Raw genomic sequence first — 253,966 nt, 5'->3', positions numbered from 1 at the left:
GGGGCCAGTTCACTGTCCCTCAGACCGTTGGAGGGCCGGACTATAAAAAAAACTATGAACAAATCCCTATGCACACTGCACATATCTTATTTTAAAGTAAAAAAACAAAACAGGAAGAAATACAATATTTAAAATAACAAACAAGTAAATTTAAATCAACAAACTGACCAGTATTTCAGTGGGAACTATGCTCCTCCACTGACCACCTATGAAAGAGGTGCCCCTTCCGGAAGTGCGGCGGGGGCCAGATAAATGGCCTCAGGGGGCCGCATGTGGCCCGCGGGCCGTAGTTTGGGGACCCCTGGCCTAAGACCAAGTCTTTGGAGCGGGCAGTTGAGGGGGGGTAGCCTTCGGGGACAGGAGTAGGGACCTGGGGAGAATGAAACAGTCCCAGAGCTGGCCAGCCCTCCTGTGGAACTGGTGCTCCACCTGTGGGGTCCCAGGAGCCCTGTGGTCTGAGCCTTAGGCTCGGGCACTCCAGTTTCATCCTTAGCACCTCCTCCTCCACCAGCTTTCCGGATGTGAACTCCACTGCAGTTCTGGGTTTTCTGTTTGCAAAGGTCTGGCCTTATATCTCGTAGATGTCACTCACCTGGGGTCAGGGAAGCCTGGAGCAGAAGGACAGCTGAGCTTCCACTGGTAGGTTAGACCTGCAGGCAGCAGGTGACTCAGCGGCAGGAGTCAAAGGTAGGTGGTGAGGCTGTGAAGAGACGTGAGAAGTGACAGATGCAGACTGGGTAGGAGGTGTATGAGGCCTTGTCTCTTTTCATTCTTGTGTCCCTGTGGCCAATACAGAGCCTGGTAAAGTGTAGGTATTCACCAGATACCTGTCGAAGGAGGGAATGAACAAATGAATGAAAATGCAAGCACAGGGAAATTGGTAGAACAGTTTTGGGACTAAGTTGAGTTTAAATGGGGGGTTGTCTATAGAAACACTGACAGGGATATCATTAGGGCATGGTGGGGTCTGGGGCAAACCAGAGAGCACCTGCTTGTCAAAAGGTGACAAGGTCCCTGAGCCCCACACACAATCAGAGACACTTGTTGTCAGATTGTTGGAGTTGTGTGTGTGTGTGTGTGTGTATGAGAGAGAGAGAGAGAGAGAGAAATCTTGTGATTTTAAAATATTGGCCACTCGTTGCAATCTAAAATATAAACCACTTGGCAGGACGACAAAGCTCGGATGTAGGCCAGAGTTGGCCAGATACCAGCCCATTCATTCGTGATGTGTGGCTTCAAACCACAGGAGTAAAGCTAGATAAAAGGTTATTCTTCAAAGACAGAGATTGATGAACACATAGCAGCTAAGGGGATTTTGAGATGCCTCAAACAGCACAGACACAAGATCACAAGGGGAGGTTTCTAAAACTGCAAGGAGAACCTAATGGACATGAACGAATTTCATGCAGGTGGATTCAGCTGGGACAGGAGCCAGAAACAGAGCGTAAGTGGCAGCCCAGAAGCCCGGGTTCAAAGTCCAGGGGACTGAGCTCACTGGGTAAGAGGAGTAGGCAGTCACTACGTGGGGTGTGGGTTGAGAGAGAGTCTGAGTCGAGCCAAATAACAGGGTAACCGGGGCCCAGAAAAAGTCACTGGCCAGTAGTGGCTGGGCCAGGCCATGTGTTGCAGCCTAGCTTTGCTTTTTCATGATAGCTTTGTTGAATGAGATACAATTTATATACCATACAATTCACTCATTTTAAGTATATAGTTCATTGGTTAGTAGTATATTTACCATAATCAATTTTAGAACATTTTCTTCTTTTTTTTTAAATGTTAAGTGAGAGGAGGGGAGATAGACTGACTCCTGCATGAGCCCTAAATTGGGATCCACCCAGTGACCCCCATCTGGGCTGATGCTTTGCCCACCTGGGGCCAATGCTTGCAACCTAGCTATTTTTAGCACCTGAGGCAGAGGCTCCATGGAGCCATCCTCAGCACCCGGGGCCAATGTTATCAAATCAATCAAGCCATGGTTGCAGGAGAAGAAAAGAGAGAGAGAAGGCAAAGAAGGGGGGGAAGAAACAGATGGTCACATCTCCTATGTGCCCTGATCAGGAATTGAACCTGAGACATACACATGCCAGGTTGATGCTCTACCACTGAGCCAATTGACCAGGGCCAGAAAATTTTATCATTGTAAAGAAACCTCATAGCCCTTAGAAGTCACTTCCTCTCCACCTACCCTCAGCCCTAGGCAACTACTAACCTACTTTCTGTCTATGAATTTGCTTGTTCTGGACATTTCGTATAAATGGAATCATATAATATGTGGCTTTTTGTGACTGGTTTCTTTGATTGAGCATAATATTTCCAAGATTCACCTGTTATTATAGCATAAATTAACACTTCATACTTTTTTATGGCCAAATAATATTCCACTGCATAAATGGGCTACATTTGTGTTTATCAGGTGATAGACATTTGAGTGTTTTTCACTCTTTAGCTGTTGTGAGTAATGCTGCCAATGATTATCCATGGGCAAGTTTCTGTGTGATCATGTTGTCAGTCCGCTTGGGTGTAGTTGCGGAACTGCTAGGCCATTGGGTAACTTTAGGCTTAATTATTTGAGGAGCCACCGGATAATTTTTGCCAGCTGCTGCAACGTTTTACATCCTCAGTAGCAGGGCTCAAAGATTCCAATAACTGCCCATTCTGGTCAACACTTGTTATCACCTGCCTTTCTGATTATAGCCATCGGGTTGTATGAGGGCTTATCTCATAGTGGGTCACCCTAGTTCTATCAGCAATAAAACTGACAATTTGATCTGTATTTGACTTCTTTTCCTTGTCTTTCACTTGGTCCTGAATATGGAAGGGGTGTTATTTCCTAGTCCCCACATCCCAATCACTGCCTCTGTGTCCCCCTTGGATACAATTAACCCCACCCTCTTTGGGGCCACTGTCCCCAGTGTAGACTTTGCCCTCAGCTCCTGGAAACCCAGGAGCAGTCATTTGTTTTCCTTCTTCTCATGAATGAACTCCTGCAAGACAGAGACCCCATCCAACCGCCCATCCAGGGGAGGGCCCGTGGATATAATCTCTAGGTTTTCGAGCTCCACAATTGATTGGTGATGTCTGCCATTGTTGGGGGGGGGGGGCAAATGTGCACAGGTGGACCCAGCTCTAGAATCTGAAATTGGACTCCTTAGAAAGGCTTCCACAAGATTACAATAATCACAGCAGGAATGAGACCTGAAACAGCCATCAGATAAAGAATCAAGGGTAAGATGACTATCAAATCAGTGTGACATTTTTTTTTTTCTGAAGATTTACAAGCACGTGAAAAAAATGCTCAATATTGTTAGTCCTTAGGGAAATGCAAATCAAAACCACAGTGAAGTACCACTTCACACACACTCAGATGCTACAATAAAAAACTGAAAACAAGTGCTGGTGTGGACGTGGGGAGATTGGGACCTCCGTGCACTGCTGCTGGGAATGTGGAATGGTGTAGCCACTGTGGACAGCAGGCTGGCATTTTCTCCAAAAGCTAGGCAGAGAGTTTCCATAGGATCTGGCAATTATAAGCATGGACTCAAATGGATATTTGTCCTAATGTTCATAGCAGCACTATCCACTAAGCCAAAATTGGCGGGGGGTGGGGAACAACCCACAGGTCCACAAGTCAGTGAATGTGCCATATACATACCATGGAATATTACACAGCCATGAAAAGGAATGAAGAGCTGACACTATGTGGATGGACTTGGAAAACATTACCCTCAGTGAAAGACACACATTGTGGGGCTCATTGATTTGAAATGTCTGGAACAAGCACATCCACAGAGATAGGAGGCAGATCAGTGGTTGCCAGGGACTGGGGAGGGGCGGCTGGGGAGGGACTCCCGGTGCAAACAGGACTTGGGGTGATGAGAATGTCTGAAACTAAACAGAGCTGGTGGTGGCACAACATTGTGAATGTCCTAGAGGTCACGGGCTAAAATGGTAGATTTTATGTTATGTGAATAAGATCACAATTAATACTGAATCCTGCTGTGGGTAGGTGTCTCAGAGTGACTGTGGCACCAGTAACAGAGACAGATGGCTTTGGGTCAGAGGGTCGAGAGGCAGAAATGATGGGCATAGTGATTGACAGGATGTGGGGGCAATGGAGACATTATTGCTATATATGTTGACCTATGCATATGTCATCATTATATAGGTTGACCCCCCCATCTGGGTGGATGAGCGCCTGTCACATGGATAGGAGCACATGGGAGGGGCAGATGGACAGGCTGACTCTTAGGTGCCCGTGGGGTATCTGCAGGAAGTTGTGTGTGTGTGTGGGGGGGTGTCTGAGCTGGAGGTCATGTGAACAGATGGAAGTGGGTCCACTCAGAGAAGGGGACCAGGACCAAGTAGCCCATGGGGACAGTCCTAGGGACAGTCCTAGACTATCCCTACAGTGCCTGCCTCATCACAGCAGGTGCCATTTCACTGCCAGCAGGATCCCTGCTGGGTGAATAATTAGGTGGTCACCCACCACCATTTAAGGGCAGGGCAGTGGGAAGAAAACAGGGGTAAAGGGCCAAGAGAGAGTGGGAGAGGGGTGTCCCCATGCTCCCCAGCGCCACCTGGGCTAGCTCTGAGACCTTCCCTTGCCCGTGGGAGCCACAGACCTGTCTGGTTTATGTGCATGAAAACCAAAGTGCTGATGAGAGAGCAGAGCGGCCAGAGCTCCGGGTTCCAACCGCACTCTGCCTGGAGGAGCTGAGAACCTGCCACCAGGGCTCCTGCACCTGGGCACCAAGGGCACCTGGGGCCCGATCATTCTTCACAATGGGGGCTGTCCTGAACACTGTAGGGTGTTCAACAGTGTCTCTGGCTTCTTCTCTTCTCCAGGGGCCAGCAGCAGCCCTTGATACAATGAAAAATGTCTTCAGACATTGCCAAATGTCCTTGAGGGGGGGGGAAATCGCCCCCATTCAGAACCACAGCCTTAGAAAAAGCACATGATTTCTCAGTGTTTGGCTTAGTCCTCTGTACTAGCAGATGCTAAAGCCACCTCCAGGGATGCTATGGCGGTTAGACAGCATCACAGACGCAGAGCACTGGGCGTGTCATGAAGACTCACTGAGTGTCAGTTCATAAAATAAGAGCAAGTACCAAGCCCAGTGCGGGGACACGGTAGGTGCTCACTCAGGGGTGTCACTTCTGGATTTGCGATGGATGGCCTGTGTCCCAGGAAGCAGCCACACACACTCGAGGTCCCAGCCTGGTGCTCAGGCAGCGTGCTTTGAGGCCCCGAGGAACAGCTCCCGTGACCGTCAGGAGTACTCCATTCTCTCTCCCTGTCAGCTTGGCCACCAACTCAGCCAGGCCCTGGCCCCATGGAGCAGGTACACCAGGGTTGTCTCGTCTGTCCTTGGTGACCAGCTCCTCCTGGCCTGCTTGAGACTTCTCAGTTTTGGCACTGGAAGCCCCACACCCTGGCAAATCTTTCCATTCTGATCTGGGTTCCACAGCCTTCCCCAAGCACGGAGCTGGGCAACAGAGCTTCTGGCTGCCAAGCTCTCCACTGGGCTCACCTCAGGTGACACCAGGTGGGTGACCTCATTTAGGCCTGGAGCAGAAATAGAATAGGCAGCGCCAATTAGTAGCTGCTGTGAGCTGAGGGCCAGCAAATCTGCCAGCTTCCCTGCGGGCAGACTTAGAGGGCCATGGAAAATTCCACAGCAGTGTTCCTCCACTGGTGGAGGTGGTGGGTGTGGTGTTGTGAGGGTACCCCTGAACGGCTTTTTTTTTTTTTTTTTAAGCAAGTGGGAGAGGGGGGTGGAAAGAAGAGAGACGAGAAACATCAACGCATAGTTGCGTCACTTTAGTTGTTCACTGATTGCTTCTCCTATGTGCCTTGACGAGGGAGGATGGAGGGGCATGCTCGGGCTGAGCAAGTGACCCCTTGCTTAAACCAGTTCCCTTGGGCTTAAACCAGTGACCTTGACATGGTCCCACAGTAAAGCTAGTGACTCTGCACTCAAGCTGGTGTGCCTGTGCCCAAGCTGGCAACCTCAGGCTTTTGAACCTGGAACCTCAGCATCCCAGGTTGACGGTCTGTCCACTGCACCACTACCAGTCAGACAACTCCCAGCTTTCTTCTTGCTTGTGCATAGGCCAAGGGCAAGAGCAGTTAAGGCTGGGGACGGACACAGACCCCAGAAATCCTGAATCAGTGGGCTGGGAGCAGGGTGGGGATGAGAATCTGCAGCTTCCACATACGCCGCTGGTTCGATGTGCTTTGCACTGTCCCGCCTAGAGTCTGGGGTCCAGACCCTGAACCTGCTCTGTACCTGGGCCTTGGACCATCTGCTCACTGCCCCTCCCTAGAGGTGGATGCCTGGGTATAGACCAGGCATAGAACCTGGCATTATGCCACTGCTACGAGCCAGTCTCTTCCTTTCTGTCCACTTGGAACCCTGGCCTCTGGGGACACATGGACATCTGGAGTGGAAAGATAGCCTTGGCTGGGTGCTGAGGGACCCCCTTCTGGTCCTGGCTGCTCTGTTGGCCATCCAGGTGACCTTTGGGCTCTCCCATCCCCTTGCTGGGCCCTTGATAGTAAGGTTGGGGGTGCAGGGGGCCAGCGGTCTATCAAATCCCAGCAGGCACCAGGGCCTTATATGTGCTCTTTGGCTCTAAGGACCCCACCTTCAAAGGAAGCTGGGGTCTCAGTGGTCAGGGCTGGGCTTCTGCATGGATAGCTGCTTGAGGACTCTGGAAAAGGAGTGGTCTTTCTTGGGACTGCCCCTCTGACCTCAGCCCCTGTGGCCCCTGCAATACCTAAGAACCAGGGTAAGAGAAAAACCTGAGAGAGGCTGCCCTTCATGGATACTTTTTCCTCCCTCGAGCAGCTGCCCTCTCAAGCTGTGCCTATCCTTCTGTCCTCTGTCCTTTGTCCCTTTGGGGGGCTGCTTCCTGTCAGAGAGGAGGGCCAGCAGACTGCACTAGCCAGGGCACCAGAAGAGCTGGGTCTGAGTGCTGGCTTTCAGTATCTCTGGTTTCTGGGCCTTGGCTTGCCCACCCACAGAATAGGGCTCCAAGGTGCCCACTGGCCCTGGCACTCTAAGGCTCTTGGGCATCTTCCTGGCCCAGGCACTCGCCTGCTTTCTCTGTACCCTTGGTGGCTTCCTTGGGAGCAGCAGATAGGAGGGGACAAGTGTCCAGTGCACAAAGCTTGCTTTGTGTCCTGCTTTGACTCTGCAGACCAAATATCCTCCTTTCGTGACTCTTCCTATTCTAATAAGGAATAGGCCTGAAGCCAGCAGGACCACGAGTCACAGCGTGAATACAGACACATAGGAGGACACCTGTGGATGCTCCTTTGCCAGGACATCCCCCCACCCCCAGGGGCAAACAGCCTCAGAGTCAGGTTTGCTGGTCCTGCAGACAGCCTGGACCGGAAGTCCCAGTGAACAGCAGGCTGGTTGTAGGTTGTAGCAGGCCTAGCTGGGCTGGAGAGGAAAGTCGGGCTGTGTGTGTGGTGGTTGAGAGTGGGAAGGGCTTCAGCATTGTGCAAGCTGATTCCCAGGCACTCAGGAGGCCCTACTGCGTGCTGTGGCCCCATCCAGGCAGGCTCAGGCTGGTCGTGGGGGGAGGAGGAGAAGTTAGCAGACTTGAGTGTAGAGTCACCCAGGCCCCCAGACTAACTGAAATAACAGTCCCTGACATTGCTGCCACACTAGTGTCTCTACAAGGCAATTTCCCATGTGTTGCCTCATTTGAATCTTAGAAGAGCCTATGGGCTCCCAGGATGGGGAAGGGGAGACCTGGGAAGGGGCTGGGCAGAGCCCAGTCACACTCACAGCGCTGGGGCCACCTGACCCAAGCCAATTATCTGGCTGAACCTGGCATCGTCCCCATGCTTACAGTGGGGGATGTGGATCCCGTGACTTGGGGGGGCAGGAGTGGAGGGGTGAGGAGCACCTGGCACAGGCTGTGGGTCCTGGGCACCTGGCACAGTGGGTGCTAGACTGTGGACACCAGGCTTCAGAGACTCAGCCGTCCTGGGGAAACAGTGCCCAGTTCCTTTCCCTGATTTCTCTGAACCCTCAGTCCCTGACCCTCCCTGAGCCCCAGACTCGTGCCTCCAGGCTGGCCTGTGGGTGTGAGGACTCAGGGTCTCTCGGCTCATGAAGCAAGCTGTGCCACGAGCAAGCTGGCCGGCTGGTTGGACGCCAGGTGTGGCTGAGGCGGGCAGCCGTGAGGAGCGTCTGGGGTCAGCTGCTGACAGGAGTGACCGAGGAAAGGAGGAAACGGGCCGGGCAGGCAGGGCGGGGCAGCAGGTGCTGGGTGCTTGGGCCTTGGCAGGAGCCCAAGAGCCTCCAGTGACAGCTCCAGGAATGAGCCCGGGCGGAGGGCCCTCTGTCAGCCGCTCCTCTGAGGCTTGAAATGAGAGAAGTCTCCCGCCTTCTTCCTCCTCCTTCCCCTCTGCCCTGCTCCCCCTCGCTCCCCCTCCTCTTCCTCCTTTCCCTTTCTCCCCTCCTGCTTCCTCCCTTCACCCTTGATCTTCAGATCCACATGAGACACACAGGATGGGGTTACAGCCTGCTTTACAGGTGGGGAAGGTGAGGCCCGGAGAGGGAAGGGATGAGACTTGCTCAGGCTGCTGCCCCCATCCCGTCCGCATCCTCCCGAGCCACAGCCTGTGCCAGGCCTTCCCAAGTGCGGACATTCCTAGCCTGGACACTGGGGTTGATGAACCGAGTGGCCCAGCTGGGGAGCGAGAGCTTTCCCTCTGACGGTAAAGCCTGCCACGGCCAGTCATTCTCTGGGCGGCAGAGCTGGGCAAAGGTCCAGAGGGGTGGAAGGGTTCCAGGCCACTGGGGGCCAGGAGAGGGTGGCCCTAGCTCTCCGCATCTCCTTTTCCTCCAGTCCTTCTATCCAGCCCACTTAACGAGTGTGCCCAGCCTGCCACTACTGACCAAGAACCACAGAGACGGCCGGGTGAGGTGGTAGAAGGTTGTCACCTACTGGAACCCCCCAAGCCAGAGTGGTGGGAACAAGTGGTGCACACACAGCCTGCTGCAGGGACTTGCAAATTCCAGCCCAGAGCGAAGCAGGAGAGGCAATGCAGGCAACGCCCGAGCCCAGCGGGTGCTGCTAGCCCTATTGGTCGGGAAGGTTGCCTGGCATTGGCACCATGGGCCCTTGCGAGGAACCCCCTCTCTGCCTGCCTTGTCGGGCCTGGGTTTCTACCCCTGCTGGCTGTAAATCGCTTCACACTGTTTGACATTCAGGCTGGGACTGTCCAGGCAAGCAGAGAGGCTGCGGGACCTGATAGACCTGGATCATTTGGGTGCCGAGTTGAGGCCTGGCTCCCACAGTCTCCTGGACCTCACTTCAAACACAGATGCATCCCTATTGACCATACACCGCCCTAGGAAGCCTTATGGGTTCCTTACTCCTGGCCATGGCTGATCCCTGGCCTTCCTGGCCCAAATCTTCGCTTCACTGAACGCCATCTAGAGGTGGCTAGTAAGGGCTGCAGGGAGGGAATTCGCCTGTGAACAGAGCGCCTCCTCTATCTCAGTGTCTGGGAAGGATCTGGCATCATGAAGGTGGATGTGGACGAGGGACAGGAGATGTGGGGCCCATGCATGAGGGGAGAGGGGTGTGGGGAGCAAGCACAGAACTGGGAAAGACTGCGCTTACTAGGAGGCTGACAGGAGCATTCCCAACAGCGGCCCCCAGAGTGGCTTCTCCAGGGCTGTCTGTGAGGCTCCTGTCCACCTCGGGCCCAGCCTGCCCCTGCCCACCCCTGCTTTGAGGCACACATTGATGGAGGGGCTAAGGCATGGCAGATGTCCCTTGGATGGTGCCCTAGGGTCATGTCACAACAGCTGCACCCTGGGTTTGGTCCCTTGGTCAGATCTGTTACTGGGGAGGCTGACTCCCCCCCGAAAGGGACTTGTCCCCTGTGCCCCTGCAATGTCCCAGGGAGATGTGGTTGGGCAGCCACAGTCCTCCTTTGGAAGAACCAGTCACATCTGCTGGTCACTCAGGAAGTGGGAGGAGGAAGGCACTGACCGCAAGGTATGTCCATGTGCCTTGGGGCTTGTTGCAGTGGTCGCAGGGCTGGGCGGATCCAGGTCGATTCCGGAATTTTACTTTTGTTCTGTTCACGGAGCGCTGGACAGTAAAGGTCAGTGCAGACACTGGCTGGAGTCTATCAGACGCCGAGCTCTAGTGGACTCGTTCTGGCCATCACAGTCCCTCTCCTGCCTACTGCCTTTGCTTCCCATGTACCTGCTTCCACAGAAGGTTCTGGAAGGTAATGTCTGCCCAACCTTGGGACCAGGAGGCAGCCCTTCTCAGCCTGGCTGTCTCTCCCAGCCCCTGCCTCGCTCTCAGTGGAGATGGAGGAGTCTAGTGAGGGACGTTGGACATGGCAAATAGCACTTTAGGCACTGAGGAAAACTTCCTGATCTTAAATCAATCAAGCAGGCATGTTCTGAGCTACACGTGCCCACTGGGCGGGGCACAGACGGCATTTGGGGTGGGGCCTGCTGGATGTTGCCTTTTCTGGAGGAAGACCGAACAGCTCCGTGTCTCACAGGGAGGGGTCCCACTTGCTGGGACACAGGGCATGAAGGGGCACAGTAGGACCACAGGGTGGAGGGCGGGGGATGCATTGTGCAGGTGAGCAGGAAAACAGGTGACAGTTACTTATTATTGCAATAAGACACTGAGCAGAAATAAAGAGCAGTTTTATCAGGCTCTTCTGACTTTATTGTGCATGTCTTTCAATAAAAAATAAATTTGACACACACACAAATTCCTGTATTGCACGTATTCGTTTATAAATCATAAGCATGTGCCTCTATCAGTTCACATATATCCGCAAAATTGAGTTTCTTGTCCTATTTAGCTAAGAGAAAAATATAAAAGGAAGCTTGACTCTCTTTTGCCCCCCACACCCAACGACTCATCTGTACCCTCTGTTGCACAGAGTCAGACCGATGTGTCCCAGTCTCAAAGCTGGTCCCCTCTGAGGATGTCCAGTCCGACCTCATGTGTCCCTGCCGCCAGGCTGTTACTGTTCCCGAGATCGCAGGAGTGGACTTCCGTGCAGTCTAGGGGAGAGTTGGGCTGAGCAACTGGTGTTAGGGTCTTGACAGCCATCCTCCATCCTCACTGCTTTTCTGTCTTTTCTCCTGCTGCTTGACCCCCCATATACACACAGCGGGGGAATGTGGCCCCTAACCTTCCCAAGTTTGTATCTTGCAGCTTCTACAGAGTGCAACCTTGGGAAGCAAAACTCTCACTCCCCTGGCTATGAGCAAGGAAGCCAGCAGCGCCGGCGGCAGCTGGCAGTCATGTTGTGACTATGAGGAAAGTCATTCTGAAGACTAAGCCCCCACACAAAGGGAGACGGGATCTGGAGCCTGGATCAAACTGTGTCAGAGCCTTTCTCATACTTGACTTTTCAGTCATTGAGCCAATAAACCCTTTTCATTGTTTACGTCAGTTGAATGATGTCTTCATTTGGGAGAATCCCAACTGAGGCAATGGTCTTCTCTAGTTTTTCCGTATGTAAAACTTTCCCCCCCAACAAATGTTGTAACCTGCCTTTTTCATTTAACAATATACTGTTAACAGCTTTCTTTGTTGGGAAAAAAAAGTTAATATCGTTGTCATCATTTTTTTTTTCAACAGAGACAGAGAGAGACAGATAAGGACAGACAGACAGGAAGGGAGAGAGATGAGAGGCATCAAGTCTTTGTTGCAGCACCGTAGTTGTTCATTGACTGCTTTCTCATATGAGCCTTGACTGGGAGGAGGGGGGACTCCAGCAGAACGAGTGACCCCATGCTCAAGCCGGCGACCTTGGACTTCAAGCCAGCAACCATGGGATCATGTCTATGATCCCACACTCAAGCCAACAACCTCATGCTCAAGCTGGTGAGCCCACACTCAAGCTGGATGAGCCTATGCTCAAGCCAGCAACTTTGGGATTTTGAACCTGGGTCCTCTGCTTCACAGTCCAACACTAGATCCACTGCACCAGCGCCTGGTCAGCATTGCATTACATTGGCTTGTCTTAACCTGTTTCCTTTCCTGTTGGACAGTTACATTGTTTCCAACGTTTTACTGTTTTCAGTAATGTTAGAGAAAGCTCCTGTGGGTGTGTGTCTTTATTCACTCCTGTGACTGTTTTCTTGAGCATGACTCCTGGCCAAGAAACTGGAGGGTAAAAGTTTGTGTGTTTGTAGGCTTTTATCCATCTGGTCAAACTGCACTTTGCAAATATGAGCCAGCTCGTGCTCCCAGCTGAGGGTGTCCACATGCTGGCACGGCCGCCACCCTAGTCCTTTGCCATTTTTGCCCATTTATTGGTAAAAAGTGGCATATCATTTATTTTTGTTATTTTAAAAATCACTAACAAGTCCCATTTTATTTGTCCACTTGTATCTCTTTGAATGTTTTCTGATCTGTTTACTCAAATATTTAAAAAATAAACTTAACAAATCAGACTGTTTCCTATTGGGGCCTTTTACTTCCTCGTTTGTAAGATTTCTGTATATTAACCCTGTGTCAGACATGGTGCCTGTACGTTGTTCAATTGAAAAAGACTGACAAGCAAGTGAACATTTCAGGTGGGCAACTCTGTTAGTTTTTCTCTACATGGCTCCTCCCCGGGTGATGTGGTTGACATCGGGGTTCCTCTGCCATGTCCCTGTCACCCCTTCCTGTTGATATCCTGCGACCTAAAGGTGTCGTCATTCAACAGTTGTATCAGCCCTTCTCCAAACTCAAAGTCACCTCTGGGCTTGTTCACCTAAGGCAAGCGACTCCCTTACAGTGTGACAAGAAGAAAATCCTGAGATGTCCTGGAATGATTACAGCTGGCGGACAGGGGAAGGAAGGGATAAGTTAACTGTGGGTCAAACCAACACAAGATGGCTCGCCCTCCCCCTGTGTGCGCATTGACACTGTGAATTAACTTCCAGGTTAATTCCAGGTGGCTGTCTCTTCCATTATTGACCTCCGGGGCCACCACATCCTGCTTACACATGAACGTGTCAGACTGCTGCCCACTAGCAATCCACAGAGCAAACAGCTCTTCCTCAGCACCTTGCCCTGCCCCACAGCTAGCTCACCTCACCTCCTCCCACCCCCTTTGTCTGTAGCCAATGTCAGTTCTTTCAAAACAACTTACTTCTTTCTTCCCAAACTCATTGTAGAAAACAGCCTGTCTAGCCCTCCTGCTGGTGGTTTAGACTGCATGCCTCAGGACTTATCCTTATTCTGGCCAGCAGGTAGCTCAATAAACCCTTTACTTCAGTAGGGCTTTCCAACCTTGAAGGCCTCTGCTTAACAAGCATAAGCTGATTGGAGCTGTACCACCAACACCGTAACTCGTGGAGAATGTAGTGCTAGAGAGTGGGTGTTGAATTGAGTTGGGAAGGGGACATGGAGGGGGGGCCCCTGTCTCTCATGGGGGGAAATTGGGAACCTTGCCTCTGTGCCACGAATCACTGCGGTCTGCAGAATCATGGCCCCCAAGGTCTCCATGCCCTCCCTGCTGGAACCTGTGAATGCACCTTGTATGGCAAAAGAAAGCTTTCAGGTGTGGCTAAGACCTCCTGGGCAGGCCCTCCTTGGAGTGTCTGGGAGGAAGCAGAGTGAGGAAGAGGATGGAGGGTCAGCTCTCAAGACGGAGGAAAGGGCTGCGGGCTGAGGAGTGCGGGCGGCTGCTGGAGGCTGGAAAGCCATGGGAGCAGTTCTCCCTGGAGCTGTTAGAAGGAACGCAGCCTGCCCTCACCTGGACTGTAGCCTGGGGAAGCTGACTGTGGACTTGTAACCCCCAGAGCAGTGAGAAAATGATTTGTGTTGTTGTTTTCAGCCATTCAGTTTGGGGTGACGAGCTACAGCAACATTCGGAGACTACAGCAAACACAACATCACTTCTTTACCAGGGCACAGGCTGCGTGCCTGCAGGACTAGGAGGGGTGGCAGGGGGCTTCGCTATGCGGAGACGTGGTGCCTTCCTCACCGAGGTCCTGCTACAGACAACCGAGATGCCATAAGCCTGAAATGGGCCCATCTAAACGCGGAGAAGCCAGAAGATAACGCTTTACTAAGACCGGAATAACCTGCTGCTTCACAGAGGTGAGGAAAACAAGCCTCGGTTCTGAGCAATGAGCCCAGACCTGAGAGCGCCGCAGCAGGCCCAGCGGGGTGCGGCCTGCATCGTGAGCAGGAAATTGGCCTGTCTCCTCCTGACTCCGTTTCCCATGTCCTCACAGCGGAAAATAGCAAACTGAGGGTGGATGGGGATGTTCAGGCAGAATGGCATGCCTATTGCTAGGAGACAGAAATTTCTAGTTTGAATTCTACCCACTGGGTAAGGATTTGGGCTGTGGCTCCCTCAGCCCTCGGAATTGACCAGAAACTAATGGACTGAAGCTTGCTAAGATTTTAGGGTAGTTGTATTGCTAAAGAAATCCTGAGCTTGGGTGACCATAGCTTGGCTCCCCAGGGTAACCTCCAGAACCCCAGGCTTGGCCATTTGAAACTGAGCTTTAAAGTCCTTCAGCTCCCAGAGAGGATGTCCTCCCCAGTCTTTTTTTTTTTTTTTTTTTTTGTATTTTTCTGAAGCTGGAAACCTCGGCACGCCCACAAGAGGTGATGCTCTGCCCACCAGGGGGCGATGCTCTGCCCCTCCGGGGCGTCGCTCTGCCGTGACCAGAGCCACTCTAGCGCCTGGGGCAGAGGCCAAGGAGCCATCCCCAGCTCCCGGGCCATCTTTGCTCCAATGGAGCCTTGGCTGCGGGAGGGGAAGACAGAGACAGAGAGGAAGGAGGGGGAGGTGGAGAAGCAAATGGGCGCCTCTCCTATGTGCCCTGGCTGGGAATCGAACCCGGGTCCCCCACATGCCAGGCTGATGCTCCACCGCTGAGCCAACCGGCCAGGGCTAGTCCTCCCCAGTCTTATCTCAAAAGTGGCAGTGGAGGACAGGGACACAGGAGCCTTGGGGGCTGACCAGGGAGCCAGGAGGGCACCTTCTCTCTCCTCTGGTCGAGCAGAATATGACGTGTGCTCTGGGTCATTCTGCATTGGGATTTGTTTCTCGTTCCCCTCTCGCAAGCAGGAGTTTTTCTTGCTAAATGGGTGAGTCAGTTTGAGGTCATCAGACCATCTGAGAGGCTACATCTGACTTCAGCGGAGAGAGCACCACACCACCACAGCTGTGGGGGTGGGGCATTATTACATGGCCAGCTGCGAAGGTGAAGACAGAGGGGAAGGAAGGGGTGGTGGGGGAGGGTGCATAGGGCTGGGTAACTGAGGGGTGGCAGTGCATGGGGGCTGGGCTCCTGCTCAGCGCTCCTGTCCCTCTTTGTCTGTCAGCCTGCTCATTTGCAGCTGGTGGCCTTTCCCACCCTTATGTTTGGTTTGGCCAGATAGCGCGATGAGAGAGCCAGTGGAGAGAGATGGAAGAGGAGGCAGACAGGGCCTGGGCAATGGGGAATCCTGACTAGTGTTTCTGTGACTTTGCCCTGGCCTGTCCTCCCCTGTCTGACCCTGTTTCTCATCAGGAGACTAATTAAGGACTCGCATCTGTGACCTTGAACCCACTGTGCCTGAAACCAATCATAAACTGAGGCTGCACACAGGCTCATGCCTTACTTTTGTGTCTCTGCTGGTGGTGTTAGTAGTCCTTTGCTCATTCTCGAAGGCTTCAAATCAGCATTAGTCTAGGTCTCACTCCTGCCCCTAGGAGACAGCAGATTAGGAAAATTACAGGGAGCAACCCAGCTCTAGGATGTTTCAATGACATCCAACCAGTCATGACTACTGTCAAAATTTTTCTTTGTAAACACTACTTACCTGCTTCGCTTCCACCATCCTAGTCCTGCTGTGACCTCACTGATTCTTATAAGAAGCTGAACTGAACTAGAAGGACCCCCGAAGTCCCCATTGTTGTCTGTAGGGGATGCTGAGACTATTAGAAGCAGCTCTCTGGGAGGGTCTCAGGGCTGTAATCAGATTCCTGGGGTCTCCTGAGCTCCCACGAGAGGATCCCAGGAGACTCCCTGAGGCTCTGTCAGGAAGGGGTCCCTAAGGATCCACCGAGGCTTGATCGGGAGGCCTTTGGAGAGTCCCTTAGGTCATGTGAAGACAGGAACCCAGCAGTGTCCATAAGGCTAAGCAGCAAAGGAGGATCTATTTAGATGTCAGCAGGGGTCACAAAGGATCTACTAAATGCAAACCACATTTGTAAGTTAACATTGTTTTCGTGGCCACGTTTAAAAAAATGAGTAAAAAAAATAAGTGAAAATAATTTTGGCAATACAATTTATTGAACCCCAATATACCAGCCATGTAACTTCATCATGTAATCAATACAAAAATTAATACTTTCCTTCTTTGGACATCCTGCGTCCACAGCACAAGCCGTGATACGTGGGGATCCTTCATGCCTCCAGGTACAACTGGTGTTCAGCTGAAGCCTGGCCTGACCTCCCCCTCTTCCTTCCCTCAAACAGGCTGGCGACATAGCCTCAACAGCCTCCCGCAGTGGGGTGCTTTCCGTTTTCCCTCTGTCCCAAGGGGATGCTGAGCGCAACAGCGCCGGCTGGCGGACCCAGGGCTGGCCCTCACCGCTGCAGTTCCACCGCCGCGCCGCCGGCCGTCGCTTTTTCAAATCGTCGTGCGACCGCTCCGGCGTCACGCACGCTCCTGGGGGAGGCGGGACTTCCGGGTGCGCGGAGGCACAAACTTCCGTAGGGAGGCGGAAGAGTCTCTCGGCTCTGCGCTCGGGAGTCCCGGGACGGCCGAGGGGCCACGCAGGGTACAGGGTAGAGTCACTGGGACGGCCCGGCAGCACTCGGGGTGTCGGGGCCGCAGGCCTGAGGGATGAGGAGGGGGCCATGGCCAGCGACGGCGCCAGGAAGCAGTTCTGGAAGCGCAGCAATAGCAAGGTCCCGGGCAGGTGGGTGTGACGGGGCGCGCCGGGTCGGGGTCAGGGGTCAGAGGTCAGGTGGGCGCGTCGGGCTGCTGGGCTGTGGGTCGAGTAGGGGGTCTGGGGCGGGGTGGCCTGGGGCGAGGAGATGGCTCGGGGTGTTGGCCCTGGTTTTGGACCGTGGGGTCGAGGGCTGACAGTTTCGCCCATCGGGGGGAGGTTGGGAGGTCAGCGGCTGGGCCGGCGGGCTTGTCCCGGACCTGGCGGGGAGATACTGGACGGGACCGACTGGGACGAGCGGCGGAGCCAGGCGGCGACCGGACACTGGCCGGGCTCGGGGCGTGGCGGTTCGGACCCACGGGACAAGCCAGTCCGTCCGGTGGCTGCCGCTGCTGCAGATGGTTTGAGACGCCTCGTGAATGACCGTGTCCCCCGGTGTGGCCTCGAGACCAGCTGCTATCTTGGCTCCGCAGCAAGAAGAAGATAAAAAATAAGAAAAATTAGGTGCCCGCAGTGAGCTGGTTGCACCCTGGATACTGTACAAAGTCTTCTTCTGATCGGGTGTCACTGAGCCGGCTGTCCCGGGACATGGTGGTGGGCTTGGGGCACACCCGCCACTGGCGGGAAACAGTGGCTGTGGACGGACGCCGTGGTTCTGAACACGGCGTGTTCTGCTTAGAAGCCCAAGTCCGAGATTCTGAAAGCTGGGAATCGTGGTATCCGTGTAATTCCCGGCCCAGCCCAACTCACGCGTGTTACATAAGGAACACCACCGTCTTGAGTGGCGGAATTGCACACTTTGGACTTCCCTGTGTCCAATGAGAGCACATGGGACGAGCAGGACTGAGCAACTGACAGCTCAGCCACAGTGACTGTGGGGGGTGGTCCCCAGAGGTCGCCAGAGACCCCCTTACTCTGTCGGATTGCGCTTGACTGAAGAGCAATGAGCTGTCATTCAAACCAACGTCAGGGTGCAGGAGGACAGTGAACATTCTGGAATGGCTGTGGACAGGAGGTCCTCCTGGTAACAGGGACAAACATCCCCAGGGCATGGACTCCTGAGCCACGCGGCATTGAAACTTGTATATTGGTTTTAGGTCTTGAGGTTTTTGGTTCCTTGTCCAAACACACCATGTTTTCACAACTGGCTGAGACACGAGAATAACCAAGCTCCTGCGTGTGTGTGGCTGTTGTGCTGAATAAAGCTTTGGACTGATGGCTGTGTCTCTGGGTAATTTATCCATGGGTCAAGTTCTGTTGTGTCCATGCCAGAATTCATGGACCTGGGAATGTGATCTTATTTGGAAATGGGGTCTTTGCAGATGCAATCAAGTTATGATGAGGTCACGTTGGATGAGGGTGAGCCCTAGTCCAGTGACCGGTGTCCTGGTAAGAATGGAAATTGGGCACGGAGGCACAGACCTTGTGAAGATGGCGTTTGTTATGACCACCACGGGAGCCCACATCTTTCTTTGAGGTCCTGTGTTGCCAAAGGCAGATTTTCTTTCTCCTTTGATTTTGATGCCATGCTGTGTCCCAGGCATTTCTGAGAGCAGTTCCTGTTACAGTTCAGAGTTGGAGCGGAGCCTCGGAGAACTGTGAGGGGAAATCCCTGCAGAGAGAAGGGGTTGGGTCCACCAGTGAGGCCTGCACAGCATTGGGGGTGGGACGCTTGCCTCCAGTGGTCTTGCCTTTTGCCGTGCTGCTGTTTCAAGGGACAGGAATTGCAAAGGTTTGTCCTTTTCCAACCAGCAGATCAGTGGCAATCATTAGTCCCAGGTGCAGTCTCTCCTGCGGGAACCACGGTACTGTCAGAGGTCCTTGCCAGTCCTGGGGCTTTGCCAGCCCTCTCAGGTGTTTCCCCGATGCTTTAACTCTTAGAGTGAGGACCTCAACCCAGAGAAACCCAGAGGAGGAAGAATACACTCACCGTGAAGTACAGAGCTGAACTGTCAAGGTTGTGTTTTATATGGCACAACCCTTAATAATACTGTAATTCCCTCACTGTCCTTCCTGGGACACTAATGGCTTGGTCACTGAGCACTTGCAGTGTGCTGGCGGCCATTCTTGATGTTCTACAAGTGTCAGGGCCCCTCATGTTTTAGAGCAGGCGTCCCCAAACTACGGCCTGCTGAGGCCATTTATCCGGCCCCCGCAGCACTTCCGGAAGGGGCACCTATTTCATTGGTGGTCAGTGAGAGGACACTGTATGTGGCGGCCCTCCAACAGTCTGAGGGACAGTGTAAAAAGTTTGGAGACCCCTGTTTTAGAGTTTACAGAACACATGCTCTGGTCTCCACACGATGTTCACTGAGGTCTGCTGGGTTTAGGGCCTCTGAAATGCCGTGTTGAAAAGCAGAAGTGTTTTTGCATGATTCCAAGTGTTGTATTCCGCCATGTCTCCCAGCCTCCTTGCTGGCACTGTGCTGAGCGGTGCTGAGGGACAGTGCTGTTTGCCCTGTGTGTTGTTTCCCTTCAATTTCATGCTCATTGCAGACAAGAATGGCCTTTTTCTCCCTTTTCTCCCTCTGCCTGGTTTATTTTATTTTTTCCTTTGGCAGACAGAGAGAGGGTCTGAGAGAGGGACAGATAGGGACAGACAGGAAGGCATAGAGTTGAGAGGCATCAATTCTTCGTTGTGGCACCTTAGTTGTTCATTGATTGCTTTCTTGTATGTGCCTTGACTGGGGGGCTACAGCAGAGCGAATGATCCCTTGCTCAAGCCAGAGACCTTGGGCTTCAAGCCAGCCACCATTGGGCTCAAGCCAGTCACCATTGGGCTCAAGCCAGTGACTATGGGGTCATATCTATGATCCCATGTTCAAGCCAGCGACCTCAGAGTTTTGAACCTGGGTTTTCCCTGTCCCAGTCTAATGCTCTATCCACTGCACCTCTGCCTGGTTAGGCTGCCTGGGTTATTTTTTTATGAAAATTCTGCAGCATACTTCCTTGTAAAGCTTTGCCTCTTTTTATACATCTGGATTAACCTGCCCATTTGCAGACTCAGTATGTTGCTTTCTGCCCATTTTTCTCATTAGACAATGCACTCTGCAGGGTTAGGGCATGTGCCATCATCATCTTTGTGTTGTTAGGCGGTAAGTGGTAGGTGATCCTAACTGTCTTCCCAGTTAACCTAGAGTGAGTGAATGGTTTGGCTAAGGCCTCACACTGCATGAAAGTTGGTCTTGCTAGTAGACCCTGCATCTTGTTTGCATATTTGGCTGATACGTTCTTAGGAATTTCCTTTCTGGACAAGGTGGGGATATGTGGACAGTGGAAAGGCCTCTGACTAGGAGTCCATGGTCCAGGTCTTAGCCTTCTTTTTATTGTCTCTGTAACCTTTGGTCATGTTGCTCCTGGCACCATCAACTTCTGCATGTGTTACTGGGGTGAGGGAGTTTCATTAGACCAGAGTGGTATGACCTGAGGCATTGGACCAGAGTGGTGTGGCCTGAGAGAGGGTGTTTGTTTGGCCCCTTTGATGAGAATGTGAGGAGTTCTGGAGATTTGAGAGCTTGATTATTTATTCATTCATTAAATACTCTGTGCCAGTGACAGTTTCTGGAGCTGGAAATGACCAGTGAATGAAACAGATAAAAGTTTGTGCTCCCCCAGAGTATGCAGTGGGAGAGGCAGAGAGCAACTGATTAAAGCAGGGAGTTAAGTGTCAGAAGGTGGTAACTGTTGTCAAAACGTAAAGCAGGGGGTGGGATAGATAGTTCAGAGGTAGGTGTAGTGGGGAAGGTTTCATGGTGATAAGTTGGCCAGAGAACTCCTCACCGGGGAGGTGACATTTGAGCAATATTTGAAGGAGAGGAACAGGGCCTGGGGGGTGGGGTGGCTGGAGAAGAGGGCTCCTGGCAGAGGCCAGCAAGTGCAAAGCTCTGGTTCAGGGTCCGTGCTGGTATCTTTTTCAAGAAGAGCAAAGGAGCCATGAAGGTAGCCCAGGGCCGGAGTGAGGGGGTGGGTCGTGGAACTCGGGATTTGCCTCGCGGTCATAGTAAAGACATAGATTTCAGGCTTTTATTCTGAGTGAAGGGGGCACCTTTGGAGGATGCCTGGTGGAAGAGTGGCATGATCGCCATGGGTGTGGCGGCATTCCTTCACTGCTGTGTTGAGGCAGATTGGGGGTTAAGAGGGCAGGAGGACCAGTTGGAGGTTGCTGCAAACATACAGGTGACAGATGATGTGAAGGTGTCCCGACACATATCCACAAGTAGAGACTATGGCGTGGAAAGGGTCTGTCTCTGGCTTCCTGGGGCCTGTTCTTTCTTGGGCCATTGACTTGCTTGGCTCCCGAGGCCTTGGCTTTGTGCCGCTGCAGTTGGCATTCTCGCCATGCTTAACTTTAGATACAAAAACAAAACCCTGGCACCCGGGTTAGAGTCAGGAAGCCTTTCAGCACACAGCGCCCCTCCACTTGCTGTCTTCATGCGGCTCTGCCTGGCTGCGTGTTCACTGACAGAGGCTATGCAGGCAGCTGGGGCATGTGCGGGATGACACCTCTAAGTGGGATGGCAGCAGGAAAGGCCCAAATTGAGTATGGCAAGGCTGTGAGTGCTTGGGGTAGAGCTGAAGCAGAAAATGGCTCACGGTGTCATGGTTCTGACAGCTTTCAGCTTACAGCTGTCAGAGCTGCAAGAAGTCTCTGAGCAGATGAGACAGTCAGCTCAACAGTCACCTCAGCAGACCCCCATCCCTCGTCAGTGGAAGGGAGGAATCATTGTGTGGGGGGGTAACGCACTAATTCAGAAACTACTTAGGAGCACCTTCCATGTGCCAGGGACCACGCTGAGTGCTGGCAAAGAGATGTGGCCTTCAGAGGCCACAGGGGTAAAGGAGGCAATAAATACATGGGTATGTAAATAGTCTGAAGTGCTCTGAAGCTTGTAATCTGGGAATGTTGGCAGAATAACTGGGCACTTGTTGAGAGAAGCTCGTGTCCTCCTAGAGGAGGGCACACCTAAGCTGAGACATGGAGTTGGAGAAGGAGCCCACCTGCCCCAGAGCTGTGGGGTGGGGTGTCAGAGCCCTCCTGGCAGGGGAGGCGCCTGCAAGGAGACCAGTGGCCGGGGGAGAGGTCGGCTGGTGAGCAGAGAGGGCATGCAGCTTTGAAGCCATGGAGAGGATTTGGGTCTTGGGCCTCAGAGCCATGAGACAGGACCAACAGATGGTACTACTATCCTATTCCTCCTCCTCGGAAAGCGTGAGAGAGCAAGTGGCCAGTGGGAGGTGAAGAGGAGAGCAGTGGCTGTGGGATGGGAGAGGAGTGGACAGACAGGTTCAGGGCTCACACTGCAGTCAGGACTCATAGGATTCTCTGATGGGCTGGTGTTGGGGGGGTGAGATGACTACCAGGGTTTTGGCCTGAGAGATGGGTTGTGGTAGGTAGAATAATGGCCCCCAGAGATGTCTATGTCCTCATCCCTCGAACCTGTGAATTGTCATGTTATATGGTAAAGGGGAATTAATCTGTTGACCGTGAGATGGGAGATTGTTCTGGATTATCTGGTGGACCCAGTGGAATCACATGAACTTTTAAAGGTGGTCAGAGATATTGACGTGGCATGGATTCCATCTGATCTGTGGTTGCTGGTTCTGAGATGGAAAAGGTCCATGAGTCAGGGAATGCTGGAGGCCTCTGGAAGTTGGGAACAGCTTTCTGCTTACAGCCAGCAGGGACCTCGTTCCAACTACCAAGAGAGGGAATCCTGCCAGCAGCCTGAGTGAGCAGGAATGGATGCTCCCAGAACGGCCTCCAGAGATGAGGGCAGCTGGCTGGCACCTCGACTTCAGCTGGGTAGGAGCCAGCTTGGATTCTGATCTCTGCAACGTTAATAAATGTGCCGCCAAGCTTGTGGTAATTGGTCACAGCAGCCACAGAAAGCCCACGTGGAGAGGGAAGAGGGTCAGGGAAGAAATGTGCCGGGGGATGTCAGCTCTGCCCCTGCAGAGTTCTGCTCTTGACTGTAAACCTGGTGGTGCTTAGTTCATCCTTCACAGTGCTGGTCCCTCCCTGGTGACCTGCATTTAGTCCTGAGGGGCTGAAATTCAGCTCGGAGGGTTTTTCCTTATCCCCTGCCTGCTAGGGTCCAGGAACCAAGTGGAGACCCTGCCTCACTCTTAGAAGTTTGAGCTATTGCCCTCATCAGCTCTCTTGCTTGTGCTTTTATAAACCTTTTATTTCATTTCTTTTTCTTTCTTTTTTTTTTTTAACTGAGAGGAGGGGAGATAGATTCCTGAATGTACCCCAACCAGGATCCACCCAGCAACCTTCGTCTGGGGCCAATGCTCAAATCAACCAAGTTGTTTTTAGCACCTGAAGATGATGCTCAGACCAACAAGCTATCCTCAGTGCCCAGGCTGATGCTCAAACCAGTCGAGCCACTGGCTGCGGGAGGTGAAGAGGGAGGGGGAGGGGGTGGAGAAGCAGATGGTCACTTCTCCTGTGTATCCTGACTAGGAATCAGACCTGGGACATCCATATGCCAAGCTGATGCTCTATTCACTGAGCCAACCGGCCAGGGCCACCTTTCTTGTTTTCTGAGATGGCTGTTTGCTCTTACTTTTCTGTGTGGCAGGGAAGCAGGCACCTGTGATCTGGCAGTGGTGTGTGTTTTGTGGAGATGGGCTTCTCTGGTCGCCATCTCTCCGTGGAGGTGGACTTGCTGTGCCCACTACCTCAGAAGCACCAGTGGGTGGGTTTTTGCTGTATTCATAGTTCTTTTTACTTGTTTGTTTTTCAGTGGTCATATATCATGTTATTAAATACCTTTTATTTTGTCTGGAAACATTTTGAAAAATAAAGTTAACATGAATTGTACTTTTTTCCTCTTACATATTTATCTAACATAGCGCTTTTGAGTGAATTTTAAGTGGGGACAAACATGAATTTTAGAAAATAAATTCACATTGATTTTAGATTTTTAAAAATTAAATATGCTTTTTAGTTTTTATATTGACTTGGAAGAGAGAGAGGGAGGGAGGGAGGGAGGGAGGGGAGGGTAAGGTGGGAGAATGGGAGAGAAAGAAGAAAAGCATCAACTCATTGCTCCACTTAGTTCCGTAGAGTTGTGTACTCTATTAGTTGCTTCTTGTTTGTGCCTACTGGGAATTTAAACCATGACCTCGGTGCACTGGGACAGCACTTTATCCACTGAGCCAGCTGGCTAGGGCCCTTAAATATTTTTAAAATGAGAGTAGGAAGAAGCACTTCACCCCCAAGTGTTGTGAGTTCAGGAGGGGTCACAGTGGCAGTGAGTGGACCGTGCCCTGAGAGCCCGCGTCTCTGCCTTCCTGTTCCCCAGGCGGTCCTGCTCTTGCCTAGCCCTTTCACAGCCAGGACGGGGACGGTGAGCGGCCTCGCTGCCCTCCTTGCCTCTGCTGCAGGCTCTGACCTCTGTAAGCCACTCCTCGGTTCATTCACTCCTCAGTCCAACATGAGTGGTATGAAGACAGGCCCCTGCAGGTCCTTCGGGTGTAGCTGGGGGTCTAGAAAGTGGGTGCTTGCCTGGAGGGGCTGGGCGGCACCCAGGATCCTACAGACGGCGGCGTGGGGAGTCCACTGTGCCGGCCCTGGGAATGCAGACACCACCGACCGCCTGGTTCTGTCTGTGGAGCCTGGGGAGAGTGGCCGGGAAGGACCGTCCAGGGCAGGTGTTCATGCTGTGTTCAGATGTGGATGTGAAGCCCAGGTGGAGGTGGTGTGGGCCATGTAGTGATCCTCACACTAACGATGCTTACTGAGTGCTTTTCCTGTGCCCAGCTCTTCACCCCAGCCGCCCAGTGATCCTCAGCCCTGGTGCTGCACAGTCCTCATTGTACAGACCGGGGACTCAGGCCCGCCTGAGGATTTGACTGCAGCCCTCCCAGCCTACCAGCTCCTGACCTGGCCCCCTGGCTCCTCACGCTGGGAGTGCTTCCTGTGCACCCTGAGTTCCGCAACTCTGGGGCTCTTCAGGGGCAGGATGGACAGCTTCTTCACAGTTCTCCCTGATGTTCTCTTGGCAGACTAGAGGCAGGGCATCAAGAGGCCCAGAGGGAGTGGGTCAGCCTGGGCCCTTCCTGTTTATGGGGCCTCGTGCCACAGGAACTCTCGTTTTGAGTGTCCCCAGTCTCTTTGTTCCCCCATTCTGATGCTGCTTCCTCCTTTCTGGGGATTTATGTGGAATGCCAGCCTGAGTCCCAGGGTGGAGAGGCGCCTGGATCTGTCCGTGAGCTCAGTTGGTCAGCAGTCATGGCTCCTGTGCACTTGTGGGAACGAGGGCTGAAAACACTGTCAAGTGACCAATCTGGCCACGCGCGGACTACGCACAACGTGCCGGGCACTGTGGCCCACCGCACGTGTGTGCTTCTCTCTGTATGGACAGCATTTGGGAGCTTGTTTGGCTCAAGGCCCATGGCTCCTCAGAGTGAGCTGGCTGTGAGCTTGGGCTGCACTGCCCCATGCAGTTCTGGGGCCCAGCTGCCTAGGGTCTGCCAGCGGAGCAGTCCTGGCCCTGTGTATGCACTGCCCAGGCTAGTGTGGCCACTGTCTTCCACCTTGCTTCTCACACAGGTTGTGCGCTGAGCTTGGCCCTGCTGCTGGTGGCTAGCGCTCCTTGATACAGTTCTTTTTATTTTTTTTTATTTTTATAGAGACAGAGTCAGAGAGAGGGATAGACAGACACGAATGGAGAGAGATGAGAAGCATCAATCACTAGCTTTTCATTGCGACACCTTAGTTGTTCATTGATTGCTTTCTCATATGTGCCTTTACCGCAGGCCTTCAGCAGACCAAGTAACCCCTTGTTTGAGCCAGCGACCTTGGGTCCAAGCTGGTGAGCTTTTTTTTTGCTCAAGCCAGATGAGCCTGCACTCAAGCTGGCGACCTCGGGGTCTCGAACCTGGGCCCTCCGCATCCCAGTCCAACACTCCATCCACTGCACCACCGCCTGGTCAGGCTCCTTGATACAGTTCTTAAATGTGCCATGTGGCTGCTTCCCACTTGTTCTCTCAGATGCCTTGCTGCGTGTTTTGCTGAGCTTTCTTTCTGTAAACATCTCTATTAAACTCACAGAATAACTTGCTGGCTCTGAGGCTCACACCCAAATGAGACGGATGGTGTTGGGGTCCTGCCCTCTGGGTGAGCTCCTGATCCTCAGCCAAGAGCCCTCAGCAGAGTGACCAGGATTGTCAGAGGGTGTGGGCATGGCACATGTGGAGCAGGCAGGCGGTGGCCCCTTTGAGGGAGCTCAGTGCACTTGTTCTCATTTCCCTGTGATTGTGTATGCAGGTGGGACTCTTGAGTTTTGCTGTTGGGGTGGGAAATAAATGGGGGTGGGTGGGAGGCTGGCCGTGATTCTCTGTGAATTCAGGTGGGGTCTGGGAGGAAGAAAGGTGGGAGATATTAGTTATTGCTTTGCAGTGTTTACAGTACAGTGATGCTATTTCCCTCCCTCAGCCAAGGTGTTGGGACTTGCTCCATTGTGGGGCGTGGGGAAGCACATGGTGCCACCTCTTCTGTTTTGAGAGAAGCCCGCATCTGCCATGACAGCTCCAGTTTGGTGGGGAGTGCTGCATGCTATTCTTAGGCACTGACTGACGTTTCATGGAACAGCTTATAAAACATGTCCCCTGGGGACCCATTTTGTGTCCTCTTTAGAATTAGTGTCCATCTCAGGTTAATTTTCTGTTCCAAAACCAGTCACTAGGGCCATTATAGCATTGAATGTCTCAGCCAAATGTGACTTCATAAACCATCGTGACTTTAAGTAGCTCTGACAGGATAGGTCAAGCAAGGGAAATAGGAGCCCTCCCTCCTGAGGACGCCTCTGGTTATGTCCAGTTGTGAGAGAACTGCTTCGTGCTTTGGCACTCCTTGCTTTAAATTTAAAATGCTCAATCATTCAAATATTTGCATAGTAAGGAAGGGAGCATTAAAGGTAGCAGGCATTGTTGGGTGCCTGGGTGTGCACAGGGCACTGATCTGACTCCTGCAGCAGAGAGGCTTTCCTGTCCTCAGGGGAGACACACAGCGTCCAGGGACTCCGCAGTGAGCTGTGCCGTGCTCTGCAGGGGCGGGATGAGGAGGGCCCTGCGGTAGCATGGGTGGAGGGGACGGAATGCTGCTGCAGGTGGGAAGACTGACATCAGACTGGGCTCTGAGGGACCGTCCAGCCCTTTAGGTCAGCGGTTCTCAACCTGTGGGTCACGATGCACAGGTTGAGAACTGCGGCTTTAGGTACTTACACTTACAGTGTAAGTGTAAGTGGCTGTGGTGGTGTTTTGTAGTCAGGGACTAGGGATGGGCCTTCTTGGCAGTGAGAATAGCCTGAACCAGGGCCGGATGAGAAGATGGACAAGAGAGAGAAGAGCCCTGCCACAGGGACCTGACCAAAAGGAGAGGATGGCCAGATGGAGTGGGCTGTAGGCCAGTGGTTAGCCACCCTCATGTTGTATGAAGGTTATGGAGTCCTTAATCATTGGGTCTGTAATCTTCATACAACATCAGGGTGGTTAACTCTCCTGTGGACCAGCATGAAATTTCTGGTGGGCCCACTCTGGTCTGCGGACTAGCAATTCAAAACTACTGTAGGTGACATTGTGATAGGGAGCTGGGGCGCCCATGGGCCCTGCTGTGACAGGGAGTGGGGGACGTGGGCCACACTGTACAGTCCTGTGCCACATAATGACATTTCGCTCAACAAGCACATAAGATGGTGGGCCCATAGATTATAATAGAGCTGAGAAATCCCCAGCGCCTGGTGAGGCCATAATATTGTAACATCGCAGCACGGTGCTGTCTGCACGTGACTGTGGTGATGCTGGTGCAGACAGATGTATGGAGCAGACAGGCGTGCGGCCGCCCAGCACGTGCAGGTGCTTACGGTATGTAATAGTAGGTGATGGTAGCGAACGACTGTGACTGGTTTATGGGCTTACTATGTGCTTACTATACTGTACTTTTTATCGTCATTTTACTCACTAAAAAGAAAGTTTGCGGTGACCCAGAGGCTGCATTACGTCAGCAGCAGCCTCACACATCCCATGGTTGTGTGTCTCCTGCTGGTTGTGGTGTGTGCAGTAACCTACCTGCCGTGCAGCCTGGCCGCCCAGCAGCCCAGCAGCCCAGTGCAGCACACAGCTGAGGGGACAGCAGAACAGGCTGCTCTGGCTCTGAGGTGAGGCGTTCATGAAGCTGACGCAGACACAGCTCCTAGAGCCCCATCTCCCTCAGCCGAGACGGTCAGAAAGTGGATGGCTGAAAACTCTGAGCCTCCCCATTCACATTTGCAGTTGGCCACATGTCTCCTCCATCCAGCATAACACATAATAAACTGTTACACATACACAGTTGAACTACTGTGTTCTTTCCTGGACCCAGCTCCTTCCCAGCCCCCTTCCCCAGATCGTTACTATTCTGAGCTTGTGGTTTTATTGCCATGCATGCAGTAGGATTTTTGACTGCTCATGTATATCCAAAAATGACATATAGTATTATTTTCCATTTTAAAGCTTTATATATTGATAAATGTCCGACTCTGCATATTGAGGTTACTTTCCAATGTCATGTTATAAAACTTACCAACATTCTTGTAGCTGTGGTCCTTCATGTCTTTTGTGGTTCCTATTTTATTATATGTATATATTCCTGTCTATTCATTATTCATTTCGTAAAGGACGTCTAGATATTTTTTTCTTTTTTTTTTTTAATTCAGTTAGAGTAGGGGAGGCAGAAAGACAGACTCCTGCATGCGGCCTGCCCGGGATCCACCTGGCAAGCCCACTAGGGGGTGATGCTCTGCCCATCTGGGGCATTGCTCAACAACTTGGCTCCTATAGCAGCTGAGGCAGAGGCCATGGAGCCATCTTCAGCACCCGGGGCTAACTCACTGCAATCTAGCCATGGCTGCAGGAGGAGAAGGCGGGGGGGAAGAGAGCAGCAAAGGGGGCAGGGTGGAGAAGCAGGTGGGTGCTTTTCCTGTATGCCCTGGCTGGGAATCATACCTGGGACATCCACACGCTGGGCCAATGCTCTATCACTGAGCCAACTGGCCAGGGCCAGATATTTCTTAAATTAAGAAAAAAAGATTACAAACTTGCCTGGTGGCACAATGGATAGAGCATTGACCTGGAATGCTGAGATCACTGGTTACAATCCCTGGGCTTGCCTAGTCAAGGCACATATAAGAAGCAAGCAGTGGACAACTAAAGTGAAGCAACTATGAGTTGATACTTCTTGCCCCCCATTGTAAAATCAATAAAATCTTTAAAAAAATTTACAAATCTCGCTGAACCTGCCTCCTTGTGTACTTGTATGAGGGTATCTACTTAGAAGTGGAATTCTGTCATGTGTGGCTTCCTGTTGTAAGGAATGACTAGGTTTCTCTTTAAACTTGAATCACTGTCGTGCTTTAAAGCAGTATAATTTGTTAAAAAGTTTATTGGATAATATGTTTTCAAAAGAAAGATTTCATGATCTGAAATGAGGTATTTGCCATTTATTTTTCTAAAATGGCTTCAGTGGAAACCTGTTTTTCTTTTTAGCGATGCAAACCCAAATAAAAATGAAATTTTAATAAGATAAAATGAGGTTCCTTTTAGTCTGAGGCTGAACTTTGTTGGAATTTTTTCTGCTCAATAAACACATGTGATGTGTCCATGAAGAATTAATGAGTTTGCTGCTGTTCTGGGAGGGAAGGGCCGCAGTCTGTGATAAAACCGCAGCACCCGAGTGAAAACAGTGTGCAGATCGAGTCGGTACTAGACCAGACTGCCTCCCAGCTCTGAACCATGTGAGTATCGTGAGAGGTGCTGGAAGCATGCACATGTCCCCGTGGAGATGGGCAGATAATGCCGGTCAGTGTTGTTTGTAGCTGACTTTGTAATACTCAGACTGCGTTCACGTGCGGTCCTCTCATTTCTTACACATTCTCATTTCCATTTCTGGGATGCGGAAGCTGAAGCTCAGAGGAATTGCTTGGTTAACACTGTACCAGCCAGAACTTGAACCCAGGCTTTTGGATTCTTAAAATTGGGAACTGCCTGCCTTGGTCAGAGAGACCTCCCTGAAATGTCAGGTGAAGGGACCATAACAGATGAGTTGTGCTTGATCTAGGCAGGCTGACACTTTTTTTTTCTTTCCCTCAAAAAAAAAAAAAAAATGCTCATGGATTCTATGGGTCAGGAATTCAGACCTGACACAGTGGCAGTGGCTTGTCTGCTCCTTCATGTCTGGGATGTTACTAGGATGTCCAGAAGGCAGAGACCGCAGGGGGAAAGAAGGCTGGTTCGCTCAGGTGTTTTGGTGTGGTGTGGGCTGTCAGCCAGGAGTGCAGCCCACTCTGTGAGTTGTGAGGTGTGCACGCAGGCTCTCCAGTGTGGCTAGTTTGGACTTCCACAAAGCATGGTAGCTGGGTTCGGAGAGAGGACCCAAGAGAACCAGGTGAAAGTTTTTTTTTTAAATTTATTTTTATTTATTTATTTATTCATTTTAGAGAAGAGAAACAGAGAGAGAGAGAGAGAGAGAGAGAGAGAGAGAGAGAGAGAGAGAGAAGGGGGGAGGAGCAGGAAGCATCAACTCCCATATGTGCCTTGACCAGGTAAGCCCAGGGTTTTTGAACCGGCAACCTCAGCATTCCAGGTCAACACTTGATCCACTGTGCCACCACCGGTCAGGCTGAAAGTTTGTTTTTTAAAAAAAATTTTATTTTTATTTTTACAGAGACAGAGAGTCAGAGAGAGGGATAGACAGGGACAGACAGGAACAGAGAGATGAGGAGCATCAATCAGTTTTTCATTGTGCATTGAGACACCTTAGTTGTTCATTGATTGCTTTCTCATATGTGCCTTGACCACGGGCCTTCAGCAGACTGAGTAACCCCTTGCTCGAGCCAGCAATCTTGGGTCCAAGCTGGTGAGCTTTTGCTCAAACCAGATGAGCCTGTGCTCAAGCTGGCGACCTCGGGGTCTTGAACCTGGGTCCTCAGGATCCCAGTTCAATGCTCTAACCACTGAGCAACCACATGGTCAGGGCCAGGTGGAAGTTTTATTGCTTTAAAAAAAAATTACATCTGCCTGACGTGTAGTGGCACAGTGGATAAAGTGTTGACTTAGAATGCTGAGGTCGCCAGTTTGAAATGTTGGGCTTGCCTGGTCAAGGCACATATGGGAGTTGATACTTCCTGCTCCTCCCCCTTCTCTCTCTTTCCCCTCTAAAATAAAATCTTAAAAAAAATTGCATCTTGGCCTGACTTGTGGTGGTGCAGTGGATAAAGCATCGACCTGGAAATGCTGAGGTCGCTGGTTCTAAACCCTGGGCTTGCCTGTTCAAGGCACATATGGGAGTTGATGCTTCCTGCTCCTACCCCCTTCTCTCTCTCTCTCTCCTTTCTAAAAAAATGTATAAAAAAAATTAAAAAAAAATTGCATCTTTATTGAATAATTCACCCTTTTAAATTCACATACAACACCATTTAGTCATTTAAAGTGTAATATTCAGTGGTGTATTACTACCATTTGAGCCATGGCTATGGGAGGGGAGGGTTAGGGAGGGCTGAGGGAGAGGGAGAGGGAGAGAGAGAGAGAGAGAGAGAAAGGGGGAGGGGTGGAGAAGCAGATGGTTACTTCTGTGTTCCCTGACTGGGAATTGAACCAGAGACATCCACACTCTGGACTGATGTTCTGCTGAGCCAACCGGCCAGGCCAGTTTTCATTTTCTTAATGAATAAATGTTGAACATCTTTTGTATTTCTTGGCTATTTGCATATCTTCTTTGGAGAAATGTCTGTTCAAGTCCATTTTCCATTTTAAAATTAATTAATTTATCTCTTTATTGTTGAGCTTTAAGAGTTTTTTGTATATTTCAGTTGCAGTCTCTTGTCAGAGATGTGATTTGCAAAAAATTCCTCCTATTCTTGATGGTGTCTTTTGAAGCACAAAGGTTTTAATTTTGACAGTGTCCAATGTATCTCTTTGTTGTACAGTAAGTGTTGCTTTTGGTGTCATTCGAAGAAGCCATTACCTAATCTAAATTCTTAAAGATATACTCTTGTGTTTTCTGCTAAGAGTTTTGTAGTTTTAGCTCTTACATTTAAGTCTTTGATTTTGAGTTAACTTTTGTATATGTTGAGAGGCTAGTGTGCAACTTTATTTTTTTGCTTCATTGTCCCTGCATGTTTGTTGAAAGACAATTCTTTCCCTACTGAAGGGTCTCGGCATCCTTGCAAAAAATCAGTTGACTGTAAATGTAAGAGTTTATCTCTGGACTTTCAATTCTGTTACCCTAAATGTCTGTGTTTACCATTGTGCCAGTACCTCCTGACTTGGTTTCTGAGTCTTTTAGTAAGTTTTGAAATCTGGAAATGTGAATTCTCTAACTTTGTTCTTTTTCAAGACTGTTTTGGCTATTCTAGATCCCTTGAATTTCCATATGAATTTCAGCATAAGCTTGTCAGTTTCTTCAGAAAAGCAAGCTAGGATGTTGATAGGGATTGCGTTGAATCTGGATTGAATTTGGGGAGTGCTGCACCATTAAGTTCTGATATATTTTTTAGTGATTTCTTAAGATTTTCTGTGTCATGTCATCTTGGTCAACAGTGTTACCAATCTGGATTCTTTGTATTCTTGTTGCCTGACTTCTGTGGATGGAAGAGCCTCTGGTACAGTGTTGAACAGAGGTGGTGGGAGCCCCTCGACAGCAAGTAGACCTGAGCTGTGGGTTTTGTAGATGGGCTTGATTAGGATGAGGACAGTTCCTTCTGTCTCTGCTTTGTTGAGCCTTTTATTCATGAAAGGGGTGTTGAATTTAACACCCCTTTTCTGTGACTACTTAGACTATAATGTGGTTTTTGTCCTTTTTTTTCGCTACTACTATGATGTGTTGTTGTAATTGATTTTTGGTTGGTAAATTAGCCTTGCGTTCCTTGAATAAGTCCCACTTTGTCATGAAGTATAATTAAAAAAAAAATGATGTTGTATTTAGTTTGCTAGTATTCTGTTGAGGATTTTTGCATGTTTATATAAGACATGTTGATCTGTTGTTTTCTTCTCTTGTGATAATGTCTTTGGTTTTGGTATCATGGTAAGGCTGGTGTCAGAGAATGTGTTGGGAAGTGTTTCCTCTGCTTTTAGATTTTAGAAGAATTTCTGAAGAATGGTATTAATTCTTCCTTAGGTATTTGTTAGAATTTACCAGTGAAACAAACACTCTGGTCCTGGGCTTTCTGTGGGTAGTGTTTCGATGACTAATTCAGTCTCTGTACATGTTATGTGTCTATTCAGATTTTCCTTTTCTCTTTCTGGGAACTTGTCCATTCATCTCAGTTATCTAATTTGTTGCCGTACAGTTGTTCATAGTATTCTCTCATAATAATCCTTTTTGTTTTTGAAAGGTCAGCAGTAATGTCCTCTCCTTTATTTCTGATATTAGTGATTTCAGTCCTTTCTCTTTTTCTCTTAGTCTAGCGAAAGATTTGTCAACTTTGTTCATTTTTTCAAAGGACCACCTTTTTTATTTATTTTTATTTATTTGTACTGTTTTTCTAAAGCTATATATTTTAAAGAACTAACTAGACCAGTGGCTTTTCAGTGATTCTCCTGAACTCCTGCTGTGGTTCCTTGGAATTTCATCTTGTTCCCCTCTGAGTGGCCGGGGGCAAGCGAGTGGGTGGGCCCTGCTGCTCCTGGGCTTCCCCAGAACAGCTCTGCCTCTGTCGGAGCTGCGTTTCCATGTAAAAATTATTTTTGAAATGTTGGTTTACTCCTGAAACATCCCTCTTCACACACATTAACTGAAACCCCACAGGAAACAAAACTGGGCTGCGTGTATTCACACTGGCACGTAAAACAAACTCGTCAGGAAGCATAGTCACCAAAAGACATGTTACTCTATACGTCGCACACGCACAGAATAATGAGATGTGTTGCTGAGAGACCCCGAGTCTTCAGTAAAGATATACACATTTGCAGGGACTATAAATGCTAAATTCAGCGTGTTGGGACGTAGACAGAGAGGACTGGGACGAGGTGGAGTGTCGGGTTTGATGACAGGAGCTCACAGCGAGGTGTGTAGGGGTTCCGTATGTGTTAAGCTGCCTTGTAACCTCCCAGCTGGGCCAGATCTGGGGCGGCTCTCCCTACTTTCTGTCCCACAGTCTCCTTCCCTGAGCACCGCTCCCTCTGACCACAGCAGGAATGTTTCCCACTTCTCAGGACAATCCAGGGTGATCCCCCAAGGTTTGTGTCCTTAAGCACATCCACAAAGTCTCTTTGCTGTGTGAGGTGGCATGACACCAGGTCTGGGATTAGGATGTGATGTCCTCAAGGGACCATTATTCTGCTGACCTCACTACCTGAATGACAGAGCTGGACTCCTCTCTTTTTAAGAAGGATCCTATAGATCAGTAAGAAAAGGGTCAACAGCCCCTTAGGAAAACGGACAACAGGTCTGAACAGGGAGTTTACGAGAGAGGTTGTACGAATGAGCAGAAGTGTTTAAAAATTGTTCCCCTTCTCTGATCCTTGAGGACATGCACAACTGGGATTAAGACCACTTTCCTCCCATCACATTTAGCAACGATTCGGCGCCTGTGGCGTGGCTGCAGACGGGGTGCCTGCTGTTGCCCGTGTGTGCCAGCAGCTCTTACAGATGTGTTCTTTATGTCCCAGCAGGGACGTAGTCTTAGGAAGCTCATAGTTGTGGATGTGTTTGTCCCCAGAAATGTTTATTGCTGTTTTTACAGACACTAACAGTTTCAGCAAGTCAACATTGGTTATATGAGTCATGGTGCATCCATGTGGTAGGACAGTGTGAAGTGAGAGGTGACACTGTCTAGGGACATGGCCCAGGCAATGATGAGTCAGCTAGCTCATTCTGTTCTTACAATTTCTAAAAAGTTAAAGAATTGAGAGGTAGTGATAGGTTTACAAGGAATTGCAGAGACATGTGTGGGAAAATCCTGTGTGCCCTTCTCATTATTATGTGTTTAAATTTGTGTGGGCTGCTCATGTTTTCTTGTAGCTATCAAATGATACACGCAAGGTAAATGTGTTTAAGTACACAGTAATGATACGGGGCAATAGATGAGACATATTGCTAAGTAAGAAGGCAGGATTTCATTCTATTCTAACAGATGAAAAATTCATCTATATAGCAAATAGTCTGTGTCTGTCTTTATCTGTACAGCCTACCCCCAGCTTCTGCATCAGAATGTTCCTGTGGGTCCTTCCATGGGGACCACATCTGCAGCTGCTCTGACTGCCAGTGCCTTAGACAGGCTTGTCTGTGCCCTGTGGTGGCATCTGAAGGGGTGTGCCCTGCTAGCTGGCAGTGGTGCAGTGCCCTCAGAGACCGCATTGTTTTCCTCTTCCTACCCGCCCTCCGTTGTGGGGCTTTATTCCTCCCGCCTGTTTATCACGGTGGCACTGTGGATGAGGAGCCCCAGGCCTCACGTCTGGGTGCTAGGCAGAAGAGGGGAAAGCCAAGGGCCAGTGGGTGTGAGCTACACGGTCTCTCTCTGGGAGGCAGGAAGGACTGGCATGCATTGCTGACTGGCCTGCACTGTCACGTGCTTCCCGTCTGGCCATCCCCAGAGGGAAGGGGTGGCTGCCACATGGGTTATATTGTTTCCATCTGTGTTCCAAATTTACTCCGATGAATGTAAGACTTTTATAATAAAACCACTGAGTGTTTAAAAAAATAGAATTTATTATTTTTTTTGTACTTTTGCATTCGTCTTTAGACAGAATGGCATCTGCTAGGAGTTTCCCAGTGGGCATTTCATGGTCATTGTTTATTCCTCCCTGTGACATGCAGTCCAAGTGTAGAGGCTGCTGGGAGCTTCCCTGATGCCAGGTGGTTGTGTGCTCCCAGCAGCCCTGTCCTTGTGGCCGGTGCCTGAGGCCTTGGGCTGACGCAGCTGGGGCTGCAGCCCTGGTGCTGAGGCCCGTTTGCAGGAGGGTTTAGTGCCCCCTGGTCTGTGGGTGTGGGCTTATATGGTGCCTTCCAACCTCCCAGTCGGGCTGGAGGGCGACCGTGGCAGCTGAGGGAAAGTTCCTTCCCTCAAGCATGTGGGTTTCTGGGATCTAGTATGCTCCTGAGTCTGTGGCGGGCTGGGGATGCTGCAGAGAAGCTAATGTGCTCTCCCTCTCTTTTAAAACAGCATCCAGCACGTGTATGGTGCCCAGCACCCCCCTTTTGACCCTCTGCTACATGGCGCGTAAGTGCAGCGTTCACTTCCCTTTTGGGTTGGTTCTGGCGGGCTGTGGAGACCCTCCAGCTCCCGGGAATTCTTGGGGGTTGGAATGGTCTTTCATGCAGCAAATGTGTCAAGCAGTGGCTGGTGTGAGGCACTGCTGGCTTTGTCAGGCTCCTCTTCCGGCTGGGGGCAGATGTGGAGGCCACAGCCGGCTGCCTGTGCCAGGGATGTGGAGCCAGCATGCCCAGCTGTGGGCCTGGCCAGGCTCAGCCATGAAGGGTGGTTTATCTCCCTGGACCACGACCGCCCCCTGACCAGCTGCCCCAGGCTTGATCTGCCCTGTGTCTGGCTTGCTCTGCCCCTCTCACCTTCCCTGTCAGAAGTGGCCCTGTTGGACTGCCTCATTCCAGAAGTTACTGGACACACGGATAGGCTGATATTGTCTGTGGTTGTACTGGGGGGTCTCCTATTCCCATCCATACTCCAAAGGGCTGTGCTCTGCGAGCGGTTCCTCCCTCCTCACCTCCAGCACACCTCAGCAGGTTGGCAGGGATGCTGGGATGAGAGAGCATGCAGGCAAGGTGTGGGGTGGGCCTACCTACCCCAAATGCCGCACTTGCTCCCGCACGGACCGCTCTGTTGGGGCAGAGATGCTGGGCGGCTCTCCCTCCCCTTGTGCTGAGACAGCACAGCTCTGCCCAGTCTTTCCAGCTGCCTCTGAGCTGTGTGCACTTCCTTCCCTCCACCCCACTCCACTGAGGCTGACAGCTGTTCCTTTTCACCCTGGGGTTCCCTTCTGACAGCTGTGGGGAGAGGCTCAGGCTCCGAGGGTCAACTAAAGACTACCTTTGCTTTGCAGCTTGCTCAAGGCCATGCCCAAGGTACCCACCACGCCTGTGAAGGCAAAGAGAGTCAGCACTTTCCAGGAGTTTGAGAGCAACACCAGTGATGCCTGGGATGCCGGCGAGGATGACGACGAGCTCCTGGCCATGGCAGCCGAGAGCCTAAACACCGAGGTGGTCATGGAGACGGCCCACCGCGTCCTGCGCGACCACAGCCAGCGGCAGGAGCAGCACAAACAGCAGGAGCCTCCAGGGCTTGGGCAGAAGCCAAAGCCTGTGGCAGAGCCCCCTCCGGTGCCCAGTGGTGACCTCCGGCTGGTCAAGTCTGTCAGCGAGAGCCACACGACCTGCCCTGCAGGTGGGATGGGGACTTGAGAGCCGATGTGCATCCCTGCTGAAGGAGAGGCCCTCCTCTGTGGACGATGACGAGAGTCTCCTTCTGCTCAGTGGATCTCTGCCCCCAGAGGCCCTTCAGTGGCTGTCCAGGTGGTCGCAGGTCTTTCTGGGCAGGAGGAAGAGCCACACTTACCTCTGTCTCCTGACCGAGTGCCTGTCTCCTCCAAGTGCAGTGGCAGGGCATGTGGCTTTCACGGGCCTGTTGTCAGCGGCCACAGTGAGCACAAGGGCTCGGGCCTCCTCCTCCCAAGTACACGCTGGTTGCTCTAGGGTGGCGTTTCCAGTGGGGCCCAGGCCAGCTGTGCTTTCAGGGGACCTGCCTCTGTCAGCTTCTGGGGATGCCACCTGGGACACTTCCACATGGGCTCTGGGTCTGTGTGGGTGGGTGTCCAACTTTGGAATTGCTGCATTCAGTTTATAAAGCCCCCAAGGGCAGAGCCTGTCTGCGTTTCACACCCTGGTGCCGGACACTCGGCACTGTCCTCGAGGCTGAGCTCACCGCTCTGCCTTTTGTGCGTTGGTGTCCAGGTGGGGGCCGCCGTTCCTTCAGGAGCATCGATGAGGGTCAGTGCTGTGCTCAGGGCTGGGCACCCAGTGGACAAGCTGAGTGGAAGGCCATGCCTTGTGGGTTGTCCTGTCTGGCAAGGGGCCTGTCACAGAGTCAGCGGGGGCTGCTGGAGCGGCCGTTGCGGGTTAGGTCTCATGGTCGCGGCTGGGCGTCTGAGGTTGGTGTCAGCACGGTTGGACTCTGCGAAGGCCTCTTGGGCTGCAGGTGGCCGTCTCCTCATCAAGTCCTCGCATGGTAGAGAGCGGAGCAGAGAGGGCCACAGGCCGTCTCGTGGCTCTTCCGAGGGCACTAATCCCCCTGGTGCCCCTCATGACCTCATTCAATCCTAATCACTTCCCTCAGTCCCCTCTTCCTAACATCATCACACGAGAGGGTAGGACTTCACCGTGGGAGGTTTGGGGGGACACAGCATTCAGGCCATGGCACGTGCTGTGTGGTTGGAGGATCCTGACCAGAGGAGGCTTGGGCTGCATCCAGCTAGGGCCACGGCCTTGGGGTGGCCTCCTCCCAGAAGAGCCCTGTGGGGGCACTCCAAGCAGCTTGTACTGGGAGAAGGGCAGTGAGTTTGCCTTTCACCCCCACTAGCCTTGGCAGTGTCGGGCATCTCCCCTTCCTTTCCAGGCACTTGCATTAATAACAGTGACAGCTGGCACTTCTTTTTTTTTTTCTGAAGCTGGAAATGGGGAGGCAGTCAGACAGATTCCCGCATGCGCCCGACCGGGATCCACCCGGCATGCCCACCAGGGGCCGATGCTCTGCCCATTTGGGGCGTTGCTTTGTTGCAACCAGAGCCATTCTAGCGCCTGAGGCAGAGGCCATAGAGCCATCCTCAGCACCTGGGCCAACTTTGCTCCAGTGAAGCCTTGGCTGTGGGAGGGGAAGAGAGAGACAGAGAGGAAAGAGAAGGAGAGGGGGTGGAGAAGCAAATGGGTGCTTCTCCTGTGTGCCCTGGCCGGGAATCGAACCCGGAACTCCTGCATGCCAGGCTGACGCTCTACCACTGAGCCAACCAGCCAGGGCCCAGCTGGCACTTCTTGATGCTTCTCTGTGTGGCAGGTACCCGAGCAGCCCTTGTAATTCATATGCTCATTAAACTTCGCAGCAGCCCTGGGCGACGGTTTGTAGGAGAGGTGCAGAGAGGTCACGTGGCTGCCCAGGCCACACGAGCTGTGAATGGGGTCCTGTGTGGGTGCCAACTGGTGGCAGTTAGACCCCCTGTCAGGGATCCTGGAGGTGGGACGTTGCTGTGTCTTCCATTCTTGGTAACAGGGTAACCTGGTTGCCCATCTTCCTGTTTCCTAGGAGATGTTGCTCTCGCTTTGCCTCCCAGATTCCACCTGCTCCATCTTAGGTGGGGCCAGAGTGTGCCCTGCTCAGGAGCGACTGGGTCCTTGTGTACCTTAGCAGGATTACCTGGGTAGTCTCTGTGATCGCAAATCAGTGAAACCCAACACACTCGGTCCTGCCACACAGTGTGGCCTGTGCTTCCTGCTGGACACCTGCCGTGGAACCTGACCTGTGGTTGAATAGTGGACTCTAAGGAGGGACAAGAGCCCTGAGGACCACAGCTGGGCTTGCCCTCTCCCCTTGGTGGGGGAGCCAGGGCGAATGGGAAGGGAGCCCGAGGTGCTTTCTCCTGTATGCAGGTTTTTCTGGAAGCATATCTGGGCCAGACTCTGCCCAGAGGCGTGGATGCCCGCTCCTGGTGCCAGAGGGTTCCTGTGTTCTGGTGTAATTAGCTCGCTCTGGGACGCAGGAGCTGGTAGGAGTGGTCTCCTTCCTGGCCTGGCAGCAGCTCCCCCTTTCCAACGGCGGCACGTTTTCTCTGTGGGGTTTGTTCCTCATCCTGTTTCTAGAAGTTTCTTTTCATTCCCCTTTAAACCTCAAGTTGATGAGATAACTCAGTGGGGGTCAGCCCTGGGGGTTTAGAGCCTCAGTGTCTTGTGCTGTGGGTCCCTGTTGGTCCTGCTGGCTCTTTGCTGAGTGACCAGTGGGTCTTTGGCTCTTCCCTTTGGCTGTCCATGGTCCTGGGCTACTGATGTAACACGCTGCCTTATGTCACCCCTCTGAGTCCTTGTGAACCCTCATGGGCACAGCCCTTCGACCTGTCTTGGGGAGCTCTAGATGAGGGCTGGGCTAGCTTGCACTTGGCGTCTCCCTCTTCACCTATAGTGCCTTTGGCTCTTCTTGTTTCCTAATGGGGCTCAGGATAGTCTGGGAGGTTCAGTCAGATGGTGGGGTCCTATGCGCTCACAGCATCTTGGTTACTGGTGCACCCTAGCCTTTGCCTGCTGTCCTCTGTGCCTTCGTATGCCCTATCCTGATCTCTGGTGACTGGGGGCTTTCCTCCATGCTCAGGCTGGGCCGCTCCTGCAGGCACCCTTTTTCCAGCCCTACACTACCAGATCCTCAGGTCGTGTCACCTGGGTAGGCCTGATGGGGAGCAAACTGGGTGCTGTTGAGCCTTCGGGTGGATGGGAGTTTTCTGGTTGTCACTGTCTGTCTTTTACATGAGTACATCTATTTTACTGATGAACTCTACACCAGGGGACTGAAGGGGTGGACTCCATAGGCGTTAGCGCTCTAGCAACCAGGGCCCCACTGTCCAGGGCTGGGGGGAGGGGCGTGGCCTTCTTAGTGCAGGGCATGGCTGTCGGCAAGGAGGCCGCCCTCACCTCTGTTCTCTCTCCCTCCACAGAAAGTGCCGACAGCGCTGTCCCTCTGCAGAGGTCCCAGTCCCTTCCACACTCGGCAACCATCGTGCTGGGTGGGACGTCTGACCCCAGTACCCTCAGCAGCTCAGCGTTAAGTGAAAGAGAGGCCTCCCGGCTTGACAAGTTCAAGCAGCTCCTTGCTGGCCCCAACACAGACCTGGGTAAGTGCACGGAGTGGAGGGCTGAGCTGTTGTATTTTTTCCAAAGGAGGTCCAGCTCTCGGAGGACCTGGTTTGTTGCCATGTGATATACTTTCTCCTCTGTGTAGTTTACCCGTTAAGACGCACTTTGTTAATCTGCTTCCAGTGCAGTTTGGTTGGGTACTTCACTCCCGCATGCACCTCGACCAGGGTCTTCCCGGCAACCCCCATCTGGGGCTGATGCTCCAACGTGCCGAGCTATCCTCAGTGCTGGGGCCAACGCTAGAACCAATCAAGCCACTGGCTGTGGGCAGAGAAGAAGGAGAGAAGGGGAAGAGGGAAGAAGAGAGAAGCATATGGTCACTTCTTGTGTGTGCCCTGACCAGGGATTGAATCCAGGACGTCTGCACATTGGGCCGATGCTCTGTCCACTGAGCCACTGGCTAGGGCTTTCTTTCCTTTTTTTTTTCCTGTAGTGAGAAGAGGGGAGGCAGTCAGACAGACTCCTGCATGCGCCTGACCGGAATCCACCCAGCATGCCCATTAGGGGGCAATGCTCTGCCCATCTGGGATGATGCTCTGTTGCTCTGCTGTAACCAGAGCCATTTTAGCACCTGAGGTAGAGGCTATGGAGCCATCCTCAGCGTCCGGGCCAACTTTGCTCCAATGGAGCCTTGGCTGTGGGAGGGGAAGAGAGAGATAGAAAGGAGATAAGGAAGGGTGGAGAAGCAGATGGGCGCTTCTCCTGTGTGCCCTGGCTGGGAATTGAACCCGGGACTTCTACATGCAGAGCTCATGCTCTACCACTGAGCTAACCGGCCAGGGCCTCCTTTTTTTTTTTTTTTTTTAAAGCCCCAGTTGCCCTCTTGGTGTTTTGGAGCTGCCCCTGGTTAACTCTGCGAGGCTGGGCACATGGACGTCTTGCTGTTCATAGTGTTCTGGAGTACAGCACTAGTGACTGATGTCACCTTGCTGCTGGGTCTGCCAGTCAGGGTAGAGCGTGACAGGCTGTGTGCACTGCAGGGAGCCAGGGCCGGCAGGGGCAGCATGGTCACGGGGTGATTCTTGTGGATCATGCTACCCAGTGGATGCTCTGAGGTGCACACTCGCTGTCCTCTGCTGGAATGCCCCTTGAATGTTCATTCTTACACTGTGCATCTCCCCTTTGCAGAGTGCCTCTCTGTGTCGGGCACTTTGCTGATGCTGGAGCTCTCAGGATGGTCACCAGATCCCACCTTGTTGGGGGGGCAGGTGCCAGAGTAGAGCTCTGAGGGCTGGTTGCCCTGAGGCTGACAGTGCCCTGCTCAGCCAGCAGGTGGCGTGGGAGGCCCGTGGACAGGGCACAGAGCTGCTCCCAGTGGCTCAGCTCCAGGGCTGAGGTGGAGGCCAACGCAGCACCTGGGCCCATGAGGTCTCATGGCTTGTGAGATCCCTCTACCCTTCTCATGTGGGCTTCCCTTTTAGTCTTACTTGTTTTTGCATATGTGCATGTTGACAATTACTTTCCACTGAGGGGTATGGTGAGACCAGTCCCTCGTCCTTCTCCACCCCCCCACCCCAAGCTCAGTCCCAGGCGTCATTGTCCGAAGGTGGCCACACATGTGCTGCAGTCAACTTGAATGTTGACGTAATTTCACACTTAAGAAAATTGCACGGGTAGTGCTCTTTACCCAACATCACATGCTTGCTCCTTGTGCTGTGTGTGCATGTGTCCCCTGAACGATTGGAGTCAGAGCTTGCCCCTCACTCCTGAGAGCCTCACCGTGTTTCCTCAGAACAAGGACGTTCCCTCAGAATAGTCCCAGTGATGTCAGAGCCAGGACGCGCAGCGCTGATGCGGCTGTTCTCTGACCCTCCAGTCTATCTTCCCCATCGTGACTTTGACTTCCTTTTCCTAGTCCAGAATCCTGGTGGTCACGTGACGTGTCGGCAGGTCTCTCTGTGAACCTGGAATGGTGCCTCAGCCTGTGTTGTGTTCTTCCTCTGACACTTTGAAGTGCACAGTGCCTCAGGGTGGTCTGTCTTGTGTTTCTCGTGGGACGGTGTGGTGGTCACTTGTGTTCCGGGTCTTCGTAGCAGGAGGCGCTGGTGCTGGTCTGCCCACTCCGATCACTTGGTTGAGGTGCTGTCTGCCCGTTCTTCCAGGGACAGGCTCCTCTTTCTCCTTTGTGACTCAGAAGTAATTGTAGAGACACTTTGGGGTCGGCGCCTTTCCACAATACTTTTTCTTTTTTGCACAGGAATGGTAGCGCTGTTTCACGCCTCACGTTTTATAGTGTGTTTCCCGCAATGTCCTGGAGGTTGTGGCGGCCTGCCGTGCTCTGCGCGGGCCAGTTCGCGGCCCCGTCCTTACCGCTCCTCCGGCTGCGCAAGCGGGGTGCTCGGACTACCTCTTGTTACAGACGACTGGTAACTGTTCTTCACATGTGTGGTCATCACCCTGTGCTGGCGACGTCCTCAGCATCCCTAGTGTGGTAGAGGAGAGGGACAGCACGGGGAACTGGGTGGACATGTCACCACAGCTAGGAAGGAAGGGTGGCCCTTGCGCTAGAGACGCAGTGCTGTGGTTTGAGCTGTGTGGCAGCCCCTCGCTTTCCCAGCCCGCTGGCACACCTCTGCCTTGGGGGTGGGGAGGTGGGGTGGGTGGAGGGTGGCGGCGAGTTGCAGGTGGCAGCGGGAGAGGAAGTTCTGGGGACGGGCTGCTTGCTCACCATGACCTTGACCTTGAGCTGGTCTGGTGACATCCAGGCCCAGTTCCCTTGTTTATCTGTAGGCATAACAGGCAAAATGATAAAAAGTACCAGGTGCACAGGTAACACACACTGGGTGCTCAGAGGGCGCCCAACTCACAGGAAACGCTCTGGAAAGTGACTCATTGTTTTATGTCATTTCAATTGGCCTTTTTATCCCCAACTTGATTTCAGAATGTGGATGTACACAGTGGTGGGATTCAGCTGGTTCATACCAGTTCAGTAGAACCAATACCTAATTTTTGTTGAGTTTGGTGAACCGGTTGTTAAAATGGCACTTGTAATCAGTGTTCTCTCTAAGGTGGGTGCCTGGGCAGCCACCCAATGTGGAAATCACAAATTTACATTCTTTACTCTTTTTTAATCTTCATTTGTTCAACAGCGTATTCTAAGCTCCCATAGTAATGTTCACTCTGCCCATAGGTAAAAAAAACTGCAAGTGAGGACTCCAATCAAGAAGTGGTACAGTGTCCCCTTATCTGTGGTGTCACTTCCCATGGTTTGAGTCACCTGCAGTCAGTTGTAGTTCAAAAATATGTGGAAAATGCCAGAAATAATTCGTAAGTTTTAAATTGCATGCTGCTCTGAGTAGTGTGAGGAAGTCTGTCCCTGTCCTGCTCTGTCCCTGGGCAGATGTGAGCCGCCCCTTCATGTTGGCCCTGCCCTGGTGACTCAGTGCTGTCTCGGTCATTGGGTCAGCTGTCCTGGGATCGCAGGGTTTGTGTTCAGGACACCCGATTTTACTAAACAGTGGCCCCACAGTGCAAGAGCAGTGACATTGGCGTTCAGATGTGTACAAAACAGTGTACACGGGGGTCGGTACTACCTGTGGTTTCAGACATGCACTGGGGTCTTGGAACATGTGGGCCTTGTGGATAAAGGGGAGTTACTGTATGTCACAATTATTGCACAGCTGCTACTATTTTGGGTTCTTACTCTGTGCTGGGTAGTGCCATGTACACATATATTTGTATATATATACACGCACACTCTCACACAGCCCCCAAATCCAGCCTGCCAGCTGCTTGCTCCAGGCAGCAGCCTGAGCCTGTGGACCGCGGAGGGGATGAGCCTCAGTCCAGTGGTGGTGCGCCCTCCAGCCTTGCAGTGAGGGCGGAGCGGGTTGTGAGCTGGTCACTCGCCCTTGGGCTTTGCTCACAGGCCCCCCACCCCCCCACCCCATCACACTCATTCCTGGATAGATAGCAGGCATTCTCCGCATTCTTCAGAGGACTTGACGAAACAGGGACGTTTTCTCCCCTTGGGGCGTTGTGGGAAAACCTGGAGGAGAGGGCTTGCCTGGGGCCCTTTGCTCTCACATATCCAGGGCCCTGGCCAGCAGCGCCCAGCGTTACCCTCTGGTGGCCAGGAACCAGCCTACAGCCATAGTTGCAGTGTAGCAGGACTAAGGGGGTCTCAGGAGGGAGTAACACTTGAGGGGCCAGACAACTCGGTCTTTCCCTCGATTCTCATTGGGGAAGGATTTCAGAGGACAGTACACCCCGAGTGCAGAGACCCCAGGGAGAGGAAACACAAGGTCACTTAGTCTCAGTGGCTTACACAGTTCCTCGTCCAACCCTCTGTGTCAGTGCCCCACCGTGCTGAGGGAGTGGTGCTGGCCCTGGGGAGGCAGTGCTTTTTCCCAGCCCCCCACCTTGCCGCTCTGCACGCCTCTTCCCTCTCCTGCCCCTCCTGCGCCTCCCCTTTCCTCCTTCCCTCCTTTTCTCTCCCCGCTCTGCTCTTCCTTCCCCTGCTCCCCCCTTTTCTCCACCCACCTCCTCCTCTTGGGTCAGTACTTCCCGCCTCCCCAGTTGCTGTGTTTTGACCCACTGGCTTAGTTGGCTGTTTGTATCCAGTTTCTAATCAGAGGTGTGGACAGTTTTGGTTCTTTAGTCACTGGTGCCAGTTCAGCTGCAGATGAGCTTCCTTAGATTATTGGCTCTGAGGACTGTGCTAATGCCAGCCGCGCCTCTGGAAAGCTGTCAGAGTGGAGGAGAAGGGCAGGAGTGGAGGCCCACTGGGTCTGTCGGGAGGCTGGGCAGGGCGCCTCTGGGCCTGCTTTTTATTTATTTATTTATTTATAAATTTTTAAAATTCATTTTAGAGAGGAGAGAGAATGAGAGAGAGAGAAAGAGTGAAGGGGGGAGGAACAGGAAGCATCAACTCCCATATGTGCCTTGACCAGTCAAGTGCAGGGTTTCAAACTGGCGACCTCAGCGTTCGAGGTTGACGCTTTATCCACTGCACCACCACAGGTCAGGCCGGGGCCTGCTTTTATCTCAGCTCTGTGGTGTGAGGAAAAGTCCTTTTAGTGAAGCAAAGAGGGCTAACGAATGTGTGAGACAGCCTGAGTTCTGTGGTCCTGCCAGCAGCTCAGCCAGAGCCAGCGCCGTGCGCGTGGCCGGGTGGCTGCTGCCCTCCGGTGCTGAGCGGGGCTCGGCACGTCGAGTGGGGCATGCTCTGTGGAGTGGGCCAGTACGTACATCCCGTGTGGAGGTGCTGGGGCAGGCAGTGCTTGGATGGCACCTTATTCATGGCCTCTGCCTCTCATTTTCCTGGTGTGAATTGGCGCAGAGCTGGCAGTGGCTCCTGCTGTGCTCATGGCGCCGTCATAGACCTGCTGGCGGTGGCCTGCCAGGCTGGCAGGCTCAGCCCTGGTTCCTCTTGCGTCCCATCTCCTCCCTCCTCCCTCCTCCCTCGCTGTATGCTGTAGTTTCTAGAACACAGCGGCCTGCCTGTGCCTGGGGCCTCTGCCCTGCTGTCCCTCTGCCCTGGATTTCTGTATGACTCACTCCCCACAGCTCCCTGCTCTAATGTCACCTCGTTGTCAGGGTCTCCTGCCCGCCCTTCCTCCATCCTTACTCCCTGCGCAGCCTGCTTCACCGTACTTCCACCTGAGCATCTGCTCCGCCTGCCTGCTTGTGCAGGGAAAGGTTCGCTCTGCCCCGTTCTGCGGGCGGCAGGGCCTCTTCCTCCGGCACTGCTGAGTCCTCAGTGCCTGTGCAGTGAGCGGAAACTCTTCAGGTGTTTCTCCCCTTCCTTGAGGGTACACATATCCCTCCTCTTGGTTTTATTTTGTTTCCTTGAAGACCATTATTCGGTGTAAATAGTAACGGCTGACACCCAGACGGCAGCCCCGCTGCAGTGACACCCCTGTTAGCAGGATAGCGTTTCACACTGTGGCTCCGAGTTTGCACTGTCCACTGTGTGTGGCCCCAGTGTCACTGCCACTCTGCCCTCCCCCAGGGCCATGGCTCCGCGCGTCCTCCCACTGAGGAGGGCGCTCTGTCGTTTCTTCTTTCTGCTTTCTTTTCTCACGGTGGTTTCAGTGACGTGGATGTTGGAGTGTCATTGGGATTTAGAGGATGGAAAAGGCAGTAAGAAAGCACACGTGGCAGCTGCACTGTGTCCCCATGCTGCGCTGACCACAGTCGGTTTCCTCGCCCCCTCCCCGCCATTCCCTTGCAGCACCGTCTGTGGGGCTGTGGACACGTCCACTCCTCCACTCCCGCCAGCACTGCCTTGCCGCCGCCAGCATCCTTTCGTTGGGTGACACTTTCACTACTAGGTATGTGAGCTACATGTAGTGTCATGCAGCTTAAGAAAAAAACCCCGTATGATTTGGTAGGAGTTAAGTACCGTGTGTCTGTAAAGTCATGGTGCACTTTTGACCGGTCACAGGAAAGCAACAAAAGACGATAGAAATGTGAAATCTGCACCAAATAAAAGGAAAAGTGTCCCAGTTTCATACCTATTCAGTGCAGTTCGATGTGGGCTCCATTTGTTGCCCTACACACATCCAAACGATAGTGAGGTTCTTGCCACACACGGGTAAGGACGTCTGGTGTAACAGAGTGAATAATGTCTGTGATTCTCTGTTTTAAGTGATTAATATCGCTGATATGTTCAATGTACACATGTTGCTTCACATACCCCAAAAGTAAAAGTCTAAGGGCGTCAGATCCGGGGATCGTGGTGGCCATGGCTTGACAGAACCCCCGCCTATCCACCGCCGGGGGAATGTTCTATCCAGAAACTCACAAACAATGGTGGCGTAGTGTGGAGGAGCGCCGTCCTGTTGAAAGTTGACACCTTCTGAGAATTGTGGCACTGCATACAGTTCCAACATGTCAAGATAGGACTTGCTGTCACAGACTGCGCCGCGAAAAAAAACGGGCCTATCGCCTTGTCATGCATCAGGCCACACCGCACGTTCACTCTAGGGGTGTTACGTTCGTACTCAGCATAGGCATGAGGATGTTCAGCAGCCCATATTCGGACATTATGGTGATGAACATGTCCACAGATATGGAAGGTCGCCTCATGGCTAAACACAATCTTCTGCAAAAATCTTGCATCATTGTCAATCTCATGAAGCATATCTGTAGCAAACGCGCACCATGTGGGTCTGTCCGCCGGTTTAATAGTGTGCAACAGCCGCAATTTGTACCCCGTAAAACAGAGACGTTTCTTTAACACCTTATGAACTGTAGTCTTGCTTAGGTGTAATTTTCGAGCACATGCACGCACAATTTTTAGGGCTCCTTAGGTAGCTTTCCTGTATAGCCTCTACAGCTCGTCACTGACTGATGGCCTACCAGAACGGGGTTTCTCCACCAAACTGCTGGTTCCCTTCAACTGCTTATCCCACCGAGTAATGTTATTCCTATGTGGTGGTGCTTCGTTATATTTTTATTTATTTATTTATTTTTAAATTTTTTTAAAGACTTTATTCATTTTAGAGAGGAGAGAAGGAAGAGAGAGAGAGAGAGAGAGAGAGAGAGGAGGGGAAGAGCAGGAAGCATCAACTCCCATATGTGCCTTGACCAGGTAATCCCAGGGTTTTGAACCGGTGACCTCAGCATTCCAGGTCGACGCTTTATTCACTGCGCCACCACAGGTCAGGCGGCGCTTTGTTTTAAACATGCCGATATTCACGTTGCACTTTGGTCACAGATTCAAATTTAGCGAGCCACAGAACACACTGAACTTTCCTCTGTACTGTCCACATCTCGACTGGCATGGCCGTGGGCAGTTCCGCTGTATACACGGTGTTACGTCATCATCTGCGCATGTGCACATGCTGCCACATCAACCTACAGAAACTGGGAGGGTTTTTCTTTTATTTGGTGCAGATTTCACATTTCTATCGTCTTTTGTTGCTTTCCTGTGACCGGTCAAAAGTGCACCATGACTTTATGGACATACTGTATTTCACTTAATATCTGTGGTCGAGTTGGTGGCGGTGGTGACAGCCATGGTGGTGTACATATAATTCAGTGTTGCTCTGTGTCAGGTACTTGAGAAGGAGCTCAGAGAGGGTGCGAGCATGGGCTGTCTGTATCACGGTCACCCCCTCATGGCGTCCTGTGCTCTCCAGGGCACAGGCTCCACTCTCAGTGCCACTTGTCCCTGCTGTCTCTGTTTGGTTGTTCACCTGTCCTAGAAATATGCACAGAAGCCAGAGCCGGCCAGGCCCCCTTGCTGCAGGGACCTTCTGTTGTCGTCCGTGGTCTGCTCAGCCCAGGGGGCCCAGAGCACTTGTGAGTAGAAGGGGAAGTTGAGTATGTTAAAGATGAGAGCAAGAAAGTGGAGATGAAAAGGGGTCAGGGTGCCACGTGGGCTTTGTCACTCTCAGGCCCTGTGTGATCAGAAGGGCCAAGTTGTCCTCCTTTCCTGGAGGTCATGTGTACAGCCCCCTGGGGACTGGGGGGCAGGAGGGCCCGGTGTGGTGGGTTGCCCTCTTGAACTGCCCAGATGATGGGGGGCATGGCGGAAAAGCAGATGAAGGCTGGCGAGCCCCGGGGGCTCTGGTGATGGAGGGGTTGTGCACTGCAGCCTGATGTAGGCGGCAGTGCTGGACGTCTGAGTGGCACTCTTTACGGGTGGAAAGAGAACTGCTAGGGACAGTGCATGTGTCGCCATCTGTGCTGTGCCCGGAAATGAGTTGTTGGTTTGCTTTGTCACTTAACGGGGTCCAGTGGGCTGTGATCACTTGAACATTGCATTCTGTTGAAAATTCACTGTCTAGGTCCATGCCATGGGTGCAGGGTTGGTGCGGCCCTCGCTGCCACACAGGGCTGGTTGTGACTGTGGTCCCTGAGCTCTTGCTGAAGGCCTGTGTGCACGCAGCTGGGAGGCTCAGTGCTGCTTTACTCAGCTCTTCCCGTGCCAGGTCTCTACATTCTGGTTTGCTGTGGGGAGAGAGCACAGCTTGTCCCTTGGTGTGATGACTGTTTCTTTGTCACTTCTGGTTGCCAGAACAGAATACCCAGACAGGGTGGCTTATGAGCACAGACGTGTTCTCACAGTCCTGGGAGCTGGGAGTCTAAGACCATGCTCTGCAGGATTGGCATTTGGGGAGGGCGCATGGCCTGGTTCACAAGTGGTGCTTCTGTGTCCACACATGCAGGAGGGGTGAGGGAGCTCCCTGGGCCTCTTATACAAGGGACCAGACCCCAGAGGGGGCCCTGCCCGGGTGGGAGGCAGTGCGTCACAGCTGTCCCCATGTGGCTCCGGCACAAGTTCTGCTCACTTCATGGACACAGAACTGTCACGGTAGCAGGTTGGTACAGGGCTGAGTCATACTTAGAGTGAGGGAGCAGGAAGACGTTCCTCAGGAGTGGAAACGCCAAGCCTGGGAGGTGACCAGGAACTCTTCCTGGCGTCACAGCTGCTTGTAATGTGGGCATGGAGAGCTTTGGGGAGGGCTCAGAGTCACTGCTGGAAGCAGCGCTGGGCTTCGTCAGGAGGGACGAGGAGCTCCTCTATCCTGAGTTTACTGGAGGGAGTGAAATTTGCCAGGTTAGGCTTTGGCTTTGTTTTTGATCCAGCTCCTGAGATATTAATATCAAGTGAAAGTTTTATAGAGAAATATTAGACTGTTTAAATTGTTCCTAAAGGGAAAAAATTCAAGTTTGTTTCAAATGCTTAAAAAAATGAATGTGATTTTTTTTTTTTTTTTTGTATTTTTCTGAAGCTGGAAATGGGGAGAGACAGTCAGACAGACTCCCGCATGCGCCCTACCGGGATCCACCCGTCACGCCCACCAGGGGCGACGCTCTGCCCACCCGGGGGCGATGCTCTGCCCCTCCGGGGCGTCACTATGCTGTGACCAGAGCCACTCTAGCGCCTGGGGCAGAGGCCAAGGAGCCATCCCCAGCGCCCGGGCCATCTTTGCTCCAATGGAGCCTTGGCTGCGGGAGGGGAAGAGAGAGACAGAGAGGAAGGAGGGGTGGGGGGTGGAGAAGCAAATGGGCGCTTCTCCTGTGTGCCCTGGCTGGGAATCGAACCCGGGTCCCCCGCACGCCAGGCCGACGCTCTACCGCTGAGCCAACCGGCCAGGGCAGATTTTTTTTTTTTGCATTTTTCTGAAGTGAGAAGTGGGGAGGCAGAGACAAGACTCCCACATGTGCCTGACTGGGATCCACCTGGCATGCCCACCAGGGGGCGATGCTCTGCCCATCTGGGCCGTTGCTCTGCTATAACCGTAGCCACTCTAACACCTGAGGCGGAGGCCATGGAGCCATCCTCAGCACCCAGGCCAACTTGCTCCATTGGAGCCTTGGCTGCAGGAGAGGAAGAGACAGAGAGAGAGAGAGAGAGAGAGAGAGAGAGAGAGGTGAGGGGAGAGGGGTGGAGAAGCAGATGGGCACTTTTTCTGTGTGTCCTGACTGGGAATCAAACCCAGAACATCCACATGCTGGGCTGACGCTCTACCACTGAGCCAACTGGCCAAGGCTGCCACCGTACGTCTTAAAACCTTGGGGGACTGGCCTGACCTGTGGTGGCACAGTGGATAAAGCGTTGACCAGGAATGCTGAGGTCACCGGTTCAAAACCCTGGGCTTGCCTGGTTAAGGCACATATGGGAGTTGATGCTTCCTGCTCCTTCCCCCTTTCTCTCTCTTTCACTCTCACTCTCTTTCCTCTCTAAAATGAATTAATAAAAATTAAAAAAAACAACGACCTTTAAGCCAATATACAAATAAGGAAGTCTCCGATACAAAGTCACTTATTGAGGCATAAATGGGATTTAAAAAAAAAAGAAAAAACCTTGGGGGACTGCGTGGGGAACAAGAGTGTGGGCTTTGGATCACACCAGGTCACAGCCACTCTTTACTGTTTCCTAACAGAGTGACTGAGTTTTTAAAACTTTTTTTAGCTTCTGTTTTTTCATGTGTGAAATGGGCGTAGGAAGCTTGCCTGCGTCCTGTGTTGGAGACATGATGAGGCGGCCTTGCAGTGTGCTCAGCACACGGGGGCTGCACCCAGCACAATGGGGGCATCGCAGTCAGTCCACAGGGGCAGGCCTGTGCGGGTGCTGCAGGTTGTCACCATCTTCCCCTGTAGCCCTCCCCTACCCACACACACATTATTCTCACTGAGGCAGGGAGACTGTAGATGTGATTTGTTATGTGTTTTTTTTTCTAGTTAATATTATGTCGTAAGCCTTTCCCAGGCTGCTAGTCTTCATAACCATCACTTTTAATGGCTATATAATGTTTTCAAAATGATCTTTACTTAAAATCCTTATTAAAATTGTATATCTGTCTAAATCAACATTTAATTCATCCACTTAATCAAAATACAGACATATTTAATAGTATTCAAAAAATCTAATATAATCTACACCAAGAGAAATGTTCCTTTTTGTTCTGGGGGCTGGGGGGTGGAGTACACAGGTCTCGCCACTGAGAGATTGGGAACTGGCCATAGTCGTGCTGACTCTTTAATTGAAAAAGCTACATTACTCAGTGTTGAAAAATTCAAGTGGCCCCCGAGGGCTTACATAGTGACACAGCCCTCCGGCCCCCGCTACTTCGTCCCCTTTCAGAGTGTCTGTGTGTATCTAGGTGGCTCTAGGTGTGTGTATTCTCCCTTGTGACAGTGTCAGTGGAGGCCTGTGAGTCGTATGTGCCCTTTTTTCTCACTTTGCAGTGTACCTATAGAAAAATGGGGACATGCAGTAGTACATTTGCACAAGCATTTTATTCACAAGTGTCTAAACAGCATCACAATTACTAAATTTTCAAGTAAAATATGTGTTTTAAGTTGAGGTAAAATTCACATAACATAAAATTAAGCATTTTTTTTTCTTCTGAAGCTGGAAACGGGGAGGCAGTCAGATAGACTCCCACATGCACCCGACCGGGATCCACCCGGCACACCCACCAGGGAGCGATGCTCTGCCCATCTGGGGCGTCACTCTGTCGCGACCAGAGCCACTCTAGCACCTGGGGCAGAGGCCAAGGAGCCATCCCTAGCGCCTGGGCCATCTTTTTGCTCCAATGGAGCCTCGGCTGCGGGAGGAGAAGAGAGAGACAGAGAGAAGGGGAGGGGGTGGAGAAGCAGATGGGCACCTCTCCTGTGTGCCCCGGCCGGGAATCGAACCCGGGACTCCTGCACGCCAGGCCGACGCTCCACCACTGAGCCAACTGGCCAGGGCCAATAAAATTAAGCATTTTAAAGTGTATAATCCAGCAGGGTCTGTGCAGCTGCCTAAACCAATTCTCTGTGCAAGTAGGACTGAGGTGCAATCCAGCAGGTCCACCTCTGCGTGTTTACACAAAGAAAGCAAAAACACTAACTTGAAAAGGTAGTGTGCATCGGGGTGAATGGAGAAAGGAAATGTACCCATGAGCACACGCAACACACACACACACACACACACACACGCACGAACATTACTCAGCCATAAAGAATAAGGAAATCTCGCCATTTGGGACAACATGGATGGAGTTTGAGGGCATTGTGCTAAGTGAAATAAGTCAGGCAGAGAAAGACACGCCATAGGACCTTGTGTGTGAAATCTAGAACAAAACCAAAGAAAAACAACCTATCTCATAGACACAGTGGAGGGAGTGGTGGTTGCCGGAAGTGGGGTCTGAGGGGAAAGAGAAGTGGGTGCAGGGGGTCAAAAGGTACAAACTTCTAGTTGTAAAATAAATTAGTCCTGGGGGTATGATGTACAGCATGGTGGCCATAGTTAATAACACTGTTGCATATTTGAAAGTTGCTGAAAGAGAAGTGTTAAAAGCCCTCATCAGAAGGAAAAGAAATTTGTAATTAGATGTGGTGATGGATGTTCACCAGGGTTATTGTGAAGGTCATTTCACAACACATAGACATACTGAATCATGATGTTGTACACTCGAAACATATAATGGTATGTACTACATAGTTATACCTCAATGAGAATGTTCTTAATGCAAATGAGTTGTCAGAAAGTAAGTCACTAGGAGCAGTTACTTTCTGTATAACAGCAGTTACGTAATTGAAGACTCTCTATTCCTGTAATTAGTGAAGAGGTAGGTAGGTCTTCCCATGACCCCTTGGGTTGCCTGTCTTCAGGCATGCCCTGTGATTAGACATTCTTCAGTTAAGGATTAAATTACCTCCTGGACAGTATGATGCATCAGACCTGACTTTTTGTCCATGTGTGAGTACTGTGGGACAGTTAAGGCACTCAGACTCTGTACTGCTGGTGTCAGGATCATAATGGAGGCTCGGACTCATGTGCTGCAGTGTGGTGTTATGCCCTAAGGAAGTGGCATGGTCTGGCTGGTGGGGCTGTTCCCTTCCTGGTTAGCAGGTGACTAGGGTGTATGCTCCCGGAACCAGACCTAGTACGCTGAACCCTTTGAAGTGGCTCAGGTCGGGTGGTCTTCCCATCTGACTGACGATTCCCAGGTAGGAATGGCTAGCTGGAATTGACCCTGTCTCGACTCCAATGTCTGTGCACCCACAGCCCCATCAAGCTGCCTCGGGGGCTCGGGACTTGCGTGGTAGAGCTGGGGTTCTACGCGAGTTCCCAAAACAGTGCATTCATTTGTTTCTGCATGATCCAGGGTCATTCTCAGGGATGTGAGACACCACCAAGTAACTCACTCTCTTCAGGGATTTAACAAGCAGTGAGAGCAGCCTTGAACCAGTCTTCAGACAATGTCTGAGGGGTGCACCTGCCACCCACTCACTCCTCCTGACACTGTGACTCCAAGCGTTAGCCCGTTTGTCATTTCTCTGAGTTTTACACCTTTTGACCTTGTATTTGGCCAGGTTGGTGGCATTTGTATAAGACCTGCTTGTTAAGTGTGCTCAGTGTTTGCTGGACGAAGGTCACTGTGCCAGCAAGCGTGTTGCTCTGTGGTGTGCCTTGAATGACAGGGCACACCTGATCACTCAAGTCATTCCTGCTCACAGCCCTGTGTGTCCACTGCTGTAGCTGACCCCCCTTGGGCTCCTTGGTTGTCCTGTTGGGGGGAGGGTTCTTAAGGAGGGGAGGCTTTATCCCCAATCTGTTGCCAAGGGTTTGGGGCTGGGCTGCTGGGATCCCCAGGTGGTGGTGCCACCTAAAACCAGCCTGGGTGACTCAGCCTTGGGGGAGTATGGCCATGCTAAACTGTATGTCAGGGTTTGGTCTCTTGGCTGTGATCCAAGACACGACTTATTGCCAAGGTGGCCTCACGTTCCTGTGGGTGGTGTACAGTGGCATCCTGATATTCGACAAGCTTGTTTTGGCCAAATGCAGACGTGAGGCCACCGTGGAAAGGCCTCGTGCCTGGCGCTGGGTTGGCCAGGAAGGTCTGCTGGGTGGAGTGGTGAGGCGATGTGGGGCACAGACTTACTGGTCGGGCAGCAGGGGGACTGCCGGAGAGAGCAGGGTCCATCGATCCGTCCACTCCTCCATCAGAGGTGCTTGCTGAGGACCTGGCTCCATGCTGGCTGGTGACGTGCACTTGACATATGCTATGTATGGCTGGCGTTTGGGGTGGGGATCTTGTCCATGGGTGTGATTTTTATAGCTGGTGATGGGTCCAGCTGTGCCCTGGAGGGCTGGCGCAGGAAGGAGGCCTGAGGAGTGGGACCAGGCAGTGAGCAGCAGCGGCACACAGCGACCCTGCAGCTGTTCTGAGAGCCCTGTGCAGGTGACTGCACCCTCTCAGGGCCACCCGACCACAGAACCTGCACTTGAAGCCAGGTGTGTCCGAGGCTTCGCGGCTTCCTTCTGCCCTCTGCAGGAGTGTAGTTCTTTGAAGAGGGCGTTGTCAGAGAAGCCTGAAGGGCAAGGGGCAGATTGGGAAGGCCTGCGTGCCAGCCTGAGGCCTTTGGTTTTGAGGTAGCCATGGTGTCGGGAAAAAACACTCGTGATGGAGATGAATCTGTTCTCGGTCCTGGTCTCCCCATCGGTACAGTCAAGGGGTAGGTGCAGACGCAGCAGAGGTCTGGACATCTTTGACGCCCCATCTTTGTCCTGCGTGTAGCCGGCAGCGGGAAAGATCAGAACTGCGCCCTGGGGAGGCCGGTCTGGCTTCTGCCCTCTATGATGATCCTGCCGCAGGGCTGCAGGCGACAGAGTGAGGGCAGCGCTGAAGTTCAGCAGCAGCTGAGTTGTCTGGAGCTCCCTGTGCCCGTCTGTGGGGTGGATGGCAGCTCTGGCCCCCTGCCTGTGCTCCTCCTCCTGCCTTCTCTCTGCCGCACCAGGCCTTTCTTCTCTGTACACGCTGCGCTCACAGCGGGCTCAGGTCTAATGAGGCCATCGGAGCCGCTGGTGATGCGAATAGACATAGGAGTGTTTGTGTGCTGTGAGGATCACAGGTAGCTCCCTGTGTGGCTGGCCGTGGCGCCTGCCGGCACTACGCTCACGTGGTCTTTGCTGGGTGCCTGGCCGTGCCTTCTCCTCCGCCACGCTGCTGGGGGCCATGCTTCTGCCTGGCCTCTTACTGCTCCTGCAGCCATTCTGAAATGGGCTTTCAGGGGCTATGGATGAGGCAGACGGCTCACTGGGTTTTAGTTCTAAAGACACACAGCCAGGTAGCTTGGGACTTTGAAATGAGTCTCTGATGTCCTTTTTATTATTGTACTGTTATCAAATTTAAGAACTAAATTTACATGAGAATCTCTCCTCATCCCTAGGAACTTGAATTTGCTTGTATCCACATACTCTTGATTAGCATTGATGTTTTTGCTGTTCTTGGCTCTCAGCAGTTTGCATTTATTAATGTTAAAGTATTAATATTATTAAATGTTAAAGTATATGATCTTATTTTGCAAAGTCACTTTCTGGTCTTTAGTACTCAGCACTTAATTCATAGTTATTTTCAGTGAGACTTCAAATTTGCTTTGGCCACTGTGGCTGCTTGTTCTTAAGGGAAAGAGAAATCTTATTTTCATTTTAACGTTTTATTTTCCCTTCTGTTTTCCTTTTATTTCTGGTGATTTCATTCAGTTGCCATCCGTCAGGAACCCTAGTGGTACAGAGGCTCTGCCTCAGCAGGGGGACAGTCCAGGTGAAGACACTCATAGTTGAGCAGGGGAAGGATTAGGGCTCCCACATAAACTGGTGACATTCATGTGAAGGTAGAGGAACAAGCAGTGAGTCCCGCCCGGGGGTGGGAGCAGCGGACCCTTATGGCAGAGACACTGCGGAGATGTTTTCTCTGGGCTACCATCTCGGCCCCAGGACGGGCGGGGTGCCCCAGGGAGGAGGGGTGCCTTCTGGGAAAGGACTGAGATCTGATGACTCAAGGAGCATTGGGGACAGTGGCCTGGGTGGACTTCTGAGTTTCAGTGTGGGCAGGTGGTAGTCTGGAGGTGGACCAGGGCCTCTGGGGAGCCAGGGGGGGAGTCCGGAGCGAGCCTGTACTCTCTGGGGCACCTGCATATTCAACACTGCACAGTCGTGTGGAACGTTAGGTTTGTTCATCTATGATAGTTTTAGGTATAATTAAAACTGACAATTGTGTAGTGTATACAGTTTAGCACGTACTGCAAATTATGAGAAAAATAACAGCACCACATACCTTTCGGTGCTCACCATGTGCCAGGTGTGCTGCCGAGTGATTTCTGTGCATTTTCTGGACTCTTCTCACGATGCCCCTGGCTCTGTGGATGAGGAAAATGAGTCTTGGAGGGGTGGACAAACATGTCCAGGGTGTTACAAGGAGGAGTCGCAAGGCCAGGGCTCAGGTGAAGGTGTGTCAGAGGCCTCCAGGTTTAGCCTTACCTGCTGGGCTGTCCAGCGTCCCAAACCCGGGTCAGGAAGGAAGAAGAAACCCCGCCTGCCGTTCTGGTTGCTGCAGGGTGTAGAAAGAGCTTATCTTTGTGTCTCTTGGGGGCCTTTAGTGCGTGTGTCTTTTTCTTCTGTATAGACTGGGAGCAAGTGTTTCCCTACCTGCGCATCCCTGCGTCGTTGCTCTTTGACCCCGTTGGTTGCGCAAAGCCCGCTGCCTGGACTTGATGTTAATGGAGCAATGTGGTTGGTCACTCGTGGTCTGTGTCTTGTGTGGTCCTCGGTCCCTGATGGTCCTGTGAGTGTGAGCGCAGCAGTTGACCTGACCACCCTTTGCCCTTCGGTCTCACCCATGTGCGTGTTTGGATGGGAGGCCCAGGCCCAGCTCTGAGTGGATCCTCCTGGCGCAGCCCTACTTTTCTCTTGTTTGCTCTGCCCAGGTTCCTGCTCCAGCCTGTCTAGATCCGTCCAGGTCAGCGGGCCCTTCTCATAAGGTCGCAGCCGTTTGTTACTCTCACGATCTGTTTCCCTGAGTCAGTGCTGTACGTGCCTGTGCTGTGTGTGTGTGCGCACACACCTGTGAGAGACAGAGCTTGCTGGTGGGCCTGGCCAGAGCTGGGAGGGAGGGCTTGGCACAGTGAGGCATGGACTTTCTGAAGGTCATGCCGTTCCCCTGCTCACAGTTCTCACAGTTTCTCCCCGCTTTGGGGGAGAGTCTCAGCTCTTCATTGTCCCACTTACAGCCTCTGCACTCCCTGCTCTGAGCACCACGTCCCTGCCTCTGTGCCTGTCACTTGCCCTGTGCATGGTCATGCCACCACCCCTTTATGTGCTGCTTCCCGGCCTCCAGACCAGCCCTGTCTGGCCCTCCACCTGGCTCCCCCACACTTTGGTTGGGAGGTGTCTTAGGAGGGAGGGAGCTCAGGGCTGGGCAGGGCCTCACCTTGTCATTCTCAGTGAACTGAAGGGTCATCTCTCCCTTGCCTCATGGTGTTTGCTCCTCATTCCTTGTCTCAGTCAAACTTGTTGTTTTTAAGAACTTCCCTTCTGCTCTCTGAGCACGGGCCATGTTGCTGTTTCCAGTAAGGCACCCCACACCTGTGGGGGACTTGAAGGAGAGTCATCGTGTTAGGAACTAGTGCAGGAGTCTCACCATCATCAGCCATGTCAGATTTCTATGGCCCACTGGGTGCAGGGCTCTGTCTGCAGGCAGCCCAGTGAGGAGGCGGACAGGTGAGTCAGCGGTGTGTAGGTGATGGGACAGGGTCACGATTCCTCAGTGTCCTGAGATGAACTGAAGCGGAAAATGAGCTGGTCACAGTGGCCTGGCAGAGGATATGGGGTCCTGGAAGGGCCTTTAGGGCTGAGAGCTGTGTCATTGTGGGCATATGTACCTCTTACCTATCTCCTGGGGACCTGAAAAGAAAATACGGTAGAACGGGTCTCTGGCCTCTCTCTGCTTCAGCGTCCTGAGAACTGTGGTGTCCCTGCCGTTCTGGGGGGATATCATCAATCATGGGATTGATCATCAGTGCCCGATGTTCAGACTGTGTCCAGGGCTGTGTGGATTGGCTGCATGAGGCTCTGGGAGCCGACAGGGCCACACCAGACCTTAGTAGTTCACCCTGACCCACAGTGTCCCCAGACAGAATTAGTGAAAGGTGGGATACGGAATAGCAAACTTTGATAATAGCATGTGTGTGTCAGAGAAATCTGGAAATACTCAGAACTGTCTCCGAGCCTTGCCCGGATGTCCCTGAGCTCCGGAAGTGTGTCTCTGCTCTTCCTGTGATCAGTGTCACTGCAGCCTACCAGCCCCTGAGGTTACCTGCCGATGGTGGGCCTTCTTGGAAGGTCCAGGGCCTGCAATGAATTCTCAGGGCAGGTGGGCAGCCCCATGTGGGTATCCGGGGTGGTGTCCATGCTGGTTGGGTTCAGGACTGCAGCAGACAGCTTGGCCTCTGTCCTGGCCCCACATGTGACACAGGCTGGTGGTGAGGGATAAGTGAATTCACTGAAGGAAAGCTCTCAGCGTGGTGCATGGCGCTCAGACGGCACTCACTGCACGTGGTGGCGGCACCTGCCCTCATTCTCAGGCACTGCTGGGTGCGGTGCGTTATGGGAGCTGGGCGGCAGCAGTGCTCAGGACCACATCCAGAACCCACCAGCACACAGGGTGCCGTGGGACAGTGGTGCTGTGACTCAGAGGACACGGGTCCTGGTCCTGAGCAGCAGCACTGAGGGGAGGGGAGGTGTTGCTGTGAACCACGTATGGGATTCCTTTGTCCTTGTAGGCACCCCGAGAAGTGTGCAGAGATGGGAGGGCCGTTCTGTTGATGTATCTTGTTCATTAGTCCAGCACATGCACAGTGTTACCTTAGCATGTGATAAACTCAGCATGCCCTCCATGTAAAACTGCAGACAAGGCCACACACCCTCATGCTTTGGCTGTCTTTGAGATCTGGTGTACGTCACACTGAGAACATGTCTCATCTGGGCCAGATCTCAGGTGCCCAGTGGCCACCTGTGGCTCTTGGCTCTCCTGTGGACAGTGCAGGGACAGAGTAGAGTGGCAGAAGGGGTGCTGCCTGCGAGGGTGGTGGGGGTGGCCCCTCTGATGAGGTGACGTTTAAGGTGAGGACTCAGCGCGGCCCACTGGGGTCCTGGGAGAAGGAGCTCTGTGGGCGGTGGCCATGCACAGTGGCCCTGGCTGCCCTGGAGCAGGGAGGGAGACTGGGAGACGTGGACAGCTGCTCAAAGCCGAGTATGCAGCCTGCCTGTGCGTGGGGCAGGGAGCCACTGGGCATTCCACGAAGACACTGACTTGTCTGAGTTTGGCTTTCCACAAACTCCCTCTGGCTTTTCTGGGAAGGCAGGAAGACTTGGAGGGGTTTTGTGGTCCAGAGAAGCTTGGTGGCATGGAGTGGGGGTGACACAGAAGATGGTGAGAGTGGGGGCTCATTTGGGGCACATTCTGAACCTCCAGGGGTGGATATACTGATGACTGGAGGTGATGTGGGGGAAGGGCCATCGGGAAGGGCCCTATAGGTTGGGGCTAGGCATCTGGGGTGGGGACCGTTTACTGTGATGGGCGGATGTGGGAGAAAGATGGGGTTGGTCTGGGGCATGTGGGACTTGAGAGATGTGAGAGGAGACCCTGGCTGTGCGGTGGGGTTGCACTGGGGAGCCTGTGGGGAGGGGAGGTCTCAGGGACCCTGCCCAGCTGGCCCAGTGCCCTTTTTGCTTGTGCTAACTTCCTTTGGGAACAGACTTTTTTTGCTTCAATTGTGCCTTAAAGTAAGGCATTTGAGTGTATAGCAGGCCTCACTGAAGATTTGAAGTCTCAGATAGGGTTAGCATAATAGCTGTGTAAATAATTTAAAATCAACTGCTAAACATCCATGTTACAAAAAAGAAAAAAAAAATTTCCCTTTCCACCAGGAATTTCTTACAGGTACCTGGTTCTCCTGGGGGTTCCGACCTCTGGTACTGTCCCACTCGTGGTGATGCGTTGCTCTCCCCCTTCCTGGGAAGCCCAGCCCCCCTCAGTCAATGGCTCAGAGCAGCGCCTCCACCCACCCCCCAAGGCAGCGCAGAAGGGCCATGGGGCTTTGCCTTCCACCCTATCTCTTTCCCATGAGGGTGCTGAAGCGGAGCGGAGGTGTGGAGATGTTTGTTTTCTCCGTTGGTATGAGTTATGTAATGCCTCCTGCCAGCAACCATTATAATGAGTTGTTTTAAATAAAAGTTGTCCTCACATATTAAATATGCAATATGGAAAATCATTTTCAGAACAAACGTTCGTCTAGGCTGAGAGACACTTCAGTGTTCTTTCTTCTTGTAACAATAAGTTACGAGCTCTCTGCCATGATTAAGTGTTCTACGCGCAGACAGTTAATAATCGCATGTCCATCACCTGGATAGGCAGGGCTCGGTTGGCCACCCATGTTGCACACACTTGTTTATCCAGGTTTTCCCCCTTAGCACTGCCTTAAATATCCTGGGGCTCAAATGTGTGTTCTTGTCGCTGGTTATTTTCTGGGGATGATTTCTCGATATAAAAATATGGCTTCACAGGATATGCCTCTTTCTAAGACTTGATCAGGTTTTCTCTTTTTTTTTTGTATTTTTCTGAAGCTAGAAACGGGGAGAGACAGTCAGACAGACTCCCGCATGCGCCCGACTGGGATCCACCCGGCACGCCCACCAGGGGCCACGCTCTACCCACCAGGGGGCGATGCTCTGCCTCCCCGGGGCGTCACTCTGTTGCGACCAGAGCCACTCTAGCGCCTGGGGCAGAGGCCAAGGAGCCATCCCCAGTGCCCGGGCCATCTTTGCTCCAATGGAGCCTCGCTGCGGGAGGGGAAGAGAGAGACAGAGAGGAAGGAGAGGGGGAGGGGTGGAGAAGCAGATGGGCGCTTCTCCTGTGTGCCCTGGCCGGGAATCGAACCCGGGACCTCTGCACGCCAGGCCGACGCTCTACCACTGAGCCAGCCGGCCAGGGCCAGGTTTTCTCTTTTTGACATATCAGGTGCTGTGTCTCTGCTGTTGCTGTTCTCTGCCCATTTGTAATGGTGTTTGTATGTGTGAGCGGGTTCTTCCATTGTGGTGCTGGAAAGTGGATGAGGGAGGCAGGTGGGGCCCAGGGGCTGGCACACCTGGAGGGCATTTGAAGAGCCTGCGTCTGGGGCACCTGGCCGGGAGGTCCCTCTGAGAGCAGGCGTGGTTTCACCTGGATTCCCAATTCCCACAGGCCAGAGTCCATGCCTGGTTTACACCTGAGAAAACAGGGTTCAGAGTTTACTGGTCGAAGGTCACACAGCCACAGAGGGGTGGAGTAAGGACTGCAGCCTGGGTGGGCACTCTGGGTCTCAGCCTCAGTGTGCATTCTGCTTCAGAGGAAGTGTGAACCCTGAGTCATAGCCACCCTTACGGTGAACTGCACTCATTTTTCTTTGTTTCTCTTTATTTAATGTTTCTCCATACTCCACAATGTGTTGAAGAAGAAGCAGTAACACGTTTTTATTGCTGTTTTCCTGTCTCTTTAGACTCTGAGTCTGTGCTTTGGCAAAGGATTCAGGACCCACGGTCTTGTTCTTAAAGACGTGGCTGGAGTGGCCCCTGTTTTTTTTTTTTTTTTTTTTATCTTTTCTGAAGCTGGAAACAGGGAGAGACAGTCAGACAGACTCCCGCATGCGCCCGACCGGGATCCACCCGGCACGCCCACCAGGGGGCGACGCTCTGCCCACCAGGGGGCGATGCTCTGCCCATCCTGGGCGTCGCCATGTTGCGACCCTCCTGGGTGTCGCCATATTGCGACCAGAGCCACTCTAGCGCCTGGGGCAGAGGCCACAGAGCCATCCCCAGCGCCCGGGCCATCTTTTGCTCCAATGGAGCCTTGGCTGCGGGAGGGGAAGAGAGAGACAGAGAGGAAGGTGCGGCGGAGGGGTGGAGAAGCAAATGGGCACTTCTCCTATGTGCCCTGGCCGGGAATCGAACCCGGGTCCTCCGCACGCTAGGCCGACGCTCTACCGCTGAGCCAACCGGCCAGGGCTGGAGTGGCCCCTGTTAATGCTGCTTGTCAGCCTCGCTGCTGGGGCAGGCGGGGATGGTGGGGGGCGCCTGCATCCCGGCTCCGGGCCCTGCCTCCGCTGCTGCTGGCTGTGACCATTTGCAGGTTTCCTCATCCAGTCCTGTCCTGCACGAGGTGACTGACCTGCTGCTCGTGGGGCTGCTGGATGTTGTGGCAGAAAATGCGCACAGAGGCAGGAGCCACCTGGCACCAGCCAGTGGGACCTCTCATTCGTCATAAAGCCTGTGCATTGTTTGAAAAATTAAAGAGCTAATCTGCCTCATTTCAGAATTGAAATAATACAATGATCAAGTGTGTCTGGTAATGGAGTTCGCTGGAGCAGCTCAGCCGGTCACCTGGTTAATGACTTCTCTGGCACGCTGGGTGCTAATGAAAAATGCCAGCCCTCTCCGAAGTGCAGTCAGCCACACCCTCGCCACTGTCCGTTCTGGAGACTCTCCTTAGATCGCTGGCTATGGGCCTGCACAGTGGCGGCTCTCTGCTTTTCTTAGTCTCTCCCTATGTGCGGCCACAGTGTGCTTGCAGGTTCGGGAGTCCCCTCTCCCAGCTCGGTGACACTCAGCTTTCCCCTGGAGGATGGTTCGTGACCTGCTTTCCTGAAGGTGGCAGGTGAGGGGGCTGAGGCGGCTGCTTTCTCACCACCCTGATCTGTGTGTTAGCACCAAAATGTTTTGGAGAGCCTGTGCTAATCCATCATGTGAGATCACAGTGTGGCCCTCAGGGTGACCCTTCCTGGTCGCAGAGGGCTGCTCACACCTTCTACCCAGGTCGACAGCTGTGTGCCCCGGGAGCCGTTGTTGGTCGGACCCCATAGGGTAAGCTGTGGTCGCGATGGCCAGGGCGGCTCTGACTTGTGGTTAGTACTTGGAGAGTCACTGAATGAGTAAATGAAAACACAGATAATCTAGTTTCAACCCCCGCCCTTTCTGTGAAAGACAGATTAGCTCACTGTAAAATCTGTTTTTCTTCTTTTGCCAGAAAGCCATCAACAGAGACTCTTTACTCTGTTGGGTTGTAGGGTTGATTGACACAGTTCTTTGTGCCTGGAAAGCAAATTATGTTAAAATGTTCTTCATGATCTATTTATAAGTCACACAGTTCAGCAGTACTCTCTGGTGACAACCTGTGTCTTGCCTGTACTTAATGCCCATCGGCTGCTACTCAGGTGAGTGAGGGCTACCGGTCCAATGACCTTGTTCTTCCTGTCAGGCTCCTGACTCCAGGGAAGTGGAGGCGGCATCCCATCCCTGACCCACCTGTGCTGTCTTCCCCATCAGGCACATGCGGGCCTGTGCCCTGGGGGCCGGCAGAGTCGGTGTGTGTGAACTCAGGAAGAGGAGCATGTTCTGCTGGCTCTGATGCTGTCTGTGGTCACCCTGCTGCAGGTTGTGTGTCTACAGGGTGACTCCTCACCCCCATCGCCTGTCCCCAAGACACCCCTTACCACTCCTGTTCTCCTTCCTTATGACCCACACTTTAAACATGTATATCAGGTGGCACTAATGAATGGGACCTTTCTGAGTCAAAGAGAGGCCTGGCTGCCTGCAGAATGTCTGAGCAGCGCAGGTAGCCAGCCTGCCCATGTCGCCTTGTTCTCACTGCCACTCAGAGTCAGTCGTCGGCCTGGTCAGCCTGTGCAGCCTGGCCGAGCAGGTGGAGGCTCTGCTTCAAGTGGGTTGTGAGACGTGATCAGTGGCTTCCACACCGAGCCCCAGGCTCTCAGAGAGCCAGGTGAAGTGCCTGGCTCTCCAGGATGACAGGCCATGCTGGCTGCTGGGGAAATCAGTGAGGGCTTCTCAGACCACGTGAGTAACTATAGCTGCTCTGCCGTTCTTTATGCAAATCGGGTAACATAGGCTTCTCCTTCGACCCATGACCCCCACCCTGCCCCAGACAGTCTAGCATTGGGCCAGTGTCTTCTCGTTCAGCACGCTTGGCCCAGGAGACGTCACTGTGGATCTGCTCTGTGGCTTCCATGTCTATGGTTGCCATGTGCCTTCACTGAGATTAGAAGCACCTTGAGGGGTGGGGCTGCCCTGCGCTGTTGGCCCCCCAAACCATGGTGTGGGTTCTTTTCTCGTGTGGCCAGTACTCACTTCGTCTCCTTTCTGTTTGGGAGAATGTATGAGGTGGGGCACACTTGTTCAGCAGGATCAATATATGTAAATGTGATAAAGTAAAAATATGGAAGCCTTGTGATTTCTCCAGGAAAACAGAGAAGGATTGAAAGATTAGGGGGCTGTAGCCTCTTAAAGTCCTGTCGTCCTCTTTGTTGCTCCTGTGCTGGTTTTCTTCTCAGTGCCACCCAAGCCCTCTATAGAATGCGCTGTGTCCTGCGTTTCTGTCGCTCACTCTGCCTCAGTTCACATCCTGCCACTTCTGGCCTGGACTGTGAGGGAGCTCCATCTGGCTTTCTTGTGTCTTCTCCCCTCCCCCTACATCTCCCACCTGTGGTCTTGTCATACCAGTCTGCATATGTTAGCTTCTGCTCGAAGCCTGTGAGTCTCCCTGAGAATTCAAGAGTAAAATTCAGATGTCTTAGCCTGGTACACAAGGCCTAAAACCCTCCCCTCTCTGGCCTTTACCTGCCCTCTTGCCTTATAATGGGCTGCTCTCTGTCACCCACCTTCACTCTGGCCACATGGGCTTGTGTCTGCTCTTTGTACCATACACACACCTGCACACATGCACATGCACTGCATACCCGTAGGCACAGACACATGCACATGTACACAGTGAAACCCTGTACTGTTCTGAGTGTTTCACATCTTGTTTCATGCTCAGAACAGCTTATGTGGTAGGGGCTGCTAACCCCATTTCGGATGAGGAACTGGAGACCCTGGGGTGGTGAGCAGAGTCCCCAAGGTCACATACCAAGTTCCCTGACCAGAATTAGAGTCAGGTCAGGCTCCTGCAGTGCAGTGTGCTCTTCCCCCCATACCACAAAGCCCCTGTGGTTGGGGTTCCCCTGCCTCCCTCCCTGGTGTTTCTGTGTGTTCTCCAAGTCCCAGACCAGCCAACAACCCCGTGTGTTTGTCCCAGGCTGGGGGTATGTCTTGTACATTTTCACATTCCACAGTGCTCATCGTGAGTCGGGACTTAGTAATTTAGGGGGCATTCTGAATTTCTTAAAAGATGTGTTTCATAGTTCACTGTCCTTGATGGCCTGGCATAAGTCCAGCTCTCATGAAGAACATCCTGTGTGCCTTCTCTGTCCCTGAGCTCTGTGACTTTCATGAAGTCATCTCTGTTTTTGCTGCTGATGAGAAACAAATCTCACAGCTGACTTACTATCGTGGAGAGAATACATCTCCTTAACATCGCTGCCAAATTAATACTGCGTCTGGAAGGCCAGAGAAAAGCCAAGTTCAGAGAATCTTCCTGCATAATTTATGAACAACTGAGTCATAAAATAAGCATTTACAACGGCCTGTTTGCCCAAGGTAGAGAGCGATAATGTGGCCGTTATTCACGGCGATGAGGGCAGTGGCGTTTATATGCCTCCAAAGGTCTCTGGCTCTTAGTCCCCTCAGTAGATTGCTGAGGTTATCTCTAGCCTCTCCTTCCAGAATTGGCTTCCTTCCTGTTTGGGGATCAGAGCTTTGAAGTTCAGTGTTATGTGTTTAGATGGAAAGAACTTTATGAGAACAGAATGTGTTGGTATCTCTACACAATGAAGTCTTTGCAAACCCCCACAAATGAATAGATTAGTGCCACCTCTGCTAGGGTACCATGAGGGCAGTGGGTGCAGAAGAATGTGAGACAAGCCCCTCCCAGGGTGCTGCCAGCCACTAGAGAGGCAGGGTGTGTCCTTGACAGTGTGATGCTGTGTGTTGGGCGAGGGGTGGGTCCAGTGCGGAGAGGGTGTCTGACAGCTGACGATGCAACAGGGCTTGCGATGAGGAGCTGGGCAGGACACCACAGGTGTCGGCACAGCTGCCCCATGGGGCAAATGTGCAGGTGCTGGGTGGGCAGCTGGGGCAGCCCTACTCCTCCTCTCCCCCACGTTGTCTCCCAGCGTCCTGCGGGCTTCCGGAGGGCAGGCTGGCCTGTCCACAGTGAATGATGGACCAGCCAGTGCAGCTTCACAACCAGCTTTCAAGTATCTGAGGGCGAGAAGTCCCAGGGCCGCCTACTCCATGTGGTGGGTGGGCTCTGCTCTGCTCCAGGCAGCTCTGTGTGTCCTCATTAACACAAGTCTCTATCTGGGACAGTCCTTATGACCAGGGCGGAAGCAGGGGGCTGGCGGAGCTTTGGTGCCTCTTACAGCTTTTGCCAGGACGCATTGTGTCATACCCACTTGTGTCCCGTTGGCAGAGGGTGGCATACACCCAAGGCCAGCCTCGTCGGACAGGATTGTAATCCTTTAGGGGAATGCGAGTCCTTGGCAGCTGTGACAGCCCACAGGCCAGCCAGCTTGTAACTCACAGCCTGCACTGTGTGGCGGTATGGAATGCAGTGTGTAGAGGTGAGTCTGGATTCGGGGTAGTGCAGGCAGGAAGTGATGTTGCTCAAGCTGGCTGGTGCATGTGGCAAAAAGTACAAGACTTAAGGGTGTCTCTGAGGGAGATGGTGTCACCAGGATTTGGGGACCAGTGGCGTGAGGGGCCACAGGGTCAGCAGTGAGGCTGATTTGGTAGGCGTTGGCCCTGGGTAGATGGCATGCCTCATTGGAGAAGAGGCCACCGGGGGAGGAGCAGGTGGGGCCGGGCCAGGGCACTGGGTGTGGGACACGGGGCTTGTGGCTTCATGAGAACCGAGTGCGTGGCAGGTGAGATGATCCAGAAGCTTGTGTGGGGTGGAGCAAAGAGGACTGATAGAGCCCGCCTTGACGATGTGATGGGAGGAGGGACCTTGCTGTTGAGTCCTTGTGTGGAGGATGTTCCAGGAATCTCTATAGACCCTCTTGCTTGGTTTTTTTAGCAAATATGCCAGCATGGATTCTCTTGGCCCCTGTTTTAAGAGTTGAGATAACAGGCCTCTAGAGGTCAAGAGCTTGCCCCAAGGTCACCTGGCCCTCATGGCTGAGCCTGCAGTTAAGCTCTGGTGCTGGGGCACAGAGCATGTGTCCTTCCAGGAGGCCCTGTTCCTTCTAGAGTAGGCCCACTCCCACTGCCCTCTTGTTCAAGATCATATCTAGCAGATAATTTGTTTTAGGCAGTTTTTCAAGAGAGTTCACACCCATGGTGTGATTGAAACAGTAATTAGTATTCATATTGGAGCTCCCCAATAATCCCCTGGTATCTGAGCATCAGCAGAGGAACAAAGCAGCCCTGTGGTTGTGATCTTGATTTATGGCTGCTGTGCCCAGCAGGCTCTGGGCAGAAGGCTATAAATAAAATTAAAACAAATGGAAACAATGCACCTATAAATTGCGTTGCAGGAACCTCCAATTGCCTTTTAGAGGAAATCCCCAATAAAGTGCTGTCTGGCCATGCATTTGAAGGAGAGTGGCCGTCCATCACTGTGGCACAGTCAGGAGAGTGAAGGACAGGCTGTGGGGCTGCACGGTGTGATGGGGAAGTTTGCTGGCCCCTGGAACATACTGCCAGGTGTTAGCCGTGCTGGGCAGTCCTGGGTAAGCCGGCTAACGGGACAAGGGCTGGCAGTCGGAAGAGTAGGAATAGTGGGAGGCCAGTCGGTATTTTTGCCATTCCTTTTCTTTTTCGTGTCCCTTCGTGGATTGTGCCATGGAGAACGACAGAGGCCTGTGGCCAAGTGTGAGCAGATGCCCGTGTCATCATGGCAGAGAGAGGCAAGGGATGGGGGCCAGGGCAGGAGTGGAGGGGTGCTGTGTCCTGCACACAGAGAAGTCACTTGTCTCAGAAATCTTGCTGTGTTCCAGTGAATAGTGTCTCAGAAAGTTGTAGTGTGTGAAAAAGGGCAAGTTCCCTTAAAAACAGTTTGTCCATTTTAATAAAATGATTTCCTTTAAAAAGTTGTCTTTGCACTTATTCTGCTGAAATAGGCGATAACTGTATTGCTGGTGTGGGTACCTGGTGCTGACGAGTCACTCACCTGATTACCACAGTGACTGGGAGCCCTGCTCACTGGGCTGGCAGGCCCTTCAGCACTGTGCATTTTCTTAAGGTTTCTACGGGCTCTGTGAGGAGTGCGGCGGAGGGACGGAACATTCTGCACAGGGTCCCTCTCTTCTGCTGAGCCACATGAGGTGTCTCTTATAGAATGAGAGTGGAAATGGCCAACAAAGAGAGAACAACGCAGGCCTTTTGAGACCCCTGAAATGGAGCAGGGGTCCTGGAGGGTTAGACCTCAGTGAAGGCTGTGACGGGAGCTGCCAGGCAGTGGGCAGAGTCATGTCTTTATCTCGCTGTTTATGTCTCAGCTTTAAACGTGTGCTGTCTGGGCCGTCTGTAGAAGCCCCGTTTGCAGCAGGTAAAAGCACTCATGTGACTCAGTTGTCCATACTTGTGAGAACCAAAGTGGTTTGGACTTGAAGTCCCAGCTCAGGCCCCAGTCCTGTCCCCTTGTTGAGTCCCGGTGCGTTCTGTGCTGGGCAGTGCTGCACTGTCCATCTTTCTGTCCACCCAGTAAGTAACACATCTTTAAAAAAATGAGTTTGAAAGTAAGATGCAGATATCAGTCACCCCTGAGGACCCAAGTGTGTGTGTGTCGCTCACTAGATTGATTTATTTAATTTTGGAGGTAATATTTACATTGCGATATGTATAAGTCTCTAACACAGACCTCCGTGCAATGAGTCTGGACTGGACAGAGGCCTGACCTGTGAGATACAAACTTTGCTCAAGTTGCAGAACATCGCCTCACCCCAGAACGTTTTCCAGGTGCCTCTGGGCTGTGCGCAGACTGTACAGCCATGCACAGTGGGTGGCTGGGGGCACAGCGTGGGAAGGACCGCACTTATTACAAGGCTTGAGTGGAGGGGCACTTTCGAGAGCAAGCAGGCGGCGTGGGGTTGTCTGTGTGCCCGGGCTGGTGTCCGGACAGTGTTGCTGGTGAATCTAGCAGGGGTTGGGTCCCATGGATGAGGAGGGATCTGGATGAGGTCCGTGGTGCATGCCGTGAGAGGGTGGAAGGAGAGGCAGCGTGGCAGGGTGGGGGTGCCAGGACCACTGGAGCAGCTCTCTTTGAGTGGCCTGGGGCCTGGTGTGTGCTGTGTGTCCTGGGCTGTTGCTGGGAAATGCACACAGTCCTATATGTTCTGTGGGGTGGCTGTGGGTTTTGGGATCTCCCTCTCCTCACCCTAATTCTGCCATTTTGAGCAAGTTCTTGCCTCTCCAAACTGTAGTGTCCTTATTTGGGAGATGGCTTGTGGGAAGTGGTGACTTCAGGGCACAGTTCTGCTGCTTGTTGGCAGCGTGGGGGGTAAGACCGTTGCATCTGTGTGTCTCAGTGTCCTCATCTGTCAAGTGGGGTGATGCCACCGTGTGGGTCCTGGGCTTTCAACGAGCTTGAAATGTGCAGTGTGTATAAAACCCTTTTAAACAGTCCCTGCACAGCACAGAACTCAGGAAATGTTAGCCGGCATTCTTGTTACCACTGTGTGCATTTTTATAATAATCATGACAACCACCTCGCCGAGATAAAGGCGACAGAGATGAAGTGAGGAGCCCAGATGGTTCTCTATAGGCTGCTCGCCCGATGCCAAGTGATCGAGAGGCTGTTGGCTCTGTGGTGAAGCTGACTTGCATGCTAACCGTTCCTGTGGGTGAGCTCCAAAAGGCACCCCTTGTTGCCTGTGTGCCATGAGCGCACAGTGTGGCTGCAGCACCTGCTGGGGGAAGCCTGTGCAGCGTTCGGGGGTGAGTGGGTGCTGGAGAGGTCATTCTGTCTCTGTTTGACTCCTAGAGACTTCTGAAAAGTTCTCTGGGGAGGGGCCATGTCACTTGTCCTCTGTTTGGAGAGCGATTACTGTTAACAGGTAAAGTGGAGCAGGCGGGGAATGAGCCAGGCACCCTGGTGCTCTGGGGTGAAGGAGATCAGGCCTCCTTTGAATTAATGGAAGCAGATGACGTCTTGTTCTGGGAGAACAAATACACCATGGGTAGCACCTGATGCCGCCCTGGTCCTTGGGGTGGCTGCTGCCCAGTCTTCACGTGGATGATGCCCTTGGCAGGTTGTGCTGTGCCCAGCGAGCATTTGGGGGTGTCAGGAAATGCAGAGCCGGGTGCTTGTGGGTTTTCCAGTCACAGGTGGTTGCAGTCCCTGTTTTTGGCTGTCATTTGTAAGAGTGTGGGCACAGATCGAGCAAAAAAGAACAAAAAAATCATGGACATAGACATAGTGTGGTGATTACTGGGACTGTGGAGGAGGGTGTAGGGGGACAAACGGTGGTAGACGGAGACTCGACTCGGGGGGTGAACACACAGTAGGGTACACAGAGATGTCTTGTAGAATTGGACACTTGAAACCTGTTTAAGTTAAACCAGTGTCATCCCAATAAAGTCAATTTAAAAAATAAAGAGTAGGCATGGACCAGGCTGGCGAGCCTTACTGTGGTGTGTGCGTGTGAGGACATGTGAGACACGCTGGGCCCTGTGCTTTTCTCACTGAGTCCCTTGAGGTGTTCGGCCGAGGGGGTGCGGCGTCTCCCTGCAGTCCTGCCCTGCTGTGCTGGGGTTTGTAGTGGCATGCTGCTTCCTCCCGTCTCTCTCCTCATCTGGTCAGTTGATACACTGAGCTGTGACAGCATCTGAACAGCCACACCCCTCTATTTGCATGCCCTCCAGGCATTCCTTGCACGGCTTCTGTGCCAGGCCGTGCAGCTGCAAGGGTAACACTGGACAGTGAGCCTGTGGCACACGGCTGCGTGGGTGTCGTCAGGGGGAACCAGCCACTGTGGTCGGGTATGGAGGTAGGACAGGGGCTGGGACTGGAATGGGTGGAACTGGTGGGGGCAGTCTGGGAGAGCAGCACAGCTGGAAGGGACTGGGCAGCGGTGGGGTGAGGGGTCCTGGGCAAGGATGGGCTGGGTTGGGGTTCTGCCTGGGCCCTGTGTGGTTCCCACCCCCAGTCACAGGCATGATGAGGCATGATGAGGCATGAGAGTGGTTGGCGACAGAGCATGACGGGACAGGACTGTCCCCTGGGCATAGGCAGGCTGTAGCTTCTGAGTGGAGAGCAGCAGGGAGCCCTGCATGAGGTTGGCAGGCCTGGGCAGCCTGGAGGCGCGGCACCCTTATGTGGTGAAGGAAATGTCATATGGTGGCCTGGAAGGTCCCTTCCCGCAGTTGGGCCTTGGTTCCTGGTGCTTCAGCTCTAGGCCTCTGGAGAGCAGAGCCAAGTGCCGGGAGCCTGCTGCCTCCCTGCCCCTGGCTCCTGCTCAGTCTGTGGGCAGCTTCCCGAGCAGAACACTGGGTGTCGGGGCTTCTGCGCATTGCTGAGGAGAAGCACCAGCCCCTCGTCTTCCTCATCTTGTCTGACGAGGCTCCATCTTTTCTTCAGCACACCCAGAATGTCTGTGCTCAGGCGCACGACGGTGTCTGATGTTACTGTCAGTCTTCTGCACCCATTCCGAACAAGTCTTTTGTTCCATTGAGAAGATTAAGGGCAGTATTTGGTTGAAAAAATTTTAATGAAGCACCTAACAGAGCTATTATTCATTTTTGAAACAAGTTGCTGTGGTTACCATAGTAATATCAAACCTTCGTTAAACATTTTTCTTTCTGGGCTGTCGTCTTAGTTAAATGCTGATGGGGGAGCTGCAGGTCCATGGACTCGGCCTCGGGAAAGAAATTTCCAGCTCTGCTCAGTTAAATCATTCAAAGAATTTGTGTTGTAGGAACATAAAGCTTATAAATCTAGTTTATCATATCTATCATTTAATTGTTCATGCAAGCCAGCTCTTCATGTAGCGATTTACAGTAATCTCAGCGAAATAACAGTTTTGTGTCACAAAATGAATAATGCAGGCAGAGAAATTGTTGAGCTCCTTAAAATCATTATGCTCAAAATATTAGGATTCTTTACTTGAAAGAGAGAGAATGATGGTCGTGTGCCAGTTGTAGGCTGGGGACTTGAGGGTCTGTTGTCACTGTGTATGTTGGGTCCCGGCTCTCAGGATGGGAATGCTGGTGACAAGACATCTCCAGGAGGACCATGCTGCAGCAGTGACATTGCAGGCAGCAGCCCACCAGAGAGCGGGCAGCGTGTCGCCAGGGGCTTGGGAGGCTTGTGGTGTTGATTTGGGGGAAAGAAAGCCATGGCTGAAGGGGGGATGCTTCTCAGACGTGCCTCTGTGTGGGACAGGAGTCAGTGTGCGCCCCTGGGTTGGTGTTGCAGCCCAGCCATGCAGGATGCCCCACGAGTGTGGAAGGTGGAATGTGCCCAGGGCTTTTTTCCTTCCTGTCACGGTGGTCTCAACAGCACACCTGTCCCATGATGTGGTGGTGGTTTTGTTTTATTTTTAACTCTTGGAGTAGTGAGTTCTTTTCATGCTCACTGACTACCCGGGAGTGAGTTTTTTCCCCAAAAAGTGAAATTAGTTCCAGTTTCAGTTTTATTAACTTAAAACCATGTTTGTTTGATAACCAATTTATAGAAACAAGAAGAACATACATTTGTCTTTTTTTAATGTTGCCTTACACATTTTTAAAATAAAAATTTTTGTATGATTGTACTCTGGATGGTCAGGAGGCACAAAGATGTACATGAACGTTCATACTACTTGAAGGGTTAAATCCTGAGGTTGCTGTTGAGGTCCTCAGTGCGTGTGATCTAGCCAGCATCACCACGCATGCGACTGTTTGTCACTGGGCATGCCGACATGGCCTCCGTGTCTCAGCTTCGGACCTCCACATAGATGCATTCCTGAACAGTAAGGTCGGAGGAGGCAGTCACAGGGCGGCGGGGCACATGCATGGGGGGCCAGCGTGCGAGGGGAGGCAGCTCCTGGGCAGAGGGTGAGGGCTCTCCCCTCAGGAATCGGATGGAACTTTCCAGAAAGGAGTGTGATCCGTCATTGTCACAGGTCTGTGCCGGTTTCCCCGTGGATGCTCCAGACCAGTTGTGTGGTGAGCATTGTTGGGAGGACAGAAAAGCCAGTGTGCCTCTCGCCTGGTCCCACACTCACCAGGGCGCTGCCACGGTCGTCTCCTCGGGCCCCGTTCTCTCCTCCTTTCCCACGGCTGTCGTACTTCAAAGCAAATCCCAGACATCGTGTCATTTTCATTTCACCTTCCTGCACCTCAGTATGCGTTCCAAAAAAAACACAACAGAAGACCCTCCTGCTATTTTAAGAACAGGATGCTGATGGAGAGGCCCTTCAGGCAGACATTTTCCTTCCCAGAGTCTCATGTGGACCCTGCAGTCCGGGCTGGGGCGTCCGCCTTCCTGGGGGTCAATGACCCCCGGGGCTTATTGGGGCGGGTGGAAGGCTTTGTGGTCTGGAAAACCCACTCTGTAGTGCCCCTCCCTCATTTTTGCAGACCCTGGGTTAGGTGCGCCTGACCTGGAGGCATTTGTTGTGTTTTATGGCTAGAGTTTTGCTGTTCAGATTTCTGTTTGTGACAAATATTATAGAAGATGTTGTCACCCTAGGAGACCTGGGAGGCAGAGGGACGGGATGTCCGGTACAGTTCTAGAAATCAAAGCACAGATTCAGGAGCAGCGTACAGTGTTCAGGCTTGCCACTGACTGATGTGTGTAACAGACACACCTGGTGGTCTTCGGTAGTCAGAGGGTTGGTTGGTATTGTCTGTCATGTCCCCCATGCCTGTTTCTCAGAGCTGTTTTCATGCACTGGGAATTCTCAGTGGTGGGCATTATGCAGCTCCTTCGCATTTCGAAACATCCCTTTCCCCTCACAGCCTCCCTCCCCCCATGTTTATGTGACTGTGGGCAGATGTGGTATGTTGGCTATTTTCTCTTGATCTTACGTTGTGCCTGCCAGGTGTGCTGATGGCATCCAAGCCTCATGTTTCTCCCAAGCAGGACTTTGGAGTCCTTTTCCCCAAGATGTAGGAGAGGCGGCCAAGCTTGGCGGTGCCCTAGATCTGTAGAGAGGTGCCCCACTCATCCCAGGGAGGGAGATGGAGTTTGCAATGAGAAAAGGTTCACTTCTACGTGTAAGGCCAGGAGCCTCTGCCTTGGTTGTGGCCATTCACATGCAGGTTCTCATTGAATTCAGGCAGATGGTAAAGATACAGTGGAGTCGGAGGATGGTGGGCCATTCTGTTTATTGGTGTCTCACCAAGACAGACACGCCACAAGAAAAGCCACAGGAAAAGCAGAAAACCCACTTTTCCCATGGAGGGCAAGAGATCAGGGAGAAGAGAAAAAAATAAATCCTCCCACACCTCTCAGTGGTGGGACAGAATCTCCCCTCCAGTAAACATTAGCAAGACAATGGCCCCTTCCAAGCAGGAAGGCAACCTGCAACTTCACAGACCACTATATCTGGCGTTGCCCAGCCCCCAATGCAAACTGTAAGCGAGCGAACATATACATCATATTTACAAACTTATTTGACTAACACTACGTAAACATTTATATGTGAACTTTAGAGCATGTGGAAAGGGCTGGCCCTGGCTGGGTCATTCAGTTAGTTGGTTAGAGTATTGTCCCCATCATATCGTTGATCCCTAATATGTGCACTTGTAAGAATCATCTAATGGATGTATTGATTAGTGGAAAACAAATCGATGTTTCTCTCTCTCTCAAACAAAAACACAAACACGTAAAGGGCCCATGCAGGGCCCATAAAGGGTCACTGCACTGGCCATTCTCTTTGGGCGACGCCCCTCCTAGAGTGAAGGAGCTGGAAGCCAGAAGGAGAGTGAATTTGATCTCAGCACTTGGAGGGGGCTTTGCTGCAGGTGCTTATGAAGAGTGGCTTCGGGGTGGTCATTTGTGTGAGCTCCTGCAGGCGTTCCCCTCCCCCCACAGCATCCAGGGTAGTGTTAGGTTCAGAAGAGCTCTTCGAATTTTTAGTGGCACTTCTGCCACCTCTGCACTTGTGTACAAATCTGGGTCCAGCCGGATAGTGGGGCAGGAGGGCTACAGTGGGGAGGCCGTGAGCGAAGGGCCCGCCGGAGTTGATCTGTCCCATCATTGTCAGTGCCTGACTCTGAGAGAGTAGAGCAGGTTGTGTGTGCATTCATGTGCTGCATCATCCAGGCAGTGGCAACCTGGCCCTGGTTTCAGGCGGGCTGTGGAGAGAGCCCTCGGGGCTGGGGCAGCAGGGTTGGTCCTCTGTCTGCCACCCAGACAGACCCAGACCTGCCCACTGGTACAGGTATTTATCACTCTGCCTCAGTGACAAAGCTGAAGCTGCACGATGATGTTTCTGCTGCTATGCGTATTACCTTATCGCATACTGTTTCTGTTGCAAATAGTCATAAATATTATTACAGTCCCTGCGTTAGGTTTCCCTGAGTAGTCTGCCTTCCGCACACCTTGGGTTGCAGGGCTGAGCCATTGGAATTTTCTGTGGCGTTTCTCTGAGTGTTTCAGCCTGCAGCACTGGGCCTCATCACGTCCGTTCTAGACTGGCAGACCTCCCCGATGTGGTTCCGTAACATGGGCAGCATGTCATTGTTGGTGGGGACCTCGTGGGAACCTCTGCCCGCCAGCTAGACAGATGGCTTGCCCTGATCTGGAAGATGCGCAGGGTGGGCCACCTCAAATAGTGGTCACAGGGACGAATTGCTCTAATCTGTGTAACATCGAGGCAGGGCCACAGGGGAACACTATTTCTCCCAGGAGACAGTGTCTCCCCATTGGTCTGTCTCTGGCCGCCCAGAGGTCTCTGTCCATGTGGCAGGTGTCAGCAGAGGGCAGATGATGCTGTCACTGGGATGCTGCCCTTCTCAGGCAGCTCCCTGGCCACGACCTCACGGCCCTTTGACCACCTGACTTCTGGACCAGGCGTGGACAACAGTTTTTGCCCCCCGGGCCAGATTAGAAAGAAAACTTTTTTCACGGGCTGGACAAAATATGAAAATTAAAAAATGTTAAATACAAAAATGATTTAAGTAAACAAAATTTTATTATGTAATTTGTTTATGAATGTGAGTGAAAAAATATACAATATTACTTTAATAAAAATATATTTTAATAAAAATATAATTACATACTGTATAAATATCCAAACTGTATCGCAATCAATTGAAACAATATTTAATTAATAGAATGAGCTTGAAGGGGTTATATTACAAATAAAACAATTATTTTGTTTTACAAACAGCCTGGACACGTTTTCAGTTATCAACTGCAGCTATTGTCTATGCTACAATGCCACTTGATTCAGCACACTCGACCACAAAAATAACGAATTGTTTGACCTTGGGTGCGCGCTGGCAAACTCTGCCTAAAACAGCGGTTCTCAACCTGTGGGTTGCGACCCTGGCGGGGGTCAAATGACCAAAACACAGAGATCGCCTAAAGCCATCGTAAAATACATATTTAAAATATTAAAATATAGCTTTAGGCGACCCCTGTGTTTTGGTCGTTCGAGCCCCGCCGGGGTCACGACGCACAGGTTGAGAACCGCTGACCTAAAAGAATGTGGGTTTCACATCACCACTAAATGTCAAACAGTTCATATTGAGTACAGACGAGTACAAAAGTTGTAAATCTTTATAATGGAATTTTTTTAAAAAATAAAGAAGTATCACGAATCCATTTGACCAATTATTGGAAGTTAATCCTAGATTAGTCACACGCGGAATTCTTTTCTGCATATCACTATCTTCTTAAATATCTCTATTTCCAATAATCAAAGACACGTCCGCTTCTGAGAAGCTGAGATTTTAAAGTAGCGGAGAATATTAAATATTTAATTGCGGGCTGCATAAACTCATCACGCGGGCCGTATGCTGGCCATGCCTGTCCTAGACCCTCTCTGTGCACCGTGTTTCTCTAGAGTTGTGCACCACCCCGCAGGGCAGTGTGCCTGTTTCTCCCCTACGTGAGCTGGGCCTTGGCTCCCATCACGGACTGGCTGCCATCCCGAGCCTGCAGTTGACTAAGCCATAGCCCCTGTCATCTTTGTTAGAGAACAGCTCAGTCAGGTTACCTGTCTTGGGCTGGATGGCCACCCGGGATCCAGCCATGAGATTCTTCCCTCATCCCGGCCCGGAAAGGCTATTGGGAATGGCTGGGCACTGGGTGGGCAGCAGAGCGACGGCCAGGACTCTGGGTCACTGCAGCCTGTTTATGGCTGTCTCTGCCTCTGCAGTGGAGGCATCCTGGGCTGGGCCTGCAGCTCCCCTGCGCTTGTCTCCTCGGGACAGACTCACCAAGGCAACAGGAGGTGCGTGCACAGCGGCCGCCTGCGTGGTCCCTGTCACCTTGTGCCATAGGTGCAGTCCTTGTTACTCCCTCCTTTCACCCCCTCCCCTCCCCTTCCTTTTTCTGTGGACATAGGGGCACATGACTGTGTGGACATTTGAAAAATGTCAGTTTGTTTCCATCAGGGTCTGAGGGCGCTGGTCCAGTGACTGCCGTGTGTGCAGCTTTGCCTCCACCAGGCGTTTTGTCCAGCCAGCTCCAGTGCCAGTTACCACTCCTCATTCGGGGGTTTGGGTTTCATTTGCAGCTCCTTTGAGGTGTAGTTTGAAACACAGAAGTATCCTATAAGTGCCTTTTTCCTGAAATCTGGATTTTACTCCCCACTTGGCTGAAACTGTCTTTCAGAAGACATCCAAGACATCACCTTTGCCAGTGGTACTTGTGAGCAGACAGAGCCGGGAAGTTAAGTAGTTCAGTTTCCTGTTTTACAGGTGGAGGCCATGGCCCCAGAGGTCCTGTTCCAGCAGATGCCATGGACTGACTTCTCTAGGCGTTCTCTAGGCCCGAGGCCACAGTGGGCGCAGAGGTCTGCTCAGCCTGGCTGGGCCACTGCTAGGGACAGGGCAGGTGCTGTTCATTTGCCTGGTGGGTCCAGTTCTTCTGTCTGGGCTTCTGTGATACCCCGCCACCACCTTTGAACATTCCCCTGTGCTCATCCACCCTCTCCTTCTTCACACGTGTGAGCATGCCAGCGTGCATTTATCGACCTCTTTCTACCTTGCTTCGAGTCCTCCCACAGTTCTGCTCTCCTGAGCCCCAGGCCCGTCCACTGTCGGGTGGAGATGCCCACTGCACTGTCCTTGGACCTTCTCCATCTGAAACGTGTCAAGTGTGGAAGGAAGATCTGGACTTGGTTAGACTCAGGTGCTGTATGGAAAATGGGGATGAGAGTTGCCTCTTGGACAACAAGCTGTCCTGGAGATAGACCCTGCATGCGCCTGGGCGTGGCGGTTGTGCGCAGATGACTCCTGATCCCCCGCATCTCTCTCCTCCTCCACTCTCCACAGTCGTCTCCACTTCTTGTCCAGCCGTGCACACAGGTCTCTTTCCCAGAGCGCAGTGTGGGGATCACTGTCAGGTCTGCACCGCTTTGTCCACATCTCGTTACTGCTGAAGCCCGTCTGTCCCATCCTCTCAGTGTCCCTATGCTGTCCCGTCCATTCTTTCCTCTCTGTCTTTGATGGGCCTGCCCTGGTGCAGACCTTTATCATCTTGACCCAGCCATTGACTAGCTTCAGCTAGTGTCCTGGCTTCCCTCTTCCCTGGAGCCTGCCTGTGGGCTAGATGGAAACATGAGGCGTCAGATGGAAACATGTCTCTCCCTTCCCTGTTCACTGCTATCCTTCTTCCAGGACAGAGATGAGATTCCTGGGGTTGGATATCCTTGGTAATCTGACCTCTAATTACTTGTTCATCTTTGCTCCATCAGAACACAGGGTCTTGCCAATTGGGGCTGTTGATTGTTAATTGTATACTAAAATATGTACTAAAATGTAAAATACTCTGCTGGCACAGTAGACAGCAATATACTACCTATTGTACTAGTTAAATAACAAGGAACAGTGTCCACATTGTCCTCCTCGCCTGCTATGCGTCTTCTCAACCGTTTTCTTTGACCTAGGAAGCTCCTCAACCTTGTGCCACCATAGTACCTAAGGCCGTGTCCTGACACAGGGTGCTGGGTGGCTGGAAGTGCTGGTGTGCTCCTGTTGTCCTGCCATGATTATTAATTATGCCCCATGTGTCTATTTTAGACAGTGTATCACATGGTCCCACTATCTGCACACAATGTAGACTGGGTTCCAGTATATCCGTGGAGCTCCTTAGATTTACCTGGAGCCCTTATTTCTTGCTCATCACTTCACAGATGTAGGGTTTTGTATTATTAGTTTTCTTTTCATCACCTTGTCTGCACAGCCACAGTGCCAGGAATTAGGGGTACAGGAGTACAGTCCCTGTGCTTGGGGAGGCCATGGTTGGGGTACAGACAGACCTGAAGCCAGGCACAGCTGTGCTGGCGGGAACAGGGGAGTGCACTCAGAGGAGAAAGGTGATGGTGTTGGTGTGGTGAGGGTGTGCGGGCTGGGGGTGAGGGTGGATTAGCAGGGGACTGCCGAGTCAACACCCAGGACGGCCGGCTCTGGACGGTGAAGCCAGCCTGACTGGCCGTATGGGTTGTGGGCCAGTGTTGCGTTTATGGTCAGTCCCGGACTGTGCCTGAGTCTTTCTCACAGAGCCTTCCTGTGTGTTTACATGTGAAAACACACTTGGGCTGTGGGATTATGTTGCTTTGCCTTTCTAACTACATTGCAACTTACCTAAAATTAGCTGAGTTCATCACCATCAAGATTGTCCTCAGGCTTTTCCTGGGCTGTGTCCAGCTTCTTGTCTGTGGTTCCTCAGCCACGAGTGATATCTAGGAATGGCTCTGCTGGCTCTGTGTGGGCAGTGGGAGCCCCTCAGGAGAGTTGGGAGATGGCGCCTACCTTCTTCCTTCAAGAGACTTCTCCAGGGTGGTGGGTGCAGGCTGGAGAGAGCAAGTGTAGGAGGCACAGAGAATGAGAAGAGGCTGTGTGACCCTCAGGGTCCCACCAGACACACAGCCGTGGCAAAGAGCTCACTGTGGTGTCAGAGGACTATACTTGTTGACCCCAGTCTGTTATTGGCTTTGTGAAGAAGTGCGGTAGCCTGCTGCCAGGTACTGTTAGGACAAACACTGCTGACCTGAGCCCGGTGGAGCCAAGTCCCATTGCATGTGTGTGTATATTAATGCAGAAATTCTGTGTGGCTGAGGGTCTGTCTTTAGTGGCTCCTACGGGAAAGCAGAGAAGCAAACTTCAAGCTTCTAATTTGTGTGAAAGGACTGGATTTTTAACATGAAAGAGCAGTAGCCTTTCCTTTAATTAAATGCCACATGATAGCAGCTGTGAAGTTGGTAGGATTGGAGGGAAAGCAGTGTAATGAGACCATTGGGTGAGCGACAGGTGCGGGGCTTTCTCGGTGAGGCGGGCTGCTAAGGACAGGCAGCTAGCTGCACTTTGCTTTCCTTGCTGTGGACTTTGAACTACCAATTTTCCCTTAAACATTTTGGGTGTGTTTCTCGATGATTAGACATTTAGGTTATATCTTTTTAAAAATACATAAATAATGCTGCAGTGACCATCTTTATGCATAAATATTTGCTTATGTTTGCGTTACTTCTTTGGTACACAGTCCCAGAAATGAAATGACTGGCTTTGAGGGTGTGAGCATTTGTCATTGAGGCTTGGATGTGAGCTGGGGATGCCTCCCCACAACATCTAGTCACAGACTTGCCCTCGCCCAGCTTGCTTAGTGGAGGTTGATGTATTTCCTGAGTTCCCGTCGCCCCAGGGCCCACACACAGGCTGTGTGGACATCATTGGGTCATGGTGTTCTCCAAGCCAAAACCAGCAACACAGCCCCTTAGACAGGCCTTGCCAAGTTTGTCTCGGTGTTGTAAAGGTTGGGGCCTCTGGGGGACTGTCACTGCTCTTCCACCATCCTGCCATCTAGGGCATGGGGGCCCTCCAGATTCAGGTCTGTCCTTCCCTGTGCAGAGCCGTTTGGCACGCCTCCTCATTGTAGTCCTTATTGCCAGGAGCCCTACCCCAGGTTCACTTCCCTAGGGGCAGTGGGAGTTGTAAGTGGCCTTTAGAAAGCCCTTATCAAAGACACTTTGACATCTTTATTGAGATGGAATTCACCACTTAGATGTGCAGTTCAGTGGTTTTTAATATGTTTGTGGAGTGTAACTGTTACAACAGTAAATTTTAGAGCTCAGAAAGGAACCCTGGACCCATCAGCAGTCATTCCCCTTCACTCCAACCTCCCTTCCCAGCCCGAGACAACCAGGAATCTACTTTCTGTCCCTGTAGATTTGCCTCTTCTGGAAATTTCCTATAAAAGGAACCACAGACACGTGTCCTCTTGTGGCTGGTTTCTTTCACGTAGCGTGATGTCTTCAAGGTTTACCTATGTTGTAGCGTGCATCCTTTGGTCTTTTTTTTTTTTATGAATAATGTTCTATTGTCTAGATGAGTCACGTTTTATGTATCCATTTGTTAGTTTATGGGCATTTGGAGTGTTTCCACTTTTTGGCTCTTATAAGTAGTGCATCATGAACAGTTGTGTACAGGTGTTTGTGTGGACGTTCTTATTTCTCTTAGGTAGGTACCCAGGGATGGAATCGCTGGGTCACATGGTAACTCTGTGTTTAACGTTTTGAGGACCTGCCAGGCTGCTTCATGGGGATTGCAGCCCTGGGTGAGGGTTCCAGTGTTCCACTTCTGTGGCTGGAGCCTTGTGAGTGGGTGCAAAGTGGCTCTTCCCTGTGGTTTGATTTCCCTGAAGGCTAAAGGTGTTGAACATCTTTTCAGGTGCTGACTGGCTGTTTGTGTATCTTCTTTGAAGACAGGTTAATTAAGATCATTTGGTTATTTGTCTTTTATTATTGATATCCAAGACTCTTGACACTTAATACTGGCAGCCACGAGGACCAGATTGGAGTGAGGGGCAGCAGGGAAGCTGGCTTCGGGTGGCCAGGCAGTTCCCTCACATGCTGCAGTCCCTGCGTGTCTCAGGTCTCACCCAGCTGGCTGAGCGCCGTGTGGCAGGCACGTCGTGAGAACTCAGCCTCTGGCAGGTGCACCCCTGGTCTTCCTTCTGGATGCCTGAGCCCTTCAAGATGCTTGCCCGCCAGAGGGCACCTGCCTTCAAGGCTGGCCTGGCCAGGTAGGGCTTCTTGGAAGAGGTAGCCTGGAACCTTCCAGATAGGAGGCTGAGGAGAAGCAGGACACCTCCCCGGTGGAGGGTGTCGTCCTTTTCCTGGCCTTGTTGACAAAGCAGCTAATATTTTAATAGGACTTGTTTTCCCCACTGTGAATGAATTCATATGTTCACTGAAATAAATTCTAAATAAAAATAGAAGGAGGAAAAGGATTCCACTTGTGATCTAAGTTAAGTACTCTACTGAAACCAGCAAAATCAAGCAAAACAAACACTGGTGATAAGGAAAATGAGATTACCAGAACCCTTTGTGAAGTCAGTACTCAACACCATGGATCTGCACAGCCAGCCCCCTTAGCAGATACAGCGCTTCCTGGGGACGTGTTCTGAGACCACGTGAAGGAGGATCCTGCTCTGCCCGGCGAGTATCTGGGAGCACCCGCGGACTTCGTGGCCAACAGGAGGGCGTGATTGGGCTGTTGTTTCGAATGTCCAGTGTTCTGCGTGGCAGCGAATGGGGTGACCGAGTGCTGTGATGGGCAGCTGGGTGTAAGTCTGCCTTCTTTTGGGGCGGCATCACTGTCACAAGCTGTCTCTTTTGGTGAAGGGACATTTGGAAGCTGGTAGTGTACTTAACTTTTAGAAATCTATGTCATCTTGTTTGAATGACTTAGCAGTTCATTGCAACACAGTTTCTAGAGTAAAATGCATTTCTGTTTTTATTTTTTTTAAACATTTGTCTTCTGGGATTCTAAACTGTAGAGGTGGACCCAGAGTCCAGAAGCTGCAGACCTTGCTGGAACTTGCAGGTTTGTGTCTGAGAAGCAGAGAGGGTACAGACTCTAGGTCCCCTGCCCCGTCCTTTTCAGAACTCAGGACTGTGGGAACCAGTGGTCCAGCTCCTCTTGTGTGGTTATGACACCCTTCCTTTCCTGTGATGTTGCATCCTCAGATGCTGTTCCCTGCTGGGCGTCTCCTGGCCTTGTAGCCCCATCTAGACGTACCCTCTCTGATTGAACATCCCCCTCCACCCGTGCTTCCATCCTGGCTAAGGTTTAATTACAGTCCCATGAGCCCATGAGCTCTCTTTGTACAAAAGAAAGGCATTGCTGTCATTCAGAACTGGCCTTGGTCCCTGCCTGTGACTATCTAGGCCTTTTTCTTGAGCCTCCAGGGCTTGGATCAGATGTCCCCACAGGAGGGCCTCCTCTCCTGTCTCTGTCTGTCTGGTGGACCTGCCTCTCTCCTGTCTCTTGTCTGTCTGGTGGACCTCACCTCCTTTAAGGCTCCCATGCCCCTTCCGTGAGCTCTTTCCTGGCCAGCCCTCCATCCCTGAGCTCTGGCTGCCCCTCCTCGTCCCCTCCTGCTCCCACTCAGCACTGCCCCCAGAGGAGTGTTTGTCCCTTTCTGCCATTTCTGACGCCTTTTAAAAAACACATCTTGCTGCCTGAAGGAAAAACCTTTAGATACAAGAAACAGTTACTCTTACAGAAGTTATGCTGCAACACTTTATTAATTCTAGCGGTTAAGGGTCATCAGTTTAGAATTCCAGAGCTACTCAGAAAAGTGGCCAGGCACGGGGGCATCCTTACCTGGCCTGTCCTCTTGTAGCCAGAGCTAAGCAGCTGTTTGGAGCTGGGAGATTGCAGCAGTCACAGGAGGCAGGCTGGGAACAGGGCTCCCTGCCCCACCCTCCCGCACCCCTGCATCCTTCGAGTATTGCCTTTATACCTCTCTGCCCTCTGCACAGTCTGCAGACTTTCCCGGTCCAGCCCTGGGTATGTCCTTCTGCTCCAGGAGTGGAGGGCTTGCACTCTGGCCAGGCCCCTCCCTCTCCTCTTTCTCCACTGCTCAGCATATTAGTATCACAATTTTGGGGACTTGGGATTTGTTGTTTGTGCTGTTACAGCTGTGACTGTGGGTCACGACTGAACCACGAGTACTTGGGCGGTGTGACCTTCAGGTTGGTCCTGCAGGTGCTCACCTGGGGCGTGGTGTGCTGCCTCCAGGACCACTGGTCCTCTGGTCTGTGCCTCCTGACCGCCCCTCCACAGGCAGTGGGTGTCACCTTCTGCTCCACTCTTCTCGTTCCTCTGTCAGTCCTTTGGGTGTTTGTTGACACATCCTGTTGGCCCTGTCCTTGTTTGTAGTGTGTTGATGAAGTGTAGGAGAATGTCCGTTGACGAGGTGTCACTGGGCATTAGCGTGCTTCCCAAGCAGCAGATCCCTGGGACTCTTCCCTGACGTCCCTTCTTCAGAGGAGAGGCCCGCTGCTCTGTGTGTCACCTCGCACCTTTCCCGAAGAACACTCTTCACTCGGGCTTGCACATGAACCTCGGGAGGGTAGGGGCTGGGTCTGATTGGACCTGCTGAGGCCAGCTCGTTCCTGGTCGGGCCAGTGTGGGACCCATGTTCATTGGCTGGATGGACAGGTGGGTGCGATGGGCAGTGTTGAGTGGCTGCGGCTCCAGAGGCAGCCCACAGGGCGCTCAGTAATGCTGGTCCCGTGGTGATTGCGGAGACGTCCTGTGTGGGGATGAGAGGTGTGTGTATTACACAGATCCTTCCCAGGCCGCTCAGCCTTTATTTAGTTCCTGTTCTTGTGGAAGCCTAGGTGGTCGTAACGTACGTGCATTTCTTACTTTTGTTCAGTGTTTTTCTCAGGTTTTGTTGCTATAAAGTTTCAGAAGATCAGAATTAAAACCAGTTAAAAAGAGATGGAGTGTTAGGGAAAAAAAGCTTAAGTTATGGGTTGATATTTCCATTGTTCCTGGCTTTTCAGGGGGAAAAAAAAGGTGCTGCCCTGGCTGGTTGGCTCAGCAGTAGAGCGTCGGCCCGGTGTGTGGATGTCCCGGGTTTGATTCCTGGCCAGGGTACACAGGAGAAGTGCCCACCTGCTTCTCCACCCCTCCTCCTCTCCGCTTTCTCTCCTTTCTCTCTGTCTCTTTCTTCCCCTCCTGTAGCCAAGGCTCCATTGGAGCAAAAGTTGGCCTGGGCCCTGAGGATGGCTCCATGGCCTCCACCTCAGGCGCTAGAATCGCTCCAATTGCAATGGAGCAACACCTCCGATGGGCAGAGCATCGCCTCCTACTGGGCATGCTGGGTGGATCCTGATTGGGCACATGCAGGAATCTGCCTCTCTACCTCCCCACTTCTCACTTCAGAAAAATACAAAAAAAAGTGCTTATAATTATGAGTCCTTTTTATACACCATTTTGTGACAGATTTCTGGTTCAGTTTCAAATGTGATAATTTACATCCAATTAGGACGAATGAGTCCTACTTGCTTTACGAGTCGGGTTCACAGAGTGTGCTGAGTAATTGTACCAGTAAGCGTGACAGAGCCTTGTTCTTGCATATCATAGTGTGTCACAGTGTACAGACGCTCTGTACTATCACTTTGTTCACTGGGAAAACTCTGTGACTAAGCGAGGCAGGTGTTTTTATTTGTCCTGTGTTTGGGGAGGAGGCGAGCTCCAGAGAGATTAAGAGGACTGTCCATGGCCATGCAGACTTTTGCTGGCTGTGCTCGGCCTCAAACCCAGGTCCAGCGTTGACTCCTCTGCCCTGTGCAGCCTCTCTGCTCCCTTTGATCACGGAGTGTCTGCTATGACTATTTCCCCAGTGGGAATTTTATTGAGAAGTTCAGCCTCCACAGTACAGATGAACATGGAATTGTGTTCTCAATATCGTTTTCATGAAAATATTTTGAAATTTTATTTTTTAGAAAACAAATCTGTCGTAGAAGAAAAGTTATTTATTTCTCATTTATTTTCAGCTTATTAAAATTTCTTTCATTTGAGTTTTGTCTCTTAGGGGATCGGTGATTCTTCTGTCTGATTCCAAGAAGAACAGGATGGGAAGCTGAAAAGGGAAGCCAAATATGAGCTTTAAACACAAAGACTCTGGCAGCTGAAATAAAAAGGGGCGAAGAGATATGCCATGCAAACATTAATCATAAGAAAACTCTCGTGCTTATAATAATGTCAGAAAAAACAAACAGCAAGACAAAGAGTTTTATTAGAGACAGTGGGATGTTTCATAATGATAAAAGGTTCAACTCATTAAGAAGATACTATCTTTTCTAAATGTGTGCACCTAGTAATATAGGTTCATAATGCATGAAGCAAACATTGACAGCAGTAAAGAGAGGAACAAACTCACAACCAGAGGCAGAAATTTGAATACCCCTCCTGAGCAGTTGATAAAATATGCATATTTAAGAATTTGTAGAGAGATGAAAGCTACGAGCAGCACTGCCAGCCCCCTGGATCTAGGGGACTTACAGAATTCCACACCCACCACCTGAACAGTACACATTCACGTTGAGGACATAACGGCACATTCACCAGGTGAAGCACCTGCTCTGCCCAGAATAAGTCATAATAGATATCAAAGGGCTGAAATGTCACCAAGTTCATCTAAGTGCTATAAATTAGAAATCAGAGTAAAAATGAGAGCCTCAAATATTTGGAAATTTTTGTCATTGTATTTCTGTGCTGTAAATAACTTACAGAGCAAAGAAGTCACAAGGAAAATTTGAAATTACTTTGAACTGAATGATGACAACACATCAGAATTAGTGTGATGCAACTGACACAATACACGGAGGGAAGTTTTGTACCTTCAGTGTCTGTGTGAGAAAAGAAGAAAGGCTTCAGGTCAGTGATCAGGGGTTCCACCTTAAGCTAGAAAAGCAAGCAAAACCCTGTCAAAGAAGGGAAGTGAATAGGAATGGAAATCAGTAAACTGGAAAATGGATAATGGAGGCAAGAATCAACAAAATCTAAAATTAGTTCCCTGGAAAGATCAACAGACCTCTAGTTACACTTGTTCAATAGAAAATAAAAAAGAGAAGACAGGTCACCAGGGCCAGAAATGAATGAGGAAGCAGTACTACAGAGCCCACAGACAGAAAGTAACAGGGATATTATTTACAATTCCATGCCAATAAATGCAAGAACATCTGGTAGATGGATGTATACTTTGAAAGGCAGGACCTAATAAAACCATTACAAGAGGAAGCAGAAGAAGGAATAACACCCGTTCTCCAAAAGCTCTTTTAGGAAAGAGAGGAGACGAAACTGCCTCTCAACTCCTGTTATTAAGGTAACACGCTCTCGATCCCCAAACCTCATAAAGAAACTAAGAAAAAGGAGCTAGAGACCAATATCTCTAATGAAAATAGACAAAAAGTCTTTAAAAATAAGTTAGCGCGTTGACTTTTGCTCCAGCCTGTGAAGGTTTAACTGGCATGAGAACTGCTGTCCTATTGTGAACACCAGAAACCAGACCAAGTATGTGAAGCAGCTGCTTTCAGTTGTGGATTGCAGGCAGTGCAGGATGCGACTCTGAGAGAAGGGAGGTGAACAGCTGAGCCCTACCTTTGCTCCCACTTACTGGTGGAGGAAGTGTCCAGGCCGCCACATAGGGAGTCTTGCTGAGTTGAGTCCAGAAAGGGGTTGGGGATGCTGAGACTGAAGGTGTGGGGCAGGGTGCTGGAGAGGAGAGCACTTGGAGACAGAGCCCAGATGTCTGCTGAGGGTCTTCTTCGGCCCTGGGCGGAGTACCCATCTATCTGTTCACAATGGAGAAATGCCACGAGCAGGGGAAAGACTCACCAGGAAGCAGTGAGTGGCAGAGTTCTCAGAGCTCACACAGGCGCTGGCTGCTGGGTTTTGCTGGCCATTGGAACCGGGACCTGGAACATTACCCATCTGTGTGTAGGACACTAGCCCTGGGGAGAATGTCCTCCAGAGACCAGTGCCGAAGACAGGTGAGGACCCATGCTGGCCGAGGCCCCGAGCACTGGGGAAGCAGCACTCTGTGGGAGCCTGGTGAGGCGTATGAGAAAACCCCTTTCTCCTGGACTGTCCCTTTAGCCTCTGTTGGAAGGATCATATCATGCCAGTCGGCCAAGGAGACAGTTTAAGACCCTGTTCCCTCATCAGAGAGGCTGTAAACCGATACCCAGCACACTTGGTGTTCAGGAAAAAAGTAACCACATGCAGTGTGAAACCGGGAAATATGACCCAGAATCAGAAGCAAGATCCATCATTAGAAATGAACCCACAAATCAGTAACAACGTTATGAGCAACCTAATAAAAAGATGAGTGAAAGATTTCAATGTAAACTTCATGAAGGATGTAGAAAGCTTGCTCGCTTCCCTGGGCCTGCTGTTTTCCTGTTTTGGCCCGTCCATCTTTAAGTGAGACCTTGTTGTTTTCTTCCTGTACAGTTGTCTATATCTTGTTAAGCTTACGCCTATAGCATTTTCTGTTGACTCTTGCTGGTAGAGAAAAGCTGCTGACTTTTGAATGTTCCTGTATCTAGCCTTCTTGCTGAACTCAGGGCCCTGGGTCCTGCTGTTTCCTGGTTCTTCCTGCCTCTCTTTGTCAGCTTCACCTTAGGCTGGTCTGGTTCTTAATGGCTGTAGCCGCCTCCAGTCTCACATCTGACCCGAGCCCCTTTCAGAGCAAGCAGGAGAATGTTGCCTGCAAAAGAACTGAAGAGTGAGGAGGGCCTTCTCAGAAGCCCCAGCCAGTTTGCTGTCTTCTCCGCTTGTGCGGGATAGGGTTGAGGAGCGTTGTCTAATCAGTCACTGGTAGAGGCGGGGCGTAGCGCTACACCAGCCAACCAGGCCCACCGTTGCAGTGAGGTGGGCGGGTTCAGCTCTCCCTGTGCACACTGAATAGTGGTACAGAGGTGGAAGGGGGCGGGTGGCCCTTGGGCCACCATCGGGCCAGTCTGTACCTGGCACCTGTCAGAATGGCCCTGTGGGTTTTGCCCCTACTAAGCTACAGGGTTGCTGATTTGGAGCCGTGTGTTTTTGCTCTGGGTTATGTCCTACTTGTTTGCTGCTCCTGGAGCACCTGCTTCTGTTTTGGATGCTGGGATTCTTTGTGGACCCTTTTGTTTGTTTTCATCAGTGAGGTTGGTCTGTACGACAAAGCCTTTAAATAATGGCAGTTTATAGAGTAGAAAGACACTGCAATGGAAGGGCACTGCGCTGCTGTGCCACCTGGTCCAGAGACAGCTGTCCTTTCTGATTCGCTTCCCAGCTTTCCTAGTGGGGTCACAGTCCTCTGAGCTCAGGCCGCCCTGAGGACCAGAGAGACACATACAGGGAAGGTCCTGTCAGTGTCACAGCTCACGCTCAGCACTTCAGCTCTTACCACCTGTGCCGACCCAACTTGTGAGTCTCTTCCTGAGGACACAGGTCCATGGAGCATTTACACCTGAGGTTTCTCCCGGCTCTTTTCATAAACTGTACTCCAGACTCCAGCAGTAGGACAGGCGCAGGGGTCACAGCTGGTGAACACTGAGTTCCTGGTGTTCAGATATCAGGTTCCTGCTTTTCATATGTCCTTAGGGAACTGAGGAAGATTTGATATTTTCTGAGATAGCTATAAAATGCATGTTATTGCTAGAACTGCCCAATTATTCTCTACTTATTTTGCTTAGACTTTAGTAATTGGAAAAAGATTAGATGTCAGGACTTTGTTTTTTTTGTTGTTGATTATATTACCAAAGTTGCCTCTTTAATCATTTCTTTTATTCCTAGTATTAATCATCAGCTCCGAGTTGTTAGGAGAAGAACCTAATAGTAGATTCCTAACTTAAAGGAAAGAAATAATTACTCCCAATTTCAGTGGGGGTGACTGGGTGTTGATATGCCTACATGCTGAAATGCATTTTCTAGCCTTTCAGGGAATGAGTGGGACATTCAAAGCAACAGTGAAGGTTAGACAGGATTCAGAGGCCCTTACCTTTGTCCCTCCGTCCCCTGCTGTGCCCTCTTCTGTTTCCAGGAGGCTTGGATTTCACTTCCTCTGTCTCTGGCCAGCCCTGCCCTTGGTGACCAGGCCATCTGTTGGTACTTGCGCAGGCTGCACGGACTGGTGTGGGGAGTCTCCTTGAAGACTGTGGTCCGTGGCCTGTGTAGGTGGCCACACCCTAACCAGTGCTGTGTGCTTGCAGGCTCCTCTCCATGACATGGCTTCTCTCAGCGCCAGTCCTGACGAAACCCATCGTATAGCAGTCATGAACAGTAGTGGTGAGGGTGGGCAGGCAGAAGGATGAAGACGACTCATGAGGGTGTTCAGCTGGGGAGATGGCACTTAGGAGAGAGAAAAGCAGAGAAGGCAGGGGCAGGGAAGGGGGGACAGGGGAGGCAGTCGCACCCTCTGGTGCCCGTGTGTCCCAGGGTTGTGCTGGGGATGCTCGGAGTGAGTGTCCAAACATGTCCTCTATGCTACTTACATATGAACAGGGGCCGTTGAGCTGTTTGAATGGGGTGGTGTCATCTCTTGGATCCTGAGACATCAGTCCTGAGTTCATTGTTTAGGTTCACCAGGATTCACCCATGGACGCCCTGCCCTGAGAGAGCTGGTGGGGATGCCAGCACACGGGGGGCTGGCTCACTGGTTGTAACCCTGTTCTCCCTGTCTCTTCTCTGCCAACAGAGGAACTGCGGAAGCTGAGCTGGTCCGGGATCCCCAAGCCGGTTCGTCCTATCACGTGGAAGCTCCTCTCAGTAAGTGTCTCATCCACCTGGGCTGCCCAGTGCTGCTCTCCTCCTGTGAGGACACCCCCGCTTCCCGACCGTCGGCCTTCCTGTGAGGACGCTTCCCTGCCCGACCGTCCACCCTCCTGTGAGGACGCCCTTCCACCTGTCCACCCTCCTGTGAGAACAAGTGCACTCGTCAGCCAGGAGTGTGTCTGGTCACCTGTGGCCCGGCGGTGCCCGGTCTTGCCATGATGCAGGCCTTTGTCTGGGCTGAGATAACACTTTCCCTCCTTTGCTTCATGTCACACTTGGTGTGGCAAGGCTGGAGAAAGTGATAAGTAGCCATTATGGCAGTTCTATTCCTTTTCTCTGTCTTTATTGTTTTTAAAAAAATCTGTGTAAGGTTTTTAAGTCTGGGACGTGAAGGTCCCAGCGTAAAAGATGGTGTCAGCTCTATGGCTCAGTGACAAGGACATGTGTTTGCGCTTTCTTTTTACTCTAGTGACGTGTGAGGGGAGCAGACTGACGATCGCTCGGTGGTTCGCCTCTGCGATGAGGGAGGGGTTCTGGAGGAGGGCGGTGCGTGGCAGTCTCCTACTTACCTGGCTGCTGCAGGCCGTGAGCGCGGCCCTGCTGGACAGGGAGCTGTTCATAGACAGCTTTCCCCTCTTCCTTTTTTATACTTTTGAAGCCAGGTCAGTAGGAGACTATAAGTGTTTGCTCTAAATTGGTTCTGGCTTTTAGTATTTAAAAGACTTTCTTGCTAACAAGTCTTAATAAATTTGCAGCTTAGTACCTACCTCGTAATCCTAAATTCAGATGCAGCCTTGCACTGTGAATATTTATTGATTAAATATTCTCCTGTCTTTGAAATTAGACCTGCTGCAATTGCTTGAGAGAGAAAGAGAGAGAGAGAGAGAGAGAGAGAGTGTGTGTGTGTGTGTTTAAGTATTTCTGTCCAGTTTGCCAAATCTTCTCTAAGGTAGGTTGTGGGCTTTTCAGAGTGAAGTGTGGGATGTTTTGGGGAAATACCGTTAGGACCTTCTATTGTGATTCAGTTTATTGAGGGTGTGCTCCATCCATGAGCAGGTCTCAGTGGATGACTGTCCTGTTTTTTTTCCTTCAGTGCCCAGTCTCTGTGGGTCATAGTTTAGATCCTCTAGGTGCTTTCCAGGGATCAGTTTGGGAAATGGACCATCTGGGCCTTGAGGGGCAGAGGAGCAGAGGGGGAGATGCCAGAGGTGCCACTTTGCTGGTTCGATGGGAGGGAGGGCAGCAGTGGGCAGAGCTTGTGACCAGGAGTCCTGGGAATGCAGGGGAGGACAGTCCACGTATTCTCAGCACTTGGGCTCATCTATTCTAGCTGATAACAGGGCCTTGGCCCGAGACTGACGTGAATGAGACACTAGCCCTGCCACCAGGAAGTGTCAGGTTTGGTCCGGGGTGCAGTGCAGTGGGGGCCACGTCCTTGTGGGAGGCACAGGACACAGGTAGGAGTGTGAGTGAGGGGCACAGCTGTGTGGGAAGTGGGGACAAGGCCCTAGGGAGGGAAGGTACTCCTAGGGTCTGGGATAGTGGGTCATGGGAGGGAAGGAGAGAAGTGACAGTTCTAGACATCTCCTGGGGTCGGGCTGACAGATGAGTGAAAAAGAAGTGTTAGGTCTGTGAGGGAAGCTCATCCTTCCAGAGGGGAGCACTAGGAAAGGGAGGGCGGCTCCAGACAGTGCACACTCACGTGGGCGTCAGGCCTTGAAGGTTGTTAGAGAAGCGATGGTGTTCCCTGGGTGCCGGAGGTGGGCGGACATATGATTGGGCACAGCGAGGAGGGTGCCTGAGCAGGAGCCATGGCTGAGTTACTACTAGATGGGGTAGGGGATGGGAAGCCATGGGTCGCCGGGGACCGGAGAGACCAGTGCACAGGGGCTGGGCACGTGCTCCTGGCGCATCCTGCACACACGTGGGGGGGGTGATGAGGCTGCGTTTCTGGAAGAGTAGAGCCAGGAGCCTCTTGAAAGTTTCCTTGGTTGGTGTAAGGTGTTTTCCCTGCTGAGGAAGAAAGAAGGACTTAGCCACCAAGTGTGGATTTAGTAAAAGCTTTATTTAGTAGAGTGCATCCTGGATGAGGTTCTCTAGTCCGCGAGATGGGGCCAGAGAAGCCTCGTGGATTCTTCTGCTGGGGGGTAATTTACAGGGTCGGTAGGGTGGTCAGGTTGATATGATGTGGCGAAATTTCATTGGCTGACAGTCATTCTTTTTCAAAGGACTCCTGGGAAGTTTCTTTTGGTGTGCATGGGTGTGGACAGTGGCCAAAGTTCCCGGGCCTGGTTCCTCACTTGACCTTCCCCCATTGCCACTGACCTCACATTTGGTTCATGTTTACTGTCGTCCAATCAGAGTTTATTGAGCCCCTTCTCTGTCTTGTACGTGGCTGGGTGCAGGGCAATAGCAGCAAAGGGGAAACGACCAAGTCCCTGTCCTACACGGTGCCTGTAGGACAGGAAGGGGTTCCTGCCCGTCTCTGTCTCCTCAGGATGGACCTGGGGCCATACTGCACGGACGGAGCCCTGTCCCTCAGGTGTCTGAGCCCCCGGTGTACTGCACACTCTTTTCTCTGCAGTTGCTTTTTCACTTGTTCTGTACACATTTTTTTGGCACCTCCTGTGTGCACATGTGAGAGAGCCCATGGAAGTGCTGGTCCTGGGTACAGCGTGCATGGGCACAGAACTCAGGAGCCAGGGTCCTTTGTGCCCAGGGTGCTGGGTGTGTGAGCAGGCTATGCCCTAGCATCGCTTGCAAGGACACTGGAGCTACAACGGGGCAAGCTGGGGAGGGCAGAGGAGTCGAAGCCCACAGGTGTGGGCCTTGGACCAGCAGCTGGAACAGGATACCGGCTTGGTTCTTTGGAACCGCACTCAGTTGTCATTCAGGGAATGTGAGCTCATTCTGCCTTCTCCTGCTCCGGCCTGTGCTGGGGGCGGTGATGTGTCCCCGCCTTCCAAGGCTCTAGGCTGCGCAGGGACACGGTCTGTGTGCATGTGTTCTGCACCGTGGTGTATGCCACAGCATAAGGGGGCTCAGGAAGGGAACCACTGGGCTGCGGGCTGCTGGTCACATGTGGGTGTGGACAGGAGGAGGGAGGTCAGCACTGGGGCCATCCTCGCTCCTCTCATTGCTGACCCAGGGCTTGCGCGTGGCCTCTCTCCTGGCCTCTGGTTATGCAGGTAGTCAGTGGGAGTAGCTTTCTGTCATCACTGACTGCGGAGCATAGTGAAGGATGCTGATCACGCACCTAATTGAGCAGGTGTTTCTCAGGCATCTGCCCTCAGAGGCCCTTTGCAAGTGTGGGTCACAGGGTGTCTAGAAAGCGGGGGGAGGAGCCCAACAGGCACTTCAGGCCCACAGGGAAGGGTCTGCCCAGTCAGCTGCCTCTCAGGTGTTCTCTGAGTAAGGGTTTCAGCACGATCACCTTCCTCTATCCTATCTGTTGCAGCAGATTGTAGTCTCAGGTGGACTGTGGCATCGGGGATTTTGCTGACCACACCGTGCTGTGACATGGGCTCCTCTGTGCCCCTACCCAGGGCTGGATGGGGACGGGGCAGCAAAGAGGTGGCAGCTTCGGGGCTGCTCTTCTGACTTTGTTTTTCATTCTGAGTACACATTTGTGTCACCTGTGGAGCTTGAGAAATATTGATGTGGGGGCTCGGTCTGCTGGGGGACCCTGCTAGGGGACTGCTGCTCAAGGTGGGCAGGGTATCCCCTAGCCCACTCGGGCTCCAGGTGGAATAGGGCAGGGTATCCCCTAGCCGTCTGGGAGACAGTGGAGGCCGCGCACCTGCACTCAGGTGCTTGGGCAGGTGGTGGGCTGGGCGTGACTCCCGGAGACCCTGTTGTCCTCGGGGCTCAGCTGTGGGTGGGTGGGGTGCTTTGTCCCAGCCCTTCTGCGTCCAGGATTGTGAGCTTCAGCACTGAACCCAGGATCGAGAAGAATCTGTCATTTGTCTGTTTAAAAGGACAAATAACCAAAGCTGTACTTGAATATGAACCTATTTCGAGACCTGGAGAACTAAAACCTCTTTCTCTGATACGGTCATGATTGCCATCTACTCGGGGCGGTGGTTTGTGGAAGAGAACGTTCTTAATCGACGAGGAGGGGTGCTGACAGCGATGAGGGGCTGGTCTCGTTTGTGGAGCTCTAGTGTGAGCTCCAGTCTAGACGTACCACTGACCCAGCATCAGCTCTGCTTACATTTAAGTCCCGAGCAGGCATGGCAGGAACTTTGCAAAAATTAGCTCTGTGGAAAATCCTGTTTGTGGTTCTTTTAAAAATACTGACTTTAGAAACACCAAACAAAACCCAGTCGAACAGTTAACATTTATGCGAGTGAAGAGAATGGTTGGAACCAATAAGTGACAGTCAGTTTGTTTTCCTTCTCCCCACTTACTGAGCCGGGTCTGCGCGTGGGGCTGCGGGAGTGTTTGTGTCCCTGGGACAGTTCCCATCAGTCTGTGCACGCATTGTTTGACATTTATGATTAGTGTTTTTATAGCATGCTAATACCACAATTAAGTTTCCTGTAGTTCTGTCATTTAATATTCATCGCATACTTGGATATATCTCATTTGCATAATGCCTAGTCTTGCTTAATTATCTAAAGGCCTCAAGTTGCATGTGTGTGTTTTCCTTGGGAGCGGGAGTGTTGGGAGGATGGGGGCTTTTAGCGTGGGTGTTCCCGTTAGGACATACTTGCCTTTAGGATTTCTGTCTCAGTGAGTTAGATTAAAATTTGGGAAACAGGGAGTTTCTGAGTGCTGTCCTGTTCATTCAGAACCCTGGTGTCACTGCGTGTGGTCACTGCGTGCTGTTCCCACCTTGCCGCTTGGTGGCCCCACCGCTCTGATGGAAGTTTGCAGCTGGAAGCTTGAGTCTGGTACTGATCCGGGTGTGCTGCCCTGTGTGCTCTATGAGGCATGTGGCCTTTCCTAGGGCATTCGCATTGTCTCTCCCTGCCCACCTCCACCTTCTCCATGTCAAAACCAAACCCAGCCCAGAGCAGGATGCTAACTACCACTGACGTTCCCCAGCATAGCCCAGACCACTTCCGCCCTGGGCCGCAGGGCTGTGCCCTGCTCGGGTTCTGTTGACATCACTCTGTCCTTGAACAAGTGCTCACTGAGTCTCTGCTGAGTGTGAAGTCATGTCTGAGTCCTTGGGCGGGATCTGTGAACCGAGGGCTGAATGTCCCGCCCTCCTGGAGCCTGTGTTCCCTTGCCAGTGTGTCCTCCAGTCCCGCAGAGGTGGTAAGGGCCGCGGAAAAGACTGGGGCAGTAGGATGGATGCAGTTGCTGTTTTAAGACTGGTAGAGTGGTGACATTTGAGCAGGGACTTGGAGGAAGGGTGGGAATTGGCCCTGTAGGTGTGTATGGAGGAGCATGCCAATCTCATTCCTTCTTTGATCCCAGCACCCTATGTGCCTTGGGTTGCAGTGCAGACTGGTCGCCCACCATAGAGCTGAGCTCTGCAGGGAGGGGGCTGAGCAGCAGTAACAGGCAGAAGTGTTGTTTGGGTGCTGAGTGCACAGAGGAAGGGCCCTAAAGAGGGCTCTGTTGTGGAAGGGCTGCCCTGTCTCCTCGTGCCCTGAGCACAGCCCTGAGGGAGAGGGGTCTGGGCAGTGACAATATTGGGCTTTTTGGCTTCAACAGTCTCTGTCGCAGCTGATCAGCTCTGCCTTTGCAGCAGGAAGAATTCCCCATATAACGACTGCTCACAGCTGTGTTCCCTTAAAACATTATGTAGACTAGCAGGCTGTGGCTGGACTTGCTGAGGGGAGTGGGTTTCCTACCTTTCACCGAGAGGAGTGAGTCTCAGCAGATGGCCAGACGGGTGGAAGGGCCGCGCCAGGCAGGGCCCTGAGGCCTGGGCAGGAGCGTGTAGAAGCCGCTGGAGCATTTCTGGGAGTCCTGTTAAGGTCATCTGATATTGCATGTCCATAGGGTCTCTGGCCGTAGTGTGGAGAAAGGAGGGCAGTGGGGTCTGTGTCCTCCAGCAGACAACTGTTCAGTATCTCTGCAGCCCCGGGCCGAGTCCAGGGTCTGAGAGAGTCTCAGAGCGGAGTCAGTGAACCCTGTGGTTGTGTGTATGTGATTTGTTCCCTGGGTTTCTGTGAACAGAATCACAGGCCCTGGAAAGGGTGGGCTCTCAGGACAGGAGCTGCGGTTGCCGTGGCCAGGCCTTGGCTTCTGTCTGCCATCAGGCCCCGTGACTCTGGGCGTGTACTGGGTTCCCGAGCATGTCTTCTTCTGTGCGCGGGCTTGTGTCGGCCCTCTGAACTCCATGGGGCCAACTCTGTGAACTTGGACGCCTGTGAGGGCTGTCCCTGCTCATCCTTAGCCTATGCCCGTGGCAGTTAGAACAGAGAGAAGGTATGAACACAAATCATTTTATTATACAAGAGACCACAGAGACTTAAAATAGCAGGAGATCAAAGCTGGTGTGGTCGATGCCGTGGTCCTGCACGCTTGCCTCTGAGCCACCTCTAGCCGGAGGAAGACATGGCTTACTTGGGACTGAGTAGCCCCTCTGCCCTCGAGACTGCGCAGGGCAGGGCTCAGGACCCAGTGGGGGCACTGCAGGCTTCAGATGGAGAGCAGAGAGCAGGAGGTGCAGGAGCCATACCTGACACACAGGGGCCCTTGGTGGGCAGTGTCCCTGCTGCCGTTAGAGCTGGGGGCAGGGCCTGCTTTGTGGAGTCCTAGCATTCTCTCATTGGGCAGAAATGAGGGCTTGGGCGGCAGCAGCCCCATCTTTCCCCTGTCGGTGGCTTTTCCAGCGGGACTGCTCTGATGGAGGGCAGCTTTCCTCCAACCTGCTGTAACTCATTGAGCATGCTAGTATGCGTGTTCCTCGCAGGTGGTGGTGCTATACCTGGGACAGGGCTTCTAGGCTGTACACATCTCCTGATGGAGCTGATGGGAAGTAGGCATTGGGACCCTCAAGTGTATCAAGCGTGCCCCTGACCTAGCACTTCACCAGCAGGACATCCTCAGGGAAAAGTCAGACGTTGTGCCCGTGTTTCACAGTCCTGCACAGGTGCAGGTTGTCAGTGTTCAGAAGCAGGGGAGGTTGCACATGATACATATACACATAAATGCACGCGAGGGAAGGCTGGTAGCCTTCGGGACCAGTGTGTCAAAGCAGGGTTGCCCACACTTTATTGGGTCACAGGGTCTGCCTCATGACTGCTTGACTTGACCACTGTTGTGCACAGCAGCTGCACGAAGACAGAGACACAGGAAGTGTCCTAGCAAGATTTTATTTATACAGTGGGCGATGGGCTATAGTTTACTGACCCCTGTAGCCCATACTTAATGACTACGAGAATGTGGCCTGATTCCAAAGTGAAACCTGCAAGCATGGAATGTTGGAGAAGGGAAACTTTCTTAGAAGACACATAGAAGGGACCAGTCGCAAAGATGACTATATTGGGCTGCATTAACTTTAGGAACTTCTCTCCAACAAAGACAACATTAGTAGGGAGGAAAGACAAACCACAGGGAATAGTAGCTAACTGTCACTGTGCCACAAGGAGGAGAAGCATTTGTAGCGGGACTCACATGCAGACTGTATAACGGGTGCTCACGAATCAGTTAGGAAAAGGGGACCTCTCTTGTTTAGAAATATCACAGATGAGCACACATGGCAACATCCATTAGTTTTCTGGGACATGCAGTTAAAACTATGTTCTAGCCCTGGCCAGTTGGCTCAGTGGTAGAGTGTCAGCCCAGTGTGTGGATATCCTGGGTTTGATTCCAGGTCAGGGCACACAGGAGAAGCGCCTATCTGCTTCTCCACCCTCCCTCCTCTCCTTTCTCTCTACCTCTCTCTTCCCCTCCAGCAGCCAAGGCTCCATTGGAACAAAGTTGGCCCGGGCGCTGAGGATGGCTCCATGGCCTTGGCCTCAGGCACTAGAATGGCTCCGATTAAAACAGAGCAACGTCCCAGATGGGCAGAGCATTGCCCCCTAGTGGGCAAGCTGGGTGGATCCTGGTTGGGCGCATGCGGGAGTCTGTCTCTCTGCCTTCCTGCTTCTCACTTCAGAAAAATGAAAAAAAAAACCCCAAAACAGAAAAACATCCCCCCCCCAAAAAAACCTATATTCTAATAGATATTGCCACTGCAAACCCCTCTCATGGGCTAAAATAAAAATGTTTGACAATGCCAAGTGTTTACAAGGATGTAGCACATTATCAGACACTTGCTGTGGGTGTATTATTGCTTTGGGAATTTCTCCATCAGAGGTATATGTGCATAACACTCCCAGATATGGACTCAACGAAATGCATGTCAAGTGCTAGAAAGCAGGTATGGAATGTTTATAGTGAAAACTGCTGACAGTTCACATGGCTGCTCACAGTAGACTGGAGTTTTTACATGGGGCTGTTGTGGCACAGTGACAGCTACTATTCCATGCTACCAAGTGAATGCATTTTTGAGGTGTAGCACTGAGTCTAAACAGCCAGACAGAACACACATGTATAGCTGTGTGCGCAGCTGTAAAGACTTCTACTTCCTTTGTGGTGTGGGGGGCTTGTGAGAGGAGGCGGCTTTCTCTCTGAGCCCCCCACTTTAGATGCATGGTGAACCTGAGCCCGCTGTGGAGTCCAGGCTGACACCTGCGGCTGCGAGAGGCCAGGTGCTGCCATGCGACCAGTGTGCCTGTCTTTATGTCTGTATCACTCCTCACCGCTCACTTGTCCTCCTGTGTCATTGAAGGGGTGAGCCTTGATTACCTCTGTCTTCTCAGGGAGACTCCTTGAGTGAGCATTGACCACACCTGCTCTTTGTCCGCGTCCTCCCCCCAGGGCTACCTTCCTGCCAACGTGGACCGCAGACCAGCCACCCTGCGGAGGAAACAGAAGGAGTACTTCGCTTTTGTCGAGCACTACTATGACTCCCGGAACGACGAGGTCCACCAGGACACATACAGACAGGTGGGAGCCCTGCTGCCTTCTTCTTGTGTCACTCGATGGGCTTTTACATGGTGATGACTCGTAGTGGGAAGTGTTTTATCTTGCGTGTCCCCGATTGGGTCACAGATCTATATTTCCTAACAAATAAATGATCTTAAAAACAAATTATTGATGGATAATTCACAGTGTGCCCAGAGTTTGCTGTTAGAACAGCTCTCTGAGACTTAACTCTCCATGTCTCTGTGTGAGGTGAGGATACAAAGTGGCTTGTGCTGCAAACACACGAAGCACACAAAGACGTGGTTCTCAGTGGCACCCCACTCATGTTGCTGAAGTGAATGCCTGCTTCTCCGGACATATGTCTGCATTGAATGTTTCCTTCCAGAAACCCTCCCTCTAGCTGGAGGAGCTTTGCCTAATTTTTCCACCCAGGTGGGCACTTTCCACACTTATCTGTCCGTTTGGTGTGGCTGTGTTTAAAAGGCCTAGAGATAGGCGCACCGGTGGTGGGTGATCAGCGGTCCTGTAAATGAACAACACCTTCCCCATGGCTGGAGTACGGCGGAGGCTCTGGAGGAAGACCTGCTCCCAGAGGGACGAGGGGCAGGACCTGTTTCTGTCGCCTGCCAGGGCTCTGCCACCACTTCCCTGGCTTCACAGGGCCTCCCCGGCCAGGGGCGCTGCCACCTGCCACTCTGGGGAGCTGACTGGAGGCATATTTTGTTCAGATCTGCTTAGGGAAGCATTAGCTCACCTGCTTTAGTTCCTCCGCCTCACCGGTCTTAGGGAATGGTTGAATCTGGTATTGTTTTGAATATTTTTGATGTATTTTTATTTAAGAAAGAGACTTCAAAGATGAGTTGGCATCTATCTGGAAGATTCACCAGGCTCTGTTCTCTTATGAATTTCGTAAGGGAAGGTTAATTAAAACCGGGTTGTTACATCTTTCTTCAGTTGCCGTGAGAGGCAGCCATGAGCTCCCGTGCTGTTGCTGTTCCTGGAGGTTTCTGTGCTCATGTGGCTGAGAGAGATGCAGCTGGCGGCCTCCTACGGCCTGCTCACCTTGCTGCACAGTGGGCCTGCCCCTGGGCAGGGACCCTGTGCTGGCCTGCCGTCTGTCCATGGCAGAGCCGGCTGCATTTGGGCCTCAGGCACCGGGCCTCTCCCTGCTGCCCACTCAGGGTGCTCGACCCGTGAGCTGACCCGCCTGCCTGCCTGCCCTGACACGTGGAGCCCCTCCTCCCACACCCTTGAGACCTGTGGCCCCATCCCTCTCTGTCCTCTGTTCATTTGATTCTGTGTTTGCTCTGTTGCTGAAGATGTTAGGTCCAGAGCACATGGAGTCGACTGGAGAAACAGAGTCTTCCAGTGTACCCCGTCCCCAGAGCTCTGCAGCGCCTGGCCACCCCTGCTCGCCCAGTCCTATGCATGGGGGTGGGCAGAGGCGGTCTGGTCTCTCAGTTATACGAGTGTCCAGCCTTGCCAAGTGCCTCCTCCCTTGCTGCCCGTCCTCCTGATGGCGCGGATGACGTCAGGCTGAGACTGTCTGTGATGCCCATTATCCTATCTGTGCAGCAAACGGGTGTCAGCCAGCTCTTCCGGGAGATGGGCTGTGCCATCCTTGCTGTGCCAAGGACAGGTGTGTGCTCACATGAGTGAGAGTACAGGGACAGTGGTCTGAGGGTGACCCTTGAGGACACCCTGGTAAAGGGGATGAGATGTGGAGCCTGGACTGTCCCCCTCCTGTCCTCTCCTTCCTGCAGGTTTCCCTGATTGCTCAGGGACTGGAGGAGGGGAGTCATGGTGCTTTTTTGTTGCTATCTTATTACCTAACTTCTCCTTCCTACTTCCTTCTACTCCCACCTCAAAGCCGTGTTCCCTGGACACTTTGGTGTGCTGGCTTCTGGCCCCCGTGACAGTCCTCTCCCTGAGTGGTCTCATCCTCTCCTCCGTGCCACCTGGCCACTGATTCCAGGTTCCCCCGAGGGAAGACTTCAGGCAGGAACCTGTCGTGTTGAGGGCAGTTCCATGTTGCAGAGCTGTAGCTGGCGGGCTCTCGAGGCTGTTGACCCACCTGATTTGGCCTTCATCAGTGCCCCTGTGAAGGGTGTGGCCGGTGTCTGGTAGATGGGGACGCTGAGCCCATAGCCTAGGGCTGTACCCACAGCCACAGTGCTGGGCTGCCAGTGAGACTTTCCCAGGTCACCTGCAAGGATGGGGGAATGAGCCTGAATTAAAATGTGTAGGTCTCAACATGGATGGACCTTGATAACATTATACTGAGCAAAATAAGTAAATCAGAAAAAACTAAGAACTATGATTCCATACATAGGTGGGACATAAAAATGAGACTCAGAGACATGGACAAGAGTGTGGTGGGTGGGGGGGGGGGGAGAGGGAGGGGCCCAAAGAAAACCAGTTAGAAGGTGATGGAAGACAATTGGACTTTGGGTGATGGGAATGCAGCATAATCAAATGTCAGAATAACCTAGAGATGTTTTCTCTGAATATATGTACCCTGATTTATCAATGTCATCCCATTAAAATTAATAAAAAAATAAAGGTAAAAAAAAATAAAAAGGTTATGAAAAACATAAAATGTGTGGGTCTTCCCTTGGCCTGTTGGGCTTTTCCTGGGTCTTCCCTTGGCCTGTTGGGCTTTTCCTGGGTGATTGGGGTGCTGAAGTGTGTGCCAGTGCGGGACGTTCATGTGGTCTGTTGGGAGCCAGCAGTGAAGGCAACCCAAGCCCGGATGTTTCCCTGGTTGCTTCTTGAACTCACACATGTATTCCTCTGCTGTGTGGGAACTGCACTGTGACTTATATCAGGCAGAGGTTTGTAAATGCTTCCTGTGAATAGTGCCCTGGGTCCCCCGAGGACTGTGTGAAGTGGAGATGCATGTGGCCTGGGTTCCCAGAAGGAGCTATCACAGCTGAAAACTTGGACGCTAGTGATGTACTTGAATTGCTCCCGTCAGAGGCTGGAAATTGGTGTTTACTAATTGCACAGATTGTTACTAAATCACTGAGGGCCGCTCTGCTCTGAGCACACAGGCCCTGTTCATGTCAGGCTGAGAGAGCCGAGCAAGCCTAGCGTATAGGACCTGGGGGCCCTGCTCACACAGAGGCCACCCTACCTGGGTACTCAGGGCACGGGGCTTAGTCTCAGCCGGTTCTGATCCAGAGTGCCTTTGTTGCCGTCATTCCATGTCACTGTGTTAATTCTCATGTGTGATGTTTGTCATCTTTTGTCTCCTTCTCCTCCATCTCCAGATCCACATCGACATCCCTCGAATGAGTCCCGAAGCGTTAATTCTTCAGCCCATGGTGACGGAGGTAAGAGCGACACTTGGGAGCATCTGCCGAGGGCGCACCCTTCACCGGGGTGGGTGGCATCCCTCGCCTAGTGGGATGGTGGAAGCAGTGGAGGGGTTTGGACGCTGTTGCCCACAGCAATCACTTACTGTTGTTGTGGAAGCTGTGTTGTGTGACCCTGGTGCATTGTGGGTGTGTACTACGTGTTCATGAACCCCAGCCAAGTTGGGACTGAGACCCCTGCTCAGATCCAACGCCGGTGTGGAGGCTGCTTGGTGCCCACCATCTCGTGGAGGCCTCCAACGCCTGCGCTGTCCTGACTGTGTGTTCACGATTCTTTGTGACTGGACGTGTGTCGTGCTGCACATGTTATGGAGAAAGTGACGGTTGGCTCTGTGGCGTCCTTGTATGGTTCGGTCTCCGCACCTCGTCTTTCTCTGCATTGTGTCTGACAGCCAGCTTGTCCGTCCAGTTGTGTCATAGCCCTGCTAAGACGTCCCACACCTTCCACTAGGGGCTTTAGGCTGTGTCTGACGTTTTGCTTTAGGGACTGGGCTGCCTGGACCCTCCCTGGGCATTGATGCAGATGCCTCAACCAGGTGTTCTCCAGGGCGTTGGCACAGGAGTGAGATTGTTGCATTGTTGGGGGTGAGCCTGTTAAACTCTCACGATGATGGTGAGCTTTCTGGACGGGTCACTGATTCAGCTCTCACCCGCAGGGCGTGGAGTTCTTGGTGCTCCACCTCCATGCCAGTTCTCAGTGTCACCAGACTTGTGGGTGTGGTTCTCTCTCCGCAGGCGTCCTCCCTGTGGTCTCCCTTGCCATTCCTCTCATCACTGAGGGAGATGCCTGTCTCTTCACGCGTTCATGGGCTCCTGTGTCCCCTCTCTGGGGAAATGCTTGGTCTCGTCCTTTGCCCATTGTTTTTTTGTGTGGGGGGTGTTGATCTAGCTGTCACTGGTTATTGATCTTTCTATGTTAGGAATTCTGTTTTTATCAGCTGTGTGCTACAAATAGCTTGTTCTGCTCTGCGGCTGGTTTCTCCCTTTCTTCTTGGTGGCTGTCAGTGGTCGGAGTTTCTGGCTTTAGTGTAGTTCAGCTTGTTCTTTCTTATGGTTGGCATCGGTGTGCTTTACCTAAAAGTCTTTCTTACACACACATCAGGAAGCCATTCTTTCATATTTTCACGTGAAAGTTTTAACATTTGCTTTTCACACCTCTGTGTTTAATTTATCTATAGTTGATAGCTATGGTGGAAGGTGGGACCCTGACAGCTTTCCTGACAGCCCCTGCATTACGGCTGGGCCCCCTACTGTGTCCATACTTGTCCACGTCACGCTCAGCGTGGGTCTGTTTTGTGCTCTTGGCTTTGTCCCATTGTTAGTGGTCTTCCTGGCGCCACATCCTGTCAGCATTCTCCTGTACAGCGAGTCTCTGGTATTTGGACGGTCCTCACACTCCCTCTCCTCCTCTTCACAGTGCGGTGCGGTCTGAGCCCTTGGCTCCTCCGCACGCATCTCCATGTCAGACAGCCGGTGTTTTCCCTTTGCTTTTAAAGTTTGATTTATGATTGGATTGCATGGAATCTATAGATAAATTTGGGAGAATTGACATCTTTATGAAATTTAGTCTTTGTTTTCATGAACATGCTAATTCCCCATTTTTAGGCTACTTTTAATGTCTTTCAGTGAAGTATTAAAACTTGTTTCATAGAAGGTCTTATGGATGTTTTATTAGATTTATTCTCAGTCACCATATACATATTTTGTTCCTATTATAAGTGGTATGTCTTTGAAATTGAGTTTTTGTTATTGTCTGAAATATTTGTTTTAAGCCTTGACTGCAGCGGTAAATGCACTTTCAGGCTGTGATGTCTCCTGTCCGTGCAGTAAGTGTGTTAGAAGAACTCGGCGTTATCAAAGCAGAAGCACCCACAGACTGCGGAGCACAGGAGAAAACCACTTTTTAACAGAAGGAGTCATTCTGAGATAATTCTCTTTGATTGTCCTTTTCAATACCTGTGCTTATTGTATTTGGGAAACAATAGATAACCGCTTTTTTAAGCTTATTTTTTAAAATGGAAAATAGAGACTCTGGCTTATTTCTGTGGTGTCTTCACCTCTTGACATGTCCGTGTAGAGCCAACTCTTGGTGTCAGAGGGGAGCCCATCACCGCCAGGTGGTATCAGGTGGTCTGCTTATCTGTGATGTCTGGGGACCTGGATTGACCCCACTGCTGGATATGCTGTGCCCTGGCAGGGGGTCCCTCCCTCTCCTTCGTGGTGGCCCCCATCCCGGCAGGGCAGTGCAACCTCAGGGCACATGGTCTTTTCATGCAGGTGGCGTCTGCAGCTGGCCGCGTGGGCATAGCTCTGGTGAAGTCTTAAGGAGGGCTTTAGGATCAGTGTAGAAGCATGTGTTAGTTTTGTGTTAGCTAGTAGGTGAGATCAAGGTGTGGTTTCTGCCTGTGGAGGCCGGGCCTCAATGCGTGATGCTGCCGCAGACCCACAATGGTGGCTGCACAAGAACTCCATTACCTCTTAGGCGTGAGTGCTCGGCCGTGAGCTGGCCGCTCCTCCGTGCAGGCTCCCACTGAGTGGTCCAGGCGGGCTGCACAGCGCGCTGCCTCATGCTTGCATTCAACCAGCAGCAATGATGCGGTTGGTACAGAGGCCACGCCTCCCTTTAGACTGAGCGTCTCACAAAATGGCCTGCAGTTCTGCTGTGTCCTGCACTGACAGTCTAAAGGCTTTAACGTCTAAGGCATTGTGCTCTGGACTTCAGGGTGGCAGCAACCTGCATATTGGTGGCAGGGATGACGGGTTAGAGGTCATTGCTGGATGCTTTGCTGCTTTGTAAATAGTGATTTCTCAGAGCTTAATCAGCCTTAGCCCCTCCCCCCACTTCCTGCTCACCTTGTTCCCACGGTTTGCCCTGGACTGCCTGCTTTACCTGCCCCGGGTGGTGCTCAGGTGAGGCCCGGGCCTTGTAGGACAGCTTGATCTTGGCTCTTCATGAGGAAAGTTAGCTCATGGAGTCTCGTGCTTGGGGACCAACCTGGGTGTTCCCTGCAGCTTTCTCAGACCTTTGGTGGCCTGGAAATCACAAAGAACAGTTCATTTTAAGAACTCTCACAGGTGGTGCACCAGTTACTCCCTTGGCATTTTTTCCTGAGTAAAGCTGGCTAGGTCATCTGTACCAAAAAGGCACTGACTGTTCTTGTGCCTTCCTGTGCCTTGGTGATCAGGCAGGCAGTGGCTGCTGCATTGTAGCCTCATGGCTGAGAGGGTTGGGCCCAAGAGAGAGGGTTTCCTGCCGGACCTGCCTCCTTATCTGTCCTCTTGAGGCTTTTAAGGTGTTGCCCACAGTGCGGGCTCCCAGCACTTGCCCATCTTCAGCGAGGGTGACCATGCACAGTGCTGGTGCGTCATCATCAAACACTCAGTGTCCGCACATGGCAGCTATACGGTGCTTCCGGTGGTGGAAGAATTTTGGTCTTTTGGCCATATTTAAATATTCTCTTCTCTCTAGAAAGCTGTTGACTTAAAATGAAAGATGTGTGTAAATATGTGTGCACGGATGTATTACTTGTTCAGCAAATGCTTATTAGGCGCTGCTGTTGCAGGTGCTGGTAGTGGGGCCGGCTGGGTTTTGTTTCCTTGAAACAACCACTGAGGCTGCTGTCCTCGTGTGGTACTTGGGCTGGTTGTGCCACCACGTGGCTGTGGGCCCCAGGCCCTCACTGTGCATGCTGGAGTTGGTGGGATTGGGGTGATCTAGAATGCACACATGTGCAATGACATGTAGGGATGCAGGTGATGTGGGAAGGCACTGCCTTCCTCGGGTACAAATGCAGCTGGCTTTGCAAGGTAGGCTTGCTGGGAAGGTGTGGTTCATTCAGCTTTGAGCAGTCGTCAAGCCTGTACTGCACTGCATTGCACACCTGGTCCCGTGAGACCGACAGCAGGGAGTGAGCCCGAGGGAGGTGGGTGACTCCGCAGAGCACTGTACCCAGGAGAGGGGCTGAGGGTCGCACAGCACAATGTGCTCCGCTCACCCAGAAGGGGTAGGAGGAAGCTCGGCAGCTGAGTCTACACTGAGGTGCAGTGATTGAAGGGACTCTGAAAGCCAGTTGTGTAAGGGAGGAACCGGCTTTCTGGGCAACCAGCGTGGCAGCAGGTGACAGCTGATGGGCTTGGAGGAGCGTGCTGTAGCTTAGTGAGGCTGGAACATAGGTACTGGGTTGGGGACAAGCACGAGGTGGGTGACCAAGAGGAGGCCGGTTGCTGCGCCAAGGGCTCTGGGCTCTTGTCTGTGGGAGGCATGGAGTACATGAAGGCTTTTTAGCCAGGTGTGCCTGTGAATGTGTGCACACACATGTGGTCTGGGGGTCGGGGTTGTGTGCACCTGGCTGGAATACCTGTCTGAATAAAGACAGGAGAGTGGTGGGCAGGAGTGATGGTGAAGAGCACGGGTCAGTTGAATGTGAGCATTGTAAAGAAAGATGAGAGACTGGGTGCTCCCACATTCACAGCCGGGACAGTGAGTGGTGGTGGGATGTGTGTGATGGGAAGGTGCTTAAGTGTGTCCGCTTGGATGGTGTTCACTTTCATGTGATTAAAGAAACATCTGCTAACAAAACCTGAGCCGAGAGATACAGAGAACAGACTGGTGGTTGTCAGGCACCAGGCACTGGGGGTTAATGAAAGGGGTAAACATAAAATAACTACCTGGGACATTGTAACTCTGCGTGATGTCTGTGGGTAATGACACTGTGTAGCGTATTGCAAGTTGCTGAGAGAGTAGGTATTAAGTCATCATCACAAGAAACAAATTTGTAACTTTGTGTAAAGATGGATGTTGCCTAGACTTACTTTGATCATTTCACAGTATAGACACATATCAAATCATTATGTTGTACATCTGAAGCTAATGTAATGTCATATCAACATTACTCAATTAAAACGGTCTATTTGCCTAATGTGGGAATTCAGAGCATTCATACACATATTCACCCACCACCTTCCCTCCTTCCCTCCCTCCCACCTCCCCACCCACCCAGCCACCCTCCCTCCCAACTCCTCATCCACCCCCTCACTCTCCCACCCGTCCATTCACCCCCACCCACTCCATCTACCCATCCCTCCGCTGACACATCCTACCCTCCGCCCAGCCCCCCCCCCTTTCCGTCCCCTCTTGCCTCCTTCCCTCCACCCCCCCCCCTTTATCCCTCAGGAGCTGTTCACTGCTAGGCCAGGTGCTGCTGTACTGCCTGAGCCGGCTCCAGGCAGTCATATGCAGATATTCCTCAGGGCATCTTTTTTGAGAGGAGGTCAGTGTGGTAGGACTGAGCCTGGGCTTGGTGAAGGACTGCATATTGCTTGTGAGTCAGTAAAAAATTAAGATACTTAGAATTTTATGAAAAAGTTTAAACAACCATTGGTATTTTGTTTCTATTTTAATGTTAGCAACAGTGAAAAAATTGATAGTATATAATTTAAGTGAAAGAACGCACTTTAAAGTTTCTGATGTGTTTACTTTTTGCTTTACCGCGTGTTCTGTTTTCTTCCAGATTTTTGAAAGGATATTGTTTATATGGGCCATACGTCACCCTGCCAGTGGATATGTTCAGGGCATCAATGACCTGGTCACACCTTTCTTTGTGGTCTTCATTTGCGAGCACATAGGTAAGATCCCATCATGATGTTCTCTCTCACAAACATTAAACACGAACCTCAGTGGCCTTACTACTATTCGTAGTTATACCAATATTGAACATTGCCATGAAATTTAATGGTATTAATGATAGCTAATAGTAGGAAATAAAGGTTTTCTCATTGATGCCAGCTTTTAAAAATCTTTTAATCCATGTGCCTAACTACTGAAGTCATTGAAGTGCTGCTATTATTGAAACCTTGTTTTCAGTCATACATGAGAGGCCACGTGCATGTTTGGGGAGTGTAGTTTTGTTCTCAAGGCTTTAATGGTTTGGGTTTGAATGCTGAGGGGAAGGTGACGGGATATTAGTGGGATGTCTGGCTTACAAGGTAAGGAAGGCATCTTTTTTTATTACGTTTCTGCAGCATTCGTCACCTCTTTGCTTTTGAGGCACTAGTAACACTCATTTTCGGGAATATTAGTCACTTGGACAACAGCTGGCTGTGCGGCGGTCGGGCTGGGCCCTGTGGCTGCTGTCCAGCTCCTGCATGCGTTTCCTCTGCCTGCGTCATTCATGTCTGCCAGATGTAGGGCAGCTTTGTCTGTTTCCAGCACATCTCACGTTTTAAAAAGTTCTGATGATACAAGTAAGGGGGGGTCTATGTTTTAATTCCTCAATGAATAAAAATAACTAGGCAAGGCTTTGCTCTATAGGCATAATGTTCTCATTTGTAGCTGATTTTAGCTGGTCCCCAGTGACTCTGCCGTTGGGGCTGTGTCTCCGTCCGTCAGTGTGTGCGTGCTGTTCCAGTCTCCAGTCGGCCTGGGGTGCCGTCCCTGCGGTCCGGGGTCCCCAGTGACTCTGCCGTTGGGGCTGTGTCTCCGTCCGTCAGTGTGTGCGTGCCGTTCCAGTCTCCAGTCAGCCTGGGGTGCCGTCCCTGCGGTCCGGGGTCCCCAGTGACTCTGCCGTTGGGGCTGTGTCTCCGTCCGTCAGTGTGTGCGTGCCGTTCCAGTCTCCAGTCAGCCTGGGGTGCCGTCCCTGCGGTCCGGGGTCCCCAGTGACTCTGCCGTTGGGGCTGTGTCTCCGTCCGTCAGTGTGCGTGCTGTTCCAGTCTCCAGTCGGCCTGGGGTGCTGTCCCTCGGTCCGGGGTCCCCAGTGACTCTGCCGTTGGGGCTGTGTCTCCGTCCGTCAGTGTGTGCGTGCCGTTCCAGTCTCCAGTCAGCCTGGGGTGCTGTCCCTCGGTCCGGGGTCCCCAGTGACTCTGCCGTTGGGGCTGTGTCTCCGTCCGTCAGTGTGTGCGTGCCGTTCCAGTCTCCAGTCAGCCTGGGGTGCTGTCCCTCGGTCCGGGGACGCCAGTGACTCTGCCGTTGGGGCTGTGTCTCCGTCCGTCAGTGTGTGCGTGCCGTTCCAGTCTCCAGTCGGCCTGGGGTGCTGTCCCTCGGTCCGGGGTCCCCAGTGACTCTGCCGTTGGGGCTGTGTCTCCGTCCGTCAGTGTGTGCATACTGTTCCAGTCTCCAGTCAGCCTGGGGTGCTGTCCCTCGGTCCGGGGACGCCAGTGACTCTGCCGTTGGGGCTGTGTCTCCGTCCGTCAGTGTGTGCATACTGTTCCAGTCTCCAGTCAGCCTGGGGTGCTGTCCCTCGGTCCGGGGACGCCAGTGACTCTGCCGTTGGGGCTGTGTCTCCGTCCGTCAGTGTGTGCATACCGTTCCAGTCTCCAGTCAGCCTGGGGTGCTGTCCCTCGGTCCGGGGACGCCAGTGACTCTGCCGTTGGGGCTGTGTCTCCGTCCGTCAGTGTGTGCGTGCCGTTCCAGTCTCCAGTCGGCCTGGGGTGCTGTCCCTCGGTCCGGGGTCCCCAGTGACTCTGCCGTTGGGGCTGTGTCTCCGTCCGTCAGTGTGTGCATACTGTTCCAGTCTCCAGTCAGCCTGGGGTGCTGTCCCTCGGTCCGGGGTCCCCAGTGACTCTGCCGTTGGGGCTGTGTCTCCGTCCGTCAGTGTGTGCGTGCCGTTCCAGTCTCCAGTCGGCCTGGGGTGCTGTCCCTCGGTCCGGGGTCCCCAGTGACTCTGCCGTTGGGGCTGTGTCTCCGTCCGTCAGTGTGTGCATACCGTTCCAGTCTCCAGTCAGCCTGGGGTGCTGTCCCTCGGTCCGGGGACGCCAGTGACTCTGCCGTTGGGGCTGTGTCTCCACCCGTCAGTGTGCGTGCCGTTCCAGTCTCCAGTCAGCCTGGGGTGCTGTCCCTCGGTCCGGGGTCCCCAGTGACTCTGCCGTTGGGGCTGTGTCTCCGTCCGTCAGTGTGTGCATACTGTTCCAGTCTCCAGTCAGCCTGGGGTGTCGTCCCTCGGTCCGGGGACGCAGGCCTCCTCAGGGATGGGCGATCCTCAGAGGACGAGGACATAGCAGTAGAGTGCAACTCCTCACACCTTGTTCCCACTTATGATGTCATAGGAGGTCTTTTAATTGCCTAGCAACTAATGAGACCACCACAGCTCACTCCTAATGATCCCTGAGTTGGGAGAGGCCACTTGAGAGCTGCCTGCCTGCCTGCGTCCCCCCCCCTCTGACAGCTAATGGAGACGCTCCCAGTGACCCCAGAGCAGGAGGACCTCTGTCAGTTGGCTTCAGAGTTGTTAATTGAAAGAAGTTCAGCTGACATGTGATTAGAGAATTGACGTTCCATGGTAATAGACCATTTAATTAATGTAGTAAATAAGTTTGTCTTAACTGCTTTGCCATCATCCTGAGTGGTGAGACCCAGGCGATCCTGAATGCGTCTGCCTGGATCAGCGGCGGGTCAGGACGGAGGGATGTGCATGTGGCGCTAATTAGGCAGAAGAGGGAACTGGAGGAGGCAGAGCTCGAGGAGGGTCTGGAGCTCATGGAGGTTCGTGCCGGAGGTTGCTGTAGGCCTCGGTGCCCTGAGAGTGCCGCTGAGAATTGGGTCTGGGTGAGCTTGTCTGGGGAACGCAGAGGGCGTGTGCCCCTTCCTGGATTGCCAATGCTGTGGGGTCTGTGAGGTTTGATTTTGTTTGGTTCAAATGCCTGACAGTTGTCATCTGCCTCTAGGTTGAGGGCTTTTTCTGGGGCAGAGTCTGGGTGTCTATAGTCCAGGCTGATGCCACGGCTGAGGCGCGTCACCAAGGACCCCATGGGAAGAAAGTGGGAAAGAAGGAGTTTAGAGGTAGGAAAAGGTGTTATAGAAATCAAGTGTGGGGAGACTTTTTCAGGGAGGGAGTGGCGTTCAGTGCCACAGGCATGCAGACTGGAAACTGCTCAGAGGGTTTGGCAGGGTGTCTGTTACCGTGACCTGCCAAAACCGGGCAGAGGAATGGCGGCAGGTCCTCTGTGCCGTGAACTGAACGCCCTTCCTGAGCATGGCGGTGAGGAGTCCTACACGGGATGGTGGGCGGGATGGCCCGTGGGCCCTCACAACCTCTGTTCGATTGAGGTGTAACTGACGTACATTATATTAGTTTCAGATGTACAACATAATGATTTGAGATTTGTGTATATTGCAAAATGATCACAATAGTAAGCCTACCATAGTAAAAATTTTTTTTCTTGTGATAGGAACTTTTAGGAGCTACTCTCTCAGCAACTTTCAAACACGGAACACAGTATCATTAACTCTGGTCACCACACTGTACATTGTATCCCATGACATAGGCACTTATAACTGATGTTTGTACCTTTGACTCACTCCTCAGGTCTTTGTGGTCCCCAGCTAATCTCTGAAACGTTACCAGAGCCCTGAGCACAGGAGGTTTGAGTGGCAGTTCTGGCTTTCTGGGGGGAAGTGGAGGGCGGGGCCTGGGCATGCTGCCAGTCAGCAACAGAGAGGGGAGGCTACTGTTTGCAGTCCCAAAGTGACAGAAGCCCGATCCCAGCATCGCCCGTGACTCAGGGGTGGTCATATTGTCTGTTTAAAAACGTTCTGAGGATGATCAAAGTAACAGATTTACTGTTAAAAAAATAAGATAATTCCGTAGCAGTACAGCCCATGTACCAGCAGCTGTCACTGGAACGGCTTGCCAGTTTCCTTCTGGCCTTTGTCAGTGCAGTTTTTACATGGTAGCAATTATATGATGCATGCGCCTTTCTTTTCCTTTTTTCCAGTAACTAAGCATTTTCCAAAGTCATTAAACATTTTTGAAAATACCTTTTTTAAAGTAGTGACGCATGACTTCCAGTAAGAGGAAAACTAGACAGATGATCAACCAGAAACCAGAAGGAAGAATAAGCAAAGAGAAAACCAGCTGGATCTGTGGATGTCTGCGGGGCACTGCCCTGCGGATCGAGGCACATGTCCTCTCAGGGGGTCGGACGTTACCCAGGATGGGGCACTGCCCCACGCAGCAGGGTGCACGGCCTCTCACGGGCATCAGACCTTCCCAGGATGGGAGCCTGCTGGGCCACGAGCCCGCCTGGTGCATTGGAAAGGATGGTTGGCAAGTTAAGCATGTTCTCTGCCTACAGTGACAGGAAGTCAGGTCTGAGTCTCAGTGACAGGAAAGGTGAAGAAACGGACAAATGTGTGGAACTGTGGAACATAACCATGATCAGCCTTGTGTTAGAGAAGAAAGTAAAAGGAAAACTTAGGAATTATTTTGAACGAATGCAGATGAACACAAAACAAAGCTGTTGGGGCAGCTAGAGCTGAGCTTGGAGAGAAACTTGTCATCGTGGGTGATTGTGTTCAATAGAACAACTCAAACCATTGGCTTTTCAATTTTTGGAACTAGAACAAAAACCAAACGAAAGCCAAAACAGAAGGAAGGAAGGAAAAACTAGAACAGAAATAAATGAAATAGGAAGGAGGAAAACAATACAGAAAACCAACATGACCAAAGACAGTTCTTCAGAAACATCAACAGAATTGACAAACCTTCAGCTCACTCTAATTGCCGACATCATGAGTGATTTTAGACGTGAGCAGCGTTAAGGGAGCTCTGGGAACAGCTCTCCAAGTTAGATAATGTGGGTGCAGTGCAGTGATACCTAGTAGGACACAGTTACCTGTGATGGTTACTTTTGTATCTACTCAGCAAGGCTGTGGTGTCCAGGGGTTTGGTCAAACACCAGTCTCCATACTGTTGTGAAGGAGTGTTTTAGATGGGACTGATATGTAAGTTACTAGTCTTTGAATAAGGCAAATTACCCTACAGAGTGTGGGTGGCCTCATCTAATCCGCTGAAGGCCATAAGAGCAAAGGCTGAGACTTCCTGAGGAAAAAGGAATTCTCCTTAGGTTGTGGTGGTTGTTACACAACTCAGGGAACAGACTAAAAACAGCTTTAACTGGCTGCCTGGTGTTACGTGAACTCTATCTCAATAACACTGCTCACAAAGGAAGGAGAGGCCCTGTCTTAGTCTGCGCGGGCTGCTTGAACAAAATGCCACAGATGGTAACAGCTCACAGCTGTGGAAGTTTATGTCTTGCGATGTTGGAAGCTGGAAGTTTGCGACCGGGGCACTGCATGGTCATGTCCTGGTGAAGGCTTTCTTCCTGGTCTGTTGCTGGTGTCTTCTCGTTGTGTCCTCTCATGGTGGCAGGGGGTCGGGAACACCGTGGGGTCTCTTTTATTAGAGCCCTAATACTGAGGTCCCCCCTTCCCAAGACCACACCTCCTGATGCCACCATCTTTGGGGGTTAGGATTTCACTGTGAATTTGAGGGGACCACATTCAGGCCATGACAGGCCCGTCGTTCCATTGTAGGATGTGTCCTTAGGCAGTTTTATTGCTGAACCCATGTGTGATCTCAGTGTTTGCACCGTCGTTGCTGATATAGGCTGTGACTCTGTAGGTAAGTCCCTGATTGTATTTTGGTTTACTTCTCTCACAGTCTTAGAAGAGGCATTCCTGAGCCAGCAGCTGGCAGTTCTAAGTGTTGATGACGTTTGCTGGGCTGTTTAGTACAAAGGTGTTTGAATGTCTGCTTTGCAGTAAGACACTACCTTCTCCCCTGGTCTTTGGATGTTCTGAACCTGAGTTGTCTCTGGGCCCTTGGTGAGACGGGACCTCTGTCTGTGTCTATGCTGATGCACTTCATTCATCTGTGGGTCCTTCAGTACTGACATGCGGGGCTGTTCCCACATAGGTCAGAGAGCAGAGAGAGTCAGTGATGTGGTGAGTTTGTTGAAGAGCCAGGAGCAATTAATACACTCTCCAGTGCTGAAATTTGGGTTTTCAACATACAGGCACCTTATCTTTGGGCCTAATGAGGAACTCAGAGAAAGCAAGGCTGTGTGTGTGTGCGCGTGCGCATGCGCATGCAGTGAGACCCCATTCAGGTCAGAGCTGATGACTGCAGTCCTTGTGCCCGGCCTGTTGCTGTGGTGGAAGCAGTGTTTGACTAGCAGTTCCTTCCAGGTGACTGTACTCAACTCTCATTTGCTCCTGGTCTCAGAGGTATGTGTCGGCTCATTTGGAAGACTGGGGATGGGGGAGGTCCTGCATTGCAGAGAAGTATGCTGGCACATCTTATGAACAGTGAGGTAACCCCTTTCCCCCACTGCTAAAGGAAACCAGTCTTTCTTTGGCCTTTGGGCCTAATCCGGAGACCTTGCTTTCCACTGGCATGATTCTGTGCCATCCTCACCTGGCTCCCCAGTCGGACCACACATGTCTACAGCCAGCCTTTTTCTCTGCTACCAAAAATGATGGGTTGGGTGCAGCCTCTTCTATGGCTGCGATGGTCCCTGATTGTCATGGAGTGCTTTCCCTGGGCCGCGTGTTACACACATGGTGCTTAGGATTGCAAGGTGAGGCTACCCCAAAGTCTTTGCCATCAGGAGGACAGGGGCCCCCCATGCTCCTGTCCAGGGTTCATCCTTCTGGTCTTGTAATCCATGCTGGCTTCCCCTCCTCACAGCCACAGCCCTTGTTGACTTTGACTGGTGTAGGGTGTGGGGGTAAAGAAGGACTCTCCCTCTTCCCTCCTCTCTCTTCCTCTCCCCTCCCCTTCCATCCTTCTCCCCCAAATCCCTGAGCTGGGTTTAGGGTTTCATTAATTTCATTGTATATTTCTTTTAATTTTAACGGCAGTCTTCTAGAGGGGACATGACTGCTTTTATAGTTTAGAGGGGGGAGCAGAGATGCACAGTCACCTGCCAGGTCCTGGTTCCGGATCTGGGATTCCCATTTGTGTGCCTGAACCCGGCTGGCTGCCAGCCTCACGGCTGGGCATGGAGTCTTCTGGCAGCAGACCTCACAGTCTGCAGTGGAAGCACCTGTCATTGTCCGTTCAGGCCTGCAGTTAAATCAGGGATTGGTTCTCCATTGATGGCTCTCTTACCGACCGCCTACATTCTTACCTTCCCGTCGGCTCCTCGAGCTGGGCTGCTGGGCTCTGTCCCTTGTACACACTTCTCAGAGCTGTCTTCAGAGAACACGTTCCTGTCCATTAAGATGCATTGCACAATGTCCCCCTAATTCACTGCCTTTTCTTTAAATGGTTCTCATTTCCTGTTTTAAATTGCAGTCCTTGCTCATGTGGTCTGGCTCTGGCTAAGAGGAAATTAACTGTAAGTACATTAGGGGTCATCCACCCTGTCCCCCCAGTGTTCTCCTCTGTGTTAAAAATGCTATGTAATTTTTATCCGGAAACCTCTGCACTTCAGCTCAGGGCCTCTGGAAAGAGTGAATTCCTCCTGGTAGTCTGGAGCCCAGCAAAGAGGGTGAGTTTCCCGCCTCCCTGTGAGGGTGTGGAGCTGGCCCTGTCCTCTCCCAGGATGCCTGGCCCACACTTTGCAATGTCTCTGGAGTGTCATGGATTCTATTTCCCACATGATCATGACAGTTCCTGGAAGGTGTGGGCTCATACAGGCTCTGCCCACTACCCTTGAAGACCCTTGAAGACCCTCACCTTCCTCCTCCAAACTGGAGCTCTCTTTGGATTTTTTGTCACACACTGTTAAAATCGTGACTATTTCTTACACACACACACACACACCAATGACTGTCCACATTGTTCTTGACATTGCCTTGTTTTTATCTTTATCAAAGGTTAAATGTTCAAAACCATTTCCAGACCCAGTTATTTATTAATATAGCAAATCCACATGCATGTACACACATACACACACCATGCAGTTACTTGTGCTTCCAGTGCCGTGTGCTGCACGGCCTGGTGGTGAGGTGTCACGGCTCCTAAAAATGGGACTGTTGTCCGTGTGTCAGTTCTGTCCTGTGCAGCCCCAGAGGGCCCTTATTATAGGTGAGGACCCTGTGTGCAGGGGCTGGCCAAGGGGCTGGCGGACAAGGGGATCTGGGGTGTGGGAAAGTCTCCAGGTCCACGGATGTCACAGACCAGCTCACCAGCAAGGCAGGTCTGTGAGCTGTTGCCAGGGGTGTGGTCACCTGCTCCGCTGTTTAGGACTGATCATGTTACACCTTGTTTCTATTTTACCCATACAAATTTCATTGGCATTTTAAAAAAGTTGCCAGCATCTGGTTATGTGTTTCTTAGGATGTATTCTGTAATCTGTTGTTTCCTTTGTATTTCCAGTTCAGTGTTAAAAGTTATGGGAACAATGTCTGCTTGCAGATTGACTAATTGTCAAGGAGCCTTATCTGATGTTGTGAGGGTTCTTTCTGACTTGGGCCTGTAGCCATTGGTGAGTTTGCAGGAAGTACGTGTGCTCTGCTGGTCACCGTTGGAGTTCATTACTAGCAGCAGCTGTGAGGGTTTGACGAGTTCTTGGCCTCAGACGCTGTGCCTGTGCTTGGACCCACTATCACGGGTAATCTCTGCAGACCTGCAGGAGCAGTGAGCACAGGGGAGGGGACCCCTGCTTTCCTGGAGGTTCCTGCAAGTGCTGGGCGGACTGAGATCTGCCACTCCAGAGCGCAGGTGTTTCTGCCGTTTGCCACCAGCCAGGGACGAGCCAGGCGCACCTAGGAATTCAGCTATGGGCCCACATTCTGTCGTGTTGTGCAGTGCTGTCCGTGAGTGATGCTAGTTTGCAAGATTTTTAAATTTGTTTCCCCCAGGTTTGGGTGTTAATGTCATAGTTGCTTTAGGAAAGGAGTGAGGACAAGCCCTTTACTCAGTGACCCGCTCCCTGCCCTCCCTCCTCTGCCCACACTGTTTGCTCGCCAGAAAGCCTTGTGTGGGTGGGGGAGACGGTTTTCAACAGCAGTATTTTGAGGGCTGGGCATTCTTTATTTTCAAACCATGAGGTTGTGGTGTTAGTGTAGTTTTATTTTCCCCTCTGTTGTTGGTTTTGTTGGAGAGGAAACATGGGGGATGGCTGGTTTGGGCGGCTGCCGTTGTCTTTAGCTGCCTGCATTTCCTCCCTCCAGACATATTTCTTTCTGGCCTAAGACCTGTCAGCCATGCATTCCTCTCTCTGAGCTGTCAGTGTCCACCCCAGGTCTAGCAAGTGGCGTCCCTTTCAGGACCATTTTCTCCAGAGAAACACAAGTCAGGCACGATTCCAAGTCGCAGTGTCCCTCTGAGCAGCAAGCAGGGGTCAGGTGGAGGAAGGTAGGCATGGCCGCCGCTATCAGAAGGCGGGACAGAGTGCCCAGGGCACAGTGGAGTGTTCTTCCCTTGCATACACTCTGCACAGCTCTGCACAGCCTTCCTGGCCAGGAGCTTTCCAGAGTTCTCCCAGGACAGCTCTGCACAGACAGGCAGCGCCCCCTACTGTCAGAGGGTGCCTGGGGCCAGGGCAGCCTCTGGTCCTCCTGATGGTCTCTGTTACCAAACAAGGTCTGCGACAGCCTGACAAGCAGAGCGGGGACCAGGCCCACAGCGATTACTGATCTTTGGGTGTGGGAAGGGCTGTTGGTGAGCGGTTCTGAGTGAGGACAAACATGAACAGGGGCCTTGCTGGTGAGCGCACGGGTGGACGCACTACCCAGCAGAGTGGGAGGTCGGTCTGGAGCATTTACAGCTGGGCCTGAGAATCTTGTAAGTTTTAAACTTCAGGTAAATGCCAACTTGCTAACCCACAAGCAAGCTCACAGATACTATCGTGTTGTGCAGTGCTGTCCGTGAGTGATGCTAGTTTGCGAGATTTTTTTTTTACTTGTTTTTTTTTTTTTTAAATAAATAAATTTTTATTTTAATGGGGTGACATCAATAAATCAGGGTACATACATTCAAAGAAAACATTTCCAGGTTATCTTGTCATTTAGTTATGTTGCATACCCATCACCCGAAGAGAGATCGTCCTCCGCCACCCTCCATCCAGTTCTCTCTGTACCCCTTCCCCTCCCCCTCTCCCTCCTTCCCTCCCCCCACCCCCCATAGCCACCACACTCCTGTTCATGCCTCTTAGTCTCGCCTTTATGTCCCACCAATGTATGGAATCCTGCAGTTCCTGTTTTTTTCTGATTCGCTTATTTCACCCCACACAATGCTACCAAGACTCCACCATTCTGCTATAAGTGATCCAATGTCACCATTTCTCCTAGCTGAATAATATATCATGGTGTATATGTGCCCCATCTTCTTCATCTAGTCCTCTATTTTTTTTTACAGTGATTAAGAGCCTTTAAGCAAACTCTTGGCGAATACAGCAAGAATCCATAAATGAGTAGTGTCCTTAACATGTTCCCCAAGTCCAAGTTGACCACATCACCATGCCAAATCCCTGAAAAATGCAACCCAACCACAGTTCAGTCTGTTAGGAGCTGTCACAGGGAGCAGGAGTCCAGGAAAGTTCCCCACAGGAAAAGTCCGCATGGCACTGGAATTGTTGTCACCATTCTATACTTTGCAGCTCATGTCCAAGTCCCAATGACTGCTGCTTCTAGCTGGTAATGATTCAGGTAGACTGGAAAAAGCCATTTGCAGCATGCGTGGATATGGAGCTCCTGTTCTCCTCTGCCTGGAGAGTTGAGACCAGGTTGCTTTTCCCTGGAGCTCTGTGACTGTGGCCTGGTAAAGAGAACCTTGGGATACACTAAGCTGGGTGGCAAAGGTAAATTCATAATACAAATTGGCAAAAGGAGGAAAGAGAGCTCTAAATTAAGAGTAGGTCCCAGCCTGAAATGTGAGTGGGGCATTGAGGTAGGAGGGATAAAGAAACACTATATATTAAGCAAAGCAGCAGAAAATAGGACTATCAACACCCACAACAGAGATCTTTGAGGGAAGAATAAAAAACCTGACTATTCAGGCAAGACATAGTTAAGTGGCCCTTGTGCGAATGAGATCAGTTTACCTGCTTCTTGGAAGAAATACCCTAGGCTCGTCCACAGTGTCGTAGATGGGGTCGACGGCCCTGGGCACATTCAGCCTTCAGTGTAGTTTGCGAGATTTTTAAATTTGTGGACTCATTTGGCCAGACCTGGGTGGGGGTTGCTTCACGTGCTGTGAGATGCTCTGCGTGTTTCACACCTCAGGAGCACAGCATTTGGTTTGGCGATGGGGGGACAGTAGGGCTCTTGGTGGACATGCATGAGATGAGACGGGATGCGGGTGTATCCATGCTGCAGGCGCGTTCTCTGTTCCCTTCTGTGTGAGGATCAGCCTGTTTGACCTAGCTTTAGTTTCTGAGTTTTCCGTTTGAATATTTCAAACTATTTATAAGGGTTGATAGTGGGTGACTCTTACTCTCTTCTTCAAAGATCAAGAGGAAAGTTAACTTACTTTTGAAAAATAGAATAAAGCTCATTCTGTTCTGCAACTGCCATATAATTTTATTGGACCTTTTTATAAATCTGAGCTGTATTGTCAGATCTTAATCTTAATTTTTTCTATATCTTAAAACATTTTGCTATTTGACTGTCCTAAAAATTACCATATTTTTTTTGCTCCATAAGATGCAATTTTTTTCCCCCAGTAGTGGAGGGGAAAATGCCCGTGCATCTTATGGAGCAAAAATACGGTATTTTATTAAATATTCTAACACACCATTTGGTTCAGAATATTTTTTTTCTTATTTTCTTACTGAAACCCTAGGTGTGTCTTATGGTCAGGTGTGTCTTATGGAGCGAAAAATACAGTATTTTTTTTTTTTCATTTTTCCGAAGCTGGAAATGGGAAGGCAGTCAGACAGACTCCTGCATGCGCCCGACCGGGATCCAGCCGGCATGCCCACCAGGGGGCGATGCTTTGCCCCTCTGGGGCATCACTCTGTTGCGTCCAGAGCCATTCTAGCGCCTGAGGCAGAGGCCACAGAGCCATCCCCAGCGCCCGGGCCATCTTTGCTCCAGTGGAGCCTTGGCTGCGGGAGGGGAAGAGAGAGACAGAGAGGGAGGAGAGAGGGAGGGGTGGAGAAGCAAATGGGCGCCTCTCCTGTGTGCCCTGGCCGGAAGTCGAACCTGGGACTTCCACACACCGGGCCGACGCTCTACCGCTGAGCCAACCGGCCAGGGCAAATAAAGTATTTTTATTACTCTTCAATTTTTTCTAACTTTTGTAAAAATAAAAAAAAAAGATAAGAGAATTGAAGAGTAAGATGGAACCATCTAGAAGAATTGCCTAATGGTGAAATAAACCCTCCCTTCCATACAATTCTTTTATTTATTTATTTATTTATTTATTTATTTATTTATTTATTTATTTTTGGTATTTTTCTGAAGCTGGAAATGGGGACAGACAGACTCCCGCATGCGCCCGACCGGGATACACCCGGCACGCCCACCAGGGGCGACGCTCTGCCCACCAGGGGGCGATGCTCTGCCCCTCTGGGGCGTCGCTCTGCCGCGACCAGAGCCACTCTAGCACCTGGGGCAGAGGCCAAGGAGCCATCCCCAGCGCCCGGGCCATCTTTGCTCCAATGGAGCCTTGGCTGCAGGAGGGGAAGAGAGAGACAGAGAGGAAGGGGGGGGGTGGAGAAGCAAATGGGCGCTTCTCTTATGCGCCCTGGCCGGGAATTGAACCCGGGTCCCCCGCACGCCAGGCCGACGCTGTACCGCTGAGCCAACCGGCCAGGGCCCATACAATTCTTTAGTTCAAGGGTCCCCAAACTTTTTACACAGGGGGCCAGTTCACTGTCCCTCAGACCATTGGAGGACCGGACTATTAAAAAAACTATGAACAAATCCCTATGCATACTGCACATATATTTTAAAGTAAAAAAAAAAATTGGAACAAATACAATATTTAAAATAAAGAACAAGTAAATTTAAATCAACAAACTGACCAATATTTCAATGGGAGCTATGCTCCTCTCACTGACCACCAGTGAAAGAGGTGCCCCTTCAGAAGTGCGGCGGGGCCGGATAAATGGCCTCAGGGAGCCACATGTGGCCCGCGGGCGGGCCGTAGTTTAGGAACTTCTGCTTTAGTTCTTTTACTGTGTTTCCCAATGAGTCCATTATCTTTTAAGAAGATATAATATGGGAACATTTTTGTTATTTTTTTAATTCATTTTTATGTACTTGTGGGTGGTATATGTTATTATATTAATTTCAGGTTTATAATATAGTGATTTGATGTTTATATAACCTTACAATGTGATCACCCCACTAAGTGTAGGAATCACCCATCACCATGTAAACTTACCACAATATTATTATTATTATTATTATTATTATTATTTTTTTCATTTTTCTGAAGCTGGAAACAGGGAGAGACAGTCAGACAGACTCCCGCATGCGCCCGACCGGGATCCACCCGGCACGCCCACCATGGGGCGACGCTCTGCCCACCAGGGGGCGATGCTCTGCCCATCCTGGGCGTCGCCATGTTGCGACCAGAGCCACTCTAGCGCCTGAGGCAGAGGCCACAGAGCCATCCCCAGCGCCCGGGCCATCTTTGCTCCAATGGAGCCTTGGCTGCGGGAGGGGAAGAGAGAGACAGAGAGGAAAGCGCGGCGGAGGGGTGGAGAAGCAAATGGGCGCTTCTCCTGTGTGCCCTGGCCGGGAATCGAACCCGGGTCCTCCGCATGCTAGGCCGACGCTCTACCGCTGAGCCAACCGGCCAGGGCCACCACAATATTATTGACTACCGTCTTCCCCTTTCCCATCTGTCTCCTCCCTCCTCCCCTCTGGTGACCAGCTCTTTCGTCCCTATTTCTGAGAGTCTGTTTGTGTTTTGTCTCTTTAAGTTCCCACATGGTATTTGTCTTTCCTTGCCTGACTTAGTTCACTTAGCCATCTTTTTTTGTTGTGGTTTTTCATTTTGTTTTGAGGTATTGTTTTCATTTTTTATAAAGATGTCTTCTTGGCTCCCGCTGGCCAAGTTTACCAGTGCTGTTGTGTCTTTGGGGCATTTCTATAAATGGTGACTCTGGTCCATTCTTTTGCTCCTAGCTAAGCCACCAATGTTAGACCTCTGAATTTTTTGCTTTAATGATCAGAATTGAATTTGTATCCAAGAAGAATTCAAAGTACATTAATATGTGAGAGCTTTCTGGATCTAGAAAGTGTCCATGTGCCCTTCTGCGTGTGATCTATAGAGCACATGGTGACAGGAAGAGGGGCATCCACCCTGGCCTGCGACAGCCACCCTGTGGAAATGCGTGTCCCCTGGCACTACGTGCGGCAGCCTCTCAGGGGCATCCTGCCAAAAGCCGTGCTCCCTGCTACTCTGGTGTTCTAAATAGAGCTGTCCCGAATAGAAAGCAAAATCAATTTAATTACTTATGAAACTTTTCCTGCAGGGTGGATGAATTATGAGGAAGGAATGAAGTGTCTGTCGCCGGTGAGTGTATCTCAGGTTTGACTATGGAATTAATTCTCTTCTGAAGATTGGTGTCTGCTGGTGGAAGCAGAGGAAGCACTCACAGGGGTGCACTTGCTTAGTCCGCTCCCAGGCCCAGTGCATAGGGAACAGGGGTGATAGCAGCAGGAAGATGGCGCTGAACAGGAGCCAGAGGGCTTTGCAGATGTCAGAGCAGAAGAATCATGGCGGAGGAGAGAGCTAACTGCAATTAATGTAATCTGCAGGGGGGAGGGGTGCTTCCAAAGGAGCTACATGCCTGCATCTGGCTGTGCTCCTCCTGGACTCCCTGTGCTTCCTTTTGGGGTAATTGATGAGCTGGGGGGCCTGGGATGGTACCTGATCCCAACTGTCCCTAGCCTGGGCAGAGAGCAGCATTGTGGTCCTCTCTACATGGCACTGTGTTATGTACTTGAACAGAAACTGGCTCAGAGAAATGCAAGTTTCTTATTGTTGGAGTGTTACGTTTCTTTTTTTTTTTTTTGTATTTTTTTTCTGAAGCTAGAAACCTGGAGAGACAGTCAGACAGACTCCCGCATACGCCTGACCGGGATCCACCCGGCACGCCCACCAGGGGGCGATGCTCTGCCCCTCCGGGGCGTCGCTCTGCCTCAACCAGAGCCACTTCAGCGCCTGGGGCAGAGGCCAAGGAGCCATCCCCAGCGCCCGGGCCATCTTTGCTCCAATGGAGCCTTGGCTGCGGGAGGGGAAGAGAAAGAGAGAGAGAGGAAGGAGAGGGGGAGGGGTGGAGAAGCAGATGAGTGCTTCTCCTGTGTGCCCTGGCCGGGAATCGAACCCGGGACTCTTGTACGCCAGGCCGATGCTCTACCCCTGAGCCAACCGGCCAGGGCCATGTTTCTTAAGTAAATAAGGAATAATGGAGCATGTGGCTGGTTGGCCCAGACCATGCAGGGGTTGTGATGGAAAGCGGAGAGTCAGGCAGCTCTTCCCGGCCCTGTTGAAATTTCTGTGGGGCCTGTTGACCAGTCCTTCGATGCTTGGTCATCTGTCTACCTGCCTGCCTGGCTCCAGGTGCCCTCCTCCTCTTTCACGTGTGCATGCAGCGGCTTTGGTGTGCTCCCAGAGTGCAGCCGCGTGCTTGAGCAGCTGTGCTTCTTCAGAATCTGGGGTCAGCTCAGAGTTTGGTTCTTAAAAGTCATGATGGGGTCTGCCTCCTGGTCTCCTGGCAGCCGTGGTTCAGTTCTGCAGACTAAAGGCACTCAGTATGGTAAGTTTTGGAACATGGGGATGTCTGGTCTTTGCTCTTAGGTAGCTTACATTTTGGGAGGGATCAGTGGTAACTTACTGTATTCACACATTCAGCAGTTGTACTCCGAGCCAGAGAAACAGGTGACGCTGCTAGGTGATGGTGGGAGTGGTGGTGGCAGCTGGCCTGTATTTGTCCCTTGCTCTGTGCCGGGAGCTTTGCCCCAATGGGCTCTCATCCTGGCTGTGGACAGAACACAGGCTTCTCCTGCAGGGCTGGCGGTGGTCGGTGAGCTGGCACGCAGGGCCTGGGTGTCCTTCTCCCTCCGCAGTGAAGTCAGGCCTGCAGCTTTGGAGAACTCTCCTTCCTGGAGGCCAGTCGTCGGGTCACAATGCTTGGAAGGTTTGAGACCATATAGTCTGATGGAGAGCAGATGATAGCGTTTGGATGCCAGGGACAGAGGAGCCATCTCACTGCGTTGTGCAGAAAGCCACCCAGAGAGCTCATGGATGGTCAGCCTGGGGCTCCCTCTGATGTGTGGAGTTTCACAGGTGGTTTCACTTTGGGATGAATGTGTTTTGTCTGTAAAGCCAGCACCCTGCACCACCCATCAGTGCGACCACAGTGCCAGGGCTGAGCCTTGGGTGCTCAGAGCCGGGGGCTTGGTGGGGGAGGCGGTGTTCTCTGAGCATGTCACCAGAGGTTTTCCTACAGCATGAGCACTCTTACCTTTGTGCTGCTGACGATGTGGCCCCAGTGGGTTCAAGAGGATCCAGTTGCCCCCTATTTCTGAGCTGTTGTGATGCAGCCTGGCTGTGGAATCATTTTCCTTGGCTGGCATTTTGAGCAATGATCTTCCCCAGGAGAAACTAATGTATTCCCCCATGTATAAGATGCACCTTGATTTTGGGGCCCGAAATTTGAAAAACAATGTATTACATAAAGTTATTGAACTCAAGTTATATTCATCATAAAATTCATACAACTCATCACTGTCAAAACTCCCATCCATTAGCTTATCCTCATCTGTGTCTGATGACAAATCACTGTCTCTTCAACAATGAGTGCAAAACAAGTGCAAAAAAGCAGAAAATGCAAGTAAAAAATCTATATAAGACGCACCCAGTTTTTAGACCCCAAATTTTTTGAAAAAGGGTGCATCTTATGCATGGGAAATAGGGTTATTGTCAGGATTTAAGCCAAAGGGTCTTTGGGGACAGTGGGGTGCTAAAGCACATACCCTGTTGTGCAGATGAGATGGTAGAGGCCTGTCCCACGAGGGGAAGGGACACCCTGAAAAGTTAGGAGGACCACTGGTTCATGTTGAATGCATATGTCACTGCCACATGCCTTTTGTGGGTGTCAGGAGAGTGGTTTGACTTACTGTGGGGATGTGCTAGTAAGTACTCAGTTTAAAGAGGGGGGCATTCGATCAGCTGATTGTCCACAAACCATCCATTTTCTTGGGGTTGCATTTGTGTGTGGATGTGGTTTCTGGGTCCTTGTCATTCCCTCTGGGCTTTAAGGATGTGTGTGAACTTGAATGGCAAATGCTAGCTGAAGTCAGTGGTCCTCCGGGTATAGCAGTTTTCGACAGTCCTTGTCTTAGTTTAAAGAGCCCCACCCATGTGGCACTCTGTATTATGGGGGTGGTCGTTATTCCAGATCTCTAGCCTTCTGTATCCTTCTTTCGGGTGGGGAAGTGGGGGCATGAGGCTGCATACCCCTCCCCCTTTTCTATTTCTCTTTCTAGAGTGACAGCTGAGGCTCACAGGTCTGTCTGTGTCAGGTTGGGTGGGCGGGCTGGGTCCTGGCAGCAGCCTGGCCTTCTGCACTCTCAGCCTGCATAATAGCACGGCTCTTCTCTCTGGTGACGGCACGACCTTCCCTTTGGTTGGCACTTTAGCTTTCTTCCCAAGAGAGATGCAGAAAAACCACCAAGGCCTTGAGCATCCTGCTCTGGCCTGATAAATCCACTTTCCGGGGTGGCTGTGAGTAAGGGGGGGATGGTCTTTGTGCCTTGCATCAGTGAGGTATTCAGAGCCATGGCGGGCTGTCTAGGAGACATGCCTTCGGAGGGCTGCAGGACCAAGGGCTGGAGTATCAGACGAACAAGAGAGACCGACAGAACCAAGCCAATGAAACAACAAACCAGATCTTCAGAAGAATGTTTTAGGTGAAAGAGAAACAAGAAATCAAAGTTCTTTAGGCAGGAGGGATTTTTCATTCCTGTTTTAGCTCTTATGTGGACAAGCAAGATGACAGCCATACATTTTCCTCCTTTCGGTTAGTTCTATTCCAGGCAAGACTTTGATGAAGAAACAGCAGCCGTTGTTTCTAAGGAAGCCTGGAGAACCTGCGGTAAGCGTCATTTCTGTACACAATCAGGACTCCAGTGCGGCGCTCTGAGACCGACCCACATGCGCGGCTCCCATGGGCAGCCTCCCAGCGCAGCTTTGGGCGTAGGCTCGGGCATCGCTCATTCCCGCCTCACTGTGAGTGCCTAACTCCTGTTGTGTGCCAGCCCATAATTTGTGCAAGGCTGTTCTGTGGTGACAGTTTTGCACTGCTTGGTTTGGGAAACCTGGCGCAGCCCTGAGGGTGTCTCTGTGGGTGTTGTCCTTGTGGGGCAGAAGCTGTGACTTCTCAGGTGGGGAGGAATAGTCAAAATGGCTTGCCACTGAAGCCATCTTGTCGTGCAGACACTACTGAATGGAGGCTAGCAGATACGGGTGTAGCAGTCAGAATGTGCGGGAGGCACGTAGGCTTGTCTCCTGTGTGCAGGCTCAACCCCAGGTGCCAGGCCAGTGCTCACACACACAGTGTACACACACATGCACGCACACCTGCATACACATGTATGCACACATTCACACTCACACACAGATGTGTGTGCACATGCACACATGTACACACGTGAACACACACCCACGCAGATCAGACTGTTCAGTTAGTGTGAGCAGTTTGTCTGTGGTCTCCTGAGAGGACAGGCCCTGGCAGGGGGCTGGGAGTCTGAGGTTCTTGCACTCGGCCCAGCTTTAAACCTCAGTGAGTGGTGAGGAGTGGAAGTCATCACTTCATCTGATGTCCTGAGTGCAGGTGAACGCTCTGAGCTGGCCCTGAGGGTCAGTCAGCATGGGGGCCCGAGTGGAGGTTCGTGTGGCCAGAGAAGTGACGTCCAAATGGTGGTGGCCCATGTCTCGTGGACTGTGTAAGCCGTTGGAAGGATGTTGGTTTTTAATGTGGAGGACAGAGGGGTCTAAAGAGAGGGCTAACGGGGCTTCAGTTGCAAAAGGTCACATGGGGAACGTGCAGAGCACAGATTTGGGGGAGAAGCCAGGTAGATTGAGGGAGACTGGTTAGGTCATTGGGTCATGGAGCCAATCCAGGTGGGACATGATGCAGGGGACTTGTAGCGGGGCAGGTGCCGTGGGTGATTGGTTTTGACTGTTTAGAAGTAGACCCGGGGAGGTGTGTGATAGATTGGGTGAAGGTGAGAGGGAGGCTGGCAGAGGGTGGCCCCACGGTTTGCCCTCACCAACGGGAAGGATGGACTAGCACTGCCTGAGGCGCGGTGGTGGGAGGCCCTGGCTCCTCAGGGCCGGCAGGAGCTCAGTCTTGGATGTGAACTGTTCAGTGGCCTCTTAGACATCCCAAGCATCCAGTGGTGCTCTTTGCTGTCTGCTCCTGAGGGGGCGGTTGATGGGGGCCCTCTTCTAAGTCCTTGTGTCCATCATGAAATGCAGGACTGTTCCCCAGAGCAGGTGACAGGGGAGGCATTGTGGCCTCCTAGCTCCCTCTTTCCTGCTCAGGGTTTGAGCTTCTGTTCTTCATTTCCTGCATGGGTTCAGTGACATGGTGGCAGGAAGCTTTGAGGACCAAGGGGACAAGAGTGGTGGCAGCTCTTCTTCACTGTAGACATGCACAGTGGCAGAGGCTATCCCTGTGAGTGCTGCTAAAGCAGAGGGGAGCACCTGCCATACCCCTGCATCTTCTGGGTGCTGCATGCACGGAAGAGCTGGAGCAGCACAGTGCCCCCCCAGTTGGGGTGACTTGCTGTGCTACTCCCTGGTCTGCACGTGGACACTTAGTTCTGCTGCTCTCTCGGGAGGTGTATCCGGGGAGTGTGAGCCCGTGTGGATATTGTGGCACAGACAGCCTTTCACACTGCCTGGATGCAGCCCGGGCCTGCCTGCCATGGGCTTCCCTGCCTTGGACTCACCATGTGCAGAACGGACAGGACTGGCAGCCCTTCATCTCTCCGCGAGGCTGCTAACTGTGCATGCACCGCTCTGTAAAGTCTTTGAGCTGAAACCATAGTGTATGCGGACTTTATTATTGCAGCTCTAACGGTATTAATATTTAAATCATCACTGTGGCAATAACAGCACACTATTTTGCCAAGACAACACAAAGCCCCTTCTGAATAACATTCTGAAATGATATCATTTTGAGGGGCTGGCTGCAATGACTAAGTTAGGGCCTTCATAGTGGGCGTCATGGTTCATGTATTACGTATTTCCAAAGAGTTATCAAGGGGGTACTGTGTGGCCCAGGCAGAGTAGGAACAGCAGGACAGAGAGCGACTGAGTGGCAGGATTGACAGGGTTGCATTGTCCTTGGGTAGCACTGGCACCAGCCTTTGATGCTGACTTTGCACTTGCAGAGCTTGGCTTTGTGCTAACGTGTCGTCAGGGCTCGGTGCGTCCAGCTGCTGTCCAGTCGTGGCGGAGATGTGCAGTCGGTAAGCCTTTTGGTGTGATGGGTCGCCTTTCCTTTCAGAGCCACATGGAATGCATAAACCTGATCTGCGGCCAGTGGAGTCTGTGTTGCTCGGGACAGAAGGCTCCATTGCGTCTTCATGCGGTGGGCAGTGTCCTTCCTCTTGGTGTCATGCTGCAGCCCTGGGGACTGCAGGTGCTGACCAGAGGCTGTGGTGTGTCTACCTGCTCATCTGTCCCATGGACATTTTCCCATGCCTTCTCTGGATGGACACAGGCTAGGCCCTGGGCTCTGGGTTCCTGGAGTGCCCCCAAGGACTCTGCTGTCTGGGAGCAGATTACAGGGCCCACCTTCACGGAGAGATGCAGTGTTTGCTGTGGGCCCATGAGTGGTGGGCCTGTGGAGGACCACGGGGGAGGAGGAGTGGGTCAGGCACGGCAGAGGGGAAGCACACTGCGAGGCTTGGCTGTGACCATGATGGGCTCATGCTGGTGAGTGCAGGGGCTGGGTACGGACAGGCCAGAGGGACTGGGCTGGAGGGCTTGGTTTGTTGGTGGGCACTGAGGGGCACTATGGGAGAACAGTTTTAGTTAGGCGAGCAAGAGGGTTATAATTTTACATTGCTGTTTATCATTCAAGGCCTGAGTCATTGGATTCTTTCCTCCATGAAGCCTTCCTAAGCCTCCCGTCTAGTCCGGGTGGACTTTCCCTCCTTGGAAGCCAGCCTGCTGTGGCCTCTGTCTCCACCCAGCCTCAGCTAGCACCTCTTAGGTGCAATGAGAGAGAGGGTGGGGAGATAGGAAAGGAGAGAGATGAGAAGCATCAACTCATAGTTGTATCACTTTAGTTGTTTATTGATTGCTTCTCAGATATGCTTTGACTGGGCGGCTGCAGCTGAGCCAGTGACCCCCTTGCCCAAGCCAGCGACTTTGGGCTTCAAGCCAGTGACCTTGGGATCATGTTGATGATCCAACACTCAAGCTGTGCTCAAGGTGGTAAGCCTACACTCGAGCCGAATGAGCTCGTGCTCAAGCCAGCAACCTCAGGATTTCGAACCTGGGACTTCACCAGTCAGACAAAACCTCAATTCATTAATTCACTGATATGCACTGAGCACAACCCAATCAAGGAAACCTTCCACATGCTAAGTGCAGTGCCTGGTGCCATGCAGCTCACCTGTCAGGCATCATGCTACTTAACCCCACCCAAGCTGCTCTCACTGATTTTGGATGTGAAAAGATAAACCCAGCAAGGCCACAGGACATGTGCAAAGTCACACAGCCTGTGGACAGCTTGGCAGGAATGGAGCGCAGACCCGTCTGCTGGAATCTAATGCCCATCTACGCCCTACCATGGTGACGGCATTCTAACAAGACTAGGCTGAGCTCAGCCTGACCCTAGAGCTTCTGCAGAGTCTGAGTCCTCTGAGCAGTGGTGAGAACGCAGACTGGAACCAAGCAATCGGGGCTCGGCCACTGCCTGGCTGAGTGTCATTGAGCAAACCAGTCCACGTCCTTAACCCCCAGGTTTTTCACCTGTGAACTGTGACACATAACACCATCTCTTCCTCAAGGTGACTGACAGGACTAGGCACATGCAGAACCAAGCTGAACAAAGTGCCTGATACAAGGAAAGATTCAGTACCTGTTAATATTGAAATGGGTGAACTTCCCAGGGCACTCCACCGAATTCTAAGAAGTGAAGTGAAAATAGTATGACAGCAGACTCCCCACAGAGACTACTCAGGACAGAGACGATGGAGTGACATCACTGATACTAGGGAAAGAACACTGCCAGCCCAGAGTTCTATTGTCAGTGACAATGACTGTCGTGGAGAAAAGTGAAATAGACACTTTTTCAGACAAACAAAAGCTACATTACTAGAAATGCTAAAAAAAAAATTATTTGAGCAAAAGGAAGTATGTTCGGTAAGAAACACACACATGTACACAAATGAGGAAACAGACAACATTAAAAGTGAAGGTAAATAGGAGAGGCATTTTTCCTTATTTATAATTTCTTTAAAAAATAACTATTACTGAGCAATCAGAGGAACTGGGGCTCTGGAGAAATATCCCCCCCCAAACACATGATCTTGGGGGATGTTGGGGATCCAGATGCTGACTGATAGGATGCCTAGTGGCCACAGCTAAAACAGTTTGAGCCACAAAACAGACAGTCACCTCTGGACTGTCACCTCTGAGGTGGCTTTGCATTGGGTGTCTCTCCCAGGTCTCTCAGGAAGAATGAATGAGTGTTAACACAGTTACTTGATTATAATGTAGTTGCACTTAGGCACTTGATTGTGTAACATATTGTGGTTACATAAAATACTTGGTATATTGTAGTTATACTGTATATGGCAGTATAGTGGTGTAGTTATCACAAAGGGGAAGAAAGGACTGTATGAGGAGTATTTAATAGGCTGTGGTCTGCTAGATATTCAGCAAGTCCCCCAGGCTTGCTGAACCCCCACCCCCATATGAAATGGCACTAGTCCCATGAGAGCTGGGTGTGTCACATGCAGTCTGGCCTGTGGCATGTGGGTGGTGATGGATAAGGCAGAAGACCACAGTCAGTCTTTGGTCCTGCCTGTCATTATTACCAATTCTCAAGTGTCAGTGCCTAGGAGACGAGCTGTCTTCTGTCGTCTCTGCATCTGCCGCAGCCTCAGGCTCCGGGCGGAGGGTGGGAAGGCCAGAAGCTGGGACGCTGAGCTCTGTGCTGGAGCAGGAGACAGGATTCAGAGCAACTGAATGTGGTCAGGCATTAATGTCTTCATTCATTTGGACCAGAGTGAAACGGGTCATCTACCCATTAGGGATCTAATTGAAGATAATATTGTGCAATGTAATGCAGTAGTTTCTTCACATTTTTTTGCATAAATTAGCAAAATGTCTCTGAATGTCATGTGCGATTGGAGTGGAGATGACTGAAGTCCAGTGAAGGGGAAGTGGACACCACTGGAAAGCCAAGGGGGTTTCTGGTCAGCTTTGGCAGTGAAGGGGTTCTCGTAGCATCTTACTGAACCATGAAATGTTATATATAACCCATGTCAGGAGCAATTAAACTGATTGATAATTAAGAAAGTTAATAGTTGAATAATAAGATGCGGCTCTTGACAGCTATTTTTTTCTCATTTTGGAAGCATATTTTACGAGTCTAATAACAGTGTGAAGGAGAGTTGTGGAGTCTGTTGTGTAATTACGTGCTGCTGGTGTGATACTCAGTCTTGTGTATGTGGTGTGTTCCTTATAAAGAATGAAAAATACCAATTACAATTTTTTTGACTTATTATGAAAGTAGTTTGTTAATTTTGACTTACTCCAAGCAGGGTTAATTAGCACATATTGATATATTTGATTCAAAGCACACTAATGTGTAGTTGAATTAGAAAGGTCAAACAAAATGAATTATTTTCTGGCCACCTCAGAATGGAATCATGATTCCTGTTATCCCTCATGCTTATGTGAGGAGGTGGCTTCATGCTGACCAGAGGTCAGGCTTCGACTGGCCACTGCTGCCCTTGGTGCCATTGGGGCGGCATGGACTCTGGAAATAGCTGGCGCCGCTCTCATGCCACGGGCAGTGTTCATCTTTCAGGACTGTTTCTTAACATTTGTGAAGAGCAGGTAGATAGTTAAATTCTTTCTGGGAGTAAGCAGAGATGTTACAAAGATGGAACATAAATGACAAACTAAAAAAAACAAAAAAAAACAAACCACTCTAGCTTCCCAAGTAATGAAAATGCAAATTAAACCAATAACACAGGTTCTATTTTTGTCTATCAAATTAGCAAAGATTAGAAAAGATAATACATACTTGCTTTTCAGGTGGGGAGAGATTGACACCCTGTGATCTCGGTGCAGCACCCCTTCTGGAGAGCACTCTGGTGCTGATGGGAAGGCGCCATGCCTCCCGTCTTGAGGGTGTGTCACGTGGTTGGGGGGTCCTCACATAGGCCAGCCCAGTGTCCAGCACAGGGGAGATTTACACCGGTGTGGTGCGTTGATTTCCAAGCAGCCTTAAACACGATTTCATAAAAAATTCTTCTCTAGTATGTGACAGTAGCCAGGCTATAAATGAGAATAATGGGATGTAAGCCTTCATCTGTAGTCTCAGTTCTGGTTTATTAAAAATTTGTGTATGAATGTGATGGGCTAAATCCCTTCTCCCCCACACACCCAATTCAGTGTTCAGGTCTCACCCCTGTGCCTCAGAGGTGACTGTATTTGGGTCGTGACAGAGATGGTTAAGTACGAGAGGTCATGAGGGTGGATCCTCATCCGGTCTGACTGGGGTGCACCTGAGAATAGGCGATCAGGACACAGACACACAGAGGGGCGCCGTGTGAGGACACAGGAAGAACACGGCCATCCACATGCTGAGGAGAGAGGCCTCAGGAGGAGCAGTCAGCCCAGCCTCCGGACCGTGGAGAAATGCGCTTGTAGTTTCAGCCGCCACCCTGTTGGTCTACCCTGGCCCCGAGCAGCCTCTTACAGTGAGGACACCGGGATATTACTTGCGTCTTTATAGTATGTCTCTCTTCTGTACTTTCTGCCGTTCTTGTCATTTACAGGACTCTTGCCTCTCTGTCTGTAGAAAGGCTGGAATAAACAGGCAGAAGAAGGCTCTTTTCTTTGGGGATCAGCCTGTTACCCCTCCATCGAGGAGTTTGCACTGAAGTTGTTTGATTCTCAGGGTGTGACCTTGGGGAACATGTGGAGGTCGTCGTAGTCTAGGGGTGGTCCATGCAGCATTAGTGACTATAGGAGACAGTGTGGGTGGCCCAGGGGTGCAAGGGAGGGACCTGCGGCCTTGCTGAGGTGCTCCTCAGTTTTCTGATGGAACTGCGACGAGAAAACCACCTCCAGTCCTCTGTTGCTGGTGTGTCCTGGAGCAAGACCTGGCCTGTTCAAGTCCCAGAAGAAGGTGTGAGTTGGGCAGGGCCTGCAAGGTCAGGCTGCGTGGTCAGTGGAGGCCTTGCTCTAACCCCATGGGGAACCACGAGGGCTCAGTGGTTGGTGTCATGTGGGGTCTCTGCCTTCCAGCCAGCTGTCATGCCTCTGCAGGCACCAAATGCTGGGCTCGAGGGGACCCAGTCAAAGCACCCTCCTCTTTACCTGCACATAGTTTAGAGATAAAGCCTGTACATTCAGAGGCCTTAGTAGCACCTGGAATGCTGGTCGGCCAGGCAGGAGGATGAGGCTCAGTAGGGACCCCAGAATGGGGACAGGCAGCCCACTGAGCTCAGCAGGTCATCCTGCAGGGAGAGGCTGCCCTGGGGGAGGCCAGAAAGGAGGCTATTCTAGTATGAAAAGGAGCAACTGCCCGGCTCAGCACACCCCTTCCTGTGGCCCAGAGACCAGCTTGTGTCCCCCAGGAGAGGCACAGTCATCACTAGTGAGGTATGGGAAAGCAGCTCAGACCAGGGCCATGGGCGGCTCTGTTTGTAGAAGGGACTCTCTGGGCACACAGAGGATGGATTGGAGGAGGACACTCAGGACCTTGTGTCTAGCCCCTGACTATGGTAGACCTCCTGCAAAGGGCACCCACATCCCCTGCATACGGTGGGGGTGGGCCTGCATCCCAGTTTGGGGACAGTGTCCCAGAGTGGCAGAGAAATGCTGGGCAGGAAGGGTTCAGGGGCTCCTGGAGCAGAGTGACAGCTAGGTTAGGAGCCCTGAGGCAGTGGCGCAGTGCTGTGCTCTTCTCAGTGAGTCCTGAGAGAGTGCACAGGCCAAGGGCACTGCACTTCCCTTTCTGTTCTTGCCTGCCGCCTCCCTTGTGTGCTGGCCGCTTCCTGGGGGTGGTGTGGACTCAGCATCTCACACTGACAAGTCCCTTTGGTTCCTGTGGCTGGGGTCTAAAAGCTGGCTGCCCCATTCCCCAGTGCTAGCCTTGCAGCACAGCCCCTGCTCAGCACCTCCCTGCCCCGTGTCCCACTGCAGCAGCATCTTAGTCTGGTCCATCTTATAGTAGTGTCCCCATCTGCCATCACACGGCGGGGACAGGGCTGCTGGTGGGCAGGGTCTCTCCACTTGGGTGGTGTTCTTGAAGGCAGAGACTGTCGTTGTTCATTCAGAATCTGTCCTTCAGCCCACCTGCTTGGTCTCTGCAGGACCTGGGATTAGCTCCACATGTCGGCAGTGGGCTCTCTGGCCCCCAGGCTGGTGGGCTCGTCCCCAGGCTGCCAGAGCAGGTCTTCTTGGGTTCCATATGCAGTGGGCTTTGCAGCTCCTCAACAGTTACCGCTGGGTCTTTGCCGTGTCTGTGGACACACTGAGCTTGAGGGGAGGAAGCATTTACTCCTAGAGACAAGAGCCCTCCCTGCTGGATGCCCTGCAGGTGCTGCTGCGTCCTCCTGGCTTCCTGGGAGACAGCGGGCTTTCTGGGTGTTGGAGGTCTTTCGGGAGATCCGTGGAAAAAGAATGTGTTTCACGCTGTGTACCATGCCATGCTCATTCTTTTCACCTGACTGAAGTGTGGAGCTTTTCTTTTAATTAAGTATAAAATGAGATAGGTATTGGCTCCCTGAGGCCGCTTTGGGGGCAAACTTGTGTCCCCACTGTCCACCCTGATAGCGCAGTGAAGCAGAGCATTTGCTGTTGTTTCTCACACTCACGTGGAGGTCCTGGCCTGAACTTGCCAGCCCCCGCGGCGGGAAACACAAACCACAGGCCCCGGAACTGCATGTGAGTTAGGCGTTTGTTCGGGCCCCACGGCCCCTGTGAGCTCCCAGCCAGCAGGGTGGGGGCAGCAGGAGCAGGTGGGGTATGCAGGTGGTGGGCTGGAGTGAGGGGCTGTGGGAGAGGGGCATCCATGGAGGCCTGTCTGGACCCCGGCACAGTGCTGACAGGCTTGTGGAGGACGGGGCCCGACAGCCAGACCTCTGGGGCTGGAAGATGGTGGGACTGCAGAGAGCAGGCCAGCAGGGGCATCTCTGTCCTAGCCTTGGCCTGCTTGCCGCTTCAGTGCTGTGTGTTCTGTGGGTCCTGGGTCTGTGAGGCTTGCAGGAGCCCAGCTGTCACCCTGTTGCCACACAGTAGGCAGGGAGAGGCTAGAGGGCAAGGCCCAGGGACTCCCTCACTCCTCCCTCTGCCCTTGCCATCAGCTCTGGCATCCCTGAGCTCATTTGACACTGTCTGGTTAGGTCAGAGAGAACCAGGACTCCTCCCTGCCACTGCCCCACCCCTGTTCTGTTGAGGAAGCTGGCCGCAGTACATTTGCTCAAGTCAGTGCATTGGTTCTTTGCTGTGTTTGTATATTATGGGTTTTTTGGCACCTTTGGGTGTCAGCATGAGTTTAGGCTTGTCTGACTCCACTCATTCTAATGACTGGTGATACTGGCTTTGATTTCAGTGGGCCCCCTAGGCCTTTGTGCTGAATTACTTGAGTTAGCCTTTTCAGCACTGTCCCCCACCTCTTCTGGGACCACTGAAAGTCTCCAGTTTGTCAACAGGGTCCCTTTGAGGTATTCCGCCCCAAACAGCCCAGCTGCTTTCACAGTGCCTAGTTCCTTAGTGGACGGTGGCCGAGCGGAAGTCTGTTCTTGCTCTGGTGCAGTGGCAGCTGGCCGCTGATGACCCTGCAGAAGAGGCTTGGGGCCTGAGCTGTCATGTCTAGTCGAGCTGAGTTTCTTCTCGCCGGCCTCCAGCAGCAAAGCCTGCTCCTTGGCTCTCCTCCTGTCAGCAGTGGCATGCTCTGTATTGTCCTTGCAAACGTCATGTGTGGGGTGCTGGGTTGATCCAGGTCTAGAAATCTGTCAGATACTTGGTTCAGTGACCTTCCACCTGACCTGAAGTGTGTAGGAGCAGGGAGCCCTGTATTGGCACCTCGTGCACAGTGTGAAGACAGAGCATATCCAGGCCTCCAAGCGTGAAGAGAATCCATGTACCAGCCCGATCTTTGGGCGCAGGGGCCCAGTGCAGCATGGCCTCTGCTTCGCCCTGAGGCTTCCTTTGTTTCCTGCGTTATTAGCGTGCGCTGGTTAGTGGTCCTTTTTATCTCAGGTAGCCTCAGTATTGACTTCTCATTTCCTGACTCCCTGTGAGTAAACACAGACATTCATTATTCCAGTGCACTGAAACAGACATTTTAAAAACTGTAAAGGATTGCAGAAAATGTGGCATATGAATGTCAAGTATCAGCTGAGGGCTTTTGAAATTCTGCTTCCAAATTCAAGTTGAACAATTACTTTGGGTTCATATTTGGGTTCTGCCACAGCCAACGCATGGAGCCCTTCAGCTCATGAAGCATTCCCGTGTGATTTTACATCTGTGTTACATTTAGCTTTTCAAGTTGCTCTAGGCCCCTGCTCAGAGCACACACCCATGTAAAACAAGTACAGAGACCTCTCAGCAGCTTGTAGTTACAGCGTCAGTGATGTTTCCGTATTTCTGCTTGCCTCAAAATATTCCATGCCCACATCCTTAACTTTGCATATTGTAACCTCAGCACAGATGTAACAGAAAAGAAACTCAGAGTCATTTCCTTGGGTAGTTTTGTCCACAGGAGCTCAGAAGACTCTCAACAGAGCCCTCATTCAGTGACCTTTTTACACCCTGGACACTGGGGACCGCAGGCACTCTCTAGTGCTGAGCCTCCTGCAGCAACACGTGGACTGGAGCATGTCACACGTGGCAGTGTTTGGGAGAATGTTTCCTTCAATCTGCACGAATTCTTGTTGACTGTGGCACTGTTTGCGTTATTAGCAGAAGCCGGTTAGACTGGACATGTCTTACATTCAGCAGTAATCTGGAGAGATTGGGGCTCCATTCTCTCCGTTCCTCATAGAACGTCTTGGCATAATGTACACTGTGTCCTGCTTCTAATCGTTTGTGCGGCTGCTTCTCCCTCCTGGGCTGTAAGCTCTTTGACGGTGGTCTGTTCACTCCCCGGGCACTGCTGTGTGCCAGGCGTCCTGGGGTGCTGGGGACGTGGGCGCTGAGGAGGGTACAGTGCTGCCCTTGGGGAACTATCATTGTAGTAGGGGCAGAGCCCTCCTGGGATGCTGGGGACGTGGGCGCTGAGGAGAGTATGGTGTTGCCCTTGGGGAGTTGTTATTGTAATGGGGGGCAGAGCCCTCCTGGGACGCTGGGGACGTGGGCGCTGAGGAGAGTATGGTGTTGCCCTTGGGGAGCTGTTATTGTAATGGGGGCAGAGCCCTCCTGGGACGCTGGGGACGTGGGCGCTGAGGAGGGTATGTTGCTGTCCTTGGGGAGCTCTCACTGTAATGGCGGGATAGAGCAGAGAAGTGAAAACATAGTATGTAGTGTCTCATCTGGTGACATGTGTTATGGAGGAAACAGTGGGACAGTGTGGTACACTGGTCTTCCATCTTCCATCCTTGGCAACTCGTGGTGCAGAGCCTGGCATGTCATGGTGTGAAACTGATCTAGTCTCTGGCAATCTTGACCAACTCAAGGAGCATCAGAGGTGGTGCCCAAACTCTGCATGTGTCCCTCGGCAGCAGTTGAGGTATAGAGACTCTTATCTGGGGGCATCTTCCCTGCCTGTCCACAGGGCCACCTCAGATCAGACTTCTCTATGTCCCTGCCTTATGCATGCAGATGTCAGTGTGATGTTACCCTGATGCACAAGTGGCCCAAGGGCTTCCTCTGTTTTCTGGAAGGGACCCAGCCCCAAACCTGGTGCCCAGGCCATCACGATCCTCACGGCTTCCTCCTCCCCGAGCAGTGCGATGCCCCGTGTAGCCACCTGGATCTTGGTTTCACAGGCCTTTCCTCAGCTCATCTTCTTTCCATTGCTGTGCACTGGCTCTGCGTCCTCTGAGGCTCAGCTTGAATGCTGCACCTCCCATGCTCATGCCGATTGCTCTTCTGAGCCTGCCCAAGTCCCTTGTCACACAGCTCACGCTGCACGTGGCTGGATCTTTATTTACAGACATGGCCGTGTGAGTTGCATTGCACTCTGAATAAATCTGGTCAACAAATGTTATAAATAAGCAGACCGAGAAATGGAGGAATGAGTCAGTGAGACACTGGACAGGTGAGGGCACAGGTCCTCTCTCCTGTGGGACCTCACAGGTCCTTTTTCTCATCTGTGCTATTCTCCCAGCCCTACATTTTTTTTTTTTTTTTTTTTGCACATTAAAGTGCTTGATACATGCTATTAGAATCAATCAGTTTTTCAACAAATAGCATTTCTATTAAGGAAAACTGCGCACAGCCATGTTAAACATCAAAGATCTGGTCAAGCCAAAAGACTGTTATGAAATTAAGGTTTTTTTTCTTTTGCAAAAGTGACATGATAAGAACAAAGATCATTACAGATACAGAACTTTCCCTTCAGTCTGTGCAGCCTCACTCCACTGTCTGGGTGTTGGCAGAGCTCTTCTGTGTGGACTCAGACACCAGTATTATTGTACAAGCAGTGCCCCCTTCCTGCATGACTGTCCTCTTCCTGTGTGCTTTGCCTTCCCCACAAAGCACAGCGTTTTGTGAGGTTGGAGTCCCCTTGGGGTGGTGGTGGAACAGGAAGTGGCATGGGTAGTTTGTGACAGAAGTTTGGTCCTTGTCATTTGGGGTGTCTCATAGGAGGATGCTGATAGTTGGGTATGGCCAAATCCTGCCATCTTGTTCGGTCGACAGAGTGCACAGTCCTGGTTTTGCCCTTGATTTGTGACTGTTGTCCGCTGACCTGTCGACTGATGGAGCGCCTGTGTCTGTGGGCTTTCAACCTTGCAACAGACTCGGGAACTGTGATGGTGGTATATTCTGCAACTCTGAGTTGGACGTTATTTATATTGGAATTAAACATTCTTGCCACTAAACCAATTTGATCTTCACATTAATTGTTTTTGCTGAGCCAAAGCGTCTTATGAATTTATAGTCTTGAGTTGCGCACTGCTCTCACCTGAGTAGGACTTTTTTCTCTGTGTTGGATCTGGAATCTGCGTAATTAACTTCTGAGATCTCCATCACCAAACTGTCTGGGTTTCAAATTTAAGTCTCCCAAGTTGGGCAGTGCAGGAGATTAGACCATAGAGCCATTCCGGCTTGCTTACGAGGAAGAGAATACATATGATTACCAGTTAAGCTCCTAATTATGCAAAGAGGTTTATTGCTGGTTTTGTGCTGCATAGGTGATTAACATAGTCGTAACAACTGTAGCTGTTTCCTTCTCTCACCCTCCTGCTCACCAGCAAGTGCTGGCTCATTTACCCACAGAGTTGTGCCCTGCAAGGTGGGCGTCTAAGTTTATGTCATGAACAGTGTCCTGGAGTCCTGACTGGATAGCTCAGTGGGTTAGAGCACCCCCAACCCTGAACTGCAGGTGAACAGTGTCCTGGAAACCCTCGAAGTCACAGGCATGTTTTACACTGGAATTCCCCCCATTCTAGGTACCACGCTGCCTGTTTGGTTCACTACAGGGGACTTTGTCTGTGTCAGGCCTCATATTTTTCAGCACCTGTGCACTCCAGGGTGCACCTCCAGCCTGGACTGCCCTGGTGGTGGGAAACGAGCCCTTCTTGGGAGACCCAGAGCTTGGGTGGGCTTGCTCTGGTGACTGGCAGGCTCATTTGTCACATGGTGGGGGAGGGGGACACAAGCCATATTTTGTGCCTGAGGGGTTGTTGATTTCATATACGAAGTTACACTTTTCTAGAGTTGCATCTGCACAGTAGGTTAGTAAGTGGTGGCTCATCCCTCCTGTCCTCCTGTCAGAGACCCTGGTGTCCCACCGTGTCTCAGGGTGTCAGTGAAACCCATATAGAGAGCTCAGGCTATTTTCAGGTGGACCAGGTTTGCACCCTGGCCATGCCCTTCCTGGTGCAGTGCCCACCTACAGGCCCCTGCCTGTCAGATGGGGATCTTACTCTGCAGGGTTTAGGTGAAATGGGCCTGGCACAAGAGGATGCACTTGGAACCTAGAAGCTATGCTCTTGCCTTCATGGTGGCAGCTGTCTGTACTACCTGTAGCTATCCTGAGTGGTCAGCTCTCATACCACAGCATCCTTGATTTTGAGCCCATAAACATGCCCCCCCATTCACCCATCCACCTATCTACTACCTATCCACCTACCCACCTTCTTAACTACTCACCAACTCACCCACCTATTCTTCTACCTATTCATCCACCCATTCACCCTCTTGCCCATCCATCCATCCATCCACCCATCCATCCATCCATCCATCCATCCATCCATCCATCCATCCATCCATCCACCCATCCACCCATCCATCCATCCATCCATCCATCCACCCACCCATCCACCCATCCACCCACCCACCTAAACTACTCAACAACCCACCCACCTATTCCTCTACCTATTCCTCTACCTATTCATCCAGTCATCCACCATCTGTTCTCTTACATACTCACCTAGTCACCGAACTATCCATCTACCCTCACATCCATTTACCTCACATCATCCATCTACCCACCCATCTCTCTATCCACCCATCCATCTCTCCATGCACTCGTCCATCCACCCACCCATCCATCTACCCACCTACTCATCCACCTACCTACCTACTTCTCCATCTGTGTACCTGTCCATCCACCCGTCCTCATCCACTTATTCACCCAGCTACCCATCTATCCATCCATCTATTCACCCATCCAACCATTCATTCATCTACCTACTCGTTCACTCATCCATTTATCCACCCACCCACCCAGCCACATTTATCCATCTATCCACCCACCCACCCACCCACCTACCCACCTACTCCTTCATCTATCCACCTACTCACATCCACTATATATCCACCCACCTCCCTATCCATTTGTCTGTTCACCTACAACCTACACATCCACTCACTTATCTGTCTACCATATTTCCCCATGTATAAGACGCATCTTAATTTTGGGGCCTGAAATTTGGGGGAAAAAATGTATTACATAAAGTTATTGAACTCAAGTGTTTTTTTTTTTTCTAATTTGTTTCCTCTGACAGGATGCAAGACAACCCAGTTTGCTTGAGTTTTAAAAGGATTATTTCCTTTGCCCCACTTGAATGACCAATAAAGACACAAGTCCTACTGGCAAAGTGAAAAGGGGGTATTGAACTCAAGTTTTATTCACCATAAAATTCATACAACTCTTCATCACTGTCAAAAACTCCCATCCAGTCTGACTTGTGGTGGCGCAGTAGATAAAGCGTCGACCTGGAAATGCTGAGGTCGCTGGTTCGAAACCCTGGGCTTGCCTGGTCAAGGCACATATGGGAGTTGATGCTTCCAGCTCCTCCCCCATCTCTCTCTCTCCTCTCTCTCTCTCTCTCTTCTCTCTCTCTCTCTCTCTCTCTCTCTCTCTCTCTCTCTCTCCTCTCTCAAATGAATAAAATAAAAATAAAAATAAAAAATTAAAAAAAAACCTCCCATCCATTAGCTTGACCTCATCTGTATCTGATGACGAATCACTGTCTTCATATCACTGCCTCATCCTCAGTTCATCTATGGCATCTGAAATGCCACACTTCTTAAATGACTTGACAACCACTGTATAAGACGCACCCAGGTTTTAGACCCCAAGTTCTTTGAAAAAGTGTGTGTCTTATACATGGGGACATACAGTACTTATCCATCAGCCATCCACCTACCTACCTATCTACCCACTTACCCAACATTCCATTCATCTATCCATTTAGTCTGTTGGAGTAGTTAGACCTCTACTTGGCCAGTGTTGTTCCCACTTTGTAGGATACTCACAGTGGCCCTCACCCCTGAGCTAGCAGGTGCTCTCACCCTAATCATTCTGACCCCATATGCCCTGCAGTCTTCTCACAACATTTACAAGGGCAGTACCACCAAACTTGGGAACTTTTTCTCTAGGAAGGTTTATCTGTGTTATAAACAAACCATAGTCGTATTATCTCAGTGGTTTAAACAACATTGTGTTTCTTATTGTAAATATAGATGTTCATTGTGAAAAATTCAAGGTCTCTATTTATTCTGGGCCCTTCTGCAGAAAATAAAGAGTGATAGTTTCCCACTGCATCACTCACACCCTGTCCCAGGGGCGGCCACCTTTCTGAGTGATGTTCTCTCTGGGTGTGTACATACAGCATGCAGTGCTGGGGCTTTTGGTGTAAATGGAATTGTTGATAAAGATGGAATTATTTTACAAATTGTTTTTTAAACAAAACATGGCAGGACAGCATTTTCAAAGAATTATTTAAATGATTCCTTAAAGCCTTTCTATTATTGAAGAAGGAAAGTTAGGTTATTTTTAATTGTCAGTTTTTATATCCCATGCCTTCATATTCAGTTGTGGTCCACTTGGCACTTCGGTCTTCTGCCTGGGCTGTGGCATCTCTGTCTCGCCTAGGAACCCCTTGGGCTTGGCCTGTGCTCTTGTTGGCTTCCCTGCCACCCTAAGAGCTCTTTGGGATCTGGCTCATGCCTTCATATCTGTGTGTCCCCATGGTACAGGGCCTGGTGCCTGAAGGGCAGTGGGTAAGGGGCTGGTGCAGCTCCAACACGGATTGTACCTGCCAATGGTTGTGTGTGTTTGTGATGAATGGAGAAAGTAAGACAGACTATACTCAAACTTCTGATGAAATGGGTTGGTTTAGATTCCATTATTTGTCATAATGTGTTTGGCTGAATATCACCTTAGTGTGTCCACAGAAGCGCGTTCTGTGCTGGCTTCCAGGGCCCAGTCAGTCCTGCCTGGCTGAGGAAGGTTGTACACAGGACCAAGTCTGAGGGGCCCACATGTTGCCCACCTCCTGTCGCAGCCACCTGCTTCGGGAGAGGGCGTAGAGTGTCTTCCTGGATTGAGTAGAAAAGAGCTAAGTCCATGTCCCCAAGGCTGGAGGGCAGCACATGAGAGCCCCTGCAATATCTTTACTTAAGCCCTGCAGGCATTGTTACTTAGATCCCTACAACATTGTTACTCAGGCCCCTGGGGCATTGTTATTTAGGGCCTTGCAACATTGTTACTTAGGCCCCTGCAAAGTTGTTACTCAGGCCCCTGGAGCATCTGTTATGTATGTCCCTGTAGTAACATACTTAAGTCCTGCCCCTTATTGACTTTTCTGTCTGCCTTTCTCTTTTCACCTGTGAATTTATCATTTTCACCTTTGAACCCTGGGATTGCCTGGAAGTCCTCAGCTTCCTTGGTTTCCTGTCACTTGTGATATTAGCTGACCAGGTTTTCTTCCTGTAGGATAGCCATCCTGTCCTCTCTCCTGTCACTTGGTGTGGCTGGTGTGTAGGGAGCTAACTCCTATTCAGCGGAGGCTCCTTGCCCACCAGCAACAGCACCAAACTCCTCCGGCCTGCTGCCCAAGGGACTTCCCTGGAGTGCCCTGACCAGGTGTCTTTCCCTCCTGGTGCCCTGCCTGGCTGTTTGACACACGTGTGGGCTGCATGCTCTGGTGGGAAGTGTATACCTTTGGGGTTAGATGGTCTTGAGGTAAAATCAGCTCTGGCTGTTGGCCAATCAGGGTTGTGACTCTGAGGATTCCTCCCAGGCTGCAGTATGAGTGTCCTGGGTCCTGATGGCCGATGACATCTAAATGGTAAAGCCTGTGCTGAACCTACTGGTTTTGCTGTTGGTTGTGCCTGGCCATGACCCTGGGGCGGGGGGTCAGCCCCAGATAGTCTGGGTGTTTTCTGCTCATGGGGACTCCCCTGGCTCTGACTCTGCCACAGCTCTGGGCTTCCAGAGTGTTCTGTGTGCTCTCTCTGTGCCAGCTTCAGGTTGGTGGATGCTTTCTCTGGCCAGATAAGTGTTTCTCTCATCCTGACAGTGAGGGTCATTCTGATTCTATCAGCTTTTCTAAGAGAAATTGATGTGTGAGGGTCTCTTGAGTTAAATGCCATTGCTCCATTACATTGAAGAGTAATGAGTGGCCTTTTGTGAGAAATGACACCTTGAACAGGCCACCCACATTTCCTGGGATGAAATATAAATAATAAGCCAGCTGAATATGAAGAGGAATCACCCAGGCTTCCTGCTGTCTGGGCTTCCTGTGGATCTGGCCTGCTGGTCCCGTTGTTCTGTGCACAAGGGCACTTGAGTTAAGGGATGGCTTTATTTCCCTGTTTACCTTTTATTATTGGCAAGGCAGTATCTTAGAGTGTTGAAGCCCCTTGGAAGGTCCTCTTATTGACATTGACTCAGCTCCCTGACAGTGGAAAGCCCTGGCTGTTCTTGATGGGTGGGTTGTGGGGTTCATTCTGCAGAAACTGTCTTCCCAGTGAGGTGGTTGCTGCTGTGAGAAGGCGGCCATTTATACCACGTCTGTGAACTTGATCTTGCAGCAGAAAGGCACTGTGATGGTGGGTGAAACCTGGCACCAGGGCCTTCCCAGCATGTGCCTGGGAGATTCTGAGTCGGAGCCCACGTTTGTAATCTAGGGAGATAACCCCTCCCACTGAGGCTGCCTTGTCGGGCCCCCAGGCAGGGCCTGTAACCCCTTCTCACCCCACCCTCCCCACCTTCCTATCCCAGTGACTCTCTTGACACCTTAACAGTTATGTTTTCAGTTTTAAAGATGTTTTCCTTGCAATGATGCCATGCACATTTGCAAAATAAAATGAAAGCAAATAAAATAAAAAAATAGGACACACAGTTTTTCAGGCACTTATGAGTATTATGCTGGGTGACAGCAGTTCTGTGAGGACCTAAAACTGGTTTGTTCAGATGTCTGATGAGCCATTTCAATTAGGCATCTGTTTTGCACTTTAAAACTTTGAAGTTATGTTTCCTCATTTAGGCGTTTTATACTTGAGGGAAGGAAAGGCTGTGGGACCCCATAGCCTACTCTTTTCTTTCAGACATCTGTGTTAACTGCTTTCTTGGGTCTTTGCTTATTATATAGGAGGAGGAGGGTTTACTTGCCGTGGTTTGGAACTTCTGACCTTAGAAACAGGTTTTTAGAGAAATTATTACTAAATGGATATGTAAATATTATAGAAACAGAATTTTAAAAATATTACAGAAAACTTTCAGATCTCTGTTAGGAATAAGTAATATGTTTTAGGTTCTCTCTTACTAGAATATGGAATGCCTGAGAAGCAGTCATTTACAATATGTTAGGTTAATTAATTAGAGGATTCAGAATATTAATTACCTGCATCTGATTAGGTATTAAAACTGAGAACCATTAAGTGATGAGGTGGAAGAGACACGAGGCATCTCAGAGCGTGAGGAGGAGACCTGGGGTGACAGCAGAGCACAGACTGCCCCCATATCTGCCCCCTCCCGGTCGTGTCTCTGGGCTAACCTCAGTGTCTCTCCCTTGCTCCACAGAGGAGGAGGACATGGATGTCGCTGACGTGTCCTGTGTGCCCGCTGACGTGCTGCGCAATGTGGAGGCCGACACGTACTGGTGCATGAGCAAGCTACTGGACGGCATCCAGGTGAGCCCCTGAGGTCTCGGCTCAGCCACCTGTCTGCAGCTGGGGTAGTGCACGCCCCTCGGGTGGTGGTGTAGGGCATGCTGCATGTGTGTGTGTGAGTGTACAGATGCCCCTGGAGACAGCTGTGGTGTCCTGCTGAGGGTTCCAGCAGAGGTGCGGTGCCCAGGGAGTGGGCTTGGCCCTGCGGGGCCTGGTCCCCACACTGTGCTGGGTGCTGCCTGCTGTGTGCTGGTGCTGGTCTCTGCCCTGGGGAAGGAGAGGGAAGTGAGGTGAGAGGCTTTCCTAAGGAGCGTTCTGGGGTGGAGGAGACTGGTAAGGGTGGTATTATGAGGCATGAGACATGTGCTCTTGGTGATGTATACATGGGGTAAAGTGACGCTTGGAGAAGGGACCATTAATTTTGCTGACAGAAGATGGTTTTGGTCTGTGAAGTTTGAGGGTCCACATGTCCAAAGTTCATTCTGGTCACTCAGGAGAGGACATCTGTTGCAAGGATGGCCACTGCAGGGATGGAGGCTGCGTGGGTTTCTGTTCTCCCAGGGCCCCTTGTCCCAGGTCAGAGAGGGCCACTTCCACCTGAAAAGAGAGATGTGAGCGGTTACCCTTGTCACATCAGCATCTGGCTTTTTCTGACGCGCTGACATAGCAGGTGCTTCTGGTGCCCCGAACAGGAGTGGTCTCAGCTCGGCGAACTTCTTGATTTGAAACCATCATAGTACAGCCATTATATGAGGTAGTGTGTAGGGTTAGGCCCTGAGGTGTCATTTCAATAAATTAGCTGGGATTTTTCATAAGGAAACAGTGTAGGCTCAGTACTCTGGATAACTTAGGAACTGACAGCTACAAAGGCCTTCCTGCATGAGGGATGGAAACCTTGTATCTGAAGGCTGACCACACCTCCTCCTGGCTGACTTTGTCTCTTGTGAAGAGAAATGCACCTGCCACAGACAGGTTTTGGCCTGCACATCATTGTATCATTTTCCTGGTTTGTAAATATTTTCATATTTTTAGTCTTTCTCCCAAAACTTCAGTTTTCCACCTTAGAGAAGGGATTGAATTATAACGTGAAACTCTCTAAATTTCACGTCACTTCTCTGATCACAAGTGATGGAACGTCTGCCATTCAGTACAAGGTTGTCTGGCTTCTTGTGAATGGAATCAGCTGTGCAGGGAAATTGATGTTGGCTTTTCACTTTTTTTCTGGGCTTTGTTGTCTGCAGAAGGTTTCCTGACAAGGGTGACATGTGGTGCATGTGTTTACAGCTTACAGCAGGCTCGTGGCAGCCCTCCATCTTGGTACCGGTTACAGCTGATTTGCACGTGACCCTGATGTGAGCAGGCATTGAGGGTGCCGGCTCCCACCCTCCAGGGACATGCTCCTTGGGGGACGTTGTAGCGTGGCAGGGACTATGGCCATTTAAAGTTTGGATTATGTGAGACTAGGCACTGGTTTCATATCAAGAGGACATGGACTAGGGTGTCAGCTCCCTTAGGACCGGGATGCCTGCATCCCTGTGGCTGGTTGCTCTGCACCTCAGCCCATGGCCCGCTCTTGGCCTCTGCCCCCTCCTGGCCTCTCTCCTTAGAGCTAGAACCGCTTCCTTACCCACCTTTCTGTCACGTCACTGTCCTGCTTGAAGACCATGGGAAAACTCTGGTTTGGTTTTGTTTAGTGCGAACTCTCAGCCTGGCCTTCACCATTGTTCCCTGAGATGTGTGAAGGTGAGGTGTATTATCACGTCGTGCTCCATCCATGCTTTTCCCAGGGAGGACTCGGGAAGTTAAAGCTGCTGGGCCGTGGCTTTCCTCCTGAGCAGGGATGGGACTTCTGAGCATGACTGGCGGGCATGACGGTGGCGGTGAGGACATGACACCGCTGCACACGGTGTGTCTCCGCTGGTGGGTGCTTCCTGGCGTAGGCGCAGTCCCAGGGTAGCGTGGGTGGCCCACCCGTTCTTGTACAGAGGTGAGGCCGCTTACCCAGTGTCAAGTGGCTTGTGTTTGGACCTACACGTGAGCACTGAAGCCTGTGGCTTCCTGCTCTGCTTTTTCTTCTCCAGCTAAAATAAGCAAAGATGACCCCACTTCTCCAGAGCAGTTGTGGATGAAAACCACCCCTGTTCCCTTTTCTCACTGTGGACACCCTGATGGGAGCAGCTGTGCTTGGAGTTCACCTGGGGTTTTGCTTGGAGATTACATTCTGCACTTGGCCAGGTGCCAGTCACAGGCTTTGGGGGCATGTGAGTCACTGTCCTCTGCTGTCCATGAGCAGCTCGCAACTTGGTGGCGAGGGTTAGGCAGAGGACGCCGTTGGAGGGCAGACAGTGCTGGGGAGGAGGCTGCTGGGAGAAAGAACCCACCATTCCTCCCAAGAAATGCTGGATATGCTGGATGATGTTGGACAACAGTGGTCTAAAACGCACAGGTGAACTCTGTAACCAGGGGTCCTTCGGAAACCAAGGGAGAGGATGCTGGTGGAGGCCAGTACATCTGAGGGGCGTTGCCAGGCAGTGGTGGCTAGGTATTCAAGTTTTACTGCCCAAACCGGCAAGGTATAAAAATAAAATAAATGCTGGTCCTGCACAGGGAGCCCCAGATCTTCAGTTGTATCTGCAGTCCAGGTCGTCCACATCAGTCTCAGCACCGCTCTGCACACTTAAAATTACCCAGGAACTCAATGAGGATGTACTTATGTGACTTAGTCCTGGCAGTATTTATTGCATTAGAAACTCCAACCGAGATAATTTAAACTTACTTAGTAATTAAAAAAAATAACACTGATAAACTGGTCATATGCTACTATAAGTAAATTTCACAGTTCATTAATACGTTTTACAGCAGAAATGTTTAGTGAGAAGAAAGGCGTGGCTTTGCTCTCTCGCGAGGCTCCCGCTGAACGGCTCAGTGGACGAGGCTGGGTCCTCATCGGTGCGTCTGTGCTCAGTCTGCTGTGGTGTCCTACAGGGGCTGCAGCAGGAGTGGGTCTGCAGGTGGAGGAGGCACGAGCGTTCTAATCGCCCCTTCACATACTTGTTAATGTTTTCTATTTAATACTGTACAACTTAACAAGTGGTAGTTTCTTAAAGGGTAGTTGCATTTTGAAACCTGAACCCATATCAGTGAACGTTTGCACTCAGTGACATTACAGTCCATTGGCCTGTCTGCACTTTGCCCGGGTCTCTCATCCGTGTTTGGCTCTGTAACACTGTGGTCCTATGGCAGAGACTAGGTGTGGTGAGGCGTGCAGATCTGCGATGGACACATTCATCACTCAGCATTAAAATCACACTGTTAGGCCCTGGCCGGTTGGTTTAGCGGTAGAGCATCGGCCTGGCGTGCGGGGGACCCAGGTTCGATTTCCGGCCAGGGCACACAGGAGAAGCGCCCATTTGCTTCTCCACCCCCCCTTCCTCTCTGTTTCTCTCTTCCCCTCCCACAGCCAAGGCTCCATTGGAGCAAAGATGGCCTAGGCGCTGGGGATGGCTCCTTGGCCTCTGCCCCAGGCGGCAGAGCGACGCCCTGGAGGGGCAGAGCATCGCCCCCTGGTGGGCAGAGCGTCGCCCCTGGTGGGCGTGCCGGGTGGATCCCGGTCAGGCGCATGTGGGAGTCTGTCTGACTGTCTCTCCCCGTTTCCGGCTTCAGAGAAAAAAAAAAAAAGAAAAAAAAATCACACTGTTAGTATTTCCACCATCTCGTATAGAGAAAGTTTCTAGGCCAGATTGGCAGATAGAAGTTCTCCAAAATGTGAATTTTGGCTTAACAGCTCAAACATTGGTAACAAATACCTCCAATTGTTTTCCTGGAAGCCACAGGCCAACTTTGTCGCTGGTTAGACAATGTCTGTCAGGGACCCAGGTTTTGTGAACCAGCTTGCCTCTTGGTACCTCCTTCATACATAGGCGAGCTCACAGCCCAGACAGTGTTGTCTCGGGAGCTCGGCTTACAGAAGTCCTGTCTCTCAGTTCACCTCTCAAGTGCCCTTTGTGTTCCTTCCATCTTGTCACTCAGGGTATTAAAAAGATGTTTACTCAAGGTTGAGATTTAACCACAGAGTTAAGAATTTTTTCTACATCATCAAATGAAATAGCTCCTCCCCCTGCCCACCGTGAGTGCCTGGCATTAAGAAAACTGTTTGGTGGCCCTGCCTCAATTCATGCCAACATGCCAGCATTATTGTTCACAGCCCCTTTTGTACCATGAGTGCAGTTGTCAGCACGGTGACAAAAGCAGATGATATCTCAGTATTATTATGAAAGCAGTTTTGTTGTCACAGACCACTTGAAAGGGTCTCAGGGACCTAGCAGTTGGCTGACCACTTAGAGGACCTCTGCCCACGAGGGAAGCTCCCACAATGCAGCCTGTGGGTTTCTCATGGAAAAGTCCCCCAAAAGACGAGCTTACTGTAGGAAAAGCACGAAACTGGGAAGCTTGTGCCAAGCAAACAACAGCTGCCACATTGGGAGTTGTACCCTGGGCTTGAGATCCTTGAACTGATGAGGATCCAGACGTATGTGGTTTCAGAGGCTTCAGGATAAAGAGTTTAATGTGAAGAATAAGACTGTGCAGAATGAACTCACAGGTTTTAAAAAAGAACCAAACAGAACTTGTAGCAATCAACTTATAGCTTATAGTTGGTGGAATTTGAATTCATTAGGCATAGCAGAAGAGAGAATTAGTTAAAATAGAATGAGAAAACAACTGAGTAGGCATTACAGCGAAATGATAAAAAGAAGGAAGTGAGGTTAGGACTTGCGAGAATAAAAAATAAGTCCAGTAAGAGAAAATATTCTGGTGGAAAGCCAGTATTTATAAAGGTGGTAGCTGAGAACTTGCCAGTGCTGACAAAAGCCATTGTTACTTATATTCACTGAGGAAAACAAGTCTCAAGAAAGAGGAATTAAGATATCACACGTAGAGAAATGAGAGGGAAACCACTAACTAGGAGAGACAAGAGGAAATCTCATAGGAAAGGCCAGTGACCTGCCAATCAGACCTTGAGATAGACGACTAGGTGACAAACAGACTGCACTGGAAACGGGGGCCAGAATAAAATGGACAAGATGTTTGGTGTTCTGAAGAAAAAGAATCATCAGGCCACATTGGATTTTTATTTTTTTATTTTTTTATTTTTTGTACTTTTTTTTTCCCCCTGAAGTTGGAAATGGAGGCAGTCAGACTCCCGCATACGCCTGACTGGGATCCACCCGGCATGCCCACCAGGGGGCGATGCTCTGCCCATCTGGGGTGTTGCTCTGTTGCAACCAGAACCATTCTAGCCCCTGAGGCAGAGGCCACAGAGCCATCCTCAGCACCTGGGCCAACTTTGCTCCAATGGAGCCTTGGCTGCGGGAGGGGAAGAGAGAGACAGAGAGGAAGGAGAGGGAGAGGGGTGGAGAAGCAGATGGGTGCTTCTCCTGTGTGCCCTGGCCAGGAATCGAACCCGGGACTCCTGCACGCCAGGCTGATGCTCTACCACTGAGCCAGCCTGCCAGGGCTTTGGATTTAAAAGCAGAATTCTGTGATGTGCTACTTATAAGACTCTGGCCTCAAACATAAGATTTCAAAATGGAACAAAGAAAAAGGTTGAGGGAAACGTAACAGGGTTTGGTTGAGGGAACCAAAGTAATAATTTTGTAGCTCTCATGTAGCCAGGAGATGACATAGATTTGAAGGCAAAAGCGTCATTTGGGTTAAAGTGTATCCCTGCCTCCTGATAAGTGGCTTCATTCGTGGGAGGAGCCAATCCTGAAGTAACTCTGATGACTCATTTGTGTACGGGTACAGAGGGGTAACTCCTGAGTGTGGGATTGGTCAGGACAGAAGGGGCAAAACCTGGCTGGAATTACTAGAAGACCTTGTTAGTGCCAGACAGTAGTCTTAGTTCTTTGAACTATTAACTTGTTTCGTTGCCTCAATTTCCTCACTACCACCATACATCTTTGAGATGTGTCCTATTCTGTGACTGGTAGTTGCCGGGTTGGGATTTAGCTGCACAGGGTCAGGCTCTAACTGTCCTGCTACTCAGTAATGCGTTGGCTGCACAGATAGGAGTTGGTAAGACTCAGGGTTGTTAATGCCACAATCAGCATGGCCTGCTGGTCATCTCTAGAGCCCCACCTCCAACTCAGAGAGTATGCTGTCCTTTCCATTGTGTGTGGAACATCTATGACAACGCCCTGTCAACAGTTCCCGGGAGCCACACAGATGCAATTGGCATTCTTCTGGGTGGCAGCTCTGTGACATGGGCTCACCCCATGGTTTGGGAAGAGGAGATTGGGCTGGAGCCACTCTGTTTGGGAGGGAGTTTTGGTGTCAGTGGTTTTCAACTTTTTTACACTTGGGGACTGGTAAAAATAGAATTATTTTGGAGACTGCAAAAGACAAAGATCACCCTGAGTGTAAGTGAATTTGACTAAGGTCATAGGGTCTGTGATCTTCATACATCAGGTGGTAAACTCTTTCATGGACCAGCACAAAATTTCTGGTGGACTGGCTACGGACTGGTGGTTAAAAAACACTGGTGTGGATCACAGGGGCTGGCTTTCTTCACAGAGAACTGTAACTCAGACAGATGTGGGTGTTAGCTTTCCATGTGGCTTTCCACTGGGGTGTGGCCCCTGCCTCCCCCGGGTGAAGTCTCAGCAGGCGAGGCCCTTGCAACTCTTAGAGGACAGCTCCTGCTTTCGCAGTGTCTTCATTTCCCCGAGAGCACCATGCAGGGTTGTAGCTATGCAGTCGCTCCCTGAATATCGGCTGCCACATCTGCCTGCCCTGAAGTCACACTACTGCTTTCGGATTCAGTGCTTAAGAAGACAGCCTCGGCGCTGGAAAGGAATTAGTCGTTTACATTTCCTGTCCTTGGGGAAGAATTATGCAGTCTGGAACCATTTGGTGGCACGAGAATGATGGGAATGTTGGGGAAAGTGACTATATTATCTCAGAATTCGTGAGGGAAGGGACCAGAAATGTGGTGGTACAGTGAGTAGCTCGGTTGTGGAGAGGCCAGTACGATGGGGCTGGAGTGTGGGTGCTGGGCAGGGGGAGAGTGTCCCTCAAATACAACTGTTGTGACTTCCCTATTGAACATCACGCCAGCAGGGAGAACACGGGCAGCCCGGTAACGGGAGGCCAGAGCCTGCTTGGGCTGTCCGTGGAGAAGTGTATGCTCTGAGGTGAGCTCTGTAGATGGCTGACTCAGGATCCTTAGACAAGAGCTAAGACAGCTGGATCCTGGGACAGGACCTGGTGACATTATCTCCACCTCAGCTAAAGGGAAGGGAGGACCAGGGGCTGCTCTGGTGCTGGGAAGGTGGCAGAGGGACGGCTCAGCTGGGCAGAGAAGCAAACCGTGGGCTGGCGCCAGGATGGACAGGAGAGAGGATGGATGAAGCAGGTGTGTCCCTGCTGTACATCTGCTGAATTGTGCGCTCTGTGGGAGGAGTCTGTGAGTGTGACTTAGAACCCCAGTCCATAAAAATTGAACACTTGGAAACATTGTACAAAGGTTTATTACACAGGAGCGTGTCAGGTACTGGGCTGCAGCAGAAGGTTCATTAAGAATGCGTCATTGAGCAGCCATTTAAAAGTGAAAATGGCAAAAAAACTTAATTTGCAATAGCATCGAAAAACATAAAATCCATGTTGCTGCCTGAGTGAATAGTTCACTCCGTTTAATTACCAAGTAGTCCTCCTCTGTATGACTAGGTCCCCATTTGTTTGTTTGTCTTCGAGGTAGGGAGCCCAGGCTGCTCCTGGGCTGTGTGCTGTTGTGAACAGAGTTTCTGTGAAGGTTCACACATGCGGTTCTTGTTGGAGCGCGCGCGCGCGCACATGCACACACACACACACACACACACACGCTGTATTTCCCCCATGTATAAGCTGCTCCCGTGTATATGACGCACACTAATTTAGGGACCCGAACTTTGAAAAAAAGACAAGTGTGAAAAACTGGGAAATACAAGTAAAAACATTTACATCAATGAGTGCAGAAACAAGTGTGAAAAAGCAGGAAATGCAAGTAAAAATCTGCAACCACTTCATAAGATGCACCCAGTTTTTAGACCCCCAAAATTTCAAAAAATGGTGCGTCTTATACATGGGAAATATGGGTAGTTAGTTTTTCTTGGGTCAGTACGTAGGAGTGGATTTGTCCAGCCATCATGTAGGAGCATATCTTTTTTTAATGAAAAAGCTATATCTTCCCCCTGAATTGCTCATACTGTTTTGCACGCCCATCAACAGCGTTTGCAGTCTGGCTGCTGCTCACCCCACCAGTGCTGCGTCTGTCTTCTTTGTTCCTGCTGGTGGTGGGCCTTGGTTCAGAGGCATGCTCATATATATATGTAGTCCCACGTATATATTTAAATATTTTTTCCCAAGTTTGGTTTGTCAACTCATTTTTTGTACCAGTGTTTTCTGATGAGTGGGAAAATTTTAATTGTGATGACAGGTAATTCGGCATTCTTTCTCTTCTGTGGTAATGGTTTTCTGTGTCCTGACTAAAAATCTGTTGTCTCCTGCAGGTATCTCCTGTGATTCTCTGCTAGAAGTTTTGTGATTTTAGTTTTTACTTTCAGGTCTGCCACTTAGTTCGACTTAGATTTTTCTGTGCGGTGTGAGAAGGCATCCTCGTTCATTTTTCAAGTGCAGATTTCCTGGTGAACGTGGCACACTGTTGAAAACAGTTTTGTTTCCAGGTTAGCTTGCTTTGGAAAGTTCAGTGACAATGTTAAGTGTGACGTTAGCTGTTAGCTTCCTGTAGGTGCCCTTCCATCAGGGTTGCTGGCTGTGCATTCTGTGGACAGGGAGTCTACTTCTCACACGCCCGCCGGTTTCCTTTGATAGGTCTCTGAGGTGAGGGACACGAGGTGGAGGATGGCGTTCTTAGGTTTGTCGGAAGAAGAGTAGGAAGACACATCCTAGTTTGCTGAGACTTAAAAAAATTATGAATTAGTATTTCTTGAATGCGTTTCTTTCGTCTTCCGTTGAGACGATCATATGATTTTTTCTTTGTTCTGTTAATGTCGTGAAGTACATTGATTAATTTTTGATTGCTAAGTCAACCTGCATTCCTGAGATAAACCCCACCTTGTCATGAAATACTAGCTTTCTACCTATTTCTAGATTTTCTTTGGGAATAATGTATTTAAGGATTTCCACATCTCTGTTTGTGAGGACTATCATTTTCTGGCTTCTTTTCTCCTGTCTTTTTCTGTCTTGGGTTTCGGGAAACAGTGGCTGCAGAGAGTGCTTCTGTGACTTCTGCGAGCCTCTGTGTAAGGCTGGTATTACTTCTTTCGTAATATTTGGTGGACTTCAACAGGGAGCCACCCTGTCCTGGAACTTTCTTGGTGGGAAAGTTTTAACTTTAAATTCAATTTCTGCTCTGGATGGGGTCCAGAGTGTCTGTCTCTTCTCTTGTCAGTTTAGATAATTTTTTTTTTAAGTTCAAATGTTTAAAGTGCACAATTTAATGGTTTTTTATTATGTGATCATGTTTTATTTATTTATTTATTTTTTTTACAGAGACAGATAGTGAGTCAGAGAGAGGGATAGACAGGGACAGACAGGAAGGAATGGAGAGAGATGAGAAGCATCAATCATTAGTTTTTCATTGCGCATTGCAACACCTTAGTTGTTCATTGACTGCCCTCTCATATGTGCCCTGACCGCGGGCCTTCAGCAGACCGAGTAACCCCTTGCTGGAGCCAACGACCTTGGGTCCAAGCTGGTGGGCTTTTCCTCAAACCAGATGAGCCCGCACTCAAGCTGGCAACCTCGGGGTCTCGAACCCGGGTCTTCTGCATCCCAGTCCGACGCTCTATCCACTGTGCCACTGCCTGGTCAGACTAGATAATTTTTAAAAATATATTTTATTTCTTTATTTTAGAGAGGGGAGAGAGAGAGAGAAGGAGGGGAGGAGCAGGAGCATCAACTCCCATATGTGGCTTGACCAGGCAAACCCAGAGTTTTGAACTGGTGATCTCAGTGTTCCAGGTCGGCGCTTTATCCGCTGAGCCACCATGGGTCAGGCCAGTTTGATAATTTGTGTCTTTAGAAGAGTTTGGCCATTTTAAACAAGTTGTATAATTTTTTGACATGTTGTTTAGAATATTTTCCAATTCCTTTAATGTCTGTAGGAACTAGTGATAGCTTTCCTCCCTAAGATTAGTAATTAGATTTATTGATATTTGTTTTGAGGTCTGTTACATGGTCTGTCGTACTGAATGTTTCATGTGTCCCAGACAAAAATGTATTTTTCTCTGTTAGGGGCAGTTTCTGTGAGTGTCAGTCAGGTCCTGCTGGCTGAGAGGGTTCGTCTGTCTCCTCTGACCTCCCTGGTCTCCTGTTTGCTTTCCTACCTGCTGGTAGGCGAGGGCCTTTGAGCCCACCTCCGTGGCTGTTCTGTCTCCTTTAGTTCTGTCAGGTTTTGCTTCCTGTGATTTGAACCTCGTTTATTAGGTGCATAAACACTCAGGGTTATTGTGTTTCCTTGATGAACTCTTTATGTTTATCATTTAGGTTTATTATTATGAAACAGTCCCCATTATTTCTGGAGTCCAGTTCATGTGATGGTAACACAGCTGTCCCATCTTCCTGAGGTCGCCACTCCCAGTGCACCTTTTCCATCCCTTTGCTCTAAGTCTGTTGGTGTCTTCTTGTTGAAAGTGCGTATCTTGTAACTAGCCTGCTGCGAGGTTTTGCTTGCCTGTCTTTTTAGTATGCTGCTCTGACATTTGTTAATCTCTCATCCTTAGTTATACCCATGCTCACCTCGGCTTATCAGAAATTCCACCTTGGGGTTCAGTACAGTGTATAAACTTCCAACAACACAGTGTGCCCCAAATTTGAATATAAATCTTCTTTTATTACCTGCTTTCCAAAGAGAAATCCTAAACGCTAATTTTTATAGATTCAAGTCCAAACCCCAAATTTTTCCCCATTCAAGTTCAAATACTTGGAAGCTCACGGTTTGTCCTTAGCTTGTGCTGTCTCGGCAAGAGGGGTTTTGCGGTCTCACTGGGACACACAAGGCCCAGTCTTGTCCATTTATCATGAGTCTCTGACAACCCTCACTTCTCAAGAGTTTAGTGCTTAGCAGGACCCACAGAGCTTGTCACTAAATCTAGGAAACATGTCATGCCCAAGCCTCTGCACCGTCACCCCTGGGAGAGCCCACCCTTCATGCTGCCAAGGGTCACCGAGGGGCCTCTCCCTTGCCTGTGGGGCTGGGCCTGCAGCTCTTCTCAGTTGTGTCTCACAGACATGTGACAGTTTGGAGTCCAGAGCCTGTCACTTTCAGCCACATGGGAGAAATCTCCCAGAAAGAGGTTACGTTTGAGTCTGTTCATTTTCCATTTCTGGAGAAAAAATCCTTGTTGTCTTGCTGGCATTTCTAGTTCTGCACCATGGCTGTGGCTCCGTCTCTAGTTAGGGGGAGCCATGGGGGTATGCGTGCGCTTCGTTAGATGGGGAGGGAGTCAGGTGGGTGCGTGTGCGCTGCGTTAGACGCAGAGGGAGTCGTGTGGGTGCGTGTGCTCTGCTTTAGACGCGGAAAGAGTCGTGTGGGTGCGTGTGCTCTGCGTTAGACGCGAGGGAGTCCTGCCTGTGGGTGCGTGTGCTCTGCGTTAGACGCGGAGGGAGTCCTGTGGGTGCGTGTGCGCTGCGTTAGACGCGGAGGGAGTTGTGTGGGTGCGTGTGCTCTGTGTTAGATGCGGAAGTCCTGTGGGTGCGTGTGCTCTGCGTTAGACGCGGAGGGAGTCCTGTGGGTGCGTGTGCGCTGCGTTAGACGCGGAGGGAGTTGTGTGGGTGCGTGTGCTCTGTGTTAGATGCGGAAGAAGTCCTGTGGGTGCGTGTGCTCTGTGTTAGATGCGGAAGGAGTCCTGTGGGTGCGTGTGCTCTGTGTTAGATGCGGAAGAAGTCCTGTGGGTGCGTGTGCTCTGTGTTAGATGCGGAGGGAGTCGTGTGGGTGCGTGTGCTCTGGTTAGATGCGGAAGAAGTCCTGTGGGTGCGTGTGCTCTGTGTTAGATGCGGAGGGAGTCCTGTGGGTGCGTGTGCTCTGGTTAGATGCGGAGGGAGTCCTGTGGGTGCGTGTGCTCTGTGTTAGATGCGGAGGGAGTCCTGTGGGTGCGTGTGCTCTGTGTTAGATGCGGAGGGAGTCCTGTGGGTGCGTGTGCTCTGGTTAGATGCGGAGGGAGTCCTGTGGGTGCGTGTGCTCTGTGTTAGATGCGGAGGGAGTCCTGTGGGTGCGTGTGCTCTGGTTAGATGCGGAAGAAGTCCTGTGGGTGCGTGTGCTCTGTGTTAGATGCGGAGGGAGTCCTGTGGGTGCGTGTGCTCTGTGTTAGATGCGGAGGGAGTCCTGTGGGTGCGTGTGCTCTGGTTAGATGCGGAGGGAGTCCTGTGGGTGCGTGTGCTCTGTGTTAGACGCGGAGGGAGTTGTGTGGGTGCGTGTGCTCTGTGTTAGATGCGGAGGGAGTCCTGTGGGTGCGTGTGCTCTGTGTTAGATGCAGAGGGAGTCCTGTGGGTGCGTGTGCTCTGTGTTAGATGCGGAGGGAGTCCTGTGGGTGCGTGTGCTCTGTGTTAGATGCGGAGGGAGTCCTGTGGGTGCGTGTGCTCTGTGTTAGATGCGGAGGGAGTCCTGTGGGTGCGTGTGCTCTGTGTTAGATGCGGAGGGAGTCCTGTGGGTGCGTGTGCTCTGTGTTAGATGCGGAGGGAGTCCTGTGGGTGCGTGTGCTCTGTGTTAGATGCGGAGGGAGTCCTGTGGGTGCGTGTGCTCTGTGTTAGATGCAGAGGGAGTCCTGTGGGTGCGTGTGCTCTGTGTTAGATGCGGAGGGAGTCCTGTGGGTGCGTGTGCTCTGTGTTAGATGCAGAGGGAGTCCTGTGGGTGCGTGTGCTCTGTGTTAGATGCAGAGGGAGTCCTGTGGGTGCGTGTGCTCTGTGTTAGATGCAGAGGGAGTCCTGTGGGTGCGTGTGCACTGCGTTAGACATGGAGATAGTCGGCTGCTCTTCTCATTGGGCCCTTGGCCTTTGGATATGCCGCTAGCTTAAAGCTCAGCCTCTTGGCCACATGTTATCACCCCGAGAACCCCTCTGGCAGATCCTGGAGCCGGTGACACTGTGAGTCACCAGGCCTCTTGAGGGTGACACCTGGGCCACATGTTCCTTCATCCCTCCATTAGGTGTAGATTCATCAAGTTCCATGGGCACGTCTCCTCAGAGCAGCATACCTGCATGATTAGCCATCTCGAATGTCACTCCCTAGCAGCATTTTCCACATCAGGTCCAGATTATCTTTCACTTCTGTCCTGGGCCATGAATGCAGAGTGACATAGGGGTGGTGGCTATTTAAGTGCTGCCTCACAGACCTGCCCCCCCTTATGTGTGCCAGCACCCCCTAGGGCCCCCTCCTCATGCAGACACCTGCTGTCCCCGGTGTGATGGCAGCATGCATGTCTCCCACTGTCTACAATGCCAGGAAGACACTGCTCTCGTGACCTTGTCCTTGCCTGTGCCAGCCTGAGCCATCTTTCTGAGGCCTGTGCGGCCTCCCCAGTGTCTCTCCCTGCAGACAACTGTCGTCCAGCTCTACCCGCAGGAGCTCATGTGCACCACCAGTGCCCAGCCCCACAGGCTTGTGGAGTTCAGGGACCAGGGGTACAGTGCCTGGCTTGGATTCTTCAGGGCTTTGTCCATCTTTTATTTCTTTGTGGTCTTAGGGGACCTGCTGAAGAGTGCTCCCAGATTTCTTGTGCCAGTGTGTGCCGTGGCTGTGGTGACAGATCACCATGGACAGGGGACCTCCACATCCCCGAGGCCAGAAATCTGTGGTGTGTCTCTTGGGGCTGCCAGGTGTGTTGGCTGTGTCCTGTCTGGGGGCTGCAGGTAGAGTGTACCCCCTGGACGCCCCACCACATGTGAGGCTCTGGCCCTTCTTCACTTTCGAAGGAGTGAGGCCAGCAAGTCTTTCATCGTTCCATTTAACATGATTCTCCATGGCCCTCCCCCCCGGAAGGCCCAGGATTACAGTGGGCACAGTGGAGTCATCCAGGGAACGTCCTGTTTTCCTCAGTTGGTCTGCAACCGAAATTCTCTTTGCCGGGTTCCTGGGGTTGGCCGTGGACATTTGTGGGGTTATTATTCTGCCTTCCGTAATTACCAGCGATTGTGGGGTTATTATTCTGCCTGCTGTAATTACCAGCGATTATGGGGTTATTATTCTGCCTTCTGTAATTACCAGCGAGTATCTGTTTCCATGTGGGTCCAGGTGAAGCTCTGCTTCTGAAAATGTCCCTGAGCGCTGGCTGAGATGCCCATAGGCCACTGTGTGGAGAATGCCCAGGGTGGATGAAGGCAGGCCGCTGCCCTCTCTGGCTGAGCTGTGCAGTCAGTGGAGACAGGACTAGTTGCTCCCAAGAACTGTCTTGAACTTTCTTACACTCCCACTGACCTGTTTTCCCGAGACCTCAGAGTGAACCAGGAAGGTGGTGTTACTGGTCCCATTTATAGATGAGGACTCTGAGGCCCCCGAGAGGCCACTCGCTTCTGACTGACAGAGCTGCTCCCTCTGTAGTCTTGGTGTCCTCAGACCTCGCCTTGGTGCCACCATGGTTTTCTTGTCTGTTTATAAGCGTCTTCACCTGAGTTCACTGGTAGCGGTCACACACCACTGTCCCCACGCAGTGCCTGAGTTGTTGGCTCTTGGATAGTCAACATGATGTGCCACTGCCGGCACCTGGCACGGACATCATTCTGCATGGTCGTGGTGAGTGTGCGCTGCCCTGGTGCCATCTGCTTCCCTGCGATCACTTCCCTGAAATGAGCTGTCCCTGTCAGTGCCTGTTTGTTCCATTTCCAGGTAAATGTCTTATATGCACACACAGAAATAAGTGTCCATCAAATGTTCCTGCAGTGGGCGTGCTGGCCTCTGCCACTGGGAAGGTGGGACTTGACCTCCTCAGGGCCAGACTCGCGGGCACTGCATGGGCAGATGTCTGCGCCTAGTGTGGGGCATACGTTGGTGTATGCATCTGCTCACCTGTGCCCGCTGCCGTGTCTGTCTGGAAACTGTGTTCTGTTGCTGTGCATGTGATACTCATTTTTTTTTTAGGACAACTACACCTTTGCCCAGCCTGGGATTCAAATGAAAGTGAAAATGCTGGAGGAGCTCGTGAGCCGAATCGACGGTAAGCCAGCTCCCTGAGTGGCCTCCCCTGTGGGGCGGGGGCGGGGGCGGGGGTGGTGGGAGGCTGCACTGAGCCCAGCCCCGGCCCCCGCTGGTGCAGGGCAGACCTTGTCCCTCTGAGGCCACATGGCTGCAGGGGCGCCCCTGCCCTTAGTGAAGGTGACAGAGCCTGAATGCAGTCCCTGTGCAGAAAGTCGTGAGTGTGCCCGGAGATGGGCGGCCTTCCTCCTGACGAAGCCTGGTGATTGTCATAATCTGGGCAACGGCGTGCTTGTTCGCAGCTGTCCTTTGCCACTGCGTTCCCTGCCTGTGTGCCTCGCTATGCCATTGGGTGCTGGCCTGATTTTTCCATGGGATCCTATTAATTACAGGTCTGGATATAGCATCTTTCATATAATGAGAAATTAAAACGTGTACTCGGGCTGTGTTAGATTGCACTTTCATATTCAAGTGGGGGCTTCAAAGTGCTTTTACCTCTGTCCTCAGAACTGCCCCCTGTGATGTGCTGACTGTCATATTGCAGTAGCAGAGTTTAATTAAGTGAGAGTGGAGAGAGAATGTGGGCTGGTTCCAAGCCTATTCTCCTGGTAGTTTGTTAAATTAATGAGCAGAGCATTAACAAAGTGATATGAAGCAGAACCAGGTGGAGATTTGTGACTCCAGCCGGCCAGTGGCGTGGTCCAGAGAAGGGGGATGGCCTTCCATAAAGAGCCCTGTGTGAGCTTGGCAGACGCTTTCACAGGACGCACAGAAGACTGAGCTTAGCTAAAATGTGGGTGTGGGGTCTGCGTCGCAGCGCATCCCGAGAGCCTGCATGTCCCTGTGCCGTCCCTGCCGAGCCATCACAGCAGCGACTGCAGCAGCGGCGGTCTTTGCAGGGAGGGCTCATGGCAGCAGGAACACTGGCGGGCAGAACTGCATGGGGCTGTGCCTGTGATGAACTCTACCGTGCTCCTTGCTGGAGTGGTCTCCACTCCGTGGCTGATGGCCGCCACCCAGTTTCCACACTGACAAGCCTCACGCAGTTCTTCCAATGACACTTCATTCGATTCAGCATACCAAGTGCTTTCAGCCTGTCTGTCTGGAATGCTGCCTGTGCTTAAGTAATGGCATGTATGTACATTCATTGTTAATTTCACAGCGAGATCGTCCTTTGATTTGTTGGATTTTTTCCTTACCAGCAGTTTCAAACTGCTCCCCAGTCTCATTTAGTTCTTTGAAATATGATTTGCGGTGGATGTGAATTACACTTCTTAGCAGCTCCTCTCTCCCTCCCTTGTCCTGGAAGGCAGGTTTTATGTCTGCGTGGAGGTTAGGAAGTTGTGGTTAGTGCCCATTTGTTCCTGGGCTACGTTCGGGAAATGACCTGAATTGCTTTGTCCTAGCGCTGTGGGTTAGAGAGGCGCGCACTGCAGATTTGCCGGGCGATTGTTGACAAGAGCAGCCCCGGCAGCTGGCGGGACCCCCAGATCTGTGCTTGTCAGTCAGCATGCTCGCTGTGCTCTGGAGGATGGCATTTCACTCGCAGATTTCTGTCCAAATCACAGTCCTTCTCAATGCAGGGTGCCTACTCGTGATAGGTCAGAGTGAGTAGCATGTTTGTCCTTCTAATGAAACCTTAGAGAACCTCTGGGGTGGGTTTGACATAATGATCGCCAGGTTTTTACAGAAGTGGTTGAGTTTGGGCGCTCTGGCTGGGTGGGCGCCGTCTCCCATATCCACCCCGGGATCCATGTCCGCGGGCCTCTGCCACATGAAGGCCCCTCCCCCATTTCATCCACACCTCTTGGAGAAGGAGTTTGTGGGGCAAGACCCTTTGCTGGGACTGTAAAGGTTTTATTAAGGGCAGCATATACAGGGAAGAAAAGATTGCTTAGAAACAACAACAATCCACTGCCTCATTTCTGCATTTTAGGGGAAGGACAGTATTTATCTCAGAACTGTGTGGCACTTTGATGAAGGAACACACCTTCATGGACTAATTTAGAAAGGTGAGGTTCTGTGGGTGTGTCTCAGAGGACAGTTGTTAAGGAAAGAGCCAAGTTGCTGTGCAAAGGAAAGCTACAGGAAGTGGGTGTTCCAGCAGAAATGGTGTCAGGATGTGTGCCCAGCAGTCAGGAAGGAGCGGGGAGGCCGAGGAGGTCAAAGGCCGTGGGGGACAGAAAGACAGGTGTGGTCAGGGGGACACACCGCACTGTCTTCTTTTCTGGTGGGTAAGAAGGGCTAAAGAATTTCTAAGAAGCAATTGTTAAGTGCACCCTCTCTCTGTTACCCCGTATCTATAGTGAGAGTAGGCTACGTGGACAGGAAGGTGTCATGAATGAAGAAAGAGGGTCATGCCCATGTGGGGCCAATGGAAAGTAGGGTGGCTACTGGTTCAAGAGAAGGGGCAGGGTAGGGAGCGATGGTCCATCTCACAAGAACGCCAGGCTGGCTGAGACACTGCAGGGGTTTCCTGTCATCTCTGGGGCAGAAGAGGAGACAGACCTGAACCCCTTGATTTGTAATTAAAGAAAAAGGTGAGAGTGGGAAGAACAAGGCAATTCCAACCGTCTCCCTTTGAAGACATGTAAAAAAAACACTGGATAAGATTTTTATTTTAAAGCCAGCAAACAAACAAAAAGAGGAAAACCCCCCAAAAATTTCAAAAGCATTGAACTGCTAATAGGAGAACAAAACCTTCCTGGCTGGGTTCTGTGAGAATGCTGGAAGCCAGAGAAGTAAGTCCTACACAAAGCCAGTGTCATCCTGAGGGCACTTACTCATCCAGAGGAAATAATCCCAAACTCTCTTGTGGTCTGACAACCTCACAGAGTGAATGGGTCAAACCCTGGACCACCCAAGATAGGGAATCTGTGAAGTGCCCATATGCTTCTTGAGGCCTAGATGCGTGACTATCAGGGTAAAGCTGGACGTAAATTGTTCCTACGAATCACACACACACACACACACACACACATACACTTGTATTTCAATTAAAACAACCTGCACACAGTTAAAGGTTATCACACCTTCAAGATTCCTTAAAGTGAGAAAGCACCAGATGGCAGAAACTGGCCCACAAGATGTTGAGCTTTTGATTCTTAGGTCCCTGAGCCCCAGATCCTTTTTGCCGTCGCTGGGCCCAGAGCCTGTACTTCCTCTGCAACTCTAGGAAGGGTGAGCTCGGAGGGGGCCAGGTCGAATACAGTCCAGTCCTAAGCATCAGGCTGCCCGTCCCTGCCAGAGGTCACAGGTGGTGAAAATGCCGGTTTCTGTGTCATGTGTGATTTGACATTAAAGCATACGTGGACATGCATGCACACACAGATGCACATACACATGCATGTACACGCACACTCTTAGGTGCAGTCTGTTTCATTGTGTGGCTACTGTATCTGAGGCCAGTGACTGCTGCTGTCCCTAGAGCACACTGGTGCTCACACATCCTGCTGTCCCACGTGTCAGAGGCAGTGTGTCCTCCTGGAGAGGGTCTTGCTCAGGGCTGCGGGCCTCGGCTGAGCTCCACCCCCATGAAGCTCGTTGACTGTCCACACTGCAGACCTCCTGGTGAGGCTGGTCACCAAGTCATTTTTCTGAGTGAAGTTGCTCTTCGCAGTTAGGTTTGATCAATTTCTGGCCAATGTCTGACTCATTATTCTCTGAAAGGCTGGCGTAGACCCTTGACTGCTCTGCTGAGCATGTTCTCAGCCACGCAGAGACTGACCGCCCTGAAAGGTGGGTTTTTCTTCACACTGACTGTGGAGGATGACCTTTTGGGATGTGCTGTGCGTTGTTCCCTCGCTGGGCCACAGCCCTCTGGCCTGCTGATGGGTGGTTCTGCGCTCGAGTGCAGGCAGGTCTTACTACTTGCCTGTTCTTCCTCTCTAGTCCGTCGTCCACAGCACAGCCGCCGTTCTGCCTGTGGGAGCGGTGGGCCCTCCACAACTCAGTGCTGTGGCAGAAGCGCAGTGCGGTGGCCCCCAGGGCTCTTTGCAGTTTGGTCCTACACTCTTCATCCTCCTGCCAGCTGAGGCTGCATAAGCCCTGGGGCGTCTGCACTCCATGTGCCTCTGCTTCTGCGTCAGGCCCTGTTCTTGTCACTTCCCCAGGTGTGGTGCCTGCTGTTTGCTCTCAGCAGCGGGAGTGCAGCCTCGGCAGCACTCACAGGGAAGGCTGTGTTCCCTGGACAGGGGTGGGTAAGTGGAATGTCACCCAGGACTTTGGCCTCAAGGGCTGACAGGTGGGGGATAACTGGCACGCCAGGAATAGGAGACAGAGGAGTGAGGCCTGGGACCACCTGTGGATCACACTCATCCCTGGTGTGCCCCATGGATGGGAGGCTATAGGAGGCCCTTCTGTAGGCCAGAGCCAAGAAGGTGCTGTTGACAGTCCTAGGAAGGCATCCCTGTCACACTGAGGCCCAGGGCAGACCCAATGCAGAGTTTTCTGCTGGGCTGTCTGTGTTTTGAGTATTTCTGCCATGTGTCAGCAGTGTGCCAAGGCCCGCTGCTGTGTACAAGGTATCAATAGGGGCACGGAGCACTTGGCCAGCACTCCTTCAAGGCATTTGTGGTATGGTGGTGTAGGATTGGATATAAATGAAAAGGTGACCAGGTGTCACAGAAGGACGGGCAGGCTGCATGGGCAGGAGAGGCAGAAATCCCTCGGGGAAGTTTTCTCGCCCAGCAGTTAAATAGCTGTGTCTTAGTTGGCCTGTGCCACCACAGCAACGGTGGCTTACACAGTTGTCATTTACTAGCTCACATTCTGGAGGCTGGGTGTCCAAGACCAAGACTTGGCTGATTTGGTTCCTGATGGCTCTGTTCTGGCTTGTAGATGGCTGCCTTCCTGTGTGTCCTCACGTGGCCCTTCCTCTGTGAGTGTGCTTGGGGGTGGGACAGAGGGAGCTCTCTGGAGTCTCTCCTATAATGATACTAATGGTGTCAGCTCAAGGCCCTCCCTCATGGCTTCATCTCACCTGGGTTACTTCCTCAGAGGCCTCGTCTCCACATGCAGCCAACTTGGGGGTTAGGCTTTTTTGGGAGGGTTAGGGGTGGGGACACTACATTCCATCCATAACAGCTTGGAAGTGGGGTTTTATGTTTTAAAATAGTCCATAGAAGAAACTAGCATCATCATTGTCATCTGCAGGGACCAGGTGCAGGTGACCCTTGGGCTGTGGCTTTGGGAAGGGTGCTTGGGGCCCCTGCCTGGGACCTGAGCCAGGACAGGCCCGTCTTACTCATCCTTTGGGTCTACACCGTGTGTCCAGTCTGCGTGGGGGCTTGTCGTAGAGCAGACTCCATGTCCGTGAGCAGCAACGGGAGGCAGGTTAAAGAGACTGGTATCGGGCTGGAGGAGGGGCGATGATGATGGACACCTTAGAAATAATTCTTGAACAGTTTCTGGCTTACCCTTAACCACTCTAGCACAGCATGGGGAGTAAGACTGGACTTTGGAGGCTGGCTGATTTGGGGTTGGATTCTGGCCCTTTCACGCATGAGTGGCCTGGTGAGTGATGTCCTCACACTGGCCCTCGTTTCCCATATGTGAAGGGTTGTGAGAGTCGGTATATGTGGGGTACTGAGGACGGGGCTTGGCGTTCACTCAAGGTTGGTGCCCACTATGAGGGCTCTGGTGGGCCATGTGGGCCAGCCTGGGCAGCGAAGGGCCCTGTCTGGCACTGGTTCCCTGGGCAGGCTCCGCTATCTGGCCCCCAGTGATGCCCGTTGGTGTGGATGACACTAACCGAACCCCGGGAGGCCAAGGGTGGCAGTGACCATTATAATTACTAAAACTTCACAATTTCAGCCCAGAACACTTTTCATGGAGAACAGCCCCGCCTCTGCATGCTCAGTGGCTTTACCTGCCTGTGTGCTTTCCCTTTCCTGTGTTTTTAAATTCAAGTGCAGTGTGATTGTAATGAAATCTCTCTGAAAGCTGTCCCGACTACATTATAAAGTTAAAATTGATTTATTCTTTGAAGACAGAATTCGGTTACAGCTGGTAAACTAGATTCAGCTTTGTTATCACCCAAGTGAAAATATTTTTATTACTGCTACGAGGGAGCAGGCGGAGAGCAGAGTGACCCGTGGTGCAGCCCTGGCTGTGGAGTGGGTCTCGTGTCACAGGGAGAGTGACGAGCCCCTCCCTGCGTGTCCTCGTGAGGCCCCATGGTGGCTGCTGTGACCCGTGGTGCCGCCCTGGCTGTGGAGTGGGTCTCGTGTCACAGGGAGAAGGACGAGCCCCTCCCTGCGGGTCCTCGTGAGGCCCCATGGTGGCTGCTGTGACCCGTGGTGTCGCCCTGGCTGTGGAGTGGGTCCTGTGTCACAGGGAGAAGGACGAGCCCCTCCCTGCGGGTCCTCGTGAGGCCCCGTGGTGGCTGCTGTGAACCGTGGTGCCGCCCTGGCTGTGGAGTGGGTCCTGTGTCACAGGGAGAGTGACGAGCCCCTCCCTGCATGTCCTCGTGAGGCCCTGTGGTGGCTGCTGTGAACCCTGGTGCCGCCCTGGCTGTGGAGTGAGTCCTGTGTTACAGGGAGAGTGACGAGCCCCTCCCTGCATGTCCTCGTGAGGCCCCGTGGTGGCTGCTGTGAACCGTGGTGCGCCCTGGCTGTGGAGTGGGTCCTGTGTCACAGGGAGAGTGACGAGCCCCTCCCTGCATGTCCTCGTGAGGCCCCGTGGTGGCTGCTGTGAACCGTGGTGCGCCCTGGCTGTGGAGTGGGTCCTGTGTCACAGGGAGAGTGACGAGTCCCTCCCTGCGGGTCCTCGTGAGGCCCCGTGGTGGCTGCTGTGAACCGTGGTGCGCCCTGGCTGTGGAGTGGGTCCTGTGTTACAGGGAGAGTGACGAGCCCCTCCCTGCATGTCCTCGTGAGGCCCCGTGGTGGCTGCTGTGAACCGTGGTGCGCCCTGGCTGTGGAGTGGGTCCTGTGTCACAGGAAGAGTGACGAGCCCCTCCCTGCATGTCCTCGTGAGGCCCCGTGGTGGCTGCTGTGAACCGTGGTGCGCCCTGGCTGTGGAGTGGGTCCTGTGTCACAGGAAGAGTGACGAGCCCCTCCCTGCATGTCCTCGTGAGGCCCCTGTGGTGGCTGCTGTGAACCCTGGTGCGCCCTGGCTGTGGAGTGGGTCCTGTGTCACAGGGAGAGTGACGAGCCCCTCCCTGCATGTCCTCGTGAGGCCCCGTGGTGGCTGCTGTGAACCGTGGTGCGCCCTGGCTGTGGAGTGGGTCCTGTGTCACAGGAAGAGTGACGAGCCCCTCCCTGCATGTCCTCGTGAGGCCCTGTGGTGGCTGCTGTGAACCCTGGTGCCGCCCTGGCTGTGGAGTGAGTCCTGTGTTACAGGGAGAGTGACGAGCCCCTCCCTGCATGTCCTCGTGAGGCCCTGTGGTGGCTGCTGTGAACCCGTGGTGCGCCCTGGCTGTGGAGTGGGTCCTGTGTTACAGGGAGAGTGACGAGCCCCTCCCTGCATGTCCTCGTGAGGCCCCGTGGTGGCTGCTGTGAACCGTGGTGCGCCCTGGCTGTGGAGTGGGTCCTGTGTCACAGGGAGAGTGACGAGCCCCTCCCTGCGGGTCCTCGTGAGGCCCCGTGGTGGCTGCTGTGAACCGTGGTGCGCCCTGGCTGTGGAGTGGGTCCTGTGTTACAGGGAGAGTGACGAGCCCCTCCCTGCATGTCCTCGTGAGGCCCCGTGGTGGCTGCTGTGAACCGTGGTGCGCCCTGGCTGTGGAGTGGGTCCTGTGTTACAGGGAGAGTGACGAGCCCCTCCCTGCATGTCCTCGTGAGGCCCCGTGGTGGCTGCTGTGAACCGTGGTGCGCCCTGGCTGTGGAGTGGGTCCTGTGTCACAGGAAGAGTGACGAGCCCCTCCCTGCATGTCCTCGTGAGGCCCCGTGGTGGCTGCTGTGAACCGTGGTGCGCCCTGGCTGTGGAGTGGGTCCTGTGTTACAGGGAGAACGACGAGCCCCTCCCTGCGGGTCCTCGTGAGGCCCCGTGGTGGCTGCTGTGAACCGTGGTGCGCCCTGGCTGTGGAGTGGGTCCTGTGTTACAGGGAGAGTGACGAGCCCCTCCCTGCATGTCCTCGTGAGGCCCCGTGGTGGCTGCTGTGAACCGTGGTGCGCCCTGGCTGTGGAGTGGGTCCTGTGTTACAGGGAGAACGACGAGCCCCTCCCTGCGGGTCCTCGTGAGGCCCCGTGGTGGCTGCTGTGAGCATTGGCGTGGGAGTGGTATCTCACACGAGATACACAGACCTGGTGGTTGGCATAGCACACGTGGGACGGTGTGATGTTGGGACATGCATGGCAGCAAGGCCCATGTGCTGCAGGTCCACTCTCCTGCCGTCTCCCTCATTGCAGGTGAGGCTTTGTCCCCACACCCTGCTGCTCGGGGCCCTTCCTGTGTGAGTGTGGCTTGAGTCACTGTGCTTTCAGAGCCTGACGGGTTCCTTGGATGCCAGCCTGCCCTGGCCGCTCTGCCCGTGTGCCGGGTGCCCCCTCGGTGGGTGTCGTGCCCCTGCGCAGGCTGAATCCATGTGCCCTCAGTGAAAACCCACATGCATGTTTTGCTGCATACTGAGAGGAGGGATACATGCAGCGAGTTCCTTTGCAGCCTGCATCGCTGACTCTGACCTTGGCTGCTGCTGCTAATAGTGATGATAGCAGTTGGTGTCTGTTAGGTGTCTCCAGTGTGCCAGGCGCTGTTCTCGGGTCCTTGTCTGTGGTATTGTGTTGGCTTTTTACAACAGCCAGTGATGGGTGTGTGGTATGGCCCCATTTGAGAGCCTGGCCCCTGCTGGGTGATTCCCAGGCGGCCTCTAGCTGTGCCCGCCCTGGCGTGCTGCTGCACACAGAGCCCTCTCAGCCGCTCCCAACCACTGGGGACGCAGTGGTGTCCCACCTGTGCCCCAGGACTTTCTTGGGTAGCACCCCTGTTCCCCACCCCTGCATTTCCTCTTGGGACTCCTGGCCAGTGTCCTGTGCCTTCTGGTGCCTCACTGTCCACACGACCCTGTGAAGAGGGAGGTGTGCAGGAAATGCACATTCTTTAGAGGACCGAGCTACATGTTCATCCCTCCACCTGGCAGCCAGTGCCAAGCGCAGTGCTGCTCAGTGCTGATGGGCTGGCGTGCCGGTGGGTTGCTGCAGCACCCTGCGTGCCCGGTCTCCTGCAGTGATGGGTGCTTTGAGCGGCTTGGGTGCAGTTTGAAGGTGGCTGTACCCTTGGCCACGTGGATGTTGGGGGTTGAGCCCTGGGTGGGCTAGGTGGGGCTCTACGTTTATGCTTGCAGCCCCCCATGCATGGCTCGGAGGCCTGTGGGAGATGCTTGTCCTTCTTGCAGCCTCTCAGAGGCTGTGCAGCATTGTGTCCAGATGCTCCCATGGGGTGCGTGTTCATACCAGGGGGCACGCTACGTATGCGGAGACTTGGGCACGTGAGGCCCGAGCTTGTGATTGAGAGGCTCTCCTCCTTAATGACGATGTCTTCGTGACCCTCCATTTCGAGATTGATGCTCAGAGTTTATTGCCAAATTGAGACTACTTAATTAAATTGTAAGTAGAGACTTCCAAATTAAGCAATTCTCCTTGACCTTATGAAGCAGAAGTTGTCTTGGTCTTGAATGTAGACCATCAAATCTGGTTTTGCAATGATTCCCCAAAGTCGTTTTTGTCTGTGGTCACAAGTTGCTGGAGGGAGTGTGAGTCGTTTTATTTCCCTCACCATAAAGAGCCAGCGTCCCTCTAAAACCCGGCAGGAGGCGGCGTTGGCGGCTGCCGTCTCCACACTGGGCTGGCTGGCAGAGGACCGTGAACCTTCACGGAGGTCGTCTCACGTCCCAGGCTGACGAGCCGTTGGCCCTCTGTAAAAGTTTGTGCCGGCACTTCCTGCCTTTATAGTAGGGGACCTCTGGGTCCCGGGTGGCTGTCCCCCAGGGCATGGGTCTTTGTGGTGCCTCTCTGAGCTGCAGTCATGCACCAGCCCCCCCCCCCCCCCCCGAGACAGTGCAGGCCAAGCATGTTCTAGTGCATTTGCTGGTGTCACGTCTGTGCTTGTTGGCCCCCACCCTTTGTTGTGGGTGGGAGAGGATGGGGAGGGCAGGGGCCGCTGCTGGGCAGGGCAGTACAAGCCTGGGGCATGCAGCCCCTGCTTATCTGCCTGCTACTCAGGCCCCTGCAGCTCCTGCTGCCCAGTGTAGATATGGTGTGCAGTTACATCCTGTTGCCAGTGGGAGGGGCTCTTGAGCAATGGCGTCCGCCCTGGGTGCAGCCTGAGTCACAGCATCCATGCGGTGAGCTCCATTGGCTAGGGCTTACTGGCACTGTCCCCGTAGTCAGATTTGTGTCCTTGACCCGGTTCCCTCTGTGACCTGCCATGTGTGGGAAGCAGTCGCCGACTGGGCCTTTGCTTATTGAAGCCTCCTCTCTGCTTCCCTGGCCCACACTCCTACCCTCTGGAGCCAGGCTGCCTGTCGGTTCCCTCACTGTCCCCATGTAGCCATCTACACATGTGTGTTTAGATAAGTCAGCTGGTGGTGGCCCTTGGCAGGGGGTGCTGGGTGCCACGTGGGGCACTGAGGATGTTGGGGCTTAGTTCCATTCAGTTCATCAGCCGGGGCCGCGTCTCAAGCCCATGGCGTGAGTGTGGCAGCCACAGCCTTGCACGGCCCTCCCGCCTGCCTGCTTTCTCCACGTGGTGTTCCAGCTCTGGGGAGCACTGAGGCTGCGTCAGCCCTCCAGGGGCCACCCGCGGGGCTGAGCACCTGTGTAGGACCCTCTCTTTCCAGCGTTCCTCCAGCCCTGACTCGGAACTGTGGCCTCTGAGTTGGCATGTGAATGACTGTACACACCATGGGCAGGTGTGAAATACCTGTGTATCGGGTCTGAGTGTGTGACAGTGGTTGGACAGCCGCATGGGGCTCCTCTGCAGTTGGAAGGCGCACTGGGACGGCCAGTCTGTGCACTGAGCTTCCGTAGTGGTGCCAGCTGGGGTGGTGTGAGTGAGGGCTGGCGGAGGTGGTGGTGTGAGTGGGGGCTGGCGGAGGTGGTGGTGTGAGTGGGGGCTGGCGGAGGTGGTGGTGTGAGTGGGGGCTGGCGGAGGTGGTGGTGTGGTGGCTAAGGAGGGGTGGCTCCAGGTTGCAGCAGTTGGGCCTGCAGGGGGCTGGTGTGTTGTTCACGCAGGGTGGGTGTGTGGGGGCAAGTGGGCACGGCCTGTGGGAGCCTGGGGCATGTCCTCCCAGCTCAGTGATGGGACGTGTGAGGGCTGGGATTCCTCTCTTTATACCATCAGCACACTTCTGAGATGGTGTTAAATTTTCAAAATAAACCCGACTTGCTCTTGGTTTCTGTACACTTCCTGAGGGAAGCAGTGGTCCTTGCTGAGAGGCACGTGTGTGGATGTGGAATGGCTTCTTGTGAGGCACAACTGCTTTGCTGTTCCCTACACCCCACCCTCTTGGGGTATGGCACGGGCTCCCCTTCCCCTTGTCACCTTGGCCCCTCTGTCCCCTTCCTTGTCTTCGGTGGTGGCTGCTGGCAGCCTTCGCAGGACAGGTGTCCCCCTGTGACTGGTGCTGGCACAAGCCCTGCCCAGAGCCCGGCCTCTCTCCTGTGGTCTCCTTCAGTGCTGCCCATTCTGTGACTTTGCTCACGCACCATGGTGGCGGGAAAGAGGAGTGTGCAGGGAGGCTCGGAAACCGCTTTCTGGCCGGTGGACTGGGAAGGCAGGGAGCAGGCTTGCTGCCCTGCAGCGGGTGCTCCGTTCATCCCGCTTGGAGCCTCCACAATGGATTTGTTTCTGAACTGACGTTCCCTCTGCTTGGTCTGGGAGCCAGAGGAGGGCCGGGAGGGGCTGGCACCTGTCCTGTGCCCACTGTGTGGCCACCACTGCGCCAGGAGTTCTAAGGGAGTGCCGTGAGGGAGCTGGGCGCTCCCTGTTCTGCAAAAGAGAGTCTGCAGCTCCGGGATCCTGGAGCTCCTTCCAGAAGCTGCTGGGGTTTGAACCCAGGCCCTCCTCACTCTGCAACCAGAGGTCTTTCCCTGCTTTCCTGTTGCTCTCTGTCCCAGCTCTGCCGTCTCGCCTCCGCGGCCCAGGGCCTGGGCCCGGGCCCGGAGTCTGTTGTAGCCATTAATTGTTGACATAAACTAAATCCTGCAACGAGGGGACGAGAGAGCCCGGGATGAGGCCTTCATGGCTGTGAGAGGCCCATGCTCCCTGTCAGTGGGATTGGCTCTTATTCTCTTTTATCTTTTGACTGATTAGAGAATTGAAATGTTCCCCCTGAGTCAGAGCCTATTCAGGCTGCCCGGTAGACACCGTGGTACCCACATCTGCTCTCGGCCTGCGAGGGCCTTTGTGAGGCGCCCTTTGTCAGGTGTCTGAGTGTGAGCAGTTATGCGTGCTTTTGGGCAAATAAATCTAAACAGTGTCTGGCCCTACATAAACAGTACATGTTTCTTATGCCAAGTCTATGGGATGCGTGTTCCTTTTCCTTTTTAGCACAAATCCTGGGATACAGTGTGTTTGCATAATTTATTTTTATTTTTAATCGAAAAGACAAGATGTTTCAGCAAAACTTTCAGTCTGCAGATCTGCCGTTGAACATGCTGAGGAGAGTGGCCAGCAGACACCGTGGCGGCTTCTCCCACAGGCCGCATGACAGGCACCCACCTTCCGGGCGGCCTCCTGGCAGCGGCACTGCCCTGCCTGCCACCAGAGGGTTTTGTGAAAAGAATCTTCTCAACCTGAAAGATGACAATAATTACATCTGCCTGCTCGTTCATTACACGTACACTCTTATTCCCAGTGAAATGGAAATTTCGGGTTCAGAGTTATTGCTAACCAAATTACCTGTATCAGCAGAAGAGCATCTGCTCACAATTACTTAGGAAACAGGAAAAATGAATCTTTGCGGCATGTGCATTTGCAGCTCTGATGTCTATAAATTGAAAGCAACGCCTGGAGTTTAGTCGTCCATTTCTCAACATGTTCAGAGGAGGAGGCAGCCTTGCCAAAATTCGCTGTGCCCACTCACAGGTGGTGGCAGAGCTGGTAGCAGGCCCTGGAGAAGCACCGTGATCCACGAGAGTGCCTCCCTCCCACCCCCATGAGCAAGACCTGCTCTCTGGCATGTCAGGACGGATGCTCTGTGGGCCCTGACTCAGTGCTAAGAGCGACTGTCCAGCGAGCACAGGCCCTGAGGCGCCTCAGATTCCTAGTGACATCCCTCCAGGTAGGCACATGTTCACTTGTTCAGTCTCCTCAGGTCTGCGCTGGCAGAGGGGAGGCTAGGCTTTCAGGACACTCAGGGTTACTAATTCTGGTGACACAGACGACCTGGAGGCTCCAGGTGGAATTTCCTCTGTCTCTGTTGCAAGTGGCCGTCCTGGAGGGCAGGACACAGGCCCTGTCTGCTCTGCGGCTTCACCTTTGCAGGTGTACACGCGGAGACCGTGATAAATCCCGGAGAGCCCGTGGGGGAGGAGCTCCTGTCTGGAAGCAGTTCGTCTGTGTCCTGTGAGGTTGATGCTATGTCAGAGTCTGGTCCTTCCTGTGTGTGCGTTCCCAGACGGACTTGCCTTGCTCTGCAGAGGGTGATGGCTGTGCTAGGGCGCTGATCCCCAGAGATATGGGACAAGTTCCTGCACCCACTTGGCCATGTTGGATCCTTTTACAGAACGAGACAGCCCTTAGTTCTATCCTGAGTCTGTGGCTGCCTCACATGCACCTTTGATGGGTTACCCAGCCTGCCTCACGGGGGGGGGGGCAGGCCCTGGCCAGGAAGCTGTCCTGTGGATGGACTCTCTGCATTAGGCTCCTTCTGGCCAAGCCTGAGGCAGGATCACCTCTGGCCACATCTTGGGGAGGGGGCGAGGGCTGCTCCTTCCTGTACCACTGCAGGTGGAATTCACCATAGAGGAAAAAGGGTTTATCTTTACTCTGCTCAGTTACATTTCTTCAGTGACAGATGTTCCAGAAGTGTGTGTTTACTTTCTCGGATCTGTGTGCTTGCAGTGTACACTGGGAAGATGTCCTGTGCCTCATGGCACATGCTAGAGCTGTTTGTGTTCCTGCTCACAAAGGCACCCTTCTCCTTCAGTGAGTTGGGAGGCAGTGCAGGACCTGGCTGGGGAGGCTGACTGCTCTGTGCGTCACTCGCCCTGGGCAGCTCCTTCCTGCGTGGCTGCCTGTCTGGGTCTCCTGAGTGTCTGGTGCTGGGCATGGGCCTGCTTGTTTAACAGGCTGCTGGATATGTAGCACATGCCAGGCGTGGCCAGACGGGCCTCTACCCTGTTGAAGTCAGTGTACCCCGCCAGGCTGTCGGGCTCCTGCTGGGACCCCAGTGAAGAACCAAGTAAGGCTCCTTGTTGGTACATGGGCCTGACGGCTCCTCAGCTAACAAATCACTGTGTTACAGTGCAGATGGGGGGCAGTGCGGTGGTGGCATGGACAGATGTCCAGGTGTCCTGGAATCGGTTAAGAAGCACTTGAATCCACGTTGGTAACCTGGGAGTTAACACTTCCTTCCAGTGATTTTTTTTTTTTACAGGGAGAGAGAGAGAGAGAGAGAGAGAGAGAGAGAGAGAGAGAGAGAGAGAGAAGATCAGAGAGAGGGATAGATAGAGACAGACAGACAGGAACAGATGAGAAGCATCAATCATCAGTTTCTCGTTGCGACACCTTAGTTGTTCATTGATTGCTTTCTCATATGTGCCTTGACCATGGGCCTTCAACAGACCAAGTAACCCCTTGCTGGAGCCAATGACCTTGGGTCTAAGCTGGTGAGCTTTTTGCTCAAACCAGATGACCCGCGCTCAAGCTGGCGACCTCGGGGTCTTGAACCTGGGTCCTCCGCATCCCAGTCCGTCGCTCTATCCACTGCGCCGCCTGGTCAGGCCTTCCAGTGATTAATCTGTGACAAACCCCCGGCTGCCTTTAAAGGGCCGAGCTAAGCCGTCCCACCAGTGGAGACATGATAGGGCTGGTGTTTGCTGACCTATATATACCGTGGTCTGTCCAGCACTAGCAGGGTGGGCATGACCGCCGCCCAGGCCGCTGAAGTTGCAGGCTGGAGACTGGCAGGGACTGGAAAGGGCCGGGAGCCCCTGGCAGGGCCTGGCACCTGTCTCGGGTGCTGTGTTTGTGGGCAGTGACTCTCTCTCAGGATGGTCACCCCTGCCTTTCCCTGGCCGCGGGCTGCGTGCTTATGGACGTTCACTGCTCCTTCTCTGTGTGAAGCAGCTGTCCTTGCTCACTGTGTCAGCCATATTTAAATGTTTTGTCACGTCAGCGTCCTGGCCACAGCAGGGGCTTCTGGCAGAGTCCTTGCTGTTCCCTGTGCTCTCATGGGGGAGGCATTGGGGCCTTGCTGATATAGAAGTGCAGGGGTCTCTCATAATCTATGCATGGGCATGTGCCAGAACTCTCAATAAAGTGAAGCAAGATGCCCCTCCCTGGTGTGGGAACTGACCCTTCAGGGACAGGAGCCAGGCGCCAGAGGAGCTGAACAGAGGGTGAGCCAATGCCAGCTGGAAGACCCCTGCTGCCCAGCCTGCCCCCCGTCCCTGCCTGCCTCCAGGACCTGGCCCCCGAGCCCCGCCCTGTGCTCATCTTGGGGCCATCAGTCCCCAGTTTGTCCCGGCAGAGGCAGCGTGTGGCAGGTGTAGGGGCCTCATGGAAATTAGGGCTGCCCAGAGCTCCTCTGGTGGGGATAGCACCTTCCAGCCAGGTGCCCCCCTTCCTGCAAGTCCTCATCTGTGGGATGCAGAGGGTGTCGGGACAGCCCCTGCCTTTGGTTTCTGCAGCATGATAGTTATCTCGACCATGTGTAACGCAAACCACAGCACTGACTTCTCTTACACTTGTTTGCCACTGCTAGAACTCTGGGAGAAGAGGGAACACTTTGGACTTTGCTCAGGGTGGCCTCTCAGGGCAGGCCCCTGGGGATGGGTGCCCCGCAGAGAGGCCATGTCCATGGCTCAGGAGGTCAAGGAAGAGACAGGCACAGAGGGAAGACATTAGCAACATGTGGGTGGGCCCTGTGAAAGCAGCAGTGTGGAAAATCCAGGTCCCATCCCGTCCAGTCCGTTGGTCAACAAGACATTCTGGGTTGCTGCTGACCACTCGCTTGGCAGAGACCCGGTTAGGGCATGCAGGGCCATAGGCTGGGAATTGCCACTGCAGCGCCTGGGGACAAGCAGCTTCGTCCCTGACAGGAGATGTGTGCCCGGGAAATGCAGTTAGGGAAGCCTGGCTCTCCTCACAGACCCAGCCTTTTCTTACCTGGCACCCAGAGGCACCTGACCAGGGCCGTGCCTGCTTGGCACTCACTGGCTGGGTCCAGAAGTAGGCGGCGTTTGCCAGAGGAGCTGCTGAGCTCGTCCCTGCCTCTCTGGGCCTCCCAGGACCCTCCAGGACCCCCCAGGACCTCAGCCTGTGTCTGGTGGTCTGCCTTGGGCGGGAGAAGTGCGTCTGTGGGCATCCCCGAGGTCCTGGGCAGTGGTGGTGAGCAGGTTGCTGTGCAGTGGGCACGGAGGAGGTGGCTCCCTGACAGCCTGGCCTGTGTTTGTGTCGCGCAGAGCAAGTCCACCGGCACCTGGACCAGCACGAGGTGCGGTACCTGCAGTTCGCCTTCCGCTGGATGAACAACCTGTTGATGAGGGAGGTGCCCCTGCGCTGCACCATCCGCCTGTGGGACACCTACCAGGTGAGCTCTGCCCCTCCCATGCCAGTCTGTGCGTAGCGTGGCGTTGCCTGAGGGCATGGCGTGGTCGACTGTAGTGCTTCCAAGTCCGTTTCTGATGCTCTTGTCACCTGTGCCAACGTGAAACAGGGAAGGGACTTCTGTCTTGTGTAGTGGCTGAGTTTCACTCCCACTGTGCTTGACAGTGTCCTCCCCTGCTTGCTGGCATTTCTGTTGGGCAGGGTCCTGGCGGTGGGCGGCGTGAGCGCTCAAGACTGCGGATGGGTCTGAGCCACGTCTCCCTCAAACACTCATGCTCATACACGTCTGTGTTCCGAGTTACTCGTACTGTTTATGAAAGCTCACTGACAGAGCCGGGCGATGTGAAGCCCCTCCTCCCCACCGGTTTTGATGAAGCTCATTTCTTGAGGAGATTGAGTTTTCTGGGACAAACCACCTGTCCCCCGAGTGTGGCATTGCGCATTCTAGTCCCTTTCCATTTCGGAGGAGATGCTGGCTGAAGCTGAGGCCAGTCTGTGGGTGGCTCGCAGATAGCAGGTGCCCGTCTGGGACTGGAGTCGCGTCCCGTGGAGGCTGCTGCGCACTCCTAACCATGGGCAGCTTCCTCTCACAATGAGCAGGCAGCAGCCTATGGACACGGAGTGGGACGCAGGCACAGGCTGCTTCGTGCGCAGCTTAGGTGCAGGCCCTGGGGTTGGCTCTGGCATCAGAGCCTAGTACGTGGATGGCCATGGAGAGGGTGGGGGGGGGCAGGGCCTTAGGCAGGCTGAAAGGGTGTCAGCTGGGCCACCCTGTGTGGAGGGGTCCCAGCCTGATCCCCCCTGTGAGGAAGACAGTCTTGGTTTGGCTGATGCGTTCTTTCTATGGGTTGGGATGCTCTGGCTGCTGACATGCGGACCCCCATGCCCACGGGACATGCTCTTCACTTGTTCTCATGAGTCCCATAGTGGAACAATAGTCCGGAGCTCTGTTTTGGTGCTGCCCGTGTGCCCCGCGTATCTCTGTGTGTTTCATGGCTCTGAAGCTGCATGCGTTGACCTGAGTTTTCCTTCCTGCACTACACTGATGGCATTTGCTGTGGACATTGTGACGAGTCAGGAGACTGCATCCCACCCTGACTTTGGTTTTCATCTGTGAGGCCCTGGGCAGCCACAGAACTCCTGGGCCCTGTTTGTCAGACATAAAGCCTTTCCCTGGCCGTTGGCTTAGGTGGCCGGCAGCCTGGCACTGATGGTCGGGTCTCGGGACCATCTCAGGAACAAATTTAATCTCCCATAGTATGCAGAGCTCCTTGTAATCCTGTCCCCATTACGGGTAAATTAGGTGTTAAGTCCACTGCATTTTGAGGACCCTGAAAATGGACTGTGTGTCCAGGGTCCGTCACCACTTGCTAAAACACATAATGAACATTAAAATTAAAGCACAAGTGTGTCATCTTTATTGAGTTAATTTTCCCGAAATTAAATTTTGTCATGAATTGACTCATTTGTACCATGGACTCATTCTTGGACTGCTGTTCTCTGGTCATAAAGCCTTTCCTATCTTAGAAATTGGGGGTATTTTTATTTTACAAGCCCAGTAACCATGAAATTATATTGCATCTTTTGGCAACGAAATGCAAAGTGATCATAGGACGGCAACTGGTAATCCCTCTCCTCTAAACCAGGGCCATGACAGGTTTTAGGAGCTCTGTAACCCCTGCGAGGCATCTCGTGGGATATGTGTAAACGAAAGGTTATTAAGAGGCACCTGTTCTGTCCCAGACCCCAAACTAGGTAGTGGCACAAAAGTGAATGAGAAAGACATTAGTACGCAAGACCTCAGAGATCACTGCACAGTTGGGAGACGGCCCTGCTCCCTGGGCCAGCGCATGACACTCACCAGAAGTGGTCCTGGTTCAGCAGTTACTTGAAAAATGTGACAGAGGTACTGATTTATTTATTTTTTTACAGGGACAGAGAGAGGGATAGATAGGGACAGATAGACAGGAGTGGAGAGAGTTGAGAAGCATCAATCATCAGTTTTTTTCGTTACGACACCTTAGTTCATTGATTGCTTTCTCATATGTGTCCCTGAGCTTTCTTCTTTGGAGCGAGGCACATTCATTAACCCAGGACTCAGTGTCACGTGGGCCCTTGTTTCCTTGTGGCAGGAGCAGGGCAGAGCAGGGGGACAGGGAGGGCAGCAGACGCTCACAGGTGGGCTCTCCTCTGGAGCCCTCACCCCACATACACAGCTTTTGGGAAACCTTCGTTTGTGTCCACTTCCTGTTGAAATCGTCTGAGCGGCAGGTAGAAAGGTTTTTTCTCTCAGGTGTCACAAGAACATTGTTTTAAGTTACATTATGTTTGCACCCTCAAGGTCAGCAAGGCTGCCCTCACCACGCAGTCCTTGCTGACGCCGTGGCTTGACAATCGCAGTGTCCTGTAAGGATTGGAACCTGTCACAGGCTTTCTCACAGTGGGTGTTCTGACCGCTTGCAGTACAGGGCATGAGTCGCTGAATTGGAGTGAGGGCCTTAGGCAGGGTGGTACCACATGGTCTTGGGTCCGAGGATGCCCTGGTCGCAGAGCCTGTGGTTTCCTGACATTTCTGCTCTGCAGGAGCAGAGGGGTCTGAATGTGCTTTAAGCAGCTGCATGAGAAGAGGCCCACCCAGGGCTCATGCCACTGTGAGTCCACTGCTCTGTCATTATTCCTCAGCGGCAGGGTAGTGGTGTTGTGGCCAGGGCTCGGGCATCGTCAGCTGCTCGACCTCAGGGACCTTGTGTGAAATGATGTCCTTCTCCATATGTAGGACTCTGGGGCTCAGGGACTCTGGAAAAAGACTCCACTCGGACAGGACCGTCTGATTTCTGTGTACTTGTCTGCTCTATCCATTGTTAAGTCTGAGGAGCCAGAGACTCCTCCCTCCCGTCCTCAGACCCCTCCCCTTTCTGAGGCAGGGCTTCTGCTGGTCCAGGACTGCGCTCCCTGGTTACTCGGGCTGCAGGTTAACCCCGGAGCCCGCAGTGTGCTCCTGGTGGTTGGGACTTGCCGGGTGGGGAGGCAGCCTGTTCTCAGGGCCCTGCTCTGTGACACCGTTGTCTCCAGCCCGGGAGGTGGGTCTACCTGCCTGTTTCCTGCGCTGTGGTGGGGGTGGGGGCACTGCTCTGGGACACTGCACCTAATAGGAAGGCATCCTAGGGCTTCCTGTCTGCAGCCGAGGGAGGGTGTGGGTTGGCCCTGACTTCCCTGAAGGGAGAGTCTGCATAAAAAAGGTAATGGCTTTTCTCTGAATGATTTTCAGACACGAGCTTCTTGCTCTCAGCTAATGAACCTGCCCTTGTGTACTGAACCCATCTGGTCTCCATACCAGGCGTTACCAGGAAACCTCAGGTCCTGTTGGCCACAGGAGCTGCCTGCCTAGGTCGCTGGCACAGGGAGGGTAAGCGGCATGGTGATCAGGAGCTCCTCCCAGGGCACCTGTCTGATGCATCAGCTAACAAAGCAAGCAGCTGCATACAAAGAAGACCTACCTGTGCCTCAAGTCCATGTTGTTTTAAATTATATCGCATGTTTTTATTTCTTGAGTTGAGTATTCAAAATTTGCATATACATATGCAAATGCAATTTAATCAGCCCATCTAAACTTTCAGCTTTCAGCTGCTGAGGGCTCTGATGGCAGGCTTTCTTCTAGGGGGCATGGGGGACGCAGCCCGCGTGACCTCAGTGCCAGGCTTTGTTTCGCGGCTGAGATGAGTTTCTGATTGTTCCACTTGCCCATCTGTGCCTTCCACTGAATGAATCCTGCCTGTTCTGTTGTCACTCATTTGATTTGTGAGAGGCACTGGGTAGAAAGTGCTGGTGGGTCACCCCCTCCGGACCTGCACCTGGGCTTGGACCCTGACTCCTCGGCTTCTCCCGGAGTGGCCCTGGGCGAGTCCGTGGGCCTGTCTGGGCCCTTGGCCCTCGGTGCAGAGTGAGAGGGCCCAGTGCCAAGGGCTCGCATGTGAGCATTGCTTCTTTGGGAGTCAGCATGGGCCACAGGCAGCCATGGCTTGAGCCTTAAATCTGGACCTGCGACGCCCCAGTGATGAAGAATGTGGATCATGGTACTAGGTGCCCTCACGCAGGGCTGTGCTCTGTCCCCTGATGTCCTGGAGAGTCTGGTCTGAGAAACCTCTGCCCTTGCTGTGTCCCTGCTCGCTGCCCCTCAGAGGTCAGCTGCTCATGTGATGCTCTGCCAGAGCCTCTGAAATGCTCCTGGATGGCGTGGGGACATGCAGCACTGCCCCGCCTGTCTCTGGAGCCCCAGGAGTGAAAGCGAGACCTCTTGGAACAGAGGGGACAGCCTGCAGGGATACTCAGGGGGGAGGGGGGAGTGACGACCTGCATGATAAGCTTTCTTGAGCCCCTGGAATTGTTGGGCAGCACAGTCCCGGCAAAGCCGGTGCCCCTCCAGCCCAGGCTGCGGAGGCAGAGGACGGGAGAGGGTGCCCCTCCAGCCCAGCCTGCGGAGACAGGGGACGGGAGAGGGTGCCCCTCCAGCCCAGCCTGCGGAGGCAGAGGACGGGAGAGGGTGCCCCTCCAGCCCAGCCTGCGGAGGCAGGGGACGGGAGAGGGTGCCCCTCCAGCCCAGGCTGCGGAGACAGAGGACGGGAGAGGGTGCCCCTCCAGCCCAGCCTGCGGAGGCAGAGGACGGAAGAGGGTGCCCCTCCAGCCCAGGCTGCGGAGACAGGGGACAGGAGAGGGTGCCCCTCCAGCCCAGCCTGCGGAGGCAGGGGACGGGAGAGGGTGCCCCTCCAGCCCAGGCTGCGGAGACAGGGGACGGGGGAGGGTGCCCCTCCAGCCCAGGCTGCGGAGACAGGGGACGGGAGAGGGTGCCCCTCCAGCCCAGCCTGCGGAGACAGGGGACGGGAGAGGGTGCCCCTCCAGCCCAGCCTGCGGAGACAGGGGACGGGAGAGGGTGCCCCTCCAGCCCAGCCTGCGGAGGCAGGGGACGGGAGAGGGTGCCCCTCCAGCCCAGGCTGCGGAGGCAGGGGACGGGAGAGGGTGCCCCTCCAGCCCAGCCTGCGGAGGCAGGGGACGGAAGAGGGTGCCCCTCCAGCCCAGGCTGCGGAGACAGGGGACGGGGGAGGGTGCCCCTCCAGCCCAGCCTGCGGAGACAGGGGACGGGAGAGGGTGCCCCTCCAGCCCAGCCTGCGGAGGCAGGGGACGGGAGAGGGTGCCCCTCCAGCCCAGGCTGCGGAGACAGGGGACGGGAGAGGGTGCCCCTCCAGCCCAGCCTGCGGAGGCAGGGGACGGGAGAGGGTGCCCCTCCAGCCCAGGCTGCGGAGGCAGGGGACGGGAGAGGGTGCCCCTCCAGCCCAGCCTGCAGAGGCAGGGGACGGGAGAGGGTGCCCCTCCAGCCCAGGCTGCGGAGGCAGGGGACGGGAGAGGGTGCCCCTCCAGCCCAGGCTGCGGAGGCAGAGGACGGGAGAGGGTGCCCCTCCAGCCCAGGCTGCGGAGACAGAGGACGGGAGAGGGTGCCCCTGCAGCCCAGGCTGCGGAGGCAGAGCACGGGAGAGGGTGCCCCTCCAGCCCAGCCTGCGGAGGCAGGGGACGGGAGAGGGTGCCCCTCCAGCCCAGCCTGCGGAGGCAGGGGACGGGAGAGGGTGCCCCTCTAGCCCAGGCTGCGGAGGCAGGGGACGGGAGAGGGTGCCCCTCCAGCCCAGGCTGCGGAGACAGAGGAAGGGAGAGGGTGCCCCTCCAGCCCAGGCTGCGGAGACAGGGGACGGGAGAGGGTGCCCCTCCAGCCCAGGCTGCGGAGGCAGAGGACGGGAGAGGGTGCCCCTCCAGCCCAGGCTGCGGAGGCAGAGAACGGGAGAGGGTGCCATTTGTGTGGTTTGTTTCCTCAGGTTCAGCAACTACAAAGGAGGCTGGAGGCTTCAGGCATTTTGTCTGTCACAGTCCTGAGTGTTAGGGTGTCTACAGGGCTGGCTCCTGATAGAGGCTGTGGGGGAAACCTGTCCCCTGCCTTTCTCCTGGCTTCAGGAGTAACCAGCATGCTTTGGTGTCCTTGGCGCCTATAGATGTTTCACCCATCTCTGCCTCTGTCACCATATAGCTCTCTGCCCTTATGTGCCTGTGTCCCCATTCTGTCTTATTTCGAGGATGCCCGTCACTGGGTTAGGATCCTCCCTTGTCCACTGTTTACCTCACCTTCACTACATCTGCAGAGACCCTGCTTTCCAGTGAGGTCAGACTCCCAGGGCCCCGGGATTGGGGGTACCCTGGCGGTGGTGGCTGCACTGGGGAGTAGCTGCCGGCCTCTGGGTGCACAGTAGCATTAGCCGGGCCTGCTATGTTGGTTGACACAACACAGGCCAGTGCTGCTGCTCTGTGCCAGGTCCCTGTGTCCACAGAGGCCACGTGCTGCAGTGGACACAGGACCAAGGACGTTGGCATCCCTGTCGAGTGTCTGCATAGACTGAGCTGTTTGACTCAATATGGTTAAAGTCAGGAAGGATCAAATGGTTCAGTGTGATCCATTTCACCTGATGGCATTTTATTTTAAGTACAGAAATGGTAGTACGCTTTCAAGAAAAAAAATCACTTTCTTACTGATGTGAATGCACCATATTAAGAAACCACCGTGGCTTTGGGGCCAACCTGGCCCTGGCCCTGCCCAGCAGTGGGTAGAGCTGGGCCCCTGTGCTCTGTCACTGTCACCTTGAGGAGGAGGCTGGAGCCCTGGGCACTGCCACACTTGGAGGTGGTCACTGCCACTCTCTTGTCTTCCTTAAACTCGGGGTCTGGTGCATCGTGGTGTCAGGAATAAGCGCCTTTTAATTAAACTTCATGAAGAATAAATGTTAACTCTGAAAGTGTCTTTAATTTCTTCCCTGCAGCTGACAGTGTCTTTTGAAAAATGTGCTGTACACTTTAATCTCTGTCATCACCAAGAGCCCGTTTCCAAAGATGTATCAATGTTTTCTTAAGCGTGTGCATTCCCAATTATAAAGTAAGGTTATTTTTGGGTCTGGATTTGGTTCCTCACTAACGTCAGTGAAAACATGAAGTGTCCCAGCTCCATCGTCGAAGCCGTGCCAGCACAGGTGTGGTTCCTGCCAGCTGCTGGCCTTCTCCCCGGAGCAGGCGAGCGAGGCCTCCGCAGGGGCCTCTGCTGCCAGGCTGGGCTCTCCTGGACCTGCGGGCGCCAGAGTGAGAGGGCAATGCTGTCCGGGACTTCTCTTTTCACTGCCGTGCTTTTCTCTGTAGAGACGGAGCAGAGCCTTCAGTTAGAAGGGCTGGGTCGTGCAGGAGACCTCAGCTTTCCCCTCTGGCTTAGGGGCTGAGAGGTTGAAGGTCTCTGTGTTGCCATGTCCCCATCTCTATCTAGGGGAGCTGGGAGAGGAAGGCGTCTGTGCTGCTCTGCCTGGATCCCTTCCCTGGGTGGAAGCCAGGCTCATCCTCTTGTTTCCTGGGCCAGGAAGCAGCTGGTTTTAGTGTCCTGTCTTGTCCTCTGTGAATGTCTTCAAGTACTTAGGCAAGGAGACTCATGGACTCTTCAGCATGTACTCCTGCTTGGAGAGCCTCGGCCAGCCCGCTTGTCTGTCAGGGGCAGGTGGTAGAAGGATTCTGGGGACAGCTGAGCCCCATTTGGGACCCACTGAGGAGGAGGACCTTGGACACATCCTGGGGACCATGCCCAGTGGACATAGGGATCTGGGCAAAGTACGCCACACTGCCCTGTGAAGTGTCAGACAGGACAGGCTTTAAGTGCTGTGGTTTTGTTGAGCAGAAAAAAAACACCCCAACTACATGAAACCACCTCAAGGTCAGCTCGTGCTCAGTGCAGGAACGTGTGATGCCCTTGAGCCCATAAGTGGGCGGGCAGCAGAGAGGACTGGCCTTCCCTGGGCGCCGTGGGACATGCAGGTGCACCTTAGCACTGTGTGTCTGTCCAGGACGTTGGTGGCAGGAGGGCTGTTCCTAGATGATTATGGCCTGCCTCTTCTATTCATCCTGGCACAGAAGAGGCGGACCTCGTGGGGTACGGAGTGAGCAGGGCTGACAGAGGTGGGCACTGCATCCAAAAGGATGGACAGGCCTTTCTACCCTTCCTTTCCTGGGACTTAGTGACCTCTAGGCTCCATGCACCCAGAGTCCATGGAGGCCGGGTCCTCAGGCTGCCACAGGAGGGACACCCTGTCTTCTGAGCCCACAACGGGAGGTTCCTTGTGTCCTCAGGGATCGGACTGCAACAGGCAGAGATGCTGGAACCAGAGCCCCGAGAAGGACCACAGCCATTTATTCAGTAGAGTGGAGTAAGCAGGCTAAGACCACGCACACCCAGTGCACTATGCTCAGCTCTGACCTGTTAAGGCCCCTCTGGGTCTGCTCCGCACACGGAGGGTGCCTCTAGTTTCACCTCCCTACGCACACTGGCCATCTGCTTGTCTGGCCGTCTGTTTACGGACAATGCTTTGAGCACCTGTTAGGATATTTGGGTCAGGCCTGCTGCTCCAGTCTAGACATTAGAAGACCAGTGAGAACTGCCTTCAGCCTTGGAGTGTCCTTCAGTTGAGTTGGGGGCAGAGCAGTCAGTAGCAAGCATAAGGCAGGGACAACCAGCGGGTGGCTTCTCTGGGCAGGAGGCAGGCAGGCTCTGGGGTCTTGATTTTTGTTTTCTCAGCCAGCCAGCAGTGGGAGGGGGGGCTTGTGGCAGAAGGTGAGGTGCCCATTGGGGCACCAGCTGCCTTCTCCTGCAGGACACCTGCTGTGTGGCACCACTGGTCTCAGGCCAGGCTGTCCTCAGGTTAGGTGGTCCCTTTGTGCGGCCTGCCATCGGGCAGAGGACTCAGTACCCCAGTGCCCTTTGTCCCCCTCTACAGGCATCACCGGGGGCCTTGAAGTCAGCCTGCTCAACCAGGGAGGGGGACCAGGACACCAGCCGTCAGGAGGGGGCTCTTCCCATGTGGGCCTTGCCATTGCTGCACGCTGCAGCCTCCCCTCCACACCACACCACGGGGTGGGGGGCTCCCCCTTTTATGGTCTGTACTGGGCTTGAGTAGTCTCAGGCGTGTCATGGTGTGAACACCGGCAGGGGGCTGCTCTCTATGCATGGATTCGTGTTGCAGTAGAATGTGATAATTGATGAATATCTGTGGGAATGGATACGATTGTGTCCTCTTTAATGAGCTAACAATTTCATGCCAAAATCTCAGCAGTGCTATTGTTTAGAATAAAAGGAGACATGCAAATGAGGCCAGGGCTCAGATTGTGTCGGGAACAATGCTGGCAGCCTCTTTATTGGACCATTAATTAATTCTCCATCAGCCAGTTTCCCTGGGAATGAACTGGAAAAACAATTAAAGTGATACATGAGGTAAGGAGTTTAGAAATTCAAAAGGTGAAGGCAAGAATTAGTTTAATACGTAATTAGACATATTATTTGTGACTACATTTTTTTTTACACATGGTTCATTGAGGCAGTAGGGTCCTATTTTTAGACCTGGATCGCTAGTAAATACCATTCTGGGCTGTTTTTCAACTCAGAAAGGCTCATACATTTTCTTAATGATATTAAGTGGCTAATTACATTGTACATTGTTAAAAAAAAACAAAACCCAACTCCAATCGCAAAGTCTAATAATACAGCCAGAGTTGCAAAAGCAAGTTTTTAGAGTTCATTTGACTAAATTACCTAGTGAAATTCTGGGTGTTGAGACTTCCTTGGAGGAATTTACTTCAAGAATAAACAGATTGACATTATTTTTGTTGCAAATTTGATTCAGAAGGTGAGCCTGGAAGGCCAGCCAGCTTTGACGGTGGAAGGGCGCCCCACAAGAGCCAGGTGAGCGCTGCACTCGCAGTCTGGCAAGCAGGCGACGGACTCTCAGCAGAACGGTTCTTTCCGTGCACTGTTGCCGAGGTGTGTCAGCCTGTGGCCGTGTTTCTTTCCGTGCACTGTTGCTGAGTTGTGTCAGCCTGTGGCCGTGTTTCTTTCCGTGCACTGTTGCTGAGGTGTGTCAGCCTGTGGCCGTGTTACCTGCAGGCTCTGCAGCTTGCTCTTGAATCAGTCTTTGCGTGGTGCACACGTGTTTGAGTCCACGGGGCCAGACCCCCACCCAGCAAGCACCGCCCCCTGTGAGAGCCCACTGCTGGTCGGAGCCAGAGGCGCTCTCAGCGTCCCAGCACTGCCCACTTGCGCTGCTCCCTGTGACCCTCCCTTGTTCTGTATGGCTCACTGAAGACGGCCCCGCAGTTCCGCAGTTCCGTTCCCAGGAGTCACGGAGTATAAATATTTGTTAGGTTACTTACACTAAATTTGAATGCCGTACTTAGGTGTTTTTTTTAATGGATAACTTAAAACTCATTTTAGAAGTCAGTCTTCTGGACTATTGAAGAAAAGAATAAAAGTCATAATAAGGAAAATGCCCATTTAAGAAGGAAGCACCAGTGCTCGTTGCTGCCACGGCCCTTAGCATACGTCAGCTCGTGCGGCCCGCACCACCCCACAGGAGCAGACCCTGCCTCTGTCTCCCAAGTGGTGTGCTGGGGCTTGGCCAAGGGACGCTCCCGACCAGGAAGCCGGGACACGGCTCAGCATTTAGTCTTAGCAGATTCTATGCATCTGTGCACTACTTTCTTCTGTTGCTCTTTGGTGGTAGTGCCGGCCACTATCCCCCCAGCTCCCTGAGGTGCTGGGCTCTGGGTCCCCTTGGCCTGTCCTGCTGCCCTCACTTCCTTTTTGCTTTTATGGTCCAAATAGCAATGGGAACCCCTTACCTCAAGGTCAGAGGCGAAGGCTCCAACCCTGCGTTTCCACGCTTTCCTTGTCAATGAGACTGCGCCCATGGGCCACCCTGTGGTTTGACCTGCCAGCCTGGAAGCGCTGTGTCTGCTCTGTGTGTGGGTTACAGGTCCTGGGAAAGGGGGAACCAGCCAGTGTGAACTGGCAGGGACACGTGTTTCTTCATTTGGATTTCTGAGCCCAAGGAGTCAGTGTGACACAGACCTCGACTTTCTGTCTGTGAAGGAGAGCAGTGGTTGGTCTCAGGTGCATCACGCTGGGCTTTGTGTGTCTGGTTGGTCTCAGTCATCCTTCCCTGAGACCTGCTCCTTGTACTGGGTTTCGTGCTGGGTGGCCCTGTGTCCCATGGGGCTTTAGGAGTGTTACTGTCTAAAACTTAGCATTTCAAGGTGGGCAACCATGTTGTAGGTATGGAGGGCTCACCAAGGCAGTGGCATGGTGGGGAGGCCGCCAAGCTTCTCTGGGAATTAGGAGGGACAGGGGAGGCTGCCCAGCTGCTGGGGGCAGCAGGACCCACACCGAAGCCCAGGCCACTCTGCCTCCCACTCTGCAGCTCAGGCAGCTGCGTGGTTCTGGAGAGAGCCTGGCAAACTTTCCTCACGGTGCTGGTGTTGCTCCACAGGGCAGTGCCTGGCCCCACGTTTGGCTGAAAGGGACAGGCACATGCAGCGGTGTGGCTCTCTGCTGTTGGCTCCAGCCTGCTGCTGGGCCTGCTAGTGCTCCCTCTGTACCTCGCCTTCGGTGCACCTGTTGCACTCACTGGGCCCGGAAGTCTCCACACCTGTACAGGGCTGGCTGTGCTGGCTCCCGCCAAGGGCTGCGTGGGTCAGTGGTGGGTGCCTGGCACTCTGACCTGAGTTACCTTGGTGTCTGTAGGGCGCACTCAGGAGCACCTACCAGTGCTTGTTTGGGGCTGGCAGGGGGAAGAGAAGTGTGGCCCCGTCCTCTGGCCATCCTGGCTGTGCCTCTTGGTGATGTATCTCGTGGGGTTGGTAGGGAGCCTGCTCCCCGACACAGATGGGCCACCCTCTGGTGTGAAGGACGTATGACCACAGATCAAAAAGAAAGCTTTTTGGTTCCGGGGTCAGATTTGAATGTAAAACTGAAAGTTCTAAATTTATTAAAGGCTTTCTCGTGGTTCTGGAATATGCAGTAGATTTCTATCCCTCTCAATTTTCCCTTAAAATTTAATGCTGCCATAAAAGTGATGAAGAACAAATTATTGCAGGAAAGCTGATGCCGAGACTCCCTCACTGTTGAGACAGAAGCACAGGCTTGGTGAGTAAATAGACGTGGCCCAGAAAACCCAAGGAGGTAGGAGAGCGTTCTCCGTGGGAACCACACCGCGTAATCTTGTCCTGGGCTCAGGAAACAAACCTCTGTTCTGGGTCCCGGCGTGCCCAGGCCCCTCTGGGCTCACTGTGCAGCCTTCCCTGCTGAGAGCACCGTGGGTCCCAGCAAAGCCATGGGGAGGGACGGTCACCCAAACTGCAGTCAGAGAGGCTGCGTGCGACAGCCGGTTCCTGCTCCTTGCTCACATGTCCCCCAGTGCACCTTCTCACAGAGTTCTGCCCACGTGGTTATGAACCGGATGAGGCTGTGGTCAACACCACAGATGGCCAGGGAAGGACACGTAGCAGCCAGACCACAGGCCAGCAAGGGGGGGGCATGATACGTAGAGACGAGACTTCGGTCCTTGTGTCTTGTGTGTTCCAAGACTGGGTGGTCAGGGCAAGTGGCGTTTTGTTCCTGTTGGGCCATCATTCCAGGGTAAGTCTGTAGAAAAAACAGAATTAGAAGAAACTGATTCAGATCTGATGTCCTGATTATTGTTTTTACTCCAAAGTGATAAGAGATACTGGTGCTAGCAGTGCTGACGCCCTTGTCCCTTGTCCTTTGTTCCTCCAGACTCATGATCCAGGGCAGGTGATAGCCTCAGTGAGCCGACATAGCAGGGAGGTGAGATGGCATAGGTGGTCTTGTTTGTTTCCTGTGATGTGTGTCACATCTATTAGAAAAACTTAGGAGAACGGACTGGCCAGTGTCAGTGATTTCCAGTGAGAAGTATCACCATGACAACTCAGGAGGTGTTGGAAGCAGGTACCATGTTAATTCTGAGTCTTTTTTTTTTTTTTTTGTATTTTCCTGAAGTGAGAAGGGGGTGTGCAGAGGCAGACAGACAAACTCCTGCATGCACCCGACCGGGATCCACCCAGCATGCCCACCAGGGGGCGATGCTCTGCCCCTCTGGGGCATTGTTTCATTGCAATTGGAGCCAGTCTAGTGCCTGAGGTGGAGGCCGTGGAGCCATCCTTAGTGCCTGGGCCAACTTTGCTCCAATGGAGCCTTGGCTGCGGGAGGGGAAGAGAGAGAGAGGAAGGAGAGGGGAGAGGGTGAAGAAGCAGATGGGTGCTTCTCCTGTGTGCCCTAACTGGGAATCGAACCCAGGACTTCCACTCACCGGGCCGTTCACCGGGCTGATGTTCTACGGTGGAGCCAACTGGCCAGGACCAATTCTGAGTCTTAACCCTTCCCAGGAAACTCTCTGGAGAGAGGAAGTCTCTGTCCTGGCTCCTAATCGACCTCCATTCAAGTGAATAATTTTATGTCCATTTAAAAAAATAGATGCACAAATTCTGTCTAATGCCCTTTCTTTACATGTTTTAGTGGGAGCTCCTTGGAGGCTATGAGAGCCAGCTCCTCAGGGATGAGGCAGGGCCCAAGTGGTACCAGCAGTTAGTCCTGTTGTCCTGCTGGTCTCCAGGCACAGAAGACCCATGCCACCAGGCAGCTGTCCCTCTCCCATCCTGCCTAATCATTCCTGCTGGCATGTCTTTTGCCTATCTGATAAAGCCCAGAAGCCTCGGGCTGGCTGTCAGGGTTGTCTGCATCCGGCCCACCCCACCCCAGCAGCCTTTGTGAGCATCCAGCCCAGGTAGGCCTGTGCCAGCAGGGAGGGAGCCATGGCAGAGCTCACAGCCTCCTGGAGAAGTCAGACTGCACAGCGCGGTGCCATCAGGAGCCCCAGTGCTAACCCAAGGAGTCCCAGGGGGCTCATGTCACCAAGTCACTTCCTGCGTGGGTTGGCGCAGCTTCATAGCAGGCTGAGTGTTAGGTGTGCACATCACAAAGACCTCAGAGCACCCAGGACTGCTGACAGACTACCAGAAGCCGACCACAAGTGCAGGCATGCTGGCAGGAGAGCAGAGTCATCCCCAGGCCCAAGGAAGCGTAGGCAGAGGGCATGGGCTGCCAGGCTCTAGGCTTGGGTTTCATCCCACACTTGGGGCGGGAGCTGGACCTGGTGCCGCAGAGGTGGGGAGTGTGGGGCTGAGGCTGGAGCAGAGCCAGAGCACTTGCGGCTGCACCCGTGGGCACCGGTGTGCTAGAGGAGGGCCCACTTGCTAGCCTGGGAGACAGCTGGACGAACCTGTCAGGCTGTCAGGTAGGACCAGGGAGGGTTGTTCTGTCCTGTCACTTTGTACCCAGAGTCACATTTAGCCTGCAGACGAACAGGAACTACACGATTTAGGAAGCCACAAACCAAGCAGTTAACATAAAAAAATGTTAAGGGCTGTTCATGCCACTGGAGCACCAAGCACTAATATAACTGGAGGTTTTATTTTTTTCTGTCCCACTAAATGACAACGAGTAGACCAAAGTTAGATAAGGATATAGGAAATACGAAAATATCAAGCAACTTGTTTTATCTCACTCACAATCTGTACAGCTAGACATGTCCAGCAGCACCCTTCCCGTGGCTCAGTGACCGGTGTCCAAGGTGGGGCCACACCTGGAATTGTGGAAGGTTTGATGTCATGCACAGTGTTCCCATAGGCGCAGTGACCAGTGTCCAAGGTGAGGCAGATCTGGAATTGTGGAGGAATAGACGTCATGCACAGTGTTCTTATCTAACCATAACAATGTCAGAAATCAATGAGAATGATAAAGAACTACTCCAAAGGTTTGAAAATGAAGCAGCACCCTTCTAAAGAATCTTCGAGTCAAAGGGAAATCAGATAATATTTTGAACTGAATGACCAAAAAAAGTAGCTGCTGAATTTGTGGGATACAGCCAAAGCAGTGCTTGGAGAGCTAACATGTTCCTGTAAATGCATACATCAGAAAAGAAGAGAGATTTAAAATCACCAATGTGACCTTCCACCTTTAGAAGCTAGACAAAGAGGAGGAAATTAATCCCCAAGTGGACTCAGGTTCAGGCCCCAAGGTTGCTGATTTGAGCACAGGCTCATTGGATTGAGAGTGGGGTCATTGGCTTGAGTGTGGAATCATAGACATGACCCCATGGTCGCTGGCTTGAGCACAAGGTCACTGGGTTGAGCAAGGTCACTCTGCTGGAGCCCCCCCCCCCAACTGGTCAAGGCACATATGAGAAAGCAATCGATGAATAACTAAGGTGCCACAATGAAGAATTGATGCTTCTCATCTCTTTCTCTTCCTGCCTGTCTCTCTCACTTAAAAAAAAAAAAAAGGGTAGACGTCAACGACCATTGACGTAGAAAATGGGCAGACAGCCATGGAATGGACATATGCCTCGGAGGATGCAGAAGCTCCAACTGTGCACAGGAAGGAACAGCAAGCCCAGAAAGCTCAATCCATCAGGCAAGTGGCCGTGGCAATCAGAAACCTTCCTTCAGAGATACGTGGGAGGCCCCCGTGTCATTCCGGGTGGTGACCTCCCAGACACCTAAGGAAGAAGCAACACCAACCTCACACAGAGCCTTCCAGAATGCCAAGGACACTTCTCAGCTCCTTTTATTAGTCAGCCTGGCTGAGAAGTCAGAAGGAGACCAGGGTGTTACAAGAAGAAAAAATGAGCTGGTATCCCTCTTACCGAAGACACAAGTCCTTGAGAAGACATCAGCAAATCAAATCAGGTATTGTATAAAAATGCCAGCACGTCACAACTAAGCGGAGTTTATCGCAGGCGTGCAGGGTTGGTTTACCACTTGTAACACCATCGACCCTATTAACAGGATAAGGACAAAAACTGTATGATCATGTCCAGAGATGCAGATGGAGTTCAGCACTCACTCATGATGAGAACCATCCATAACCTAGAAGCAGGAGGGAGCATCCTCTGTCACTAAGGGCGTGTCCAGAATGCCGCATGCAGAATGCCACATGTCACAGTCACTGGGCAGTTACTCAATTCCCTCCCACTTTCTAGTCACCATGTACTCGAAGGCCAAGCTGGAGCATTGGAAGTGAGAACGAGACAAAAGGTGTGGTCAGGGAGGAAAGAGCTAACCTGTTCTTGCTGATTATGTGTCGAGAAGGAACCAATGCAGGTGCTAGGTCACAGTTACCGCGCAGAAACCAGTTGTGTTTCTCTGTTTGCAACGCACAGTGGGAAGTGAAGTGTATAGACCAGTACCATTTATAATAACATGAAGTTCATAAAAATACCTAGGGCTGAGTTTAACGAGACGTAAGATTTTTTTTTTTACACTAAAAACTGTTGCTGAGAGAAATCAGAAATGTGTGGTGAGATGCACCATGTTTATGAATTGCTAGACTTCATATTAAAATATTCTTCCCAAATTGGTCTTCAGAGTCAGTGCAATCCCCTTCAAACGCCTGCCAAGGTTTTTTCTTTTTTTTTCCCCCTGTACAAACTAATAGGATTATTCTAAAATGCATATGAAAATGCAAAGGACTTAGAGCAAAACTTACAAAATTTTGTAAGAACTAAAACAAGTCAGAGGACTTAACCTCTTGAATTTAAGATGCACCATAAAGCTGCAATAATCAGACAATAGACTGATGGGGCCAGCAGAGTCCAGAATACTTAAGGAAACATTTATCACACACACATCTGACCAAGGACTCCTGTCCAGGCTGAATAAAAACCCTTGTAGTTCAGTATCCTGGAGGCCAGTAGTTCCATTAAAAAATGGACAAATCACTCCGACAGACATTTCACAACAGATGTTGTGATTAAACTAATAAACCCTTGAAAAAGTATTCAACGTTGCTAGTTGTCAGGGAAACACAAACATTAAACCACGGTGAGCCACTGCAACACACTCACTGGATTGGCAAACTGGAGGGAGGTGCCGGCACTCCGCGTTGGCATGACTGACGGGAATGTTAGTTGGTGCTGCCGTTTGGAAAATGGGCCGTTTCTTATCAAAGTAAACATGCATCTACCCTCTGACCGAGCAGCTCTTTTGTTCTGGGTATTTATACAACAGAAGGGAACACCGATGTGTTCCACACGCAAAACTGTGCCGGAGTGATCACGGCCATTTCGCTCAGATTAGCGTAAACTGGAAACAACCCTGGGTCAGTGGGGGAATACATGAACACATTTTTGCAGCAACCACGTCGGGGTGCCAGACAAGGGCACTCACCATGAGGAGCGTGCTGCCTGAGCCCAGTTCCGTGCAGTTCCAGGGCTGACGGGAGCGTGGCCGCAGCTTCCCCTGGAGCTGCTGGGCTGTCAGGTCCCTGGGGAAGGGCGGCTCTGTGGTGATGGGTACGGATCGCACTGCTGCCCTCCTTGGTTAGAACGCATCTAACAGCGTACTCACATTTCTGCACTTCACCGCACAGATGTAATACATCTAAAGTTTAATAGAAGTGTTTGAGAATGCTGGTTAGAAATACTTAGAATCTAAAAATAGCCCCCAAAACAAAAATAAACTAAAACAGAGTCAAAACATGTACCCAGAGTACGTGGAACTCTCAAGTCCTGTTTTTCAAATCTTTTGAATTTGGGCTTCAGTTTTAGAGGCCTTAACCAAGTCCCTTGGGACTCAGGGGGAAGGTTCCCTCAGGCAGCAAGGCTCAGGGAGAGGCCTGTGAATAAATTCAGGTCGGCCAGTCAGCTGCCAGGCCCCGTGGTTGAGCAGTGTGTGTGTTCACCAGGGAGGGCTTGGGGACCCTCTGCTCGTGTGGGAAACAGAAAACACCACATTTTAGGAGAAGGGAGGGTAAAGAGCAGCAAGTGCCATTGGCATTGCTCTAGAGTCTCGAGCAGTGGTTCCCAACCTTTTTTGGGCCACGGACAGGTTTGGGTTCCTGTGCCCATTGCCAGTGACCTGCGGGGTCAGGAATGCTGGGTGGGTCCTTGGGATGACTGGAGCACATGGCAGTTTGGGAACCGCTGCTCTGGAGAGATTTGGGGACATGCGCGAGGACTGCGCTGCCTGGTCTTAGCATAGGACCTAGCTACGTCCGTCAGCGGTGTGTGGCTGAGTGAGCAGGGTATGGGTGGAGCATGCTCAGTGACTCCCTGCAGGCATGCGAGACCACGGATGCACTTCAGGACACAGTGCTGCATGGAGACAAATCTGTAATCCACACTTAGCTTATGCCGTATTCATCTACGCATCGGGTATGGGAGGAAGCAGTGTGGTGCAGAGCTGGCCATGGGAACGAGAAACACCATCTGGGTCAGTAAGAGGCTGGCTTGGGGAAGGCCACCTGCAAGAGGGTATTCTTCTTAGCACATGGTAAGAGTAAGGATTCCTGCTCTGTTGGTATTTCCACTGTCATATGTATATACACATGTACACACGTATGTATTTATACACACAACAGTTTTTTTTAATTAACTGTGTACTTTGTGAAACAATTTAAAAATATTAGAATATCAAAGTGTTTGGTCATTCTTTTTCCCCAAAAAGTAAAACAGATTACTAAAAATATTATTTTAAATACCCACAGGTTAGATGAATATTTTCTTTATGTTATCTTAATGTATGTTTTTCAGATTTTGCCTGAAGTGTTCATCTTAGCATGTATTACCCCTTTTGGGACACAGAGGGTTAGAAGTAAAATGTAGGGCAGAGTTCTCCCAGCCAAGCTTGAGCAGAAGCAAAACAGGAGTGGTAATATTTCAATTAAGAAAGACCCAGGAAAACCGTATTAAGTTCATTAAAGACAGCAATTTTATCATAGCAAAAGAATGTTAAGTATATAGGTCCTCAGTCATGGAGATAAGAAAACAGGAAGCTGCACTCTGATGGAAAGATTACAGCTGTAACAGAGAACTTAGCTTCTTTCTTATCCACGCATGAGTTATCAGATAGAAAAATAACGGCCGAGGGCCTGAACAATGTGATTTTCATGGCCAAATTCACGCCTGTCCATTGGCAATCCCAAGATGTGGGGAGAGCGGGCTTTATTTAGACGGCATCCTGGCACCGCCACGTCCACGCCGCGTGCGTGTGCACTGATGAACGTGCGGTGCACATCAAATGGAGTCTTGCTTACACGGGATAGCTGAAGCCACAGACCCAGAGTCAGAGCTCTGAGCCCTGCAGTGCCTGGTGAACATGCAGCTGCCCGTGGCAAGTCGCAGAGCCTGTGAGTCCCGTGCGGAGCACAGGACCCCAAGGAGCGGGCCGTTATTCCTGCTCCTGTAAAAGAGAAACGTAGCTGTAACTGAGTCAAGGGCACAGGGGCCTCTCTGTATCATTCCTCACAGCTGAGTGTGGATCTACAAGTATCTCAAAGCAAAAAGTTAAAGAACAATGTAACCCCTATTCCTGCATCCTGATAGTGAATGTGATGGGCAGCATTCTCTCTCGCCCGCCGATGGTGAGCTGCCCACCTATGGTGCCTGCCCCGTGAGTTGCCGGCACTGCTGGAGTGAGAGTACGTGGAAAGCAGGGACCAGCAGGAGGGAACACATGGGTGTTCCATGCTCTCCAGCAACAACATGTGCTCTTACGTGGTGGCTCAGGAGAGGTGTTGGAGAAGACACAGCATACTCACTGTAACCCGTGTGTGACAGCACACAGACGCCCACCTGCCCGGGGCTGGTACATGAACTGTGACACTGCCACATGCTGTGCAGCTGATGCACCTGCACGTGGGGAGGGGTGCAGTGCTTGCCTGTGTGCTGCATGGTTGTACAGCTTCCTGGGAGAGGCTAGGCACACATAGGCATTTTTGACTGGTTGGTTGGGAGAGGATGAGTGTGAGCATGCATACACGCACATGCTCAGACACATGCACACATACACACATACATAGGCATACAGACATGCACATATGCACCCACAAACACAGACACATGCACACAGACACACAGAGACACATGCACAGATACACACCCCTTTTCATGAGCATGCATGTGTTAGCTTATATTACAGACAAAACAGAAATGTTAACAAAATGGTATAGCAGGACCTGATGAGAAAGATGCCCTGGGTGGCAGGGACACGAGGGGCTGGCATGCAGCCCAGAGACCCAGCCACAGTGTGCTTCAGTCTCTCGCTCCAGAATCGCGATCACTTTACGTCCTTGCAGAGCCAATCCAGTAAGCCACAGTAAAAAAACTATGCTCAAGAAACAGGAACAGAAGTAACATTTAAAAATGAGCCAAATGACACAGATTGGTGCCCTAATTCCACAGAGAAAAGTCACTTCATGCAGACTTTGAAGCAACTCAAATCTACGGCCCTCACAGGATGTACCTCAGGCACAGAAGGAATTGCAGAAACACTTAAAAACTGTTCAGTAGTCAGATTGTCGGTAATAATATGCTGTGTTGAAACTGTTATTTATGTATACATGTACTGAAATGCATACATTACCTATAAGTACTATATTAGAGGAAAGCAAATAAGTAATTATGATAATACAGGAACTAAAATTTTTAACATAAGAGATTCAAGCATAAAATCAAAGAAGTAAAAACCCTATAATCTTAAATATGAATTAAGACTCAGTATGAAACTATTTTTCTCTTAAGAGAAAGAAAATTGTATCTTGTAACTTTCTCCCCTGAAACTATTGGGCCTGTGGTTGGGCTGGTGGAGTCCAGGTTCCTGCAGTCCCCATGCCACTACCTGTCATAGGAGCCAGGGCTCCTTAGAGAGATGTCCGAGTCCAGGTCTGGGCATGTGAGTCTGGGACGTCATGTTGTGAAGAAAGCCAAGGAACTCTCAGACTCCAGGGGTCTCGTCAGAGTCCTGTTCACAGGGGCACCCGCGGGCCAGATGTGGGAATATTGAGCACCAAGAGGATCGACAGGGCAGTGGATTGAAGCACCAACCATGTTCAAGTTTGTGGGTGCATAATGATTTCTAAGTAAACCCCCCTGGCTCGCTGTCGGGGGGCTGTCAGGCCATCAGCTGGTAAATAGAAGGGAGACTCAAGCAAGCTCTGTGCTTTCCTGGCCGCCCAGCAGTTTTTGAGGGAAGGTTGCTCCTCACAGGGGAACGGCAGCTGTAAATGCAGAGGGAACAGGAGCATCGCATTGCCACCATGATGGCTTCGCTTGCAAGTGGCCTTGAGAACTATTAGCTGGCAGGGAGCTCCATAAGGGACGGGTGCATCTGGCAGTCCCTGGCACCCGTCAGCCAGCCTCGCAGAGCAAGACCACAAGCTCTGCATGCCTCCTGATGTGGGACACGGAGGGTCATCCTGGGAAATGCCATCATGTTTGCCTCTGATGGAGCCTCAGCGCTCATTCCAGGCTTGCAGGGGAATCGGGAAACAGGACAGCTGTGCTGCAGCCAGCGTGGGACACACCCACAGAACAGAGACCAACCTGGGAGGAGAGAGAGAGAGGGACGGAGGGAGCCTAGGGATGATCAAGACTGATGAGCTCGACTACCAGAGGTGCATTTGCTCCTCTGTGAAGCTGGACTGGACGGAGCATTGGTCAGACTCCCCTCCTAGGTCCTTGGCTGGTGCCCATTGCAAAAGCTGGTTACCAAGAGGAGGGTGCACACTTTGTTTTAAGTCTTACGTGACACGGGAGCCTTCGTCAGGAAGTGAAGCCCTGACAAGACCGTTGAACCCAAGCGTTCTTACAGGTTTGATGAAAGCCGTGGTGAAGCAGGGAAAGACAGGGGAAGGCAAGGCAAGGCAAGGCATGCAGTGAAGCCTGTTGTCAGGTGTCTCCTGCTTCCAGTCTGCAGAGGGAGGGATGCACCTTTCCTCCTGGTGGGGGAACCTCGCCAGGAGGGTCTGGTGACGTGGGGAGTGTCTCATCTCCTTCACTTTAAAGTATTTACTGTGCAGTGTTGAAGCTTGGGGAACCGGAGGGGCCATCACAAGGGCCGCTGAAGTTGGCAGCAGAGTGAAACCCCCTTGCAGGTGTCCAGAGCTCATGTGACCCATGGAGTTGTGGCAGAGCAGCCTTCAGAGGATGTCTGGTTTCATCATAAGGGTGCCACCTGTATTTGTGCCCTGCCCCCACCCTCGTCCTACATCTCTTGGTGGCGTGTGTTCCACTGGCTGAGTCACACACAGTCTGCTCCCAGTGCCTGTGCTGGGTGGGTGCTGGGGACCCGCTGTCCTGGCCCCTGGCCAGAAGAGCTAAGCCGAGGCCGTTGTATGTTTGACTCTTATCTGGTTTTCGCTGGAGTGCGTTGTTGGCAATTGAGGACCAATCCCTCTGTTAGGGCTGAGGCAGAGTGGGTGACAGGGAACAGGCACTAAGGAGGGACAAGGAGATAACTGCTTCCTGCTTCCTAAGTATCCAGAACACTCGGACCAGCCCGGGAAAGATTTGGTGGGCCATTTCTCATCTCTGAGCCACAGGAGTTTGTAAGTCCTCGGGGAATATTGACTTTTCTGTGCATTAATTGAATAGTTAAGCCAGTCGTTTGGCGTTTAATAAGACCTAGGAACACAGTACTGAAGAATACCCTTCAAAACCGAAGAGGGATCATGGTCGGAGCAGCCATCAAACTGTGACAGTTCATTTTGTGCATCAGCCTGGCAGGGCCATGGTGTCCAGATATTTGCTTACACATACACACACGCACATACACATGCACACACACACTCTTTCGGTTCTGTTTTTCCAGAGAACCCTAATACACCAACCAGAGAATAAACATTTATTAGGAGTTTAAAAATATTCGGTAGTTTTTCATGTTTTTCTCTTGCAGTACATAACTTTAAAATGTTCATCTCAGTCAGGACGCACTGTGATACGAGGTCTGCGGCACCTCAGCCTGCGGGCCGGGAGCAGCCTAGGTCCCCTCCCGGATCAGCGCTCCATGGTGCTGGTGACTCTCATGCTGGATCCGAGGGGCCGCGACCCTTGTCATTTAGCCATGAGGGCTGTTCTCAGATGTGGACAGACACATGCCAATACGCATCTGGCCAATGAACATAGAGCCTGGCGTGGAGATAATAGATTCGTCACTCCCAGGCTGCTAGCTGGGCACCGGGCTCGTCAAGCACCAGGGTCGGCATAATGAGCTGTGATTTACAGCTCTGTCCCTCGCCCATGCCCAAACACGGGATGCGGGTGTGAATGCTAAATGGCGCGTGCTCTGCATCCGTGGCAGGTAATCGTGGCGCGCGGCGGCCGGGTGATGAATATTTCAGAGGAAATCGTGGCGAAGATTTTGCTTGCACAGCTGAAGTTGGTGCTCTGGAATCTGAGCACAGAACGGGAAACAATTCTTGTCATTCGAATGGCCTCAGAAATACATCCACACAGCCACGCAGATGCAGGAAGATCTCCTGACGCCAGAAGGCCGCTCATTTTTAGTTTTGTGCCAAGAATTACAAGAAAAGTGTAATGATGCAATTAAAGGTGAAAAATAGTCCCTTTTTATTATGTTTTCTCTATTAGGAAAAAAAATAGAAGGAAAACTGTTTTCTTGACTTATTTCTTGCATTTTAAAAAGAGCATGTCATATAGTAATTTGCATTTAATTTGTAGTCCTTTTGAACTTCTAATTTTTTTGTGTTATAAGCACAACTAGTTCCACATGGAGCCTGAAATGCAGTTTTAAGGAAACTTGAATGTTAGGAGGTATCTGGGTTCTCCTTCTGCTGCTGACTAGTCACTCAGGGGAGGTGGGGAGACCGGGCGGCGGTTTGGTGTCATGCCACCTGTCCTGACTCTCCAGGACCCAGGCCAGGGCGCTGTGGTGAGCACTGCCACGCCTGAGAAGGAGGGTGACGGGAGGTGGATGGAGGGCTGGGGGCGGGGCTGCCTCAGCCTATGCCCTGGACCCAGACCTGGATCCAGATCCGGACCGGACACGGACGAGGTGCTGAGCAGGGTTGTCCAGGGTCCTGGTGGCCAGAACCCAGGGATGGGGTGTCCTCTGAGGCCACACGGTCTGGGTGTCCACTAGGGCCTGGGGCTGTAGAGAACGGTGGTCTGTCCACATAGACAAGCCACATGCTGACTCTGCAAAAGACAGTTCAAGTTAGTCCCAGTCCTTTTATTTTAATTATAGAGAAGAGTGTAGCTAACTAACGAATGCCTGTCTACATACTTGCCAGCTTTGTCGAATCTAAATTTTTAAAAATTCATTTCTTGATTTTTAGAGCAGGAAGAAGGGGGAGAGAGAGAGAGAGAGAGAGAAACATCAATTTGTTGTTTCACTTATCTTACATTCATTGGTTGATTCTTGTATGTGCCCTTGACTGGGCATCGGACACACAACCTTGGAGTATCAGGACAACGCTCTAACCAACTGAGCTACCCAGCCAGGGCCTCAGATGTGAGGTTTTTTTTCATTTTGCTTCCATACTTTATTTATTTATTTTTATTTAGAAATTAAATTTTACTTGTACCATTGAAGCTTCCTCTTTCCCTTCCCAGAGGAAGCTTTCTATTATTTCTAAACATTCTTTAGTATTTTTGCCACACAGTATATACCCCTAAACAGCATGCACCATCGCAACGAATGTCCTGAGACTTTTCAAAAATGGCATCGCACTCAAATCCTCTTTTGCAACATGCTCTTTGTATTTGTAATGTTTATTCACATCGACGGATGTAGCTGTGTGGTATTCTGTTTGTTTTCACGCTTTGTGGTTTCACACTGTATGAGTGAGTGTGCCAGAACTTATACGTTCTCTCCATGAGAGGCACTGAAGGGGTTTCTAAGTTTTTTGAAATTAAAAACAGACCTCGACCTAGCATTCTTGTACATGCCCCATTCCCCCGGAGTGGGAGGTGCTGATTGAGGACGTGTCTGGGCTGTGGGGATGTGAGCATCTAGGTATTGCCAGACTGCCTCCCGCCGTATGCACAGGACGCCTCCCAGCCAGTCCTCGTCTGCATGCCAGTCCCCATAAGTTCTAGGTTGTGCCCATTTGAGAACAGGAACCGAATCTCATGTTGGCTCATTTCTCTCTGCATGCCTCTGGTCACCAGTGTGTGTGAGTGGCTCTGCTGTTTGGCCTGACCACGCGGGCTGCTCACATCCTTGACCCAGTTCATCTCTTTCTTATTGACTCCTGGTAGATTTGTGTGCACATTCTGGACACTAACCCGACGTCTGTCATACACGTGCTGCAGATCTCTTTTGCTGGTCTGTGATTGTATCTTAGTTATGCTGTCTTTTGTCACACATCAATTTAAAATTTTTGTGAAGTCGAGTGTATTGATTTTTAGAGTTCATATGCTTTTAAGGTTTTCTGGTTTTGCTCTTACTTTCTAATCCACCTTAAATTCTGGATCTGACCGGTGGCCTCAGTGTCTTTTACTGGACAACCTGTCGCCCCCTCCCTGACCTGACCCACGTGGACATGGCGCATCTGTCCTCTGGTCCACCGCAGCAGCTGTGCCCTGGGTCGAGCCAGCGTGGTCTTTCTTAGTCTCACAAAGGCCTTGGAACCTGAGGTGAGCCTTCACCTTACTGTTCGGTCTTTGCCGTGGTCTTGCTGCCTGTGGCCCTTTGCTCATCAGCGTTGACTTTACAGCGGGCTTCTGATTCCACAGAAAAGCCTGGTTGGAGTTTTTACTAGAAATACACTGAATTTATAAGTTAAAATAGAAGGCAGCTCACATCTTTTCAGCGTGGATTTTTTTCTGTCCATTAACCTGGTTCATCTTTCTGTTTAAAGTGGTTTCTCTATGTGCCTTTCAGAGAACTTTCTCATCCTTTCCAAAAATTACTGCTCGTCCTTGCCAAGAAGCATTCCGGGTGCCTCCTCTCCCACAGTGAAAGTCCTGCAGTCTCCCACACTGCCTGCCTGTTGTGTGTTTCACCTCAGCTCTCCCCTGCCCTGGCTCGCTGGGAACGCCTGATCACCTTGGCCAACGCCTGATCCCCGTCGGGGGGCCCTGGAGCACCCATATTCTGAGCGAGCATGGGCCTGGGGTGGCCTGTGACATGTGCCGGGCTGAGACCTAGCCCTATCCTGCCCATGTGCTGACATTTACTGTCCAGGTTGAGAGTTTTCTTGTGCAGAAGCCTTGCTTTCCATAAATTGCTATTTAATGTAATTTGCCAAGTCACCAAAGACAAACAGTCCACTTAGGCAGCGCTAGGCTCCTGGGACTGAAATGGGCTGGAGTAGAGGGTTCCCAGCGCTGTCTGCTGGTCCAGCAAGGTGGGCACAGGGCTGGCCCGTGGATGGCCGTCCTCCCTGGTGAAGGGAGCGGCAGCTGGCACAGCGAAGGCAGGAACACGGGTCCCCTGAGGCCCTCCCTCCAGCCTGCCTCCGAGTTCAGCACTGCCTGTTCTGGCCCCACAGGCCTGTGAGCAGACGTTTCTGTGGGCTGTGGGTCGCCTTCAGTGATTGAGAGGAGCAGGCGTGTCTTCTTTGGTGTGCTCTCAGCCTGGGGCCTGGGAGTGGCCTTGTGCCCCAGCATCTGGGCTAATGGGCTGGGGTGTGGCTTCAGTCTACCTCTAAACAGACCCTTCCTGCCTACTTTGCACAGACCCTTCCTCCCCTGGGAACGGTGCTGCGCCCTCCCGGCTGCTCAGGCCAGAGGCATGGGTGCTGTCCTCAGGGCTCTCTCTCAGGCCCGGACCTCAGGTTCCTCAGCATACGTGTGGCTCTCCTTCAACACTGACCCAGGGTCTGGCCTCCTCTTGCCAGCTGCTGTGGGGCTGGGGCGGGAGAGGCCCAGGTGGAGGAGATGGGGCATGTGAGCCCTGAAGATGATAACACCTAGCCAGGTTCCTGGGAAGAGGAGGAACGGGAAGGACCATGAGTAATGGTTAGGGTTTACCAGGCCCGGAAAACCAGCCAAGTTTTCCCTGCTGGGTGCAAAGCTGAAAGGGTCTGGCATTGGCGAGCAAGGGAGAGGGTCCAAGGTCAGGTGAGACAGGGTCAGGAGGTCAAGGGACTGTGTGTCATTAGGGAGTCTGGATGTTGTGCTAAAGACTATGGCCATCTTTGAATAGCACAGTGACATGGTGCGAGTCCAGTGAATTAGAACGGGAGTCCTGGTTAAAGTGTGGGGACCAGCCGGCTGGGGGGGTCAGCGCAAATGGGTGTCCTGGTTATGGTGTGAGGACCGGCCTGCAGGTGGGTCAGTATACAGACTGGGTTGGCATCACAGAGGCCTGAGCCTCACTGAGTTTGAATTGTTAGTTGAATTTACTTCCAGCAGACAACATTTTAAACTTCAGTGCTGTGTCTACTGTTAATGGGGACAACACAGACCTGTATTTCACACATCAGATCTATACTACAAAGCTATAGAAGAAATCCACTTAAGGTTATAAGAAGTGAACTGATTTAAAGAAAAGTAAGGGCTGAGGCTTCCATCTTGGCAGAGTGATGGACTTGGCATCCAGAAGGCCCATCCTGTCACAGAATAAACCAAAGGATGCTAGTGTTATTTTGAAAAACAAAAACATGACTTCAAAGGAACAGCAACTATCACAGACCAGAAAACATGAGAAAATGTCAATCAAGAGAGATTAAGAAGCAACATCAAAGCTGGAATTTACCTGGGGGCATCTGCCGACTAATTTCTAGGTCCAGAGCCCGGTTTTCACAAGCTGCGGGCGGGAGACACACCTGGGGACCATTCAGACTATGCAGGTGCTAGAGTTTGCCTCTCCTGGCCTTGGCTGTGGGCGTTCATCAGTCTTGATTTGAACAAGGAAGTTACGAAGGAAAGTAGAACATTCTTAGACCACCAGGGTGAGGAGGACACTGCTCACTGACACTGTGGAGCAGTGAACATGGAACTCCAGGACGGGAGCGCGGCCTCAGGCTTGTCCGAATCAGAACTGAGGAAAAGCCAACGTTAACAAGCTCATTCTGGAAAAGGAGCGGAGGGCTCCCAAGTGAGTCAGGGCCACTCTACATGTTTGCATAGGAAACACCCTCAAGGAAGAGGAAACATCAGGATAAGAAAGAATTCAGTAAAGACAACCCCAGAAATGAACAAAATATGCAGACCAGCCGATTTATAACCGAATCAAAAGTTGGTTCTTTGAGAAGATGATGAAGTGGACCAATGTCAGGTATGGCTGATAACTGACATGAAGAAAGGCCTGCGAAAGTGGAGCAATAACCCCACGTAGGACGTCAGTACAAATGTGGCAGAGGTTTAAGGGAAAATAGATAGCTATTGGCAGATTTGGAAACTTAGATGGCAAATACCTAGAAAATAAAGATTTCTAAAAATCTGAAAAAGTCTGAAGCATTTTATAACCGAATAGAAATTGGGTTAGCAGCACTGAAAACATCTGGCCAGCCCTTTCTACAGGACACACAGGACAGACATGCAGGGAAGGACTCCAGTCTGTACGGACGCTGATGTGGACACAGGAGGAGTTAAACTCCACAAGCAGTTCAGGGAAGGGAAATGCAGAGATCCTATGGGAAAGATAGCCCGTAGGACCTGTCTGCAATTAAAAAATGTGATACGTCGTGACCAAGTTGCACTTATCCGGGAACCAGGGAGGCTACACATGGAAGAAACTGTTGTGTTACTGTAACTCAGGCATCACCGAATTCAGGGAAGGCAGCTGCGTCTAGTCTCGCTGATGCAGGGAAAGCACTCTATGGAATTTTGCAGCCTCTGTGGCAAGAGCTCCAGCAAGTGAGAGTGGAGGAAACTGTCCCAACCTGCCAAGTGCTGTCCACAGGAAGGCCCAGAGCAGAGAACATGGCATTATCAGGGTGTGACACTCCAGCAGAAACAGGGTGCACTCCTGTCCCTAGTGTCCCTCCTTGTCATCTTCTCTGACATATTCCAGGCGGCCCTCCTGCCTGCCGTGACCTCTGTGCTGCTAAATCCCAGGCTCCCTCCCCCTGCTCCTCTCACCTTGACCTTTCTGCAGTGTTTCATGTTCCCGCATGTCCCCTGGCTCCCTGGCCACTCATTTGAGGTTCTTTATCCTCCATATACTTGTGGCCTGGACCACAGGGCTGCCCTCCTGCCATCTGGACGCATCTGTCCAACTGCCTATCTGGTGACTCCAGGTGGATTCTCACTGGCGTCTGAAGAGCAGTCCCCACTTCCCACCTGCAGACTTTGCACAGACCCTTCCTCCCCTGGGAGCGGTGCTGCGCCCTCCGGCTGCTCAGGCCAGAGGCGTGGGTGCTGTCCTCAGGGCTCTGTCTCAGGCCCGGACCTCAGGTTCCTCAGCATACGTGTGGCTCTCCTTCAACACTGACCCAGGGTCTGGCCTCCTCTTGCCAGCTGCAAGTTGCGCTTTGGTCTGAGGAACTGACACCTCTTCACTTTATGGTTTCCAAGGTCTCTGAGCCCACCCATCCAGTCCCACATCTGACCTCAGCCTACCAGCCAGAGGCACCCTTTGGAGGCACGGTCTCCCCTCTGCTCAGTGCTGCGGTGGTCACGGGAACCAGCCAGTGACCATGAGGCCCTGAGTCTGGACCTTCCCCTGCACTTCAGCTTCCGCCCACTCTTTGCAGCTCATGACCTCGCTGTTTCTGGGACACCCAGGGCCGTCTTGAACGCAGGGCCTTCACGTTCCTCCCGCTTTGCTGCATGGTCCCCCTGTGGGTCTTTGTTCACGTGTCACCGTGGGTGATGACCTCTGTATTTAAATGGCAAGTCCCCCCAGCGTCCCTGGCATTTCCCATTCGTCTCCCTCACCCTGCCTTCCCAGAGCCTGTCTCTGCCTGTGCACTGCACGCTTTACTTATCAGTAGCTGCTGACAGCGTCCCACAGGAGCCTGTAGACACGGTGGAGCTGGGCTGGCAGCACCCTGAGAGCCCAGTGCAGAGGGGGCGGTGTGTGCTTGAGCTCAGGTTCCCCACGGAGGGGCTCCGAGGAAGGGGAGCCAGCCAGAAGGGGAGAGCTGAGCCACCAGGAGGGCTGGGTGGAGGACGCTTGTAGGGTGAGGGCTCAAGGGGGGCGCAGTGTCCTCCCCGCCTAGCACTTCAGTCAGCTTCGGTCCCTGGGAGCGCGGGGAGAGCAAGGCCCTGGATGTAGGACAGGCCCGGCCACAGCTGCTCTGGGTCCCCTTTCCACCAGCTGCGGGGCAGGGGCGGGGCGTGGGCAGGGGCTCCTGTCCCGCCCAAGACGTGGGTGCCCAGCTCACGGGGCCTTCTATTGCTGGATGCCATTTGTGCAGGAGAAACAGATGGCTGGTTTTGAACTTGCCTAAAACTGGTCTGCTGTTCATGTCCTGTTCACTGTATGGCTGGTATTTAAGGAGTAAATCATGCTGATTTAATGAGACAAGAACATGGACATTCTGGCCTTCGGGAGAAGCGGTCAGCACCCCGGCTCTGGTCTCCTTGAAACCCCACAGCCCCGAGCTCCGCGTTTGCACCGGCACCACCTGCACACTAATGCTTCGCCTTGTCTTTTCTCCTGCAGTCTGAGCCCGAGGGCTTCTCTCACTTCCACCTGTACGTCTGCGCAGCTTTTCTCGTGAGATGGAGGAAAGAGATCCTAGAAGAGAGAGATTTTCAAGTAAGTAAATGCCTTTCAAATGCCCAAGTTTGATTTTCTGTGTGGAGAGAGTTTATCGCCTCTCAGCGCGTAGGGTTGTTTGTGGAAGGGCTTAGGGACCTGTGGCTGCTCGAGTGCTTGTCAGGCTGAGGCTGCCGGTCTGGTGTGGTCCCGTGGGCAGTGTCATTAGTGTGACTGTGTCGCAGGCTCCCCGAGACACCCCCTGAGCCAGTCTTTGCATGTTCAGTGGTGTCGCTGTGCCCTGGGGGCATGGCGGGGCTGTGTGACTTGGGATGTGTTACTTAACCTCCGAGCCACCATTTCTTCAGCAACATAGTGGGAGAGCCACACTCACACTTTGTCAGCAGCTCTGTGCCCCACCCAGGGGCTCTGTAGGTTGCGTGCTCAGCCCCATCCTCACGCCTAGCATGCCTTTGGGTGATGGCCCGATGCCCTGTGGGTTCTGACCGCGTCACCCGATGTGCTGGGTGGGCCGTCCTTCTGCCCCCTGCCCTGGGAGGGTAGGGTGCCATGCAGAGAACACCAGCAGTGGGACCACTGACAGGCTGGTCCACTGTCCACTGCTCGGCCTCTGGAGACCCTGCCCTTTCAGATGGGGGCAGGCCAGCAGGCCGGGCTCCGGTCACCAGGCGGTAGCTCTAGGCAGCTCCCTTGACATGGTGGTACCCTGTTCCCATGCATGTCCCTGCTGAGGGCCATGGGGAGCTGCTGTGTTTTCCCCACTTTTTAAAGAGACACACGGTTTGCTGTTTGGAGACACTGCCCTGTGGTAATTAGGGGTGTGACTTGGGCAGCTGGTGAGGTGTTTGCTGGTCCTCGCAGCTCTGCTCCAGCGTTGAGGTTGTTGGAGGCAGAGGACAGGCACAGCCTAGCAGCACCGCGGTGAGGACTCCCAGGGCTGCAGGGTGCTGGTAAAGGAGAGCGGTGAGCCTGCCTCTCCCGGAACTCGGTGCAGTGTGTCGTGCCGTCATGGGGCTGAGAGCGAGCATGAGCATCCCAGTGTGTGCTGGAGAATGGAACTAAGTGGGACAGGAAGTGAGGAAACAGAAATTACACAAACAACCTGGGCCTCCGGGTGAGCACCGGGGGATTATGCCTGTAATTGTGACATTTTAGGAAAGTGACTCTGCCTCCATGGAAGACAGCAGAGTGACTGAGGACCTGGCCCAAGTCTCCAGCATCAGAACATTCAGGGAGGGGCTCTAAAAGCCCCCAACTTTGCAGAGTTATAATTTGCCCTGTGGGAAATGATGTGGTTCTCTGAGTCATTTCCATGGGAACAGAATCATTTTTGGAGGAGGAAGTCTTCCCAGAAAAAGGCACCCCTGGTGTTAGCATGGGCCCAGCATGGAGGTGCAGGTGCTGAGTGGGGCCAAGCTTTGCTAGGCTCTCAGGGGTGTGGGTGGGCAGGGAGGGTGCCATGCCACCGCTTTCTTTCTTTCTTTTTTCTGAAGCTGGAAACGGGGAGGCAGTCAGACAGACTCCTGCATGCGCCTGACCGGGGTGATGCTCTGCCCATCCGGGGCTTCGCTCTGTTGCGACCAGAGCCACTCTAGCGCCTGGGGCAGAGGCTGGTCAGCATGTTCACAAGCATCTGAAAAGTAAACCCACCTTTTAACTGGAAAAGTTAGATATGGAGAAAATAAAGTCAACTTATGATAAAGACAAAAGAATTAGTAAAAACGAGTGAGCGGATTAAGAAACTGAGTTAAGTAAACTTTTATTGATAAGTACGTCTCAGAGGAGTGTTTAATAATGTTCGTAAAACAGACCAATATTTCTTAAGTAGAACCAACAACATTAGTGAAAATAGCAATCCTTCACTGTTTTTGAGCAAAGGAGAAAATTACAGATTTGAATAGAAGATAAATGCCAAAATTGCCTCAAGATGAGGTTCAGAAATTATAACCTGAATGGATCCACAATTTGGGGATAAATTCCAACATTGTCAGAAGTCTTACTTTTCATTATAGTTCTAAGGCCAGAGCATGTCTTGCCAGGGAGTTCTTTCAGTCTTGCAAAGCGCATTCTGCTGTACAAGCTGCTCAGCTGGAGAGAGAAGTAGAGAACGCACGCAGCCCAGTGTTTACAGCCGGACGCCTGGACTCCGTCTCCCCTGCCCCACCCGCCTGTTTCCATCTAATCATTAGTGACCCTGTGGGCGCAGTGCTGTGTGTCTGATTCCCATTCTCCATGTGGAGAGGTGTGTGTATCAGGCTCTGTGAGTTTGGGGTGGGTCATGCCCAGCAGGCCCCCCCAGCCCCTGGTGCGGTGCCTGGCCTGGGAGGCGCAGGTGTGAGCTTATATTGAGTAGAAGAATTGTTTATATTCATTAACATGAAAGTTGGCACCTATAAAAATGATATTGGAATCTAATTTCACTTATAGTATAAACAAACATCCTTCATAAATTCTTGAAAACTTAAGCCATTACTATATTGAATAAAAATATTCTAGGCAAATATTTTTTACACCAGGAATTTTGAATTGGTGTATGATTTATTAATCACTTTTGTCGGGGCCTCACTTCGTTAGAAGGGCTTACGACCTCGGCCCCTGGTTATGCTTATGGCTGAGATATGTCACTGTGACAGGACAGGCAGACAGCTCGGTTGGTGAGGGGACAGAGCCCAGGCTCCTCGGGGCCACGTGGAGTGTGCTCCTTCTACCAGTGGGGGCACTGCCATGTTTCTGCCCAGGGAAGCCCCGTGGACACCCCGAGCCAGGGGTTTCATTGGGGGCAGGTCACGGGGGCACTCTCCACCAACCAGGGTTCCGGATCCCAGAAGGAAAGCTGAGTCCCTAGAAACTTGTTGTTTGTACAAGTAGTCTGGGCAGGCTGGCACGGGGGCACAGCTTTGTCACTTAGGGACTGTCTTAGAGCCAAGTTCCAGGTGCCAGCCAAGTGTCAGCCTTTACCCTGCAGCTGGCCCCTCGCAAGCCAGGTGCATGTTACCTCTGCCCTTCTCGTTGCTGCCCATGCCCAGCACAGAGTAATGCTCGGACAGGTGGTACCTGGAGAGTCAGCGCTGCTCTTCCCGAGTTTACCAGAAGGGAAAAAACAACTCCGCTCTTAATGAAATAGGAATAAAAGAGTCCTTCCCTTAAGATCCTGAGGAATATCTCAAACCAGCAACCAACAAGCCCTGGGGAGACGCTGGGGACGGCCGCTTCAACCCCCACTACACTTCAGTTCTGCAAGACGAATAGCCAGTGTCCAGTGCAGGGTCCTCTTCCCACCATCCAGCATGAACAAACACAGGCACACACACGCACACACTATGGATGTGAAAAGTGGGCTTTCTGAACAGGGGGCCCTTCCCAGCGTGAACTAGTGCTGTAACCGTGTGTGCCCTGAAGGCATTGGCTGGTTCCACTGCCTCCCTGTGCAGACAGCCTGGCACAGGGTGCAGGAAGAAAGGGGGCCAGTGCAGGTCAGTCAGAGACCCTTCGCCTGGGAAAGACCTATGAGCCAGGTGAGTGACCAGAGTGGACAGACTGGCTGTGGTGCCTGCCGTCTGAGACCCAGGTTTGAATGCACCAGGCATGAAAGAAAGCCCCCTCCCCCAAGAATTCCCAACCAGAAGTGCACCCTCCCACTCAACTGGTCAAATCAAAAGAATTTAGATTGCTTTTGTGACAGGAACACCCAGAGCCCAGGACCTCACTCGGGACAGTGCCAGCGCTCTGTGGGGCGGCCTGTTGTGAGCACAGCCTGAAGCTGCAGGTGTGTCTGAAGGGCAGGTGAGAGCAGAGAAAGCTCTGTCACAAAGAACCCACACAAACCACAATGAAAGTGTCCTTGTGGAAGCAGCGATGAGGACAGTAACGGTCTAGCAAGCATAATGCATCTTCCAATTCGTAATGAAGAACTGGAGATGGAGACAGACGTGTGCCCTCACCAGTGTGTCTCAGTGAGGCCGACCCAACACAGGCCCGCCCCTGTGCTCCTGCAGGGCACAGTGCGGCCTGACCTTTCTGGAGAGCTGTGACTGAGTTGTGTCAGGGGCCTTGCCTTCCATTTGGTAATTCCCTTTTTTGTAATTGTGGGAAAACAGGTTGTCAGAGTTGTCAGCGCTTAAACAGCCGCCTTAGGAGAGCTGATTACTAGGTTATGAGACCCTGCTGGTTGTGATGTAATGACCAGAGATCGTATCTGCGAATAATAGTTAATGACGTGAGAAAATGTTCTCTGTGTGCATGAAAGCTTGATCTGCAGTTATATCCGTCTACGTAGGCATGTTCACTTAAACACGTGCAAGTACATCTGTGTACGGATATGCGTGTAAAATACACACATTCCATGTGTACATGTGTATAACCTGCATCCATGCATGCCTACAAGGTACACACATGTATAAAGTGCACACGTGATCTACACACATGTAAAGCACACACACTATCTTCTACATACATGTAGATATAAAGCATTTGTGTGTACACGCGTCCAACATCACACATTCAGATGAATCTGCACACACCTGCATACATGCACCCATAGAAAATACACCTATCTGTGTACATATATTTGTACACACATGTAAATGACTCCAATTTTGCTTGTGTTACGTGCACAGAAAAGCAACAAAAACAAACCAGCTTTAGCATTATTTCATTTTGGGTAGTACAGTCGTGGACATTTTGTTTCTGTGCTGTCACAACCGTGGCAGAGTCCACATCCTTTCTGTCTGGAGAGCACAGTTTCTTCACTTGGGCCAGCTCCCAAGGGAAGGAAGGAAGGCCCCTCAAAAGGAGCCTGGCTTGGGGTGGCACTCCCATGAGGCTGGGCCTTGCGGTCACTGACCTTCCTCTGGGCCCCGCGGTGGGTGTCCCTCTGTCCTGAGATCCCTTGGCTGATACACATATGCTTACGCAGACACATATATGCACACATTGTGTGACGCTTAGAGGTGAGAAGTGGGTCCTGCTTGCCTGAGGACCCTCAGTGCCCAGAGGTGCCTGTGTACACTGGGAACTGTTCATAGTTCTTCCTGGATGAAGGCTGAAGGCTGCAGCTTGGGATGTGTGGGGAGGGAGGGGAGTGGGCTCTGCGCACAAACATGCATGCACACATACATGCACGCACTCACACAAATACATACTCCCCTCACACAAATACATGCTCCCCTCACACATGCATACACATACACACAAATACACTCCCCTCCCCCTCATATGCACATACACATGCATGCACTCATGTACACAAATACACACCCCCTCACACATGCATACACACATGCACACACACATGCACACACTCACACACAAATACACCCCCCTCACATACACACACACGCAAATACATGCCCCCTCACACATGCACACACACATACGCACACACACACTCACGCACCCCCCACCCTTCACCCCACCCTTGGTTCAGAAGCTGCATAGTGCTGCTGAGACCGCCCCTTTCCTTGGCTTAGCAGCATGGTGGAGGCTTCTTAGTCTGCTTTATCCAGCCCATTGGTCGCTTTCAGTGTCTGCATTTCCTCTGTGTCATCAGGGGTTGGATGAGGTAATTTCTGAGTGACCGGGTGGGAGCTGTGTGCAAACTGGGCTGGGTCCAGTAGGCAGCCTTTGAGCCTTCTCCCAACTGGCCTCCATGTCCCTGGGACTACCCTCCTGGGGGTCCTCACAGCCCAGCCATGGCCCCAGCTGGCACCCTCACTGTGCCAACCACAGCCTCCAGGGGTCTATGGTGAAGATACTGGGAAGAATGCTCAAGAACTTTCAGGCATCTGTGGTTTGCAAAGACAAGAGGACAGGTGGCAACACAGCCTGCTCCTGGTGGACAGGCCTTGGAGCAGGCACTCCCTGGGTGGTCATTCTGCTGGACATGGGCTCTGACGGTTCACTGCAGCTTTAGAGTTTGTGTGGGGAGTGGAGAGAAAACAGCACTGGCCCATCTGTTGGGGACCTGTCCCTTCTAGCATTCTGTCCTTGGGAGTGTGGTGTTGACGACCCTGAGGTGTCAGCATCTCGGGTAGGCCGAGAAGCGTCCCTCTGTCATCTTATTAGCTAGGACCTCTGGGAGGACAGGGAAGCATCTTTGTTTCTCTTTGGCCACCTCGGCCTACTGTCCTGCGCCGTGCATCGTGGGGGTGGGGGTGGAGGGGCATGCTCCAGGGCACGGAGTCTTGGATATATAGGTGCCTGCTCATGCCGGCACCTGGAAGTCCAGCCTCCTTTTGGACAAACCAATTGCTGCCTGACTCCCTGCTGCACCCTCCCCTCCACTACAGGCACGGCCTGCCCACGGGGCACAGGAGTGGCCGGCGGGCTTCCTGTCTCTTTTGGGATGACTCCCCTGCAGTGCTGGGTGGCCCTCAGTGGGTTAATGGCTCTGTTTGGGTTTGTATTTCATCCCGTGCTCGTCTGAAGCAGCAAATGTCATGAAATGCCAAAGTAAAGATCAATTGTCTCTTTCTTTATGATTTCAAGACATTTTAAAGACAAAATTGGGTCAGTTGAAAACTAATCTTTTAAGTGGGTTGTTCTGTTCCCGTGGGTTGCTGCAGTTTTGTGTGAGTTTTGCATGGCTGCGTGGGGCGTGGTGTGGGTCCACGTGGCCATGTGAGGTGTGGTGTGTCTTTAAAATCAATAAAAAATAAACATTAAATAAAGATCTAATATTTTAAAAAGAGGAACATCCCGTCCATTTTATTAACTGTCCAACTTTGAGTTCATATAAATTTGATGATGTTTGAGCATAAATGGTGGGTTATAATTTGTCATGGCCACTTTTAAGTAAAAAAAATAGCTTGCAACTAATTCCAAAGCAAAATTATAAAAATCCTTCCATGTTTTTATAAGAAAAACTGTATGTGATGGCTGCATGTTAATATGCTTGTGGTGGTATAGGGGAGCCTCTGCAAGGGTCGGCCCAGGACTGAGCAGGCGGCACGCCCCTGCGGGGGCAGCCCAGGGTCCAAGTGCCAGGCGGAGGCCCAGGGCCCACTCTGCCACTTCCCAGGGACCCTGTCCCAAGCCCCGATGCTGTCGTCCCGTACTATCGCCCCACTGGAGCCCTGAACGCAGCCAGCGCCCTGTGAAGCAGGGCTGACGTGCGGCTCGGACAGTGCCCGTGGTTCTGCTAGGTGGCTTTTAGGACACTCCTTGTCTCGGCGGGAACAGGTCCGGCTCCTCCAGGCTGTGCCTTGCGGGCTGCTCCTGGGCCTGCGCCCTCCGCCTGGGCACCTCCTGCTGCTGGCAGGTCACTCCAGGACAGCGAGAGTGGCGGCAGGGATGGCTGTGGTGTGATGCCCGTGCGCCCTTGTCAGCTCTGCATGTGCCATGCTGTGACATTTCACTGCTCAGCAGTGTTAGACGGGCTGCACAGGGAAGTGCATCCTGAGTACCACCGTGGGCTCCGAACATCCTTCCCTGGAAGGGACCCAAAGGATGTGGCCTTTTCCCTCCCTCCCCCTTCCTTTTATTAAAGGAGTTTCTCTTGTCTAGTGGGTGGTTGACATTTTAACCCAGAACTCAACCCTCTTCTCTTGCCTGGAACACAGCCCCGGGCACAGCACTGTTCTTTCCCAGAGGTTTCTTGCCTGTGCCTCCCTCAGGTGACCCCGCCTACAGGTGGGGTCAAGGGCAGCCGAGAGCTGTACATCCGCAGGCCTTTCTCTCCCTTGCTTGTTTCTGCCCAGGAATTAATCTTACCGTTAAAGAAAAAATTAGACCCACCATTCAGATCGTTTATTGAAAGGCTCTGATTATCTCATTAATGGTATTTGATATCTACGGCAGATAAACTTGGAGAGGCTCATCTGCTCAGTCCCTGAAGAAATGTAATTACATCTTGGATCTTATTGCAGTGTTTCCCTCTCAGCTGTCACATGCTCCAGTCTGCAGCCTTCTGTGGACACCTGCAGGAACCTGGTCTAGAAATAGCATTACACTGCCTGAGGGTGGGCCTGAGCACCTTGGGAAGTGCTTCTGACCAGAGGTTGTAGGGAAGGCTGCCTGGCGGAGATACTGTTGTAGACAGCCCCTTGGGCTTTCAGGGCTATGGCCACCCTTCTGTGGAAGGTCTGAGGGTGAGACTCCAGGGTGTTTCTAGGTGGTGAGACTTGGAAGGATGGTGTCACTCAGATAGTTTAGTCACTTACATGGCTGTGAAGGCCTGAGCTGTTTTGCATAAATCTTGGATGAAAGAGAAAACAAATGGGAACTGATGGCCTGCGAGAGTAGTTGCCCCTCCCCTGATGGCCCAGGAGAGTAGTTGCCCCTCCCTGATGGCCCAGGAGAGTAGTTGCCCCTCCCCTGATGGCCCAGGAGAGTAGTTGCCCCTCCCCTGATGGCCCAGGAGAGTAGTTGCCCCTCCCTGATGGCCCAGGAGAGTAGTTGCCCCTCCCCTGATGGCCCAGGAGAGTAGTTGCCCCTCCCCTGATGGCCCAGGAGAGTAGTTGCCCCTCCCCTGATGGCCCAGGAGAGTAGTTGCCCCTCCCCTGATGGCCCAGGAGAGTAGTTGTCCCCTCCCCCGCCCCCATGTCCCCCAGTTGTGTTCCTAGGTCTTGTCCCGAGGCTGCTCCTGCTGAACCAAAATCAGCTGGATTGACCGCCCAGCTCCTGGGCCTTCTTTGTGGAAAGTACCCATTGGACCCCCTGCTGGTTCCACCCACTCTCCTGTGTGTTTTTCTTCTCATTTAACCATGGCCTGGTTTCTGATGTGACTGTCACACATTCCCAGGCCTCCATCTAGACCTGGCTGATTGGGCCGCGAGTCCCCTTTGGGAAGTGCACTGGTCAGTCAGGTAGGAGTGCGTAAAGCCTGGGCCTGGGCCTGGGCATTGGGAGAGGAAGTAGTGAGTGGCTTTGAGGTGCTTGGATCCCAGCTTCCGGGGGAAAATGAGGCTCAGTGAAGTGAAAAGACCCTAAAACACAATGCTGGGGGCAGTCCAGTTGGGCTGGCACTCCTCTTTTGTCTGACTCTATAGCCAATGTGTCTGTCCTTGTCTCCACTGCTTGCCTTGCGTCCAGTGGCCTCACATTGTGTCCCCAGGGCCCATCTGGGTCCTTCCTAGGGAGATTAGGTTCAGTGGCAGGAGACCTCTAGTGTCTGAGGCTGTAACGTGCCTCTGGCAACCAGAGCCTCGGGCCACAGGCACAAAGAGCTCAGGCTGCTCTGGAGTTCTGAGCTAGAACGTCATGGCCACCTGCCCCTGTGGGACTGTGCGGGGCCACTTAGCTCTTTGAGCCCTCCCTTTTCAGGACCAGAACTCTTAAGCCCAGAGAGTACCAGTGAGCAGACACCTGTGGGAGTTGCTTTCTGGCATCCAGCTCACCTTGGTCAGTGGGCAAAGCCGTTGACCAGCCGATGTGATGACAGATGTGCACCAGCCCCGTCCCGTCACAGCTCCCAGGTTTGGCTCCCGTCAGGGCAGAGCAGCTCTCAGCGGGGGCTCCGCCTGTGCAGGGTCCAGCAAGAAGGAAAGAACGCAGCCACTGGGTCCCCGCTGCCCACCCCCCCCATGCAGGCATGAAGAGCAGAACACAGTAAGCGTGTGACACGAGCTGGGATGCACGAGGAGCGTGGGCTGCCCTGCAGCCACTGTCAATCCAGAGAGCCCTGGGTCTGTGCAGGGCGTTCGTTTTGTTACCTAATTAGTTTGAGGATTTTCAGGGCAAACACAATAGGATTTCTCAGTTCAATCTTGGGGTGTTTGTTTTTTGAGATAAAGCACACGAAAGAAGTTGCACTGATCCTTTAATTCCTCATGCAAAGAAAAATATTTGCTCTTCTCTCATTTAATGTATCTGGTTCTCAGCTGGGCTGGCGGGGCGGCCAGGTCCAGCCAGCCAGGCCACCGGAACACTGCGGGCACCCCGCTGGGCTGGCTGCCGCTCCTGAGCAGGGAGCTGAGGACCCCGCTCATCTCTGTCTTTCCCAGGGCTCGCTGACTTCCGGGGAGCTGGATGCCACTGCCCCAAGCCCCTCCCTCTGTGTCCCAAAACAGGGGTCTCTCCCCACTCAGTGCCTCCGGGCCCAGCAAACTTCGCAGTCAAGACCACACCGCCCCCTCTCTGGGCCCAGTGTCTCAAGGTTGTCACTACTGCGAGGGAGGCACAAGTGCTCCATGGAGAGTCACCACTGTCATCCTCACATCATGAGGTGGGAACCCCGTAGATCACACATGGGAACCCGCTGTCCTGGTCAAGAGATTGCTGAGGCGGGGCACCACCTCCCGCCCTCGCGTACTGAGGCATGGCTGGTGACAGTGGCAGTGAGCATCCCTGGCCGCTGCTGGCTGTGTGCTGTGTGAGTTCCAGCTGAGGACATGAGGACACAGAGTCCTACCCCTGGGTGCTTGGCCTTGCGGGGCATTGGGTCAGGCAGTGGACAGCGGTGACCTACAGTGGGGCCTGGTGTTGGCATGTTCTCCCTGAGAAGCGGTGAGCACCATGTGTCTGCGGCCCTTGGGCCCCTGCCCAGCAGACTGTTCCTCTTGTCTGGGTTGGCACGTCCTTGGGAGCCTCCTCAGGCAGCTGTCCAGGTGTTTGTGGACAGCTCTCTGCCTCTCAGATGCCTTGTTCAGCCAGCTTCGAGGCCTCTGGTCATCCCTTCTGGTGGCCCAGCCTGAACTTGGGCCCTTTGGCTGGCCAAGGCCCTTATGAGTCCCACACCAAACTTTGCCGGAAGCCAACCTCATGCGTTTTACCACTGCGGGTGCCTGGTCATCTCTGGGCCCATCTGGTGACCAGTTAGACACCAGGACACTGAGGCTTCTAGAGGCTGGTCCCCCAGGTCCATGCTGTCCATATGACTGCTGGCTCTTCACTGAGGAAACATCTTGGAGGAACCCTTCACACTAGCCTTGGGCACTGGCCACATCGCCCACATTGCCCACCCTCCCTGTGCAGATGTGCACCTCCTGGCAGGAGTTTATGCAGATGTAAACCTCCCGTGCTTCTGGCTGGGGGGCCCCATCCTCTGACTCAGAGTGTGTGCGTTGCCCTGGGGGTACCAGCTCCTGCACTCCCACCTGGGTGTCTCAGGATGCTGAGCCAGCCCCAACCTACTCTGCAGCCCCCTTTGGGAGGCAGCTTCCTGACAGGCATCAGTGTGGTTGGACACATTGGTGGCCCCACCTTGCTGGCACCTTCGCACACAGGCATGTCTGCATTCTGGCGGTGCTCAATGCTGAGTTTGTGTCCAAATAATCCCATTGTGATAAACTTCCTGCTGGAGTGTGCACACCAGCCTATGACCTGTCACAGAGTCCAATACTGTGACAACACCTGTTAACATCATTGCTCCTGGTCAGACCCTCCCGCTCAGCACCAGCCTGTGCGTCTGCATGCACATCCACACAGTCATGTCTTCATGCCCACCGTGGATGGTGCCTCTGTCATTTAGGAGACGGGTAGCTGGCAGTGCAATGATGCTCCAGATGTGGCCCAGCAATTTCTAACACAATTTCCCCTCGTTGGAAGCAGCAGACATAATTTTGGGCAGAAGTTGAGCTGTGTGTATTTAGAAATCAATTGAAAACATCAAATCGCTCAGTCTGAATGGTGTTTCTCCTGGCTGGCCAAGTTGTCTCCACTTATTTTAAGATGGATATACCTGCTTGTGAGACTTGTGTGTGGGGTTGTTTCAGGAAGCATCTCATCACCTGCAGATGTCCCTTGGGTGGCCTCTGGGCCAGGCCTGGGGGTGCTCCTGCCGGGCTTCTCTACTTGCAGCCCTTAGCCTGGGAGCGGTGGCTTGGCCCTTAGGCCCTGGGACTGGGTCTCTGCATTGCTGCTCTGGGCCTGAACCCGGGGCTGGGCCACATGCTGTGTGGTTCCGTGCTGAGATGGCTCACCCGTCCGTGACAACTTGACCCACACTTGCTGGCCCGCAGCAGCCTTGGTGCTGAGGTGGCAGCAGGACTTGGGATGCCAGTGCCAGGGTCAGGGCCCACTGTCACTTGTTAGCCTGTTCTCACCACCCAGCTCTGAAGTGAGCGGCTGGGCTGAGTAGTCCATGGGCTACCTGGGGCCATGTATCTCCTATGGAGCACATGCACCAGGCGCTCCCATGCTGTCCTGGAACAGTTGGGCTGGGCCCTGGGCTTGTCCCCAAATCTGGACACCTCCTGGCAGGGGTCAAAGAGATTGACCCCTGGCCCCGGGCAGTCCAGCTTCGTGCTGGGCTCTCTGGACAGATGCCTCGGGGGTCCCTCCTGCTGCCCTCATCGGGGGCAGGCACCAGGATTCTGCAAGATAAAAGTCAGCTGAGGTTTTTACCAACTGTCTGTTTCAGGGGTTTGATTTCCCTTTGTTGCTCATGTTTAATTATGGGGAGTTTCTTTGACAGTTGGATTTTTTTGTGGTGTTTTCTTGGGAAGTAGGGGGAGGGAGTGACTGGTATCTTAATTTAAAGTGTCAGAGTCCTCTAGTTTCCAAAGAACTCAGCGGGAGATGCTCTGTGACTAGGACGGATGTCCCTACTCTGAGCTGCTGGTCTGGCGCCTGTTCAGGTCTCTGAATGTTGGTTTTATCAGCAAAGGTGCCAACTGAACATAAGCTGCCTGAGCCCTCTTTATGCCAGCCGCTGCTGGGCACGCAGAGTCTGGGGTACGTGGGTGTCTCTGCCCCTGCTGCGGCCTGCAGAGCCCTGCTGGGCTGGCTGCTCACGGAGGGAGCTGGCTGGCTGCTTCCCAGCGGGAAGAGCAGAGCCATGGGGCCTGTGGTCAGGCCCATCTGTCCATCTGCCGACCTGCCCACTCACCCACTCATCCACTTATCCACCCCACTCACCCATCAAACCACCTGCTCACTCATCTACCCACCTGCCCACCCACCTAGCTGCCTAGCCTCCTGCCCATCCATAGCCCTGCATTTGCTGGGACGTGTGCCCTCCTTCCCTCTGCTGAGCAGGATGCCTGTGGGGCCTCGTCTGTTGCAGCCTTAGCTGCAACAGGACCTCAGAGTCAGGTGATGAGGGCCCTGAGGGCCCCTGTGGTGACACTGTAAGGAACCCAGGGCTTCCCAGAAGGAGGCAGTGCTGAGATAATGAGAAGATGAGCCACAGACCGGAGGAAGTCTGTGTGAGCACTCCAATGAAGGACTGGTGTCCAGAATACACAAAGAGCTCTTCACACTTGACAATAAGAGAACAAACCACTCATCTAAAAAAATGGGCAGAGGGTCTGAGCAGATGCCTCACAGAGATGGTAAGTGAGTGCACGCAGTGCAGTGGTTTATTTCCTGCCTCGTCTACGGCACATAGCCACGTGAGACGACGCTCACGCCCTGTGTCGTCAGGGAGATGCAGATGAGGTCAGCGGGACAGCCTGCACACCTGGCGGAGTGGTGAGAACCCAGAGCATGGATGGCGCCAGGTGCAGGTGAGGACGTGGAGCAGCAGGACCCTCACCCACGGCTGGGGGGAAGGCAGCGTGGCGCGGCTGCTCTGGAAGATGGGTTGGTAGTTTCTTACAAATCTGAGCGTACTGATAGGGAAGAAAAAAAAATCTGAGCATACTCTTACCATACGCTCCAGCAAACACACTCCTTGGTATTGACCTGAAGAAGTTGTATCATGTCCATATAAAAACAGACTTACCCACCCCAAGTTACACACTGTGTGGCAGTGCCTTGTAGGGTCAACCAGGACTGGCCTGCTGCAACCACAGGGGGCTCTGCACTCCCCGCGGCCTCTGTGGGGCTGTGTGCAGTGTGGGGTCAGGTACAGGTGCCAGCTTTACTCACGGGTACTGCACCATGAGTGCAGTCTGAGGACCTGGAACCTCACCAGTGCCATCACTTTGAGCCCGTTAGATGCTTTGTGACAATTCTGTGTGTCGCTTGGCGCTTTCCAGTGCTCTTGTCCTTCACACTCTCCCCACATCCCCTGCACAGCACCGGTCAGTGGCCCTGGCACGGAGGCTGCCCTTAGCTGGGCTGAGCCAGGCAGCAGGAAATGGAACAGTTACAGTGTGGACTACAAGGAAAATGTACTCTGCTATGATCCAACGTCAGCTTCACTTAGGGCCTCTGAAAGTGTGTTCCACGTGTGAAGTGCCCTGCTGTGCGGCTCCCAGTGGGGAAAGCCTGTGTCTCAGTGCTGTCTGGGGCTGAGCTGTCCCTGTGGGCAGGGGACCTTGACCTTTGTGGTTGCCAGTGGCCTTCCTCACTCTGGATGCCCTCTCCCACACCTGCCCTGTGGTGGCAGAGGACCCTGTGCTCCAGAGGGTCGTGGAACCACCATGAGGGCCTTTTGCAGCCACTACTCCAACCCCAGTCACATTCAGAAGGACAGAGCTGTATGTCTGACCAGCTATTCCTGCTCTTCCCTCCTATCCTGTCCCAAGGGAGGCCCTATGGCAGCCAGGCCCCCACTGTCTGTCCCTGCCCGAGCCTGTGGTGGCCGCCCAGACTGTAGGTGGCTCATGCAGCGGTTAGACATGGGAGTGAGGACCGTTGTAGGACACAGTTTCCACCTCTAGGCTGCCAGGGACCTCGGCCTGCAGCTGCTACAGGCTCCTCCCACTTTCCCCTCTGTCACAGGGAGCAGTGGCCCCCAGACTTCTCATGTCCCCACTGTGCCCTCCCCAGGCTCCTTCGGCAGGGCTGGCTTGCACCCTGTAGATAACCAGGGGACCTTTCTTCTGTGTGTGATGTCCTTCTCAGCAGGCCCTCCTCAGGGCAGTGTCTCTACAGTTTCTTGTTGGTGACACTGCCTGGCCCCACGATCCACACCCCAGAAAGTGGAGTCTCCACATGTGAGCCAGCTGGCACTGTGCCAGGATGGAAGCACCCGTGTTGCTGAGCGCATGCCTCCCACATGCAGACGGGACAGGCCCGTGCACCGGGCTCCGCGTCTCATACTTCCAGCATCCGGAGGGGTCTCCCTTCAGGGTCCTTCCTTTGGAAAAGAAATAGAAAGTTAATGACAAGGACATTACTCCTCAGGAGCCATTGGGGCTCCCTGGATGACCATCCACTGCTGTGTCTCCAGTTATCTGCCTTCCCAGCACTGTCACCAGCGCTTTGTCCAGCCTGGAAGCTGGCCGTCTGTCCCAGCTGGCTGTCACCATCCTCCTATTTTTAGGGCTGGTTTGGTTCAGAACTTGACAAGGTTTTCAGACTAATAACTGGGTTGTCAAAGAACTTGCCCGTCACAGATGGTCAGGGAGAAGGGAGGCGGGGAACAGCCCAGATAGCCCAGATGGCACTGGGGGCTCCCAGCCCACACCCCTCTGGGGAGGTGCTACGGCCAGTGGGACCACAGCCGTGGGGATCTGACCACATGGCCACCACACTGGACAGCAGCAGATCAGAGTCCAGGAGGATGTGGGAGTGGACCTGGGGAGTCAGATGCCGAGGGAATCACCAGGAAGGAGCGGTGGGACCGTGAGCTGACTTTGTGGGTACCGTTGGGAGCCTACCGGGCACTAGGTTGCGTTCTGTATGCTTTGGTCTGCTGACTTGATGGGTGTCAAGGATGGCAGGAATGAGGTACGTAAGGTGAGCTTGCACAGGTAGTTTTCTTACAGGGTCACGGGCCCCTCTGGCGCGTGGCTGGTGCCCGTGCAGGTGCACCGACTCCTCCTGTCATCACCACAGCCTTGGAGGGAGCTGCCCCCAGACCCCACCTGTGCAGAGAGGACAGTGGTGACGACAGTGTGATGCATGGGGACCTCCTGGGGTGTTCCTCTGTGCCATGTGTAGCTCCAGGTCCCTGATCCTCTGACCCTCCCTCCCAGCCTGGAGGTGGCTGCTGTCACTGTCCCTGTCGCTAAGCTGAGGGACCTGACTTCCATGGTTCCCGGCTGCCTATGCTCTGACCTCGCCCAGCACTGTAGGGACGGTGTGTCTGCCGAGCCAGCCACGGCCTAGTGCCGGCTCCCACCTCCTGTGCCTTGGTCTCCTTACCTGAGGCCTGTCCCCTGGCACAGACAGCAGAGTGGCTGAGCAGCACACGTGTGTGTCAGTGTGCAGTGGACTGTGAACCCCACCACCTTGTCCTGCCACCTGACCCATGTGCCCGCTCGGGGCTCCTGCCTCCCGCTGTCCCAGGCAGACAGTGGAGGTGCAGACGGGCCCAGGAGCCCCATCAGGATTGGTGTGCTCTCTGTGTGCTGGCCCTTTGTGAGCTGGCCTGTCTCTTCCCCTCGAGGAGGAGCCCAAACGTGTCCGTATGCCCTTCCCACCGCTGGGCCTCCAGGCCTTCTCTCCCCCACAGGGCCCAGGTGGGAGGCTGTCGCAGGCAGGGGGCCCAGGTCGGGGGTTAGGGGGAGGCAGGGGCAGGACTGTCAGGGTTCCTCAGTGACTCATGTCCAGGACCCTAAGGGCTTACGGGTAGGAAGTTTTCAATATTGTGGCAGCCTCATAGGAATGGAGGCAAAAAGATGAAATTAATGTTTTACTTAACCCAGTATCCAAAATACCGTTTTCAACCTGTAATGAATATCAAAATTAAGAAACATCTTACACTTTTCTGTTCAGACTAAGTATTCGATGTCCAGAGGGTTTTCTACTAGAACACGTGCCCACGGAGCCCCGTGTTGGGCAGCAGTCAGGAAGGACACAAGTGCCCACGGAGCCCCGTGTTGGACAGCAGGCAGGGAGGACACATGTGTCCACGGAGCCCCGTGTTGGACAGCAGGCAGGGAGGACACAAGTGCCCACGGAACCCCGTGTTGGGCAGCAGGCAGGAAGGACACAAGTGCCCACGGAGCCCCGTGTTGGACAGCAGTCAGGGAGGACACGTGTGCCCACGGAGCCCCATGTTGGACAGCAGTCAGGGAGGACACAAGTGCCCACGGAGCCCCGTGTTGGACAGCAGTCAGGGAGGACACAAGTGCCCACGGAGCCCCGTGTTGGGCAGCAGGCAGGAAGGACACAAGTGCCCACGGAGCCCCGTGTTGGACAGCAGTCAGGGAGGACACGTGTGTCCACGGAGCCCCGTGTTGGACAGCAGTCAGGGAGGACACGTGTGTCCACGGAGCCCCGTGTTGGACAGCAGTCAGGGAGGACACGTGTGTCCACGGAGCCCCGTGTTGGACAGCAGTCAGGGAGGACACGTGTGTCCACGGAGCCCCGTGTTGGACAGCAGGCAGGGGGGACACAAGTGTCCACGGAGCCCCGTGGTGGACAGTAGGCAGGGAGGACACGTGTGTCCACGGAGCCCCGTGTTGGACAGCAGGCAGGGAGGACACGTGTGTCCACGGAGCCCCGTGTTGGACAGCAGGCAGGGAGGACACGTGTGTCCACGGAGCCCCGTGTTGGACAGCAGGCAGGGAGGACACGTGTGTCCACGGAGCCCCGTGTTGGACAGCAGGCAGGGAGGACACGTGTGTCCACGGAGCCCCGTGTTGGACAGCAGGCAGGGAGGACACAAGTGCCCACGGAGCCCCGTGTTGGACAGCAGGCAGGGAGGACACAAGTGTCCACGGAGCCCCGTGTTGGACAGCAGGCAGGGGGGACACAAGTGTCCACAGAGCCCCGTGGTGACATCATATGTCCACAGAGCCCCATGGTGGTTAGGCAGGAAGGACACATGTGTCCACGGAGCCCCGTGGTGACATCATATGTCCACAGAGCCCCGTGGTGGTTAGCAGGCAGGAAGGACACATGTGTCCACGGAGCCCCGTGGTGCCATCATATGTCCACAGAGCCCCGTGGTGGTTAGCAGGCAGGAAGGACACATGTGTCCACGGAGCCCCGTGTTGGACAGCAGGCAGGAAGGACACATGTGTCCACGGAACCACATGGTGGATAATAGGCAGGAAGGACACATATGTCCACAGAGCCCCGTGGTGACATCATATGTCCACAGAGCCCCATGGTGGTTAGCAGGCAGGAAGGACACAAGTGTCCACAGAGCCCCATGGTGGACAGCAGGCAGGAAGGAAGGCCAGGCATACACTTGGTGTAACTGTGCAGGACTAAATATCGGCTGATTCCTGGTCGTTTGTCCCTCTGTGGACTGGGCCCACCCCACCCCACCCCGGCACACGCACACCCTGCTGGCTGGGGGCCGAGGACAGGCTGCCTGGTCTCACTGCTTGGGCCCAGAGCATGCAGCCGTGCTGCACAGGCCATCTCGGAGTGTGTCACCGAGGGAATGAACAGGTGAATGTGTGAGCGGATGAGCCAAGATCAGGAGATGGTGCCTGTCCCGTGGTTCTCTCTGCTCTTTGTTTTGTCCCCAGTGGTGGGTCCCGACTCACAGTTCCATGAGGCATCTGGTGCCAGCAGACAGGACGCTGTCCAGGTCACTTCATTTCTTTGGCAGACACACTCGCTTCCTGTTGTCCAGTGGAGGGCATTGACCTCTACTGAGAAAGGGGGTGCTCTGTGAGCCTAGCTCAGGGCCCAGGCACACTCCCTCGAGCAGTCCTGCTTCCGTCAGCTGCACCTGCGGTCGAGAGGTTTTTGTGAGGTTCCAGGAGCACCTGAGTGGTGGTTTTATGACATGAGCACATGCCCTAGTGCCGCTTAGGGACAGGTCACCTGACTTAGAGACAGACGGGTGATGAGTGGCCTTCCGTTTTGTGCACTGAGCACTTATGGTCGAGTCAGTTACTGGGAAATATTAGGTTAAACGCAGTTCGCTCTGTGTCAGCCCCTAGGCGTTGAAGGCCTGGCTCAAAGATGTTACAGAGCTGTGTCCTCTCCAGCTTCTCGTCAGTCCTCAGAATGACCCGACGGGGCCCTGCCACGTGGCTCCCGTGCCCTGGGCTGGGGTCCTCCGCAGCCCATGAGTCGACAGTTCCTTCTTTGGACATTTGCCCCAGAGCCACCGTGTGCCAGGTGTCACGGCAGGAAAGTAGGGGCCGTTGCTGCCTGCTCTGGGGGTGCTATCAGTGAGAGTGCGGCTTCCTGTTAACTGCTTTGCTGAGCTGTTGTTTCTGGGGTGATGATTTATTCAGCATGAATGCTACCCATGTGACAAGTGTCACCGCCACCCTAACGGTAGTTATAGCAGCCGTGGTGGCAGCAGCACCTTGTTCTCTGTATTCTGCGGTGACATACACTCAGCGTGTTAACCACCCAGTGAGGAGGGGCATTCCTGTCCTCACAGGGGAAGAAACTGAGGCACGGAGGTATGAGGCTTGCGTCTCTAATAGTGTCTAGGGACGTACCTGTGGAGGTTGTGGGGTCAGGACGGCAGTAAAGCCAGTGCTTGGACCCCGCACCTCGGAGCTGTGGTCTCTCTGCGCCTGCTCACGTCTGCGTCTGTGAGGAGCTGGACAAGCTCTGGGTTCCTGAGAGGGGACTCGTGCCCACTTTCCCGGAGCCCAGACGCCAGGTGCTCCCACTTCGTTCTTACTGGGGGGGGGGGGTGTATGCATAGAGATCGTCGTACTTTGCATCTGGCGGTGCAGTTCCTCTGAATCTCTGGAAAGAAGCACCCAGAGCACCAGTGTACGTGCACTCTAGTGTCAGGAGGCTCACCTCTTGGAACCTGCCCAGAGGTAAGTCTGCAGCAGGAGGTTTTGTCCGCAGGGTGTCCCTGCAGCCCTGGTTATGGTCGTAAGGATGGGGAAGAGCCGGCACAGGACACTGACCTTCCCCTGCTGCCTGCTTCTTCTGCCCCGTGGCCGAGCGAGACTCAGGCCTACTGTTGGCAGGTGGCTCTGGTGGGGCCTCCACCGGGATCCATTGGCTAAAACGGAAGAGCAGCTGCACCCACACACTTGGGATGCAACATCCAGCGTGTGCAGAGGACAGTCAGAACTGCCGGTCTCACATAGGGCAGGGGGCAGTCGGAACTGCTGATGTCACTGAGGATGAGGACATTGCGAGGCCCCCGTCCCGAGATCCTGCGCTGGTACCCTGCAGGTTTCCACAGCTCACCGGGCGATGATGGCGTGCTCAGGGCTGAGACCGCAGACTTCCAGGGGGTGTAGGTGGGGTGGTTCCATCACTCACGGGCCTTCACCGATCATATCGGACAGTACGTGCCAGTGTGGAAGAGTGCATGAATGCGGGCTAGCTGTGGGAGGACGGGTGCCGGGCTGCGGTGCTGCTTGCTGTGGCTTCGTCAATGTGGCAGAATCTCTGGACAAGGGCAGGGACAAATGACGAGGACCTGGCTCACTGATGTCCTACAGCAGCAGTTCTCAACCTGTGGGTCGCGACCCCGGCGGGGGTTGAATGACCAAACCACAGAGATCGCCTAAAGCCATCGGAAAATACATATTTAAAATATTAAAATATGGCTTTAGGAGACCCCTGTGTTTTGGTTGTTCGACCCCCGCCGGGGTCGCGACCCACAGGTTGAGAACCCCTGTCCTACAGTGTCAGGGTTGTGAGCAAGCCTCACTTTCGGATAGATCTGCCAGCGTGGTCCCAGCGTTGTATGGGGAAAGTGGAGGTTGAAACTGACCTGCCCTCCATGTGGACCGGGCTGAACATCGAGGGCCCCTCTCTCCTGCCACTGCATTGGAGGGGTCACCCCTAGGAGCTGGTTCTGCAGCACCCTTGGGCTGTGACCCAGGGACAGCCTTCCCAGTGACAGTCCTTCACTGGAGCGAAGCGGGTACTGCAGAACCATGCACGGCCGCCACATGTGCTCGGTTACCAGATCAGAGACCTCTGCCCAGTGCTTCAGCAAGACCGGCCTTTTGTGAAGAGAAATCTGTACTTGAGGACGTGTTTGACTGTGCTTCCCACCTCCCGTAAAGGTCACCGGATAGATTTTTCCTCCTTTAGCATTGCAGGCTGGAGGCACTGGGCATTTCTATTCTCCTTCCGTCCCGGGAGCCTGGGGGACTAAATCAGATTCAGAAATTGAGTGTGCGGCGGAATCAGTGCGCTGCTGTAATGGGAGGGGACCGCTCCTCACCTTGCAGGCAGCCAGGTCACGATAATATGAAGCGAAGTGGATTAAAAATAAAACCAAAGGTATTTATTTATGACCCGCTCAGAATTGGATTGGCATCTGTGTAAGTCGCGGCTAATGGTGAAGGACAGCAGCATGATGCTGATACGTCTCCGGGGACGCTGCCGGGGAAATCTGCTCTGCATTCAATTTAAAGGCCCCCAAAGTATCCAAAGTGCAAGAGGAAATGGGATTTAGGGGGAGGGAGAGTGGCTGCAGGGAGACAACACTGGCGGAGCGTGCGAGAGTGAGGAGAGGACCGCCGTGCACAGCTCCCGTGGGAGCCGGAAGCTTGCTTTTGGGAGGATCTGGAGGATCTGGATCTGAGGCCCCAGGGCATGCAGTGACCGGCCCAGGCCTGGCGCTCGAGTCTGGGCCCTGTGTATTCATGGCAGACGGGCTGTGCCAGGTGGCTGTACCACCCACCATCTACATATGAGGGGGCTCAGTGGGGGGAGGCTCAGAGGGGAGAGGTTCGCTGCCTAAGGCCACACAGTAAATGAGGGCCAGAACCAGGATGTGACCACTGAGCCCTGCTCTCCACCCTGTCTCCCCCGCCCCCCATACCAACCTTGTAGGATCAGGAAGTGCGGTGGATAGAGGCTGGGAACTGCTGGGACTCTGAGTCACAGGTTGCTCCTTTTCCAGGAGGGAGGCATGGGGTTCCTGAGTCTGCCTTCTGTCACTCATCACCTGCTGGGAGCTGGGTACATGCACCGGCCCCCTCAGAGCCCAGCCACCCTCCTGACTTCTGCAGATCCAGCTTCTTCCAGAAGAGACTGAGGACTCCATCAGGATCGGGGCCCCAGGGCTATGGAACAACGTGGGCCCCTCCCTCGGCTTCTCCTGCTTCCTGGGAGGGAGTCTGGCTGTGGGCTCATCCACCATTCATTCCTCTCTGAGACCTGCTGCCCTGACCACACAGCCCCCAGAGCCCTCCCTGCTCCTGTCAGGCCCCTCTGGGTGCCAGGCTTGTGCTTCCCAAACCTACCCCGTCCTTGGGGGGCCACTGGCTGCATTGGGCGTGAACTATGGGGGGGGGGGTGTTGGGCACGATGCTGGCGCCTGGGCCTGAGTCTCACAGTGGTGTCTTTCCACAGTGACAGTGTTGTTAAGTCACCATCTCTAGGGCCCCTCAGCCTCTGAGCCATGAGCTCACGGAGCAGCCAGGTCCTGTGGGCAGCACAGTGGCAGCCACCACGCGAAGGCACGGGGCAGCTGGGAGGCTGGGCTAGGGATGCAGGGCTCCAGTGCCGTCTTTCCTGGAAACACTGGGTGTCAAATGGGTGACTGTAGCAAGGGCTGCCTGGTGTCTGCCTGTCCAGGGTACGCCCTGTGTCCCTGCCACAGTGTCACCAGATGCACAGAAACCTGGACCTAAGGATCCCGGGGTTAGTGGGTGGCACCTTTCTTTGGATTCTGAGTGGGCTGGGTGGTGGGAGACTCTTGTGCTGTGGCAGCACAGCTCAACCAGCCCCACGGGACCAGCGCCTGTGCCCTGGGGTGTTGGGGACACTAGTGGAATGAGGTCACAGCTCCCAGCTTCCCAGCAGATGTGCCTCCCAGGTCTGGGCCTCCTCTTGGCTGCCAGACTTGGGGCATACGGGCCGAGGGGTGGGGACATGATTGATCTGTGGGTACAGGCCGAGGGGTGGGGACATGACTGATCTGTGGGCTCCTTCGCGTTGGGGGCCGGGAAAGCGCGCCGTCCCGTGACTCAGCCCGGCTGGCTGGTGCATTGTCTCGGTCCCACTGAGCGGAGCCTGTCCTGCAGCCCCGCACACCCCACTGTGTCACTTGTCTGACTTGGCTTGTCTGTCTCCCCAGGAGCTGCTGCTCTTCCTTCAGAACCTGCCCACGGCCCACTGGGGTGATGAGGACGTCAGCCTGCTGCTGGCTGAGGCCTACCGCCTGAAGTTCGCCTTTGCCGACGCCCCCAACCACTACAAGAAATGAGCGTGGGCCCGGCAGCAGGCCCCACAGGTCCCGACTGACTGCAGGCCTGTGGCCAAGGAGACGCCTTGCTGGGTGGCCCTTCCTTCAGGGTGCTGCCAAGATGGTGCCAGGCGCGGCCCAGGGCCTGGCCAGGGTGGGCTGCCCATTGTCTGAGATACCAAAGAGAGCCTGGAGAGGGTCCTGGCTGTTCAGGGGCCAGCGAGTGGTCAGGTCCTGGAGCATCCTTGCCAAATGACCATGTCCTGGAGACCCCAGCTCACAGCATCCCTCCTCGGAGAGGCCTGTATCTGGGCGCCAGGGCAGAGGGAGACGGTCACCATCTTGTACCTACTTTGAAGTGCAAAAATTCTATCTCTGGGTGAAAGAGAATAAAATATAGGAACTAGTAAGCGAAACGTTGCCCTGAGCTGGGTCCGTGTCCTCACACAGCCAGGCTCCGCCCCTGGGCAGCTCTGAGCCTGGCCACGCACGGTCTGCTTCACGCTCCGCTAGGAAGTGGCCGCGCCCAGGGCAGGCTGCCGCCAGCCAGGCGGGGGCCTCGAAATCACTACTTTCTGTCTCCAGCCTCTGAAAAGAGAGCCCCCGGTTCTGCTGGCCCCAGTCAGGTGACCCGCAGGGTGAGGGGTGAGGAGCCCGCACAGGCTCAGGTGGGGCTGCTGCTCGGACAGACGGACAGACGGGGTGCAGCCCCTGGGATAGGATCTGTGAACCAGCTGTACCCAGCCTTCCACAGCAGGCCAGAGAGGACTGAGCTTCTGAGACGCCCACGGTCTGCTCCCCTTGCCAGATCTCCGCCTGGGGCTGTGGAGGCTCAGTGGATTCCACTGGGGCGGCGAGCCCAGGTGAGGAGTCCTGGACAGGCTTGCTTTCCATGCTTCCTATAGTCACAGAGAATCACCTGTCACAGATGAGCAGCCTCTGACCCTGAGCCCAGGACAGGCACCTGTCCTCAGTGACATTGGCCAGTTCTGAGGCAGCCACACCACCACTGTCCTTGCATGACCAGGAGGCTGCAAAGTGGAGGTCAGGAATACATATGTGTACATATGTGATGTGTGTGTTCCTGTTATTATGTGTGGAATGTACCCTCAGTCCAAAATATGGTGCAAAGAACAGGTGCTCCCAAATCAGTGGAGGGGCCTGCCTCCCTCAGGCCAGGTGGACAGCACACCCCTCCGCAGTTATGCCCTCACCCCAGGGTCGGGGTTTCTCTGAGCAGCGCCCAGCACCCCCAGCTTTGCTGCCACTTTCCTTGCTGAAGGCTGCCTGCCCATGCAGGAAGCACCCTCGTTTAGCTCAGAACCCCCGGGGCTGCTTGGCAGGGCCCAGCTTCCAGGCGTCAGGCACACAGGGCTGCCCCGCGTGGCAGGGGCTGAGTGTGGAAGGTCCTTGGATGGGGAGTGGATGGGTCTGAAGTGAGTGGAGTTCTGTCTGAAGTTCAGTGCGGGGACAAGGAATGAAGGTCCCCCCTTGCCCTGGTTCAGTGACCCTCCTAAAGGATGGGGTGCCCTGGACCATGTGACTTTGGTCCTTGGCTCTCTGGGCCCTGCTGGTGAATCCTTGGCCTTTCCTACAGGCTACCAGCAGCATGCCAGACCTTGCTGGGGCCCTGAGGAGCTGCGTGGGGGTGGAGGTGGGAGGCAGGCGGACTCAAACCAGACTGAAACCCAGCCCAGACCCTGCACTGCTGGGGCCCGGTCCTGGCTGGCCCTCACTTCACCCTCTGCCAGGTCTAGGACAGGGGGGGCCTTCCCATCTGGGTCCCACACCGTCAAGCACCTGCTTTGGGTAGGCACATGGGTCTGGGGCCCACTCTTCTTGTTCCTGGGACTCGGGACATGCCCAGCACCCAGCTCAGCCACCCCCCATCTTCTGGTGTCATAAACACTGGTTTTGACAGCCCCAAGTTTTTAGAGCTGCTTTGCGGTGCCCCACACCCTGAGTGCCCCTGCCGGCATTCCCCCAACCCTGAGGACCCTGCAGGCACACTTTTGGGCTGTCTGCTGATGGGTGGGGTGAGGTGCTCTCCCCCTGGGGGGGGGGGCATTCACTTCTCCCTCCTCCTACTGCCCCAGTGCAAGCTGAACTGAGGTTGGCTAAGAAGGGCTCACAGGAACAGCCTGTGATGGCCGCTGTCCCTCTTATGGTAAGGATATGGGGGGGGGGGGGCTCAGCTCCACATGAGTGTTTTGAGTTGGTGACCACTCTTGTTTGCTGTCATGATTTGTTGACATTTTGCAGCCTAGCAGTATGTTCCTCAGGCCCACCTTGGGGATCTTACAGCCTCCAAACTCCAGGGGTCCTGAGACAAGCCTGACTGGGTGACATCTGTCCCTGTGAGTGTAACCCTACCAGCCACCAGGAGAGGCTCTGCCCGCTGGTGGGAAGTGCCAGGTCAGATGTGCAGGGGTGGGTGGGCTCCTGGGGATGGGAGGCAGGGAGAGGGGTGAGTGATGATGCAGTTGTATCTGTCTGTGAGCAGGGAGCCCCTTGATCAGTCACAGGTCTGCTTAGAGCACAGAACCCCAGTGGAAGCAGAGTGACACAACAGTGGTCAAAGACCCACCTTCCACAGCATGAAGGGACATGTTAACAAAGCTCTTGAAGAAACTGTCGACCAAAGGGGGGACACTTTTTATAAAGGTCTAAATAAAAATGATTAGGTTTGATTTAATAGAAGTTTGCTCTCCACAACAGAATATGCATTTATTTTCAGCACATGAGAAATATGTACTAATGCTTGATTTATTAAAAGGGAAATTTCAATAAACCAGAAGCCTCTACAGTGTACAGACCCAAGGCAATCATGTAAGAAACTGAGCCCAGAGAGGAAATTTAGATGACAGAGCCCCCTCACACATATAAACAATCAATGGAAGGAAAAATTGAAATCACATTGGGATGACAGTGAAGACTACAATATCAAAACTTGTGGGGTACAGCTAGCACAGTAATTAGAGGAGCATTTATAGCCTTAAGTGTTATTAAAAGGCAAACATTTAAAAGAGTCTAGGCTCAACATTACACTTAATTAGCTGGAGAAAGAGTAGGAGCAAGATTGCAACAACAGCAACAAAACTCGTAAGGATCAAGTAATATGGGAGCAGACGGAGTAGAAAAGAAACACAAATAATTGAAATGGTTGGCAAAGCCAAGGTCACTTTTTTAGAGTGGACTAAGGGAATCTCTTTGAGAGCAGGGCTCTGTCTCTTTTGCAGTAAGGTGTGTCTCCAGCATCAGAAACAGCACTTGTACATTGCCGGGGCTGAAGAAAGCTTTGTTGCATGAAAAACAGAAAAATTTTCAAGGGACAAATTCAACCATATAAAGAAAAGACGAAAAAGATGCAAACATGATGCCGAAAAGTTTTGAAGACTTATAGGCATCAAAAGAATGAGTAGACAAGCCATGGACTGCGAGAAAAATATTTGCAGAAGAGACATCTGAGGAAGGATCCAACCACAAATACCAAGAACTCTTCACACTCAACAATAAGAAAACAAACAATTTGATCAAAACATGGACAAAAGAACTGAGCAAACACCTCGGCAGGGAAGACAGACAGCAAATAAGCATATGAAAAGAGCTCAGCACCACATGTCATAGGGAAACACAACACCACAGTACACCTACTAGAACGCCCCAAATCTGAACACGGATGACACAGATGCTGGCAAGGGTGTGGAACCGCCGGGACCCACACACAGGGCTGGTGGGAAGGCAGCGTGGTGCGGAGGCTCTGGAAGGCAGTTTGGTGGCTTCTAACAGAACATGTTCTTACCGCACCATCCTACAGTCATACTCTTTGGTATTCACCCAAAAGAGTTGAAAAGTTATCACACAGAAACCCGAACACAAGTGTTTATTCATAGTCGCCGAGACTTGAAAGCAACCAGCATGTCCTTCAGCAGGTGAATGGATCAACCATGCTGCATCCAGACGGTGGAATATTATTCGGCATTAAAAAAGAAATGAGCTATGAAGCCATGATAAGACGTGACAGAATCTTAAATGCATCTAAGTGACAGAAGCCAATCTGAGAAGGCTGCATGCTGTGTGACCCCAAATCTACGACGCTCTGGAAAAGGCAGAACCATGGAGACGGTAAAAAGATAAGCGGTTGGTCCTGGCCGAGTAGCTCAGTTGGTTAGAGCATCATCCTGATACACCAGGCTTATAGGTTCGAACCCTGGTAAGGGCACATAGAAGGAACCAATGAATGCACAGCTAGCTAGAACAACAACTCTGTGTTTCCATCTCTCTCTTTACAATGAAAAAAGAGAAAAGAGAAAAAAGACCTGTGGTTGCCAGAGGTTAAGTGGAGAGATGGACAGGCAGAGCACAGAGGGTTTTAGGCAGTGAGCGTACTCTCTGTGACACTGTAATGATGGGTACCTGTCATTGCACACTTGTCGAGACCGGTAGGATGCACACACAGCACAGAGTGACCCCTCATGTGAACTGTGGACTCTGGGCGGTGATGGTATGTACGTGCAGGTTCACCAGATGTAGCACATGTGCCCTCTGGTGGGGTGTTAACGGCGGGGAGGCCATGCATGCGCAGGGTGGGACACGTGGTGGGGGTAAGTGGGCAACCCCTGTGATCTTCTACCCAGTTTTGCTACAACTGCTCTAGGAAACATAGTCTGTTAACTTTTTTAAAATTATAAGTGCGTCCTATGAGCAGCTTTGTACCTACGCATTTGAAAATCTGTATGAAATGGAATATTTTCTAGAAAAAAATACAAATTACAAAAAATGAGGGAAGAAAAACTGAGTAGTCCACAGCCCCTCCACCCCACGTACCCTCTGTACTTTGGGCTAACAATACGCGAGTGAGCCCTCCTCTGGGGTCTGTCTCCACACCCCAGGCTGTCTCTCCCTCCTGCGTTCCCCTGCGCGGACTAGGGTTCCAGGACAGGGCGGGGAAACCATGCTCCTGAAAGACTCCCTTCGGCCTGCTGAGTGAATGCTCTGGTTCTCCACATCCTGGGAACTGTAATGAGGTGTCAGCGGGAGGAGAGGACTGAATGAGTGGGTGAAATTATTTTATGGTGTCATTAAACTTTCATGGTAAGATTTACTTGTCAAGTGAAGATGTCCTAGTGTCGTGATGTGTTTGGTAGCCCAATGGAGATGTGCGGATCGAGGTTCAGGGGAAATACCCCGGGAAGGTTGGGGTACCTTCTCCTGTGTCACCCCTTGGTGCTCCCCGAATCTTATGGGAGGGCAGTGGGCAGACTCCTCCTGGCTGACCAGAGTGCAGGGCGAGGGTTCAGAAAGCCCCTGGGCTCCTGGGGCTTTCTTAAAGGGTTACTCTCTATGAGGTGTGCCCTAGGTTTCTGGCCTGTGGAAGGCAGGTGACCGTGCACATTTATCTCAGGAAATCATCCTGTCAAACAGTATACAGTAAAGGGACCCTCACGTGTGATAAGCAGCCGGAGACCTCGTCAGCGTCAGGACCTGTTTGCTGCTGGCCCTGACCCAGCGCAGGTATGTGGCCTGCATCTCCTCTTCTGCAGGCCGGTTCCATCCTTGCTCCCCTGGGAAGGACGGTGGTTCAGGGTGGGCTTGAGAGCGTATGAGGTATGTGGCTCCTCACAATGCAGTCATACCAAGGTGTCAGCAGGTCACCCCTGCCCAGGCCGTGGTCCCTGAGCAGAGGTGAGCTTGCCAGCCCTCTTGTTAGCGGGCACGGCTCTGTGTTCAGGAGACACCGGTTGCTTATGGCTGCTCTTGTGTGGTCCCAGGCCCCTCCCTGCTCTGTGTGGGTCTAACCCTGCAGGTGGGAGCATGAGACCCAGACTGCCCTTCCCAGGTCCACCCTACAGGCCCAGGGTGGCTCTGGTGTGTGGCCTAGGACCCTCCGCTGGGCCTTCCAGGGTCACTGCCATGAGTTCTGCATTCCCTGAGGATGCTACACACTCGGGAGGTGACCGCATTGTCCACCAGTCACTCCGAGTGCAGCCGGGGGCAGCCCAGATTTCCCGTTTATCGCCAGCCGTTCAGCTCGGGCCTTTGCTGTAGAATTCATTAGGCATCTGGTCAGTTATTTGGGGACTTGTCCTTAAGGAGGAAAGTTCCTGGCTCATGAGTGCTGTGTCTCCTTGCCACTATCGAGTCATCCTATAAGCGGTATGTCCTCAGCCCATTTTGGGGACCCTGCTGACTCAGGGATGGTGGCCCCGAGGGAGGAGTGCAGGGAACGACCAAGCCATGAGCCTCTCAGGGTGTGGTGTGTGGGTTTAGTCACAACTTCTAGACAAGAAACCACATTAACTACACATGTGAAGGAACCCATTTCTTGTTGGGGGGGATCTCATGAAATGTAGACTGATGTGTAAATCTGGGGGCAGTGGCAGGATTAGAAGTTGCCCATGAGCACAGTCCTTGGAGCGAGAGATAAAGGTAAATGTCTCTCCACTAACCTTTGGGCCGGTCACTTCTCTCTGGGCCTCAACCTCCTCGTCTATAAAACAGGGTGTGTCTGTCACATTGAGGGGCAGGGAAACCCGGCAAGGTTTGTCAAATGGTAGCTTCTCAGAGTTGGTGGGGTGGTTTGTCACCAGGATTCAAGCTGAAGGGAATACTAATGGGTGGTTTCGTGTGGGCACATAGTGTGGTGTGTGTGTGTGGTGTTGGGGAACTAGCAGCTCCCAGAGCCAGGGCTGAGGACCGGTATGTGCCATCTGGTGTCAGCTCGTCCTCTGAGGCCCGCCCCTCAGCACCCACCCCCAGGTGAGGTGTAGAGGCCCAGGGTGGCATTGTCTCATTATCGCCTGACAGGGCCAGGGCTGACTAAGCCACCTGTCCCTGCACCTGTACCTCTGCTCCCCCAACCCCCACGCTGGTAGCCCTATGTCCAGGCCTCCGTCAGCCTTCTCAGCTAAGGGTAACTGAGTCCCTCTGTCAGTGCAAATGTTATTCATTTCTACACTGTACACGTGCGCGCATGTGTGAACTGTTTATAAGGAAGTGTGAGAAGCAGGGATAAAGAGGAAGTAACAATACTTCCTTTTTAATTTTCTGTTAATCATCCTGAAACCGTTTTGTTGCCACTACACTATTACTAAACATCCTTTTAGTGCGTGCACTCTGATTGCACGTCGCTGTTTGGGGAGCGCTCAGAATCCTGTGGCTGAGGTCCGAAGGCCTGGTTCTGAGGCTGTGGTTCCCGTTCCTGGTGTTGTGATCACTGCAGATGTAACAATCCTCATGGCAGTTGGAGGGGCCGAGGGCCACAGGCTCCCCCACGGGGTCACATCTGCCTCCTGTTTCCATTCCCACGCCCACAGACGCACGAGGGAATGTGGCTGATGACCTATTTTCCCTGAATGTCCGGCCTTTCCTTGGAAGCTCATCTGAGGTTGTCATAGACACATTAGCATAAATTTGTTCAGACCCATGGAAACGTCTCACAGAGAGGTTTTTACACTGGTGAGAAAGTATTTCCCAGTGTTTGAAGCGGGCAGGCATGAACTTTTGTGTGTGTGTGTGTGTGTGTATTTTTCTGAAGCTGGAAACGGGGAGAGACAGTCAGACTCCCGCATGCGCCCGACCGGGATCCACCTGGCACGCCCACCAGGGGCGAAGCTCTGCCCACCAGGGGGCGATGCTCTGCCCCTCCGGGGCGTCGCTGTGCCGCGACCAGAGCCATTCTAGCGCCTGGGGCAAAGGCCAAGGAGCCATCCCCAGCACCCGGGCCATCTTTGCTCCAATGGAGCCTCGCTGCGGGAGGGGAAGAGAGAGACAGAGAGGAAGGAGAGGGGGAGGGGTGGAGAAGCAGATGGGCGCTTCTCCTGTGTGCCCTGGCCGGGAATCGAACCCAGGACTTCCGCACACCAGGCCGACGCTCTACCACTGAGCCAACTGGCCAGGGCGCATGAACTTTTATAAACGAAATAGCCTGACCAGGCGGTGGCGCAGTGGATAGAGTGTTGGACTGGGATGCAGAGGACCCGGGTTCGAGACCCCGAGGTTGCTAGCTTGAGCGCGGGCTCATCCGGTTTGAGCAAAAAGCCCACCAGCTTGAACCCAAGGTCACTGGCTCCAGCAGGGGGTTACTCAGTCTGCTGAAGGCCCGCGGTCAAGGCACATATGAGAAAGCTATCAACGAAAAACTAAAGTGTTGCAACGCTCAATGAAAAACTGATAATTGATGCTTCTCATCTCTCTCCGTTCCTGTCTGTCCCTGTCTATCCCTCTCTCTGACTCACTCTCTGTCTCTGTTAAAAAGAGAAAAGAAAAAAAACCCCACAAAACACATCACAATGCAAATTTCCTGACAACTGGCACCATTTTCAACACGTGTCTCTGTAGCTTGGAAGAGCAGTAGCTCTCCCTGCACTGTGGAGACCATCACCCCTCACTTGGGGATGCGCTAGGTCGTTTATAATTTCTGTGCTGTCTGCTGGGCGGCTGGCGCGGCAGGCCTGGCTTCGGGGGCAGGCCCGCCCATTTCTTCCCGGAGAGGACAGTGCTGGGCCGTCCCCAGGTGCTGGTTTGATTGGTGTAAGGCCAGTGCGTGCAGGTCCTCATTGGAATCGGGCAGACGGTAAAGGAACTGTGGAGCTAGGAAAATGGTGTGCCGCTCTGTTAAAGTCTCTTAATGGTGGACGGGCAAACAGGGAGGACCGTTTCCCTCTCACTCGGGGCTCCCAAAGCCCCAACTCATTCTCTGGATTCTCCCTCCGGACTCCTAGGCCCCCCACCAGCCTCAGCACTCCCTAGCCAAATTTCAGCCCTTGCTGAAATCCCAGGGCTCCGAAGCCCCCCAGTATGCGTGTGCTCTCTCTCTCTCTCTCTCTTTCTCTCCACTCTGGATTCTCCTCAGCCAAAAATTGGTTAGGGGAAAAAAACCCCTTCTCCAGCAAACAATAGCAAACAACGGCCCCTCCCAAGCAGGAAGGCAACCTGCCACCCTGAGGGCAAGCACCTGTAGCCTTCCACAGACTATACACATACGGCACTGTCCCAATACAAGCAAGCAAACAAAAAACATTTGTTTACCCAACAACTGGCAAGGTGGGAGACCAGACCTTACACCCTATCTGCCCGGAAGAGCCCGCCCCCTGTAGTCCACAGGTGAGGCCCAGGACCCCACCCCCTGCACGTGCACACGTGAGGCTCAGAGAGACCCCCCCCCAGCTCATCCTGGAAGGTAGGGTTTGGGGCCAGCTTCTCACCTCTCCCCAAGTCCTGTGCGGTGATGCTGCGGCCCCCACTTGTGAGCTCTGCTTGGCCTGCATCTGGACCTGAGCCAGGGCCCTGAGCGGGCAGTCAGCAGAAGCGTGGCCTCCTGAGCTGTCAGGGTGCGGCAGAGGGAACCGAGCAGGGCCAGGTGGGGCGGAGCCCGGAGCTGTGAGCTCACAGACGGACAAACGCAGTGGCGGGTCCAGGAAAGTTGGGGCGGCTGGTGGAGATGGGAGTCCCAGGGGAGGCCTGCTGCTGGGAGGTGGAGGGACCGACCCCTCTGTGTGGAGGTGGGGTGTGCTCCTTGGTGCCCAGCACCCCTGTCCAGTGCGTTCTGGCTAGTAGTCGGCAGGCTTGTGCTCTGAGAATTAGCCCTGAGGGCGGTGGGCTCCATCCCTGTCCCACAGTCCCTGTCCCACAGGCCTGTTGCTGTTGGGAGCGCCGTCACACACCTGCACCGCACCACACCCACTTCCCAGGTGAGCAGAGCGTGCTCCGTGGTTACATTTGCGTGCCTTCAGAGAGGCCTGACCGGGGCAGAGGGCAGCCGGCTCCAGAAACGGGATGTAGACAGAAGCATTAGGCTCCAGCATGTGCTCGGGCTGTGGTTGTATCCAGTCCCCAAAGGGCCCAAGGCATGGATGGTGCCCCCTGGGTCTTGTGCCCCCCCAGGATACTAGGAGGCTGAGACACAGCACCAGGAGGGTGGGCACGCTCACCCTCCTCACCCGGTTTCAGAGCACAGCAGGCAGATGTAGCTGGGGTGTGCGGGGATGGGTTCAGGGCTGGCTGACATGGCACCAACAGGATGCCCCGTCCAGGGGACATCAAGTGTTAGAAACCAGCATGGCCCCAAGGACAGGAAGATATTCTCTTGGCCACTGCCAAGTGGGTGACTAGTCGGGTGGCCTCTTTAATGGGGTGGCCAGAGACCCTGGTCGCCATGCTGCACCCTGACTGTGGCTCCTGGGAGCTGGCCAGGCTTTGAGATCTGCACCCAGGCTCTTCCTGGTGGTATCTTTAAAGTTTGTCTGAGCAGCCAGGACACATCCTAGGAGCTAGGCTGAGAAGCTGCAGGGGCTGCCATCTCCTTCTGTGGCTCATGGCCAATGGGGGGACAGACAGGGGCATGTAAGACAATAGGGCATCAGATATGTTGCACTGATGCGTCCAGAGCACAGAGTGTGGGAAAGAGGACGTCAGGGGCAGCTGTCTGGGAAGGACCATTTGGGCTGAATAGGAAGTTCAGAGCAGGAGCTGGCTTCAAGGAGGAGGAAACGGACAGGTGGAGCGAGGCCTGGCAGCATGACATCAGATGGCACGGACGGGCCTGCAGCCTGGCCGGCAGGTGCTGGTGGGTGGAGAGAAAGGTGACAACTGAGCCATTTTGGGGTTATTTTATAAGTCACAGGAATGGAGGGAGATTGGGGAATGGGGTGAGACATGGTTCCCTCTGACCAGCCCACCTAATCTTGCCTCGCTGCTCCTGCCGGGCCAGCATGGCCTCCCATGTCCACCCATACCCACATCCACGCCCACACCGCCCATGGGAATCTGAAGCGGAATTGGAACTCATGCCTGCCCTCTGGTCACGTGTGTCACCAATTTGGTCACAGTCTCTGTCTATTAGCTCTGCGTACCGGGACAGAGTCCCTCACTCAACCAATACAAGTGGGAGGCCACCCTGGACCAGGTTCTGGCTGGGCTGGGTATTTGAGGGTGGGCCATTATCCCAGAGGAGCTTATAGCCCTAGTGGGGTGACGGTTCTGGAAGCAGATGCTTAGGAACAGGTGCAGATACGGGATTAAGAGCCCAGAGAAGGTCTTGGTCCAGCCTTGTGGTCAGGGAAGGCCTCTCAGAGCAAGGTTATTGGTCATTGAAGGGTGAGTAGGGAGGACCCATCTCTGAAGGTGACACTATGAGCTGTCCAGCTGGCCTCCGCAGCCTCAGCAGCCCTGGACACAGATTCCTGGCTGGGCCAGCAACTCCCTTCATGGACAAGATGCAGTGCGAGTGACAGGTACACTGTGCTGGTTCCGGTGTGTCAAAGTGGCTGCAGTGCAGACACGTGCAGAGGAACAAGGGCCCCGCTGGGTGTCCCATGATGGTAGCCACTTGAGGGACGCCAAGCTCAACCAGCAGGACTGCCTGCAAGGCCCAGCCAGGTGAACAGCAGAACTGAGGCCACAGGTGGTTGTTGGTGTAAGTTCCACGTCAAGAGGTGCACCAGAGTGGGCGTCCCAGAGGTGACGTGCAGGAGAGGGCGCCCCGAGCCGGGACAGCGGCCGCAGAGAGTCGGACCGATGGAAGTAATCACATCCTTTAAACAAAGGTTGTGTCTCCCGGCAGTTTTCCGCGAGAGCAATGACAAGTGCTCTGGAGAGAGACAGTGGCCGTTGCCGCTCTGAATACCGGGACTTTCAGATCCACTCCCGTGCAGCTCGGTGTGGTACCTGGGGGTCTGGACCATTTGTCAACCCCACATGGTCTTGACACGTGAGAGTTTGATGTCCCTTTCTTGCCAGACCTGGAGTCACAGGGATGTCTGCTTTGCTCACTGCTCACCAGCCCAGGGCCCAGGGACGCTACTGGCTCTGCTCCAAGGAGCTGCCCACTGGGGACACTCAGGCCATGTCAGTGCCTGCCCCCTCCTGCAGCTTCCCAGATATGCAAATGCACCAAGTTCCTGGGCCTGGTGTTGGGATAATGCCCTGGTGGGCAGCGCCTTCCCAGCAGAGTAAAGGTTGGAGGAGTGAGCACAGGAAAGCAGTATATGTGAGCGTGGGAATGAGGAGGCTGCGGTGGTCACCGATGAGCTTGTGTGGCCCAGCACCCCTTTTCTGGCACTTGACTGCCCTCACTGACGTCACTGGGCCCTGGTCAGCCATGCAAATGAGGCGATCGTGCCCTAGGGCTCCAGCTGATTGATTGATTCTGGAGTGGGTGCCTGCCACAGTCATTCCTGCTGAGAGGGTTCGGAACTGGAACTGAGAAAGAATTTCACACTCTGTCATGTGCCTATGGAGTAGAGGTTGTCAGTGCCATGTTTACAGGGGAAAAGGGGTCTGAGCAGCACAGGAAGCCCACTTACCAGCGAGAAGGGTGCACCTGCACAGAGGTGAGAGAGTATGAGGGACCAAGACACCTTCTCACCTCCTTCTCGGGTCCTGTGAGACATCCCTGTGTCCTGAGTTTCAAGCTGGGTTGAGTTGAGTTTCTGTTCCATAAATACTAAAATACAAATTTCTTCAACTCTAAGAATTCATTAGCGTCCACAAATTACCACTTGACTACAAGGCATTTGGCACAACTGTATGTCGATTATTCACAATTTTAGCTCCAGAATGGTATTAAATTTCTTTCCCATCATGTCAGTTATTTTAGGAACATTATATCCTGACTATTTGGGGAATTATTGTTTAGCCACCACATCCTCAATTTCTCAGCAATTATTCGGACATTGCTGTAAATGTTAATGGTCTGTTTGCTCACCATTGTGTCTTGTGCCCAGTGCCACCCACCCCTCTCTCTGCTTGCTTTCTTTCTGCTGAACTGCACCTCACCGCCACCTTTCCCAGAAGGGACAGCTCGCGGTACACTCTCCGCATCATCCTTGAGAATGGATAAACACGTTTGTTTATTTACCTAGTTCATTGCCGCAAATGAACCAACCGTATTTTGGCTGGACGCAAAATACCAGCTTTGAAGCGAGTTAACCAGAACTTTGCAGCCGGTGCACAAACATTGGCTTCTGGCCTTTTTTTGTCTTGTCGATGAGAATGACCAGTGCGGGTGGACATTCATTCCCTTTTTTAACGCCCCCCCCCATCTTTTTTTTTTTTTTTTTTTTTTTTAAACTCTGCAAGCTTAAAGGTGTTTTTAATCCTGGGAGTCAGAAATGTCAGCGGGATGTATGGCACTGTACGTAGAGGGCACCACTTCCCATTCGTGCTTGTCAGTGCACCCATGTCTGAAGGTTCATGAGTCTTTTTCCGTTTCAGACAAAGCGTTTATCTCCTGTGTTTAATGACACTTCCCCCTCCCGCTCCATCTCCTTTGGGACCCCCCTGGAATGACACCGCTTCCCCTGGGGCCTCCCATCCACGTCCCTTAGCCGGGTTCTCACAGTTCCCATCTCCTCCTTCCTTCTGTGTTCCAAGTGACTCCAGCGGCTTCGCCTCCGAACCCGCCCGCCAGGGCTTCGGCTGTGTGTCTGCCTGCCGCTTCTTTGGGGCCGTGTTGTTCTGTAATCATGTTTTCTATACTGCTCACAAAAATTAGGGGGATATTTTATCGCTTCATATTCATTTTGAAATATCCCCTAATTTTTGTGAGCAGCAGAATTGCAAAGAGCTCCTTCTTGTTCTTTAACCCCCCATTTAAAAACCTGGGGTGAGTTCTCCCTTTGTGGACACAGTATCCTTCGTGTCTCCATGGGTGCTCGCTAGAAGTGGAAAATTCCCTTCTGTTTTCTGCCTGAGTCCTGTTTTGTCGCAGATTATTCAGGAGGCGTGATTGGCAAGGCTTCGCTGTGCCCCGTGGCACCACGTACTCGGTAGATAAGTATATTTTTATCTGTGTCTGATAGAGTGGCCTGGGGTGGCCCCTGGCTTTCCTTGCTAACCCAAGGGCTGAAAACTTTTTTTCTGTAAATATTTTCAGCTCTGTAGGCCACGCCATCCCTGTCACAAGTGTTCAGTGCTGCTGGGGTAGCTGGGAAGCAACCGGAGCTGGCGTGGGCACAGGTAGGTGCAGCTTGTGCCAACGTTACTGTATACTCACTGTGGGGGTGGTCTTCGTGGGTGCCCTCCAGAGCATGTCCCAGCTCTCCTGCAGTAGTTGTTCCCATTCGCTGTGCGTGGAGGGAGGTACCCCCCCCCCCGGCTGTGGCGAAGGGTCAGGGCCACTGCCACCATGCCACCTGTTCTCTCTTCTGTCCCACCATTGCATTCTCTTCCAGCTTTTGTCTGCCAGGTTCTTAGGGTGTGGGGGTTTTGAGGATAATGTATTGGAAAGCCCTTGTGTCTTCAGGGATGCTCCTCCAAGGCCTGAGTCGCCTCCCCAGACCTCCCTTGCGGCCCATTCCTACATCCACACTTTTCTCAGAATTTCTGATCCATCGACTCATTTATTTCCCCGATTTCCAGTGCTGCTGTTTATTTTTATGTTTTTAAAATAATTTATACGGGATCTGGGTGGGTGGGTGGAGTCCTTAATCTGTGGATTCCGACTCCATATTGATCTGGAAGACTCCTGGAATTTTTCCCCCACTTAAGAAACACAACATGACGGAGGCACATTTCATGTATCGTGTAGACCACCCTTCCCAAGGGCACAGTGGACGATTTAAGTTATTTTACCAAATAGCGCAGCCGTCTCCATAAATCAGTGTTAGGGCGTTACCTCATCTCCCAAATCCATTCCGATAGATTACCTATCAGGTACCGAGTCTTTAGACACATGAAGGCCTGTTTCAGGCTTACCTGTTTTGGTTCATGGGTCTAGCTGTTGTTTCTGAGACGATACCGAGGCCTTGATTCCTACAGCTGTAACTACATGTTTCAGGAGCTGGCAGGGGAAGCTGTGGTGATTCACCCTCCATACATTTCCTTTACAGTCACCTCAGCCGGTACACGAGGGGGTCCCGCAGAACAATGCCGCCAGGTTCTGTTGTCATTGTTTCCAATGACAGGGCTTCTCTTGGGATTGAGCCAAGTATTTGAAATATTGGGAGAAGGGACATATTTACAATGCACAGACTTTCCGCTATAGCGGGTCCATATAGATCTCTCTCTGTATATTTTATAGACTGAACTCTGTCCTCAGGACAGCTGATAGCTTTTCACACACGTACAGAATATACATTGTGGTTAATTCTCAGGGTTCACAGGCCATGTAGCGACCGCCTTCCAGGAGTTTATGGGGTGGGGGCCAGGGGACAGGCAGGAAGGTTTCCTTTGTGGGCTGTTGATGGGATGGATTGCTGTCTGCCCTGACAGGTTCCTATTTGGAAAGCATCCTGACCTGACAGGACAGAATCGAGCCCCTTGGTTGTGGCGTTTGTCCGTGTCCACTTGGCTGACACACCTTCCTGGCGGGAGGATGGCCCTGGCCCCCATTCGACTTCTCGGAGACTTGTGTTAATGATTATTTCTCTCACCCCTAAATCTTGGACCTTCTGTGCCATTGCCGACTGTGCCTCCCCTCTCTCCCTGACCCTCTCAACCCGGCCTTCCACCCGCGTCACCCTCAGACCTGGCACTCGGGGCTCAGAGCCCATGGCGTCCTGGCTTCCTCTCACGTAAGGCATCACGCTGGGCGCCGCCAACCCCGCCTGGTGTGGCTGCTCTCTCGTCACGCCCTTGCATGAGAACTTCCGAATCAGCTCATCTGGCGTCATTCTTCAGGAGGGCAGCTGACATCCTGGCTCGCTAGCCTTCTTACCCCACAGCATGGTGTGTGTGTGTCCACACACGTGTAAGTCTTCCTGTGCGTGTAGTTCCATTTAAGGGTTCCTTTCCGCAGTAGGGCTCGCACACTTGGGTTCACTTGTTGGTATTTTCATCCATCTTTCTTTATAACTCCCAGGTTTGTCTTCATGTGTTGAAACTATTGACTTCCATCTACCAATTTTATGTCAACACCGTTGGTGAAGGCTATCTTTACTTGTACTAGTTTTTTTCAGTGAACTTTCTTGGAATTTTCAGATTTAACCCTATCTGCAGAAAATAATAATTTTTTTAAATCTCTTTTCAAGTTTGATGTCGCATTTCTTTCTCTTGTTTAATTGTGTCGGTGAGTAGCTTTAAAATACTGTTGAGTCAGAGTGGCAAGAGTAGATATTGTTGTCTTGTCTTAACTTTACGGGTAGGTGGTTTGTAAGTTTTTTTCTGTTAAATGTACTGTTGACTTTTGAGATAAGATGAATATATTTTATCACATTCTATATCAATCTAGTCATTTTTGCAAGGTTTGAAAAATAAAATATGGGTATTGAGTTATACCAGTGCTTTTCCACAATAAATAGTGATGATCAAAGAAAAAACTCTTGAAGACACAGATGAGAGTGTGTGGGGATTGCAGGAACGAAACGAGGGAGGAGGAGGGGAGGAGGGTACGGGGGTGGACGAAGAGCAAGGGGGCTTGGCTTGGGGTGGTGAACACACAATGCAGCATACAGACAACGTATCATGCGGTTGTACAGCTGAAACCTGTGTGATTTTATTAACCGATGTCACCCCAATAAATTCAATGAAAAGAGATGATCCTATGATTCGTCTTTTGATCTAGCAATATGATGAGCTATATTAATGCATCTCCTAACACGAGACATCCAGGCATTTCTGGAAACCGGTGAGTTGTGTTTCTCTTTATTTTTCCTTGACTTTCCCGAAGATGTTGCTTTATGAATGTTGATGCCTTTTTGTTTCATGGATAGATATTGGCAGGGGCCAGGCCTTCCCTGTGGGTGGCGCCCTTTGTTATAGTGGGTTCAGTTTCCCTCCCTCTAATGCCTTTTATCCTGAATGTAGTTTTCTCTGATATTCAGGTTTTAAGATTGAGAGCCCTGTTCTATTTTTGCTGCCTTTTAACTGTTACCCCCAACCTTTTTGAATCACTTTGTCCTGAGTGCATTTCTTGTCTGCAGCGTAGACGCGGGCTCTGTTTTGTGATCTAATCTTAAAGTCGTTTGAATGGAAAGCATGCCCTTTGAGATAGGCCATTAGTTATTAGCCTAGGTGCCTGGCGGACACCCATCACATCACAGCTTGGCCGGGATGCTTCAGGGGGTGCCCACCCCTGGAGTGTCTAACCAATGTGTTTTAGTCGTTCTATAAGCGTAGCGGATATAAGGATTAATATGTAGACATTGATAAGATAGTTTAGTTTTAACTGTCATGGTTTTGTAGTTACGCCTTTTGCTCAAACTGTAATTATCTTTCTGTACGGCCTGTGTTGTCTCTGTTGTGTGTGTCCTGTTACTTTTAATAATTTAGAATGCGCATGTTTTGGTTGAATGGTTCTATTTCTCCTTTATTGAGGTAGAATTGATATAACATAACATTAACTATTAGTCATTTGAAAGTTTATATTTCAGCAGTAATAATTTTTAACTATGCATCTATTAATTATTTATAATTGTTCTCCATTTGCTTTGAATGAGCAGTTTTATAATTTTGGGGCCCCCTTTACATGCTCAAACACCATCACAGACCACAAAGAGCTTCTGTTTATGTGGGCTATATCTGTCGGTACTTAAAGTATTAGAAATGAAAACTGAGAAGTTAAAAAAAGCGTCTTATTTTATTTAAAAATAACTATGATAAACCTATTACATGCTAACATAAATAAGATGTTTTAACAAAATGCAACTAGGTTTCTAAAACAAAGAAAAATTTAGTAAGAAGAAGGGCACCATTTTACATTTTTGCAAATCTCTTTAGTGTTTGACTTAAGAGGGCAGGTTCTTTTCTCCGGCAGTCAATCTGTTGTGCTGTTTGTTTTGAGGTTTGAAGGAAACCTGGTTTAGCACAGATACGTAATTGGAAAAGGAGGAGTATTTTAATAGTCTTTTCAGATAACTGTGGCTATTTTTCTTACGCAGGCAGTTTGTTTGTTTGTTTTTTAAGTGAGAGGAGGAGACATAGTGAGACAGACTCCTGCATGTACCCTGACCAGGATTCACTTGGCAACCCCCATCAGGGGCCAGCACTTGAATCAGCTGAGCCACTGGCTGCGGGAGGGGAAGAGGGAGGGGGAGAGAAGCAGAGGGTCACTTCTCATGTGTGTCTTGACTGGGAATTGAGAAAATATTTGCAAATTATGTATCAGATAAGGGGCTAATATCTGGAACATTGAACCTGGGACATCCACACACTGGGCTGACACTCTATCCACTGAGCAAACCGGCCAGGATCAAGCGATGTTTTTTCTTTAAAGTTTGGTGGCGTTTTGGAATCTGAAACCATATCAATAACCTTTACTTATTCTGTTGCACTGATATTTATGCATCTGTATGACATTTGGATTGGGGTTTTTATCCCTTTACAAGTTTGTAATGCCATGCCTTGGTCATTTGGAACATGACCCTGAGTTTTACAGATATTAAATGAACCACATTTCCTAAATGTAACAGAAAAAGTGAAAGACCTACACACTGAGCTACAAAGCATTGCTGACAGAATTAAAATAGACACACATAAATGGGAAGACATCTCATGTTCATGGATTGGGAGACAGTACCGCTGAGATGCTGATACCACCCAAGTAATTCAAAGATTCAACACAGTCCCTTCCAACATCCCAGCAGCATTTTGTTGGCAGAAACAGAAAAAAAATATTTAAAAATTAATATGGAGCCTAAAGGAACTCCAAATAGCCTAAGATACTTTTGAAAAAAAAAAAAGAAATTTTAAGGATTCACTCTTTCTGATTTCAAAACATATTACAAAGCTACAGGAACCAAACTGTCGTACTAGCAAAAAGATAAACAGACCAATGTAATAGAACAGAGATCCAGAAATAAACTCTCTTGTAGATGGTCAAGTGATCGTCAAAAAGAGTGCCAAGACCACTTGACAGAGAAAAGATAGTCTCTTCAACAAATGACGTCAGGAAAATTGGATGTCCACATGCAAAAGAATGAAGTGAGGTCCTCATCTTACTCCGTATGCAGAAACTAACTCAAAAGGATTAAAGATTAAAGACCTAAACCTATAAAACTCCTAGTAGGAAATATAGGCATAAAGTTTTATGACATTGCATTTAGCAATGATTTCTTGGATATGACATCAAAAGCCCAGGAAACAAAAGCAAAAACAGAGAAAAGAACTACATTTATTTTTATTTTTATTTTTATTTTGTGCATCAAAGAACAAAGCAGAATAAAAAGAGCAGCTTACAGCATGAGAGAAAATATTTGCAAATGATGTATTAGATAAGGGGCTAATATCTGGAATATATAAAGAACTCCTTCAACTACACAACAACCACAACCACAACAAAAATCAAATAACCCCATTAAAAAATGGGCAAAGGACATTCTGCCCATACCCCTTCTCTGGATGGCTACGTGGTTAGGTGTTCTTTTAAGTACAAAGTGTGTGTCCTGTGGAAAGGGAGCTGGCTGAGCTCAACTCACACATGCATATAAGAGGTTTACCTGAAGACACTGCACTCTGGTTTGTAGTGATTTATCCTTTTGGGTACTTCCCTTCCCGTCACTCACATAGTGTCTCAGTCTGTTCCAGCTACTGTAACAGACTAGTACAGAAGGGTTGATGCACAACAGGAATTTCTCCCTCACAATTCCGGATGCTGGAAGTCAGGGTGCCACACGGTCACGTTCCTGTGGAGGCTCTAACTGGTCCATAGCTGGCGTCTTCTGAGTGGGAGGGGGTGGGGAGCTCTGTGGGCTCTCTTTTTGAAGGTCATTAATCTCACTCATGAGGGCTCCACCCTCATGACAACCTCATCACTTCCCCAAGGCCCCACCTACTAACATCACCATTTTTGTGGGTTAGGATTTGAACAGGAATGTCAGTGGCAGACACTATCATTCAGACTGTGGCACATAGGATGTTGAAAAAGATGTGTCTTCAAGCACTAGAACTGAATAAATGAATAGGTTTGGGGCTCATCACGGGCCTTGTCTTCCTGCCGGCATGTGGCGGTGAATGATGTGACAACAGCTGGTGCAGTTTGGTCACGGCCCAACTGTGCTGAGGACCCCGCTAATGTCATCACAGTCACTCTAGAACAATCAGTGGGAGTCACAGGGTTGGTTGGCAGCCTCAGCATTTCGGCACCACTTGTGTTCTCTGGTAAGAAGCCCCATAAAGGCTCTTCCTAGATGGGAAGGCGGTACCGACAGGGGCCGCGGGAACCAGCAGCGAGCCCGGCCCTGGGTGAGGTCTCCCATGTGACTGCGTCCTGTCTGCAGCCGCACAATTACAGGACGCGGTCCCGTCTTGTCAAAGGTGGCCGTGCTCTGAGTTCCTCCTCTGACCATCATCCAGTGGCCACTCAGCACTGCCCATGGCTCTGGGCTCTGTCACTCTCTCAGCTGTCGTGAGAGCTGCTCTGATCAGTACAGCGGTGCGGCGACTGTGAAACGCTTCTGTGGCATTTCTATCTCTATTTGAAAAGCTGTGACACACAGGTTTGGCTTTTAGACCTCTCATCACCTCCACATCGGAAGTTTTTCATTGCTTTTCCTTTTAAACTCTGGTCTCAGAACGGTGCCACACCTGGCGAACAGGTCGTGGTGCTGCATCATGGCCGCATGGGGCTCACGAGAGTCAAGATGAGCTCTCCAAAGCTGAGAGGGAGTCTCAGCGTGTTTCATCTGATTCCCTCCCGCTCATTGTGCTTAGCGTTTTCACACATTGACGGTGCCGGTGGGGGCTGAGAAATGGAACCTCCTGATCTTCCTCGTTAAGCCAACGATTTTTTAACCGTAAGGAGAATGGGAGAATGAATATTGTTCAAATGTCCATTCTACCCAGAGAAAGCAAAAAACAACAACAACAAAAAAAAACCCACCAAAAACCTGAAACACTTATTTGAAAAGATATCTGCACCTTTATATTTATTACAGCATTATTCACAGTAGTCCAGATAGGGAAGCAGCTAAGTGCCCGTCGACGGATGAATGGATAAAGAAAAGGTGGTCTGTATACACAATGCAGTATTGTTACAGTAGTAAAAAGAATGAAATCTTGCCATTGCAAGAGCACGGCTGGCCCTTGAGAGCATTATGCAAGTGAAATAAGTCAGCAAAAGACAAGTGCTGTATGTGCTCTCTTGTGTTGGAATATAAAAACAAAAAACAAACAAAAAATGCAAGTGTATGGATACAGAAAACAGATTGGTGGTTGCAAGTGGCAGGGGGTAGACACTTTTAGTTTAAAGAAATTGAATAAAAATTTAAAAATACAGCAAGTAAATTTTAATTTTAAAATACAGTGTGTCCGTAAAGTCATGGTGCAGTTTTGACCGGTTACAGGAAAGCAACAAAAGACGATAGAAATGTGAAATCTGCACCAAATAAAAGGAAAACCCTCTCAGTTTCTGTAGGATGATGTGGCAGCATGTGCGCATGCGCAGATGATGACGTAACACCGTGTATACAGCAGAGCAGCCCACAGCCATGCCAGTCGAGATGTGGATGGTACAGAGGAAAGTTCAGTGTGTTTTGTGGCTCGCTAAATTTGAATCTGACCAAAGTGCATCGTGAATATTGGCGCGTTTATAACGAAGCACCAACACATAGGAATAACATTACTCGGTGGGATA

The 253,966-nt window shown here is 52.4% G+C and overlaps 1 protein-coding gene and 1 non-coding gene across 2 annotated transcripts; one reads left to right on the top strand and one right to left on the bottom strand.

Moving 5' to 3' along the window:
* The first annotated feature begins 16,722 nt into the window (after positions 1–16,722).
* Positions 16,723–232,865, top strand: TBC1D22A (TBC1 domain family member 22A). Its single transcript, XM_066255142.1, has 13 exons — positions 16,723–16,936; positions 36,049–36,105; positions 36,944–37,284; positions 40,589–40,765; positions 91,583–91,653; positions 100,486–100,614; positions 103,866–103,928; positions 109,481–109,595; positions 147,345–147,454; positions 162,564–162,639; positions 179,180–179,307; positions 209,592–209,687; positions 232,348–232,865. Exons 1-13 carry the CDS (start codon positions 16,875–16,877, stop codon positions 232,474–232,476), a joined length of 1,554 nt encoding a protein of 517 aa, XP_066111239.1. The 5' UTR covers positions 16,723–16,874; the 3' UTR covers positions 232,477–232,865.
* Positions 143,020–143,144, bottom strand: LOC136321276 (small nucleolar RNA SNORA27). The gene has a single exon (XR_010728546.1). It is a non-coding gene; the product is annotated as a small nucleolar RNA SNORA27 (small nucleolar RNA).
* Positions 232,866–253,966: the final 21,101 nt, after the last annotated feature.

Source organism: Saccopteryx bilineata, chromosome 1 (genome assembly GCF_036850765.1).
Source record: "Saccopteryx bilineata isolate mSacBil1 chromosome 1, mSacBil1_pri_phased_curated, whole genome shotgun sequence".
Taxonomy (NCBI): domain Eukaryota; kingdom Metazoa; phylum Chordata; class Mammalia; order Chiroptera; family Emballonuridae; genus Saccopteryx; species Saccopteryx bilineata.
This window is presented reverse-complemented; position numbering and strand designations above follow the sequence as displayed.

Excerpts from the sequence above, each read along its gene's own strand:
- TBC1D22A (XM_066255142.1), top strand. The coding sequence starts at position 16,875 with ATGGCCAGCGACGGCGCCAGGAAGCAGTTCTGGAAGCGCAGCAATAGC. Across the intron at positions 36,106-36,943 it reads GACCCTCTGCTACATGGCGC|CTTGCTCAAGGCCATGCCCA; the intron begins GTAAGTGCAGCG and ends TTTGCTTTGCAG. Across the intron at positions 100,615-103,865 it reads ACCAGGACACATACAGACAG|ATCCACATCGACATCCCTCG; the intron begins GTGGGAGCCCTG and ends CTCCATCTCCAG.